This window comes from Periplaneta americana, chromosome 3 (assembly GCF_040183065.1).
Source record: "Periplaneta americana isolate PAMFEO1 chromosome 3, P.americana_PAMFEO1_priV1, whole genome shotgun sequence".
Taxonomy (NCBI): Eukaryota; Metazoa; Arthropoda; class Insecta; order Blattodea; family Blattidae; genus Periplaneta; species Periplaneta americana.
In genome coordinates this window covers 194,729,256-195,017,613 of record NC_091119.1, presented here as the reverse complement: position 1 = coordinate 195,017,613, position 288,358 = coordinate 194,729,256, and the positions used below count along the sequence as shown (strand labels likewise).

The 288,358-nt window shown below is 34.4% G+C and overlaps 2 protein-coding genes and 2 non-coding genes across 12 annotated transcripts; all 4 read left to right on the top strand.

Annotated features, from left to right (window-relative positions):
- Window positions 1-27,477: 27,477 nt before the first annotated feature.
- On the top strand, window positions 27,478-27,559 carry TRNAS-GCU (transfer RNA serine (anticodon GCU)). Its single transcript has one exon. It is a non-coding gene; the product is annotated as a tRNA-Ser (tRNA).
- A 10,052-nt stretch (window positions 27,560-37,611) lies between these two features.
- Window positions 37,612-37,685, top strand: TRNAS-GCU (transfer RNA serine (anticodon GCU)). The gene has a single exon. It is a non-coding gene; the product is annotated as a tRNA-Ser (tRNA).
- Window positions 37,686-55,084: 17,399 nt separating this feature from the next.
- Window positions 55,085-86,102, top strand: Hmgcl (hydroxymethylglutaryl-CoA lyase). Of its 4 annotated transcripts, none has more exons than XM_069822431.1 (5): window positions 55,085-55,452; window positions 74,067-74,354; window positions 77,008-77,220; window positions 77,304-77,492; window positions 81,640-86,102. In XM_069822431.1, the coding sequence occupies exons 1-5, from the start codon at window positions 55,366-55,368 to the stop codon at window positions 81,865-81,867; spliced, it is 1,005 nt and encodes a 334-aa protein (XP_069678532.1). In that variant the 5' UTR covers window positions 55,085-55,365; the 3' UTR covers window positions 81,868-86,102. The 4 variants fall into 4 exon arrangements, with proteins under 4 accessions (XP_069678532.1, XP_069678533.1, XP_069678534.1 ...); XM_069822432.1 differs by lacking the exon at window positions 55,085-55,452 and adding an exon at window positions 70,558-70,710; XM_069822433.1 differs by lacking the exon at window positions 55,085-55,452 and adding an exon at window positions 70,717-70,984.
- Window positions 86,103-91,162: 5,060 nt separating this feature from the next.
- LOC138696931 (uncharacterized) lies at window positions 91,163-283,119 on the top strand. Of its 6 annotated transcripts, none has more exons than XR_011331490.1 (47): window positions 91,164-91,581; window positions 124,909-125,029; window positions 133,154-133,258; window positions 140,656-140,799; window positions 144,821-144,969; window positions 154,468-154,660; window positions 158,941-159,064; window positions 162,522-162,767; window positions 162,980-163,117; window positions 164,709-164,983; window positions 165,631-165,862; window positions 169,379-169,513; window positions 171,129-171,257; window positions 177,744-179,055; window positions 194,663-194,784; window positions 195,791-195,970; window positions 199,280-199,407; window positions 201,062-201,311; window positions 204,147-204,311; window positions 207,022-207,187; window positions 207,308-207,538; window positions 210,089-210,283; window positions 210,395-210,555; window positions 212,234-212,359; window positions 215,442-215,612; window positions 218,103-218,249; window positions 218,839-218,952; window positions 223,588-223,756; window positions 227,135-227,261; window positions 229,134-229,248; window positions 231,760-231,930; window positions 233,009-233,121; window positions 235,788-236,022; window positions 238,509-238,676; window positions 241,152-241,307; window positions 245,678-245,785; window positions 247,369-247,548; window positions 250,716-250,817; window positions 253,899-253,965; window positions 254,196-254,337; window positions 256,515-256,662; window positions 258,891-259,021; window positions 260,325-260,472; window positions 262,883-262,986; window positions 267,096-267,195; window positions 274,490-274,706; window positions 277,751-283,119. XR_011331490.1 is itself a non-coding variant. In XM_069822428.1 (47 exons), exons 2-46 carry the CDS (start codon window positions 124,932-124,934, stop codon window positions 272,624-272,626), a joined length of 7,923 nt encoding a protein of 2,640 aa, XP_069678529.1. In that variant the 5' UTR covers window positions 91,164-91,581; window positions 124,909-124,931; the 3' UTR covers window positions 272,627-272,670; window positions 274,490-283,119. The 6 variants fall into 6 exon arrangements, 4 of the variants coding, with proteins under 4 accessions (XP_069678530.1, XP_069678529.1, XP_069678528.1 ...); XR_011331491.1 differs by adding an exon at window positions 272,624-272,676 and having other exon boundaries at window positions 274,490-283,119; XM_069822428.1 differs by adding an exon at window positions 272,624-272,670 and having other exon boundaries at window positions 274,490-283,119.
- The last annotated feature ends 5,239 nt before the right edge of the window (window positions 283,120-288,358 follow it).

Below are 288,358 nucleotides of genomic sequence, written 5' to 3'. Positions count from 1 at the left end.
GCTCTTAATTGAACATGCACTTCATATTCACGTATTTAAATGATTTAAATTTGTTTTAAAAGGCGGTTCAAGTGTCTCTTTAGAGCACACACTCCATATCATGACACATAAAGACAAAGTGGGGGAAAAAGAATCAGATGTAAATGCATCTCTTGTACAGACCATGAAAGTCTAATATGAGCGTGTTCTGTGTTTGTGTGCGGAGGGAACGGATGGAAGTCCTTCTGCATCCAGACCATGGTTCATGAACCTTAGGTGGAAGTTGTGAGATGAGTGGAATTCGTATTCAGTCCCGGAGATAAAAATGGCACCAGTTATTAGTCCATTCCTGAACGTCAGCGGTTTCGTTAGCTCTCCTACAGACATCGCGAATATACATTGTATACAGCAGGGCATCCTCCAACTGACATGTTACCATCTCTTATATCAGGGCCGGGCATGAGAGCGGCTCAGTCTAGTCGGCCAGAGCTGCTCTCGCTCCGAAAGTCATTTCAATTCCAAGCCAGAGCAGAACGCTCACGCAGTGGCGGACTCGCATTACAGCTACCTTCCCTGCATTAATGTAACAGGAGCCACGGTTGTTCTAGTCATTCAGTCTGTCAGTACATAATAGTTTATAAGGATATTACATCGATCCATTGTACAGTACAGAATTTATAACACTCTTATTAATTTAATGAAATAAACTTCGCTCTATACACACACACAAATCATTAGGTTTATTTACTTAACCCATACGCACATACTGCAATCTCCTCACCACGGTTCTACGAGACAGGCGTATGGCTTCCACTTCCCCTACTTGCTGTGGACAGAGTTCATCTGCCAATATAATTAAACATCGCTTGATGAAGTTACCTTCGTTGAATGTTTTCAATTCCTTTGCAATTTCGTGGCAAATTTTGTAGCTAATTTTCATGGCCGATTCACTAAGTGCATTATTGTCATCCTGTTAATATATAATGTAATATAATATAATATATGATATGATATGATATGATATGATATGATATGATATGATATGATATGATATGATATGATATGATATGATATGATATGATATGATATATGATATGATATGATATGATATGATATGATATGATATGATATGATATGATATGATATGATATGATATGATATGATATGATATGATATGATATGATATGATATGATATGATATATGATATGATATGATATGATATGATATGATATGATATGATATGATATGATATGATATGATATGATATGATATGATATGATGTGATATGATATGATATATGACCATAAATTAATACAACTTAAAGAAAATGTTTCTCAGGTACCTTATATTAGAGTATCTATTCGATATTTATATTGCATTATAAGTTATTATAGTACATTTAGTAATATATAATTTTAAATTATACAAATATTATGATATATCATAGTATAGTATATTACAGTTCATGATATATAATATTATATATTATATATCATAATACTTGTATAATTTAAAATTATATATTACTAAATGTATAATAACTTATAATGCAATGTAAATATCAAATAGATACTCTAATACAATGTACCTGAGAAACATTTTCTTTAAGTTGTATTAATTTATGGCGTTCATTACCAACACATTTGTCATATTCAGCAGCATGTTGTGAAGAATAATGTCGTTGGATATTGAACCTCTTAATCAGTTGGAGTGTTTTATGCCAAATTAAACACTTTGCTAATCCATTGCTCTCTACCAAAAAGAACTCCTCCTCCCATGATACATTAAAAGCATTGGGAGTAGCGGTCCGCTTTAGTCTATGAGCGGAAGCTCCGTCTTCAAAGTTCGCCTTCATACTGCAGAGTCACCACTGCACCGACACTGAATGACGTACAGTATGCATACGTCACACCGCTCGCGAGACAAGCTCTTTAAAGCACACAGCGCTCATTTCTCAGAATCACGTAATGTGCCCAGCCCTGTCTTATATACTGGACAGTCTCTCCAGCAACGCGTTCGTTAACTAGCACCGGGAAAGTCCACAGCCGTGGAGTAATGATTAGCATGTCTGACCGTAAAACGAGCGGGCATTCTGGTTGGGATAAGTTACTTGATTGAGGTTTTTTACCGAGATATTTCCTCAACCAACTAAAGCAGAATTGCTGGGTGACTTTCGGCGTTGCACCACCATGAAAGACTCAGTGTATGAGAGGGGGAACCAGAAACTCTTGAAGGGTTACATTTAGGAGACCTTCGAGTTTTTTGAGAGAAATACTGAGCTGTGTCAGGGTGTTCCACGCAGACTCTAACTTCATGTTAATGCAGAAGAAAAATAATATTTGAATAGGAAAAGAAATGAAAACATTTAAGTGACTATCACAGAAAATAGATGTAATGTATGTAATGAAAAGTGAATTTTTCGTCACTCTGTATACTAATTACAAACATAATGTGCGACAGGTCCAGGAGGAAAATATACTCTTTCACAAATTATTGAACCATTTAGAAAATACCTCCCAACATAAAGATGAGATGTGGTAAATAAGTAAATAAGCAAGACATCGTAATTGTTAATACTATATTATTATTAGGCCTATTATTATTATTATTATTATTATTATTATTAATGAATGTTTAAATACTTATACAGTCACAATCATGCCATGGTATGAAAGAATATGAAAGAAAAATTTCACAACCGCGAGCGGGATTCGAACCTGCGACTTCCTGCACTCCGGTCAAGCGCTCTACCAACCGAGCTATCGTGTTCGTCTCACGCCAAAGGCTCGAAATTCTCCTCTCATACTCGCAACTCTGTTATAGAGTACTGTCCATAGCGTCTGATCTAGTCAGCACTGCTTATGGGTGGAAAGAAACATTGTAAATGTAAACTTCATCTTACGATGTTGGATGACGTATATACGTCCGTTGATGTGACATATTAATGCATATTTAAATACTTATATAGTCACAATCATGCCATGGTATGAAAGACGCTATGGACAGTACGCTATAACAGAGTCGCCAGTATGAGAGGAGAATTTCGAGCCTCTAGTGTGAGACGAACTCGATAGCTCGGTTGGTAGAGAGCCTGATCGTAGTACAGAAAGTCGCAGGTTCGAATCTCGCTCGAGGTTGTGAAATTTTTCTTTCATACCATGGCATGTGACTACATAAGAATTTAAATATTCATTAATATGTCACATCAACGGACGTATATACGTCATCCAACATCGTAAGATGAAGTTTATATTATTATTATTATTGTTATTTCTATCATCAACATTATTAGTGATCCCTGTAAAATTTATGTATACTGCTGGACTGTACCCGAGCACGAGCATATGCTCATTTCGGGTATCTATTCATATGTATTCATTTCAAATGTAAATTGTGAACAACTTTGAATTTGAATTTGAATGTAGGCCCAGTTGAATGACACGTACGAAACAATTTTATTAATTCCATTATTAAAGAAAAGATTATTTTTCGAGATCCATTTTGATCGATCTCTTTCTTTTCTCTTTCAGAATTCTCACTCCACCCCAAACCGCAGCCCATCTAACAAGCATAACCTGTGAATACCGCCGACAGTCCGGACTTCTCAAACCTTCACTTCCTTGACGGTGTTTTAACTCCACCGATAACATATTTCCTATTTTACAGATACCCTTTCTCTTGTCACGGTTTCGCCTCTGCACTTTTTCGACATTTAAGTCGAATACCAGCCAGACATATACAAGTCCCGTTATGTGGGATCAGTAATGCTGCATTAGACAACACGACATCACAAAGAGAAAGGACAAACAGCAAATACTCCAGTCAAGATGCGAGCTTCACCTGAGGCAGATCACTGAACTTCAGATTCTGTCTCTTACTTATTCTACGAAATATCGACGGTGTAGTTCAAAAGGGAAAGAACTCAAAAATTGAAGTTTTGTGAAACGTGCATTTTAAAGCTTCATGTTGCAACTTTAAAATTTGACATGTTTCCCTTTTGAACTGGGCCGTCTATATAAGAACGAAATCCTCCTTGGTAGTCCAGAAAACGAACAGCAATGGAATGTTTTTAAATTAGATAAAATATGTTTGTTTGTTTTTCATATTTCTAGCATATACATTGTTTTAACAAATATATTGGCAATAAAATTTAAAAATATCCATTGGGAAAACAAAGGTAATGGCACTCCAAGCCAAACAACAAATTAGATACAAAACAGTAATAGAAAACAAAGTCATCGAACAAGTAAGTCATTTTAATCACCTAAAATGTGACATCCCAATGATTATTTATTAATTTGTTTGTTCGTTCGTTCATTTATTTATTTATTTATTGTTGCTAGTAAGTTTGAAATAAATACAAATTAATAGATATAATGAAAGATAAACTAGCCCACTCCTGAATGAGTAAGACTCGTGCTCAGGAGGGGATTCCAACACAAACAAAATAAATTTAAAATTGAGAGTGAATACAGATTAAATAGTGTTTGGAGCCATTTATACCCGAACCCACGCTTTCAGAAGTCGAAATTGCGATAGAAAATCTGAAAAAGTACCAGTCTCCAGGTATCGATCAAATTCCAGCAGAATTAATACAAGAGGGTGGGAGTGCATTATATAGCGAAATTTATAAACTTGTACTTGCTATTTGGGAAAAGGAAATTGTACCAGAACAATGGAAGGAGTCCATAATTGTACCTATTTTTAAAAAGGGGGACAAAACCAACTGTGGTAACTTTCGAGGAATATCACTTTTGTTGACGTCGTACAAAATTTTGTCCAATATTCTTTTGAGAAGATTAACTCCGTACGTAGATGAAATTATTGGGGATCATCAGTGCGGTTTTCGGCGTAATAGATCGACTATTGATCAGATTTTTTGTATTCGACAGATAATGGAGAAAAAATGGGAGTATAAGGGTACAGTACATCAGTTATTCATAGATTTCAAAAAGGCGTATGACTCGGTTAAGAGGGAAGTATTATATGATATTCTTATTGAATTTGGTATTCCCAAGAAACTAGTTCGATTAATTAAAATGTGTCTCAGTGAAACATACAGCAGAGTCCGTATAGGTCAGTTTCTATCTGATGCTTTTCCAATTCACTGCGGGCTAAAGCAGGGAGATGCACTATCACCTTTACTTTTTAACTTCGCTCTAGAATATGCCATTAGGAAAGTTCAGGATAACAGGCAGGGTTTGGAATTGAACGGGTTACATCAGCTTCTTGTCTATGCGGATGACGTGAATATGTTAGGAGAAAATACACAAACGATTAGGGAAAACACGGAAATTTTACTTGAAGCAAGTAGAGCGATCGGTTTGGAAGTAAATCCCGAAAAGACAAAGTATATGATTATGTCTCGTGACCAGAATATTGTACGAAATGGAAATATAAAAATTGGAGATTTATCCTTCGAAGAGGTGGAAAAATTCAAATATCTTGGAGCAACAGTAACAAATATAAATGATACTCGGGAGGAAATTAAACGCAGAATAAATATGGGAAATGCCTGTTATTATTCGGTTGAGAAGCTCTTATCATCCAGTCTGCTGTCCAAAAATCTGAAAGTTAGAATTTATAAAACAGTTATATTACCGGTTCTTCTGTATGGTTGTGAAACTTGGACTCTCACTCTGAGAGAGGAACATAGGTTAAGGGTGTTTGAGAATAAGGTGCTTAGGAAAATATTTGGGGCTAAGAAGGATGAAGTTACAGGAGAATGGAGAAAGTTACACAACACAGAACTGCACGCATTGTATTCTTCACCTGACATAATTAGGAACATTAAATCCAGACGTTTGAGATGGGCAGGGCATGTAGCACGTATGGGCGAATCCAGAAATGCATATAGAGTGTTAGTTGGGAGACCGGAGGTAAAAAGACCTTTAGGGAGGCCGAGACGTAGATGGGAGGATAATATTAAAATGGATTTGAGGGAGGTGGGGTATGATGATAGAGACTGGATTAATCTTGCACAGGATAGGGACCACTGGCGGGCTTATGTGAGGGCGGCAATGAACCTTCGGGTTCCTTAAAAGCCATTTGTAAGTAAGTAAGTAAGTAAGTATGCTTAAACCCAAACTATAAATCCAATACAAATTTTTTATATTTTTTTATTAATTTGGAGAGGATTCGTGGTTGAAATAATATTGGAATAAAATTTGTTTAATAATCTGGGACCTTGACTCATGCTATGACAAAAAGCTGCATTGGTTTTACATTTTGGTTCACACAAACGTAGAGAATTCATATTTTTAGTTCTATATTTATGTATATACCTTTCAAAGTTATTAAAATTTCTATGAAAATATTTTAATAAAATAAAATAATACATTTGTTTAATGTTGAAAACTTTGAACTGTTTAAACAACAATTTAGATGGGTAATCTTATTACAGTGGTATATTGAATAAGATGGCAAAATTTCAAGGAATTTGTGGAACAATAAAAATATTAGTAAATAACGATGCAACAAAAGAGACAGTTTTAAAATTCTATAAAATGTCAGCAGTATCAGTATCACTTTACGGCTCTGAATCTTAGATAGAAAAAACAAGATGTAATGGAATGGAATGGTTTTGGAAGGAGGGAATTATGACCCAGTACTGCGACCTTTCAAGATCTATTGCGCTAACCCTCAAGCTAGGCATATTCTCAAACCTACAATGCTGACTACATTAAGGTTCGCTGCGTACCCAGGTTTCGAATAGGCAACTCCACACGTCCCTAGGCCAGTCCCCTCCGTGCGTCGCCAGCCAGAATGATGACGAAATGGAGAAATGTTGACAGAATTAAGCCTATGTGTGGGTATATGCCTAATATGGAGAAACGAGAGAATCCCGAGAAGGTTCTCAACTGTGCGACCTTGTCCGCCACGAGTGTCACTATGAAGTTTTCAATGAAAAATCCCAGGCCTGACTGGGATTCGAACCCGGACTGCCTGTGTGACAGGCTGAAGCTCTGACCACTCAGCCACTGCAAGGGGAAAACGGTATGTAAGTAAGACAACAACAGTAGAAATGAAATTTTTACGTTCTGTTAAAGGCTGTACATGGGAAGACTGAATTGGAAACATAAAAATTATAGTAGACAAAACCTTGAAATATTTGTAATAACGGACAAAATAGAACAGACAAAACTGGAAAGATCACATATGAAGAAAGATATCCTAAACAAATAATATAAACCAAAAGGAAGGCGAGGTGTAGGAAGCGAAGGACTGAAGTCGGAACAGATCTAATAACCTAATCCGTGAATGATGATGATGATGATGATGATGATGATGATGATGATGATGATGATGATTGTGACGTGAGTCTTATTTTATCATTCATCAGTTGACAATAACAGTCTCTAAACTCGATAACGTCTGTGAACAATAAAGAAATTTAACTATACTAGCAAACAAATACAATGAAAAGAGATGCGTACCATAGGAATTGTGGATTTGACAATAAAATAATGTATTTTCAAACAATATTACATTTTGGTAAGTTTTAATCTGTTGTAGAAATTTAATTTATAAGTATCGTAATTTTATACACAAAGGTTTAACGAAATTGAATATATGGCGTAAGAAAATTACTAATATTAAGAACTAAATTGAATAGGTCTACATAATCTAAATTGAATACTAAATGAACACACTTCTGAAATCTCTTTTAAATATTATACAGGGTGTTTCCGCTAGTGTTACAAACTTTCAGGGATGATGGGGAAGGGCACATGTATCAATTTGAGATAAGGAACCCTGGTCCGGAAATGACCGAGTCGAAAGTTACAAGCAAAAATAGTTGTGTGGAAGTGAAATAATTTTATTCCTCTGTACACCTTATTTATGTGCAGGCGTCTCCAAAAGCGTACTCGCGAGTAAGCCCCTGAACGGAACCGAATCCAGTACGTAATGAGTGCGCTCCGCCTCACTCATCCCCACCTGTACTGTACTCAATGTTTATGCGTAAACGAAGAGCAGTGGCGGACTGCCATTATCATTGTGTTGGTTGGAGTGTTCCACCTTTTCACAATGTCTTCTAATCATGGACGTAGTACATTCAAGGACGAATAGGAAGAGACTCTTTTTTTTTTGCGTTAGTAGGAAGAATGTGAAATGCTTAATTTGTTCGAAAATTCTTAACGGTGTGTTAAAATTCAACATGCGACGATAATACTCGACTCTTCACAAAGAATATCATACAATTACAGGCATGTTGGTCATGTGAAAATAATTTATTTTGGGGCTATCTGTGTAACTGTTGGTTATACATAATAATCAGTATATTACAATACGTTTACATTCAGTTCCGCATGACAAACATATAGTTTTTCGTTTAATTTGAGGTGAAATGCGTAGACCTACAAATATTTTGATAAATATAAAACAAGAATATACAAACACAAATCACACACGTGTCCTCAGTCTTAAACAGAAAAAGCTTCTTGCTAGCTATGTTCTAGCTTGGAATATTGGAAAATCAATGAAGTCCTTTACAGAAGCATCATTTGTAAAATCGTGCATACAGAACGCTACTAAAATACTGTGTCCAGAACAACGTCAAAGTTTAAGAAAATTAAATTGTTTCCAATTACAGTTCAGAGAAGGAATTTCAAGATTGTAAATGCAATTGAATCTGAAGTCGAAACCACAATTAACCAGTTTGTAGCTCACTCACTTGCATTGGACGAAAGCACAGATAGAAATGACAAAGCTCACCTAGCCATTTTCATCCGAGGAGTTAATGAACATTTTACTGTGTCTGAATGTCTTCTAGATGTAATTACAAAATATAACTGGAGAAGATCTTTTCCACGCACTGTCAGGCACCATAGAACAGAAGAGGTTGAATTTGCAATGGTTTGTGTCTATAGCAACAGACGGGGCTCCAGCTGCATAGTATGTCAAAATAATATACAAACGTATGATATTTCTTATTCTTTTGATGTTATTATTTATAAACATAAGCAGACCGTTGCCGCGATCCCCCACTGATCGCTCCTATCTGTTGAGGTACGAGTCTCTTCCCTTTTTCTAGCCTTACAGCACACTGTGTTCGGCGGGCAGCATCGAGAGCACGAATGACGATACGCTTTTTGGAGACCTCTGTTTATGTGTATTTGTGTATTAATCTGTACATCTTACACATACTGTATTCATCTGACGTTGTTTACGTTGTCTACTTACAGTATTCGTTCAGTGCGCTGTCTGAGGAGTGGGAACAGGAAACTACACTAAAGCAGATAGTGTAATGTGTAACGGACATGGTCGGTCCTGGTATGCACGTCTGTAGACAGCAGTGTATGTGTACAAGTTGCAGTGGCCAGTCGATCAGTCCTAGTGAAATGGAGGAGTACACGAGAGCAGAATATGCAGACCTGATTTTCGAATACGGATGAGCCAATGGGAACAGTAGACAAGCTCATGGATTGTATTGGGTCAAGTACCCACGTAGGAGACATCTGGCCCATACCATCTTTCCACGAAGGTTAAGGGAAGGAGGGCATGTGGTGCGAAATTACAATTCTATTTCCACACAACTATTTTTGCTTATAACTTTCGACTCAGTCATTTCCGGACCAGGGTCCCTTATCTCAAATTGATACATGTGCCCTTCCCCATTATCCCTGAAAGTTTGTAACACCAGCCCGGAAACACTCTGTATAATGCTACAAGGCATGAGATGAGATGAACACATACATAAGTAACATGAAAGTTGAAAGCCAAAAGAGGCGTAACCTTTGATCCCTGACAGGAAGAAGAATAATAAGGCAGACAAGCAGGAGAAAGTGAAGAGGCTGAGAGAAGAAAGAAGATTATTTTCTTGCTACAAATGTTTCATATTGGAGCAGAAATACGAGTAACTTTTTGTATACACAGCCAGATTATAAGTTTGGATTGTGTTATATAATAAAACGACATACGAGAGAAGACAAACGTTCTTTCGTAGCAAATGAACAGATACACAGACGCCTGCTAGCCGTGATTTGGACGAACAGCATCTTAGGTGGTTTTCAGAGCACTGTGTTATTGTGAAACTTGGTTAATTACAACTCAGGAAGAAGTAAATGTTGACATGCGTGGAAAATTGTCAGAAGACCACAATCAACAAAGCAGGCATACTGTCTCTGGAAGTAACATCTGTCCGGACTCAGAATTTTCGTTTCATATTACAATGTTACATCATTTCGCGAAAGTGAGATTAGATACACTTATCAACTACATTGTAAGTTATCGCCTACATTTTTTAACAAACGACCACCCACATTTGTTCAAGATTGAGAAATGTAACTTCATTTTGTAGTTAAAAGGTCAAGGACGCACAGTATAGGCCAATGAAACATTAAGTAAAATTGTTCAAAAATCGAATCTTTAAATATTTCTATAATTTATACCACTTAACATAGGTATTTCACTTCTATATATTTAGTAAATGTAATTATAATTCAATTTAGGGAAAAACAAAGCTATTGTGTAAATTACAGAACACGTACGCTTTCTCAAATGGCGACTAATGTATTTTAATGTGTTTGTTTTAAGAAATTCAATGTAAAATTAGTAAATTAAAATTAAATTATGTAACTATATCAGTCGAATTAGACAGTTTGCATAATTCTTCATTCTTTCTTAGTCTCTGGGTACCATTTTCATTGATTTGTCTATATATTTTACTTACAAATTTCCCTTTCGAAAATTTTCCATTTGGATATATCCTGCATTATTAGTTGCTCTTCCCCGTTCAATTATTTAGATTAATAATATTAATATAGATCTTAATAATAATAATAATAATAATAATAATAATAATAATAATAATAATCCGTGGCGCTACAGCCCGTGAAGGGCATAGACCGACCAGCCGGCTGCTGGCCTCACGCCCACATGCCGAAGCAGAGGTGGACGATCATCCAACCAAAATGGAGGTATCGTGTGGTTAGCACGATGATCCCCCCAGCCGTTATAGCTGGCATTCGCAACCGGATTTCGCTACCTATCGTAGCTCCCCAAGTGCATCACGATGCTGGGTGGGCACCGGTCCCATACACTGGCCGAAATTTCATGAGAAAATTTAATATAGATCTTAAGCTTTGTTTAATTGTATAAAGAGTTAACATTTTTTTATGTTTTGTGTTCTTTTTTTTTGTTATGTACTACTGTAATAATTGTAAATGTTCTTGTTTAGTGTCTACGTTTTTGTATAATTGAATGTTACCCTAGATCATATATACCCAGATTGCTCTGCGTTATAGGCCTTGACGGTAACAACTTTTGTCAGGTTTACTATACTGTCATCTAGTTGTTACATAAGCAGTCACGTCATAACCCTCATTTAAATCGCATTAGCGACTGTACTGCCATCTCTTGTTCTTTTCGGTGGACGGGTGGCGATCCTAGCGGTTGTTCTCTACAAACTGCAACCGATTTTAACATAGGAATGAGCAATCTATATGTGATTGGGATGTTACTAATAACCTTCTTCGCTGCTGTCCAAAAACGTTTATGTGTAGCTACATATTCCTGGTGGTGTGGAAGAGAAGGCCATGGCTTTTGCTTCACCAGAGTAAATAAATAAATAAATAAATAAATACATAAATAAATAAATATATATATAAATAAATGTATTATTATTATTATTATTATTATTATTATTATTATTATTGTTACCAGTATTGGGAGGCCGAGACGTAGATGGGAGGATAATATTAAAATGGATTTGAGGGAGGTGGGATATGATGATGAAGACTGGATTAATCTTGCTCAGGATAGGGACCGATGGCGGGCTTATGTGAAGGCGGCAATGAATCTGCGGGTTCCTTAAAAGCCATTTGTAAGTAAAAGTATTACCTTTGTTAATATTCAGGTCTCGGTTCCATAAGTCACCAAAGTTCTATAAAGCCTGATTTTTTAATATTATATGCTCGACCATGCCGAAATGTAGTAATTATACACCTGGTAGCAGCCCTTTAATGGACCTCATTAAAGTACACCTATTCATTAAAGTTCAGGTTTTCCACCAATCAGAAAGCACCATTGTAGCAATATGAAAGCGCAAGTATCGATTATTCTCGGATATGCAATCGAAAGACAACTAGCGAAGCGTTACGGAGGCTGGAAATCCAATACTGTCGCAGAAGGTTATGTTCTGTTACTATAATAATTAGCGTTAATTGTAAATAATATTCAAATAAATTAAATTTGTCATCTCGTTTTTCAATGTCTAAATCAATTTCCAGGTTATATCAAGATTAATGTTAATTTTACTCTCTAGACTATATCAAGGTCAATGGCATTTGTTCCTCGGAAAAAAATCAATACTTTCGCTTCTGCGCACATCTCACAATTTACGAGATATTACACAAGGTCAGTTCCGCTCCCCAGTCAGATAAGAATAGTATGAATACTATGAATAATTTAAAGTTAGAAATATGGTCGAGCATAAAAAGTCGTATGAAACTTGCCTATAATGGTAATTAAGACGCTCGTATGAAAATTATGAAACTCGCTTGCGCTCGTTTCATAAACATACTCGCGTCTTAATTACTACCATTATAGGCTCGTTGCATAATGTACTATTATAAGTCCATAATAGACTCCGTCCGCATTTTGAATTCGCAGACTGATTTCTCCTTCCGTGTCGTTGGAATTTATGTACGATTCTTGGGTGGAAATTAAATCATCACGAAGCTCGCAACTGCCGAGGTTTTATCAGCGTCGCCGGTGTGCCGGAATTTTGTCCCGCAGGAGTTTTTTTACATGCCAGTAAATCTACTGACTTGAGCCTGTCGCATTTAAGCACACTTAAATGCCATCGATCTGGGCCGGGATCGAACCCTCAGAAGGCCAGCGCTATACCAACTACGCTACCCAGGCCGACCCGGCAATACAGATCTCACTTAATTTTTCTTCTCGATATCATTATACCGGTACTTTCTGCTTGTTGAATATTTTAATCGGTTCATAAGAAGCTATGGTAGATTTTAAATATCACTCACTCTTCCTCATTACCTTATACAGGTAACTTTTTGTGGAACGACAATGCGCAAGGCTTATAGTTAACCTCTAATTTAACAGTCCACCGGACTGCGTCATTCAACCTGTGGCGCAGCTGAATGGAATCTGATCGTCACACTTGGGATGTAAAGCGTTCTTTTACTGCCTCATCTCCAGATCACTGCCGATAATTACTTCAAGAGAGTCGTTAATTCTCCCCTGTCAGTCGGACCTCCCGCCTGTAGCACGCCAGGGTAGCGCAGTGTAATCTGAGCCCCATCCATCCCACAACCGACTTCAATCATTCAAGAGCAAGAGGTCGATGCTCTGTCTGTACGTAAAAAGAAACCAGCTAGAAATGTAACGTGCATAAGTATTCAGACACATCTGTCGCAGCTCCATGGGACTTTACGTACAATATATTAACCAATCGCTCAGAAAAATATAGGCTACAGCTAAACTTTGCATTAAGGTATATGTACACCTTTACATACAAAAAATTTTGTTTTGCATAATTTTGCTCTGTAAAATTTTTATACAATTGAGTATGGTACCAGAAAGAGAATGAAGTGAACAGATCCCTTGAAATTATGTCTAATTTCTTTTTAAAAATTATTTTGTTTATAATTTTTGCATGCAACTTGAAACATGATAGCTCATGCAGTTTTTAAGACAGAGCCACATTTTTTTTTCACTGTTTTATAGCTAAAACTATTCTTTAGTGCCTGACATAGAGCTATTTTTTATTTTCATTTACATTAATTAAATATTACCATATATGTAACTTATACTAATATTTTATGTTGCATAAATCATGTAAAAAATCCATAGATAATTATTAACTACATTAATGTTATTTTACTCATTGTCAGGCACTGGGGGACATTTCAAGCTTCAAAATGACACCAATATCTTCTTGGTATCACCATATTTGACTGAGATATCATGTTTAAAAGAATTAAATATTCTAAAATTACTATTTACAGGAAATGAACCACAAACGTTCAGAGCCTAGAAGACTGCATCATCATATGTCATCCCTTAAGCAGCTTCATGTCGGTCCTGTTTCAGCTTCTTTCTGCCTCTCAAATTCCTCCTCCTTGTTTTAACTTCAAGATTTGAATGTTTTTTTGGCATTTTTGTCCTTATTTTCCATTGATGCAACAAATCCTGCGATGGTGCTTGTCCCAGGGTTTATTCTCATCCTCCAGAATTTTAATTTCTCCTTTTGGACTCTTATTAAAATGACGTACAACATCACTGACACACATTCACAGTTTTATGACTAACAGTAAAAGATTATAAATTACTTCATTATGTGAAAATGTGTTTTCAATCTAATGATAATGCCTTGATATCTATGCATCTATTTTGGGACTAGAAAGAAGTTTATTTTACAAGCAATGCTGGACGAGGGGATTGACTACTACGAGGATCACTCCAAAAGTAATCCATAATATTTATTTAAAAATTACATTTTTAGCCTACAGCTTTGCTATTTTCATAGAATGTAGATACATCCTTCAGGAACAATACGTCGCTTTTCGATATAATCCCCGCACCTTTCAATTGCCTTACGCCACCTTGGAATGAGGGCCTGTAAACCTGCACAATAAAAGTCTGAACCAACACGTCTGAGCTACTCTCTGGTGCCACTCACGGGAACGACTTAAATTAAATTTGAATACAAGGGGGAAGGATGTATCTATGACCTCCATAAATTGCAAAGGTTTAGAATAAAAAATAAATTTTAAAAAATGTTGTGCATTACTTTTGGAGTGATCTTCGTAGAAGTGACCGTGGCTGATGACGCAGAATTTTGGAAAATGGGACTTATCTGAAAAACCATAAGGCATAAATCGAAAATTCTTATATCAAGTTAAACGGGAGAAAATTCTCTATTAAAATAGTTATATTTTGAACATTTTAATTTTTGATCATTGTTTGCGTTTTGTGGGTGTACATATACCTTAAGTGAAAACTTTCAAAAGTTCTATTACTGACAAATGATATGTGTTCTGTATTGCTAGGCTTGCCAACCGTCCCGTTTTTTCCGGGACAATCCCGATTTCGACCGTTGCGTTCCGCGTCCCGAAATAATATGCACATGTATCAAAATGTCCCGATTTCATGGCATATTATACATTTACAGCTGATTTTCGTTCCAATCAGATTGTTGGATTTAGTCTGGATCGGAAGATAATTCCGCATAGCCTCATACAAACATGCTTGCGAAATGGAGAATTGACTCTAATAAGCATGTTCAAGGCAGAAATTTAATTCTCGTTGATGTGTCAACAGAGTGACGAGGGCCATGATCATAATACACAAGTCAGGACAGATTTGATCACAGCCTACAGGATACTTACTGAATCATCTATTCGCTGTACTCATCTTAAGCATTTTGACAAAGAAAAATATAAATATAATACTATTTTCACCAAATGCTGTCTGTGACTTGCCAATGGATAGAGGAAGTCACTATGCATGCGCAAAGCGTAAATCTGGGCTTTGCGGAGAGATAAAAACAAACGGTAGGGGAGAGTTGGGTAATATCAGACATCGGGTAATATCGGACAGTGCGTTTCTTTCATTTACCGCCAGATGGTAGTACCTGAATAACATAGTTACGTTTATGTATGCGACATCACAGAAACGTAACCATGTCATTCAGGTACTATCATCTGGGTGTATATGGAAGAAACTCACTGTCCAATATTACCCGATGTCCGATACTACCCAACTCTCCCCTACCTACCATCTGAACACGCCTCGTATAAGGATAATGATATTGCAACAGTAATAGCTAAGGATAACAACTTTATAACATAAACATATTTTGTGCGAGATCGTGCGTATTTGCTTGGTTTCCGCACAAAACCAATCCGCGGAAAGTCTAAAGTTCCACATTCAGTATTCCCAACCTAACACACATAACAATTTCCCTCTTCTTACCGCTTAAGCGTCATATTGATTTTACTGCTTTAGGCTTTTAACATATTATTTTTAGAGACGTTCAATATAGTAATAATTATAAATTGGAAACTTACCACTGCAATTTCACCTAAATTGCACTGTTAATTATTGTTTTTAAATATTTGCAAAAATTAAGTAAACTCTACAACTCCACTGAAGTTACTGCATTCGTGATGCAAATAACATTAAGGAAGCTGTGAAAAAATCAACAAGATTCCAGACTCATCATAGACTGGGGGGGGGGGGGGAAGACAGACGTATATCACGGCCTGCTTGAGTATAGTAAACACAGAAAACATTTTAAAGCAACAATGTTGAAGATAGATATTTTTGTTTTGCAAATTTGCCGTCATTGAACAGAAACCAAGATGGAGATTTCATTGCAACTAATTAGAAATTCCTCTTTCAGGTATGTAATAAACGATCTTCGCACAAAATAATGTACGATACACGAGCGGTATGTTTTCTTTCAATTCTCGGAAATTAAAAAAGCTCAACTACGTTTCTCTTTTTCAAACTTTTCCTCGAACATGAAAAATTCAACATACCGCTCTTGTAACGCATATTACTATTATTTTAGAGTACAGATGTTGCTGATTTTTAGTATGATGTAATTTCAGTACAAATGCTTTCAGAATAGCCCTATAAAATTTCATAGAGATTTCCCTAATAGTTCGTGGATGTTCGAAGATTATTATTATTATTATTATTATTATTATTATTATTCATAGTGTTCTGCCCAAGGGCAGGTCTTTCACTGCAAACTCAGCATTCTCCAATCTTTCCTATTTTCTGCCTTTCTCTTAGTCTCCGCATATGATCCATTTATCTTAATACCGTTTATCATCTGATATCTTCTTCTGCCCCGAACTCTTCTCCCGTTCACCATTCCTTCCAGTGCATCCTTCAATAGGTAGTTTCTTCTCAGCCAGTGACCCAGCCAATTCCTTTTTCTCTTCCTGATTAGTTTCAGCATCATTCTTTCTTCATTCACGCTTTCCAATGTAATGTCATGGTAATGTTGCCAACTGTTGTTCGTATAATTCCGCTAGATGGCTTTCGAAAACCCGCGATTTTCTAACAAATATCTCTAGATTTTAATATATATTTATTATTCAATAATAATAATAATAATAATAATAATAATAATAATAATAATAATAATAATAATAATCAAGATAGAGCATCCACCCACCAATGTAACGAATATTGCACACATTTATCATTGCCAATGTGGCGCTATAAAGCAATTTTGAACACTTTTATCACAGACAACATATTTAAATTCTTATTGCACTATATATGTTACCGTTAAATCCAAAATCCGACAAAACTAGTTTCAACTAGTAAGAACTAGTTTTAAAATATTGATAGATAGAAAGCGAACTTTCGTAAGATATAGAATCAATGACAGGTTAGGTTTGGTTTGTTTAGGTTCTTTCTTAGGCTTTTACCAACCTAAACAAACCAAACCTAACCTGACATTGATTCTAGATCATACGAAAACTCACTTTCTATCTATTTTTATTTGCTTGAACTAGTTTTTACTAGTTGAAACTGGTTTTGACAGATTTCTGGTTTTAACGGCAACATACATAATATGGAATTATCAGTACATTTGCACATCCATTATATCACAAAACACATACTGAACGAATTAAATGTAATTATGAAAGCCGCTTATAATGCTAATATGAATTTCATTTCAGAAACTTTAAAGATTAAAAACCGCTAGTATACCCGCTAAGTGGGATAATATAATTTTACCCTCGAAACGGCTATCCAAAAAAGCTAGATTTAGCGGTAAAACCGCTCAATTGGCAACACTGCTGGTAATGGCGAAGAAGAAGAAGAAGAAGAGGAAGAATTCATGATCATGATGAGATGAGGAAGAGGAATAAAGTTTATAAAGCGGAAGGAGTTGACGATAACGAATTGTCTATATTTCGAAACGCAGACCCGTCGACGACAATCCGATAAAGAATTATTGTTAACTTCGTGCTCCAAGATTCCTTCCCTGAAAACATTACATTTCACTCACGTAACATATTAAACTGGAATACAATTACGATGGAATAAGAGATGAAAGCACGTCATAGTTTTTCTAAACCCGTCTGCCGGAATTATACTGAAGTGTAACACAGCATAACGAAATGTTACGCTTTACTACACATCTCATTTATATACATTCACTAATGTATCACAACTGTTAGATAAACACTAACAAAAGCCAATGCACTGCATTAAACACTCAGAAAATTACAGTGCATACAATAGCGCTGCTCCATGCAGGAAAATCATGATATTCCCAAGGCAGTGGTTCTCAAACTGGGGGTCGTGTAAAGAGCTGAAGGGGTCGCGAGATGATTTACAAAATAAAACAAAAAACCCCCTTATTATTTTATTAACATACACGTACTATGTGTTCAAAAACATAAGCAGCATCCAACATGTTAAAAAAAAGTTTCAGTAGCTATGTACTAAAGTAAAATAGTAGGCTAATATGCGTTACAAGAGCGGTATATTGAAGTTTTCATGTTCGAGGAAAAGCTCGAAAAAGCGAAACGTAGTTGAGCTTTTTTAATTTCCGAGAATTGAAAGAAAACATACCGCTCGTGTATCGTACATTATTTTGTGCGAAGATCGTTTATTACATACCTGAAAGAGGGATTTCTAATTAGTTGCAATGAAATCTCCATCTTGGTTTCTGTTCAATGACGGCAAATTTGCAAAACAAAAATATCTATCTTCAACATTGTTGCTTTAAAATGTTTTCTGTGTTTACTATACTCCAGCAGGCTGTGATATACGTCTGTCTTTTTTTCCCCCAGTATATAAATGCGAACTTAAAACAAACGGCTTCCTTAATGTTACATGCATCACGAAATGCAGCAACTTTAGTGGAGTTGTAGAGTTTACTTAATTTTTGCAAATATTTAAAAACAATAATTAACAGTGCAATTTAGGTGAAATTGCAGTGGTAAGTTCCCAATTTATAAGTATTACTATATTGAACGTCTCTAAAAATAATACGTTAAAAGCCTAAAGCAGTAAAATCAATATGTCACTTAAGCGGTAAGAAGAGGGAAAATTTTATGTGTGTTGTGTTGGGAATACTGAATGTGGAATTTTAGACTTACCGCGGGTTGGTTTTGTGCGGAAACCAAGCAAATACGCACGATCTCGCACAATAGTAATATGCGTTACAAGAGCGGTATGTTGAAGTTTTCATGTTCGAGGAAACGTTTGAAAAAGCGAAACGTAGTTGAGCTTTTTTAATTTCCGAGAATTGAAACAAAACATACCGCTCGTCTATCGTACATTATTTTGTGCGAAGATCGTGCGAGGAATTTCTAATTTGTTGCAATGAAATCTCCATCTTAGTTTCTGTTCAATGACGGCAAATTTGCAAAACAAAAATATCTATCTTCAACATTGTTGCTTTAAAATGTTTTCTGTGTTTACTATACTCCAGCAGGCCGTGATATACGTCTGTCTTTCCCCCCCCCCCCAGTCTATGATGAGTCTGGAATCTTGTTGATTTTTTCACGGCTTCCTTAATGTTACTTGCATCATTAATGCAGTAACTTTAGTGGAGTTGTAGAGTTTACTTAATTTTTGCAAATATTTAAAAACAATAATTAACAGTGCAATTTAGGTGAAATTGCAGTAGTAAGTTTCCAATTTATAATTATTACTATATTGAACGTCTCTAAAAATAATATGTTAAAAGCCTAAAGCAGTAAAATCAATATGTCACTTAAGCGGTAAGAAGAGGGAAATTGTTATGTGTGTTAGGTTGGGAACACTGAATGTGGAATTTTAGACTTTCCGCGGATTGGTTTTGTGCGGAAACCAAGCAAATACGCACGATCTCGCACAAAATAATTTTATTAATGTAAGAAATGTGCCTGTTTTTAGAAATTAGCTCTCAAATCTGGACTCTGTATTCGATACACACACAATGATATCACTTTCGATTTCAGTAAGATTTTTCGTGTTTGTTTAGATGACAATCACAGGCGAGAAGCTTATTTTGCAAAAAAAAAAAAAAAAAAAAAAAACATATGGTTGCAAATATTATAAAATTTTTAAAAACTACTTTTGCAAGCTCGAGATATTCATGCATTCTTTCTATCCACAACTGGCAACTGGTCTACATTCTGCGAAGAAGCCTACTTTGAATATTGTATCAATAGATGCGTGCATAATTAATTGTATTTTTTACATGATCGTGTTTTTGCTGTATTTACATTTATTGCTGTTATGCCTTGAAAAGTTAGAATTCCCACACAGAAACTTGTTGCTATGGAAACCTTCCCTCATAACATAAAACTATACCGAAATAGACCCATTACAGTTCACTTACTGTTACTTAGTTACCGTTACAGTGCAGTTTTGCGAAGATATCTATGAGCCACGCTCGTAAAGTCGGTTCGAATAGCATCAAGATAAGGACCTTGCCATTACAAAAAGAATTCATTTATATTTATGTAAAATCATCATAGATAGCTGTTATTGACATATTGAGTTCATACGAATTGCATTCAATACCTTAAGTATCAATATATTGTATTAAGATTATTATTATTATTATTATTATTATTATTATCATTATTATTATTATTATTATTATCATTATTATTACTCTTTTTAATAGCGTGTCAATACCCATATATTTTAAGAAAGAAGTACAAAACTATGTGAATGAACATTACACTTATCCGGAAGAAAAATTAAAACTGTTATCAGGTGAGTGAAATTAGTGACTGCAGAAAGAGAGCCGTATTATTATTATTATTATTATTATTATTATTATTATTATTATTATTATTATTATTATTATTATTATTATACCTACACTTCAAAAATGGTCAAGATTTAAGTTTATAGGCTAGCCTACTATTAATATAAATAATAATTGTTGATTTTCTGTTAAAGTATATCTTAAGAAATTGAATTATTTAATAAATTAAAATGTAACCAATTAGGATATTCATTCAAGAACCCAACTTACACATTTTGTATGTAATAAAATTTAAAAAATTGACAATTACTTGGTATCTACAAAAAGTAATTAACTTCAATGAGAATTGTTACAGTTACAAAAATCTAAATCATTAATTTTCATTGCAAAATAGTGGTTTTTCCAAAACGTGCCTGTAAGCCTAATATATTATTCGAGAAAATGATCATTCAGCTCGTATTAATCAATTGACTTTCGTTGCCATGTGAACACCTAATTATTTTGCGTGCCTGGTCAAAACATTTTTAAGCTTGGATATTTTCCCATTAGATGTTCTATCAGCAGCTGATAACACGGAGTGATCAACGCGACATCTCGTGTTATCGTGAAAAAAAAAGTCTTCGACTGACTCCTCCAGCCACTCTTCTGTGTGTGATATTCACGCACCTACCACCTACTCTAGTCATATCGTGATCACATATCGAAAAGCGTGTTGTTTGCTAGCAGCAGGAATTTATCGCTAGATAGCGGATTTTAATAAATATATCTTTCTTTGGTTCCGTGTCTGTCTAAGATATTGCATATAAATGGTTTTATGAATATGTAAGTCTAAATGTTTTATTATATTTATATGCCGACATTGCAGTATCACTACATTTTATCATTGTACGAATGCAATGTAATCAGGTTTAATGAAGGGAAGAAGTTGCACGGATTTTCGGAAATATGAATAATTATTTTTCTCGAAATTTCTCAATCACCTTGAATTCTTATTTTAGAAGTACCATGGAAGAAAAGCAGTTCGGCTTCTTAAAAGGAAAAGGTACGAGAGATGCAATTGTACTGCTTCGAACAATCAGCGAAAGATACCTAATGAAAAATAAAGAACTGTATATAGTATTTGTGGTCCTGGGAAAGGCATTTGATAGATTGGAATGCACAAAACTTATGGGAATTCTGAAAAAAATAAATTTGGATTGGAAATAGCGGAGGCTTTTCTATAACATTTATATGAAAGAACGAGTCAAAGTGAGGATAGGAGAAGAAATGTCACAAGGAAGTGAAATAAGAAGAGGAGTACGTTAAGAATGCCCTTTATCACCTACTCTGTTCAACATCTACTTGTAGGATTTAGTGAAGAACTGTTTTCAAAACATGAGAGGAGTGATAGTAGGAGGAAGAGGAATAAAGTGCGTAAGATTTGCTGATGATATGGCGTTGTTAGCAGAAGAGGAGATGATACTAAGGGATATGTTACTGGAGATAAAGAAGAGTTACTGGGATGAAGATAAATGCAAATAAGACGAAGACCATGGTAAGAAAAGTAAAGAAGGTAAAGTTGTGAATTCTACATGAAGCGGTAGAGCAAGTGGATAACTTCAAATACTTAGGATTACTATAAGCAGTAACATAAGCAGCTTCCAGGAAGTCAAAAGGAGAATACCAATGACCAAGGAAGCTTTTAATAGAAAAAAGAGCATCATCTGCCGACTTCTAGAAAATAACTGAGGAAGAGACTAGTGAAGTGTTTTGTGTGGAGTATGGCATTGTATGGGGCAGAAACATGGATATTACGACGAAGTGAAGAGAAGTGAATAGAAGCATTTGAAATGTGGATATGGAGAAGAATGGAACATGTGAAATGGACAGACAGAATAAGAAATGAAGCTCTGTTGGAAAGAGTGGGTGAAGAAAGAATGATGCTGAAACTGATCAGGAAGAGAAGAAGTAATTGGCTGGGTCACTGGCTGAGAAGAAACTGCCTAATGAAAGATGCACTGGAAGGAATGGTGAACTGGAGAAAAGTTCGGGGCAGAAGAAATCAGATGATAGATAATATTAAGACGTATGGATCATATGCGGAGACTTAGAGGAATCGGAAAGGGGAAAATATTGGAAAATGCTGGGTTTGTAGTGAAAGACCTACCCTTGAGCAGGAAACTATGAATGAAAATGGATCCTCCGTTTCACAATCAGCAAACGATATGTAAATCTATATAAAACTGTAATCCGTAATAATATAAGCTAACATACATTAACTAAGGTTTTGTATACTTTAAAAAATTGTTTTCTGAACCTGAATATGTTCCAAAATTGATTCAATATAATAGAGTGTTAGTTGGGAGGCCGGAGGGAAAAAACTTTTGGGGAGGTCGAGACGTTGATGAGAGGATAATATTAAAATGGATTTGAGGAAGATGGGATATGATGATAGAGACTGGATTAATCTTGCAGAGGATAGGGACCTATGACGGGCTTATGTGAGGGCGGCAATGAATCTCCGGCCTTAAAAGCCAGAAGTAAGTAATATCTACTATTTTTTCTTGTATTTAATTAGTTCTGCTTGTAAATCTTTTTCATTTTCATAGGTAAAGTCAACATTAAATATTTCGTGTAATAAAAAATCAGAAAATCAACAGCTTTGTTAAATCACTACATATAAAGACCATAAATTTCTTCATGAGGCGGTGATGTGAAATTATAATAGAAAATACACATAGTGACGATGGAAGAAAGACACGAAAATATGCTCTATCTGAACGATTATATTCATTATGAATTCTTATTCCTGGCCTAGTAATGCAATTCGAACCACCTGACCATTTTTTACTGCTGTTAACTGAATGAAGAAAACAGTGTTGTAAGATAATGTATTAACTAATTGGTGGCTGTAAAGAAGAGTAGACTTATTGTGTAAGAAGCAACAGATGTGGACTACATAACTGACCCTTGACCTCTAATTGCTTGGCGCGTGACCGGCACGAAGGCCATGCAACACGCAGCAAACCGTCTCCCGCACGCTTGGCAGTTGAGTTCAGTCTCTCTGTAGGATTGGTTGTGTTGGCGTTATATTGCGTCTGATTCTTCCGCTTCATTTACATTAAAGCAAAGGATATTCTTGGTAGGGACTTATCTGAAAGAGAGTGATTACAGAAAAGCAAACAGACGATTTGCAAGGGAATTTCCTAATGTTACGTTCCACATAGCAACACCATACGCAACAAAAAAAAATAGAGAAACGAGGTCAGTATTAAAAATAAGCAGCAAGAGACCACGGCGTGTACTTACAGAGGAAAAACTGAATGAAACGGGAGAAAGATTGGAACACACCCCACAGAAATCTCTCCGCTGTCTCGCGCAAGGAACTGGTGTCTCTAAAACCACAGTAATTATATGAAGTCACTCTAAAAGGTTTAAATTTATAATACATTTCGCCTTACTAGTCTTCCCTAACAATGTAGCCCATATTTACTTTGAACTTTTTTAATGTGTCTGCATCTACAACGAGGTGCAAGAGTCTAAAAATTTTTTAACTACATTGAATAGCTATTCTGAAAACCTTAAAGTAAATCTTAAAAATAGGTTTACTTCCCAAAATCCAACCTCTTCCCACTTAATCGAATGAAAATTACCTGATAACTTAAGCGATAAGATTACGCAATTGACGCCGAATTTCTTTAGGTCATGCTCTTCACCAGTGGTTGCCAAACACCACGAAATTGTGATGTAATAGAAATGCAATCCGCACACCACTATCGCAGGGAGAGGGTTAAATTTAATACGTGGGTATCTCCTCAGGCAATGCAGTGAATAACAGTGCAGAGATGGACTGAGACCAAAAAACAAAAACAATATAATATTCTTCTACACACACTTTTTCCGTGTTAACTTTTATCCTCCTATTGATTGTTTTTGTATTATTAATAAAATAAAATAAAATGAAATGTTTTCTTATTTACCATAAAAAGAACGTGCACTTTACATCAGCAGATATTTGAAATTAGAAAAACGTACCAGACTGGTCACGAAGTTGTAAATCACACTACTGGGTGTTCATTTCAAAGTGTGTCATGACGTCACTGTTGTTGAGTCACCGATTTGAAGCGAGTTTCAGCTTATATGTCAGAGAAGTTTCCTATTATTCAAGGCGTTCTTCAATCTGAACTTGAGAACGTGTACGGTATAACTTGAACGTCGTAGCAACAGATGGCAGTCTGTACGGTCTGTGTGCTACCATAACCTCTTTCGAACTGTGTTTTGTGCTGGCAAGTCGTACGCAGGGTATTTGTTATCATCGGTTGCGTACGGTAACATTCCACAACACAAATCAAATGCTCCGTGTCCATGTTGACCGTCGAAGTTAATGTCAACAAATACGTAAGTAATCGTCTTAACCCTCTCCCCATATCCCGACAGTACGTATTTCCAAACAGTTCACATTCCTGCCACTACCGGCGTCATCGTACGCATCGGTACGTACTCTTCAGAATGAACGCCGTACTTGTTAGGCAACTTCTCTGCCTCCTAGGTAATACACCTTTGCGGAAGTGTAGGAAGATTGAATTTTCTAGGCTCATCGGCTAGCCACATGACGGCATACAGCGAGCTATGACACACTTTGAACTGAACACCCAGTATATACTTCAAAAGAAACGTCGAAGTATTTTACCCCGATTAAGACATAGAAACCGATACTTTTTATTCTTTGTTTACTAATGAATTATTCAAATTACACTACATACATCGAAAAAAGTCGAAGTATTTTACCCCGATTGAGACACAAAAGCCGATACTTTTTATTGTTTGTTTATTAATGAAATATTCAATTTACAGGTAAGGGCGTGGTAGTCTTTATAACAAGAAGAATAATGACAACGTACATTGTTCTTTTATACTTCATTTACAATTTTTCAACAAATTAACTATCTCGTATTTTTGTCATCTGCACAAAAATACTTTTCTTCCCATGCTCCTTAAAATTAAGTTTTTACATATTATCTGTTTTGAAAAAGACATCGAAACATATTATCCTACACACTTGTAACATTACATGTGTACGTCTGCTGCTGATATCTGTCTTTACTTATATCGAAGTGGTGGCTGTAAACAGAGGGTGGGGTATGATGCCATGGTTACGCTTGAGTGGAGGCAGGGGCATGTGTCGCGACACAGCTTTTGGCGATCGCTGCTCTTCATGAATCGATTAAATGTCCTAATGAAATGAAATGATTAGCCTAAAAATGTCCCGTTAAGGGCATAGGCCTCCTCCTATAGAGAGAGTGCTGTATTTGTCTCACGCGGTGAGCTACTCCGCGTAAGAGATGTTTACATGATTGAAATTGTTCACTTGGTTCACATTCTGCAGTGTTTGGATATTGTTCGCTTGTTTCTGTCGCACTGGTTTTAGTCGCTGTTCACTTGTCTTCTTAGGTTTTTCCAGTCTTCCCTATTTCTTGTCCTAATACATTCACATAATATTAGTTGACAGTATAAAAATTTGCGTCGCAGAAAATATAGAAATAGTTTATTTCTTGATAATCATGTTGCCTCCAATGCAGTCGCTTCATTGTCCTTGACCCAAAAACGCTGACCACAATATGATAATGATATTATTACAACAGATATGAATAAAGACTGCTAAGATGAGAGAATAATGACGTATGTACTCAAATCATATCGTTATTTGATACTCTCTAATCTCTTGAAATGCAGACTTATCGTTGATGTTTACATGAAATTTACAGTGAAATATGTACTACAGCCAATTTTTGGTTGCTACAACTTTTGAACAAAAGCCGCTACCGCAATACCGATTTCCCTATTGTCAAACCGTACATCACTAGCTCATTTCGTTCAAACATAGTATTTTACTTACTTACTTACTGGCTTTTAAGGAACCCGTAGGTTCATTGCCGCCCTCACATAAGCCCGCCATTGGTCCCTATCCTGTGCAAGATTAATCCAGTCTCTACCATCATATCCTACCTCTCTCAAATCCATTTTAATATTATCTTCCCATCTACGTCTCGGCCTCCCCAAAGGTCTTTTTCCCTCCGGCCTCCCAACTAACACTTTACATAGCATTTTAGTATTTTTTTTAGTATTTATTTATTTAACCTGGTAGAGATAAGGCCGTCAGGCCTTCTCTGCCCCTCTACCAGGGGATTACAACTATGAAGAATAAAATTACAAAAATAGTAAATAATAACCCAAAATTTGCGTTTTGGGCTTCAATTTTGTGCAAAATAAATTTTACTAAATGCTGGTGAAATGTGTAAGAATATTTTCAGAGAAGTGAAATAAATGCTATTTTAAAACTGTGGTTATATCGTAACAACTACGTAACAATCAATACCATGTAACTATGACATTGCTAGGCCAATATTTGAAAAAAAAAAAAAAAAAAAAAAATGGCGACTTATTCAAAGTTGGCTCAATCGACTTTTAACGTGAAACGTACCTATAAGCAGAATCCTATGATTTTGGAAGTGAAAATCGTTGAATTTGTAAGGATTTTTTTTGTCGAGTTGCTGTTAATCGTGTATGCAAGGCATAACAAAAGCCTAAACTAACCAAACCTAACTTTTCACAGATTCGTATATAGTAGGGTGGATATGCAGAGTACGAAAATTAATTCAGTGCTACTTTAGCCGAACTCTATACTGATAAAATTGCATCATTTTGTTGTAATACAATGACATCACTCTAATTACCATGGAAACAGGAAGGTTGCCTACGCGGTCCGTCTCGCCGTTGAGAGTAGTGCGCGGCTAGCTCGGCTGTATATGACGAGGTGGCCGAGTGGTTAAGGCGTTGGACTGCTAATCCAATGTGCTCTGCACGCGTGGGTTCGAATCCCATCCTCGTCGAGTAAATTTTTGTGGTAGCTATTAGGTTACCAATACGTCCATTTACGGCTTTCCCTTTCAGAATTATCTGATGTTCCTTCAACGGAACAGCAAAAATCGAAGTGAGATAAGTGGCTAACATCTAGAAACTTCTTCTCATTCTCAATTTCCTTGCAAGGAAGCGTTCGTAGAAAAAGTACCCATAGTGCGACGGGTTTTTCAACTTTTTTCTTCACTTATTTACATTCTTTACGCTTTCTTTACGTTATGGTATTATAAAAATAATTATTTAGCTGCATAACTACTGTATGTAGTAGACGTTTTTATGACGTTTCAAGAAAATAAACCATGAAAAGAACATTACTGATAAAAATATATATATATATATATATATATATATATATATATATATATATATATATATATAATTTGAACTGGTAATGGAAATTACGGGAAAACGGCTGAACGGATTTTAATAAATGGCCCCTCATTTTGAAGCTTGGAACCCAAAGTTTTTCGGAAAAGTAGTAGTTTTCAGCGAAATGTCAATTTTCCTACATAATTTTTCTGTTTTCCAAAATCCATCTGTTGTCAGTCTTGAGAACTAATTTTATTCAATCACGGCCGACTTGATTGAATTTCAGAACAAAACACACACTACAATAAACAATAGGCTATTACACAGAGGCCATGACCTGCAGGATTGCCGACATATTTAGAGCTCAATTCAATTTGTTATTAAAAACTGATTCTGCAGTGTATAATAATTTTCTGAGTACAGCTCTGCATTGGATATTCAAATCTACGAAACTTGAGGTGGTTTGATGACATTATTATCATTAGAAATTAAATATTATTACAGTTAATGTCATGATGCATCTTCATTAATTGTACATAATATTGATGCTATATTGATGACATGAAAGTGAAACGTTTTGAGGTTATGTAAGTAAATGTAGAGAATATCTTAATTTAGATCTTCATTTCTATAATTTACTGAGTGGCTGCTATAGGTCTATATACGAGTAACTACAAAACTTAAGTAAGATAATAATATTGTTATTAAAAATCAAATATTTTTATACTTATTAGCCCAGTGGGGTTGGGTCTTTTTCATATACTTAATGGCGGGGTAGTGTAGATATTGATATGTGTCATTGTCTTCAGTATTGGCTCGAGAGAGTACAAAAATTACAGTTCCTAAGGAAAGATCAAAAGGTATTACTTACTGATAAAATAAGAGGCCTAGAAAATTTTGTAGTCTCCAGATCATTTCAGCAGGATCTCTTAGTAGGATAAAATGATTTTACGCTCTACATTTCAAGTTCTACATGCAGCAGCTATACGAAAATGCTATTGTTCGAAAGCTTAGCAAACCTGACATTTTTTTAACTTTCGCCTACATTCCACAATGACCTGAAATAGCTACTGCTATCGTCCTGACATTGATACTTGCGTTTTCGCATTGAAACTCAAAAACTGAAGTTCGATAGGTTCAAGAAAAAGTATTTGGCCTAAAAAAATCTATTCAGAGGGAGTATGTTTCATTATTATGGAAGCAAATAACTATCAAAAAGACAAGTATTCTTCATTGAAAATAAATCTGAAAAATTTTTATTCGAACGTCTTACGAACTTAGTTTGCAGCAGTATTTGCTGCTCAAGCCACTAGTATATATATATATAATTTGAACTGGTAATGGAAATTGCGGGAAAACGGTTGAACGGATTTTAATAAATGGCCCCTCATTTTGAAGCTTGGAACTCAAAGTTTTTCGGAAAGATAGTAGTTTTCAGTGAAATGTCAATTTTTAAACATAATTTTCCTATTTTCCAAAATCCATCTGTCGTCAGTTTTGAGAACTAGCTAATAGCATTCACGGCCGACTTGATATAACCTTCGCTTTTTTGTAAAGGAGAAGCGAAGCGAGCATCAACTCGGCAGTGTTGCATTTCAGAATAAAACAAAACACATACTACAGTAAACAATATTACACGAAGGCCATGATCTGCAAGAATGCTGACATATTTAGAGCTCAAATTAAATTGGTTATTAAAAACTTAACTTAATAAAAATAATTTACAGGTTCGATTCTGTGGTGTGCAATTTTCTGAGTACAGCTGTGTATTGGATATTAAAAACTACAAAACTTGAGTTGGTTTGATGACATTATTACCATTAGAAATGAAATATTATTGTAGTTAATGCCATGATGTGACTATTTTTCATTATACATATTAATGCTATATTGATGATATGAAAGTGAAACGTTTTGGGGTTATATAAGTAGATGTAGAGTAACTTAAATTAGATTTTGATTTCTATATTTTACTGAGTGGCGGCTATATAGTAGTATATATAGTATATGTTACTGAAAGCTATAAAACTTACGTAAGATAATATTATTAAAAATCAAATCTTTTTATAGTTATTAATCAAGTGGGGTTGGGTCTTTTTCATATATTTAATGGCGGTGTGGTGTAGATATTTATATGCGCGATTCTCTTCAGTATTGGCTCGAGACAGAGTATCTTTCATTATTATGGAAGCAAATAACTTTCCGAATGTCTGGTATTCTTCATTGAAAATAAATCTGAAAAATGTTTATTTGAACGTGTAATGAACTTAGTTTGCATAATTTGCTGCACAAGCCACTAGTCACATTATAAATAACTTAGTTTTGTGAAATGTGTGAGAAGTAACTGTCATAAGGTTGTATCATCATCATGACATCGATTTTTCTGCTGGAAGTTTTTCTTGGCCTACGATTTTATTACCATTATTATTCTTATTACATATGAGTTTAATTTGATTCTTTTTTACAGAATTGCTAGTTTCATTTAGATTCATCGTAGTTTCAAAAAATGCTGTCATTCATTCCGCTGTTTTTTATACTCTCTTACTAATTCTGCATCAGTCCTCATGACATAATATTCATTCTCCTTCCATTAAATAACATGTAAATACTGTTCAAATTCTAGAATGTGAGAGATAGGGTGACGGCAAAAACAAACAAGACTTGGTACTGTTCTCTTTCACGTCCTACTTTTATGATACTCTCAATAAATCAACAAATAAAACAAGTAGACCCAGAATGAAAGTGACTTAACTCCAATAAGTCTAACGTTTCAGTGGCCATATTGGTGTAATTTTTTCATCAACCCACATTAATAAAAATGTTTGACTGAATAAAACTCAAAACTGAAACATGCTTAATTCTTCCGCTTTCCGAAAATTTGAGAGACAATGTTTGATCATTCAGATAGTAGCGAAAACTTCGATTTACCAAGGAGAAAGTGTACTTGGTATCATTTTATTCTGTCACAGAATAAGCAGCCTACACTATTCTGTATTGGGAGTTAATACATAACAAGGCAGGATGCGTATTCCAGTTGGAAACTAGGACTGGTGTTACAGGATATTTGATATGACTGTACTGATACTGTTACTTTGGACCCAATTAAATGCACTTTTTGCAGGATCCTACCTTCAGGTCTTATAAAAGTTGTTCTGTTCAGTTCACACATAACTTGGAGTGCATGTTGTGGCTATGTCGAACACACTTCCACGGATTCTATCAAGACCATTCATCTTAGAAAGTTACTTGCAGAACAAGTGCCAATTGATGGGTGCCAAAATGCAAACACATGTGTGTGCCGCACAGCTTTCTTTGTTGCAATAAATTTCAGCGCGACGTTCCTAATTGCAGTCGCGAACTTACATTCCGGAGTTAATTGAAAATAGTATTAATTCGTACTACGATTGTGAAAACTGCTCAGTTGCAGTACGAGATGCAATCTATAATCTGTGTCAAACTGAAAACTTCGTTACGAAAGATGAAATTACCGATCTCTTACCTGATGCGACGTTCAATTATCTCTTTATTATTCTTATTCGTATTTGTTTCTCGACTCATTACTTCATTGCATGAATAATTATGAGAGAATGCTAGGTTCCAGTTGAAAAGGTCCACTGCACAGATTAGAGATATAAGCGATTGACGCAAACAAATGCACTAGTGAAGAAAGGAATTAGAAACTATACTTCTCGCATTTTTCCGCATAATGTTCAAATGGTAGAGTTAGTAAAGGACTTACTGAACGCAATAGATATTATAATTCACCAGTTCAAAACATTTCGGAAGGTCGTATAAGAGCAAGAACTGTAATAAGAATCCGTGGCGCTACAGCCCACGAGGGGCTAAGACCGACCAGCCGGCTGCTGGCCTCACGGCCACATGCCGAAGCAGAGGTGGACGAGCATCCAACCAGAATGGAGGTATCGTGTGGTTAGCACGATGAGCTCCCCAGCCGTCATAAGAACTGTAATAAGAAAACTTAATATAAATATTGCTATCTCTTCTTCCTGTCATGTATTAGGCCTAGTGGCCTACTGTCTCACTTCATAACTTCAGCAGAGGCCCAAATATCGTTTTCCTAAAGGACGGCTGTTTATAATTTGGCGTGGTATTCTTGTAGGTGTCATTATAAGCACATCAGATTTCCATTTCTGTCTATGATTTCGAATTTCCTCTAAAATAGGATTAATCTTTAATTCTTTCAAAACATCAATCTTTTTTGTCTAATTTCGTAGTAGAGTAGCTTGATGTTAAATTAAAATGTATATAACTACAGCCATAGCATACCATCATGATGTAAGAGGGTTAAATAAATTGCAGTTTAATAATAATAATAATAATAATAATAATAATAATAATAATAATAATAATAGCCAATTTCATTTGGAGACAGAAGAGACCAATTTAGTCCAATCCGAGAATTTCTTCTTCTTCTTCTGCTGCTACTATCACCGGTGATGATGATGATGATGATGATGATGATGATGATGATGATGATGTGGTGGTGGTGGTGGTCGTGGTGTGGTGGTCGTGGTGGGATGATTTTGATTGCGATGGTGTGAAGATGATGATTACGATGAGAATGGAAGTAAAATTTGTAGTGTCGATTTCAAGATACAACGATGCAGTTAATGAGCACATGTAGGGACATATCCTTAAATTCAGTAGGCTTAAATTGTTAGGCCTCTATATCAACAGCAGGTAGACAAATGTAAGACAATAGCTACTCATACTAATTGCAAGGTTACAAAATGATAGCTCCAATAAAATATTATTTATGTATTCATTTATTTCTCTATTTATTCATTCATTCATTTATTCATTCATTTATATATTCATTTATTTATTTATTTATTTATTTATTTTTTTATTATTTCATTTATTTATTTATTCATTCATTCACTTATTTATTTATACATTTATTCATTTATTTATTTATTCATTCATTTATTTATTTATTTATTCATTCATTCATTTATTTATTCATTCATTTATTCATTTATTTATTTATTTATTTATTTATTCATTTATTTATTTGTTTCATTTATTTATTCACTTATTTATTTATTTGTTTATTTATTTATTATTTCATTTATGTATTTATTCATTTATTTATTCATTCATTTACTCATTTATTTATTTATTTATTTATTTATTTATTTATTTATTTATTTATTTATTTATTTATTTATTTATTTATTTATTTATTTATTATTTCATTTATTTATTTATTCACTCATTCACTTATTTATTTATTTATTATTTCATTTATTTATTCATTTGTTTATTTATTTATTATTGTTTCATTTATTTATTTATTCACTCATTCACTTATTTATTTATTTATTTATTTATTTATTTATTTATTTATTTATTTATTTATTATTTCATTTATTTATTTTCATTTATTCTTTTATTTATTCATTCATTTACTCATTTTTTTATTTTTTTATTTATCTATTTATGTATTTAATTATTTATTTATTTGCCTATTACATTACAATTACAATCTAAGTACATATCTTATAATATGAGAGGATCAGAAGCAAAGAGGTATAAGTGCACTTAAGCTATTTGTGAGAAAATGAGGTTGAAAGTACTTAAGATTCTGTAAATTCCGTGAAATTTTTTATTCCAATGTGGTTAAAACATGTATCCCTTTGCTACTAAAATTTCAAATGTTTTAGCTTGCTCTAGATGCACTAAACTCATGTTCTTAGAAATGTCACTTGTGTTCCTTTGCTTCTGACCACCCCATATGTTATCTCTGCCTCTGTACAGTCACATTTGCTATGGAGAAGCAAGGAGATGGCAGAAAGGTTGTAATCGTTTTTTAATAACGTTGTAAGTTAAGCCACTTGAAATGTAACGGCCACTGACCGGCAGAGATAAAATGTAACATTTTTGTAGTTAAAGCTGCTGACCTGTTCAATAAGTTCGAGGGTTAAGGCTCATTCACAATGAAAATTAAACATAACGTAAGCGTTAACTTAACATTACAGTAAAATCAAGAAGCCATACCATCATTCACGATGGGAACATAAACATAACAGCAAATATACTTGGTAACAACGACGCCATTTCCTTATATTCTGTTGTATACTTCAGCGCTCCACGATTGTGTTCTGTTTGCAAATCACGTAAGCATAAGCATGAAAGTTTGGAGTTTGCAAACTTTCATGTTAACGTCTTATGGTCATGTTTATGTCAATGCTTATGTGAATCATTGTGAATGATCCCATTTGGTAGCCTGGGCGCAAATGTCTGTGTTTATGTTACGGTTATGTTTAATTTTTATTGTGAATGGGCCTTTAATCATAATTTCTTTATGTTTATTTACTTTCATGTTTCATTATAAGTTAATAAAAATACAAACTAGTAGTGTCGTTAAATATTTAAATGAGGAACATTCATTATTAATGTACTATATTTACTCATAGTTATGTATTTACTCTTATATACGACTATGTAGTAAAAGTTTGTTTACTATCGTCTGCTGAAGGAATTGTGGCAACCCTGTTCGTAACTATGAGTTGCAATATGCACCTATTGTACCTGCTGGTATTGTTTTGCAATCACAGTAGATGCGTAGACTTCAGTATGAAAACTTATTCAACTAACAACAACAACATATAAGCAAATAACAAAAATAAGTTATTATGTAATTTAGTTTATATAATGAAATGTTAGGCGCACCGGAAATGTTTCAATTTTATTTCTAGCATACAGAGATTGGAGGATATTAAAATGGATTTCAGGGAGGTGGGATATGATGATAGAGACTGGATTAATTTTGCACAGGATAGGGACCGATGGCGGACTTATGTAGGGGCAGCAATTAACCTTAAAAGCCTAAAATATATAGTCCTCTTTGATATAATTCAGTACATCGTAAATATTTATGTTTTAAGATTTTCTAAACGCACTGTAGTCTATACTACAGTAAATAATAGTTAACCAAATGTAAAATATATGCTGTCACAATTTTATGAAATAATACGAAGGACCTGTACATGTTCCGATTGCACTTCACGTTTCATTTCAGTATGTGTACCTTACACTATTAATATTACTTTCTCTATACCAAAATATGTGAGGAAGTGGAATAAATAACCGTGAAAGTTATGAGAACAAATCTAGTCCTTAACTTGGGCTAAAAAGACTTGACATGGTGCTTTGCTTTATTTCTTTGTGCCATATTCCTCAATGCGATGAGAGAAACAAGCCCTGTAGTTCGCAGAGCATTCAGGGAGAAAAATGAACCAAATCTGCTATAATGTGAGATACTACACGCCTATAACATAAGACATTGTTCTCCAAAGCCATTAAGACTAATGCTTTGTATCATATAGCCTAGTAACTCTGATTCATCTCAGCACAGCGGGCACTAACACAAAGTACAACGAGTCTATTATGAATACTGAAAGTCCGAGATTTACTGGCTGTGCGTTGAATATCTGACGTCTTTAAACCTTTGGGCTAGAAATACAGTGTTATACGGATAATACCGCATGCAGTGGCGTATGCAGAATTTTGTCAAGGGGAGGAGGTTATTATTAAAATTGTTTTATAATTTACATTATCGGTATTTTAAGTTTTGTATATTATTATTATTGAAGTTACAGGAGAATGGAGAAAGTTGCACAACACAGAACTGCACGCATTGTATTCTTCACCTAACATAATTAGGAACTTAAAATCCAGACGTTTGAGATGGGCAGGGCATGTAGCACGTATGGGCGAATCCAGAAATGCATATAGAGTGTTAGTTGGGAGACCGGAGGGAAAAAGACCTTTAGGGAGGCCGAGACGTAGATGGTAGGATAGTATTAAAATGGATTTGAGGGAGGTGGGGTGTGATGATAGAGACTGGATTAATCTTGCACAGGATAGGGACCGATGGCGGGCTTATGTGAGGGTGGCAATGAACCTTCGGGTTCCTTAAAAGCCATTTGTAAGTAAGTAAGTATATTATTATTATTATTATTATTATTATTATTATTATTATTATTATTATTATATTGTAACGGTATATTTATTAATATCATAATATGTACTACAGGAACATATTCATGAATATCTAATAAAATTTTTGAAACGCAATTTTTTTAACAAATTTATGCTCGACCATGCCGAAATGTAGTAATTATACACCTGGTAGCAGCCCTTTAATGGACCTCATTAAAGTACACCTATTCATTAAAGTTCAGGTGTTCCACCAATCAGAAAACACCATTGTAGCAATATGAAAGCGCAAGTATCGATTATTCTCGGATATGCAATCGAAAGACAACTAGCGAAACGTCACGAAGGCTGGAAATCCAATATTGTCGCAGAAGGTTATGTTCTGTTACTATAATAATTAGCATTAATTTTAAATAATATTCAAATAAATTCAATTTGTCATCTCGTTTTTCAATGTCTAAATCAATTTCAAGGTTATATTAAGATTAATGTGTATTTTACTCTCTAGATTATATCAAGGTCAATGACATTTGTTTCTCGGAAAAATCAATACTTTCGCGTCTGCGCACATCTCACAATTTACGAGATATTGCACAAGGTCAGTTCCGCTTCCCAGTCAGATAAGAATAACATGAATACTTCTGAATAATTTCAAGTTAGAAATATGGTCGAGCATAAAAAGTCGTATGAAACTTGCCTACAATGGTAATTAAGACGCTCGTATGAAAATTATGAAACTCGCTTGCGCTCGTTTCATAAACATACTCGCGTCTTAATTACTACCATTATAGGCTCGTTGCATAATGTACTATTTAACTTCTGTTTAATTTTGTATAATAAAAAATGCTTGTGTCGTTATTATACAATAATCATATTTAGTCAACAATATTTGTATATGATAGATAAGAACTTTATTTTACATAACAGCTGTAAACCTTTCAATTGCAATTTCTTATTTTATCATATGTTGTTTGTAACCTATAGGCTACTATTTTCTTTTATTACCAAATTTATTGTTATTTTTCTTCTTCTTTCTTTGTACCTATAACGCAATTTTGAACCCCTGAACAAGAGCATTGCTCGTACGGACGTAAATTAATTTAACTTAATTTTTGTTCTAATATTTAATATGTTCAATATTGTTTACTCTATTTAATAGTTTTTAATGTAGTTATTAGTTTCAGTATTCCATTTTTTTGTTTTATTATAATTTCATTATTGCCTGTAAAAAGCCAATAGTAGCACCAGTAGGCTATCTATAGTAGATATAGTTGTTGTTTAGTCAATTGTCCGAAGACAGATCGGAACCCCACAAGTGATACCAACAAGGCATCACTTATGAGGCAACTAGGCCAAGAGATAAGGGTAGGGTGGCCAGTTCCTTTCCTCCTCCATTGCATACATCGCTAACGAGCTACATATGCATACAAACAATTGTTCTTCCTCTGAGATGTACTGCCTGATAATAGATGTAAATATCGGCCAGAACCTCAATCAGAGGATTATTATAGTACTTTAATTTATTCTTATCAACTTGAATTCCTTGGAATTATTCAAACCTGCTTTACAGGGAGCTATTACCTGAAAGCCAGATTTGCATAATACATTCGTTACTGTGATACGTTAACAGAAAACCACAATTTAAGTCACACAGAATATTGTGTACACTCTTAGTTGAGTTCTGGCGTCTTGTCAGCTCACTTGAGTTGTGTGGATACAAAGGAAAAATTGTGACGGTGTCGTGTATGGTTCCTGGGGTAGCTCAGTCGGTAGAGCGTTCGCGCGCTAAGCGAAGGGTCCCGGGATCGATACCCGGCCCCGGAACAATTTTTCCTTGAAATTATTCAGATAGTATTTGGAAGATGGAACCGAGGATTCTCAATGACATTACCTGGTATTTACTTTGCAGTTGGGGAAAACCTCGGTAAAATCTCAACCAGATAACCAGTCCAAGCAAGATTCGAACACACCACCTAGCGCAGCTTCAGATAACGATGCTAGCTCGTTATCTATGAATTCAGCCAGTGACTCAGTGCTGCCAACACATAAATTATATCCCCGTCAATCTAACACCTGAGAGTCCGTCAGAAACCGTCAAAATTAAAAATACAAATAAACAAATAAGATCCACTCAATACGAGTATATCTGCATACAAATAAAAATCAAATTTTAACACAACTTAATTACCAATCCTGATTAAAATATTAACTCGTCAACCTCTGACTTGACTACTACGAGGATATCTGAAACAGGGATTCTTTAACGTGGTACGGCATAGTTCTATGAAAAGTAAAATCCCCCAAAAATTAAACAAATAAAATGACAGCAGCTAAAAAAGTCAAAATACGATATAAATCGTAATTTCCTCCAAAAATATCCGTTACCCGTCAAAGCCATTCTTTTCATGTCCGCTACGTTCAAATTCCGTCAGTTTTGATGGAATTTCCGTCCAGTTGGCAACACTGCAAGTGGCTGAGTATAGTAGTATTCCAAATAGCAAAAGTAATAGCAGCAGCAGTAGTAGCAATAGCAGTGACGATAGTAGATCAATATTTTATTCACCAGGACTGGATGAAGACATTACGATTGGAGGAGAATGTACTCGTACGTGCATGTACTTTCAGTGAACAGCGCGATATATTGCAGGCGCTCATTAACAGGTTATTAATAACGGGTGCATGACAACACGTTTGCTGGAACCTGCTTTCGCGGAGCAATGTAGGGCAAATGAAGTGATACATGTATCTGTCGCTTGTTTATGTTTCATTTGAATTCTTGTACAAAGCTCTCCGTCATATTGATTAGTACAATTCTCTAGACTCACTGGCAATCGAGTACGGTACTTGATGATTCACGTTCGCACCAATTTATTGCAGGAATTCCCCATAGTTTATTGTTTTTTACATGGTTATTTAACGACGCTGTACCAACTACTAGGTTATTTAGCGTCGATGGGATTGATGATAGTGAGATGAGGCCGAGGATTCGCTATAGATTGCCATTGGCTTTACGGTTGGGGAAAACCTCGGAAGAAATCCAACCAAGTAATCAGCCCAAGCGGGGATCGAACCCGCGCCCGAGTGCAACTCCCTATCGGCAGGCAAGCGTCTTAGCCGACTGAGCTACGCCAGCGGATTTTTTTTTACATGTTTACGCGCTGTATAAACTACTGAGTTATTTACCGTCGATAAAATTTCTGATAGTGAGATGGTATTTGGCGAGATGAGGCCAAGGATTCGCCATACATTACCTGACATTCGCCTTATGATTGAGGAAAACCTCGAGAAATCCAACCAGGTAATCATCCCAAGCGGGAATCGAACCCACGTTCGAGCATAATTCCTGATCAGTAAGCAAACACGCTACCGCCTGAGCTACGCCGGTGACTTTCCGTAATCTTGAAGCAGGGATAACGTTTTTGGAAAAAAAAAAAATTCTAAGCTGTAATAGGGATACACCGGCATGTAGAATATGTCACCCAGTTTCGGGAAGGAAACTACAATTGTGTTGGTTTTAATGTTTTATTTTTCTCTCCGTTTACAAATGGACTACGGGTCTATACTAGAGATGAACAACGATCGAGAAAACGAGACTAACAGCGCCCGCAAAGCCGAAAACCCGCACGACAATGTATTACGTCGCGTCCTTGACTAAAGACTGGTTGTGAGTCTTCCGAGACTCGATATTGATCATCTCCCGAAGTCCCGAAGTCAGCAGTTGTTTATTTATACCTGACTGAATTTCTATCTACTTTGGCAACTGTTATATATGTATAAACAATCAAGTAACCTATTTGAAACATCTCTACCTTTCAGTGTATAACAATCCCTTCCCCAGTCTTTATTTAATTACCAGGCCCTTATTAAAAGGCTAGGAAATTTTCTTTTAATATGTTTAAAATCAAGTGTGCAAGCTCAAGTAAAAAGATACTAACGTCATGTTTTATGTTTCTTAGAAATTCAAATTTATTTGAGAATTTTTTTTATTTATATAACCATAGGTAATATCATACAATAGAACCAGAACATTTTAATAACTAAGATACTGTTCTGTTTTGTCTCATTATAATGTTATTTATTTTAATGATGTATGTTATTCAAAGTTACGAAATCTTTCCACGCCGACCAAATGCTATTTCGAGAATGACGAGCGAGACACGAAGCGCACGAGAATGACGAGACGAGACTCGAAAAACAAATGCAACGAACACAGCGAGCGAGAGCGGCAGTTAGTTTTGTTCATCTCTAGTCTATAATATGGGTCTATGATAAAAGAAGTAATCAATGAAGGGCACGCAATAAATTTTCTATTCATAAAATGCTTAGGAAAATATTTGAGGCTAAGACGGGTGAAGTTGCAGGAGAATGGAGAAAGTTACACAACTCAGAACTGCACTCAATGTATTCTTCACCTGACATAATTAGGAACATTAAATCCAGATGTTTGAGATGGCCAGGGCATGTAGCACGTATGGGCGAATCCAGAAATGCATAGAGTGTTAGTTGGGAGGCCGAAGGGAAAAAAACCTTTGGGGAGACCGAGACGTAGATGGGAGGATAACATTAAAATGGATTTGAGGGAGGTGGGATATGATGGTAGAGACTGGATTAACCTTGCTCAGGACAGGGAGGGCGGGCTTATGTGTGGGCGGCAATGAACCTCCGGGTTCCTTAAGGGGTTAGGTACAGCTTACAGCAGTAACATTTTGGAAATATTTAACATTTTTTTACTCCATTACTGTAACTTATAAAAAAAAAAGGTAAAGGTATCCCCGTAACATGTCATGAAGGCATTTGGGGGGCATGGAGGTAGAGCCCCATGCTTTCCATGACCTCGGCACTAGAATGAGGTGGTGTGGTCGGTACCACGCTCTGACAGACTTTTACCCCCGGGAAAGACCCGGTACTCAATTTTATAGGAGGCTGAGTGAACCTCGGGGTCGTTCTGAAAGTTTGGCAACGAGAAAAAATTCTGGGATCGAACCCCAGACCTTCCAGTCCGTAGCCAGCTGCTCTACCAACTGAGCTACCCGGCCGCCTATTATTGTATCTTGTACAATAATAAAAAATTAGTATGTGTAAACACTGTCCTGCTATATGAAAAACATTTTTACGATTTAAAAAAATTATTTACATTTGTTTTGTTCAAAATTCAGTTCACTGTGCAGTGATGAAGCATTTCCCACACAACTAAAAAACTATCCAACATTCTGTGATGACATTTTTGTGTGTATTTATGCATTTCATATCTACAATATGATGCAAGATCACTTCTCTATCTTTGATAGATTGTCTGATAAAAAAATAAATTCATTTAAAAATGGCCAAATATAAGTATTTTCTTCTAACACAAAATTAAAAAAAAATTATTTATTAAGAAATGTAGTTGAAAGAGCATGATATTGTAAACATGAGTTTCAGCAATAAAATAAAAGAGAGATAACATGAAAAAGTTAATAAGTTTATGAGTTATGAGGGAAACGCTTCATCACTGCACAGTAAATCGCCACAATTTTGAATTTTGAAAAAAAATTATAAATAATATTTTTTAAATCATAAAAATATTTTTTTTTTCATATAGCAGAAGGACAGTGTTTTACATATACCAATTTTCATTATTGTACAAATACAGTAATGGAGGAAAAAATGTTGAATATTTCCAAAAATGTTATTGCTGCAAGCTGTACCTAACCCTTAAAGTCCACTGACTTTAGTCGTATTCGAATCCACGAACCTCGGATCCAATGGAAAGTACGATAACCTCCAGTTCACTTAAAGTATTGTGTATTTCCTATTGACATTTTGCCACCTCAGACCATTTAGTGTTGTAAAATAATCCTCTGGCGTCAAAGAAGACTATACCTTACCATTATCATGATTCCAGCAGGAGAGTATCGATAGGAATCTTTCTGGTTGGAGGAGGATATTCATGTTTCCACACTGAAAAATTCTGCCTCGTTTTATGATCAAAATGTCTCGCCCAACTCCTTTCACATGTGATAATGCTGTTAAGAAATTGTGGGTTCAATTTGTGATTGCTCTTCCTGATAAAGGCAGATTTCTTCTCGCTTTCTTTTCTGATCTCTGGTGAGATCATGCAGCATCGACCTCGCACAAACTCACCTATGATGAGTCCTCTCTTAACACTCCTAAGGGATCCGGAGTTGCGCTCGGGCGCGGGTTCGATTCCCGCTTGGGCTGATTACCTGGTTTGGTTTTTAGAGGTTTTCTCAAACCGTAAGGCGAATGTCAGGTAATCTATGACCAATTCTCGGCCTCATCTCGCTATCACCAATTCCATCGACGCTAAATAACCTCACAGTTGATACAGAGTCGTTAAATAACCAAGTAAAACAAACACTTCTAAGGACACAAATGTCTCCCGTAGCGACAACTTGTCTGTAATCAGTAACTCTTGTGCTATCTCCATTACTTTCCTTAATAACAACTCAGTCAGGCTTACTGGAACGAGACTCATTCTCCACAATTTGGTGTCTTCATTATTTGAAAATTTCAGATATTTTCAATGTACTCTTACCATACGCTTAAACAGCGGAATGAAGAATATCCGAACTTTTTCAAATCCAAACACACAAGTTAATAGTCGAACATTGGCATTCCACTGACTGGATATCTAACTACTCCGCTGTTTTAGAATGTTGTTGTTCAGTCAACTGTCCGAAGACAGGTCTGGACCTCACAAGGGAGACCAACATGAGGCAACTAGGCCAGGAGATAATGGAGTAGGATGGCCCCAATTCCTTTCCTCCTCCATTGCATACATCGTCGACTAGCTACATATTACACTAGTCAGATTCAGATGTATACAGTACAAACAATTTTTAGAATGGTGATGATAAAATCATAAGAGTCCAATTATGTCACCAGGAAAATATGAAGAACAATATGCATACGTAGGCTATATGCGCTACTATAGTATGTTTTAAGGAACAACAACATTTTTAATTCCGCCAATTCGAGAATTTCGAAATTATGTAATTTCTATTGCAGTGGTGAACAGAGTGAGTTTTTATTATGGAGAAATTGTTGAAGAGTAGGAGTCAAATCACCCTCCCCACTTGGATTTCTGAACACTCTAGCTGGAAAATCGATGCCATCTTCCTATACATATATATAACTATTTTTTACGCTTAGCAAAACGTTGACAAAAGCCAGGCTAATTACAATTCTAGTAATTAGCGTATTCGGCATAAGAAACTGGCATAAGAAGCAGAAGACGAAATGTAATAGGAAAACAGACCGGAACTGAAAGTAATTAAATAATTAATTAGTTTATTTGTTTGTTTGTTTCCCTATTTCCTTAAATGTGTACATATTTAATTACTTATATTCAGTTTGTTTGTTTGTTTGTTTGTTTGTTCGTTTGTTTGTTCGTTCGTTCGTTCGTGTTCGTTCGTTCGTGTTCGTTCGTTTATTTATTTATTTACTTACTTATTTATTTATTTATTTATTTATTTATTTATTTATTTATTTATTTATTTATTTATTTATTTATTTATTTATTTATTTATTTATTTATTTATTTATTTATTTATTTATTTATTTATTTATTTATTTAAAATTATCTTAAACGTTTTTTCAGTACTCCCCTTGAAGAAGGATGGGGATGAATTTTTCAACTTACTGTATATATTTCTCAAATGTTTGGCATACACTCATACAGTTAACATGCGCTATCATACAAAAGTTGAACTTCAGGGTCAAACAGGTTTTTATTTAATAATTATTTTATTGTTTTATATCGTCACATAATATAATAGTCCTTGCGTTGCAATTTTAATTTTCTTTTAACTGAAATTTCGTTTGTGGTTACTAAAAATTTAAGACAATTGGAAATTAAGGGGATTGAGGGAAAAACCAGGCCGCTCCAATTTTCTTTCATTTTTGAGTTATTTATGCACAGAGGACAAAAAAATACGCTCTATCGTTTGGTCGAAGAACCAAGTAGTTCCAAGAATTACATTCACAGTTATAATGCATTTTGGATCTGCCTCTTCTGTATATGCTTATTGTTTGGCGGTAAGTTTTTCTTCATTATGTCGAAAAGTACTGAATTGGAACTGCATGGTTTTTGCCCCAAACCCCTCAATTGCTCTGAGTTTTATTGTATGATTAATACATTTATAGCAATTTTGTTTCAACTTCTTAATTTTTTATTTCGCTATTTTTCTTTAATTTTGTAATTATAATCCACACTAAAACCTATACAAAATTCAATTATTCATGTGCATTTATGGGCATATTCTGAAAGTTTCAAGATCACGATAAAATTTGTGACGCATGAAGCATTTTATACATATGAAAAATATAAAATAAAATAAAAATGTAAAGTGATAAAACAGCATGTGAATATTACACCATGTACAGACCTTACAATAATCCTACACTACACGTTACCACGCATGAGCTTTAAAAATATCAGCAGCACAAAATTGATCAATTTTATGATAGGAGAAACATTAGAATAATTTTGTGCATGAAAGTGAAACTTTGATAATTTTGACGGAAATGTAGAAATTTCAGCCCTAACCCAACTAAATTTTCGATATGACATTAATCAATTATTATTATTATTATATTAATAATTTATTATTATATTTCTTGTTTAAATTAGTAATTTCCCTTTCTCATTTAGTTATTTAGATTAATCATATTAATTAGATCTTAAGCTCTGTTTAATTGTATACAAATTTAAAATTATTAATGTTTTTGCATTATCTTTTTTGTTTTGTGTTACTGTCATTGTAAACGTTCTAGTTTTGTTTGATTGAATGTTATTCATTTGTTTTTTCTCTGTATGTATACATATTTCTAGTGGCGTGGAAAAGAAGGTCTAATAGCCTTAACACCACCAGAATAAATAAATTTATTATTATTATTATTATTATTATTATTATTATTATTATTATTTCACCTCACATAATTAGGAACATAAAATCCAGACGTTTGAGATGGGCAGGACATGTAGCACGTATGGGCGAATCCAGAAATGCATATAGAGTGTTAGTTGGGAGGCCGGAGGGAAAAAGACATTTGGGGAGGCCGAGACGTAGGTGGGAAGATAATATTAAAATGGATCTGAGGGAGGTGGGATATGATGGTAGAGACTGGATTAATCAGGATAGGGACCAATGGCGGGCTTATGTGAAAGCGACAATGAACCTTAAAAGCCAGTAAGTAAGTAAGTAAGTAAGTAAGTAATTATTATTATTATTATTATTATTATTATTATTACTATTATTATTATTATTATTATTATTATTATTAAGTATTATAAAACCATGTCATTGTATATAATATGTTCACAAACAAATTAGATATTTCCCTACCTCATATATTATTATTATTATTATTATTATTATTATTATTATTATTATTATTATTAAGTACTATAAAACCATGTCATTGTATATAATATGTTCACAAACAAATTAGATATTTCCCTACCTCATATACTATTATTATTATTATTATTATTATTATTATTATTATTATTATTATTATTGTTATTATTATTATGAGTACTATAAAACTATATCATTGTATATAATATGTTCACAAACAAATTAGATATTTCCCTACCTCATATATTATTATTACTATTATTATTATTATTATTATTATTAAGTACTATAAAACTATGTCATTATATATAATATATTCACGAACAAATTAGATATTTCCCTACCCCATATATTATTATTACTATTATCATTACTATTATTACTATTATTATTATTATTATTATTAGTATTATTATTATTATTCAATTATTAAGAGTACTATAAAACTATGTCATTGTATATATGTTCACAAACAAATTAGATATTTCCCTACCTCATATATTATTATTACTATTATTATTATTATTATTATTATTATTATTATTATTATTAAGTACTATAAAACTATGTCATTCCTATGTAATATGTTCACAAACAAATTAGATATTTCCCTACCTCATATATTATTATTACTATTATCATTACTATTATTATTATTATTATTATTATTATTATTATTATTATTATTATTATTATTATTATTATTATTATTATTATTATTATTATTATTAAGTACTATAAAACTATGTCATTGTATATAATATATTCACAAACAAATTAGATATTTCCCTACCTCATATATTATTATTATTATTATTATTATTATTATTATTATTATTATTATTATTATTATTTTAAGTACTATAAAACTATGTCATTATATATAATATATTCACGAACAAATTAGATATTTCCCTACCTCATATATTATGATGATTTCAGAATGACAGCTGGTAATTTCACAGATATCCCAAGTCACCAAAACAGAACTATGCACTATTAAAATAGTTTCACAGCTCCAATGCCGTACCGCAGCATTCCTCACGTGTTCTTGACAGCACCACACAAGCCACACAAAACACAGGAGGCGCAACAGCACAATTCAATTGTTTTGACACACGACATTACAAAAGAAGATTCACTTCGTCCAACGCCCGATCGACATTTAATGCACGTGATATGCAGCGACGCATCACAAAAACCGCCTGCAGATGTAAAACTAGATAGGCATGGCAGCGTAGACCGGTCGCAAGGCGATTGTTGGCACCATTCGTAGAATGAAAGTGAAAACCGACTCTACACGATGAAGAAAAGAAAAGAAAATATCACCTCCTTCGCTTCAGATGAATGTAAGTACCGAAAATATTACGAGGCAGGAATAAATGCAGCTTCTACAGAACGCGTAATTGAGTTACACTCCGGTATCAGGCTCAAAACGAACCAGTGTTGTCACTAAATGCTACTGCACCGCGAGCAAATGAAAGCATAACCCATTTCACTCATTTGGAATGAATTCATTTAAACCCCCCACCCTCTAGCTCTCGCAGAAGATGCAGTAATCGGAAGGGCAAGAAGGAAAAAATGTATATCCTTACATACTGTAATTACACCGCGGTGAGCACAAGACGCTGTGTTTGGCAACACCTGTGTCATAACACTTTGCATCTCGCGCGAATCGAGGATTACTTCTGTTCGTGACTATTCATTTGAATGCAGAAAACAAATTATGAGTAAAACAAATGGTAAGATATGTACATGAAGTAATACTTAATTCTTTGTGGCTTTCTAAATTAAATTAACTCCAAACTATCGGTTTCGCTGGATGCATTGAACATGCAAATCAAGCTACTTTTCTGCTGTCTTGGCTCTGGCGGAGAGGAGGAAACCTGTGACGGCCGATAAAGAGAAACTAGGGATGTACCCCGCCTCGTGGCATTCCACAATATCCTGTTCGAATAAATCCAATTCCCCGGGATATCATGCTGCGTGAATTTCTTGTAAAGACCGACTTGATTACCGTCCGCTTAATTCAATTAAGACGCTTAAATTCGTGTTTTCAGTCTCTGAACTTGGCAAGGAACAAGCGCTGTAGTGGAGGCACAGGATAGTACGATGCAACGATTGTAGTATGACAGAGCTGAGGTGGCCGTAGTGATGGTGATAATAGAGTTACCACCTTTCAAGGAATAATCAGGACAATTCCCTCATTCACAAGAACAGAGGGACAAACCTATTTTTGTTAATTAGGCCTAAGTCTATATAATATATCTCACAAGTAAAAAAAAATCATTACAAAATTAAGTTCGATTCTAATAATATCACGGAAGACATTTATTTATTTATTTATTTATTTATTTATTTATTTATTTATTTATTCATTCATTTATTTATTTATTTATTTATTTATTTATTTATTTATTTACTTTTAATACACGGCTGCATTCATTTGTTGACAAAACAAAAGAACAACATCCAATGCCGGAATTGTAACCAATTGGTCATAAATAAAATTCATTCACGTAAAGATTAAAATAACGATACTGCTCTCCAACTTAAACTCCTGTGCGGAAGTAATTTTAAAGAATAAATTTCTATAGCTCTGTTGTAACATTCATTTCGTCTTTAAGAAACATTAAAAAAATTAAATAATAACGTAAATTACATTCATTTCTTGTTTTAATATCCGACTGCATTCATTTGTTGACAAAACAAAATAACAATGCCCAATATCAACAACAGACATGGCCTACAACGTTTATCTAAGCCTTGAGGATTAAACTCACTCAGTGATGACAGCCTAGTGAATGTACAGAAACAAGTGCCGGAAGCTACTATTAAAAATTGAACACGAGGTATACTTCTTAATACTTTGAAAAGCAGTGAACCATACATTTGGAATCCCAAAAAAAATAAAAATTAAATTGTGCAGGTGATCTTTAGATTGCAAAAATTTTGAGAAAATAGGTAAATATAAGAAAACATAAACCACGAATGAATCACAAAAGACTTCGGAGCAAAATTTTGTAGTATAACATTTAAAAAAAAATGATAATAAAATGAACAGGCCTTTGAAGGAACGAACCATGCATTATGGAATCTTGCACTTTATGCTTTATTACTAGATCTCGGATTTTAGGTTAAATGCCTTTTCTTTTTCTTCAGGGATAAACTAAAGTACCGTAGTTAAATATCTTCACATTTCATATAAGATATTAACGTTTGGAAACGGACTTATGGTGTCTAAAAATGCCTATTTTGCACATTGAGAACTATTTTTAAGGTTTTAGAGCCTAAAATTGCCTGTTTCTATTTCTTGAGACTTCAAAGGCTTAACAAAAATGAAGTTTCTAACCGAAATATTTTTTACTGTTTTGTTACTGTATGTCGTAATGTTTAATACTCTCTAATTAATTGCATTTTTATAGTTACTGTAGTTTGTGTGGATAGAAATTGCATTTTAGTTGCATAAAACAGTATTTCTAGCTGCTTGAAATTGTATTTTTAGATGCCTAAATCTATGTTTTAGTAACTTACTTACTTAATTAATTACTTACTTGTGGTTTTTAAGGAATTCGGAGGTTCATTGCCGCCCTCACATGAGCCCACCTTCGATCCCTATCATGAGCAAGATTAATCCAGTCTCTACAATCATATCCCACCTCCCTCAAATCCATTTTAATATTATCCTCCCATCTACGCCTCCGCCTCTCCAAAGGTATTTTCCCCCCATCCTCCAAACTAATACTCTATATGCATTTCTGGATTCGCTCATACGTGCTACATGCCCTGCCCATCTCAAACGTCTAGATTTAATGTTCCTAATCATGTCAGGTGAAGAACATAATGGGTGCTGTTTGCGTTGTGTAACTTTCTCCATTCTCCTGTAACTTCATCCCTCTTAGCCCCAAATATTTCCTAAGCAACTTATTCTCAATCACCCTTAACCTCTGTTCCTTTCTCAAAGTGAGAGTCCAAGTTTCACAACCATACAGAACAACCGGTAATATAACTGTTTTAAAAATTCTAACTTTCGGCTTTTTTGAGAACAGACTGGATGACAAAAGCTTCTCAACCGAATAATAACAGGCTATTTATTCTGCGTTTAATTTTCTCTCGAGTGTAATTTATATATGTTACTGCTGCTCCAAGATATTTTAATTTTTCCTCCTCTTCAAGGGATAAATTTCCAATTTTTATGTGTTTTTTAGTATAGTACCAATTTTGATAAATTCGGAATCTATTTTAGGTGCCTAAAAGTTAGTTTTTAAGTGACTAAAAATCCGAGGTCTATTTATTACGAATTCTAAAATTCCCATTAAAATGTTTTACTTATTTCCAGATCTATTTTAGACTTCTCGAATTTAAAACAAATATCTAAATAATTCTTTTAGAAGGATCTTATAAAATGTCACAAAATTAACATAATTTTATCGCAAACATTGCATTATTTAGTGAAACTGTGGAAAACCTCAAATAAGTATACTTCCAAAGTAAGATGTCAAAACAAAACCTTTCGGTTGACTCGACAAATGTACTCCTTGCGTGATAGCGCTTTCTCGCAGATGTGCTGCGTAATGCTTTCCTTAGCGCCTGGACTCTTCAAAAATTATTTACGTACTCGTACACTCCAATTTCCTAAGAGAGTCTGCTTCCGTCTGCTAGGTCTAAGTCCGTGACACAAGTCATATAAATAACCACCAATTTCGACTGTGACACCTAGCGCAATACAATCACATACCCGGTTTCGCCAACCATAACCAAGACATGTCGACAGTTGTATGCATTACTTACTTACTTACTTACTTACTTACTTATTGGCGTTTAAGGAACCCGGAGGTTCATTGCCGCCCTCACATAAGCCCGCCATTGATCCCTATCCTGAGCAAGATTAATCCAGTCTCTACCATCATATCCCACCTCCCTCAAATCCATTTTAATATTATCTTCCCATCTACGTCTCGGCCTCCCCAAAGGTCTTTTTCCCGCTGGCCTCCCAACTAACACTCTATATGCATTTCTGGATTCGTCCATACGTGCTACATGCCCTGCTCGTCTCAAACGTCTGGATTTAATGTTCCTAATTATGTCAGGTGAAGAATACAATGCGTGCAGTTCTGCGTTGTGTAACTTTCTCCATTCTCCTGTAACTTCATCCCTCTTAGCCCCAAATATTTTCCTAAGAACCTTATTCTCAAACACCCTTAATCTCTGTTCCTCTCTCAAAGTGAGAGTCCAAGTTTCACAACCATACAGAACAACCGGTAATATAACTGTTTTATAAATTCTAACTTTCAGATTTTTTGACAGCAGACTAGATGACAAAAGCTTCTCAATCGAATAATAACAGGCACTTCCCATATTTATTCTGCGTTTAATTTCCTCCTGAGTGTCATTTATATTTGTTACTGTTGCTCCAAGATATTTGAATTTTTCCACCTCTTCGAAGGATAAATCTCCAATTTTTATATTTCCATTTCGTACAATATTCTGGTCACGAGACATAATCATATACTTAGTCTTTTCGGGATTTACTTCCAACCCTATTGCTTTACTTGCTTCAAGTAGAATTTCCGTGTTTTCCCTAATCGTTTGTGGTTTTTCGGTTGTATGCATTACACTTTTTATTCTTTAAATAGATATTACGGTCTTTATTTAGTGAGGAAAGGTAAATGGTTTGTTCAAAATATTTCTTCATTGCGAAAAATAATTTTAATTGTTCCTTCTGTAAGGCATTTAGAAAAAAAGTAACATAGTACAAGTACAGTACACAGGGTGTATCGAAACATGTGGGAAATTTTTGAGGAATTAATAGATGACCTGGAAACAAGCAAAAATGTTCATATAAACATATGGTCAATTTCGCTTAGTTTTTTAGTTACAGTCATTGTTTATGGCTGCTGACATCCTTCTTCAAGTCGCTGGCGAAGAATTTCCACGTTATGAATAGGTCTGGAATATAAAATGGCGTTTAAATGACCCCATAAGTAGAAATTCAATGGACTGAGATCGGGAGAACGCGCAGGCCAGGATATCGGTCCTTCACGACCTATCCATTTATTAGAGAATCGTTGATTTAAAATTGCTGTAGCTGCAAGAGCAAAATGAGGCGGTGCCCCATAATGCATGAACCACATGCGCTGAATTAAAAGCTCTAGAATACCGGTATGCCTTTTTTTTTTTTTGTTACGACAACTGTCATCAGGTGGCTTTGAATATAAAACAAATCAACGACTTGAATACAGATGAAAATTACATGTGGCTTGTTTATCATCATAGATATTATGTACACTACAAACAATGACGTAACTAAAAAACTAAACAAAATTGACCATATGTTTATATGAACTTTTTTTGCTTGTTTTCAGGTCCTCTATCAATTCTCCAGAGCTTTCCTACATGTATCGATACACCTTGTATATTGTGCAATCATCTAGTTTGCCGTGGTTCAGATGGGTATGACAAAAATGAACAATCACCATGCAAGTAATAATCAGTGGCGGCTCGTGAATTTAGTAAACTAGCGTGCTACACAAAAATAATTATTATTGACTTACTCATCAAAGGCGGAAATTAAAATACATTCTCTGGTTTTTCTTGCTGCCAAACTTCTCTATCACTTTGTTATTTAAATCTCCCATATTCTTAATAAGCTTATTCTCTATTTCTGACAAAAGTCTTAAGGGAAATCTGTACTTCCATATCTTACAATGTTAAATTCCTCAATTTTGGGTTCATTTTTCTCACAAGTTATAAAAGATACAACCACAGTCTAGTATATACAGTCGCGAAGCTCAATACGTAGTAAATATGCAAACATTAGATAGTTGCTAACCACTAGGATCGCTAATATCGCCTCATTACAGGCAATGCAAAATAGAACCATCACAGTCTATTGTTTCTAGCACCCTCAAAACTCAAGCTTCGTGACTGTATATAGTAGACTGTGATACAACGGTAGAAAAAACAAAAACAGGAAATATCTAACATATGTCTAACTATACAATCGACTAAATAAATTTAAAATTCCTCTGAGCGGTTGGCAAAAAAAAATCATTGATAACATTTTTGCATTAAGAATCACTACAAATTATTATTATTTTTTGCTGAAGATGAAAATAATCTTACTTTTTTAACCTACTGTGCAAAATGCCATCACATTGATATTGTATATTAATTTCAGCATTCTGAATGCAATACTTTCTGAAAAAGTGCACAAATGTCACAAAAAATGAGAAAGTGAAGAAAAAGGTGTCAAAGTTTTCGTATCTTACAATGTTAAATTCCTCAATTTTGAGTGCACTTTTCTCAGAAGTTATAAAAGATACAAATGTATAAAAAATACCTTTATGTATATAACCGGTTAAGTAAATTTAAAATTCCACTCAGCGATCATTGATAACTTCTTTTGCATTAAGAATTACTACAAATTATATTTTTATTTTTCCTGAAGATGGGGCTAAAAGAAGAAATAAAATATATTATCATTTTACACATATTAAACTACCAAAAAACGATAAAAGCAAAATTTAATTCCTTTATCAAAATTCGTTGTACAGACTCCCCTTAATCCTGTTTATAGATGAAAAACATCTTTCAGGTTTGACTGTTGCCATGGGTATTGTCACTATTAGATTTTATTCTTTTTAGGCTGTGTGTTTCAAGTAATTATTACATTGAGCCTAAACTTTTAATTTTCTTACATTTTTGTTAGATTATGAAATTTCCTTTTAATTATTGTTAAAAATCTGGAAAATAATGCAATTACAGCGTGATGTATACAGAAAAAATGCATGATACTATATTTAAATCCTATCAATAATAAATCAATTTCCAAAGAGAGTAAAGAGTACAGATACTGTATAATATCTAATACAGTATTTTCGTCATCACTTACTTGCTTACTTACTTACAAATGGCTTTTAAGGAACCTGATGGTTCATTGCCGCCCTCACATAAGCCCGCCATCGGTCCCTATCCTGAGCAAGTTTAATCCAGTTCCTACCATCATATCCCACCGCCCTCAAATCCATTTTAATATTATCCTCCCATCTATGTCTCGGCCTCCCAAAGGTTTTTTTCCCCTCTGGTCTTCCAACTAACACTCTATATGCATTTCTGGATTCACCCATACATGCTACATGCCCTGCCCATCTCGTAATTATGTCAGATGAAGAATACAATGCGTGCAGTTCTACGTTGTGTAACTTTCTCCATCCTCCTGTAACTTCATCCCTCTTAACCCCAAATATTTTCCTAAGCGACTTATTCTCAAACACCCTTAATCTCTGTTCCTCTCTCAAAGTGAGAGTCCAAGTTTCACAACCATACAGAACAACCGGTAATACAGAGCGATCCAAATGTCGCGCACATCTTAATAATACGTTCACATATATTTATAAGGATGAATTTATTACGTTTACTTACATCAGCTTTCACATGAGTTACATCACTTTTCACAACATATGCTGAAAATGGCAGCCCCGTTCAGTAATGCATGTACGAACTCTTCTTACCATGTTTGCGGTCACTTTTTTCTGAGCACGCGTACGCTACTGTTGCTAATCTCCGTTGTTATGCTTCTCTTTAGTTCCTTCAGAATTTGCGGCCTGTGTTTGTATACCCTTCCTTTAAGATAACCCCACAGGAAGAAATCTGGGGACATCAAATCGGGGGAACGTGGGGGCCATAATACTTGAAAAATGATACGCTCAGCAAAAAACTCGCGCAAAAACTGCATGGTTTCATTAGATGTGTGATATGTAGTACTGTCCTCCTGGAACCAACTATCACGTTCCTCATTGTCAAGAAGCGCTGATCCAAATTCCCTAAACCGTGCGTTTAATCTTATGGTTGATTTGTTAGACACTGCCACATCCGGGTAATTCCTACGAAATTCCTCTACAACACGTGCATAAGAACGACTGGAAAAATAATGTTTAACAATGAAAATTCGTTGCTCTTGGGAAAACGGCATGTTTGCCGAGCAATAAACAAAGAACTACTGCAAGCGTCAGTGTATAGATACACATCGCAATGATGTCTATACCCATGATGCTATCTAGCGGTAGCCGATAGCTCTTTCCAACTACACTACTCAATATAGACACTATAATTTTATTTTAATGTGCGCGACTTTTAGATCGCTCTGTATAACTGTTTTATAAATTCTAACTTTCAGCTTCTTCGAGAGCAGACTGGATGATAAAAGCTTCGCAACCGGGCTTATCCCATAGTCATTCTGCTTTTAATTTCCTCTCGTGGAAGTACTTGTTTACGAGCCTAAATTATGAAAGCATCATAAGGGGACCGACAAAATGAAGTCTGAGCTTTAAGAAGTCTGTAATACTCAAAGGGTGGAATCCTCTTTGATAATCGATTGGTACCGTCTGTTACGTGTGCGTTATTGTGTCAGAAGAGGCAGTGCTTGGTGTAACGGATTCTAAAAGTCACGGCTAACCGCTAATCCTCATTCCTATGGATGTGTTCGCACGACTTCGCTAAAAGAATAAATCAATAAACTCGCAGGGTTTTCCGCGTGCTTCATGTCCCATCTCTCGTCTTTCTGTAGTGTCAACTGTATTCTTTGTTACATCAGATCTGCTCGCAACCTTGGTAATCCAAAGGTGCTCTTTTAGTGTTAAAGATCTGCCGCCATTCACTTTCCTAGTCGAAGTGTCTGCTAGCACATTCTGCCCTTCCGCAGTGATGTAAATACGATGACGCTCGTGGCCTCTTATCTATGATGGACTTCGTCCATAAGCGGGGGTTACTGCATGGATGAGTTGTAACATATTTTTATGATATAACCAGCGACTAGACGCATTTGCATATAACAGGAAAGTCATAGACGCTGCAGTCATTAGTCTGTCAAGTTCTCTCGTGTCTGCAGCTTCGTTCTTGTTTTGCTCTGGAATAGTCCACGACTAGCGCAATACCAAGGCGAGGGATTTCACAAGTGATAAACGACTATTATTAATAAACCAATTCATATCTGTGGTATCAGCTGTAATCAACTTTGGACTTGTATACAGTTGTGAAGAAGATCATATAAAAAGATTAAATCTGATAAACTTTATTATTGAACATAGGGGAACGTTTTGTAGACAGGAAGAGCAAAAGTTAGAACTGTACGAAATAGGATGGGCGTAGTTCCTTATGACAATGTAATCGTGTTCGGTGAAGACGGTAGAGACAGGACAAACGAGTCACCAGTGTGTATATCAGGGGTAAGTATTTTTTATTCTTTTTAATACAGACGCAACTAGCTTTTAATCTAACAAGAAAATCTTCCATAATCATTGGGTCGAAACCGTTCTTGATATTTCGTACATGAGAATGTACTACAAATTAAATTAAATAACATAATAATGTATATGGGCTATTCCAAATGAAATCGATCAGTAAAAAACCTCGCATTTTTATACTCTAATTTTTTCCCTATTTATACAAGGTGCTGAGGAGAGTGCATTTTCAAAAATATACTATCGAAAGTCAAACGGTTTTCGTATTGTTGAGCGACAAATTTAGCGTATTTTATAAAAACAAGCCTCTTTCAGCGCTCAGAACTCTGGAACCATTTACTGCAGAACATTGAACGGGAGCTCATTTTGTAGCTGACATTTAGTAGGTTATGTTAAGAAGTAATATTTATTTTTATTGTACACAGAGAGACTGATAATCTGATTTTACTTACTTTTAGGCTTTTTGCCAATTTGTAAAAATGTAAAAAAAATATTGAGAAAAAACCTTGCATTATTAACAGGGATTGGGCATTGTTTGCTTTGTGGCATGGCAATAAGTTTCGAAGGTATTAAATTATTTTCACACGCCTGGACTTGAACGGCGCAGTACCGCACGCACTGGCCGAGAGCGGAAGATAAGCGAGCGTTGGACGTCATTATACTCCTGTGTTTATGAAAACTTGTGATAAAGCTAGCCCAGCTATGCGCTACTAGATGAAACATCACGTGTTTGTCTCCTGGCCTTGCTTGTCTCGGCTAGCTCCTGTCTCACAGTCAGCTGGTTACTTCAAGCGCGTACTATTTATTTTCTTTATTTGATATTTTCAATATTTTCTTATCAACATACCATCAGTAAAAAATATGTTTATTTGTACTTTCAGTGCAGAATCTAACTATATATTTTTAAAATATTTTTTCGGTGGCAAAGCCGTCTTAATGAGGAAAAATCTAATTTTCTTCATTTCCATAAAAAGTAAGAAAATCTGTTTATATGTCAATATAAACTTTAATTTCTCAGCATCAAAATAAACCATGATTTTGATCATTGGGTGAAAGGGTTTCGGAGCTACAACAGTTTAAAGTTGCAAATTTTATGAAAATACGATAAATTTAAATATTTTTAATTTAAACACTATAAAGTTCTGGTGCCTCAAACTTTGCAGAAAGCATTGTATCATAGTTCTCTACGTACAAAAAAAGTTTCATTGTATTTAGAAATTGTAAGGTCAATTTTCTCTATATTTCGGTCGATTTGAGATGGAATAGCTCATATATATAAAGTGAAAAGAAACTAAATACAGTCCTTTTGAGAGAAGAATCAGGGAGTGGGAGTTAAACATAAAAGTATATAGTTGTGGTCTTTTTGTGAAGGGATTTTTAAAAAATTACTATTTTTAGTTGAATTTTGGAATGCGTATTCCAGAAAACTGGAGACGTTGGAGAGGTGATATTAGGGGATTTTACAGAGCAACAAATGTGTCCTTTATTGGTTTGTTGCGTAACATTGACAGTTTGGCCGCAACATCATAGAAGAAGTGTATGCTATGAAGACGTGTCAACCGTGCATTCAGTGATGGTACTGTCTTCAACCACGAGTCTTTGGGGACTGAGACGAAGCGGGGTAATGCTGTGAATGAATGTTGATGTCATAAGATATCATAAGGTCACACACGTTGGTACTCGTATCTGTATTGGCTAGCTCTCACAGCACAAACAATAACATTGATACACACACATATTGGTACTACCCTAGTTACAAAATCAGATCACTGTTAATCTCCTGGTCTTTTAATCTCTCCATACAGGAAATAACATATGCAGGAGAGCGCATGGTTTTTAAACTGACGTTATAACGGTAATATTATCTATCTACTTCGCTCCAATAGATGACGCAATAGTAAGCACATTCCTTTCACAGTTGATCTCCTGGTTGGAGAACGGTAGAAGGAAGTCGGAAGAAAGGCTAGAACGGGAAATACACAGCCACCAATGTCCGTCTGTGACACGTTAGATTACTGAAACTTTCATGCAGTTAATATAGTTCGAGCGTCCAATTAATACCCAGACGATGTCAAAGAGGGCGCTTTCTTTTGAAAGATAAGGTAATAGTTTGTTTATTGATTAGGCCTTCTCGGATATCACTGCAATCACAAGGAGCGGTAACACACTACGTCTATCAATGATGCGTTAGCAATTATTGTAATTGACGTTCTCATATCTACAGTATTCTATTGTACAGTAATTGCAAATCCAGTATACACCGTATTCTACGAGCACTAATCAACATCTTGTGCCATATGCTAGATTATCCAAAAGTAAGAACAGGTACAAAATTTCTGTCATTGTCCTGTGACATCCTGCGACCCACTCTATGAGTGTAAACACTTTCAAACAGTAATATATCAGTGGCTCATAAAAAATCCCTATTATAGTCTTGAAAAATTGTATAATACTTCTGTAAATATAACATTTTAATTATTGTATTTGACTAAAATATTTGTACATTTGACTATGTCCATAACATTACTTGGTGCATATGACAAATAAAAATGATTATGATTATTTCATGTGTAATAAAAACCAATGTTATCGTATCTGGAGTTGATTCATGACGTCAAAAAAGTTAATAGTCTTAATTTCAATTTTAATTAGATAATTCTGATTGTTGTCTTATACAGTGTAAATGTTCGATTATTAAGGAGTCCTCTGAAGTTAAGTATTTAGGCATAATTTTCGATAATCATTTAGAATGGAACCAACACATTAATTACCTTTGTAATAAATTACATAAAATAATATATTATTTTGTTTTATTGAGGAATTACTTGTCAATAAGTTTATTACGCACAATATATTTAACTTTATTTCAATCAGTAATTATGTATGGAATTATAGGATGGGGTAGCTCATTTAAATCCAATTTCAATCCACTTTATTTATTACAGAAGAAAATAATTAAAATATGTCTTCATAAACATATTGATTTTCCATCTCAAAATTTGTTTCTAGACTTTAATGTACTTAACGTAAGACAAATTTATTATATTGTATTAATAAAATTCATACATAAAAACCGAAATAATTTTGAATTGTATTCTCAAAGTTATGAAACAAAAGGTATGAATTCTTTAAGATTGTTTGAACCAAAATGCAACACTGTTACAGTATTTAATCGTAGTAGTAATTTAGGCCCAAGAATATATAACAAATTTATATTTAAATATCCTAATCTTGTCAATTCTAATAGTTCTACTATTAAATTTAAAAATTTATGTATGGATTTTACAAAAATTGAAAAATTGTAAATTTAAATTTATATATTCTAATTGCATAGTAGACATAAGACAAATTGTATTATATACTTATTAATTTCAATTCAGGAATCCGCCCCTGAGCACGAGTTCTACTCTTTCAGGGGCGAGCTAATGTTTTTTCTATATATATTACATTTTATGTTACAATTATTAGCAAAATAAATTAATTAATTAATTAAAAGTCATCTTATAGCTTAAAATGTATTCACTGGGATGGTGGTAGTAGAAATCGATGTATTGATATCTATACAAAAATAACTGTGACCGGGAATTTTCTTTGGAACTAAAATGTGGCAACACCGCTTGACATTACAAGAATTGATGCGTACAGCCTTCCGCCTGTGTATGAATCTAAGTAAATCCATGGCGCTACAGCCTTTTGCAGGGCCAAGAGCGACCAGCCGGCTGCTGGCCTCACGTCCACATGCCGAAGCAGAGGTGGACGATCATCCAATCAGAATGGAAGTATCGTGTGGTCAGCACGATGATCCCCCCAGCCGTTATAGCTGGTTTGCGAAACCGGATTTTCGCTACATATCATAGCTCCCCAAGTGCATCACGATACTGGGTGGGCACCGATTCCATACACTGGCCGAAATTTCTAGAAACCATGATTTTTGAGATAGTGCAATATAGTATTGGGGCGACGATATATTCCATACAGAACACACTACAAAAACATTTTAACACACAGGTAAGACATGCAAATAAATACAACTTAACAGGTATATACAAACTGTCATGCGACAGTTGCAATGACTTCTACATTGGACAGACTGGAAGATCATTTCAAACACGTTACAAGGAACATATCACAGCCATAGTCAGACTACATAACAATTCAACCTATGTAGAATACATCGCAAACTCCAATCACAACTACAGCAACATAGACACAGACAGGAAAATACCACACATCCAGCCAAAGAACCAGAAACTTGACACTCTAGGTTAGAACAATATGAAATTTACAAACATACAAAAACACATCCCCAGTATATCTTGAACACTCAACTCAATTTTAAGGGGAGGCAGAGGTGAAATTTTGAACAAAACTGAAGAAAATTTGGTTTTTTTCCATTTTTATTATCTTTATACACTATATTTTCATATTCCGATGTTAGTTTTTGATTTTGTGCCCTTTAAAGTATGAAATTAAAACCAAGATAACTGTATTACTATATTATTCCCATAATAAACTAATACTTATCATTATTTATATACCTTCTCTGAACATATAAATTTATTTATTTATTTATTTATTTATTTATTTATTTATTTATTTATTTATTTATTTATTTATTTATTTATTTATTTATTTATTTATTTATTTATTTATTTATTTATTTATTTATTTATTTATTTATTTATTTATTTATTTATTTATTTATTTATTTATTTATTTATTTATTTATTTATTTATTTATTTATTTATTTATTTATTTATTTATTTATTTATTTATTTATTTATTTATTTATTTATTTATTTATTTATTTATTTATTTATTTATTTATTTATTTATTTATTTATTTATTTATTTATTTATTTATTTATTTATTTATTTATTTATTTATTTATTTATTTATTTATTTATTTATTTATTTATTTATTTATTTATTTATTTATTTATTTATTTATTTATTTATTTATTTATTTATTTATTTATTTATTTATTTATTTATTTATTTATTTATTTATTTATTTATTTATTTATTTATTTATTTATTTATTTATTTATTTATTTATTTATTTATTTATTTATTTATTTATTTATTTATTTATTTATTTATTTATTTATTTATTTATTTATTTATTTATTTATTTATTTATTTATTTATTTATTTATTTATTTATTTATTTATTTATTTATTTATTTATTTATTTATTTATTTATTTATTTTGCTAATAATTGTAACATAAAATACCAAAATATAAAATAAAAAGAAATATTGAAAATTTCTTACAATATGGTGCATGGAGCATTTTATATCAAACGATATAAAGTTTTATAAAATTATTAATATTTACAAAACTATTGTACTTAGAAAGTTGAAACTTGGTATGTCCATTACTAATAACATACTTAGTATCCATGATCAATTTCAAATAAATCGGATAAATTTTGTGGATTCTGAAGTATTCACCTTTGCCTCCTCTTAAAGCACACATCCTTTTCGACACAATCATGAACACACCCCACTACAGCAAGAACCCTGAAGATAGCGCGGGGCCTTCACTAGGCTTTGGACAATGAAGGATAACACTTCAAAACTAGTCAGCCGGGTGATTTCCTAAAAAGTTAACACAGTAAAGAAGTTGTAAAGTTAATCAGTGATTATAAAAGAGTTAAAAGTGTATACAGAACAATGAAGAATTTATTTAACCTCGGATTCCACACTCTAGCGGGCCAAGTGTTCACAGCAACTGTTGGCAGTGTAGGGACCCAGCGATTCTAGCTAAAAATTTGGCGGACACATGTTTGATTTCCGACAGGGAGTTGGAGAAACATCACGCTCCAATAGGAACAAGGCGTGTGTCTCTCTTGTCTTGTGTTTTTTTTTCTATGCTGTCAGCCTATCACATAACCAGGGAGTCCCGTTTGTCTGGCCATGATTCATGTCCCTCACATAAACCCGAGTCACACGGGGATAGTTTACAGGAGTCAAGTGCTTGAAGCCTCTAAACTTTATGCTATATTTGTGATCACACGGAGACATTAAACTTGAAACCATGTTTAAAAAAAAGCGCGCGCTGAATTTTGTATTCGCAGTGGTGTTTGAATCTAGAATATGCCATTAGGAAAGTTCAGGATAACAGGCAGGGTTTGGAATTGAACGGGTTACATCAGCTTCTTGTCTATGCGGATGACGTGAATATGTTAGGAGAAAATACACAAACGATTAGGGAAAACACGGAAATTTTACTTGAAGCAAGTAGAGCGATCGGTTTGGAAGTAAATCCCGAAAAGACAAAGTATATGATTATGTCTCGTGACCAGAATATTGTACGAAATGGAAATATAAAAATTGGAGATTTATCCTTCGAAGAGGTGGAAAAATTCAAATATCTTGGAGCAACAGTAACAAATATAAATGACACTCGGGAGGAAATTAAACGCAGAATAAATATGGGAAATGCGTGTTATTATTCGGTTAAGAAGCTCTTATCATCCAGTCTGCTGTCCAAAAATCTGAAAGTTAGAATTTATAAAACAGTTATATTACCGGTTCTTCTGTATGGTTGTGAAACTTGGACTCTCACTCTGAGAGAGGAACATAGGTTCAGGGTGTTTGAGAATAAGGTGCTTAGGAAAATATTTGGGGCTAAGCGGGATGAAGTTACAGGAGAATGGAGAAAGTTACACAACACAGAACTGCACGCATTGTATTCTTCACCTGACATAATTAGGAACATTAAATCCAGACGTTTGAGATGGGCAGGGCATGTAGCACGTATGGGCGAATCCAGAAATGCATATAGAGTGTTAGTTGGGAGACCGGAGGGAAAAAGACCTTTAGGGAGGCCGAGAGGTAGATGGGAGGATAATATTAAAATGGATTTGAGGGAGATGGGGTATGAAGATAGAGACTGGATTAATCTTGCACAGGATAGGGACCGCTGGCGGGCTTATGTGAGGGCGGCAATGAACCTTCGGGTTCCTTAAAAGCCATTTGTAAGTAAGTAAGTGGTGTTTAAATTCTTGTATTCTGTTATAATTAATAAAAATCAATAGCGAACTGGCATTTTTAGTTTGGTGGAACTGAAGATGCCACCAGCACATATTCAAGCATGTGTGCAGCTAATTGGCGCCTTGTTATTGTATGAATTACAAAATATTCTTGAAAAAAAGGAAAAGAGAATATGGGTTAAGAAATGGATTCGTATATAGAAGAATTATGCACGGTGCATCTAATACCTTGTTGAAAGAATTAGCTGAAGAAGATCCTGCAGAATACTGGAAACATCTCAGAATGAGTCCTGTTTTAAGGGTTTTTAACTTTTTTCGAACCACTTCTACGTCTATGTTTTCGAAACCTTGTTCCATGAGTTCACTGACTGGTTTCTGGAATAATAATTCCCGCTTGTTTTTATTGAGGTATTCTTTGTCACGTATATTCCATACAAGTTCATACTTCTCATACACTTCCAAAAACTTTATGATATCGTTGGAATTCCACTTAGGGGCGCTCATTATTAATAATTATTAATTTACTTCGACAATAGGTCTGAAACTACAAACTTTCTACTTGCCAAGTTGCTACAGTTTCGCATTCACACGCGGGAAGTGGTGGAATCAAGTTGGTCACGTGACGGGAAAGTGGACACAAAAGTTAACGGGTCGTCAACTCAAATTCTGCTTGACCCCCAAGTCACAACTTGACTGTCTCGACCATATCACACGGGGAAAGTTGAAGGAAAGTCGACTTGCTCCAAGCACTTGACTCCTGTAAACCATCCCCGTCTGAATTAGCCTATACTGTAGTAAAGACGAACGGAGAAAAGGGCACAAGCCTTGAAGGCAGATGATAAATCCAAATCACTGAAATGGTACTTCAAAGAGGTTGTAAATGAAAAAGGCGTGGTCTACACAAGTACGATACGAACTATAAAGTTGTGGATTATATTTACATGTCAAAGTCCATGAAAAAATATAGCCATAATAGCCTCAGAGCCAATTAAGTTAATCGATGCACAAGCCACGTACTTTGATCTCTATTTTCATATCAACTTGTTTTCATGCTCATAAACACAATTCCGATTGTTTATGGACTTTGTAAATCATTAATGACGCATTATAAAATGAAGTAACGGATGTCATAATAGTTTACGTCTACAGCAACAACTCCGCAAAATATGCATAAAAAATTTCGTATAATCGTTTTCTCTTCACTACCGTCGTCCTGTCCACACCTGTGGAGTAACGGTCAGCGCGTCTGGCCGCGAAACCAGGTGGCCCGGGTTCGAATCCCGGTTGGGGAAAGTTACCTGCTTCAGATTTTTCCGGGGATTTCCCTCACCCCAATTATGAGCAAATGCTGGGCAACTATCGGTGCTAGACACTGGACTCATTTCACTGGCATTATCACCTTCATCTCATTCAGACGCTAAATAACCTACTAAAAAAAAACAATGTTACGAGCTTTAATTTGGCTAAGGTTTTCCTTCAATTATTTTAGGTAAAAATCCCCTTATCTTATGGAATGGCGAAAGCGTCTCGGTATATTTAGCTATTAAAAACGGAGGGTAGCTGCGAATATATTGAATAAGCAGTCGTGGGCAGCCGAAAAGAGGTGGTCCTCCAGCTTGGGGGTTGGGCGAAGGGCTAACAACCCATCACTGTAAAAAAAACAGCCTGTTACGAAACCTAACAATAAGCCTCGGAATAGGACTGATTCTCCGGCGCGAACGTAGATGGGAGGATAATATTAAAATGGATTTGAGGGAGGTGGGATATGATGGTAGGGACTGGATTAATCTTGCACAGGATAGGGACCGATGGCGGGCTTATGTAAGGGCGGCAATGAACCTCCGGGTTCCTTAAAACCATAAGTAAGTAAGAGGCTAAGAAAGTTCCAAATTTGAACTTGAAATAGTCTGCACTCTGCACCCAATCCTTCCAATCCATAACAAACCTCTTTGCCTTATTTATAAACTGACCTGCAATCCGTTATGTATATTACACAACATAAGTTTCCGTTATACTGAGCGGGACTTATGACAGAAACTAAATTGTAAGAGGATCTAACAATAAGACAATCAGTCTGTAAGACGAACGGTTGTGGTTTGGCCCTTACGAGAGGTGAAACGCAAGACACTTGAGATGAGTTGTACAAATCACTGCTTCACAACTAATTGAAGCAGAGTTCAGCTGGTGACTTGTAGCTTTATTAAAATTCTATGCTCATTATTTTGTCTTCAGAGTTTCCTATCTTTATCATAAACTCAGAAATATTAAGGAAAATAATCATTGTTCCAGGCTTTGATTAAATTGCCTCTTACCTTTACAGTTTAATGGAAAGGAAGTACCATTGCAATTCTGTATAGATTAAAGAAGAAGAAGAATATTTTGAATGTGAAGAAGAAATTTCCGAATGAGACTGCGGATTTGATCTTGGAATGGAATTTACAAGAAGGGGGCACTATGGCTCAGCACTGCGACCTATCACGATCTATTGCGCTAACCCTTAAGCTAGGCGCATTCCCAAACCCGCACCGGCTGACTACACTAAGGTTCGCTGCGTACCCAGGTTTCGAGCAGGCAACCCCCCCTCGTCCCTAGGCCCTCATTGCGTTGCAAAGATTTTCCTTATACTGGTATATATTTTAGTAATATTTTATCACTTTCATAATCCAAAGTATTGCTTTATTTTTTCCTCGATAAACTTGGCTCGCACATGTCATATTCTATGAAAATTCTAATTTTTCTTCGTGCTTCTGATGTCACATCATATGGAATGACGCATTCGTTAATGAAGTGTAATATTATCAAATCACAGTTTCTTATTTAACTGTGATCAAACATTACATAATACAGTAAACCCTCGTTAAGATGAATCTCAAGGGACCGAAAAATCGAACTTCGTCTTAACCGAATTCTGATGGATTTTTGTTGCAATGAGTCTACTATCATTCTTTCAGTTCAAAACACTTTCTCGTGGTTTGTAGTTAGTAATAATGAATTTAGAATTATGTACCTGTGAACCTTTCTGAATACTGTGTTAGAGGAATGCATCATCAATACTGGAGGTTTAGGGAAGTCTCCATATCTGATCTCTTTCCATCTTTTCCTTGGTTGGTCCAAGTTCCTCTTCCAGATATAGAGGTTATTCAGTTTATAAAAATTATCACTTCTATTACCACAATGAACTTAATTTAAATCACTCGTAACTCACTTACTTTGCTCTCATATTGTTAGAACATTAAAGAACCTCATATTCCACTTGTTCATATTTCACTGCAAGAATTCGCTTAATTTTTCCTGATGAGGAACCGGAAGCAGCAGCAGCAGCGTAAATTTTATCTTTGTTTTTTTTTTTTATGGTCGAAGGAGTATATTTTGAATTTGATAATGTTTTGCAATTTCAGCTTTTGTCATAGTACCGTGATACACTTCATTCAAAATTTTAACTTTGATTTTGATACAGTATCTATAGTTTTTTCCATATTTCACTCAAGTTGTTGCTCATATTGAAGTGTTAACCCGAACCCTGGCCGTGAGAAACTTTTTTTTTTATTATTGACAGGAACATGTATGGTACATAAGTGTCAGCCTAAAAAGGCTTTTACTTTAACAGAGATGGTTAACAAGCATGAACATTTATATTTAATTGAGGTGACCGATCTTGACGGTAGTTGTTGTTTTATACTCTTGTTGCCAGGGCTCTTATCAGAGGATTTGGGTGGTACAGCAAGTCCTTATGAAAGTTTTCTGTAAATTTCTGTACAATGTCGTAGAATGATTCTATTTCAAGCATGTCTTGTAGTTGTTTATTGGTGGTTCTATAGTCTGCACCAGTGATAGTTAGGGATACTTTTCTCTGTATAGCATGAAGACGTCTGATAATTTGGAATTTTGCATTGCTCCAGATTTCGCAGCCATAGGTCATTTGAGATCTTATAACAGAAGTGTAAAGGATTTTTTTCAAGGGAAGTCTGATGTAAAGTGACTTCAACAATGGATATAGATGAATGAATCTGGCTAATGCTTTGTTACGAGCTGCTTCAACGTGGTGATGAAATCGAAGTTGTTTATCAAGTGTGACGTTTACAGATTGTTTATAATAGATATCTTCGGAGAAGAAATTGAGGTGATCTGGTATTTTTGGCTTTCTTCTGGTAAAAATGATGGCTTGAGTTTTAATTATATTGACTTTTATTCTCCAGTTTCTTAGCCACATTTCCAATATTTTGAGTTGTTTTTGCATAGTACGTTGTGCGATGTTGATTGAAGTGTCACTGGTGAAGTAATGGTGTCGTGAGAAACTATAAATCACTATAGCACTCAGTGACATCTCTCGACACAGGATGCACAGAAGACAAGCTGCTACTCTGGTTCCCGTGAGAAATACAGCAGTGCACATTATGCGTGTTCTAATCGATATCTTGAAGGACATTTGAAGCCTTTACTATGAAAGCAAGCGAAGAGAATTTCCATGCAATAAACTGTAAAGTGTGTAATATAAAAGTTGTCTTTCGTTCGTATTAAAAGAGAGGAGAAAAATCTGAGGACCAAAAATTTGTTCGAAATTCGTATAAACAGAAATTCGTATCAACCGAATAAAAATCCATTAAAACATTGCATTTGAGCCGGGACCAGGAAAATTGTTCGTATTAAGGAGGTGTTCGTCGTAACCGAGCTCATATTAACGAAGGTTTACTGCATTATGATATTCTGCATTGTATCGATATGAACTGGAAAATAGTTGAAGATAAAAGTGGAAGAAGCTGTACAATATAAGGACTCATAATCTTATAACAAATGCCACTGTTTATTTATTTCCGTAAGATAAGTTATTAACGCAGCAAACAACACAGTTCATTCAGCATATTAATTCAATTTACAAGTATAAAGATCCATCAGTTGTGTAGAAGGTATGTGTATTGAGAAATGTCAATTTTGTTCTAATATTTGCCTTTGGCCCTACAAAGCTTTAAGATAATTAGGTAGTGCACTCATGATTGTAATACATGAATAGTGAATTTCTTTTTTCATATAAAACAGTTGAGACTATAACAGAGGTTATACTGAGATCTGATTTTTGTGTCTTGCATTAAAATTATGACTGCTCTGATCAGTATTGAAAGTGTCTTGATTTTAAATATAAAACATCATCTGGGAAAGAATGCAGTCACAAATTAAAATCAAAATTAATAAATTTTGGAACAACTTTCCTTGCTTAGACCGGTTACCCTCGAAGTTTTTTTTTTCTTTTTGTGGGGGAGGAGGTCGATGTTCAACCAGTCGAGGAATGCTCACATCTAAGGCGTTAACGACAGTACCAAATACTTCTGCTGTTGCGAACAACGCACGCCTTCTATTTTATCAGAATGGAACAAGAATAACATTCGTCGGTCGTATGTTTGTCGTCTTTAGGACTGATACAGTTAATAGCATTGTAAGCAGAGTTGTGCCATTACGCGTAAAAATACTTTCCACCTGACACGTAAATTACGCGTAAAAAGCGTTAAATACGTAGAAAAAGTAAAGCACGTAAAAAAACTAGGGAAATGAAAGAAACCGTGGTTTTTTAATTATTATTCTTAAGTTATATGCATAAACACCTTTACAGGCAATCGGTATTAATGGCAGCAGGGATATCAGTCATACGTGCCAGTCGCCTTTAAAAGTGCCCCTAGTACTGATTTCTGTTAGAGGCTGGGTAATCCCCAGAGTTAAATAATAGAAACAAAGGAAAGTAGATTACATTATTTGCTTTGCATTATTTAAGAACCAAAACAAAGGTAGTTGTTTTTAGAGCATGTAAATGGTGAACCAATGTCGAAATAATCTGATATAATACTTATGGAATGCAGAAAAACAATAATTTCTCAGAGTTATTGTGAATAGAAGAATGGTATAAAAATTAAGATAGCTGCGCATTACATTTCTGCATTTCCTACGCGCATTCCAATTTCAATTTGGTAATCGCATTAAGAATTCAATGACGTAAAAATGAAACTTATATTAATTGTGAAATTTGTCACAAATATATCTTACCATGCTTAGGATTATATTTTAGGTACGTACATTCTCAAAAGTAAAAATAATAAAATAACTCACCATCTACGCAGCCAGCCATTTTCCTAGGTGTGGGTATGTGAATGATAGACACACCATTGTTTTCTGATACGTTAAATTTTACCACCTAAAACTGTCCGTAGACACAGTCATATAAATACAAAAAAGAAGAATAGATATTGTCACACAATATAATTATACAGTACATGAAACACACGTTCTGTATAAAAATAAACCGGCTTCTGTAGACACTGTAACACATTATAAGACACACTTGTGCTGGTTATCTCAACAATTTAGCCGATTGATCGCTTACAGAGGCCTGGATCATAACCATAGCCTACATTGTTCTATAAAGTTAACAAACAAACTACGACTATACTAACGCAATAACTGTCATTTTTATTCCATTTAAAGACCTGAGTTGCAATCTAATTATCTTGAAATCCCAGCAAGTTTATGTTGAATTTTGTATAAATCAATCAAGACAAGTTTTCGGGGTCACTTCCTTTCATTTACCATTATTTTGCCTTTTCCAATTATTCTATCATCACACTTTGTACAGCATACTTACTGTATATTCATATCCATAGAATAATGTGAAAAAAACCATTTCCATATTTTTTTCTTTTGGTACCTCTAAAGAGTGACAGCTGAAAGTAATAATAATAATAATAATAATAATAATAATAATAATAATAATAATAATAATAATAATAATAATAATAATAATAATTTACTGTAGCCTATGTGTTATTTCGTTACGGAATAATTTGGTTCTGACAGATGGATTTTGTCATTTGGAAGTTGGCGACACCAGACGGACAAGAGTAGTGGATAATCTATAAGGAAACGCTCGCTATCTGTTTACAATAAATAGGCTTATATCACAGTCTAGTATATACAGTCACGAAGCTTGAATTGTGAGGGTACTAGTAACAATAGACTGTGCAGGTACTATTTCGCATTGTCTGTGATGAGGCGATAGTAGCGATCCTAGTGGTTAGCAACTATCTATGGATTTTGTCTTCTTTACAAACAATGAAATAATGCAGCAGGTCATTCTGGTGATAAGGCCCAGTTTTCCCCTCTATTGTCAACGGTATTTTCTAGCTGTGTAGGCTATAATCTACAACAATAATAATTATAACTATTAGTCAAAGCGCAAATTTAACGAAGTTTGACTTGAAGAAGTGGAAATATATTTATTATAGATAAATTATTGTCCGTCTACCCAGGCACTTCCTCTGACCAAAGGATATAGGAAAAGGAACAACAGAAAACATCTTTATATTCTTGCTATCAAGACGCAGACGAGAAGATTTAATTAAGCCAAGTTTGAAAGTAACATGTACAGTAAATAGCTTGTAGCAATTACATGCCTTAACAAAATGTGAGAACATAAAAAATAAATGCGTTAGGACAAAGATTGTAACTGTACATGTTCGATTTTAACACGCAAGTTCACGGTCAGAATGTCCGTGATAATAGGTAGTAATTAATATCAAACTATTCCCATTTCTTACTTTCCAAACGCAGTTTCCTATTCAATACACGCACCACACTAAGACACTCATCTTATAGGTTACTGCCCTTAAGAAGTGAAAATAGAGAACATCGACATGACCCAAGATTTTGAAAGCTTATAACTTTTTTGTACTTGCTCAGAAAATGGCTTTTGGAACGTGGTTAGCTTTGCGTAGAATGCCTTGCCCAAGGTTAAAAAATAAACCCCTACGAACCATAATTTAGAGGCGTTAAGAACGCTCTCGTTTTTGTACACGTTTTTATGTGTTCCCTGCGGTAATAAGAAGGAGCGGGGTGAATAAACCACCTTGAAAAGTCACCGAGCAAGGTCGTAACAAGTAAGCAATCTGTATTGTTAACCAGAATAATATGTTCAAAGTACAGTACATTCTTGACATCATGTCAGAAAAACATAACACGCCTCTCCCAAACCTACATAGCCTACATGTATAAAAAGAGCAAAGTCATCATTATCATTTTTGTTAACCTACTAGATAACCTCTGAACTACTCTGACGCAAAGACGCTAGCGCTGCTACAGAGTACGGACGTGGAAAAATCGTACATTGCTATACAATAATGGCTCCTATAGTGTTGTTAGCAGTACGTCGCTGTGTAAAAAGCACTGTAAAATGCGTTCACATTGTGCTTCGAAATTCATCAGTAAGTAAGGAAAAAACATGCAGAATATAACAACGTTAAATGATTGTGTACGGTACACATTTGACATGTCTGCAGCGTGTTGGGTCATTTTGACGTCAGTGAATTGTTCTGTCGTTTTTCTAGAACTACGTCAATGGCTAACCTTCCCGGGTATAGCATATGTTCTTTCTAAGTTATACATTGTGTAGAAAGCGAATGTAATATGTGGGATTTAATGAAGTCGTTCACACAACAGTGCCGGAAAAAATACAAATACAGCTGCCCCGAAACTGAGGTGAGGTTATGTGTGTTGTCAAAGATGTATGCTTCAATCAGTTACCGTGCAGGATATTGAGTTGAATGTGTTATAACTAGCCGAATGTTGGTGAGTACATAGCGAAGTGATCTGCAATATAATTCTATTGTTGCGGCATTTGCATTTTGCGGAATTGAGTAAAAAAGAAACATAACCTTATCACACCAATAACATGTTGAATGTATCAGGTAGGCTATATTTAATAAATTAATAGTCACAACAACATCATTTGAAGACTATAAGTTTAGTCACATAAATTTTATATTGACGTCAGTATTAGTTATCAATATTACGTGTGTCGGAAATACAAAGATAGCCTACTGACCCAAATAATCACGTCAAGCATAATTGTTCGCATCAACCGTATTGTGTTACGACATTTATTATTTAATAATGCGAAAGTTAACTTATGGATTTCACTGAACTAAAACCTTGAAGTCTTACTCGAGTGTAATATAGGCCTAACTTAGCCTATTCTTTATTGCAGTGATAACTAGTTTATTAATAAGTTCCTTGATAATGAATAATGTTGCGCTAAAACTCAGTATCTGTTGCCACTACCAGTTCCTAGTCGGCATCTTGTAAAATAACACAGAAGCAGCAGATATTAAGTTTTTCCCAAATTTGGTTTTCTCTACCCTTCTCTCTTCCTTTTCACCCTTTGTGACAAGATTCTGTACGGTTTGATGAGTTACATTACTGACAAGCAGAACCTCTGTCGGTGATCATAAGGTTAGGTTGGTTTTTAAGAGAATAAAACAGTGATAAGTAATCTCATTGTCAGTAATAAGGTTACGTATGGTTTTATGAGGAGACATTAACGACAAGTGTTCTTCGCAAAAGTAACATTTCAAACTTCGGTCTATAGAGTCTGTTTTACCTTTATAGTAATTTAGGAAGAAGCTATCTTATGTAGAAAACTAGGCTAGTTAGTGCTAATTTATGTAAAAGAAAATCGGAGAAACATTTTAAATAGTAAGCTTGATTCGAATAAATACAATTTAGCCTACACTCTCATAATATCACTGACCTATTTCATGACTGCAGTAAATAAAATTGAGTAACAAATTTTAAGGGTATAACTGACATCTCATAATATTTAGGCTATAAATGCTGTCCTTGAGGACATAGAAATTTTATACCGTAATTATAGTGTGATCATGAATGTTAAATACTATGCACACTGTATTTCAGATGTGAGACTCATACTTTGTTTCCCTATAAGTTAATCATAATAAATAAACTCCAATTTAGACAATATAGTTCATAGATACATAAGTTACATAATACACACTTTACAATGTGTGTGAAGACCTTTTTAATATATGAATTACATTAGCCTATATAGATAATTGTGTTAGTATACATGAAAAAACGGAGTTAAGGAAGAAATTTCATTAAATTGTTACCACATTTTGTTTTATCAATTAATTAAGATGTACTGAATCCACCTCTGTGGAGTAATGGTTAGCATATTCAACTGTGAAACGAGTGGACCTGGTTCAAATCCTGATTGGAACAAGTTACTTCATTGGGTTTTCTTTTTCTTTTTTTTTTCTTTGAAGGAGGAGGAGGAGGGCTCGTAGGCAAACCTTAGGCTTATTGTTCAACCTCCTTATGTTGGAATGATTATTGAAGTCCTTAGGATCTCTCTTCAAGCGCATGATTCACTACATGGTGCCATCGTATTGATTCAACCACAGCATCCAGTTCTGACTGGAGACCGTTTCTCCGCGTGTTTGTGATTTTATTCTGTCTTCTCCTCAGATTGATGGCATCTGTTCGCAATTCATGTGCTTGAATCTGCTGCTTCCTCAACCAGAAGAACATGCTGCTGTCGATTCCACAACTCACCAAGGCGCCATCTGTCCAAGGGAGCTACACTTCGCTGGCCACCCACAGTCCGCTTATTAAAGCCCCTGTGGCTTCGCTGGATATGTGCAGCTCCCATAGACAGATGTCGCCTGTAGTCAGATCTCAGAACCACGTCCGCCATGTCCTCCTGGTCGACCTGTAAACTATTAAGATTGTTAATGGAATGATACTAATGAAGGCGAAATGAGTCCGAGGTCCAACACCAAAAGTTAACCAGCAATCCTGCTTCGAGTGGTTGAGGGAAAACCTCAGAAAAAACCCCAACCAGGTAACTTGTCCCGACCAGAATTTGAACCCGGTCCCACTAATTTCACGGTCAAGAAGGCTAACCATTACTCCATAGCAGTGGACAATTGAGGACCGTTTTTGCAAAACTTGCTAACTGCAAAATTTGCAAAATTGAGATTTTGGTGGATTTGTTAACATAAAGCAGCCTCTACACGATGTTAAAGTTACCTTAGTAAAATTGAATTATTTCTCTTCATTGTGGTGTGTCAAAGTGTGATGGTTGCACCTATAACCTATTTGTCTTCATTCAGTTTTTTGTCTCTCCTGTAAAATTTATTTTTTTTCAGTTAGCAAGTTTTGCAAAAACGGTCCTCAATAGGAGTTTTTTTCCGAAGTTTTCTTCCTCAACCATTTGAAGCAGAATTGCTGGGTAACTTTTGGCGTTGGACCTTCGCCTTCATTAATTTCAGCTCCATCTATCATCTTCAATAGTTTTGGGTCGACCAGGAGATGCAGCAGATGTAATGCCGTGATTCACCTACAGGTGTCATCTGTCTGGAGGAGTTGCATAATTTGTAGCTCCCTCGAACAGATGGCACCATGGTGAATCACGGTATCGACAGTACTGTGATCTTTAGGTCAATATAGGATGCAGAAGGACATAATACGTGAATTGCGAACAGATGCTACTGATCTGAGGAGGCTGCAGAATATCAACAGGGAGACGGAGGAGCGTTTCTGTTCACGTGAACTCTGACAGAACTGGATGCCGTAGCTGAATCGATAAGTTGGCACCAAGCAGTGAATCACGTAATTGCAGGAATGTGATCCTAAGGACTTCAACAATCACCCCACAATAAGGAGGCGAGTGGTGCAAGCCTTCGGGCTTTTCTCCTCCTCAAAAAAAAATAAATAAATAAAGATGTGTTGAACAGTTGATTTATTCTCTTTGTTTCAGACAACGACTATATCAAGACCGTCTTTTCCTAGGAAAGTCCGCATAGTAGAGGTGGGCCCACGCGATGGCTTGCAGAATGAACCGGTCATAGTTCCTACAGAAGTCAAAGTAGAACTAATTAATAAACTTTCCAAGTCAGGGCTGAAATCCATTGAAGTTACAAGTTTTGTTTCGCCAAAATGGGTCCCTCAGATGTCAGACCACACAGAGGTTTTTCGAAGCATCACGCAGTATCCAGATGTGAATTACCCGGTTCTTGTTCCAAATATGAAAGGCCTTGCTGGAGCTGTAAGTATAAAGTAATGATCCTCTCTTAGGGTCGTGTTCATGAACAAGACTGTGGATAAAGACTTCCCAAAGTCGAGTTTCGTAGCAAAGTTATCTTTGTAGAAAGTCCTATTCATAGACAATAGTTCTGAGATTTTGACTTTGGCTTTGGTAAGTTGAGATTTGACATTCTGGTTTTAACGTTGGCAATCATAATCATGGCCTTCTAAACGAATTAAATTAATAGATAGTTGAAATAGAGTAGGCATTGCCAAAAATAGATCCATCTTTTGATTCAGAATCAACGAAACAATTGAGCATCGGTTCACATTACACAATTGTTAGCTATTCTTGCAGCTTTTTATATTAATAATAATTATTTCATTATAAAATAATTCTGAAGACATAGAAGATAAGAAGATGTCACCAGTGACAGACTGTGAAAGATACTTAGTATTATCACAGTCTAATATATATCATACAGTCACGAAGCTTTAGGTGATTTTTTTTGCATTTCTCACTATACAGCGCTCCAAGCGATTAGCCACTGTGAGCACTAGGAACAATAGACTGTGCCAGTACTATTTCGCATTGTCTGTGATGAGGCGATAGTAGCGATCCTAGTGGCTAGCAATTAAAGTTTAATGTCTGTTTGGATGCATATTCCCTATGTATTGAGCATCGTGACTGTATGTACTAGACTGTGGTATTATCCTGCTGACAGTTGGTAGAATTATCTCTGCAAATCTGCAGAAACTATGTACTTTAAAATTACCTGAAATCAATATACAGAAAACAGTATTATGACAATCTTAGTAATTCATAAGCTACCGTGATTGTAAATTAACTGCATATCCTGCTCTATACATGTCCTCTATAGAATGAAATACTAAAAATTAATATTAAGCCATTAATCCTTCCTTACCTGTAGCGTAAAATCGCAATTAAATAAGAAGTTGTGTTATTGGTGGAACAGATAATCCTCTTTGATTATTATTCATCAATGCATGTTGAAACATTACGAGGATATCTAATACGGTCTGTTTATCAAATATGATCTTGATTTTAAACCATTATTCTTATAAAATTCAGTAGAATTTTGTGCATACATAATAGTGTGCCAAGAAATATGAGCAGCTTCAATATGTTCCTGGATGCCCTCAATATTCTCGGCGAATTCAACAATTTCCCAAATATCAGCCATTTTCCTTTATGTCCAAGAACGAAAGTCAAAGTCAAAAGTCTAGATTTTCGGCGACTTCGAAGTAAAGTCATAATTGAAGTTTATTTTCGTCAAAGTGTCGACTGTGAATAGGAAAATCGTAATTTTGTACTTTCCACAGTCAACTTTGGTCCAAAGTCTTGTTTATGAATACGATCCTAAATAGTACTCTAATCAGACTTGAGGTAATGAAGTGTAATATTATTGAATTAGTGACTAGTTTTGGACTCAATCTTATGCTTTCATACGTAAAATACATAAAATGAGAAATTCCTGTGTTTGAGAATCACATTTGTAAACACGCCACTGATACCACCCAAAAGAATGCTTTAAGTGTGTTCCAAAGCAAAATAAAATTGCTAAATACTATTATAGTTTTAGTGATTTTACTTCAGTGATTGAGAATAGTTCTTACAACTGTTGGAAAAAAGTATTATTAACGAAAATATTACTTACCAAAAAAGACAGTAACTTTAATCCATAACACATTAATATTTAGAATCTTACTGTTTTGTGTTATCTATTGCATTTTTATACTGAGTGTACTTCTGATGTAAAGAGCCATCATTATGATGCTTAAAAATATATTGCTAACGCATTAAATTACATATTATACAACCAAATCATTTTTCCGTGCATATTAAGGCAATACAAAACAAGGGTCAAAATTACACCCCTCCCAGTCTTTCCAGGTATGTCACCATATCCAGTCTTCTTAGTGTTAAAATGTAATCCAGAAAATGAAAGTTAATCTTATTTGGGCATATTTAATAAGTGATTTGCTTCATCTATGTCTTTTAAATTATAGTTCAGAAAATAATTATAGCCACCTGCGTGGCTCAGTCGGTTAAGGTGCTTGCCTACTGGTCTGAAGTTGCACTGAGGCGCGGGTTCGATCCCCACTTGGCTGATTACCTGGTTGGGTTCCTTTTCCGTGGTTTTCCCCAATCGTAAGGTGAATGCCAGGTAATCTATAGCGAATCCTCGGAATCATGTCGCCAAATACCATCTTGCTATCACCAATCTCATCGACGCTAAAAAGTCGACCTGGTTGGCAAGTTGGTATAGCGCTGGCCTTCTTTGTCCAAGGATGCGGGTTCGATCCCGGGCCAGGTCGATGGCATTTAAGTGTGCTTAAATGCGACAGGCTCATGTCAGTAGATTTACTGGCATGTAAAAGAACTCCTGCGGGACAAAATTCCGGCACATCCGGCGACGCTGATATAACCTCTGCAGTTGCGAGCGTCGTTAAATAAAACATAACATTAACATCGACGCTAAATAGCCTAGTAGTTGATACAACGTCGTTAAATAACCAACTAAAAAATAATTATAAACAGTAATATCCCTCACAACATGATAAAGAGAGTGGATTGTTACACAAACATTAAACGTATAAAGAGAAAGTATGTGTCATCCTCGTGACACTGAATGTTTGTATTAATTTTACAGCTGGAGGTTGGTGCAAAAGAAATTGCCATCTTTGGAGCCGTGTCTGAAACATTCACCAAGAAGAATATAAATTGTACAGTGGCACAGAGTGATGAGATATTCCGGAAAGTGGCAACAGCAGCTCGTGACAAAGGAATGCGTGTTCGAGGCTACGTTTCGTGTGTCTGCGGCTGCCCTTATGAAGGAGCTGTTGACCCAAGAGCAGTAGCAAAGGTTTGTTGTTGTGTATTCTCTTAACAAGACAACACATTCATAATACTTCATGAAATCTTATTTCAATTCATCGTTGTTTGCAGGCTGCAAATTCACTGTACAGTATGGGTTGCTATGAAATTTCTCTTGGCGACACCATAGGTGTTGGTACTCCAGGATCCATGAGAGCCATGCTCGAAGAAGTAACCAAGTACATACCAGCTGAAAAATTGGCAGTTCACTGTCACGACACATATGGACAAGCATTAGCCAATATTCTTACTGCACTAGAGGTGAGAACTACACTTTTGTAAAAGTTTTTATTTTATTGTTATTATCGCCGCGCTCTCATGGTTAACATTCGGCAGGTCTTTGAGCAGCCTTGTGCATAACATTCGGCAGGTCTTTGAAATTTAATTGCATTATTGTTTTCAATTTCTTATGTCACCGCTCCAATCACTCGCCTCAATTTCAATATTGCAACCAATAAGCTGCTTCCATTATTAAATGACACCTTTTTGTCTAATTCACGTGGACTAAAACCGAGGTTGCAATGTCTTTTGCTGAGAGCGAACATTAACGTATGTGATTAAAAATTATTATTAAAGAGTTAAGAATGTCAAGGTACTCGTATATGAAAGAGTAGTAATAGCCATTTAACAATATAACAAACTAGTGCTTATTCTTATCGAGGAAGTAGACGTGACAACGTGACGCTTAGAGTGAAACCTACAGAGCAACAATCGGTCGGGAGAACTATGTTTTAAAAGCACACCGCACGTTATTGTATGATGCCGACATGTTAACCATGAGAGCGCGGCGATAATACTAGACAGTAAACTTCTTTAGTTGAGAAGCTTTTGTCATCCAAGTTACTCTCAGAAAAACTGAAAGTTAGAATTTGTAAAACAGTTATACAAGGTGAGCCAATGAAATGAGTGATTTTGAAACTTTAATAATTATTTTTGTATGTATGTATTTATTTACACTGCAAGTGGGCAAGCACCCGGTGGCAGTGGTATATACAATATTAACAATACACAATAAAATTTACAATACAATTTTACAACACATATACAATTTTATACACAATACAATAAGAATACACAATACAATTTAACACAATAATAATAAAACATAAAATAAAACACCTAATTTTACAATACAACCTGCATAATTATGTATAGGTCCTACATAAGTTTCAATAGTCTTTCACTTTACTCTCATCTCATTCCCTGTAGTGGCACTATGACGCATTTCACTGACATTTTAGCACGCATTTCACTGACACTCTGTAACACATTTCACTGACACTATAGAACACATTTCATTGACACTATAAATTATCACTGATCGGAACTGTTCACTGCACTGTAAAACCATAACTTCACTGACTCACCTCGCTTCACTGATACAACAGTTCAAATAAGTCAAATAATTGCATTCTTATGCATACTTATAAACAGAACTACATTTAAACTGAACATTTCTAGTCTAAGGCCCTCTTACACGCTATTTTTAAATAATTTACAATTCAAACCAAGGAAGTAAACTCGTCAGGCTAGATAAATACATGTCACCTTAAAAAATTAAATGTTGAATGTCACCTTAATTTTAATTTTCACTTTATACACAACTTTTTTAATTATTCTTGAATCTCCTTAAGGAAGGACAGCCCTCAAAGACCGCTGCAGGTAGGTCATTCCAATCATTTATAGTTCTATTTAAAAATGAGAATTTACCTACATCCGTTTTCTGTTTCCTATTGTGCTGATTACTTTGAAACGAAACTTTCACTTTACATTTAAAGTATACATAATAGCATTTACTTGTACCTCATGAAATTCTTATTTTCTGAACACTTCTGTACATCCCACAGGTGGAACCCATTTCGTTGCACACATTCTTCAAGTCTAAGTTGTATGTTTTCCATTACACGACGAAACATGTCCACAGGAATTTCAGCAACTTCATGGCGAATTTTTTCTTTGAGTTCTTCAATGTTCTGTGGAGGTGAATTTTTGAAGATCATATTTTTCAGGTATCCCCATAAGAAAAAAATCGCATGCTGTCAGGTCTGGAGATCTCGCAGGCCAAGAAAATATGTCTCCATATCTTGAGACAATGTGGTTTGGAAATAAATGTCTGATTGCATCCATGGAGCGTCTAGCTGTATGACTGGTTGCACCATGCTGTTCAAACCACGTGTCTCTATTGATGAGAGGATTATTAGCAATTTGTGGAGACAAAAATTCTTTAATCATTCGAACATATCACTGTGATGTTACAGTAACAGATGTTCCATTATCGTCCTCAAAGAAATAAGGACCGATGATTCCAAATGACGCTATTGCACACCAAACTGTGACTTTGACCCTGTGTACTGGTTCCTCATGCATTTCATAAGGGTTAGTTGGTGACCAGTATCGAAAGTTTTGTTTATTGACATATCCAGAGAGATGAAAATGAGCTTCATCACTCATCAGTGTATTGCGGACCATGTCTTCGTTAACATTTAGATCCAAGAATTGTTGGCAAAAAGTCATGCGGTTCACTTTATCAGCACCTTCTAATAACTGCTGTTGTGCAGCAATGAAACTCTCATTATTATTTTTGTAATATGCCTTAATAGCAAAAGCACGTTATTCACCTGTTCAAATGCTGTTGAATGAAGAATAGATTGTTGCATGTAACAATTAAAATATCCGACAACAGCCGAAAAGATACGAATCTGAAAATCGTCCGTTTCATTGGCTCACCTAGTATTACCAGTTGTTCTGTATGGTTGTGAAACTTGGACTCTCACTTTGAGAGAGGAACAGAGGTTAAGGGTGTTTGAGAATAGGGTGCTTAGAAAAAATATTTGGGACTAAGAGGGATGAAGTTAACAGGAGAATGAAGAAAGTTACACAACGCAGAACTGCACACATAATTAGGAACATTAAATTCAGACGTTTGAGATGGGCAAGGCATGTAGCACGTATGGGTGAATCCAGAAATGCATATAGAATGTTAGTTGGAAGACCTGAGGGAAAAAGATCTTTGGGGAGGCCGAGACGTAGATGGGAGGATAATATTAAAATGGATTTAAGGGAGATGGGATATGATTAGGGACCAGATTTTTTGTAATTACATATTATATTCCTTTCAACCTAACTGTATATAAATAACAAATCTTTGCGAATCTTGTAATTACCATTAATATATTAAAATTTGATACTACATATTTTTACATATTTACCCCACATTACATATTATGGTTTGGTATTACATAAATCTACATATTTAGGGGTTTTTATTCATTTTTACTTCTTTTAAAGGAAAAAGAAAACTTCTGCTGGGGAAGTTTACAATTTGAAATACACAGATTTAAAAAGCCTTTTTACCTACCCGAGGAAGGATATATTTCGGGACGAAACATAACATCTTAGTTCCAGGAAGTAAAAGAGGCACTCACCCCTTACCGCCCACTGTAAATATGAGTGAACAAAAGGCAACCTTTCTCATACAACTACCTTGTATTGTAAAAATCAAGAAGAGAATAATCTCATACACATAAGCGGACGACATAGTAGTAGGGGTCTCAAGACCTTACAAAGTTACAAGAAACAATAAACATCGTGATAAAATGGTGCAATAAAAACAAATTTGATATAAATGTGGACAAGACAGAAATGATGATACTCAGAAACGGCGGAAGAGCACCAGAAACAGTAGAAATCGTCATGAAGGACAGAAAATTAAAAATTTGTGCCACACTACAAATATCTAGGCTTAACAATTCACACCAGCGCAGATATTGATATTAAATATTTTCATGATTTTACATATTTTGGTACATATTCAGCTTATTTTTCTTAAATAAATATGTACATACTTCACACCTTGATATTACATAAAAATCCGGTCCCTAGATATGATTGTAGAGACTGGATTAATCTTCTTAGGATAGGGATTGATTGTGGGCTTATATGAGGACAGCAGTGAATTTCCGAGTTCTCTAAAAGCTATTTGTAAGTAAGTAATGTCTTTTTATGGTAGTGTTAAATCCCTATCTCCTATCCCAGAAAACACACAGTATGTGTGAATACCTACCTGTACTAATGTGTTGCTAGCAACATAATATTGTGATGGTGAAGAATGGAAACCTCCTATGTCAAATTTTCCTATTTGTGGGTTGTGATACCAAACAATTCATAAAATATTCACGGATCGGATGCAGTGATTTCCTGTGTCATATCACACTTCCAAAATTATTAATTTTTTAAAAGAATTTAATTATAATTAATTTTATTGATATATGTGCATGTTTAGAAAATGTTTTTTTGCTCTCCTGAAAACTAACGATTTTTGACATAGGAGGTTTCCATTCTTCACCATCAAGTTATAATGTTAATAAATGTGAATGCTCTGTCATGGCTGCTTCTTTTTTTTCTCCAGTTTGGCATTTCTGTTGTGGATTCCTCTGTCGCTGGCCTGGGCGGCTGTCCTTACGCGAAGGGAGCATCCGGTAACGTAGCGACTGAAGACGTAGTGTACATGTTGAATGGCATGGGCATTGAGACAGGTATTGACTTAGAACAAATTATAGAAGCCGGTGAATACATCTGCAACATTTTAAATAGACCGTCGGCATCGAAAGTAAGCCGTGCACTCAGCAAGCTGTGATCTACATTAGACTGATGATACTCTGCAATACATATCAGAAACAGGGACGTTTTAACAAATGAACGCGGAAATTCCTGCCAGGTGTAATTGTGTGCATGTACTGTATGGATCGTCCAGTTCAAAAGTGCGACAACTCAAAAATTATACAAATCTGGCTTTCAGGTAGTAGCTCCCTGTAAAGCAGGTTTGAATAATTTCAAGGAAAAAACTGTTCCGGGCCGGGTATCGATCCTGGGACCCTTCGCTTAGCGCGCGAACGCTCTACCGACTGAGCTACTGGGGTAGCTAAGGTCGCGTGCTAAGCGAAGGGTTCCGGGATTGATACCCGGCCCCGGAACAATTTTTCCTTGAAATTATTCAACTCAGAAATTGCCATTTTTTAGTTATTTATACTACTGAAAGCACCTTTCGGAGCTCTTTCCGATTCAATATTGAGATAAGTCATATTTACAATCAAAAAGAAAAAAAAAAAAAACGAAATGAACTGCTTTAGAAGTAATTATAACTATGGACTTTACTAATTCATTATTAGTACATTTCGAAATGTATTAATAATGAACTGGAAGATTGTGATATGCTCGTCCTGAATACTGACTCATTTCTAATTGTCGTGGTTATGAACCAGAACTCTGTTCCTTTCTAGGTGATTTATTTGAAACTTTCAACTGAAGATATCTCAAAACTTGTTTTTTTGAGTTGTCGCAGACAATCGGTATATGTTTGTATGTGTGTACGAGATGTGTCGGTAAAGAACCCAATAACTTATTATATTTGTTGAAGATATTGTATACATAAAAAGTTTGCAAATGTCCCCAAATGAGATTTATACTGCATGTTTTGTTTTTGAAAAGACTATACTCAAATACTATACTATGCCTGTAGTGTACAACTATATATTTTATTAAAAAAAAAATGAAAGCTATTCAAAATTAATGTTAGACTAAAAAAATTAAAGCTGGTAGGCCTCTATCATATATTTACAGCACAAAAAAAAATCGTTTCACTGGTAAAAAGGATCTATGGGAAATAACGCATTTTTTCGACTAAGTTTCTTGCAGAAATTTCAAAATACCGTAACTCCGTAATTATGAATGTGATTCCAAAATACTGTAACTCCGTAATTATGAATGTGATTCCATACAATTCTTGTTCCAATTAACCTCAAGAATCACTTCCATAAACTGGGGAAGAACTTGAATGACCTGTATAACATCTGAATCCGTGTTTCGGTTGCATGTGTTTTCATTAAAACTTTTCATTATGGCCATACCTGTTAATCCACCAACGTATGACCACTCGCCACCCACTAATAAATTTTGTTAAGTAGAGGGTGGAGTGGAACCAGTCTGCATAGGAATTCTACAGGATGTCTGGGATGAGCACTACCAATAAGAAAGTTTTATAACTCAATGTCCAACAAATTTGTCCAATGATGTTTGCTGCCAAGTACAGAGGAACTCACTAAGATTTTACGATGATCAATAAATCTCCACATGTGCTATTTAGACTACACAAATGAATGTATCAACGCGGAAATGTCAGCAAAATGAATGGAATAGCAGTGTCGCTAACATAAAACTTACCCCTGCGGTGGCTGAGTGATCAGACCTCTGGCCTGTCACGCAAGTGGCTTGGGTTCGAGTCCCAGTCAGAATGAAAATTTTATAGTGACACTTGTGGCGGACAAGGTCGCAATTGGGGTTTTTCTCGAGGTTCTCCTCACATTAGGCATTTACATCATTCCATCACCATTTGTCCATTTCGTCATCATTCCATAGCATTCTCTGATTTCCAGCTGGAGATGCACGGAGGGGGCTGGCTTAGGGACTAGGGGGGGTTGTCCACTAACCCAAGAGTTGGAACTTAAAACTGAGACGATTCTTCCGACGCCGGGGTGGAATCCGGTGTGGCTTAGTGGATAAAGCGTCAGCACGTAGAGCTGAAAACCCGGGTTCAAATCCCGGCGCCGGAGAGAATTTTTCTCCGTTCCATTACTCTTTCATCGTATGATGATGCAGAACATTTGCATGGAAATATCATATGTACTTCGGTACATTATAATAATATACTACTAGGTTCAAAAAGTTCCCGGAATTTTACTACCATTTTTCGTATTAATATATAACAAGGGATATTATACATTTGTTTTGTTGGTAACATTCATGATGTCATTTCCTTAAAGTTTGCTGATAATGGCAATTATTGGTTTTGAGTTGTAGGCAATTGTTTATCATAGTGTTTTGTTTGTTCGTCGCATTTTGTAATTATGTCCACAGAGCAAAGTACAAACATCAAGTTCTGTGTTTTGCTGGGGACATGATCAGTATGGCTGATGAAGATGGTGATTTCTTAAACAAAATGAAACTGGTGCTACTTGTACGACCCAGTCCCTAAACGACAGTCATCTGAGTGGAAATCGAAAACATCTCCTCGGAAGCAAAAATTTCCTAGGGACACTTCCAAAGGCAAAGTTATTTTAAATGTTATGTTTTATTTAACGACGCTCGCAACTGCAGAGGTTATATCAGCATCGCCGGATGTGCCGGAATTTTGTCCCGCAGGAGTTCTTTCACATGCCAGTAAATCTACTGACATGAGCCTGTCGCATTTAAGCACACTTAAAGCAAAGTTATGTTGGAAGTTTTCTTCGACTCTCAGGGTCTCATGCACCATGAGTTCATTCCAGAAGGTCGTACTGGAACGAAAGAATTGTACGTAGAAACCCTCCGTCGCCTCTGGGACGCAGTGAGAAGGAAACGTCCAGAAAAGTGGGTAGAAAACAACTGGTTCCTTATGCATGACAATGCACCTGCTCATCGCGCAATTATTGTAAAGAATTTTCTTGCCAGGCACAACATAATTGCTTTGGATCACCCACCATACTCTCCTAATCTCTCACCACCTGATTACTTTCTGTTTCCCCGTCTGAAAAGTCATCTGAAAGGACGGAGATTCAATGCTGAAGAGGTTATCGCAAACCCGACGAGAGCACTAAGACGGGTTTCACAAAATGGCTTCCAGGCCTGCTTCCAGGAACTCTACACGCGTTGGCAAAAGTGTGTTGTTGCGGAAGGCAACTATTTTGAAGGGAATGCTGTAGAATAGTGTTTAAGGTACGTTGTTTCTATGATGCTAGCAAATTCCGGGAACTTTTTGAACCTAGTATGTATATTCATCTGTAGTGTTCATCCCAGACATGGTGTTTACATAATTCCTTTTTTTCTTTCCCAGTTTTTCTGCAGATTTGTAAATGTAAATTTGTGAATTGTAATAATCTTTACTGATTCAAAGTGGACTGACATTGAATCTTAAATATAAATGGCTGTGTTATCTGATTGTCTTCAAAGTAATCGTCCAATGAGCTTCTGCAAACTTATAAAAATTCATAAATAACTGTAGAAGCTAGGGTCCATTTTAATTCTGCACGTTTAACAATCCCAGTATGTTAAATTTTCAAAATACTGTACACTGTACACTGCTATGGAACAGTCCCACTTAAGGTAGGCGCTCACTACCGGAATGGATTCGTTCTGCACGTTCGGATTTTTATTCTTTGCATTATTTTAAATGGAGCAACGTCCACTTGGCCGTATCGCCTCTATCCGTGTGACCGGATTCCATCCAGAATTCTTGTCAGAGAATTCTAAATGGATTTCCTTATGGGTCAAGATCGAAATAAAGAATGTCATGAAAATACGAGGCCTGTCTAAAAAGTATCCGACCTTTAGCCAGAAAAAATATTTCAAATACCTGACGGGGTTGGGACCCTAATCCCCTTCAAAGTAGGCCCCTTGTGCTTGCACACACTTAGCCCACCGATCCCTCCACTGCCGGAGACACCTATGGAAGTCTTCTTTTGGAATGATGTTCAGCTCCGTCGTCGCGTTCCGCATTATCTCTTCTCTACTCTCAAAACGGGATCCTTTCAGTGGTGTCTTCAATTTTGGAAACAACCAGAAGTTGCAAGGAGCCAAGTCTGGAGCGTAGGAAGGTTGGCGAACGGTTGTAATTCCATGTTTGGCCAAGGAAGTGTGGATCAATTGGGATGAATGTGCGAGGTCGTTGTCGTGATGCAAGTGCCAGTTGTTCGCTGTCCACATGTCTGGTCTTTTGCGCCGAACTGCATCACGAAGTCGCCAGAGAACATCGTGATAGTACTCCTTTGTCACCGTTTGTCCTTCCGGTGCGTATTCGTGATGCACAATTCCACGGACATCAAAGAAAACAGTCAGCATCACCTTGATGCTTCGCACCTGCCATGCTTTCTTCGGCCTTGGAGACTCGGGATGCTTCCATTGCGACGACTGTCTTTTTGTTTCTGGGTCGTACCCGTACACCCATGACTCATCTCCAGTTATCACGGTGTTCAGAAACCCAGGATCAGTGTAGGCGGTGTCCAGAAGGTCCTGTGCAACGTCACGATGGAGGTCTTTTTGTTCCGGGGACAACAACTTGGGCACGAATTTCGCAGCCACTCAGTTCATGTTCAAATCATCACGCAAAATTGCATGTGCAGAATCTTTACTCACTCCAACCTCTTCGGCAATCTCCCGCACGGTCAAACGACGATCTGCCATCACCAAATTTCGCACCCTCTCAACAACAGCTGCACTCCGAGCAGTTTGGGGCCTGCCAGAACGCTGCTCACTCTCCGCTGATGTGCGGCCATCTTTGAATCGGTTGAACCACTCCTTAATTTGTGTTACACCCATCGCATCTTCCCCAAACACCTGCTGAATCTTACGAATTGTTTGACTTTGAGAATCACCGAGCTTTTGACAAAATTTGATGCAGTATCTTTGCTCAATTCATTCAGTCATCTTGCGAGAAAACTAAATCCGACAAACACTTAGAACAGCACCTTACTTGGCGACCACCAGCCAGTGACTGGCACAAGCGAATGCGGTGAAAAAATTCAAGCATGCACATTACGGTTCCTCCTTCCTCCATGCACAGTGGCGCCGCCTTAGAATCACTACTTCGCTCGGGAAAATTAAAGGTCGGATACTTTTTAGACAGACCTCGTATATCGATTGCAAGGCCTCCAATCGCGATAATATAGACATTATAAATGAAATGGATGACGCGAAACTTATTTTGTTAGTCCAACAGTATGAAGAGCTTAACAGTTTGTCAAATTATAATTACTGTAGCAATGTAATATGCAAAAAGAACATGTGGGATGAGATTGAGGAAATATTAAATCAATCAGGTATGTTCTCCATAGTTTAAGTTACCAGAGCTATTCATTTTATTTCCAGGTTCAGTTCAGAACACTACAATGAAATGATGCGCTCTAGCGGTAAATTATAACATTATTTGATGATTAATTCGGAAAAGTGGACAAGTGCGCGATACTATAATAAAAATCCGAATGTGCCGAAAGATTTTTTTTTTTTAAGTATATGAACGCTTAACTTAACTCTACAGTTAAAGAATATAGCTTGATGAAGGAAATTTTCAGTAATAAAAAAGAATTGTGATCATTAGATTAGATTAGAATAAATTGGAAAGGCTAGGTCTGAGTTAGCCTTCAGAGTACTACGTCCATTTCCGAACTGTTACATTGTCCCCGAACTATTTCCAGTCCCATTCCAGTCTTCTCAATGAAGGCAACTAGTTGTCTGATTGGGATTTCATGGAAGTTACTTGATTTGGCAAATATCAGCTGCAAGATAAAGAATAAATAGACTGATGTGAGGAACAGATGCTCACCAGAACTGATAAATTCAGAGCTTCAAATTGTTATAAATTTTCACATGCCCTGCAAAGAATTTTTTTAATGTATTAAAAAACGACAGTAAATTGCTAAAGTTAAATCAGTTTCAAAATATGAAAGTGTCGTTAAAAATTAGATACTAAAGACACACAAATGTGAGTGTGTGTACTATGGTTGTATGTATAATCCTTTAATATGCCATTTTTTTTAAATTAAGAAAGCATGATTCACTAAAAAAAGTCGATAAAATTTTCCTTTTTTATTTTGAAACGTTGGCAACACATATCACATACTCTGTTGGTTATGTTTCATATAGCTTTTGTGGACTGTTAAAAATAATGGACACAGTAACATAAGAGATCTTTTCAAGTACTACCACAGTCTACTGGGTGTTCATTTCAAAGTGTGTCATGACGTCACTGTTGTTGGGTCACCGATTTGAAGCGAGTTTCAGTTTATATGTTAGAGAAGTTGCCTATTATTTAAGGCATTCTTCAATCTGAACTTGAGAACGTGTACGGTATAACTTGAACGTCGTAGCAACAGATGGCGGTCTGTACGGTCTGTGTGCTACCATAACCTCTTTCGAACTGTGTTTTGCGCCGGCAAGTCGTACGCAGGGTATTTGTTATCATCGGTTGCGTACGGTAACATTCCACAACACAAATCAAATGCTCCGTATCCATGTTGACCGTCGAAGTTAATGTCAACAAATACATAAGCAATCGTCTTAACCCTCTCCCCATATCCCGACAGTACGTATTTCCAAACAGTTCACATTCCTGCCACTACCGGCGTTACCGTACGTATCGGCACGTACTCTTCAGAATGAACGCCGTACTTGCTAGCCAACTTCTCTGCCTCTTAGATTATACACCTGAGCTGCGGAAGTGTAGGAAGATTGAATTCTCTAGGCTCATCAGCTAGCCACATGACGGCATACAGCGAGCCAAGACACATTTTGAACTGAACACCTAGTAGTATATACAGTCACGAAGCTCAATACATAGTAAATATGCATCCATAGATAGTTGCTAACTACTAGGATTGCTACTATCGCCTCATCACAGACAATGCGAAACAATACCTGCACAGTCTATTGTTCCTAGTACCCTCATAAACTCAAGCTTCGTGACTGTATATACTAGACTGTGGTAAATTGTTCTGAAATGCTGGAAAAAATCTAATTTCAGTACACAAAACAAATGTAAAATGATATTTGGCAGAAAGGAAATTGAAGCATAAATAATAAAAAGTATAGGAAATCTCATCTCAAAAAAAAAAATCGGAAACTTCAAAATTTTTAGAAGATAGAAAAGTGTTATGCTGTATTAGAAGGGAAGAAACTTAAAGTGATTTCAATGAGGTTGGTTGTCAGAATCAACTCCAATCCAAACTAATATTGTGACGACGATAATTTCTGTGGGCTGTCATATGGACAAAGACCTTAATGATAGAAGAATTCTAAGTGAACCTATGTGATATAGCACCAGCATGGATATAGTGAAAAATGGGTAGAGAAAAATTCTCTCTGGTACCGGGATTCGAACCCGGGTTTTCAGCTCTACATGCTGACACTTTACCACTAAGCCACACTGGGTTCGAGCCCCGGTGTCAGAGAGAATTTTTCTCTGCTCTATCCATTCTTCACCACATGATAATGCAGAATTCCTGCATGGAAATATATGTACTTCGGTACATCATAGTAATACCAGCATGAATGTTAACTAAGCACTGAATATATTTAATTACATATATTTGAGTAGTAATTACCATGTAATTATGATGTGAAGTCTTGACTTCGTTGTTATCTCTTGGTGTTTACTGACATGGCTTAACAGTACTTAGTTTTTGTCTTGTAGTTTTTTTTTTTTATCTGTTACCCTAGTACTGGTACAGTGAGTAAAAAGAGATGTGTGTTACACTTCATATGCCATAATTATTTTTAATTTTTTACATTTTGAAAGTAGATTTAATTTACTATATAATTTAATATAATGTTATAATACTTTAATTCATAATGATGTTTGTGCTTGAAACATACATTACATGTATGAAACAAACATGGCTGTAATAACTCATGTTACGATAGAGTACATAGTTGTTAGCGATTGTGATAACTTGATTACAATTGTGCAGTATTTACTTATATATTAATATCCTATGGTCGTGAATAAGCACGTTTTTTCCCCCTCATCAGAATTATTTTTATTCAGAATATTATTGATAGTGATAAGCAGTGAAACTGATATTGTGTCTGTTATTCTTAGATATCTTCAATCGCAGGAAAGATAATATGGTACTCAATTATTTTTCAAGCAAAAGTATAATAAAAACTTCATTTTCAAAATGTTAAGCCATATAATAAACAAGATGAACCGTAAGTAATGTCATTAATTTCAGGTGGTTATTTTTTATTTTTTTTTTTTTTAGATATTTCAAACAAAAAAGTTTAATACAATTTTGCTCGTTTTATATGAAATATTTCATAGCATGTTTTGGGCAAGCCATTGATTAAATTTCCAATATGCTCAGTCAGTTTAAGAGAGCAGTGTATTATGATGATAAATAATTATTGAAAGAATTTTAGTTTTATTCTTTAAATGTGCAGAAATTTGATCCAAACAAATTTAACTTTTTGTTCTGCAAAGAAATTTTACAATGTGGCATTTGTTTGGATCGAACTTCTGCAACTTTAAAGGACAAAACTAAAAAAAAAATTATCTCGAAAAGGAAGCAAAACAAGCTAAATTGTATTAAACGTTTTTGTTTTATTTCAAAGAATAACTCCCTGAAATTACTGGGATAACTTACGGTTCATCATGTATAATAAATATGATATAAGAATAATATTATATTGGTATACAGATTTTTGTCAAGAAAATAAAATATGGGGTGATGCTGTTTATATACTTTTTTTTTTTTTTTTGCAAACCTTAGGGAGAAAATTTATAATTAATGTGGTATGTAATCTTTTGTTCTGAAGTATTTTGTTTCCTTTGTACTTCAAATATTACAATGCAAACTTGCATGAAAACCAATTTGTATTATAATTACGGTATATTCCATCGATTATTTTAATTTATGTAATTATTTTATTTTATTTTGAGTTTTTGTATATATTTTAATAAAAATATTATTGAATATTTTGTATAAATGTGTAGTCATTTATTTTATTACCATTAAAACCTTTCCTTATCAAGCTCCTTTTCAATTCCACATAAAAAAAACTTCCCTCACAATTTTCATTGTTATTTTGTGTTCATAGCAACTGTTATTCATTTTTTCGTAGGGATACACGCATACACAGATTCATATACTGCTATTTTTACAAGCGAGGATTAATACTTTGTTCTCTTAATATAGTTTTATTTTACCATTTTAAACTGAAGGTTTATATTCAACGAAAAAAAAAAAAAAAAAAGTTTACGGGTTTTGATTTCTGGTGACATCTGTTGGGACTTACAAGAACTAATCCTTAGATCACTGCACACACTGCCCTCATTGGGAACTTGTCGAACTATTTGAAATAAAATTGGCGCCATGCCCAACACTTGAGCCAGGGATGTAGTCTTGTTAGGCCTACAAGAGCCCATTTAGCTCGCGCACGGGTACAGGAACGTAGGAAAAGCCTATTTAGAAATTAATTCAGCGCGCACAAGAATTTTAACCTACACATTTTTGTATTTAAATTCCTGCAACACCCTACAAGAAGTAAAATAGGCTATTTGGTGACTATATTTTTCATCTTCGGAATGTTATAGAAATACCCTCGAAGTAGATACTTTATTTGTTCCATAAATAATCTCGTCTCAGAATATTCCATTTATTTCGACTAGTTTGAAAAGCTCATTCTTACGAATTAATGTTTAGTGTTTGTGTTAGTTGAGTGTGTATACGAATATTTTGTGAAGTAGTTTTGTGACTACTGCCTTGTTGGTTCAACGGGAATATTTTTCGAAGAATTGGCAGCGTCCTTGATCTCAATAATTCCTGTAAGTATTTAGTTTGAGTATCTTATTATTGCATCGTGGTTTCCACGATGTTACACGGTGTGTCCATTTTAATAATTGTGATGTTCATTGTTTGAGAATGTAGTATTTAGATACGCTTTAGACTCTTAGAAGAATATTCGCAAATTTTTCACTGAAGGTACGCAGTGAAAGGATACAACACTTGGACAACGGAAATGGGACTAGTCGATTTCATAAAGAGGCATTGTAGTAGACGTAATTGGGTATTTACCACCTTGAGCAGTCGCTTGGAGGAAGAAACTGGTGGTTCACATATTCCTTATAGATTTTATCGAAGAGAGAGATTTCTCTGTTGGCAGCTGGTACCCCGTTAGCTCACTTCGTGGTGGTTAAATTCCTTCATCTTGATGGCCGTTTCCTTTGCACACAATGTTTCGAATAAAATGCTGGTACAAAATCTGAAAATGTTTACTGCAGTGAGCGATGACTTAAAATTCTTTTCCGATTTAAAATGCGAGACACAAGTTTAAGATTCGGCTGTTAGAAAATTACGCACCACACAAGGAAGAAAAAACGTACTTACATAATTGAAAAGAACCTCAATATTGTATTACACCACTCTAGAAACAAGATGTAATTACCGCGAAAGCTGTAAATCCGCCCCAAATACATTGTTTTTTTTTTTATGAATACAACCTATGAATTTCTTCGACATTTTCACACGCAATAATCACGTTATTTTTTTTTTAATTTTTTTAGTGGGTTATTTTACGACGCTGTATCAACATCTAAGGTTATTTAGCGTCTGAATGAAATGAAGGTGATAATGCCGGTGAAATGAGCCCGGGGTCCAGCACCGAAAGTTACCCAACATTTGCTCATATTGGGTTAAGGGAAAACCCCGGAAAAACCTCAACCAGGTAACTTGCCCCGACCGGGATTCGAACCCGGGCCACCTGGTTTCGCGGCCAGACGCGCTGACCGTTACTCCACAGATGTGGACATAATCACGTTAATCGGTCCAGGGTAAATCTAGTATACATATCTACCAAAAAGCATGCCTACAGAATATTCAAGACATACCAAAAGCCTGACCAAATCAAACCTAACCAGCCTGTCACTGATTTTCGACATTATGAAAACTCGCTTATTTATTTTTCCAGATATTGTAGATATGTAACATCCGTCTCTCGGTTTCACTTCATCATAAAATAACGTAATACTCGTACAAATCAGATGTCATTCCCGTGTGTGGTGTGTAGCGAGGTCAAAGTTTAAATAGAATTTATAACGTTACTGTTACCTCTGATTGAGGTTCTGGCTGATACGCCCCTGATCACAACAAATCACTATAATTTATTTTTTCAAATATTTGACAATACGGCATAAGTACAGCGTAAACAAGGATATGACATATTTAAGGAGAATAATACTCGTATAAGTACAGAGAGGAACAGAGATTAAGGGTGTTTGAGAATAAGGTTCTTAGAAAAATAATTGAGGCTAAGAGGGATGAAGTTACAGGAGAATGGAGAAAGTTACACAACGCAGAGCTGAACGCATTGTATTCTTCACCTGACATAATTAGGAACATTAAATCCAGAGTCCACACCTGTGGAGTAACGGTTAGCGAGTCTAGACGTGAAACCAGGTGGCCCGGGTTCGATTCCCGGTCGGGGCAACTTACCTGGTTGAGGTTTTTTCCGGGGTTTTCCCTCAACCCAATATGAGCAAATGCTGGGTACCTTTCGGTGTTGGACCCCGGATTCATTTCACCGGCATTATCACCTTCATCTCATTCAGACGCTAAATAACCTAAGCTGTTGATAAAGCGACGTAAAATAACCTACTAAAAAAAATTAAATCCAGAAGTTTGAGATGGGCAGGGCATGTAGCACGTATGGGCGAATCCAGAAATGCATATTAGAGAGTGTTAGTTGGAAAGCCGGAGGAAAAAGACCTTTTGGGAGGCCGAGACGTAGATGGGAGTATAATATTAAAATGGATATGAGGGAGGTGGGATATGATGATAGAGACTGAATTCATCTTGCACAGGATAGGGACCGATGGCGGGCTTATGTCAGGGCGGAATGAACCTCCGGTTTTTTTTAGTAGGTTATTTTACGACGCTTTATCAACATCTCCGGGTTTCTTAAAAGCCATTTGTAATTAAGTATAAGTACAAGTGTACATTGAAATTACGCATAAAATTAACTTACAAAATTACAAACTAAAAAAGTAAGTAATATTGCTTTCAAAATAAATTACATTCTGTAATTCTTAGCAATATTATAACAAAAGAAATTTCATGTAAATATTAAAATTTTATTTTATTTCCACTAAGTAAGTATAATAATAATAATAATAATAATAATAATAATAATAATAATAATAATAATAATAATAATAATAATAATTTTTAATCTTGCCAAAGACAAAGAATGTTAAACAGTAACATTTAAGATGTGACATTAAAATGTCTTACAAGAAGTTTGTTTACAATAAACTGAAATTTACAGTAGATAATGTTTCACAATAATTAAAATTTGCAGTAAAATAAAATACATTGAAATTGCGCATAAAATTAACTTACAAAATGACAAATTAAAAAGTAAACAATATTGCATTCAAAATAAATGACATTCTGTAAGCGTTAACAATATTATAACAAAAGAAAGTTCATGTAAATGTTATAGTTGTGTCTTATTTCTTATTTTATTTACAATTGCTTCAGTAGGGTACATACCCTCTGAATACGCATAAGTAGACTTCGTGGAATTGCCACGAGAATCGTAAGGTTTACTGCGCACGCGGTATAGACTGTATGAGAATGGGGCGTGCAAAGGATGGAGTATGCCTCTAATGTAAACACTGAGCAGTATACTGCGGTTACAATACAACCTGGATCCTGTATTCAAGAAATATAATGAATGATCATTGAAGTAGCAAATGTCTAAACATGTAAATACACAAATATTTTATAGTGAGATATATTAACTCTTAAAATTTAATGTAAGATACTCACATCATCCTTGAATATGTGCAGTGCAATGAAGAGTTACGTACATTTTGAGCGACAGCAAAGTAACCTCCTCCGATGGTCACTTAAACAGTTTTTATTTTGAAAAAATGTACGTTCAACATCACAGGATGTAATACGTACACATTTGAAGAACGGAAAGTCACTACTTTTTAGTACACCAACTTCAGATGTCTTGTCGTGACCTGATGGTACATCATTTATAATACGAAGTTGTGAATAGGCAGAATTTTTAGCAATAATGTTTCTCAACTTACATTTCACTTTTTCTGAAATTAGTGAATTGTTATTTTGGATAACGGTTTGTGATACTTTATCCACTATATAAAGGGCTTCTGAGAGGTGTAGTTTAGACGATTCTAACAGGATGATGCTTTTGGACACAATTTAAAAATTAAAATCAATGAACAGAATATCTTCCAATAGCTGTTCAGAAGGCAATGATTTTACAGCTGCAACAGCGGAACTGTCTGAGCTATCCAATGCATCAATTACCTTCATTATTTTGCCGTTTTCCAACGGGTCAAGACTGGCTGCGGGGGTAAGGGTATTCCAGGGGCAATTATTTGGAACAGCAACACGCTCAATGTAGCATGTTTGATTGAATTCTTGTCTGCATTGAACAGATGTTAAGCTTTGACTATTCCAACCACAGTAATGCAAAAACAAGTGCTTACATAGGTATACATTAGCTGTAGCTGTTCTATCTATTTGGACCGGTCACAACCCTTAACATGAACTGCTTATACTACGAGACCGGGCGGTCGCTCACCTCCTCTATACTACCGTACATCGGCAACCTGATTGCATGCTGCGTGTGGCAATTCAACGAAGTCTACTCATAAGATGCCCGACAATAACACTGACATGACACGAAATAATGTTCAAACGCGTTTATGACACATTGTTCACCTCGCTCTATTCTATATTCATTTCTCATTGACATTGTTATTGTCATATTACTTCAATTTGAGTACGGTGTAGACATTTCGCGTAACATTGGGATTTCTTTAAATCTCCTGTCGCTTTTTTATAAAACATCCTGTAGTTAAATGGCGCCACTTATACACTCTTCTTTATGTTCAATGGGGGAAATAATACAATTTTAACAAATCTCGCATAAATTAACCTATTAGAACTGCATCTCTCAATGTGTGTTCCGCGGAACCTCTACTCAGGGAATAATATAAAATGTGGTCTATTATAAAAAATTAATGCAAATGAGAATCCGTAATAGCATGAAATATCACGAATAATAATATAAATTATTATTATTTTTATCATAATCATAATCATTACTCATCTAAAACGGAAAACATTATTTATCACTTTTATCGGTAAAAGCGACAATAATGTAGCAATAATAATTAATTTGCTTCGATTCATGGTATTCCTAACACATAATTAGGGATGAAATTTTAGACACCGAATAAAAAAAAAATCTGTTCCTCCATTCACTGTTTGAGTCGCTTAAGAAACTTCTTGTCCCAACAACTAAAACTTACCCTACTACAAACCCTAGTAATGCCGCACTTCGTTTATTGTGACGTTTCTGTTAAGTGACGTAAGTTCTGAACTGTCAGGGAGTTCAGAATAAGTGCGTCAGATAGGTGTGCAACATCCGACGATAAGATCACATATCACCGTCCTTCGCAAGTCTTTCGTGGCTCCGACTTAAAGAACGCAGAACTTTACACTCTTTGTCTTTACTCTTTCGAATTCTGCACACCTCAACACCAAATTACCTTTCGTCTCGTTTCTCATCTGACCCGCTTATAGTTCTGTAAACACCGATTTTTTTGTGACAAAACCCTGAATGATTGTGAAAATTCCCTAGCGATATCTAAATATCATAGATTTCGTGAGAGTCAGTCGAATTTATGGCTTTATAAACGTCTGTAAAGATCGTGTTATGTCAACAATAACTGGATACAATGAACTGCCTTGTTATTATTATTATTATTATTATTATTATTATTATTATTATTATTATTATTATTATTATTATATCAAACTAATCAAAGTCAGAATAGGAGAAGAAATGTCAATGGGAAGTGAAATAGGGAGAGGAGTACAAGGATGCCCTTCATAGCCTACCCTATTCAACATCTACTTGGAGAATTTAGTGAAGAACTGTTTTCAGAACATGGGGGTGATAGTAGGAGGAAGAAGAATAAAGTGCATAAGATTTACTGATGATATGGCATTTTTTTTTTCCTCACTGTTATTTATACTCGCTATCTTTGGTGATATCGCGAGTTAATCTTTGGTTGAAATCCGAAGGCCTGTGTACTATTGTTGACACTGGTTATATTGTTGTGAACTAGATGGTATATGTATTACTGATTTGTTATGAATATGATTTCGGTGATGAATGAGGCCGGTGATATTCAGGGATGTTGTGGCCCGAATTTCCTGGCATTTGCCTTACGGTTGAGGAAAAACCCTGAAAATCTCAACCAGGAAATTCAACCCGACCGGGAATCGAACCCGGGCCCTCTGCGTAAGAGACCAGCATGCTGACCCCTACTCCACAGAGATGGTATATATGGTACGGTTAACAGAAGAGGAGATGATATTAAAAGGTATGTTACTGGAGGTAAATGACATTTGTGAGCAATATGGGATAAAGATAAATGCAAACAAGACGAAGACCATGGTTATCGGAAGAAAAATAAAGAAGGTAAACGTGCGAATTCGAAATCAGGCAGTAGAGCAAGTGGACAGCTTCAAATACATGGAGTGTACTATAAGCAGTAACATGAGCTGCTGCCAAGAACTCAAAAGGAGGATAGCAATGACCATGGAAGCTTTTAATATAAAAAGAGCATCTTCTGCGGACCTCTGGAAAAAGAACTAAGGAAGAGACTAATGAAATGCTTTGTACGGAGTGTGGCATTGTATGGCGCAGAAACATGGACGTTACGACGAAGTGCAGAGAAGCGACTAGAAACGTTTGAAATGTGGATCTGAAGAAGAATGGAGCGTGTGAAATGGACAGACAGAATAATAAAGGAAGCTGTGCTAGGAAGAGTGGATGAAAAAAGAATAGTGCCGAAGTTGATCAGGGAAAGGAAAAGGAATTTGCTGGGTCACTGGCTGAGAAGAAACTGCCTACTGAAGGACACACTGGAAGGAATAATGATCGGGAGAAAAGTTCGGGGCAGAAGAAGATACCAGATAATAGACGATATTAAGATATATGGATCATACGAGGAGACAAAAAGGAAGACAGAAAATAAGAAAGATTGGAGAATGCTGGTTTGCAGTAAAAGACCTGCCCTTGGGCAGAAAACTAGGAATTTATTATTATTATTATTATTATTATTATTATTATTATTATTATTATTATTATTATTATTTTAACGTATGACATCGTCTGCAGCTAAAAATGTCGTTAAAATACCAAAATAATTTTAGTACAAGGAAATATGTTCTTTTGTCTGTCCTTGTTGGTGCTCTATTAAGAAAGTAATCACACTCGTTTTGCAAAAGCTTGCAAACAGAAATACAGTGAAACCTCTCCTTACGGACACTCCCAAGATACGGACACTCCTCAAATACGGACATATTTTTATCTCCCAACTGAAATAATATAGAAATAATGATAAATTTAACTCTCGTTTACGGACACTCTCAGACACGGACACGGACAGCTGTTTCACAGTCCTAAAGCTTGCTTTACCTCCTGACTGCGGACAGAACTTGGTTTTCAAGACCTAATGTGTTACAAAAATAAAAAATTTAGTTTTGAGAACTGTACAGAAATTCCTTAAAACATGAAAGAAGACAATAAGGGTATCGTAGGCTACCACTAGCCCAGCCGGCTACCCCTGGATAGCTGGAAGTGGTGGATAAACAGAGTCATAAAATTTAACCTGTCTGATGGGTCCAAGGTTTCCGAAATCGTGAAATTGTATTCGACACATGATGGGGTTAGTAGATTTATTCTCTTCACTTCAATCAGTTGTTCTGTTTCGAGAGACATGGCACCTGAACGTAAAGGTTAAGTTGAAAACTGTAAATTACAGTACTGCATAACTGTAGACCTAGAATAAAATTGCATGGCACGGTACTGTATTTTCCTTTTTTGGTCTTATCTACTGTAGTTCAAAGTTACAAATAATTTACTGTAGTACAGTACACTGTATTTAGAATTAAACTACAATAATACATTTCATTTAAAGCATGAAGGGATATATATTGCATATTATAAATTTTCTGTTAGATTGGGGAGCCTCCCTCCTAACAAAGGACACCTCCCAGGTGCGGACAGATTGTTACGGCCCTTCGATGTCCGTAAATGAGAGGTTTCACTGTAATTGTTTACATGTGAAGAGTTCGCGCGAAAAACGATGAATGTCACAGTTATGTTAAGGTTGATGTCATTATCTAATTCAAGGGATCACTACGAAATTTAATGTTGTTCTTATGAAAAATGGTAAAAAGGAGAATTATCACCACGAATACTATAATCCTTTCCTTTATTTTCTATAGAAACAGCACTACATCTTGCAGTTATAGACTCAATTAGATCATTATCGAATCCTTAATGACATTCATCGTTTTTCCCGCGAACTCTTCATGTTAAATATATGCACCATCGTGTGTACAAAATAAACTACCGGTACCTAATTAGAGAACTCAGGAAGAGGAGTGTACATTCCTTAGAAGAAGAGAATTTAGATATTCGTGACAAATTTATTATCATACACGTACACGTACTGACGAAGCCGGTCTGTTGTTCACGCATGTCGTTCTTTGTAACATTTCGGTCGCACAGTTTGATTTCCGCGTGATGATCTGTGGGACCAGCCACTAATGTGGAAAAGGGAGACAGAGACAGTGAGTGGAGCTTGCAGTCCTAGGTTAATTTTAGTCTCGATGTCTGTCCAAAAAGCTCACGCACTGGGATCGTAGCTTACGTGACCGCAGTCTGAATGCACGAAAACTGTGAAAATAAACTTACAAATTGTCGGAATAGCATAATGTAACTCTTTGCCACGTAATGTCTGTGAAACAAATGCAACCGGCGGAAGTATACAGGACGATTCGTTGTTGTTTCTTATTATACGAAATAAAAAGAGTAGGCGTAAGTATTGCGACTCTACAGAAACTGATTTCTCGAGAATTTTTGTAGAAATCCATTTTATCAGCATGTGTCATACCGGAAAAATTTGTTCCTTGTCTGTCCTAAATTATTGGACGGATTTTGTTCATATTTAGTAACTATAAATTTGTTCATTCGATTATGAAAAGCGATTATTTTTAAAATAGAAGTAATGGGACATTATTTTGAAAATACACCAAATAGACATTTACTTAAAACAGACTCCTAACGACTTTTATAATTAATTTTATTTTTTGCGTAGGTTCATGTGAAGTTTGGACGCCATGTCTTCAAAAATATTTTAACGTTAAACGTGTATGCCCTTGACATTCGAGAAATCTGGCCACACTTCCTGTTAAAACATGACGTCATTAAAGGCTCATTCACAATGAAAATTAAACATAACGTAAACGTTAACTTAACGTTACAGTAAAATCAAGAAGTCATACCATAATTCACGATGGGAACATAAACATAACAGCAAACATACTTGGTAACCATGGAAACATAACAACGACGCCATTTCCTCATATTCTGTCGTATACTTCAGCGCTCCACGATTGTGTTCTGTTTGCAAATCACGTAAGCATAAGCATGAAAGTTTGGAGTTTGCAAACTTTCATGTTAACGTCTTACGGTAATGTTTATGTCAATGCTTATGTGAATCATTGTGAATGATCCCATTTAGTAGCCTGGGCGCAAACTTCTGTGTTTATGTTACGGTTATGTTTAATTTTCATTGTGAATGGGCCTTTTAGTACACCTTGGATGACTAGGATTATGATGTGTTTAAAGTAAAGGAATTTCGAATCTAGCCAGCCGTGGTGAAACATAAGAGGGGGAACAAATGTAACAGAAATAATTAATTGCATTGTTGTCTCTATACTAGGCCTCGTGAAATGAGAAAGCAGTTATTATATGAAGTAATTAACGAAAAGGTTTTGCCTCGTTAAATTTTATATGCAGGGAGTACAAAGACAGAAATGAAAATAAATAAATATCAAACTTAAATTTCAGATCTCAAACATCCTTACAATCTCAACCTTGCTCACAATAACAGTCACGAACAACATGAATGTTTCACGCAATTATAGGGATGCAAGGAATCGCATGTCACTTATTTGTGTGGATCATAAACTCGGGTTTTTAAAACTTCGCAGAAACATCAGACAGCAGACTTTGACATTTGGGACCATAAAACAAATGAATCAATACGCGAAAAATATTAAACATTTCAAATACATGGGTCATTGGGTCATTCAATAACACTGAACAACAAATTTTTACTTTTTGTCTTGCTCCGAAATAAAAATAGGTGAATATTACTAATATGTGTGCCCTAAATCTGAATTTAAAATTCAAATTGCTCCATCACGTACCATTTTGCGGGGAAAATTAATTGAATTTTTTTAATGACAAAACTTATTTGTTTCTAATTTTTCACTGCTACTGATAAAATTACAACTTACTAGGGATTCAAAATTCCTCATAATACTTGAAAAACGTGTACTGGATACAAAAATGATGTTACATAGTTTAAAACACAACAACAATAAAAATATTTCATGCATATAATGAGAAAAATCTCGGAATTTGAACTTACATTTAAAAGAATTTTCTGGATGACTTCTGTTTATAATTAGACCTGGAATTGTCTTTTACAAGGAACCAACAATAGTCAGCAAGCATGCTGGATGATGATCTTCCTTTATATCGCCTTTCCATTTCAGATTTTCTTGATGAAATCTTTGCCCATGCTCGTCGCTTACCGCTCCAAAGTTAGGAAGAAAGAAATCCAAATGAGAATGTAAAAAGTGTGTTTTGAAAGACATCTTACACTCCATTTTGTCATATGCACTTGACATGGTTTCCACAACAAGTTCTATTTAATTCTCTTCTAGAGTATTCCTAATTTTGCGCCGTTTTTTGGAACATCATCAATAACAGTCTTGGATTAGGCCTCCTGGCCTGTTCCACTTCCAGAAGAAAGTTGATCTTTCCATCTCTTCCTTGGTCTTCGGATGTCTCGTTTTCCATGAGATGTATAGTCCAATAGTCTCTCGGGTAACCTATTGTTGGGCATTCTTAATACATGTTCATACCAGTTGTTGCGGTAAGATTCTATAGTATCCGTAATGGCGGTGATATTAAATTCTGTTGGGATCTCAGCGTTCCTTTTATGGTCGTAAAGAGTATATCCTGCAAGAGGTCTTAGCAATCGCATTTCAGCAGCTTCTATTCTTCGAAGTTGTCCTTTCGTTAATGACCATGTCTCTAATCCATATAATAATGCCGGGACTGCCATAACTTTATAGAATTTCAAAAATTGTTTCTGGTCGAACTTTCTTTAATAGAGTTGATTTGATTGTCCTTAACAGTTGCTGAAATTTATGTAAATAATTTTATGATCGACCATGCCGAAATGTACTAATTATACACCTAGTAGCAGTCCTTTAATGCATGTCATTAAAGTACACCTACTCATTAAAGTACAGGTCTTCAGCCAATGATAACTCAGCTTACATGTGTTCAGCCAATGATAACTCAACTTACATGTGTTCAGCCAATGAGAAGTCAGCTTTGTACCGTTATAAAACCGCAAGTATCGATTATTCTCGGATATGCAATCGAAAGAGAATTAGCGAAAAGTCACGGAGGTTGAAATCCAATACTGTCTCAGAAGGTTATGTTCTGTTACTATAATAATTAGCGTTAATTGTAAATAATATTCAAATAAATTCAATTTGTCATCTCGTTTTTCAGTGTCGAATTCAGTAATCAAGGTTATAATATTATAATATTATCAAGTTTAACGGGATTATACATCAAGGTCAATGACATTATTGTTCCTCGGAAAAAATCAATACTTTCGCGTCTGCGCACATCTCACAATTCACGACCTAGAACAAGGTCACTTCCGATCTTGTCAGATACAAATAAAATGTATACATCTGAATACCGGTAATTTCAAGTTAGAAATATGGTCGAGCATAAAAAGTCGTATGAAACTCGCCTATAATGGTAATTAAGAAGCTCGTATGAAAATTATGAAACTCGCTTGCGCTCGTTTCATAAACATCCATACTCGCTTTCTTAATTACTATCATTATAGGCTCGTTGCATAATGTACTATTACGTAATTTGTTACAAAGATAGTTGATAAGTTTGCTTCATTTCAGATGCTTATCAATTATTATGATGATCCCTAAATATTTAACTCGGAAGATTAATTTATAATTGGACAATTACAGCTTATTGTTTCCTGTGGCAACGTTAAATCCCTATTCATATACCCAGAAAAACACACAATAGGTGTAGTCTTTCCACCTCTATCTTCGATGTCCAAGGTTTCTTCTACAAGGTTTTATGTTCTCTCCATTTTCAGACATCTTTTTAACGTCCACAAGTCTATGAGAATTTGTCCCAATCATCGAAACCTTCGTGCATAATGTTATTCTTGGACGAGTTCATTGTCCTCTGTTTATTGACACGTTCACCAATACCCCGACAGACATGGAAGTAGTCCAAAGAAAACGAAACTTCTTCAAGCTAATGTGTAGGCAGGGTATAATATAATTATCATCTACTGCATGTGTCAGCTCAGACGAAGTGCACGTTCGATTTCTGACGAGGAGATTGCAAATTTATCCTTGCTGAAGGGCGTGTTTATTAATACGTATAATACGACAAGGCAGTACTTTATGCAGAATTACTATTCAGAGTTGATGAGATCGGTTAGGAATAAATCAAGCGCTAATGGTTAGTGAATAAAGGAACTGACGTTATTGTAAAAGCTAAGAGATGATGTGGGGTTAATGAAGTGTTGATGGATTAAGAATGAAGGATATCGAAATACTTGAGGAAACTGTAAGATGATTTAGGGTTAATAAAGCGACGATGGATTTAGAATAGATAGAACTGAAGTTATTGAAGAAAGTATGAGATGATATGAGATTAATGAAGTGTTGATGGATTAAGAATAAAGGATATCGAAGTAGTTGAAGAAACTGTAAGATGATTTAGGGTTAATAAAGCGACGATGGATTTAGAATAGAGGGAACTGAAGTTATTGAAGAAGCTATGAAACGACAAGTGATTAATGAAATGTTGATGGATTAAGAATGAAGGATATCGAAGTACTTGAAGAAACTGTAAGATGATTTAGGGTTAATAAAGCGACGATGGATTTAGAATAAAGGAAACTGAAGTTCTTGAAGAAAGTATGAGATGATATGAGATTAATGAAGTGTTGATGGATTAAGAATAAAGGATATCGAAGTAGTTGAAGAAACTGTAAGATGATTTAGGGTTAATAAAGCGACGATGGATTTAGAATAGAGGGAACTGAAGTTATTGAAGAAGCTATGAAACGACAAGTGATTAATGAAATGTTGATGGATTAAGAATGAAGGATATCGAAGTACTTGAAGAAACTGTAAGATGATTTAGGGTTAATAAAGCGACGATGGATTTAGAATAAAGGAAACTGAAGTTCTTGAAGAAAGTATGAGATGATATGAGATTAATGAAGTGTTGATGGATTAAGAATAAAGGATATCGAAGTAGTTGAAGAAACTGTAAGATGATTTAGGGTTAATAAAGCGACGATGGATTTAGAATAGAGGGAACTGAAGTTATTGAAGAAGCTATGAAACGACAAGTGATTAATGAAATGTTGATGGATTAAGAATGAAGGATATCGAAGTACTTGAAGAAACTGTAAGATGATTTAGGGTTAATAAAGCGACGATGGATTTAGAATAAAGGAAACTGAAGTTCTTGGAAAAATTATGAGGATGATATGAGATTAATTAAGTGTTGATGGATTAAGAACGAAGGATATCGAAGTACTTGAAGAAACTGTAAGATGATTTAGGGTTAATAAAGCTGCGATGGATTTAGAATAAAGGAAACTGAAGTTCATGAAAAAATTATGAGGATGATATGAGATTAATGAAGTGTTGATGTATTAAGAATAAAGGATATCGAAATACTTGAAGAAACTGTAAATTATTTGGGGTTAATAAAGCGGCGATGGATTTAGAATAGATAGAACTGAAGTTATTGAAGAAGCTATGAAATGATAAGTGATTAATGACTTGTTGATGGATTAAGACTAGAGGACTGCTTGAAGAAACTGTAAGATGATTTGGGGTTAATAAAGTGACAATGGATTTAGAATAGAGGGAACTGAAATTCTTGAAAAAATTACGAGATGATATCAGATTAATGAAATGTTGATGGATTAAGAATAAAGGATATCGAAATAGTTGAAGAAACTGTAAGATGATTTGGAGTTAATAAAGCGACGATGGATTTATAATAAAGGAAACTGAAGTTCTTGAAAAAAATTATGAGGATGATATGAGATTAATGAAGTGTTGATGGATTAAGAATAAAGGATATCGAAGTAGTTGAAGAAACTGTAAGATGATTTAGGGTTAATAAAGCGACGATGGATTTAGAATAAAGGAAACTGAAGTTCTTGAAGAAATTATGAGGATGATATGAGATTAATGAAGTGTTGATGATTAAGAATAAAGGATATCGAAATACTTGAAGAAACTGTAAATTATTTGTGGTTAATAAAGCGACAATGGATTTAGAATAAAGGATATCGAAGTAGTTGAAGAAACTGTAAGGTGATTTGGATATGAAGAGTCCACTGCAAGAATGATGGATGTCATTTGGAATACATTTTGCAGGAGAAGCGATTGAAAGTTTGAATGCTTAGCGCTCAAAGCTTAACTGTGATTTTCCGATCATTACTGGACAATGACTATCAGTGTTAATGCCATATAACACTCTATGTACACTATATGTCTTAAGCCATGCATTGACAGTCTTGGTTCATTTTCGACAAAAAAGTGACATCCATCATTCTTGCAGTGAACTCTACAGTATATTAAAGCGACGATGGATTTAGAATAAAAGAAACTAAAGTTTTGAAGACATAATCAGATGATAAGGGATTAATGGATCGATAATGAATTGAAAATAAAGAAAACCGAAGTTTTGAAGAAAATATGACATGATTTGGAGTTATAAAGTGACGATGGATTGAGAATAAAGGAACCTGAATCGATGAAAATGGAGAATAAAAGAAACTGCAGTTTTTTTAAGTAATTATCAGATGATAAGGTATTAATGAATCTATGATAAATTGAGAATAAAGAAAACCAAAGTTTTTGAAGAAAAATTATGACATAATTTGAGTTAATAAAGTGATGATGAAACAAACTGAAGATTTTGAAGAAATTAAAGGTTAACGAAGTGATGATGAATTGAGTCGGTCATTTGTAAAACCATATGACTCCATATTTTTACGAAAATGAGTTACCGGTACTGTAGCAAGCACTATCATTTCCAGTCGAAATAACATTAGTTCAATCATTACTAAATATTTTATACAATCTTAAAATATTGAGTTCCTTTCAAAACCTCATAAGTCCTGGATTCATGTGATTTTAACGCTTAAAGCCATGATGCACCAATGTCCTATCATGTACTTCTTTGTCAAGATGTTGGACAGTGAGTGTAGTTTCAAGAGTTCTGTAGAAGTAAAAATACGCAAAAATATGTCTTTAACAGAGATTAATATAAAAGAGAGAGGATAAAGCATTGCAAGGATAAGGGTCTCTCAAGTACTAATCACAGAAGCAAGGAGAATCATGCATGTAAGTACAGTACAATTGTTTATTTTATGTTATCTGCTTGAAGTTTGGTGGGAATGTGTTATATTGCCACAGTGATCTCGTTGCTAGTCCAGTCAACGAGAAGCATTTATGTGAAATTAAGTAGGGTTATGATCAGAAACATGGCATAGCCATTAATATTGTCCTTTTTGTTGATTTCGGGTGCAAGCAACAGTGTTGTATGAAAATACCTGTTTTCAGTATTTCTAATTAGGATACTTTCAGACACGGAAATGTACTTTTAAGCACGCTAATTTATGGATGCGGAAATCAATGACTTTTCGATACTAAAATGAGAATCGTATATTTTTTTGCGAAACTTATTTTCTGTGACTCATGTGGTTTTACAAATGGCCGATTCAATTGATAATAAAGGAAATCAAAGTTCTGGTAGAAACTGTGATATGATATGGGATTAATAAAGCGATGATGAATTGAAAATAAGGGGGAACTGAAGTTTTTGAAGAAAGTCGAGTCTGGGACTCTCAAAATACTGACGAGGACGCTGAGTTGCGGACCTCGAAGAGGGATGGACGATTGATGTGGATTTTTTAGGGATGTTTACTGTATTCAGCTTCGGTTCTGTGGAATTCCAAAGATAATGTAGCAGTCTAAGCTGCCTGTACTGGCTCCGCTATATTCGGAGCTGAAATGCCGCCCTTAGGATCATTCACTGATACCGTTCTTTCCTTCGGAAGATTCTGCAGTCATTTAATGCATCCAATTGATCTGTCTGTACCTGGACGGACATTCGCCCGCCTCACAGACTTGGTATAATGAAAATAAGGGATACTGAAATCATTGAAGTGATAAATAGGTATTCCAGAGTCTCTTTGTCTACTAGGTTCCAATAAAGACACTCTGTATGCGACTTTTTTTTATTATCCTGTTTTGATGTCTTGCGCAATTCCAGCCATGTGGCCAGGGAATCCCGCCAAGCATGAATGCCTGTTGTTCGTATTTTTTTTTAAGACGAACCAGGCCACAGTTCAATCTAACCGAAAAATGTGTAGTACGTGAGCATTTAATTCTGTCGCTTCAGTGATGGATATGTCGTCGTGTATATGCGAGACTGTGTCCCGTCTTGGTAGTTAATTGTTAGGTACTATATTTGAGATACTTCTGCAGAACAGAGGGACCGATATAAATATACATCTCGTAAACAAAAAGAGGCACAGAGTTGGCTCGAGACGGAAGACCGAAGGCTGAAACAAGGTCTCGTAGTTCAGTGTGCTGCCCCGGAACTATTTGTTTACGACTCGCTTCCTCAATTCTCCCGTTTTCGCGTTACCGGAGAAATGTAGCGTCGTCTTTCTGTTGATATTATAGCTGTAATCCGTTCAGTTCTCCGGTTTTTAGCACTTTGCGTCAATCTGTACGTAATACAATATCAGGGGCCTATTCCACAAAGGTATGGTGTTGTATATTACAAGTAAATTCTCTAGTAAGCAGTAAAAATACTAGAGTTTCTATTCCACAAAAGACTTTTCTACAGTAGTACTTTACCCCTCCATACTTAGAAATTACCAATGAAGTTCCATGATTGTGTTCCACAAAAGTACTAGTATTTGTAACTTACTAGTGAATTGTAGAATATTCTCTATCAGTGAAAGCACAAGAAATGACAAAGAGGGTGTCACAAACCACCCAATGGGTATCCTTAGCTTCCCAAAACATAAATTAATACTTGCCTAACATAAACAGGTCCATAGAAGCGCACAGTAATATTATAATTTGTAATATGGTTTTAATATTTCACATTTATTCAATTGTTGTGTTTTTTTTTTTTTTTTTTTTTTTTTTTTTTTTTTGCCCGGCAGTGTATTAAGATATATTTTGATAAATACGTGCTATAGAACACCTTTTCTTGTTTCTATTTCCTTCAAAAGAAATAATTTCATCTACTTTGACATCATTTAAATAATTTTTCAGCGTTTCTAAGGGTACGTACACGTTGGAGTGACGATAAACGATAAAAGAAGCAGCGATGCTATATCAGAGAGAATTGAAGCATGTATTGTCATTGAGGTGTGCATATTGGAGTAACGATAAAAGCGAAGATACACGATAAAAGCGACGAAAAAGAAAAATTCCATTTTTTTCGCTCTTGTCGTTCATAGGATCTCTGATTAAGATAATATTAATCTGTATAATGACCGGTGGTTATCAATATATCTGAATATTAATCGATTTATTATTATTCCGATATATTAAATTAATTATCATGGATATTGACAAATTGATCAGTTGTGTATTTATTCGTGATCACAAGAACCAATCACATCACAATGAATCTATAATAAGCTTTGGGATGAGAAACGGGTTCAATTTTGTACGTATTTAAGTTATATTAACCTTGAACCTAGCAGCTGATATTTCCTATATATCTTCTTTCATTAAGTGGATGCATAGAATATCTTCTACTGATAAATCAAATCAAAATGTTCGCTTCCCGCGTCCTCGTTGCTCCGATATGAACATTTGATTCTTTGATAATACCAAAGCGTCGTTTCTTTTATCGTTTATCATTGCTCCAATGTGTACGTACCCTAATTTCGTAACAATTAAGTTTGGGAGTGAAGAACATTATTAGTGGCATCTGTTGGTTAATATGGAAAGCTACTAAGGAGCATTATGCGGGGATCACGGAAGAACATGATGATTTTATTTATTTATTTATTTATTTATTTATTTATTTATTTATTTATTTATTTATTTATTTATTTATTAGCCGTACCCGTGCGCTCCGCTGCACCCGTTAGAAATAAATATAAAGTAATTACATAATTAAAATAGGACATTTGATCCAGGGAACATTCGTGTTTGATAGAAGGATGAATCGTTTAATATGTTACTTAATTTAAATTGCATCCAAATAATTAAAATGCGATCATTTTGGTCCAGAGACACTCATTTGGTGCAATGACAATTCCTTTAACATGTTTCTTAATTTTTATTACATGCAACCATAGTTTAATGAAGATTGACATCATTTAGATTTAATGTGTATATTTTATTTTACTTGTTATAGGTTTCCATTGAATTATGGTAATAACTTAATTTTAACCCTTGTTTTCTACGTATTCAGTAAATGGCGCTTGGCCCACTATGGTTGTGAACCCTTCAAATAGCTTAAATTATATTATATAATAATATATTATATTATATTATATTATATTATATTATATTATATTATATTATATTATATTATAGACATATTATATTATAGTGTATTATATTATATTATATTATATTATATTATATTATATTATATTATATTATATTATATCAGAAGTTACTGTAATAACATTATAGCATTATGTCCATCTAGAGAAACTACACTTTCCAATGGTGAAATAATAATTAATTATACAAATCGTTTAATTTAGCTTCCGATATTACTTCATACAAACATAGAAACATTCTCTGTAGGCTGTCTTTCATATCTTTCGATTGTTGCTGTCCAAGGCCCCTTATAGACGAAGTCATTTGTTTTTTAATTCATTACACGGCCTTAGATGGCAGTTATTTTAATTTTAAAACTCATTTATCTCCTTAAATATTAGTCCTATCAAAATTTTTCAAGGAATAAAACTTATCGAAAATTATTTTTGAAGAAACTTTTGTTATGCAACATTTTTCACAAAAATCAATAATAGGCGAGATATTTCGATTTATTTAATTCAGGCTCCCTTATAACCTCCCTTTTAAATAATGTATTTTGAATGCCATATAGCCTAAAATCTAAGTTACAACGAACTTAATTTATATTCCAATTTTCATCGAAATCCGTTCAGCCATTATTGCGTGAAAAGGTAACAAACATACAGACAGACAGACAGACATACAAACAGAAATTTCAAAAAAGCGATTTTCGGTTTCAGGGTGGTTAATTATATATGTTAGGACCAATTATTTTTGGAAAATCGAAAATTACCAGAAAAATTTCGGCTACAGATTTATTATTAGTATAGATTTATTACTTGTGTCCTGTACAACAGCCAAAGGCCAAATGGTAATAATAATAATAATAATAATAATAATAATAATAATAATAATGATAATAATAATAATAATAATGAATTTTTTTCATTATTGAAGAGGTAAACTAAAATAAATAACATTGCAGGGTTACGAAATTCATAAAATCTACGAATCTTTCCTGTCAAACCTAGCGGTACCTTAAAATAGCCTACATTACGTTTAAAGAGACGAACATTACCCAATTCGATGAATGAAATACGAAGATAACCAGCTGCTTCATCGTGGCTAACTAGAAAGCCACGTGCTTCATGTTATGACGTAGTATGTTTATTGATACGACGTCACTAGTAGCGATTTCTAGGCCTACATAGGTTACAATGAACTTGAAGCACATGTTTTAAAATATTATGAAATCTTTAGCAATATGAAACAGTCTTTGGCAAATCATTTTTAATATTGACCTATCTGTGACAGATTTCCTTGAATGTTGAATTGTAAGAAAAATTTGATCATGTATAAGCAGCTTTACACAGGCCTACACACAAAATGAAGTTAAAAAGCTTGCTACTTATTTTCTTATTGCACTAAGTAAAAAATAAAGTAGGTCTATTTTGATGCTACAAAACTTATAGCATTGAAGATTCAAGACAAAAGGTTAAGAAATAATTAACAAAATTTCTGCATGCCGGTACTTAGACCTTCTACTAATTTGATGTATTATTGTATTGTATTTATTAACATTCCATGGTATTCATACATTGCTTTACAGCTAGAATATGGAACAAGTCAAAAAAATTAATACTATTATAAACTCTTAATTTATAGTCACAGTCTAGATGAAATATATACAGAAGAGATGTACAATATAGTCTACTAGTACAACACAAAGTTTTAGTATCAATTTCATGAAGTGTTATTGAATGTCATGAATTCACCTACAGAATAGAAGGCGTGAGAAATTAGGTACTTCTTTAATTTGGCCCTAAATAATCTTATGTTTTGAGTTTCATTTTTTATATCGATAGGGAGGCTATTAAAAATTTTTACTGCCATATAACGCACTCCTTTTTGATAGCACGATAGACTTGCCGATGGAGTATTGAAGTCATTTTTGACGTGTATTTATGCTATGAACTGTTGAATTAGTTACAAAGTTTTCACGATTACATACGAGGAAGATTATTAATGAAAAGATATACTGACAAGCCATGGGCATTATTTGTAGTTTTTTGAAAATAGTCCTACAAGACTCCATAGATAAATGAATAAGTTTAAGCTCATAAATTGAATAATCTGCTTACTGCGTATTCTGTATCTTTGCATACCATTTCACTTGTTCCACAACTCGAAGTTATGTTGGTATTAAAGTCTATGAAATACAATAAACGAAATTAAGTAAAAAAGTGACAGGTAGTTTGGGAAAATTCCTGTGATTGCATGTAACGTCTATAATAATTATAGGATATTAGGATAACTTTTTAGTAGCCTATTTTACGACGCTGTATAAAAATCTCAGGTTATTTAGCGTCTGAATGGGATGAAGGTGATAATGCCTGTGAAATGAGTCCGGGGTCCGGTACCGATAGTTACCAAGTATTTGCTCATATTGGGTTGAGGGAAAACCCCAGAAAAACCTCAACCAGGTAACTTGCCCCGACCGGGATTCGAACCCAGGCCACCTGGTTTGGCGGCCAGACGCGCTAACCGTTACTCCAAAGGTGTGGACCATTAGGATAATAGAATTAGGATAAATACAGATACTGTCTCATAATTAGAGTCATGCATTTGGTTACTTTGAGTACAAGTTAGATGCACATGGATCATACTAGCTTTGCTTGCAGAAGAGAGCTTGACTCGTTTGTCCGCCCCGTTTTGTGCTTATTCGTATAGGGCAGTATAGGCACTGAACAAAGAGAATGCTACTCACTTACAAAATATACTGTCATGTGTATTTAAAACAAACAACATATTTATTTAAAGCCATCTTATGGACAACAGAAGATTATTCTCACAAAAAGTAAAACGCATCTAGATTCTAGATAGGAATACTTTTTTTTTCTACAATATAATTTTTCAGCTAAAAAGTAAAAGCCAATGCTCAATATTTTTCGTCTATTTACAGAGTTTTGAATTTTGAAATAGCACTTTTTAAAATAAAACATAAGATTACAATATATTTCTGTTTTTTTTTGGCGGAAATATAAACATGATAAAAAGAACAGGATTATTTTGAAACACGGAAAAAGTATAATGAAAAATATTATTATCTATAGTAATCTCAGACCTAGAGTGATATTTATTAGGACTATTTCGTGAATAAAATAAAAATGTAAATAATATATCCCTAAAATCCGCTCACAAAATGTTAATAATTGTATATTTATGAATACTTAACCTATTCAGACATTGTAAAGTCGAATAACGATTACTGTAATAAAGAACTTGAATGTTATTCAGTAATGCCAATTGAGAACAGCGAAATACAGGTTTAAAAATATTAATTACATGTACTGCGCTTTTCTCTTGTTATTATAACAGAAATACGTTTTCATTAACTGCTGAAATCATAATTTAATTTAAACATATTATAGTATAATTACAAATAACCTGATTAATACATTAATTAAATGAACAATTGTTATGAAGGAGTGTCATTTTCTTTAGATACAATGGACATGGAATTAGAAGATGAAGATGTAGATGTGGAAGTAGGATTACGTACTTTATTTAGTACAATGGATTTATGCTCATCGATTTACGTGGAAACATTTGGCGACATTGACTAAATAAAAGAACGTCCATGCGATAAATTGATAGTGATAAATTGAGCTGCAGACATTATCGCGATGTATGACTGTGATTGGTTGAAATTCAAAATTTCATTACACTTCATTGGCCGAAAATGGAACGACGTCATATATTAAACGAAATAATCTTTTAACACCGATGTTTAGTTAATCAATTCGTAAAACTCATTAAACTTATATACCATGTTTGGTCGTATATAAAGCTAACTTTCAACGAATAGGGGCGATCTCCTTCACAAACGTCATCTATAATTTCCTCCAAAATCAGGAGTGCAGTCTGTTCAGCCATGAATAACTAAGCAGATGATGTTTATGCATCATACGTGACCTCGATTTTGATTTTACTGTCGTATCTGTTTTTAGGCTTTCCATAACGTCAGAGTAATAAATTTTGTACACTAAGCAGAGAACTTTCTCATGTATTTCACAATATTGTAAGGATAGCAACAATTCACTGTAGAAGAATTATTAATTCTCTATTATTTCTTCGTATTGCCGATAGTACGGTAATATATTATCTTTCATCATTGCAGTGAAACTTCGATACTTTGCTGTACTACAGACAGTGAGAGAAAAAATTACTTAAATGATAAAAACTAACCTCTAACTTATAAATTTGACATACTTATTCCGATAAGTTATGGTAACTCAAGAGAGTTCTATGAAGAACAGTTGGAAGAAGAGAAGTTTGTTTTCAGGAAGGGAAGCAATTGGACTGCGATACCTAGAGAGTACATATTTGTGGACTTAGAAAAGGCGTTTGACAGAGTGGATTGGAATAAACTGATGGTGATCCTAAAGGAAATTGGCTTGGATTGGAAAAAGAGGAGGATGTTCAGTAACCTTTATATAAAACGAGTTAAAGTCACGATAAGAAAAGAAATGTCAGAAGGAAGTGAAATAGGAAGAGGAATTCGTCAAGGCTGCCCTTTATCACCTACCCTGTTAAACATCTATTTGGAGGATTTAGTGAAGAACTGTTTTCAGAACATGGGAAGAGTAGGAGGGAGTATAAAGTGTATAAAATTTGCTGATGATATAGTGTTGTTAGCAGAAGAGGAAATGATACTAAGGGATATGACAGCTGTGAGGAGTATGATATGAAGATAAATGCAAACAAGACGAAGACCATGGTTATCGGAAGAAAAGTAAAGCAGATAAAGGTACAAGTATCCCCGTAACATGCCATGAAGGCACTTGGGGGGGCATGGAGGTAGAGCCCCATGCTTTCCATGACCTCGGCACTAGAATGAGGTGGTGTGGTCGGCACCACGCTCTGGCCGCCTTTTACCCCCGGGAAAGACCCGGTACTCAATTTTATAGGAGGCTGAGTGAACCTCGGGGCCGTTCTGAAAGTTTGGCAACGAGAAAAAATCCTGTCACCAGCTGGGATCGAACCCCGGACCTTCCAGTCCGTAGCCAGCTGCTCTACCAACTGAGCTACCCAGCCGCCAAGTAAAGCAGGTAAACTTGCGAATTCTAAATGAGGCAATAGAGCAAGTGGTTATCTTCAAATACTTGGGGTGTACTATAAGCAATAACATGAGCTGCTGCCAGGAAGTCAAAAGGAGGATAGCAATGGAAAAGGAAGCTTTTAATAGAAAAAGAAGCATCTTCTGCGGACCTCTGGAAAAAGAACTAAGGAAGAGACTAGTGACGTGCTTTGTGTCGAGTATGGCATTGTATGGGTCAGAAACATGGACATTACGACAAAGTGAAGAGGAGCGACTAGAAGCATTTGAAATGTGGATACGGAGAAGAATGGAGCGTGTGAAGTGGACAGACAGAATAAGAAACGAAGCTGTGTTGGAAAGAGTGGGCGAAGAAAGAATGATGCTGAAACTGATCAGGAAGAGGAAAAGGTAGTGGCTGGGTCACTGGTTGAGAAGAAACTGCCTTCTGAAGGATGCACTGGAAGGAATGGTGAACGGGAGAATAGTTCGGGGCACATCGGATTCCACAATTACCAGATACAAAATCAGCGCGTAACAAGAGTCAGCTTTGCTAAATTTGTCTGAATGATATTGTAAGATCTGAAGTTCTGTTATTGTCACAACTTTCAGAGTTCAGTGGTTGGCAAAGAGTATCACGAATGACCTTCGGGGTTTCATTTTAAACAGAAGTGAGCAAGCGAGAGAGAATAATAGAGTTCAATAACTAGATTTACATTGTGTATTTTACTGACACGTTGTAAGCACTGGGGTAATTTTAGAGCAGAGGGTTATGATCACAATGACATAAGTTACGGGCGTCAGCTGTGTTTACAAAAATCTAACAAACTTCATTCATTTGTTACTGTGTATAAATAGTTTCCTTTTATCTCAGTTGGTCTTTTCCAAAAAGATTATTACATGTTGTAATCAATTCCATTACCTTTCTGAAGGATGTCGAATAGTTAATCCAAGTTACATATTAGCCTATAGTGTTTCGTTATACGGTAGATTTTGGAGGCTTACATTCAATACGAGAGAAAATAGTGATTGAGAGATAAATTTGAAAACAGATTAATAAATTCAAATATCTTTGTTTTACGTTATTTTACCTATAGAATGAAGAATTTTACAAAAATTAGTCAATGTAATTGTAAATATCTATATCGAACAATCAAGAAAAGACTGAAGAAAACTCCTAAAGAAATTTAACAAAGTAAAGGCAGTTTCGGTATACCGTTAAGGCTGGTTCACAATAAACTGGGAATGAAAACGACAACGAGAACGAGAACGGAAATAATGTTAAAATAAGTGTATTTAAATGTGAGCGTTCACAATAGTTAATTGTGAATGCTCACATTTAACTACATTTATTTTAACAATATTTCCGTTCCCGTTCTCGTTGTCGTTTTCATTCCCGGTTTATTGTGAACCAGCCTTTATGGTTCTTAATTTTGGACTGTGACAAAAGAAAATTAACAGAGAATAGAGACAATTGAAATAAGATTCCTGAGGAAGGTAATGAGCTATAGACTTTCGGCGAAGAAATTGCTGGTTGAACCACGATTTCGAGAGTGTCTTTTCGTGAATGCGTTTATATATGTTTTAAAGAAGTCCCCTGCAATGGCTGAATGGTCAAACCTCCAGCCTGTCCGGGTTCGAGTCCCAGTTCAGGCCTGGGACTTTTCATTGCAAAATTCATAGTGACATTTGTGTCGGAAAAGATCAGAGTTGGAGTTTTTCTCGGGGTTATCCCGTTTCCCCATATTAGGCATTCACATCATTCCGTCAAAAATTCTTCATTCTGTCATCATTCCATAGTATTCGCCGAACGCCGACTTGCTACGCACGGATAGGGCTGACCTAGGGACGAGTGGGGTTGTCTGCTCGAAACCTGGGTATGCAGCAAACCTCAGTGTAGTCAGCCGGTGTGGGTTTGTGAATGCGCCTAGCTTAAGGGTTAGCGCAATAGATCTTGAAAGGTCACAGTGCTGAGTCGCAATGCCCGTGTCGAAAGTCATGTTTGAAAGAATAAATGTAGGAAACTTATAGAGAGTGAACCGTAAATAATGTCATTAGTTTCTGGGGGTTATTCCTTGAGGTATTAAAAATAAAGTTAATACAATTTTGCTCGTTTTTGCTTCCTTTTCCAGATAAAAGTTCTTTCATATGAAACATTTCATAGCTTGTTTTGGGAGAGCCATTGACTTAATTCCCAATATGCTCAGTCAGTATAAAAGTGCAGTGTATTATGATAATAAATGATTGAAAGAACTTTTTTAGTTTTGTCCTTCAAATCTGCAGAAATTTGATTCGAACTAATGTAAAATTGAAAAATTCCTTTGCAGAACGACTAATGTGAACTTAATTTCATTGTTGTTGCTTTTATTAAATGATACATGTTTGTAGTATGCTATAGTTTGGTTAAGATGGCATACTTGATATAATAATCGAAAGTATACAATATACAATCGATACTGTGGAATACTCGAGGTGGGTCCCATATAAATAACTACGTCTTTGGTCCTATAATGCATATGATCCCCTAAATGTAATTATTGTACTGAAGAGAACACTGGAGAAAACGTCCTACGAAATTGAATGAATTGCAGTCCCGGTATACCATTATGGCTCTGAATTTTGGACCATAACAAAAGTACATTAACAGAGAATAGAAAAAAAAACACTGAAATGAGATTCCTGAGAAACGTCACGCGTTGTAGACTTTGAATGAAAAAATTGCTAGCGGAATCACTGTTCCGAGAGTACTTTTCCGTGAATAGGTACGTCTACTACTCTCGTATTCTGTTTAAGAACTCATTAGAGCGTTTATTTGTTACCTTTTATAATACAACGAGTGCTAATAGTTTCTCGATAATTGAATTGAGCTTAATTGAGCATGAGTTTAGAAGCTCAAAATATTACAGAGAAAACATCAAGCACGAATTGTTTTCAGTGAGCTAATCCCGATGCGAGAGAGATGCCATAATATAATCATGGTATTCATGTTCATGGCAGTGACTTCTTTCATCTTCGTAAAACACAAATGTTATTACCTTTATTGCAAGGAGAACAAAGCGGATATCTGAAATTTAATTTATTTAAAAACAACTCAACATTTCAGGTTAAGCAACATAATGAACCGCCATTAATCAATAGCAGAATGCATGTTTTCTCCACCGTAATTGAATGAACCAGAGATGGTAGGAATAAATAAATGAATTACGATGAAAGTTATATACATAATGCTTAAGTATAGGTTTTTAACATTATACTTATGGTTATAGGTCTAATAATTTTATTGACTCCTTTTTTTTTTTTTTTAAACTCTTATTTGTTAGTACCTGAGAGGATAAAAAGAAAGGAGGGAGCACTCCAAGCAAATATGCAATTATATCGGTGCGACGGATATGACGTCAAACTACACCTTCTATGCCCCATAATCATCCGCGAAATATCACCAGTCGCCAAATATTCTATTGCTACAATCGGTTTCGGTCATGCGTAAACGGCTTAGAATGGATGTGGAGGTAACAGGAGTATTAGCAGATTATTATATCAATGTACATTTCACTGTATATTTATTAAAAGTGTTATGGTTGTGACATGGACTGAACATTTCATTTCCACATTCTTTCTTTCATCAAGAAGGATGTTGGAACTCCTTCATATGTAAAAGCATAGGAGGACATATCAACGGACATATCCTATAGTTGAGCCGAACAGAATATTAGCTTATTAAAAAAAAAAAAAAGTAACACTTGCTGAACTTGACTACACTTTTTAAATATTCACAACAACATGAAACAATTTGTAATCATAATAATATGAACAAAACAGCTGATAAACACACCGGAAAAAGAAATGAACTATGGGTAATTTGACGACCATACTAGTACACCTTTCTGGTTCCACCGTTTCAAGCTTATGGCCCAGAGTTAGTTAGTACTTTCATACGAACCGCCAATAATGAACAGAAATATGCATGAGTACAGGCTTACTATAGAAGCAGAGATGATGATGAAAAAATGAACGTAGGATAAACAAATGAACGTAAGATAAAAAAATGATCGGTTATTAATTTTAGAGCACCATGCTATGTACTATCAGTATAATCAGATTCTCATAGATCAATCGAGTAGCAATGAGCTGGTTGAATGGCTGTATGGCGCTCGCTTGGAATTACCTATACATTATTTAAATTCTTATTTACTAAACACATCTTGCCGTCAGCATAGTCCACACGGTAATTAAATCAAATCTCTCTCCGAATGTGCGCTCAACCATGAGTTTAATTCCCGCTTGGGCTGATTGGTTGGATTTTCTCAAGGTTATTCCTAACTGTTTGGCGAATACCAGGTAATCCCTGAGCGGATCCTAGGGCTCAACTCGTCAAATATCACCTCACTATCACCAATTTCACCGCCGCTAAATATGTATCCGGTGCTAAATGTTGATACAGAGTCATTAAAACATGCCCTATCTTTCCGTCCTCATCTGCTTACAGCAAAGTTGGATTTTGTTAGGGCTGCATCATGCTTATGGATTTCTGTCCCGCAGTCTTCTCATGCAGAATTGCGCCACACGCACGTCCGCTGAAGACATTGAAATGTGACTAATGGCCGTACAACTCGACTTAACCCACACCGACATACACTTCCCTCGAGCCCACTGGATCCAAGGAAGAAACTATTCTTGTCGCGAAACAAAGCCAAGCTCCGACCGCCACCACGTTGCTTGCCTGAACTAATGCCAGCAGCATTCACAGATGTAACCTGGATTTGCAACCTTATACTCTCAAGGAGGTTCAGTGATTCGATTGAGTGTGGGAGCCGAGTGATGCACATGTTCCACTTTCTTATATGCCAGGCATAAGGAGGAAACCAGCGAATAGGGATTATAAAGAATGGACACTTCGCGTCGGTACCTTTGATGTAACCGGACTGATTTCAATGATCTTCAAGCCAGCTAGAGCGTGAGATTCTGCTTTCTCCCTAGAGTTGACGCTGACATCACACCAGCTAGCAGTAGACACAGCGGAAATATATCACATATAATTAATACATCTAGGTACATTATGTACTCAAATAAAATAAATTGGATCCATAAAATAATAAATCAGTCATTAACTGTAATGTCTAGACTCTAGAGTTCCTTTACAATGAGAGTTGAGACGTTGACCCCAACAACAATTAAAATACGTAATGATTTGATAGCACTGAAAATGGAAAAACAAAACTCTTATGAGAAGTAAAACCATATACTTATATTATATTATATACAAATATTAAACGAATTTGATACTTAATTTTATAATGTATTATACAGGGTGTTTCAAAAATACGGGGCATAATTTCAGGTATGTATTTCCCACATGTAGACAATCAAAATAGTTCATTACAACATGTGTCCGGAAATGCTTTATTTCCGAGTTATGGCCTTCACAACATTGAAATTCACCGGAACCATACCTCATGTTTAAGAAGACACTCCACTGATCAATCGTCAACACATTCACTTCTTGCATGATGGCTCTCCTGCACACTTCAGTCGTACGGCTCGCCGGTACTTGGATCGAAGGTTTCCTGATCGATGGATAGGTAGAAGTGGCCCAATTGCTTGGCCTCCACGCTTACCTGATCTGAACCCTCTCGATTTCTACTTGTGGGGCCATTTAAAATCCTTGGTTTATTCGTCTCCGGTGCCTGATTTGGAGTCCCTTCGGAATCGAATTGTGGCATGTTCTGAGGACATCCGCAATACTCCTGGAGTTTGGGATCGTGTTCACAGGTCAATGAGACATCGATGTGAGGTCTGTATTCAAGCAGGAGATGGACATTTTGAACATCTTCTGTAATGACAACGACCTGCGGAAAGAAAAACGTTCCGGTGAATTTCAGTGTTGTGAAGGTCATAACTCGGAAATGAAGCATTTTCGGACACATGTTGTAATGAACTATTTTGATTGTCTACATGTGGGAAATACATACCTGAAATTATGCCCCGTATTTTTAAACGCCCTGTATTATTTTATAATATAATTTATTATATCTGAAATATAAAAAAAATATTATTACAACTAGTTCGTCACTGATAAATAAGGAAAAACTGTTAACTTGAATTTATTTGAAGCAAAGCGTTACTGGATTATGCAATAAGGTAGGCGATGTTTGAATCCTGTGTCTCAACTCTATTCTCAATTATTATCTTAGCCTATGCTCGATTACACTAACCTCTAGCGCTTGAAAGTAGAACTAAACGCTGGCGCACAGAGAAACAAAACACAGGAAAATTCGCTCAGTGTCCATTCTTTATAATCCCTATTCGCTGAGGAAACTTTGTATGAATGTGAGTGTGCCGGGTTAATATTAATTAACCAATCATCAAAAATATAAAATACATCAGGACTGTCGCTGGGCAGTAACCTGAACACACGTTTCAGCGTCACATTGTTGACAAGTAACTCCATCTGTTAGCACAACCATAAAGCATCTCTAATAGATGCTATAGAGTTACCAACAACGAGAAAAAAAAATAGGAGGAAATATTGCGATACAACCATCGGCATATCTGAGAGGGTAGCAGGTTGTACTCTATAGGGGAAGTTGGCCTAAAATGACATACCACAATTATCACGAGAAATATCATTATAGTGCCATTCAAATTTCCCACCATTACGTTTGTGATGTTGGTATAACCTACTGTTCGTATTTTTACTGCTGAGAGGCGCGAAGTCATTGTTGTTATAATTATGACTGCATTTTGTGAGCTTCTGTTAAGACAATATTACTAAGTATTTCTAGCCTGTTTTAGTTTTGTGCTTATCATAAACTAAGAAAGCCATTTGTATTCAAATACCTTACTGTAATAATACCGGAAGCTAGCAGTTCTGCGTGCGAACGGCGCAGGTGCTGCTATCTAGGCGGCAGGGAATGCTGAAACCTGCGAAGCAAGTTTGTAATCTACTACAATGTAGATTGTTGCTGGGCTAGTAAATAGTTTTATTAATTAGTACTGTGTTAAAATGTCAGGGTATGTATATATGTTGCATCGCGCCGTGTCTGAACATTTTGTCAGTAGTGGCAAAAAAAAAAAAAAAAAAAAACCGGACGAAAACAGTAACCAGCTGTGTGGCTGTTGTTCAACTGCACAGGTGGTTTCGGGTCCAAGGAATGTGCACCGACTCTCTGGAGTGAACAAGGCTCTGAAATCAGCTAAAAGGGTCGGTCCGGTTTTTTTGCCACAACTGTACATAGAAGCGTGAGGATGTGTGCTTTATGCACATGTATAGCCTGACATTTCTACGTTACAATCTCAATGTGTGTCAATGTGTCCACGTGTTGAACCTCCCTAGATAAACTCTTGTCCTATGATTCTCGCTGTTGTGTAGTGACTTTGCAAGGGTAATATATTCGACTTAATATTTATTGTTATTTGTGTGTTTTTATATTATTATTGTAGTGGTGGTATATTCGGTTTAATATGTATTGTTATTTGTGTGTTTATATATTACTGCAGTGGTGATATATTTTGTATAATATTTATTGTTATTTTGTGTTTTATATTATTGTAGTGGTGATATATTCGGTTTAATATTTTTTGTGTGTGTTTATATATTATTGTAGTGGTGATATATTCGGTTTAATATTTAATGTTATTTGTGTGTTTATATATTACTGTAGTGGTGGTATATTCGGTTTAATTATTGTTATTTTGTGTTTTATATTATTGTAGTTGTGATATATTCGGTTTAATATTTTTTTGTGTGTTTATGTATTATTGTAGTGGTGATATATTCGGTTTAATATTTAATGTTATTTGTGTGTTTATATATTATTGTAGTGGTGGTATATTCGGTTTAATATTTGTATTGTTATTTTGTGTTTTATATTATTGTAGTGGTGATATATTCGGTTTAATATTTATTGTTATTTCTGTGTTTATATATTATTGTAGTGGTGATATATTCGGTTTAATATTTAATGTTATTTGTGTGTTTATATATTACTGTAGTGGTGATATATTCGGTTTAATATTTAATGTTATTTGTGTGTTTATATATTATTGTAGTGGTGGTATATTCGGTTTAATATTTATTGTTATTTTGTGTTTTATATTATTGTAGTGGTGATATATTCGGTTTAATATTTATTGTTATTTGTGTGTTTATATATTATTGTAGTGGTGATATATTCGGTTTAATATTTAATGTTATTTGTGTGTTTATATATTACTGTAGTGGTGATATATTCGGTTTAATATTTAATGTTATTTGTGTGTTTATATATTATTGTAGTGGTGGTATATTCGGTTTAATATTTATTGTTATTTTGTGTTTTATATTATTGTAGTGGTGATATATTCGGTTTAATATTTATTGTTATTTTGTGTTTTATATTATTGTAGTGGTGATATATTCGGTTTAATATTTATTGTTATTTGTGTGTTTTATATTATTGTAGTGGTGATATATTCGGTTTAATATTTATTGTTATTTTGTGTTTTATATTATTGTAGTGGTGAAATATTCGGTTTAATATTTTTTGTGTGTTTATATATTATTGTAGTGGTGATATATTCGGTTCAATATTTATTGTTATTTGTGTGTTTTATATTATTGTAGTGGTGATATATTCGGTTTAATATTTATTGTTATTTGTGTGTTTTATATTATTGTAGTAGTGATATATTCGGTTTAATATTTATTGTTATTTGCGTGTTTTATATTATTGTAGTGGTGATATATTCGGTTTAATATTCATTGTTATTTGCGTGTTTTATATTGTAGTGGTGATATATTCGGTTTAATATTTATTGTTATTTGTTTCTTTTATATTATTGTAGTGGTGATATATTCAGTGTAATATTTATTGTTATTTGTTTGTTTTATATTGTTGTAGTGGTGATATATTCGGTTTAATATTTATTGTTATTTGTGTGTTTTATATTTTGTAGTAGTGATATATTCGGTTTAATATTCATTGTTATTTGTGTGTTTTATATTGTTGTAGTGGTGATATATTCGGTTTAATATTTATTGTTATTTGTGTGTTTTATATTGTTGTGGTGGTGATATATTCGGTTTAATATTTATTGTTATTTGTGTGTTTTATATTTTGTAGTAGTGATATATTCGGTTTAATATTCATTGTTATTTGTTTGTTTTATATTGTTGTAGTAGTGATATATTCGGTTTAATATTTATTGTTATTTGTGTGTTTTATATTGTTGTAGTAGTGATATATTCGGTTTAATATTTATTGTTATTTGTGTGTTTTATATTGTTGTAGTGGTGATATATTCGGTTTAATATTTATTGTTATTTGTTTCTTTTATATTATTGTAGTGGTGATATATTCAGTGTAATATTTATTGTTATTTGTTTGTTTTATATTGTTGTAGTGGTGATATATTCGGTTTAATATTTATTGTTATTTGTGTGTTTTATATTATTGCAGTGGTGATATATTCGGTTTAATATTTATTGTTATTTGTTTCTTTTATATTATTGTAGTGGTGATATATTCAGTGTAATATTTATTGTTATTTGTTTGTTTTATATTGTTGTAGTGGTGATATATTCGGTTTAATATTTATTGTTATTTGTGTGTTTTATATTGTTGTGGTGGTGATATATTCGGTTTAATATTTATTGTTATTTGTGTGTTTTATATTTTGTAGTAGTGATATATTCGGTTTAATATTCATTGTTATTTGTGTGTTTTATATTGTTGTAGTAGTGATATATTCGGTTTAATATTTATTGTTATTTGTGTGTTTTATATTGTTGTAGTAGTGATATATTCGGTTTAATATTTATTGTTATTTGTGTGTTTTATATTATTGTAGTGGTGACGCAGTTTAGTATATACAGTCACGAAGCTTGAGTTGTTGAGGTTGCTAGGAACATTAGACTGTGCAGGTACTATTTCGCATTGTCTGTAATGAGGCGACAGTAGCGATCCTAGTGGTTAGCAACTATCTATGGATGCATATTTATTACATATTGAGCTTCGTGACTGTATATACTACACTGTAGTGGTGATATATTCTGTTTAATATTTTTATTGTTATTTGTGTGTTTTTCTATTATTGTATAGATATATTCGGTTTAATATTTTTATTGTTATTTGTGTGTTTTTCTATCATTGTAGATATTAGGTTTAATATTTATTTGTGTGTGTTTGTATATTATTCTATATATTAGAAATGCGATCATGATGATGTCTGTGCATAATACAGTAACGTGAAGTATGATACAAAAATTTTCTTGTCTTTTCAGGCGACGTGTGACGTCACATCACAATGCATCATATAATTCCCTCAGCAAAAGGAGATCCACTGTGTCCTCTTGGTTTTCACCCTCAAGTTCGATGGCCCACAAGATGTAAACGTTGTTTCAGGTAAGAATAAAATTTCAAGTGAAAGTTCGATAACAAGAATTTTTATAAGGCGTTTTTTTTTTTTTTTTTTTTTAACTGAGTGAAGAAAAGACTCAGAAACACCTCCAGAAGACGGTAAAATTCAGTCATAGCTAACATTGTATTGGCGTCATTGTTTGGATAGTTTTTTCATAAATGCTAACTTATGAATAAAACACCAATTAAATAGATGGGACACAATACCCACAAAACTGAACGAGACAAAACTAATCTAAAATATGACTCCTTACATTATATTACTTTATCTACATACTACACCTAACTAGTTATTCTACACCAGTCATGTCAGCATCAGCTCGCCATGAGTACGTCGCCCGCCGTGTAAACAGTCCAGCTCGAGGGTGCCTATAATCTTTCCCTCTTTCGTCGCAACAGGAGTGGCAGAGGTGAATGAGTACACCGGTAATACGAAACATATGATTGCTTCCTTTACAGTATCTATTGCAACAACACGAAACCACGTGCTAGTGAGGTCCTCTAGAATTCTATATATTTTTGTATTATGTTTGTTTGATTATTTTATTTCAAACTGTGTTTGATTATTTTATTTCAAACTGTATAATTTATTTTGTTAGGTGATGGAAAGGAAACTCCTTTATACGATGAAAGAGTAATGGAACGGAGAAAAATTCTCTTTGGCGCCGGGATTTGAACCCGGGTTTTCAGCTCTATGTGCTGATGCTTTATCCACTAAGCCACACCGGATACCACCCCGGCGTCGGACAGAATCGTCTCAGATTAAGCTCCAACTCTTGGGTTCCCTCTAGTGGCCGCCCTCTGCACTACGTCATACATGTCTATGAACGTAGGACTGAAGTCCACACATGTGCTGAGGTGCACTCGTTATGAGTGACTAGTTGGCCGGGATCCGACGGAATAAGCGCCGTCTTAAATCACGAAGTGATTTACGCATATCATATATATTATTTTAATGTACCGAAGTACATATGATATTTCCATGCAGATATTCTGCGTCATCATACGAATAGTGGATAAAGCATCAGCACGTAGAGCTGAAAACCCGGGTTCAAATCCCGGCGCCGGAGAGAATTTTTCTCCGTTCCATTACTCTTTCATCGTATGATGATGCAGAATATCTGCATGGAAATATCATATGTACTTCGGTACATTAAAATAATATAACTTTTTTATGTTTGTACGTTCATTTATGGGAAGTTGGTACATTTTTGTTCATTATACGATTAAATTCAGGAAGGGAAAAGGTACGAGAGATGTAGGTGGACTGCTACGGACACTCGACGAAAGATACCTAGAGAAGAATAAAGAAGTGTATGTAGTATTTGTGGACCTAGAAAATGCTTTTTACAGAGTGGATTGGAACAAACTGATGGGGATCGTAAAGAAAATTCGTGTGGATTGGAAAAAGAGAAGATTGTTCACTAATTTTTATATGAAACAACGAGTCAGAGTCAGGATAGAGAAGAAATATCAAAAGGAAGTGAAGTTGGGAGAGGAGTACGTGAAGGATGTCCTTTATCACCTAGCTTGTTCAACATCTACTTGGAGGTTTTAATAAAGAACTGTATTCAGAACATGGGAGGAGTGATAGTAGGAGGAAGAAGAATAAAGTGCATAAGATTTGCTGATGATATGGCGTTGTGAGCAGAAGAGGAAATGATACTAAAGGATATGCTACTGGAGCTAAATGACAGCTGTGAGCAGTATGGGATGAAGATAAATGCAAACAAGACGAAGACCGTGGTCATACAATGAAAAATAGAGAAGATAAACTTGCGAATTTTAATGAGACAGTAGAGCTAGTAGACAGCTTCAAGTACTTGGGGTGTAGGCTAATACAGTAGCGTGCAAATTAATCCGAACACGACATATTTTTACATTTTCTGTCATTGTTGGCCTCACAGCTGCTCATACCGCTTTAATTGACATCTGTAGTACGTGTAATTCCATTGTTGAAGGTCTGTCATTATTTCTTTTATAATATGTGACATTTTGCCTGTCGTTTTGTACTTATAAGCATTTCAGTTGTGTTGAAGACTTAATACTGCAATCCTGTGTACATTCTGTCGTCTTCACAAATGGATACAACTCCACGAAAATGGTCTAAAATTATAACATTAGCAGAGCATTCTTCTATGACACAGAGGAAAATTGCTGCAGAATGTCACATCGGTTTGCTTGGCTACTGTTAATTCGATCATAAAACGATACAGGGAGACTGGAGCCATCACACCCCAGAGAAAAGGAAACTGTGGCCGGAAAAGGAAGACTTCACCTGCAGATGATCGTTTAGTTGTCAGGAAAAGTAAATTAAATCCTAGACTAACTGCTGTCGACTTAACCCGCGAGTTAATGGCTACCACTGGGGCGAATATTCACGCCACAACAGTGCGGCGTAGGCTTTTGGAAGCTGGACGAAGGGCTCGTAAGCCTATTAAGAAGCAACTGCTAACCCCTGTTATGTGCAAAAAACGCTTAATGTGGGCAAAATTACATCAACACTGGACAGTGAATGACTGGAAGAATGTACTTTTTTCTGATGAGTCTCATTTCGAGGCCCACGGCCACCGTGTTTCTTACGTACGGAAAGGATCCGAAAAAGTAACAGCAGCTCATCTCCAACAAGCACCCAAATACCCCCCTAAAGTAATTTTTTGGGGTTGTTTTACACATGAAGGACCTGGAGCATTAATACCTATCAAGGGAATGATGAATTCTGACAAATTTATTCACTTATTGGAAACCAGAATCGTACCCCAGCTGCAAAAATCATTTCCGGATGGCAGAGGTGTGTTCCAACAAGACCTGGCACCATGCCATACGTCTCGAAAAACTACAGAATTCTTCAACAAGAAGAATATTCAGGTACTCCCCTGGCCAGGCAACTCATCCGACATCAACCCCATTGAGAACTTGTGGTCAATTTGCAAAAGAAGAATACAAAAAAATGGATTGTTCTACAATGGAGAAGATGATTTCTGCCCTCATTGGTGTATGGTTTCGCGATGAAGAAATGAAGAATAGTTGTGGGAAATTAGTGGAATCCATGCCAAATCATCTCAGAGCTGTTATTAGGAACAAGGGAGGCCACATAGATTACCAAGGTATGTCTTAGATCCTTTTTTTATCCCGTTTGAGTATTTTTGCATAAGTAATTACGCTGTTCGGATTAATTTGCACGCTACTGTATAAGCAGTAACATGAGCTGCTGCCAGGAAGTCAAAAGGAGGATAACAATGGCCAAGGAAGCTTTTAACAGAAAAAGAAGCATTTTCTGCGGACCTGCTTCAAAACATCCACACAGCAATTTTTCATAGAGCTATAGATTTAATCGAAACGACTAACTCATTCAATTGTTTAAAATTTATTCATTTATTTACGAATTTATTTTTATTTATTATTTACTTCTTTATGACTGCGTGCTTAGGGAACTAACCTAAAGACGTGCGGAGTTGCCTGCTTCAAATCTTGGACACAGCGATTCTTCGTAGAGCTATCGATTTAATCGCAACGACTAAGTCATTAATTAATTTATAAATTTATTCATTTATATACTTGCTTAATTTTATTTATTATTTACTTCTTTATGACTATGTGCTGAGGGAACTAACCTAAAGAAGAACGAAGTTGCCTGCTTCAAACCTTGGACACAGCGATTCTTCTTAGAACTATCGATTTAATCGAAACGACTAAGTCATTAATTTATTTATAAATTTATTCCTTTATTTACTTATTTATTATTTACTTCCTTATGACTGTGTGACGAGCGAACTATCCTAAAGACGAGCTGAGTTGCCTGCTTCAAATCATGGACACAGCGATTATACGTAGAGCTATCGATTTAATCGAAACGACAATCTCATTAATTTATTTATAAATTTATTCATTCATTACTTATTTATTTATTCTTTACTTTCAATGTCGTAAATTTTTATTCACCACACTAGCGCCACGAGAGGCGAATACAGCCGCTGTGTGTATTTTGAAGAGCATTAATGGCTTAAATTTTACTTCCCGCACTAACGCCACGAACGACGAAAACAGGCGCTAGGTGTATTGTGAGATGCGTTAACGGCCTAGATTTTATTTCGCCGCACTAGCGCCACGAGAGAATTACAGCCGCTAGGTGTATTTTGAGCGTTAATGGATAAATTCTAATGCTCCGCACTAGCGCCACGAGATGCGAATAAAGCCACTAGGTGTGTTTTGAGGAATGTTAATGGCCTAAGTTTTAATTCGCCACACTAGCGCCATGAGATACGAATACAGTCGCTATATGTGTTTTGAGGAGCATTAGTGTCCTAAATTTTAATTCGCCGCACTAGCGCCACGAGAGAAGAATACAGCCGCGAGGTGTGTTTTGAGGAATATTGTCCTAAATTTTAATTCCCCGCACTAGCGCCACGAGGGACGAATACAGCCGCTAGGTGTGTTTTGAGGAATATTGTCCTAAATTTTAATTCCCCGCACTAGCGCCACGAGGGACGAATACAGCCGCTAGGTGTGTTTTGAGGAATATTGTCCTAAATTTTAATTCCCCGCACTAGCGCCACGAGGGACGAATACAGCCGCTAGGTGTGTTTTGAGGAATATTGTCCTAAATTTTAATTCCCCGCACTAGCGCCACGAGGGATGAATACAGCCGCTAGGTGTGTTTTGAGGAATATTGTCCTAAATTTTAATTCCCCGCACTAGCGCCACGAGGGATGAATACAGCCGCTAGGTGTGTTTTGAGGAATATTGTCCTAAATTTTAATTCCCCGCACTAGCGCCACGAGGGACGAATACAGCCGCTAGGTGTGTTTTGAGGAATATTGTCCTAAATTTTAATTCCCCGCACTAGCGCCACGAGGGATGAATACAGCCGCTAGGTGTGTTTTGAGGAATATTGTCCTAAATTTTAATTCCCCGCACTAGCGCCACGAGGGACGAATACAGCCGCTAGGTGTGTTTTGAGGAATATTGTCCTAAATTTTAATTCCCCGCACTAGCGCCACGAGGGACGAATACAGTCGCTAGGTGTGTTTTGAGTAGCGTTAATGTCCTAAATTTTAATTCGGCGCACTAGCGCCACGAGAGACGAATACAGTCGCTAGGTGTGTTTTGAGGAGCATTAATGTCCTAAATTTTAATTCCCCGCACTAGCGCCACGAGGGACGAATACAGTCGCTAGGTGTGTTTTGAGTAGCGTTAATGTCCTAAATTTTAATTCGCCGCACTAGCGCCACGAGAGACGAATACAGTCGCTAGGTGTGTTTTGAGGAGCATTAATGTCCTAAATTTTAATTCGCCGCACTAGCACCACGAGGGACGAATACAGTCGCTAGGTGTGTTTTGAGGAGCATTAATGTCCTAAATTTTAATTCGCACTAGCACCACGAGGGACGAATACAGTCGCTAGGTGTGTTTTGAGGAACGTTAATGTCCTAAATTTTAATTCGCCGCACTAGCGCCACGAGGGACGAATACAGCCGCTAGGTGTGTTTTGAGGAGCATTAATGTCCTAAATTTTAATTCGCACTAGCACCACGAGGGACGAATACAGTTGCTAGGTGTGTTTTGAGGAACGTTAATGTCCTAAATTTTAATTCGCCGCACTAGCGCCACGAGGGACGAATACAGTCGCTAGGTGTGTTTTGAGGAGCATTAATGTCCTAAATTTTAATTCGCACTAGCACCACGAGGGACGAATACAGTCGCTAGGTGTGTTTTGAGGAGCATTAATGTCCTAAATTTTAATTCGCCGCACTAGCACCACGAGGGACGAATACAGTCGCTAGATGTGTTTTGAGGAGCATTAATGTCCTAAATTTTAATTCGCACTAGCACCACGAGGGACGAATACAGTCGCTAGGTGTGTTTTGAGGAGCATTAATGTCCTAAATTTTAATTCGCACTAGCACCACGAGGGACGAATACAGTCGCTAGGTGTGTTTTGAGGAACGTTAATGTCCTAAATTTTAATTCGCCGCACTAGCGCCACGAGGGACGAATACAGCCGCTAGGTGTGTTTTGAGGAACGTTAATGTCCTAAATTTTAATTCGCCGCACTAGCGCCACGAGGGACGAATACAGCCGCTAGGTGTGTTTTGAGGAACGTTAATGTCCTAAATTTTAATTCGCCGCACTAGCGCCACGAAGGACGAATACAGCCGTTAGGTGTGTTTTTTTTTAAATTTATTTTTGGTCGACCGGCAAACTTGCTATACAGACCACTGTTAAATTATGGAATATCCCATAAAGAATATCATGCTGAGGTTGGCTGTAAAGGCTCCTCTAATAGGTGTGTTTTGAGGACGTTAATGGCCTAAAGTTTAATTCGTCGCACTAGCGCCACGACAGGAAAATACAGTTACTAGTTGTGTTAAAGTCTGAATCTCTAATTAAAGAAAATAGTGTACACGATTCTCTAACCTTTGCTCCAACTATTATTCTAATTTCCGTTTTTGTTTAATAATATGTCTTTACTATCTGCAGAATTTCCCCAAAATATTATTTCGTAGAACATAATGGAATGAATATAGGAAAATATATTGTCTTTAAGATACTTCTATTTACAAATTGTTGTAACGACCTAATTTTGAAACATGCTGAGCTAAGTTAGGAGTTATTAAATTTCATTAATATTATTTTTCAAGTTTAATGTATTATTAATATGGAAACCAAGAAATATTTGTTTGTTGATGTTTCTAGTAGAGTATATTGTTGATAGTTGTGTCATGTTTTAGAGATTAAATTTGAAGAGGTTTTGAATTGAATTATGTTAGTTTTATTAATGTTTAAAGCTAGTTTATTGCTTGTAAACCAGTCATAAATTTTAAGGAGAAGTGTTTCTGTTTTATATTTGCATGTGGCAAAGTTGCTGTCTGTAATTGATACTTGTGTCACCTGCAAATAGTATAGGATAACCTATTCCTTTTATTATGGGTTCAAGATCATTTATAAAAATTAGAAAAAGTAGAGGCCCTAATAGAGATTTTGCTGGACCCCTGTGTGAACATTTCCCCATGTTGAAGTAGATTTAAAGGTTTCACTGATTGCGTTGATTTCAACTTTTGTTTTCTGTTTCGGAGGTACGATTCAAACCAATGGTATGCTATGCCTTTAATAACATAGTATTCTAATTTCTAAAGTAGAATTTTATGATTAATACAATCGAAAGCTTTGGAGAGATCACAAAATATCTCTCCTACTTGTAATTGTTGGAGATGAACCATACAATATGATACCAGTATTCGAAAAAAGTTAGATATTCAGGCATAAAGAGTGTGACAGTAAACTTTTTTTTTTAAATGACACTATATTAAAATTTACATATTCCGATTCTCCATTTAATTGTTTGTATGAATGCATAAAAATTTTATCCGCCGAGTTAGCTCTGTGGTAGCAAGTCTACCTCCAGACTAGCTGGCCCGGGTTCGATTCCCGATGGAGTCAGAAATTTTCGTGTAAAATTTCTACTTCGGAACTAGGAGTGATGGCGGTGCACAACTTCCTTTCTCGTTAGCCACGCTAGTGACTTTGGATACATTGATATACCTTATTTTATTTCAAGGAGTGCAGTTCGGTGGCTCCTTTGAACACCCACTTACAGATTTATGACTTCCTACACAAACACCTCTGACAATTCATCCTGTCCCCTCGTTCGAACATTGCAACGTTGCGACAATCCTGGTGACCTTCGAAAGAGACTGACGGGATTCTTGTAATTCGGAAAAGATTCGACAACTCCGCCTCCACGTGGATTTGACGGGAGCCTGTCAATTCTTCTGAACGAGGGTTGTGATTGGTTACTGACAGGAGAAGACAAGATTTCCGCAACAGTAAGGAAGACATTTATTTATGACAACCAATTAGTAGTGGGCAGTAGAAGGTCTGTCGGCAAAGTCCTTTCTATGAAACTGCACTCCATGAAATAAAATAAGGTATACTTCGTCTGTTGATCGCCGTTTATTTCATTGGACTATGTCGTGTAGCATAGAAATTATAGGCGCGATAAAAGTGGCCTGAAAATATCTGTCAACTTTTTGGATGGTATTACTGGACCGAAGTTACAGATGTAGTCACGTCAATAATAAAATAATGAATACTGTGTTTGTATTTCAGAGACTACAAAGAGCACGGACCTCGAAAGGACCAAGATGCACTGAGGAGGGATGAAACCACAGTTTCCAGTCCCAGTCTGTCCAGCTGGAGCTCACCCTCATCACGGTAAATATTGATTTTTACTTTTCTATTACTAGCCGTACCCGTGCGCTCCGCTGCACCTGTTAGAAATAAATATAAAGTAATTACATAATTAAAATAGGACTTTTGATCCAGGGAACATTCGTGTTCGATAGAAGGATAAATCGTTTAATATGTTACTTAATTTAAATTGTATTTAAATAATTAAATTGCGGTCATTTTGGTCCAGAGAGCTCCCAGAAGTTACTGTAATAGCATTATAGCATTATGTCCATCTAGAGAAACTACACTTTCCGATGGTGAAATAATAATTAATTATACAAATCGGTTAATTTAGCTTTCGATATTACTTCATAAAACACAGAAACATTCTCTGTAGGCTGTTTCATAGCTTTCGATTGTTGTTGTCCCAGGCCCCTTATAGACGTAGTCATTTGTTTTCATTTCATTATACCGCCTTAGATGGCATTGTATTTTAATTTTAAAACTCATTTATCTCATTAAATATCAGTCCTCTCAAAATTTTGCATAGAATAAAACTTATCGGAAATCATTTTTAAAGAAACTTTTGTTATGTAACATATTTCACAAAAATCAATAATAAGCGAGATATTTTGATTTATTTAATTCAGGCCCCCTTATAACCCCCCTTTTAAATAACGTATTTTGAATATCATATAGCCTAAAATCTAAGTTACAACGAACTTAATTTATATTCCAATTTTAATATAAATCGGTTCGGCCATTATCGCGTGAAAAGGTAACAAACATCCAGACAGACAGACAGACACAAACAAAAATTTCAAAAAAGCGATTTTCGGTTTCAGGGTGGTTAATTATATATGTTAGGACCAATTATTTTTGGAAAATCGAAAATTACCAGAAAAATTTCGGCTACAGATTTATTTTGTATAAACATTGCTATAGCATTTCCAATCATATGAAACATGATCGTGATCATAGTCGACAATCTCGGACGAATAAAATGCGGAGGATGATTACGAAATATATAGTCAAATAATGATTTCATCAATCATCTAATGACAACTTTTAGTTTTTCGTTAAAATCAATACAAAATGCAGAATTCGCTGCAGGGCATAAGTAGCAGTAGTACCACAGTCTAGTATACACAATCACGAAGCTTGAGTTGTTGAGAGTACTAGGAACAATAGACTGTGCCGGTACTATTTCGCATTGACTGGGATGAGGCGATAGTAGCGATCCTATTGGTTAGCAACTATCTATGGATGCATATTCCCTACGTATTGAGCTTCGTGACTGTATATACTAGACTGTGGTAGTACTTACTCCCTGGCCGTACGTACTCCTTCACTTCCAGATACATCAGGTCAGAAATTCCCTGGCTACAGCGCTGCCAGCTTTCCACAGTCACGTTACTACAGTAGACGAGTGAAATTTGCAATTCTTTTTAGACTATTAATCGAAAGCTCTACTTTTTTAAACTAAATACTACTAAATCATGGCCGTAAGTAGCTTATTATACATTACCCCCAAAAAAGCTTGTTTAAACAATTTCATAGAATCCGCGGCAAATAAACAAAACGTTATTATAGGTTTTTGATCGTCGTACTTCTAGGTATCATAATCTGAGTACAAATTTAATACTTTCCCTTCCACCTTATGTAGGACGAAGTATATATGTATATATTGTGTTTTGTATTGTATTGTATGGATATATGTACGAAATAGGGTATGTATGTATGTATGTATGTATGTATGTATGTATGTATGTATGTATGTATGTATGTATGTATGTATGTATGTATGTATGTATGTATGTATGTATGTATGACTCTGGAATTCGCTACCTGCTAGCATCAGGGACTGTCGAAATAAAATTGAATTCAAACGAAAACTTACTAGGCACTTGGTCAGTAATTGATTACTTGTAAATAGTTTCTTTAATCTATCACAAAATATTTCAATATTCAGTAATTTCATCACTATACAATTTTGTTATTCTAGATTTAATTTGTAATTCAGTAAATATAAAATATTCTTTGTTTCTCTATGATAAATTATCTAGCTTTAATTATTCAGGTAATCTTTTCGTACTTTGATTTTATTGTAATTGTAAATTTAATGCTAATTGTAATATTGTTTGTAATTGTAATTGTAAATTTAATACTAATTGTAATTTTATTGTTGATATTGTAGTTGGAATCTCCTGGTAGAGGGGCAGAGAAGGCCTGACGGCCTTATCTCTACCAGGTTAAATAAATAAATACTACTACTACTACTACTACTATGTATGTATGTATGTATGTATGTATGTATGTATGTATGCATGTATGTATGTGTATGTATGTATGTACGTATATGTACTGTATATACTATGCATGTATGCGTATGTATGTATGTATGAATGCATGTACGTATGTACGTATGTGATAGTGATATATTTATTGATATTAGTTCACAAAAGTACAAGACTTAATAATTAAAAAAAAAAAAGATCTATATACAAAAGCAGTTATACATAATAAATATACAATTTCCTAAACTAATTAATTCATCGCAAATCTCAATAATTTATTGGTTCAAACTTGCACTTACGTCTGGTTTTAGTGCATGTTTAAACCAATCGTGATAACTATTAAGACTTTAAACCTTATTTATCTGCTCCTTTTCACAATTTACTGCTACAAAGATTTTTAAATCAATTATTATTTTCTTATATTTTAAATATCTAAATTTATTCTATAACTTTCGTATTTCTGTTTAGTTATAGGTACACCTATGTATGTTAACTAATTATTCCGTGTAATCACACTGCATCCAGGTTAGCAGTATGTAGGTATGTATGTGTACAAAATTAACCATTCTGTGCGCGGCATCGAGAGCAGCTGCAGATCTGTGCGACCACTTGTTTGATTTGTAATCGGAAGTCCTGCAATATTAAAGTGGTAAAAAACATAACATGTTATACAATACACTTTGAACCCTAGTGAAAAATGTGTTGTGAGTGTGAGCTGGGACAAATTTCGGATTGTCGCTTCATATGAAGAGAAAATATATTGCATCCCATTGCCGTTCATTATTACTTCTCTAATCATACACCCATAGTCTTCATTTGTGAATCGAAACAAAAATAGAACAATCAAACCAACGCAACTGTAGTTTTATTTCCGATACCGGATGACGTATTGTGGAGGCGTATACAGCACAGAATTGTTTTATTTCGTTCTGGGGTTTACTTAATTTTATCTCATTTGAAACTGCTCGATCATTAGAAACATAATTATTTTTCTCATTGTATAGAAAGAGTGTCCATGAGAGACAAACTGGGCTCCGGGTTTTGGGGTCAGGCTTCAGTAGATGATGGGACCTTACAGTACCTGCTGGGCCCAGGAGGTATGTCCCACCTGTCGCGTCGGATTCACGAATGCCTCTCTGGCCATCCGTCGTGCTTAGACAATCACTGCATATAGGGTGCACAATGGGCCAAACGGCCTAAGTGCAATCAATCAAGGGAATAGATTGGCGCAATATAGTGTATTTATACCAGCCGTAGCGAGAACGTGACTCGCGAGACATTGTGGCTCGCAGTGATAGCTGTGCATTTCGCTTGCTTCTAACCTCCGCCAACCCCCACCCTCTCACTCATTGGAGTCAAACTCCGTTCCATTTGTATTTGTCTCTGACCTGCGAGTGGCATATGTCTCTCTCGAAACCATGTACGAAAGTTCCAAGTAGGATGGGAGGACGCATTTTTTGCTGTCAATATGATGAGAATATTAAATGTATGATATGTTCACAAGTATTACGAGGAAACGGTTGTATAACATAAAACGGCATTATACTACATGTCACTCATGAAACATTAAAAGGTTAAGTGTTATTATTGTTGTTGTTATCATCATCATAATCATCATCATCTCTGTACGTCGACCCTTTTTCAGCAGATGTACGAATAATGCGGTTAGCTCTTCAATTTGAACTTACTGATTTACTATGTGATGTCAAATGAAAGCTAGATGTAAGGACTTGACAAATGTTGAACTTTTGAAATCTTTGCCAAAAAATAAATATCCGAAGCTTCGTTCTTTCGCTTGCTCTGTTGAAGCCATATTCGCTACAACTTAAGTTTGTGAAAAATTATTTTCAGCAATGAAAATAGTAAAAACCAAATTTATATCACGACTGACAGACAAATACCTTCTTGATCAACTACGACTGACAGTAAGTGACATAATACCTGATTTTGAAACTTTGTCGCAGAGACATTCTGAAGATAGTTAATTTTAGGTTGTGATATTGTTCATTTATTGTTCATTTCTTTCTTCGTTACACGTACTAAACATTAGTTTGTAGCCTTGTACTGTATAAAATTATATTTAAGTACTTGACGTAAGGAAAATGAAAATCCGTTAATAAGTCAGACAGTTGCTTCACTTCCCCTTCGGGTGTCCGCCTCCCTCCATAGGTGCTATGCACGTTGCAGGTTACACAGTGGCTCGGCGCACGATTATATTTTCGCCACCGCTGTTTTATACGAAGGAAGCATGATATCTATTTTATGAATCTACTGAGCTATTTTGTAAATATCTTCCATGGATAAGTCGTAGTGTACAATTATTTTTCTGCAGTCATGTCATGATGACTGTTTCACAGCACACGTGATGTAACCTTGTCAGTTTGTATACTGTGATATGGGGCGTTATCCATAATCACTGCATCTTGGGAAGGGAGGTTCGGTATTAGTATTTCCTTACTCTACTTCTCAAAATTGACAGGGTTCATTTGACCATGGTAGTCACCAGTAGATGTAGGCCTACCTGTACTATAGATCAACCCAGCATTTTGTATGAAACCGTTGCTACTGTCCGTATGAACGATTTATTAATCTGTTTTTAACATTCACTTCCATATGAATCACTATTTTCTAGTCGTCATTTTCTGAAGATCAAATTATTGCCAATTCATCTTTCGTCCAAGTAAATCAGCTCACGACAAAACTTCTTTTACTGCCGAATTTGTACTAAATATTTGTGTCGCCAATTAAAAATATCAAATCTCTTTAGTAACACTTTCCGTTGACTTGGACAAGTATTCCATTTAAATCTCACCCTCTTCATCAAAACTTTGGAGAGATGACCTACCCAATGGAAACTGTATATTCTGTCGAATAATGGGCAACAGTTTCGGCACGTTTGATATCTTCTTCTCTTGTAAGTAGATGTGGTGTACAGTCCTGCGAATGAAGCACTGATCACATTCATCTACTTGCATTGCCGTATGACGTGCTCTGGTTTTGCATTTTTTCCAGGAATCTAGAGGGGTTTATTAGGAAAATTTGCTTTTCGTAATTTAAGGCCCATTCACAATGAAAATTAAACATAAACATAACGTAAGCATAAAACCTTATGTCCATGTTATTTAATGAAAGCATTCACAATGAATTACATAAGCATAAACTTAATCTTAACCATAACACGTTAACATGAAAGTGTGCAAACTCCAAACTTTCATGCTTTGTTTATGCGATTTGGAAACAGTACACAAGCGGAAAGCGTGTTTTCACTTTTTGTTTAACATCTCATGGGCTTTGCCTACAGGCAATATTTTGATCTATTGGCCGTGATGATAGCTAGGCTCGCAACATTGAATCATATGATGAAAAGTTGATTATTTTACATCTCCGTTTCTTTGATTTCAAGTATTGAAAGCCATGTACTGATGCCATTGTAGTTATTAAAAACATAAATTGAATAGCTACATCGTCAGTCATTGTGCAATTCTCCATTTTTATGTAATAGATTTTGTAGTTTTGTTGATTCGGTATGTTTGTTTCCACACACGTGTTATGTTTACGTTATGTTTAATTTTCATTGTGAATGGGCCTTGGCTACTTAAGTTTGTGGCATATGTTTATGTGCTTATGTTAATGTTTACGTTATGTTTAATTTTCATTGTGAATGAGCCTTTATTCTCTTTATGTAGGCCTACATTTATTTTTATTGTAGATTGCGATTTTTTGCAGTACAATGCTGCCATTATTGTTGTATAATTTACAGGAAATTAAAAAGCATTAGTTCTAGCGTAGCTAATCTTCATCCCGGAACTGATAGTTTTGCGGATCTCCGATTGGATCATTTTCCTAAGGCCCAGTCACAATGAAAATTAAACATAACCGTAACATAAACACAGAAGTTTGCGCCCAGGCTACCAAATGGGATCATTCACAATGATTCACATAAGCATTGACATAAACATTACCGTAAGACCACAGTCTAGTATATACAGTCGCGAAGCTCAATACGTAGTAAATATGCAAACATTACATAGTTGCTCACCACTAGGATTGCTAATATCGCCTCATTACAGGCAATGCAAAATAGTACCGTCACAGTCTATTGTTTCTAGCACCCTCAAAACTCAAGCTTCGTGACTGTATATAGTAGACTGTGGTAAGACGTTAACATGAAAGTTTGCAAACTCCAAACTTTCATGCTTATGCTTACGTGATTTGCAAACAGAACACAATCGTGGAGCGCTGAAGTATACGAAGAATATGGGGAAATGGCGTCGTTGTTATGTTTCCATGGTTACCAAGTATGTTTGCTATACAATCCGTTTTGAGATGCATGAGCAACAGCCACAAGAGGTGTGTCGTGAAAAACAAGTCATATATGAGCCTTGTTGTCAGCATCTTGGAGCACAATACCACATTACACATTGGACAGTTTTTGGGCTCATGTTCGGTGCCCGTGGCACGATCCCACGTGAAACTTTAAATCAACTTAAACAATATAAAATTTCTGATGCAATGATTGATGCCATAGGATCTCACGTGTTAAAATCATCCTTAGCTATAATTATTAGTAATCATTTGTACCCAACAAAATTTTTATTGTAAATGATTTCCTCCGTTTTCTTATCTTAATGTTTTTTCTTTTTCTTTCCAAGTGTCACAAAATTGTTTTGTTTACTTATTATTCTTTATGAATTGTTTAGTAGGCCGATCTATCGAACCCTTATTTAGGGCGGCTTTTGTTTCTACAAATTATCTATCTTCCCATCGTGAATGATGGTATGACTTTTTGATTTTATCGTAACGTTTATATTCTTAAGTTAACACTTACGTTATGTTTAATTTTCATTGTCAATGAGCCTTTATTTCTTTTGGCGGCATATTCACATAACTTTCTTTCCAAATAGCATGTTATTTTCATTTAATCAGTTAGTCACAATAAACACAAGAAGAAAGCAAAGAAAAATGTAAATACTCGTACATTCACCATAATAATATACCACACTGGCCTGGTTGAGGCAAGTGTTTTCTGCACGAACCCCTACTCCAGCTAACTGTATTGAGAACCTACCCCTCCCTTCCCCAGCTCTCAGAGTTGCCGAGCTGCTGGCCCGACAGTATTAAGATGTGCTGTTATTGCTTCAGCTCTCGTGATGACAATAGGAGTGGCAGTTCGAGCAGCACAGACAGCGGTGTTAGTTCGCGTAGTTGGAGCAGTGGTGCCTCTTCAGGTTCACGAGGGGAAGAAAGCTCCAAATCTGGCAGCAGTGACACAGTTGTTACTTCCAGGTAAAGCATCAATATATGGGCTACTCTACATTATACAAAGTATTTGTAAAGTGACCTTAGTGCAGTATAACTTATTCCGGTAATTATAGACGAGATGTCGCTGAGTCAATTATTCAATTGAATTAGTTCTTGATTCAATTCTTTTGAATTGAATTAAAATAATTTTAAGGCTTTTTTCTGCACGTCTCCCCTTCTTCTGTTTTCTCTTCAACTTCTCTCTCCTAGATGTCCCTACCTCTTATTGTACCACTTGTCTCCTATACATGTTTCTACTTTTATTTTACTACTACAGACGTGGACAAATTATTAACAAAATTGACGATTTCTTATGATATTCTATTTACAAAATTTGACTTTTAAATTTAGAGTACAGTTGAAAATTTTGCATATTTCCTTCATTACAGAAGACAAAAATATGCAAAAATGTCAACTGTAGTTTAAATTGAAGAGTCAGATTTTGTAAAAATATATAATAAAAATCTTCAATTTTGCTAATAATTTGTAAATTAGCAAAAATGTCAACTGCATTGAAGAGTCAAATTTTGTAAAAATATAAAACAAAAATCTTCAGTTTTGCTAATAATTTGGAAATATCCAAAATGCCAACTGTGGTCCAAATTGAAGAATCGAATTTTCTAAAAATATACAATAAAAACCTTCAGTTTTGCTAATCATTTGTAAATATGCAAAAATACCAAATGTAGTCCAAATTGAGGAGTTAAATTTGGAAAAATATACAATACAAATCTTCAATTTTGCTAATAATTTGTAAATTAGCAAAAATGTCAACTGCATTGAAGAGTCAAATTTTGTAAAAATATAAAACAAAAATCTTCAGTTTTGCTAATAATTTGGAAATATCCAAAATGCCAACTGTGGTCCAAATTGAAGAATCGAATTTTCTAAAAATATACAATAAAAACCTTCAGTTTTGCTAATCATTTGTAAATATGCAAAAATACCAAATGTAGTCCAAATTGAGGAGTTAAATTTGGAAAAATATACAATACAAATCTTCAATTTTGCTAATAATTTGGAAATACACAAAAATGTCAACTGTAGTCTAAATTGAAGAATCATGTTTTGTAAAAATATTTAATAAAAATCTTCAATTTTGCTAATAATTTGTCCACGTCTGTACATCTATTCTGTCACGTAATTCTACATATCTCAAACTATACTGCTATATCATATAAATCCAATTTTACTTACCTTGGCGGTTTGGATGCGATTCGTTCCTGGGACCACTGGCACCATAATAACCATAATACCTCGCCTTAACACGCTCGGCTAAACAGTTACGTTGTGAAATAAAGTTTAAAATAGATCTCTTATGTTTAGGGTAGGATTAAAGAAAATAAATAAAACAGATAAAGCAAATTTACGTAATCTAAATTATTCTTCACGTTTAAAAAACAATAATTTACTTGTTTATAGCAAAGAAAAGCTGGAAAAATATGCATAAAGAGGACAATATTGACGAACATTATCTATGACGTCACATTTCCAAAGCAACCTGATAAACAAGCATTGTTAGTTGAAGCGCCATTTTCAAGATACTACGACGTAACGACAGTACTAATAATTTATTGCATGAGCCATGGAAAGTAAAAATAATTGTAATTTGAGAAAACTTTTCAGTAATTTGAGCAGTGAAGAAGAAGAAATTGATTTCGCCATGTCGTATAAACTAATACCTGACGAAAGTGCAAAGAAATGTGTGAGTTGCAAATCAAGTGATAGTGTGAATTGGCAGAGAAGGGCAAAATACTCAAACTATTCATTCTGTTTGAAGTGTAGAAAGTGTAAACAGGAAACGTCTATAACCCACAACACGTGGTTCGAAAACACAAAAATAACTATACGTCAAAGCTTGGTTCTTATTTATATGTGGTTGCTTCAAACAACTCTTCAGATAGCTGCTTCAGAGGCAGAAGTTCACTTCAGTACTGCACTAGATTATTTCTGTTTCTGCAGAGAAATATGTTATGTTATAATTACACAAAATACCAAACCCATAGGAGGAGAAGGACACATCGTGGAATTAGATGAAACACATGTCTACACCAGAAAATATAAAAGGGGCAGACTTCTCAAAAACGAGAAAAATAGCGTATGGGTTTTTGGAGGTATCGATAGAGAGACGAAAGAATCGTTTGTATTGAAAGTGGAAAAAAGAGATAAAAATACCTTGATACCCATAATTAAGTCATTAATCAAACCACATACTAAAATTATGACGGATGGTTGGAAGTCTTACAGTGATTTGAAAGATGAAGGATATATCCATGAAGTTGTGAATCACTCGATAGAATTTGTACGTGAAGATGATCGTTCTGTGCACACCCAAAAAGTGGAACGAATGTGGAAAACGCTAAAATCGGTTTTAAAAAGAGAAGGCAGGGAAAGTGAAAATTATCATTTATACGTGTTTGAGTTCCTACATCGTAAACAACAGAAACTGAAAGGAATGACTACACCCAGTGAAATGTTTCCGCAGTTTCTACAGCATATCCACGACACATATCCAGGGTACGGAATAGAAGGATTAAAACCTAAAGACTACATTCCTCAGCAATGAGTGATAGTGTCATACGAACAATGCTTTTTTTTAGGAAGTGTTCAATTATTGAAAGAAAAACTTGGCGAACTATACAGTGTTACGTATTATAATACGAACAATAATTGTAGGAAGTCTTCAGTTAACAGTGAATAGTATACCTAGTGAACTATACAGCGGTCACCAAGGAATCACTCATTTATATGAACTATTGGTGGTTTAATTCTAAGCGTGTTACCTAGCTTCGTATTATAATGAGAACAATGATTGTGAGAAGTGTTCAGTTAAAGAAGTGTTCAATTAGGTGAATGTTACTTATGTCCCGCCCACTATAGGAGACATATGCCAGTTTTACACTAATCCTAAACATATTTAGTATAACTTGTTACTTGCGAGCCATCCAAAACCCCGACCTCCACCCGATACCCCGCTTTTTTCATCATGTGCTACACGTCGGATCATCATCGGGGCTTGCAGCCCCGATACTCCGCTTTTTTCATCATGTGCTACACGTCGGATCATCATCGGGGCTTGCAGCCCCGATACCCCACTATTTACATCATGTGCGTGTAATAAACAATAAGCAAATCATCTTTGATTACAGCAGTCACCAAAGAATCGTTCACTAAAGTGAACTATTTAATTCTGAGCGTCACCTAGCAACAGGAATCGTTGCTTTACGTGAACTATTTAATTCTGAGCGAGTCACCTAGCAACAGGAGTCGTTCATTCAATTGAATCACTAACTCAGCGACATCTCGTCTATAATTACCCTTATTCCTTTTTATATTTTATTTTAATTGAATGAAATAAAGTATGATCATACAATATATATCTAAATATTTAATATTATATCATACTTAGAAATAAGATATTGATTTGGACAAAATTGTTTTTATGATAAAACACAAACCATATTACGCGTATTGATTGCATTTCTACTTTTCGTTAAAGAAGTATTTCTTTTTCTGTAGTAAAAATTTATTTTCAAGGGAAGAGAGAATAAATCGCATAAGGAATTAATTAAAGCACCTGCCCTTTTTCTAATAATTTATTAATAAATTAGTAGTTTGTGTTAACTGTGACACATTTGAGTATGTCTTTTTCATTTCTCATAAAGAAAAGTAGGCCTACCAGTATGGTACCAGTAACGAAAAATTGAAAGTGTTTTATTTTTGATAATAATTTATATAAACTATTTCTTCATGAGTTAATTGAACTTGTAATAAACGCAACATTTAAATAATGTTTAGTAAAAAATAAACGACACTAGGTAGGAGTTTGTCTCGGTTATTTATTTCTATAATTTTGTCCTTCTTCCATTGATGAATGGACAAAGTAATTTTATTTCATAACGAATTTAACCTCAAATACATTTTACTTCGTCTTTTTTTTATCAACATTTAGGTCATTTCTGATCCTAATATTCCTATTACTGATACCTTCGTGTACATATTCCAGATTCAGCAGTGGAAGGCCAGCTGCATCCTGGACATCGACACCTGATCTGGGAAATTTGAATGATGATACAAGAGCAGAAATCACCACAGTTAGTCTCACATTGCCAAGAAGGCGACGTATACTACCAGTGGACACTGGGCAAAATAAATGTATGTAAATTTACAGTAATTGTAAAACATCTTAAACTAACTAATTTTTAACCAAGTATACAGTGGGTCCCAGAGAATATTCTTAAGTGTTTCTGTCGGTCGACCAGTGCTTGCATCTGTGAAATAATGGTGCTTCTCCAGATTCAAACTTACGTATTGTTATATTAATAACATTCGGTGCTCACCCTCCACACAGTAGCTGCTAGAAATGTTGCCCATTTTGTTTCATACATAAGTCACATCACATCATTCACAGAATCTGTTTAATTAAACCTATTCACTATGTTATTATTGTTTTTCTACACGAACTTAGTGGCCAAGCAATTTACGCCAAAAGTTTTTCTTTGTTCTACCACACAGTTTCTTTTTTCCTAAGTAGGTACATTTTCAAAATATATGCACTTTCACGCACTGAATATGTAACTATTGCAAAAGAAAACACAACGTAATAAACTGCACTTATTTTTATCTGAGTTACTTTCTGCCTTTATTGAAGGCTGTCAAGGACAGACTACAAACTGACCAGCTAATTTCGGGGGACAGGAATTCACCAACCGTGGGCCATACAGTTTTCACGTGGTGATCTCTATCTCTTTTTTTCACTTTCCCTCTCCCTTGTCACATACACAAAAAGATTTGATGTCTAAAAGATAACATAAACACCAGTCAGGAGTAAGGAAATAAGCTAAGCATTAGGGAATTCATCAGCCATGCAGATAAGGGGAGACGAACTCGAACTCGTCTCGTGAGAGTAGTCGAATTGGCATCTTTATTACTTACTTACTGGCTTTTAAGGAACCCGGAGGTTCATTGCCGCCCTCACATAAGCCCGCCATTGGTCCCTATCCTGAGCAAGACTAATCCATTCTCTACCACCATATCCCACCTCCCTCAAATCCATTTTAATATTATCTTCCCATCTACGTCTCGGCCTCCCCAAAGGTCTTTTTCCCTTCGGCCTCCCAACTAACACTCTATATGCATTTCTGTATTCGCCCATACGTGCTACATGCCCTACCCATCTCAAACGTCTGGATTTAATGTTCCTAATTATGTCAGGTGGAGAATACAATGCGTGCAGCTCTGTGTTGTGTAACCTTCTCCATTCTCCTGTAACTTCATCCCTCTTAGCCCCAAATATTTTCCTAAGAACGTTATTCTCAAACACCCTTAATCTCTGTTCCTCTCTCAAAGTGAGAGTCCAAGTTTCACAACCATACAGAACAACCGGTAATATAACTGTTTTATAAATTCTAACTTTCAAGTTTTTTGACAGCAGACTGGATGATAAAAGCTTCTCAACCTAATAATAACAGGCATTTCCCATATTTATTCTGTGTTTATTTTCCTCCCGAGTATCATTTATATTTGTTACTGTTGCTCCAAGATATTTGAATTTTTCCACCTCTTCAAAAGATAAATTTCCAATTTTTATATTTCCATTTCGTACAATATTCTCGTCACGAGACATAATCATATACTTTGGCATCTTCAGTGGTTAGTCATAAACCAGGATGACCAAATTTGAAAACATGCACACAGAAAAATAAATCGTGTGACTGAACAAGGGAAAATTTTTAGACGTAAATTTTCTGGCCTCCTAGTTTTGTACAGAAGAACAATACTAAATTTAGTGAATGTGTTTAATGAAACAGCTTCTGTGAATGGTGTGATGTGAATTATGTACCTGCACCTCAGAAGAAGGGCAACACTTCCAACAGCTGCTGTGAGGAGGATGACTACCGAATGTTATTAATATATTATAATACGTAAGTTTTAATTTAATGAAGTGCCGAGATTTCCTGAGTGTAAGCAACGGTGGTAGCTGGGGAGACCTGACGCTGGTAGGCTGAGAGAAACGTCGGGAATATTTGCTGGGACTCACTGTAGAAGTATGTCTTCAAAAACTTCAAAAGAACTGCTAATATTCACGAATATGTAAACAAACAAGGAAATAACTTAAACTATGAAATTGTGAGAAAGAAGGAAACATCGAACATAGCTGAAGTATTTTTTTTGTGCTCTGTTATACAGGGTTAGTTAAAAATTCCGCACCACCTAAATAACTTTTGAATCATGTGGTTCAGTGACATGAAACTTGGTATGTGAGGATAACCATATACTAAGAACTCAATAATGATATTACCGAGTTTTTTCTACTTCCAGTTTAACCGGAAGTAATTCCAACTCTCTTATTTTAAATGGAACACCCAATATATTATTTTATTTTTGAATAGTACTCATTAAGAGCTTTTCAGAAATTACCCACACTTGATACTTCTGTTCAGATTCTGTGTTACAAAGTCAAGGAAACAGAAAAGTGTATCGAATATTAAAATAATAAACGCACCACCTAAATAACTTTTGAAGCATATGGTTCAGTGATATGAACTTGGTATGTGAGGATAACCATATGCTAAGAATCAATTATGGTATTACCGAGTTTTTTCTACTTCCGGTTTGACCAGAAGTAAATCCAACTGTCATATTTTAAATGGAATACCCAATACATTTTTTTTTTATTTTTGAATAAAGCTCATTAAGAGCTTTTCAAAAAGTACCCACACTCGATACTTCTGTACAAATTCAGTGTTGCTAAGTCAAGAAAACAGAAAGTGTATCGAATATTAAAATAATAAAATACTCCTTCCTTAACAAAAACAAAACAAAGCTAGCTCACCTTCTAAATTATGTGTTCAAATTGGTAGCCCTCAGCTGCTTTACAATGTGTCACTCGATCATAGAAACCATTTAAGGAATGATTTAGCCAGGCTTTAGGACTATCTTGCACCACTTCCATTTTTATTTAGCAACACTGAATTTGTACAGAAGTATCAAGTGTGGGTACTGTTTGAAAAGCTCTTAATGAGCTTTATTCAAAAATAAAAAAATATATTTGGTGTTCCATTTAAAATAAAAGAGAGTTGGAGTTACTTCCGGTTAAACCGGAAGTAGAAAAAACTCGGTAATACCATTATTGAGTTCTTAGTAAATGGTTATCCCCACATACCAAGTTTCATGTCATTGAACCGTATGCTTCAAAAGTTATTTAGGTGGTGCGGGACTTTTAACTAACCCTGTATGAATCAGGTTTTGTTTCATGACTAATTGTTTTTATTTCATTGTATTTTGCCTTTTAAAATGTCGTGAATATTTGTTACTACTTCATTAAATTCCTTTTATGTACCTACTCAATTAACAGACAAGACTTAATGAACTTTCATATGCTCGGTCTCCTTTAACTGCATTTCATGATGTCATTCACACTTACTATGTAATCTATTACGGTTTTCATCTTTGTTGATGTGGGCTCTTTTATGCAGTTGGGAATTGTCTGCTAGTAAATTTACACATAAACAGATGCCAGATTGTAGTATATATCACTTCTGCATTGTATTTGGAAAGTTGCCAGTTCAATCCCGTTAAGGATCAGCTGTGCTATGTGGCTGAATCATGCTATTATAGCACCTTCATATAATGTTTGTTGATTTAATCTTGATTATATTAAGTAATTGAACTCTGCTTTACAAATTAGAACAAAGAATTCATATCTTACATATGACTATCAGTTACAACTTCGAGTTGTTTTATGAAAAATGCTTCCAGTACTTATCTATCTTGTATGCTGTAAAATGTCTAAAATATTTCAATTTCAGGGATAGTTTAACAGAAAAAGAAATTAAGTTACCGATACTACAAACTAAACATTTTGAAATATAGGCCTACAGATCATGCAATATTAGACAAAATTATTTTTTTAAGTACGGTACAAAATGAAATATGTTTATAAAAATGTTAATGCCCACTTTGAGCAATTCGTACATAACTAGAGATCGGCACAATATGAAGACAGTTTTGTCAAAATATGAATTATACTCATAAACGATTTGGAGGAGATTTGTACTGGTACGTAATTATTTACAAAACAATTATTTAGAAATTAACAGTTTTGTCTATATTTAATATACTATCAAATAAAATACAATAAATCTCCATAATTAAACAGTTTGTTACCATCATCAAATCCTTACCTGAATTCAAGAACTAGGTAACTCAATAATAATTTTTAGACACTCCTCTTGCTATAGATTTAGTGATACCCAGTAATGATTTTTTTCACAGATACCAGTAGTCCTTAATTTTGTGTCGCACTTTTTATTTCGGTCATTTTAAGTCAAGTATGATATCATTGTGTTTTTCTCATCTCTGTCTGTATTCGTTTAGGACAGCAATGACTGATTTTACTTGAAGTCCTTTTACAATACTTTTTTCTTATTGATTGCTGTATAAGGCGTGACTCTAAATTTTGCTGGCTTTTATTTTCCGCTCAACTTTTTATCTAACAGTCAAGTCTCCCCAGGCCACCATTGGAAGGAATTAAAAATACTAGCTATGTGTCAGATAAACAGATTTTGATTCTTACTGTCATCTAAATTGTGGAGATATATGATACATATGCAACCCGAGAACAAAATGTTGTCTGTTGTCTGCTTATGTAACACTAATGCCAGATACATTACAGTAGGCCTCCATATTATGGATCTTATTTATGTGATATCTGATTAAGCATAATAATGTTTTGAGTACAGACAACCAAACTATTGAAATACCTTCACTTAATGTTTAATTTACTTGTCAACCAGTGTGCTGAGATTTCGCGAGTATTTGTTTATATCCCTATATACATGTGTGAAATCTAGCGAGCTGCTCTTATAAACATGTCGTGCTGTTTGGAATGTGCTAATAAACACAAATGACCTTTCAATAGGGATAAAAATGTGAAATAAAACTCAAGGATTATTAGAAGTCCTTCGCCATAAGTCAAGGGATAACGCTCGTTGGACCTGAGTTCGAATCCTGGAAGTTAAGTGTAAATTGTCTCTTTCTCACAGAATGGATTTATGTCCCTTGTCCTGCAGTGGCGGCTGGTGGTTTGAAAATACGGTGGTGCACAATGGATATCGAAGAGGAGTTAAACATACTTTACTTTAAAGTTTAAAACCATGTATACCTGAGGGCGTATACATATAAAGCTAATTTATATGCAATTAATAAGTAAAATGACTAAATACAAGCATATCTATTTATACAGAAGTCCAAAAGTGGAAGGGACCGTAGGAGGAGCTCTCTATATTGCGATTTGCCCTCATGAAAAACATTTGAGCACAGAATCGTTATCAGAATGCTACCAAGTACAAAGTGCAACGTTTTCGTTCATAAAATTCAAATGCAGCTTTCGTAGCCTGTCGGGAGATAGCAGCACTTATTGTCAGAATGACAACTCTTACAACTTTAAAGCAAAATACAAGCTCCTTTATGTATTGTGCCGTTTGTGTGCATGCAGATTCAGAAAGTAATGTGCGAAATATGCGACTGTTCGTTGCACAAGTCGAATGAATACATTTTTCATGCTTATTACTTCGGACAAATGTCTAGTTGAAACAGATACTTTCCTAGTGAATTTAGTTTCTTCTGCACTGACGTTGGTGTCCATATCAGGGAGTGCGACAAACCGTTCTCAATGAGGAAAGCAGTAGACCACGCCTCTAACCCCCTGTCCCCACATTAGCCAAACATCTCTATGAGCGTATTCCGAATCTCACCGGTGAGCAATCTGATGGCATCACGGTGTTCCGAATTCCACCGATGACGTCATTGATGCTCCACCGGTGTCGCACCCGTGCCATCAACTTGCAGAGGTGGTGGCAGGCTCCATCAGCCGCCATCAGTGAATCTGATTGGTTCTTGTATAGGGCGGGAATTAGCAGACGAATGACATCGTGCACTGTTGTGTCATGGCGGTGTGTTCTGCTGTATTGTTTGTAATGAGCACAACGTAAAAACAATATGTTAATGGCTTATGAGCGAACATGTCAACGGACCAGTTATTACTACCGGTTCAAGAAATAAGTTGTTTATGATCTCTTTTATTTGAACGAGATGGCAGTACGGAAATTTCGCAAAATTTTGCTAGCGTAGCACAGATAACCACTTACACAGTCGCCATGACAGCATCGATTCTTCCAGCAGTTTTGTTCCTTATTTTCGTTGCAACGTGACGTCATTGATGCCACCGGACCGGTGAGATTCGGAATACGCTCTATATAAACTACCTTCCCTAGGTTTTCAACATCTTTGCAAACCAAGAGGCTCGGAGGCTCCTGCAGGTGTACAGAACAAGACGCCAGCTGCAGATAGTCATGAATGAAAATTGTAAAATAAAATTATATTTTTAATAGTAACAAAGCCGGGAGATTAGGAACATTACTGGGGGTGCACAAACCTGCAACCCCCTTGATAAGCCGCCACTGCTTGTCCTATGTTCTCTTAAACGGTGACCTGGAGCCAAATTGACTGGATGATCAAAGAATCTTGCTATCTGTGAATATCTGTAAAGAGGGTCCAGTTCGATTATTATTTTATCTTAATATGTGAGCACTTTCCTCGTATTCAAGGAAAATGGTAAGTTGGTCATAATAAATAGACCTACTGTCATTCTTTTAAAAATCTATTTTACTTTACCTATGACCCTCTTTATATACTGAGAAAGTATGGTGACCGTGAAAGAATTCATTTTCACAATACAGTGGAAATAACACTTTTAAAATTTTCACACTATGTTTAAGCTATTTTTTTATTATGTGTCTTGTGTTAAATTAACACTCTTTCAGCCTGTTAATATTTTGATAATAGAGGACCAACAAGCTACTCCAGCTCCTGAAGGATTAATTCTGGGACTCACTTTCTCAAGAAATATAAATATGGAGGTCTCTTGTTTGGAGTTGTTATTATTATTATTATTATTATTATTATTATTATTATTATTATTATTATTATTATTATTATTATCTGTGAATAGATTTATAGGCCTATGCAAGTTTCTAGCGTTGTCAAAATCTTAAAGTTGTATAAAAACCTTGATTTATAAATTAATAGATTGATATTACACAAAATAATTAAGAATAATGTTTCGGAAAATGTATTCGTGTTAAATTCTCACATTACCTCGTTAACATATTTCTGCCTGTTATCGGCCATCTTCAGAACTGGTTGTTGCTGGCCTTGACGCCTTTTGTTTGTGTTCTAAAGATGGCCGATAACAGGCAGAAACATGTTAACTCTTAAATTGACAATGTATCCTATAGGATACAACAGGTTAATAGGCTATATGCTATAATTTTAATAGAACAATAGAAAAAGAAATTGGTATGAAAATTAAAATTTCACAATACTATAATATTGTACAATATATAAAAATATGGACATTGTGATGGTTGTTTTCTTTACGGTCCGACAAGGTTTAATAAACTAGTGTGAGAAATGAAGCTTTGCCAAGTTAAGGGTTAACGAGGTAATGTAAAAATTTAACACGAGAAAGACACATAATACGTTTTCCGAAGTGATACAGTGTTAAAAGTTGCGTAATCAAGATATATATAAGAATAATGATTAAAATGAACTACATTCTGGTACTGTATATAAATTTAAATTACGCCAAAAAAGTATAATTGACTTTTTGATTTTTATTCACTTCCTTCACTCCCAAGTGCATTGGATGTACTACATAGCTTTCAACACAGTCTCTCTTTTCTTCTCAAAAATTCTTTCAACTCAAGACTATGGTACGGACTGCCTCCGTGGTCTGTTGGTCAGCATGCTGGCTTCCAGATCAGGAGGTCCCGGGTTCGATTCCCGGGCTCGGCTCTCGGCGAGTTTTTCTTGAAGAAGAGGAATTCCCTGGGTGTCTAGAGTCTGGAAATTTGTATGAATGTGAGTGTGCCGGGTTAATATTAATTAACCTGAACACACGTTTCAGCGTCACATTGTTGACAAGTAACTCCATCTGTTAGCACGCTATAGAGTTACCAACAACGAAAAAAAAAAAGTCTACGGTATGCATACTAGGCTACTGTAGACACAGACATTATTTGTAGTTCACTCTTGACAGTTCTAGAAACATGCGGATTCTCAGCACATGCGTTGCTTACTGGAATTGATAAAATAAATTGAAGCGCTGTACTTTTATAAAGTTCGTCAGCACCCTCTTGTTTGTTGAAAAATTCTGTGCAGGTTTTACCACCAGAAATGTTCTTGTTGAGTGAAGGATACACAATTCGCTTATCACTATAGCCTGTGCCAGATGCTTGCATAAGAACGGTTGGAACTTCTTCGAATGATGTTCTCCAATCATTTTTCTTTTCTTTTCTTTCATTTTATTTTCCCTTCCCTTCCCTTCCCTTCCCTTCCCTTCCCTTCCCTTCCCTTCCCTTCCCTTCCCTTCCCTTCCCTTCCCTTCCCTTCCCTTTCCTTTCCCTATTTTTTGGTTCTGGAACGAATTTTCCCTTTTGAAGTTACCGTATTTTGGAAATGGACAAAAAAATTTCCTGAAACGTCGTTATCCTTCGACAGAAACTCCAGGACAAATATTTGATTACAGAACAATCCCAGTGAATTTGAGACCCGTGGCAACTTTGATCCATAACTATAGCAATACCTGAATTCATAAAATGTTTTTTCTATAAAAAGTAATAATAATAATAATAATAATAATAATAATAATAATACAGAACATAATATAATACAGAATAATACATCAGACTACAGAATATAATTACAACACAAGAAATAGAAATAAAATAATACAATCAATATAAAAAGAGGATACAATAATATTAACAAAATTTGAGGACCTGATTAGCAGCGCTTGTGTTCGGTCACAATTCATAATATATTATTTATAGACTATTTAAGAGGAATATTGTGTATACAGTAAATAAAATAAATAGGAACTAAAATAAAATTACAGCTACAATGAAATTACATAATATAATATTAACATAGAGAAGAATAATAGGACAATTTATGAAAAAAATAATATATTCCGAAATTATAGAATACAAATATAATATTAATATAGACTGATTAATTCATACGCATAGGCTATAAAAAATGTAATAAATAACTTAATCTAATAGGCCTAGGTATATGAAATTTTAAACATTATCGGTATGTTTTGCACTTTATATATTTTTGTAAATAATTATTAATTTTCATTTTAAAAACTACTATTATACAGTACTTCAACTGTCGCGATAAACTAAGATACTGGTCATATGTGTGAATTTCATTACTGTATATATAGTAGGTATTTATTATCTTTTAAATATTAAAGAAAATATTAACTGTTCTATATTCTAGATCATATTTTATGATGCTTGATGAATTAGAGTGCGTCCAGTAGTTGTAACATATTATGCTAAGATGGTGGATATATTTCACGTCACAATCAACTGTATTATTCAGAGGTAGCCTATTGAAAATATGTGGCTTACCAAGCAATACCAATATTAGTCTCGTATTAGTAATAACTTGGTACTGCATAATATTGGGAGACATTAGCTATGGAACGAACCATGCCAAGTTTTCATTTCGTTTAGTCTCATAATCAAGGAAAGTACGATAAATGTTAACTGGAAAATACTGTAATATTATTTTCAGCAACAGACACTCCAGAACCAGCAGTATCAGACTCCTTCACATTGCGCCGTACCCGAACGCCAGAAAAGACAATCACCCCATCCTCGACAGAAAGCGAAAAGAGCAGTTCAAGCAGTTCTTCCACAACTACCAGTACTCCCACTACACAGCAAACGAAACAACCTAGGCCAGCGAGAAAAACTACAAGTCATAGGTGAGCGAAGATGTAATTACGTTTTATTTTTATTTTTTATTTTTTTTAATTTCAGTAGGTTATTTTACGACGCTTTATCAACAGCGTAGGTTATTTAGCGTCTGAATGAGATGAAGGTGATAATGACGGTGAAATGAGTCCGGAGTCCAGCACCGTAAGTTACCCAGCATTTGCTCATATTGGGTTGAGGGAAAACCCCGGAAAAAACCTCAACCAGGTAACTTGTCCCGACTGGGAATCGAACCCGGGCCACCTGGTTTCGCGGCCAGATGCGCTAACATTACATTCTGTTGGATTGAAGGTACCAGTACTAAGAAAAGACATGAGAAAAATTAGTCGTGATAGAAATAAGATGTAGTAACAATGAAGGAAGGATTGAAAGAGGAAGACAGTATTGTAGCAAGACAGAGAGAAATAGAGAGCATTAGGGATAGTTCTTAAGGGGAGTTAGTTGTTAAGCCATGTGAAAATTGTGGAAATTTAACTACCGGTACATTTTATTTTGTTAAGCATAGTTTCTAATATGAATTCATAATTCTTTTTACTTATTATATCCTCTTCCTACTCTTTAATTATGTACTAGAAGTTCTTATATATTGCATTACTTCTTAAAAAATAGTAACATATGTTTTAATTTCATTATCTTCTATAACAAAATTTCGTATAACACCCTGCTTACTGAACTTAATTTAATGTCTCTTGCCAGTCGTAGATTACTTGCTGAGCAACTTTTATTGTATAAAATATTCAATGGTCTACTGGATAATAGTGAAATATTATCACAAATCCAGATTAACGCTAGAACATCACATTTAAGAAATCGTCAATTGTTATATTACAAAAAACCGAACACTTCAGCACACAAAAACTCATCAGTGTTAAAAATGTGTTCAAAGTTTTTTAAACATGCAAAACATGGGATCTGGATTTCAGCATTTCTTACTTGGAATATAAACATTTTCTTATTAATACACTGAAGATAGTTGATTTTAAATAGTACCAGTATTGATATCTATGCTTTGTAATTGCCATTTATAACTACATTTAACATCTTTTGGTTAAGATATTTGTATTTATCCATTTTTCATTTTTTTATTTTATATTTTTCATTTGCGTCTGTATCTGTGGCTTTATTTACATATGTAGTTGCCTGTTTTTTTTTTCTTTTTATTTTTTCATTTTTATTTATACCTGTACCTTGCATTTGTAGCTGTTTTTCACTCTTTTTTCATGTTACCTCCATTGTTTTATGTTCTAAGCAAATATTTGTACTGTCTATTGTAATTGAGGCTTTGTCCTGCCATAGATATAAATAAATAAAATAAATAAATAGATAGATAAATAAATAAATTATTTTAATTAATTAATTACAATACACGCACAAGCATTCGTACAATTTTCTCTTTTCATACATTTCAGATTTCAAAGAAATTTTAATCATAAAAACTAAGAAGTAATAGAAGGCACTCTTGCCAGAAAGACTAGAGTTCCTTTAAATATTAGGCTATAGTCTTGGAGCATACTGGTATTTGAATTTTTTTAGTAATTACAAATTTATTTTTCTCTCATTTAATGAAAAGTATAAAAGAAAATGCTTAATATAGTTGGGAAAATCTGATACGGTAGCATTATTATACATCTGTTAAGATATCCTGAATATTTCATAATTCTGGTTCAAATAGTTATTCTACAAAATGTACTAATAACTTGGAAAATGTGTTACAGAAAACAGCTGAAATTAAAAGTATATTGTTGAATGTTATGGCGCCAAGATCCGAATAAGCACATTAACTAAATACAAATGTTCTCGGAGTATTAAACTTATATACTTATATGTATAATTGTTCAAAAAGGAACTCTTTTTGTATAAGTAAATAAAGAAATAAATTTTGACCCTGTTAATAATAATAATAATAATAATAATAATAATAATTTGTCAGAAACCAATGTATAAGGCCTGGATATGACCGTCAGGTTTAATAATATGTTGTTGTTGTTGTTTTCTAATGCCAGGCGTTTGACAATAAAGTCATTTGACCTCTTGCACTCCAATATTTTTCAAAGATATTATCATGACCAGCCAATGAAGCACAGATTTTGAGGTGTTCCGAATCCATTTCTTGGTTTGAGTTGCACAATGGACAGTTAGGGGACTGATATATTCCAATTCTATGCAGGTGTTTAGCCAAACAATTATGGCCTGTTGCCAATCTAAATGCAGCTACAGACGATTTTTGTGGTAAATCGGGAATTAACTGTGGATTTTGATGCAGAGAGTTCCATTTTTTCCCTTGGGATTGTGTTATCAAATTTTGTTTGTTGAAGTCTAAGTATGTAGATTTAATAAATCTCTTCACAGAGTAATACGTAGATTTAGTAACAGGTCTGTAAGTAGCAGTGCTGCCCTTCTTTGCTAAAGCATCCGCATTCTCGTTTCCCAGGATTCCACAATGGGATGGTATCCATTGGAATACAATTCTTTTATTGAGTGATATTAATTGAGAGAGCATTTTAGTTATTTCTGCTGTTTGAGATGAAGGTGTGTGTTTAGAGACGATTGATAGAATAGCTGCTTTGGAGTCTGACAATATTACTGCATTCCTAAATTTATTGATGTGGCATAGAAGATTCCTGAGACATTCACTTATTGCAATGATTTCACCATCAAAACTTGTTATTCCATATCCAAGAGATCTATAAAGTGAGAAGAGACAGCACGTAACACCTGCACCGGCACCTTGTTCTCTGGAGATCAAGGATCCGTCGGTGTATAAATGAAGACAGTTTTGTGGAGGGTACCTACAGTAATATTAATTGTCTCTAAAGACAATTGTTTCAGTATTTCAGTGTTTACTTCTGATTTCAGTATTTCTTCTGTTAAATTTAGATTATATTCTATATTTAATAGAGTTAAAGGGTTTGGTTTAATTTGTAAGTTTTCTTTTAAATTCGGGATATTGATTTTCTGTTTTAATTCTTGAACAATGGATATGAAACTTTTTTGAGTTTTCAATCTACAGAGAGGACTGTATGAATGCCAATTGTTTCCTGGTAATCTGATAAGTTTTTCATATTGAATCAGTGCTTTTTCTTCTATTGTCATTTTGATACTGTTAATATTAGTGAGGAATCTCATAGAATCTATTGGAGTTGTTTTGATTCCACCAGTAATGAGTCTGAAAGCTTGGTTTTGAACATATTCTATGTCGTTTATGAAAGGTGAAGTAATTAAAATTTCTCCGCAGTATGTCAGCACTGGCTGTATAAACATTTTGTATGTAGTGTTCAAAGTATTCCTAGAGCATCCCCATTTCTTTCCTGCTAGTCTTTTTAGAAGGGAGAATCTTTTACGAGCTTTTTCAGAAATGTATTTCAAATGATTGCTCCATGTTAACTTACTATCGAAAATAACTCCAAGATATTTGGATTCATAAGTCCTAGGAAGGTGTTGGCCATTGTATTGGATATTGAATTATCTTTCTTTTTTACCGAATGAAAATATTTGGTAGTTACTTTTGCTTAAATTGAGTGTCATCAAATTTGATGTATTGATAATGTACACACTCACATATACACTCACACATGCACAAACGACCAACTTCCCTTAAACAGTGATTAGGCATAAGATTATATGATAACTGAGGACAAAACTGGAGTCAGAATGTTAGGGAAGAGCTAATTTGATTAATTTAACAACAGTAATACAGGAAATAGAAATGAAATGATAGAAAAATGTAATAGAGAGTAATGGTGTAATTTAAATACCAGTACATTTATTATTATTATTATTATTATTATTATTATTATTATTATTATTATTATTATTATTATCTCATACTAGCAAATCAAAATGATGTAGGTTACTACTCAAACATTAATGGCAGTTGGCAGTAATTAGAAATGACATACCGGTATTCACTTCGTTATAGAAATTTGTTTATATATATATATATATATATATATATATATATATATATATATTCCTTCTTCTTCTTGCCTCATTCCAAATATTGACACTAATTGCAGCGATTTTCAACAACTATTTGACCCATGAGACATATTTTACAGTTGTAGGTAGGGACATTGATTCTCAATTGATTACAAGGTTTAGCATCAAATAATAGCAAAATGATGACGGGAGAAAAGAGGAGTACTACAATAAACTCTGACCTTAACATGGAATTTGTTCATTAGAATTTCATCATGATTTTTCTACTCGAAGATAAAAGTTATATTAAAATTTTATTTCTTACTCGTGAAGTAAAATTTTCTGATTTCAGCACTAACAGTAGCACTGGTGATAACAAGGACCTTGGTAAATTACGCAGAGTGAGGATACAGTCCCTGAAAGAAGTATCCTCTGTTGAGGAACCAACAAACCCGGAAGTTGAATTTATTATTCAGGTAAGAAATGGTTTAAGTATTCCTTGCTCAAAACAATCTCATTTATGAAATTTTGTAAGGAAGTATGGCGAAATTTATTAAAATATTTATTTCAATCACGTGACTTCGCTCATAGTAATTAAATCATAGTGTGAGCGATGGAGATTTAATTTATTTCTTTAACTGAAAAATAAAATTATATAAGTTACAATCCAGGGAAATGTTATGAAATGTGTACAGGAAACAGTTGTGACTGTTATCTAAAGAAGTACGAGTATTTTCTCCTTAAAAGTATAAATGAAACTAAAGTTAATTTATCCGGAAAACAAATCATGGACCTGATGAACAAGGTATTTCCGATGATTTATGATTATTTGTAATTTGCTCTTAATTAAGAAATATTAGGTACCGTAAAGATTGTGAACCTATTATGTTTTGCAATGATCCGATGTTGAATTATCTGATAACGAAATATAATAGCGACAATCACTGTAGTGTAATGGAGCAATATCATCCATATTGTTTTAAGCGTAATATTAACAAAAGAAAAACAATTCCACCATGTCTTTAAACATTTCTATTTGCTGAGCAATAGACACACAATTGAAGACCTCCCTGGAAAAAGGAATGTCACATACCGTATTGAGTGTAAGTGGAAAAAGTAATTTTAAAGCATTTATTTATAACTAGCCATACCCGTACGCTCCGCTGGATTGTTAGAAATAAATATAAAGTAATTACATAATTAAAATAGGACATTTGATCCAGGGAACATTCGTGTTTGATAGATGGCTAAATCGTTTAATATGTTACTTAATTTAAATTGTATTTAAAATATTAAAATGCGATCATTTTGGTCCAGAGATCACTCATTTGGTGCAATGACAATTCCTTTAACATGTTTCTTAATTGTTATTAAGCCTACATGCAACCATAGTTTAATGAAGATTGACAACATTTAGATTTATTGTGTATACTTTATATTACTTGCTATTTGTTTCCATTTTTTATCTTAAATAGTGATACAGCATATATAGTGATATGTAATTATATTTCTTTATTTCGAAAATGTAAGAATTCACGATCTCCTATGTACCATTGCCATGGAATGAATAAATGTGTTTTTTCTTCCTACTAAAAAATTTTATATTTTGCACATAGGAGTTATTGCAGGAACAACAACGCTATAATCTGAGGTGGCGGTGAAAATGTATTGCATTGTTATTTTAAAAGTCTTGTATATCCTTTAACCGACATTACTTCATACAAACACAGGAACATTCTCTGTAGGCTATGTTTAATAGCTTTCGTTTGTTGTTGTCCAAGGCCCCTTATAGACGAAGTCATTTTGTTTTTTATTTCATTACAGCGCCTTGGATGGCGTTGTTATATAAATTTTAAAACTCATTTATCTCATTAAATATCAGTCCTATCAAAATGTTGTATAGAATAAAACTTGTCAGAAATAATTTGTAAAAAACCTTTTGTTACGTAACATTTTTCACGAAAATTAATAATAAGGGAGATATTTCGATTTATTTAATTCAAGTCCCTTTATAAACCCCTTTTTAAATAAAGCATTTTGAATGCCATATAGCCTAAAATCTAAGTTACAACGAACTTAATTTATATTCCAATTTTCATATAAATCAGTTCAGCCATTATTGCGTGGAAAGGTAACAAACATACATACAGACACAGATATACAAACAAACATTTCAGAAAAGCGATTTTCGGTTTCAGGATGGTTAATTATACATGTTAACACCAATTATTTTTGTAAAATCGAAAATTACCAGAAAAATTTTGACTACAGATTTATTATTAGTATAGACAATAAATTATTGCGTTCAGTAGCTGAATAAACTTGTATCCTTGTTTAGTCGAGTGGTTGTGATAGTAAATATAGACCTAATGAAATAAGCCCCTGAAATAATTTTGCTTTCTCCTGACGTGAATTACAGGTTTGTTGGTTACATCCTTATTCCGGGGAGGTCTTCAAAGACAAAATTTAACTTAGGAAATCATTATATTTGTACAAAATCTACTAATGTTCCCTCGTATTTTTATACAAAATATTATAATTCATAAGCTAGGACAGAATTAAATTTAGAAAAATGATTTTATCTATAAATCAGAAAAAATAGAAAATGACTTGTACCGGTACAGACAATCCTCAACTTCGGCACGTGGATTATTTCATAGAAACTATCTACATACTATATTATGTAGGATCATTCTGTACATTAGTAGCACTAAATGTCAGGGATTTTACTACCTAAGTCAGAGTCTACCAGAGTGCTGCATTGGACTTAAATCACTCGCTTGAAATCAGTCGAATTTCGCACCCTCGAGTGAGATACGATCGGTCGTGATACGCTCGTAATAAATAGAAGCACAGTACAAGGTCATCTCACCGACATGTCTTATCTTGTATGGAAGGCGACAGATAAGATACACATATGTTTTGCTCACACGGTAAAAATAAGGCTTTATTTTCTGCGTATATGACAAATGTCTAATGGAACGTACCAAAACAGTAACATGAAGTTATAAATAAAATAAGTATGAAAAACTTCGATATACAGTTATTATTCCTAATTAATAATTATTCAATATTTGATTTGCCACATATATAATATGATAGGTCCATACATAGTGTTCCACCTATGTACTGCGACAATGTAGAAACGTTTTACAAAATATTATTATATAGCAGTAAATTAATAACAATAAAATATTATTATATAGCAATAAATTAATAACAATATTAGTACAGAGATAACGTCACAGAAAATATAATAAAACGAATAATCATGCTGCACAACTGTTACAGACGCAAAGACTGATACACTAATTATTAGAGATTATTATTATTATTATTATTATTATTATTATTATTATTATTATTATTATTATTATTATTATTATTATTATTATTACTAGAAAACTTGATACATTTCTTGCATTATCGTGAGTGTGTTCTCCGTTTATAATAATTACATTTACATCCAATAACATCTATCAGATATGGCAAAAACAAAATCACTCCTGTGGGGGGGGGGAGGGGAACATCTGCCTACAACATTTATATTACATTTTAAAGCTAGTTTTGTAGTTGTACTATGGAGAGGCTAGTTAAACACTGCAAAGTTTTGAAATGATAAACATCTATGATGTTACTACACAGTTCATCACTGTAACAAGAACGAGTGTCTAACGCTCGGCTTATACCATTCGAGAATTTATCGCTCGCGACAATTTTACCCATCATGCATGTACGATACCTATCGGATTATGCTATGAACTACTTGGTGCTCGAGCGAAAATGTCTGATGCAGACCTCTGGAGTCTACTTATGTGGAATCCATACAAGTCGGGATCTGTCTGTATTTGAGATTTAATTTATTAACATTAAGATGAAAAATATTACAAAATTTGGTTGCAAAATACTTCAGAAATGTGCTTTACGTTTTAGGTAAAATCCTCGAAATCGAAACAACCTTCCAGTAAAACAAGTGCTAGTGCCGGTACAACAAATAGCATTAGCAGCTCAACTGCCAAGAAAGCATTAGGGACATCATCCTTACCGGGCTCCAGCTCATCTGGGAGTGGCAGCAGTGGGACCAGTGAAGAAGAAGACAGCGACGACGATCTGTCAAGCTTGGCAGGGACTGAGACCACAGAAACGACGCTTGTCGACCGAAATGAGAATGAGCTTCAGGTCTGGCAATGCTTCTTGAATGGTAGTCAAAATGTTGTATAGTGCTACTCAAATCAGAGACGTTTTAATCACCACTTAAATTTGTTGTTATGAAATGCATTGCAGTTTTGTTTCTTTCAAAATATTAAATACCCTGAGAGTAAAAAGTTGAAACACTGTTTATAAGACTGAAGATAAAAAATATAAAACTGAATTGTGTCTCTTATATACAGGAGCAGATTGAAAGTTTGAAGCAAGAACTGGAGATGATGCGAGCTCGCTGTGAACGAGTGGAAAGGGAGAAGAGCGACATACTTCTGCGGAGGATAGCAGCAATGGATACTGCTCCGAGCAAGACTGCTGCGTCTGAGGTAAAATGAGTACATTATTCAGCACGAAGTTCATTAAAATAGGAAAGTGAAATTTTTATTTGAGATTCCTATTATCTTCATAATATTAGGTAATTTTTTACCTTGCTTTGCTCTTAATATCTTTATTATGTACCGTACCAGACTGGGTAGTTTAGAAGTCCCGAAATATTGCTTGTATTTATAAAATGGTTTTCTTGCGTCATCATCCAAAATATTTCTGTGGCACTTCTAACCAGCTGAACACAAAATTTAATAAAACTTCGTTTACTCTTACCACACACAAGTTCTTGTAGTTTCTTAATTTCGTTTGCCAGAAAGATTCAATTAATTTTCCTTGAGTCACATGCTTTAGGTACTGCGTAATATTTTTTGTAATAAAATATGTTTCTAAGGCCCGGTTTCTTCAACCTTTGTTAAATTATAACAGTGTTATTCCATTTTAACTGTAAACTTAACAGTTGAAGCATTTTTTCAACTACTGTTAGTACTAACAGGCTGTTAAAACCTATGTTAATTTAACCGCCCAATTTCATGCAGTTAAATCATTTAATTCTCTGTTAGCATAGAAGTATCCAATATGATTGGTGCGTTAGATGCTGGACTTGTATATCTGGATTGTTTAGAAAATGATGTCCATGAATAGATAAACAGAGCGGATGATTTCTGCGATTTGACAGAACAGAAGTTCATACAAAGATATAGGCTATTTTCTGCCAAGCCTTACTTTTCGCTTTCAACTTAGATCCGTTTGTTTGTTTATTCTCATTAATTGGTTTATACTGCGAAATAATTTCCAGCAGAAGGCTTCTTTCGAACGAAGAGAAATTAGTCCCACGATTTCTTTTTGTTCCAGTATTTTCCATTTCATAACAGCAACACCAATACGCCACTCCATGCTGTTGTGATACAGACGAGGAAAGAAGCAGAAATCAAACCTGAGGGAATAGAAAGACTTCTATCCTCTCTGAATCAAACAACGGAAACAAGCTAGAATCGCAATTGTCAGAGTTCAGAAAACAGAAGTGAGCCTATACTTGGTTATAGGTTATGGTTAAACTCTAGAATCTCTGGTCATAACAGAGAGTTAACAAACAGAATGTTAAAATGTGAATTGTAAAGTTGAAGAAACGCAATATTTTTAACAGCAATTCATACCTTTAACTTACAGTTAATTAACGCTATGTTAGATGCATTTTAACAAAGGTTGAAGAAACCGGGCCTAAGAATAAATTCTTTGTAAATGTACAGACAGGTTTATTTCTACTGCGATACTTTAAATAAATCAGATGGGACACAATTAATTTATTTATTTAAATTCTTTCAATAATAAAGTTATTCCAGAACCCTGACAAGTATGGCGCACCCCCACAATTGTTCAACCCTTGCTCAGCACACTCATCCCTCCATCGTCCTTGGTATGAGATATGTAAACAATCCTTATGGGTAGCACGCTTCGTGAGGTCGCTCGTGTGCATGAGAGTCTTTGCCACTCCTGATTTATATTATGAGATGGGTGCAATAAAGGAAATGAAATGGCAGCAAAAGTACCATTTTCCAATTGGCGCAATGTTGTATATATTATGCCTTACAGGTACTGAAACTGCAACAAAAAGTGAACGAGTTACAAAGTCTAGCAGAAGATTTACGCGATGACAAGAAAAGCCTGAATCTGAAAGTGAAGGAACTGGAAGAGGAAATTGAAGGCCGGCCCGACAAGGCAGCCACCCAGAAGACTGTGGATGAACTGCGCTCCAAGTTGCTGGCTGCCGAGACACTTTGTGAGGAGTTGATGGACGAGAATGAAGACATGAAGAAGGAACTCAGGGACCTGGAGGAAGAGATTGAGGAGATGCAAGACAATTTCAGGTACTGGTACTATTGTCCAAATATTTAAATAACATTTTCAAGAGTAGCACATATTTATCGAGATGTAAACTATAACCTCTAGAATACAATAACACAAAACAGAATGGAATAAAATTCTATAGTAGTTTTATTCGGCAAGTAGAAATATAATTCTAGAATATGCTATTAAGTCCACACCTGTGGAGTAACGGTTAGCACGTCTAGCCGCGAAACCAGGTGGTCCGGGTTCGATTCCCGGTCGGGGCAAGTTACCTGGTTGAGGTTTTTTCCGGGGTTTTCCCTCAACCCAATACGAGCAAATGCTGGGTAACTTTCGGTGTTGGACCCCGGACTCATTTCACCGGCATTATCACCTTCATCTCATTCAGACGCTAAATAACCTAGATGTTGATAAAGCGTCGTAAAATAACCTACCAAAAAAAAAAAAATATATATATGCTATTAAGAAAATGCAGGAAAACAGAGAGGGTTCATTTTTTATTGCCGAGCTCATGAGAAGATGAAGCTTTACCTTCATGCCCCCATGTTCCATGGCGTGTGAAGGCAATACCATTACCTAAATAATAATTACGATTTTGTTTTGAATTAAATGTTAAGAAAGAAATTCAGCCAGCATTATTAAGTATACATATTATTTTTGTTTACAGGGAGGACCAAGCTGATGAATACAGCTCATTAAAGAAAGAGCTGGAGCAGACGAACAAGAACTGTCGCATTTTGTCATTCAAGCTTCGGAAAGCCGAGCGGAAGGCGGAGCAACTAGAAGCGGAAAAATTAGAAGCAGAGAAGAAGATGAAGGACGTGGCTGGTGGCCAGACAGGGCTGGAAAAAGTGGATAAAATAAAAAAATTAGAGCAGGAATTAGCGGTTGCAAATGAGGTGAGTATTGAAACTATGCATCGAATTTTCTGTTAAGTTCCATTTCCGTACTGTAGGTGAAGTAAAATCAATGGAATAAAAGATCAGCACAACGAAGCAGTCTACAAGACAGCTGACAGAAAACTTTGCTATGGTCACTATATAAAAATTTACGATACAATTGAAAAAATTTCTAAGGTCACTATATAAAAATTTACGATAAAATTGAAAAACTTTTCTATGGACACTTATAAAAATTTACTATACAATTGAAAAACTTTTCTATGGTCACTATATAAAAATTTACTATACAATTGAAAAACTTTTCTATGGTCACTATAAAATTTATGATACAATTGGAAAACTTTTCTATGGTCACTATATAAAAATTTACTATACAATTGAAAAACTTTTCTATGGTCACTTATAAAAATTTACGATAGAATTGAAAAACTTTTCTATGGTCACTTATAAAAATTTACGATACAATTGAAAAACTTTTCTATGGTCACTATAAAAATTTACTATACTATTGAAAAACTTTTCTATGGTCACTATAAAAATTTACTATACAAATGAAAAACTTTTCTATGGTCACTTATAAAAATTTACTATACAATTGAAAAACTTTTCTATGGTCACTATAAAAATTTACTATACAATTGAAAAACTTTTCTATGGTCACTATAAAAATTTACTATACAAATGAAAAACTTTTCTATGGTCACTTATAAAAATTTACGATACAATTGAAAAACTTTTCTATGGTCACTTATAAAAATTTACGATACAATTGAAAAACTTTTCTATAGTCACTATATAAAAATTTACTATACAATTGAAAAAATTTCTAAGGTCACTATATAAAAATTTACTATACAATTGAAGAACTTTTCTATGGTCACTATAAAAATTTACGATACAATTGAAAAACTTTTCTATGGTCACTTATAAAAATTTATGATACAATTGAAAAACTTTTCTATGGTCACTATAAAAATTTACTATACAATTGAAAAAATTTCTAAGGTCACTATATAAAAATTTACTATACAATTGAAAAACTTTTCTATGGTCACTATAAAAAAAACTATACAATTGAAAAAATTTCTAAGGTCACTAAATAAAAATTTACGATACAATTGAAAAACTTTTCTATGGTCACTATATAAAGATTTACTATACAATTGAAAAGTTTTCTATGGTCACTTATAAATATTTACGATACAATTGAAAAACTTTTCTATGGTCACTATATAAAATTTACTATACAATTGAAAAACTTTTCTATGGTCACTTATAAAAATTTACGATACAATTGAAAAACTTTTCTATGGTCACTATATAAAAATTTACTATAAAATTGAAAAACTTTTCTATGGTCACTATATAAAAATTTACAATACAATTGAAAAACTTTTCTATGGTCACTATATAAAATTTACTATACAATTGAAAAACTTTTCTGTGGTCACTATAAAAATTTACTATACAATTGAAAAAATTTCTAAGGTCACTAAATAAAAATTTACGATACAATTGAAAAACTTTTCTATGGTCACTATATAAAGATTTACTATACAATTGAAAAGTTTTCTATGGTCACTTATAAAAATTTACGATACAATTGAAAAACTTTTCTATGGTCACTATATAAAATTTACTATACAATTGAAAAACTTTTCTATGGTCACTTATAAAAATTTACGATACAATTGAAAAACTTTTCTATGGTCACTATATAAAAATTTACTATAAAATTGAAAAACTTTTCTATGGTCACTATATAAAAATTTACAATACAATTGAAAAACTTTTCTATGGTCACTATATAAAATTTGCTATACAATTGAAAAACTTTTCTGTGGTCACTTATAAAAATTTACGATACAATTGAAAAACTTTGCTATGGTCACTATATAAAAATTTGCTATACAATTGAAAAACTTTCCTATGATCACTATAAAAATTTACTATGCAATTGAAAAAATTTCTAAGGTCACTATATAAAAATTTACGATACAATTGAAAAACTTTTCTATGGTCACTATATAAAAATTTACTATACAATTGAAAAACTTTTCTATGGTCACTTATAATAATTTACGATACAATTGAAAAACTTTTCTATGGTCACTATATAAACATTTACTATACAATTGAAAAACTTTTCTATTGTCACTTATAAAAATTTAGGATACAATTGAAAAACTTTTCTATGGTCACGTATAAAAATTTACGATACAATTGATAAACTTTTCTATGGTCACTATATAAAAATTTACTATATAAATGAAAAACTTTTCTATGGTCACTTATAAAAATTTACAATACAATTGAAAAAATTTTCTATGGTCACTATATAAAAATTTACTATACAATTGAAAAACTTTTCTATTGTCACTTATAAAAATTTACAATACAATTGAAAAAATTTTCTATGGTCACTATATAAAAATTTACTATACAATTGAAAAACTTTTCTATGGTCACTTATGAAAATTTACGATACAATTGGAAAACTTTTCTATGGTCACTATATACAAATTTACTATACAATTGAAAAACTTTTCTATGGTCACTATATAAAAATTTACTATACAATTGAAAAACTTTTCTATGGTCACTATATAAAAATTTACTATACAAATGAAAAACGTTTCTATGGTCACTATATAAAAATTTACTATACAATTGAAAACTTTTCTATGGTCACTTATAAAAATTTACTATACAATTGAAAAACTTTTCTATGGTCACTTATAAAAATTTACTATACAATTGAAAAACTTTTCTATGGTCACTTATAAAAATTTACTATACAATTGAAAAACTTCTCTATGGTCACTATATAAAAATTTACTATACAATTGAAAAACTTTTCTATGGTCATTATATAAAAATTTACTATACAATTGAAAAACCTTTCTATGGTCACTTTATAAAAATTTACGATACAATTGAAAAACTTTTCTATGGTCACTATAAAAATTTACTATACAATTGAAAAAATTTCTAAGGTCACTATATAAAAATTTACTATACAATTGAAAACTTTTCTATGGTCACTTATAAAAATTTACTATAGAATTGAAAAACTTTTCTATGGTCATTATATAAAAATTTACTATACAATTGAAAACTTTTCTATGGTCACTTATAAAGATTTACGATACAATTGAAAAACTTTTCTATGGCCACTTATAAAAATTTACGATACAATTGAAAAACTTTTCTATGGTCACTTTTAAAGATTTATGATACTGTCAACGCGGGCTATTTGGACCCTTAAGGTGTTACTTGAACCCAGAAGAAAAAAATGTGGTGGATCATCACAGGACTAGTTTCAATGTGTTTAGTGCTGTACAGTTCTGCCATTTATCGGACACAGTACACTAACTCGACATTAAAATTTTTTACATCGACGAAAACATTTTTTTCTTCTGGGTTCAAGTAACACCTTAAGGGTCCAAGTAGCCCGCATTGACGGTACTATTGGAAAACTTTATGGTGGTCACTATATAAATTTTCTTGCAGGTAGCAATCAGGTTACAAAAAGACCTGGATGAAACGAATGCGAAGCTGAAAGCAAAAGAAGAAGCAAGCACCAAAGAAGCGAATAAAAAGAAGGCACCAATGCTTGGAGCAATCGGGAAAGTGTCTTCAGGGGAGGTTAGTCCAGTGATGCACAATATATTGTTTGAAAAGAGATGTGGATTTTTATAAAGTATCTAGTATAATACTTTTTATAATTAGAACATGGTGATGTCATGGTTAGAATGCCTGCTTTGTATTTGGAAGTTCCAGGATTCGATTTCAAGGATTGGCTATATTTACTCTGAATTTTTGTGTTTTCCCAAATCTCTTCAGGCAAATTCCTGGTTAGTACCACTACCAATTACAAAAGACCCAGGCCATAGCCAATCTAGGTTAGTTATATAGCGGTTTATATACACATGTACATTAATGGCAAAAAAAACCGGACCGACCCTTGTAGCTGATTTCAGAGCCTTGTTCACAGTGACAGCATAATAGACTGGTAACTAAGACTTTCGTGGTTCGAATCTTGCCTAGGAAGGAAACTTTTTTTTTGTTTCTTATTCAAATTTATTCTCAATACTTTTCGATTGCAGCGATATTTTACTACTTAATTAAATTATTATTCCCAGAACATGAATTTCACCAGCTTATTTTCTAATGGCTTTCGAAATGGGCTACGTCAGCAGTCGAAACTACAACAATTTCAATAGATTACTCGCTATCTTGTGAATGCGGGCATGGCATGGGCAGTGGCTCATTTCGGGGACTTCAATTATTCCGTCGGTCCGGTTTTTTTTTTTTGCCTCTACTGTACACATCATCCATGACTGCACTGGCCACACTTCTTAATTCATTCGAGATCATTTTCATGCGGTTTTTTCGAGTGTATTGCAGAGAGCCTGTTTTTACTATCATATGTTTGTATTATGTTTAACCATTTCGAAAATAGACATAAAAGAGTGATGTCATGTAAATTTAAATACTACTTCAGCGCTTAGCACTGGGACTTTTGAATACCAGGTTGAGAGGTTAATATGTTGTTGTTGTTGTTATCTAATGCTGGGCTTTGGCAACGAAGCCATTAGCGTTCTTGCTCTCCAATATTTTTCTGTGGTGGATCCATCAGGTAGAACTTCACAGGTTTGTAGATGATCTTCAGTCATTTCTTCTTCTTTGTTGCATAGAGGGCAATTTGGATTTGTGTAAATTCCTATTTTATTCAAGTGTTTGGCCAAATAATCGTGTTCTGTAAGCAGTCTAAATTTTGCTACTGCAGATTTACGTGGGATTTCTGGAATAATTTCTGTTTTTTTTTTTTTTTTATTAAAATGCTCCATTTTTTATCTTTGGCTTTGGTACATAGTGCTTGGTTTTGCTTGATTTTATATTTATTTCTAATTAGTCTTTTGTTGGATGTAAGAGGTAGGCTTGTATTTGTATTTTGAATTAAATTGGATCCTTTTTTGGCAAGAAAGTCAGCAGTTTCATTTCCAGCAATTCCGCAATGTGCAGGTAATGAGAGGTTATATTAAAATATAGATATTACTTTATGTGTGATTAATAAACCTTCTTTTTTCAAAATTAACAGCATTTACTTACGAAATAGCATACATAATTTTTTAATGATTCAGTATTAGAATTTAAGATTTAACTCAAAGATTACTGGTGGCACTGCGAGATTTTCTTCATGGAATCATTTTTATTTCCTGCTTTCTGTCAATAAAATAAAATATTTTTGTTGCAACAGAAAGTATCTCGTGAGTCACTGACAAGAGGAGGATCACAAGAGGACCCACAGCAATTACTCCGTGATCTTCAGGACTCGTTAGAAAGGGAGGCAGATTTACGCGAGCAGTTGCGGTTTGCAGAAGAAGAGGTAAGATTGATATTTATTGTACGGCTACAAATATAAGGAATAGTGGGATGTTTGTAATGACTAATGACCATTCACTACGTCTATGATATTGACGGAAATTTTCTCAGCTGTACTATATCAGACTTCAAGCGATTTATTATCATCATTTAATCAGTATGCCCCAGTTTTTATGTTTCGTTTTAGTCAAAGATTTCCAAAATATGTAAAAGTGATTGCTTATCCTGACACAAATAGGTTTTGTTGATGTTACTAGGGAACGAATTTCTCGTTCCGTATCTATTTTGTTTGTTACCGGTACATGCTAGAAATAATGTTGTTCAGATATCTCTATGTTTCTTATACACAGGATCTGCCTATTAAAATTCCATAGGACTTAAAATGCCTAAATAAACTATAAAATCCTATAAATGCCTTAAAACTATGTTTGTGTCTAAAAAGCTTTTGTTTAGTATTTTGGGTATATTTAAATGCTCAAAATAACTACAAAAATACTATTTAAAATTATCTTACAGACAAATACTAGTCTCGTAAATTCCTTCCATATTAGTCTTGGAAAGGGAGGGAAGAAGATTTTATCTAATTTCTTGAAAACGAAGTTTGTTTGGAAAAATTCATTCTAGCATAAAATGGATGGTAAGGTATGTTGTTCAGGTTAGGTGAAAGCTTACAAATTAGTTTTCACGTCAGTGCACCCCATTATGCGGAATGAAACTGACCAATAAGCAGTCACTCTCTTTCACTGATAGAAATTCCTAAAAGTCATAAATTGGATTTTATAAAGTCCTAAATCTCCACTTTTTTAGCATCTAGAATTCCGTTCCCTAGTTATTACAGTCCCTTGCACAGATTTGTCTATCTTTTGTGATTAAATTATTTCTTTTAGTTTAAATTGTTAAAATTTCTTTTTTGTTTGGAAAAAATATTACAAAAACAAAATAGTCTGTAACATGGTATATAGGTCTAAACATAGGTATCTATCGTTTGTAACATACATGTAGTTTTTTTCATGAAATTTGTTATAACGCAAGCAGTGTAAAAATATGTCAGTAAATTTTCATCACAGCTTTCCATTTAGTTAGGTATACTCTTGAAGTCATGGAAGTGTTGTGACACTAGACCTCCACCTCACAGAACTTAAAAAACTTTGTTGAAAAATCTTAAAATGAGCACAGGCCTAATTTAATTTAACTTTGTTGATTTCAGCAACTTCTTTCACATTATTATAATTATTATTTCACTCAAGAAATTATAAAGTTTAGTTTTCTGATATACCGGTACTTAATTTTTTGTTTCAAATGGCGCTGCATTCTCTAATTTTGTGTAATTTTGTGATCTGAAAATATCTTGCATGAGAAAATTTTGTTTCTGTGGAAACTGGATCTGCATGCAGATCAAGTGAATTGTGTAACTTTTATTTCAGTTTACTTAGTTTTATGTACTTAGTTATTTACTTTATATTATATATTTTATATTTACTTTCTCATCATACAAAATGTCGTAATGCCCCAGACAAGTTGTATATAGGGATTTTATGAAAAAATTCTCTATTCTCGATAATGAAAAATTGGTTTCTCTCTCTATTCGAACATGTATAATTTATCCACCCCCCCCCCCATCCAGTACCCAACCATTCACACATGCGTACCCTCACCAGTTCATCCATTCATTCATTAACCCACCATTTATATATTTCCAACATCCATTCATATAGTCCACACCTGTGGAGTAACGGTCAGCGCATCTGGCCGCGAAACCAGGTGGCCTGGGTTCGAATCCCGGTCGGAGCAAGTTACCTGGTTGAGGTTTTTTCCGGGGTTTTCCCTCAACCCAATACGAGCAAATGCTGGGTAACTTTCGGTGCTGGACCCCGGACTCATTTCACCGGCATTATCACCATTTCATTCAGACACTAAATAACCTAGATGTTGATACAGCGTCGTAAAAAACCCAATAAAATAAATAAATCCATTCATATCCACTCATTTATCCATTTAGTGACGCATTAATTTATTCACCCACCCATTAATTTATCCATCACTCCATTTCTTTAATTCATAAAACCATTCTTCCTTCCATATATCCATATATCTACCCAAAGACTCTTCTCCCGATCAATTCGTCCACCTACCAGTATTCATCCATTAATTCGTCAACCCACTCACCAATTTATTCATGTCTATCATCCATCCATCGATCAACCCATCAATCTATCCATTCATCCATTGATCTATTCATCAACCCATCAATCTATCCATTCATCCATTGATCTATTCATCAACCCATCAATCTGTCCATCCATCCATCGACCCATCTATCCATCCGTTCGTCCATTCATCCATTGATCTATCCATCCATCCATCGATCTATTCATCCATCCATTTGTCTATCCATCTATCTATCCATCCATAACAACCTCATAAAATATTCTAGCAATTGAATAATCGATCTTGCTACGTACTACATTAATTATATTTTAATGTAATAGCAATTTCATTCCTCACCTTCCAGATATAAATATTGCAGGCTCTCTCTGCACTTTTTCTTTGTAAGTTGGTGAATAAAACGCAAAAATTTTTACCTCGAAATGTGATGTAATGTAATATAAGCATTACTTAGCAACGCCAAAGTATTGTTACACTGAAATAAATTCTCATAGGGAAATAATGGTTAACGGAATTTTTTTTTTCGGAAGAATGTACATTAGGAATAACTCTTTTCGGAAAGTACAATTTGGAAAAACAGACATACCAGTAAGGAATAATAGTTTAGGGAAAACGGATTCAGAAAAATTGTTGGGAACATAAATTTGTGGCAATTCAAATTGGCGTCCACCCCTGTGGAGTAATGGTCAGTGCGTCTGGCTGCGAAACCAGGTGGCCCGGGTTCGAATCCCGGTCGAGGAAAGTTACCTGGTTGAGGTTTTTTCCGGGGTTTTCCCTCAACCCAATACGAGCAAATGCTGGGTAACTTTCGGTACTGGACCCCGGACTCATTTCACCGGCATTATCACCATTTCATTCAGACGCTAAATAACCTGAAATGTTGATACAGCGTCGTAAAATAACCCAATAAAATAAAAAAAAATAAATCAAATTGGCTGTAGCAAGTTTCTTAATTATTCCTTTTTTTCCCCCTTTTTTTTTTTATAAGCTATGGTTAGAAATAAATAGGCTAAATTATTGTGTTCCAAAGATGGTCGATGTTAATAGGAGTGCGTAAATTTGCTGATAGAAATAAATCTGAAACAAGAGTCACTGACAATTTCATACAATCAGCATTACTTCATATAATGTATAATGAGAAGGTATGAGCTATTTCACATTGTTCTTATTACTTACTGGTACTTAAATACATCATAAACATATTTTAACGTGAAGTAAGGTACCAGTACATATTACTCTAAGACTTGAGACAGTTCTTAATGTGTTCTAACTGATTTACTGAACTAACTTTTTCCATACAGAATAAAATGTTGCTGTATACCAGAAATAATATAACTCATTATCATATTTTCATTTCTTTCAATATATGAACAATGTGAAGCGAGCAGTCTTTTGTAGTTATATTACAAATAATATATTTGAGAGATATGTGGTCTTATATTTATAGTACTTGCAACGTAAAATTATTTACGTAATTCAACAGCATGAAACTGTGATTAATAACGATACTGGGGTGTGCTAAGATACCAAGTTTGAAACTTTTCATTATGCAATGTTTGGAGTACAATTTCGCTATGAAAGTCTACTATAAAGTTTAAAGTACTGGTAATGGTTATTTTAACTTGGATGTAATTTATAATGTTTAGTTTAAATATTATAGTGTTTGGGTCATTTGAGGATGATAATGTCCTTAGATATGCTGTCAATATATCGAAGTAAAACCGAGAATGGTTCTAATTTTCTTCAGTATTATTCTTTGAACATTGGTTTCCCCTGTCATCTTAAAGGTCTGGATCACAGATAACTGAATATGGTCCATCACGCGTTTCAGTATATTTTGCAGTGTCAATAAATATTATACCTATAACATTTATAACATTTGTTTTCAGTAACTGCTTAATAATGTAATTAACTTCTATAGCAGTCTTATGCATCTTGCTGTTAAAATTAATTATTCAAGTCTGCATTCAGCTTTTCTTTTGCAGCTACGAAAACATGTCTGTGTAGAATATGAGAATTTGATTTAATTCTATAGTACTGACACTGTCATTGGTCGTTACGTAGTACATATACAGGGGAATTCATAATATATGCACTTTAGGAATCAGTTCTATGGTTATTTTGAGCAAAAAATGTTACCTTTATGAGCATAGGGGTTAATATTTTAGGAGCTACAGGTGTTGAAATCATAAGAAAGTAGAAGTGATTGTGAGTAGAAATAAAGGGAATCAATTAAAAATACACAGAAAGATTATTAAAAAATGCACTTTGATCACAGACTGTTAATACTTTTATCACTTAAGATTTGGTAAATTTATTACCGGTATATAAATAACTTTCCTGTGTTAATTGAAACTATGATGGTATTCTACCTTAGTTAATGACTAGTTTTGGAAGTGTGATTTCTGCCTGTGAGGTTCTTGCTTACACCAAGGCACCAAAAGGAGAAACCGGAAACAAGCAAGGGCCTCACTAAAGAAGAAACCGGAAAAAGAACCTCACTAGAAATATGAAGATGGGCGACATTAAGTCAAAACTAGTCATTAACTAAGGTGAAAAAGATCATAATTTCTATTAACACAGGAAAGTTGTTTATATAACAGATTTACCAAATCTTAAGTACCGGTATTATAAAATACTGTAGTAAACAGAAAATAAGCATAGCTCAGTTTGAAAGCAGATTTACAAATATTCCTTTTTCCACTTCAACACACTGGCTGCATGGAATTTGAAATGCTAGCGATTTACACTTTTGCACTCGCAATAACAGCGACAATGATACAGCACACGAAAGCAACTATATATATATATATATATTGCACATGGCCTGGCATCATAAGTTCGGCAACATTGTCCCTCAAATAAGAGAATATCACACAGTGCTCGGTTTGCATTTTATTGCCAGTTCGTCACTAGCAGATGAATTTTTGCATTTTAAACTGCAGTGAAAAGATACGTTCTTGCCCAATGTGATGACATTGTACAAGCTACTCTTTCAGCCCGTGCTTAATCCCTCACCTATAGAACTACTTACTGTTTCGTCATTTTAAAACATGGAAACTAGTATATCCCTCTCGCTGTACTTCACGTCACAGCAGAACTCCACTCCTCTTAATGCAGGCCGCCCCATTGTGTATACAGAGCGTTCACCTATGGGTGAGGCCAGGAAAGCGGCATGTACTGATACGCCGCTTTGTGCGCGCAGTTGTTGAGACACGCTCGACAATCAAGGTCGACAAGTTATCAGTTGTGAGCCAGATGTTGCAGTATTTAACACGTACGGTGCAGTTTCTTGACACAGTTGCTTAAATATTCAGCGTGTGTGTAAAATTTGTTAACAATGCAAAATGCAAAATTCACGTTTGAGCAGAGAGTTTTTATGTATGATGCATATGTGAAAACAGAGTCATGTAGAGAGGTGCGTATGCAATTTGAAGTGAAATATCCGGGTGCTCCAATTCAGGATAGAGAAACTGTTAGACGTCTTGTTAACAAATGAAGGACAACAGGGTCGATAAATGCTACAATTCCTAAGCGAAAATGAGTATTGACAGAAGAAAAAATTGATGAAATCAGTGCATCATTTACACGCTCTCCTAATAAATCTCTAAGACGTGTTTCACAGAAAGTTAGTTTCAAAAACTTTTAAAATTAAAACCCTACAGAGTATAGTATAGAAAGCGGAAGGTTACGGATAGACGATTCCCGCAAGCGACACCGCAGGCAGGCCGCTTTCCTGGCCCCACCCATAGGCGAACGCTCTGTATTAAAAGACAAGTTATAAGCATGATTCACAGTGCGACTTATCGACTTTTACAAATAAATAAAAAACTGATGATAATTACACTCATATTCATACGACATTTTTTGTTCAAAATGACATATAGAATTCCTATAGTGCGGGTCATATGGTCATACTTTATGAATGATCCTGTATATGATATTTATAAGGAATAACCATGATCATTTATGTTTCATACTTTATGAATCACCCTGTATATGATATTTCTAAGAATTAACCATGGTCATTTATGTTTGTAATAAAAGACAATATCATTATTGTAACATTTAAACTATTTCTCCAGTTTCTTCCTCATCTTTGCTAATGGTAGTAACATACCTGTAGTTCAATTAAACCACATCCTCTATACAAGTAGGCTTATAATGACCATTCTATAAAATTAATTACAATTTTAGAGAAAAGTAGATCTAGCACACCCCAAATGTGTTATTGCATTATTTACTAGTGTTAAAAGTTTTAATGTAAAGAGTAATTTTAAGTACTATGAAAAAGTTGTTGTTCTCATGTATGAAACTCACCTAGCTTCGGAGAACCAGCAAACAAAGGATCATCATCAAAGGAAGCAGTAGTGATTGGAGAGATATACCAGCAAAATCATCATTACAGCCAGACGTTGTACCATCTCCAATATATCACCAAATTGGCATTTCTAGACGACAATTCCAGTATGCTACAATGCAACCACGTGATGGCAAACCTCAGCCGGAAACAATCAGTAGCATATCTTCTGGAACTCAGACGAGCTTCTTGGATGTACCCGTAACATCACAGACAAGACCAGTAGTCATTCACACGCCACCTCCAGAAGAGAATTTAAAGCAATCAATTGATACTCAGACAACGAAGTTAGCAGACATGATATCAGTAGGAACACAATCTAAAACAACTTCTAGTTCCGAAGCACAGACATTAGTTTTGTCAACTGAAGACAAAGGGACGGATTTTGACAAGGATGTATCAGCAGTAACCAGTGCAGCACAATTCACAGAGTCAACCCAGACAGATAACCTAACTCAAGTTTCTATGGAAACCCAAACAACGCAGACTTCAACAGTCACGAATACGTCACAAACAGATCTTTATAATGACTTGCAGTTATCTGCATTCACCCAAACCGAGCAAATGCCAACAGTAGAAAAAATGTCACAAACAGATCTAAATAGTCAGCTGCAAACCTCTTCCTTTGCTCAAACAGAGAAAATGTCAACAGTGACAGAAACTTCACAAACAGATCTCTGTGATGAATTGCAATCATCGTCATTCACTCAAACAGATGAATTACTAAAGGTGACAGAAATATCACAAACTGATATTTGTAATGAGTTGCAAATATCTGCATTTACCCAGACTCTTGAACTTGAAGTTACTAGGGAGTTGAGTATGCCAGTAGCAGTTCAAACTGATTTCACAAACATTGATTTATCTTCTGTTGCTGTACAAACTGAGGAATTATTACCTTTGACAGTTGATGAAGTGTCTTCAGTGAGAGAATTACCGTCATTGCCTATTAAATACAGTGACTCAGAGGTTAAAGAAAACATAATCAGCAAAGTAAATCACTCCCCGCAGCAGGAACAGAACCTGTCTTTGTTAATGTCATCTGTAATATCAATAGATGAAGATGAAACTCATGCTATTGGAGAACCTGATGTATCAGTGGAAGAGTTGACAGAACCGCAAATGTCTGTTGGAACACAGACAGATTACTTTGCATCATTTCCACAAGCGAGGGTGAGCTCTATGAGGCAGTTCCAGTTTTCCATTCCAACAGTTTTTCCACCTGGATCTCTCCTCTCTAGGAGTTCACCAATGGGAGCTCTATTAACACCGCTAGGTAGGCTTTTTTCGTAGCAGTTGGTGAGAGTAGTGTCCATTAATACAACTCAGCAAAAACACATTTTTTGACATTCGTGGTTTGAAATTAAAGTCTGGGATCTCATTCATAATGTTATGATGTTTCAGAGGACAAATATATCTGAATTTATATTTTTATTTCGTTTTCTCTTCCAAAGGCTTGAGCACTGTGTTATTTATTCAGTGGACTTGTTTCACATCTTAGAGCTGTGCAGATGGAAGATGAAAGTAAATAAAAATGAAAAGTGCATGTTCAACAAGCATTTTTTTTTCTTTTCCCACAAAATTACTTTTTTTTTTCAGTAACATATTTTCGTAGTGGTATTTTAATGTTCACTTCACAAAATTTACATAATCCGCATTGTATGTGTTATTTTATAATATTTATGATATACAGGAAATTTCATGAACTACCTATAGCCTACAAAAAAAAAGTTAAAAATAAGTCAAATTATAATATAATTACGTGAACTTTTAATTTCGTTTTTTACGTGAATTTCTTATAAATTTGTTGATCATTGAAAGATAATTACCAATATTTTATATTTAAATACAGTGTGTTCTTATAAATTTGTTGATCATTGAAAGATAATTACCAATATTTTATATTTAAATACGGTGTGTTTATGGTTTTTAACTTGACAATTGAAGGGTGCACGGGAAAAATGAACAATGTCACATTTTCATTAAGGGTATATGTACGTGAACGACCACAAATATTATCAGAAAATGCAGGCTCTAAATTTCTAAAATTGTTTAAGGAAATGAACTCACAATTGGACAAAAATTACAAGGTACCTCAGCAAAACTTATTGGAACTCAAATATCTGATAAAAGTGTAAAAAAAAAAGGTTGCTAATAATATTTTTCAAACCTGTTTTATCAGAGTATGAAAAAAAAAAAACAAAAAAAAAAAAAACAAAAAAAAAGTCTGCAGTTACATCATTTGGTAACCATAACATTGTTATGGTCTCTCTGACATCTTTAATATTTTTCCTGCATGTAATAAACACTTATTTCTGAAAAGTAGACTACTCTCAGACATGTAGAGTTGTTTATTTTAATACAATTAATTTTTTATTTGTCCTATATAAAATATATTAAAATTTACATAATATTTTGTCACCTAATTTTTCTATTTTCAAAGAAATGAGCATTATTGTAGTCTGCCTTTTGCATAAATGCATGTTAAATCAGTGTACAAAATTTCAGAATTCTATCTCTAATGGTTGTGGAGTTATGAAACAATATGTGTGAAAATTTTCAAACTTTGGAAAATTTAATTTAAAGTAAAAAGTGAATTCTAAAAAATATTATTCATAAACTTTTTATACTTTTATCAGATATTTAAGTTCCAATAAGTCTTGCTGAGGTACCTTGTAATTTTTGTCCAATTATGAGTTCATTTCTTTATAAAATTTTAGAAATTTAGAGCCTGCATTTTCTGATAATATTTGTGGTCGTTCACGTACATATACCCGTAAGGGTGAGATAATGATCTAGTTCAGTATATTACTGCTAAATTTATTGGTGTTTCTACTTGTAATGAAGGAAATGATGAGTGTATCCGTGGTTTTAATTCTCCTTTAGGCCTACCACTTTTGATAAAACTAACACTAAAGTTTGTAGTAATACAGTGAATTAGATAATGACATCACTCTTAACAGCATTGTGACCTTGTTCGTTTTTCCCATGTACCCTTCAATTGTTGATGCCTGAAATGGATGATAGAAATTTCTGTATACATAACATAAACAGACTTCATTATAAAAAAATTTACTACTATGTGGAATGCTAGCAAAATTTATTTACAAGTACCGGTAATAAAAAGTTATATCTAAGAAAATTATTCAAATTATAATTAATACTCGTGTAATAAAATGAGAACTCAAACTATTCTGAAAGATAGAATTATAGAGAATAACAAAGGTTTGTTATTAAGCCACAGTTGGGTGACAGTATTTCTACAGTATCGTAATTGAATTAAAATAAAAATTGCATATATTTGGAAATGTGTTTTTGTAAATTTCTGTTGGTTTCTATTTGACAGATGAGGAACCACACAGTCTCCTGAATTAGTCATTTTCTTGGCTTGATATTGTTGTGTGCTTACATGTATTTGTGTCTATAATTACATATCTTAATATTAATCAATAATGCCTTGAAATAGAGACATTTCCTTAGCCTCTCCTTGAAATATGCTTTAAGATAAATTTCACGCTATTTCTTTAATTTTTATTGATCTTATATATTGCTTAATTTTTGTGTTCAGCATATGATCAGAAATTCCTCTTCCCGCAATTAATATTAGAAACAATAATCATAACCACTGCAGTTGTTAAGGATTTCCAACTCCTGAACGTCGTTAATTATAATGGTTGGAGTTATTTATTTATTTTTTTAACTTTTCACTCTGTGGACATTAAAAGTCTTGTGGAAGCGGTAAACAAACCCTAGCTAATACTGGGTGTTCATTTCAAAGTGTGTCATGACGTCACTGTTGTTGGGTCTCCGATTTGAAGCGAGTTTCAGTTTATAAGTTAGAGAAGTTGCCTATTATTTAAGGCGTTCTTCAATCTGAACTTGAGAACGTGTACGGTATAACTTGAACGTCGTAGCAACAGATGGCGGTCTGTACGGTCTGTGTGCTACCATAACCTCTTTCGAACTGTGTTTTGCGCCGGCAAGTCGTACGCAGGGTATTTGTTATCATCGGTTGCGTACGGTAACATTCCACAACACAAATCAAATGCTCCGTGTCCATGTTGACCGTCGAAGTTAATGTCAACAAATACGTAAGTAATCGTCTTAACCCTCTCCCCATATCCTGACAGTACGTATTTCCAAACAGTTCATATTCCTGCCACTACCGGCGTTACCGTACGTATCGGCACGTACTCTTCAGAATGAACGCCGTACTTGCTAGCCAACTTCTCTGCCTCTTAGATTATACACCTGAGCTGCGGAAGTGTAGGAAGATTGAATTCTCTAGGCTCATCAGCTAGCCACATGACGGCATACAGCGAGCCAAGACACATTTTGAACTGAACACCCAGTAGACGACATTGAATCGAATTTTAGGTTGTCAAACTGCTTCCTCATAAATATGATTAATAATTATTGTCAATAAAGTACGTAGGTACTCTTACAGAGTGAAAAATAAGGTACCAGTACCATATATTGTTATAATTCTTCATTCTTGAATACACTCTTTTAACACTTGTATAATCACTGATAAACTGTTAAGTTATTAGAACAAATAATAACTACTTCACTGTGTTAACATTATGAATTTTGGTATAAAGTTACCTGATTGACTAGTTTCGATGTTGTTTGTATCATTCTCTGAATCCTAGAGAGTTCCAGCACTATATTCTGGTTTCTTGTTGTGATGGGATGTGTTCAGGATTGCATCGGAAAAGGTGTGTTTTCTGAAACACATGCACGCACACACACACACACACACACACACACACACACACTGACATGAAAATACTACACATTCAGCCAAAACACTAGAAACTTGATACCATACCCTAGAATAATATTAAATTTACAAACACGTAAAAACACCCCACAACACATCCTGAATAGGTACTCAATTGAATTTCAAAACACACATCCTTTTCTATACAATCGTGAATACACCCCACCATAATAATAAGAAACCAGAAGATAGCTCTGGAACTCACTAGCATTCAGAGGATGATGCAAACAACATCGAAACTAGTCAATCAATTAACATAACACCAAAATTCATAATGTTAAGACAGTGAAGTACCGTAGTTATTATTTATTCAAATAACTTAACAGTTCAGCAATGATTTTTTAAATGTATATAACAACAATGCGTGACAATTCAAAAATAACTTGATCTAAAATCAATAAAATACTCGTTAATGTGTTGTACCAAAAAAAAAAAAACAGTTTTTGTAATAATAACAGACTTTTTCAAACACACTACACTCAACTTTTAAAACTGTGAAAATAAATTACTATATATTGATGTTGTAAATATGGTCTTGAGCAATTTTTTACTTTCTTGAGAATATCAAATAAATAATAAAAATGAATTTTTTCTTGCTTCATTTTTTACAACTGGTTATTAAACTTAGCAAAAAATGTACAAAAATGTACTTTTCAATTCTCTTTTGAATACAACTTACAATTTTAAAAATAAAACTAAAAAAAAGATAGACTTTTTTTCTTGTAAGACGAATTCTCAAATTTGAATTTAATTCTTTCACTGTACATTATATCTGAGTTGATACATTTTAAAGTATATGTATATTTTATTGTTTTTGTTTAGTCAACTGTCCGAAGACAGGTTTGAACCTCATAAGTGACACTCATGAGGCAACTAAGCCAGTAGATAATGGGGTAGAATGGCCAGTTCCTTTTCCCCTTCAATGCATACATTCCTGACTAGTTAACATATTATACTAATAAGGCTTAAGATGTAGGCTATACAAACAATTTTTCTTCCTCTGACACATGTCAAATGAAATGTACTTCTTGATAATGGAGATATTTTATTAAGAACAGAAATAATTCATTCTCTTGAAAATTTCTCTGAGAGATATTTTTATACATCTTTCTCCTCTGACCTGCTTGAGAGAACATGGAACAAACTGCTCAAGTGACTGTTCAATAGACCAATCAATCATGTTATAAATCAGCAGACTGACTAATCTGACATAACCTGACCTAACATATCATATTCTGATCTTCTAATGAACAGGCGGACAGGGCAACTAATCAACTGACCATTTTCGCCATTTGATGACTGACTGACCGCGAAACTGGTCAGAGCAATTGTCCAGAATCTGACTTAGAAATTTTCTGTGAATTCTAAAGGTAAGCATTCACTACATCGTATCGCACTCCCCATACGAATCGCACGCAATGGATATTTTAAGTGCAGTGCATTCACTGTAACGGCTCCACCTCATCACCTCATCGAATTCCCCTATCAGCTCTTTAAAACATGATGTCGTACGATATTGACCTGAAAGAGGAGTTGAGGTTAGGTCTATTAATTACGTCTGTTAGCGAATAAGAATTTGTAATTGCTTCATGCGTCTTAATTGAAGAGGAAGAAACGAAAGAAATATTGGTTACATAATATATTTGCAAGAACTGGCTTGATTACTGTAATGGGAACGCCTCAAATTATATAATTCTTCGCAATTTTCTACACGCGAAATAAGTTTTCCGTCTTCCATTTTGGCGCGACACTGAACGTGGCACAACATCATAGTAACAGTTGACCAATTAAAATTGATTTATTAAAGAAGGCCATGATCGCACACATCGGAAAAGTTGCCCATCCGAGAAACGTGGACGGATTTGCCGAGAGGCGATGCGTCTGATACGATATAGTGAAAGTGGTTACATAACAATTACAGCAAAGAGAGTCTTTTTCCGATCCATGCGATTTGTCCGATGAGTGCGATACGATGTAGTGAACGCTTACCTTAATTGTTGGACACAGTAATTAGAGAATCTGACAAGTAAACTGTAGTGAATAATATAACAATATCCTACTCTTGCTCTCATCCTTAGTCTTAGTCCTTAGTGCGTGGATATTAGACCTAAATCGCCATTAATTAATTCTGCTTATTTATTAGCACAGTTTTACGAAACAGCCTAGAGGAATTGCTGGAAGAATTGGTGTGTATTCACGACAACTATTACACTGCTGTTCCTGCTCATCTCATGCATGAGATTCATTAAATAAAACTAAACTTACTGCATTACTTGCTTTATTGAGTAACAAATTGCTGTAGATCTAAGGTACCAGAACATACACAACAATTATTACCGGTAACTTAAGAGATATGTACCACTAATTTAACATAAATATCATAAAGTCCATCCATCTTGATGCTGAAAAATGATAAGATATGAAATTTAAACATTAGATATTACTGATAAGTCGGCTACTCAAGTCTGAAAAATATTTATAATGACAATTGAGGGACTAATAAAAATTGATGCTGATGTTGACCATGGATAAAGCTTCGAAGGGATCTCTGTTCTGCTTCAGTGAGTCTGTATAAACGAAAGTTCACCAGAATAAATTTCTCACTTTACAAAGAAGATTTCTCTCTCATTTTTGCATATGATTTTAAGTTAAATGTCCACTGGATCCAAAATATTTGTAACCTGATGGAATACCTGAAAATATGATTCGTAAACATACCGGGAATGTCTATAAAATATGTACCATCAATAACAAGGAGACAACCATGAATAACGATCACCAGTTCCACCAATATGGAAAACTTCATTCATTCAGAAATATTGAAGACAAAATCTGACAGGCATAAATTGGGAAACAATAATACCATTATAATATCTTAGACTAACAATTGGTCATTAGAAGACTACAGCAACAGCTCATTGGCTCCCAACGAGATGAGTGACTATAATACAGTAAAATATAAGTGAAAAAAATTTTTTAATTGTCATAACAGTAATAACAGATTAACGAAAATACAATTAGAAAAATATACCATATATATTTTTTTATTAATGGCTGATACTTCACTATTCGTCATTCCCCATATGAAGCCAGTTGTATAGATCAATTTACCAACAGAGACGTTGCCCAGGGTGCGCCACAGGAGGCTGGTCTATGCTACACCCGAGATTAGATGATGATGAAGATTTGTTGCGTTGCCACAGGGGAACTGGAGCTCCTGGAGAAAAGCCCTGCGTTACCTAGACCACGAGCTTGTCCAACACAAGTTATAATTTGGGTGAACACCGGGAATCAAAACCAGGACCACAGGATTATGAGTTCAGTGTTCTAGCCACACGAGCGCAATAAAGATCACGCTCACAAGTACCATACGTAATTTTATCCATGACCATAACGAAAAATTATGTTTTATAAAAGAAAATATGTTGAAAATAAGTCCTCATGTAATCACATACCATGACATGGATTTTAGAATCAATACGTTACTAGGTAGGTCATGATGTAGGAGGCCATGATTAGTGAAGAATGGTATCTAAGGCGTTGGATAAATAACAAATTATAATTAATTATATAATTTTAATACATGTATATATTTTTCTATTTTAAACTTGTATTTTCGTCTTTTTGAAGTTTCAGGGATTATTTAGAAGTGTTCACGGGACTAATGTGATTAAAATAATTTCTCATTTTACTTCTGTAAAGTTAAGAGGAATATTAAAACATAATTTATCATCATGTCTGTGTAGCTCAATTGGCTAGCGCGTCTTGTTTTAAAATTTTAAAATCCTATAAACCCAACTTCGCAGGTTCGAGTCTCCTCGCATCCCAAAAGGTAAATTATTACAAAATTTAAAAAAAATACATATTAGATATGGATGCAGTGTACAAATTACGACGTAGTAGATAGAGAAAAGAGAAAGAGATTGAATGTATGTATATTTAAGCAAATGGTAATAAAGAAGTAGAGGTAGTGACATCTAGTAACTAATATATTAACTTCTTGAGTAATAGTTGAATGGAAAGGTATATGTGTGTACCCGGGTACTAGGAAAATACTAATGAACTGTGAGATAAAGTTCAAACTGTGAGGTAAAGTCTTTATCTCACTAGTGGAATAAAGTAATGTTGAATAAATACCTACTTTACAAACGCAAAACTATTTAGTAAAGGCCTGTTTTTCGTTATGGTCATGGATAAAAATCTTTTTGCTAACTTTCTACTAAAATTGTGCCACGATTGCTTGCAGTAACAGTTAAGGAAAACTGAAATTAAAGAATAATGAAAACTTCCGATTTATGACCAGTGAATAAACCTACTCTGTCGCCTCTTTTCAATCCTTACAGACATGGTTTTAACTTGTAACAAGATTATATTAGTATAAGGATTACGAATGTCAATGTGACATAGGCCTATTAAAATATGTAATATTAAAGTAATCTCTGGGGATGGGTTCATTTGACAAGTTGGTATTATGAAGCAAGAAAAGTCTGGGCGTCAAATAATTGGAATTTCGAAAATAAGAATTGTCACAGAATTTATTACTTACAACAGCTTGTACTGCATAATAGAACATTTCTCCTAAAAGACCAAGACTGTTTAAAATTCTCCAGAGTCAGTTCATACTAAAACATCATGTAATACTTACATTAAATTGGTAATTGAATGGTAACGTGATAATTAACTATATTTTACAGGTAACAGATATAAATTAAATATAAGAATTGAGATTGATTAATATTAAAAACGCACATTTTGAATCTTACTGCTACGTGATCTTTGCAATATATTCTATTCTTGTATAGTTTATAACCGAAGATAAAATTCCATTACTGTCTTTTAATATATGTAATGCAAAGCCATTTGTACCGGTAATGTGTACTGTGATTATGGAGTGTAGAACCAAACTATTGTACGTTTAATGAATATTCACATGTTTCTGTTGTTATAGCATGGACTGTTTAAATGTCAAGCCAAGTTAGACAATACGTGTGGTTCTGTAAAGAACAAAGTTGTCCTATATGTACACTCTGACATATACATTTATGTACTGTATGTATAGGGTACAATCTCTGTCTTCCACGCCCATATTGACATCAGATACTTCTTTTTTATGCTAGGACTCGCATAATATGGGATACCGGTACTGCATCTCCTACCTCATTTAAAAACGATCTTGAGTAGGCTTACCGGTACACATTTTTGTCATTATATAAAGCTGTGATATGTACATTTGCTCAACGAGAGCACTTCGTACATAATATTGATCCAAATACATAAATTTTGCTAATTGGATATATTGTAGGCTATTGTACGTAGTCTGAAAAAATAAAGTGTTTATACTTACTCTACTTCACTCTAATTTAAATAAATGGAAATCAGTAAATAATGAAATAGTTGTTCATCTTCACATTTGTAGTACAGCAATGAATATAAAACACGAGCACAGTATTTTTGGACTACCTACCAGTCCTGTACATAGGCCTATCAAATTAGTGAGATTTCTGTATTTGGATCATTTATGTATAGACTAAGACTTATTGCCCTTTGGTTGTTAGTGCACATAATAAAAATATTTTATACAGAATGATTCTTGAAGATCATGCAGTAACCTAAAAATTCATTCCTAATAAAATTGTGATAAAAAATGTTCATATAAACTTAAGTCATAATTTTAAAATTGACTAAGTTGCAGCCTCCTGAGAGTTGAACGTGGATGTGAAAGTTATGAATGTATAAGCATTTAAACATCTAGAAAAATGGTACTGCTTGTATTGTAAATGTTGTTTTGTTTTCTAATGCCAGGCATTTGATCTCTTGCACTCCAATATTTTTCAAAGATATTATCATGGCCAGCCACTGAAGCACAGATTTTGAAGTGTTCCGAATCCATTTCTTGGTTTGAGTTGCACAATGGGCTGTTAAGGGACTGATATATTCCAATTCTATGCAGGTGTTTGGCCAAACAATCATGGCCTGTTGCCAATCTAAATGCAGCTACAGACGATTTTCGTGGTAAATCGGGAATTAACTGTGGATTGTGATGCAGAGAGTTTTATTTTTTCCATTGAGATTGTGTTATCAAATTTTGTTTGTTGAAGTCTAAGTATGTAGATTTAATAAATCTTTTCACAGAGTAATACGTAGATTTAGTAACAGGTCTGTAAGTAGCAGTGCTGCCCTTCTTTGCTAATGCATCCGCATTCTCGTTTCCCAGGATTCCACAATGGGATGGTATCCATTGGAATACAATTCTTTTATTAAGTGATATTAATTGAGAGAGCATTTTAGTTATTTCTGCTGTTTGAGATGAAGGTGTGTGTCTAGAGACTATTGGTAGAATAGCTGCTTTGGAGTCTGGCAATATAACTGCATTCCTAAATTTATTGATATGGCATAGAAGATTCCTGAGACTTTCACTTATTGCAATGATTTCTCCATCAAAACTTGTTGTTCCATACCCAAGAGATCTATAAAGTGAGAAGAGACAGCACATAACACCCGCTCCGGCTCCTTGTTCTCTGGAGATCAAGGATCCGTCGGTGTATAAATGAAGCCAGTTTTGTGGAGGTTACCTAATATTAATTGTCTCTAAAGACAATTGTTTCATTATTTCAGTGTTTACTTCTGATTTCAGTATTTCTTCTGTTATTACTGTAAATGTATTGAAGTACATTCACATTATTAACACAACAGAAAAATTTGTATCAAGGCTGGTTTTCTAAAACCACTTCTTCTATAGCAATTTACTTAGCCACCTGAGAGTGAACTGTGTACTGTACTGGTAATAAATCAAAATAGTCAACGAAGAATAATTTCAAGGGAAAAATTGTTCCGGGGCCGGGTATCGATCCCGGGACCTCTGGTTGAACGTACCAGCACTCTGCCAACTTAGCCACCCGGTGGCACCGTCCCAACTTTTTCCCTTTATATCCACACAACTCGCGTGGGCTGAAAAAGTTGGGACAGTGTCGGGTGGAGTTCCCGGGTGGCTCAGTTGGCAGAGCGCTGGTACGTTCAACCAGAGGTCCCGGGATCGATACCCGGCCCCGGAACAATTTTTCCCTTGAAATTATTCAAATCTGCTTTACAGGAAGCTTTACCTGAAAGACTAGATTTGCATAATATATACGTTACTGTGTACGTTAACAGAAAACCACAATTCCAAGTCATACAGAGATTGTGTGCACTTGATGTGGGTCTCTGGCGGTTCGTCAGCCCACGCGAGTTGTGTGGATATAAAGGGAAAAAGTTGGGACGGTGTCGGGTGGAGTTCCTGGGTGGCTCAGTTGGCAGAGTGCTGGTACGTTCAACCAGAGGTCCCAGGATCGATACCCAGCCCCGGAAGAATTTTTCTCTTGAAATTATTCAAATCTGCTTTACAGGAAACTTTACCTGAAAGACTAGATTTGCATAATATATACGTCACTGTGTACGTTAACAGAAAACCACAATTCCAAGTCACAAAGAGTTTGTGTGCACTCAATGTGGGTCTCTGGTGGGTCGTCAGCCCATGCAAGTTGTGTGGATATAAAGGGAAAAAGTTGGGACGGTGTCGGGTGGAGTTCCCGGGCGGCTTAGTTAGCAGAGCACTGGTACGTTCAACCAGAGGTCCCGGGATCGATACCCGGCCCCGGAACAATTTTTCCCTTGAAATTATTCAAATCTGCTTTACAGGAAGCTTTACCTGAAAGACTAGATTTGCATAGTCAACGAAGGATCCAATTCGCAGTTCGTTGTGTCAAATCAGTGGAAGTTATTTACAGTATCATAGAGTATAATTCTGAACCTTGTGCGAAGTTCACAATAATCTGTGTTACAGAAGCAAGGACCGTGATTATTTACAAAACTATTTAAAATCGGACACATGTTTACATGAACTTCTTTCTTCACAATGGCATTAGGAATCAGTGCCTAGGATATTGCATGATCTTCATTAATCACCCTGTATATTAAAAAGACCTTTCTTTTAAGTGGAGGAAAGTTGTAATACTCAATATGTTGGCCCTGGAATAAAAGATACCGGTATGTGTTTAAGATCAGCGTGAATGTAGAAAAGAGAGAGGGGTTTAAAAACGTGTGGTAGTCAGAGTTCACATATAGGATACGACTGCGATTGTTGGTGTGTCTCTGTGTGCTTGCAGGCGCAAACTCTTCGAAAGAAGGCGTCAAGAGTGGAGGATGATAACGAATCCCTGGTGTTGCAGCTCAAGAAAATGGCTACCAAGGCCAGAAGTATGTTAGATGTGGAAAGGAACATTTTCTTTGCCATTTTTGAAATGATTTCATAAATACATTTCAGAATACCTTCTAAATTTGGATGATTTCCCTTTTGCTTGTTTTGTAACACTTTGCATAAGAGGTGCAGTGCATTGTTGGTTGATATAAATATACATAAGAGAAGGTTAAGAAATTTGTTATGGAACGGAACATAAAAATAGAATATTAGTGATGAAAATACAATTGCCATTATAGTACCGTACCTTGAATACCTTAGGCTACTTTTCAATTATGTACAACAGGCTTGTTAAGTAAGAAATCCGTTGCATATCCAATATGAAGATGTTACAACTAAATAAATCTGTTTTACCTACTTTGAATTTATGACATATGCTATGAGATAAAGCTGTACTGAATGACCTAATTAATTTTTATTCCCTTTTCATAAGAATTCTTATCTTGGTTCTTATTCCTTTTGCAATTTTACTGTTGTTGAACGTAAATTTTGCCATTTTCTTTCTCCTGCTACCAAGTATTCTGGTCAGTAAAGAAAAAAAAAAGCATTGAATAAAAAATTCCAGGTGGCCTGGGTTCGATTCACGGTTGAGGCAAGTTACCTGGTTGAGGTTTTTTCCGGGGTTTTCCCTCAACCCATATGAGCAAATGCTGGGTAACAGTCGGTGCTGGACCCTGGACTCACTTCACCAGCATTATCACTTTCATCTCATTCAGACGCTAAATAACCTAAGATGTTGATAAAGCATCGTAAAATAACCTACTATACTTCTATACCCCAATTATAACATATCAACACCTGTTCCAGCGTAACATAATTAAAATGGTAATATCGAAGTTCTGTTAACTGTAGACATTAAAACATTCTGTCTTATCGAAGCTAAATAAATAGGCTATTTCCCTTCTTCACTTTACAGTACACAAATTCACTTAATCTGGCTAATTTTCTTGGTTATTGAACAGTCGTATAAGTAAGGGCTTTCTCTTTCTACTGCAAATGTGTATATCATTATATCTCAAGACAGCACTGCACTTAGAAAGCATATATACCAAATATATTTTCTCATTTAATTTGTTTTCTCAAAGTGTTTCCTGGAATGACCCGAAACTAATTTTAATCCACTTGTTTAATTAATGAGTAAATGAACTAACATGATTTTGCCTTTGATTTTTCTGAGCCATGACCATTTTCTGAAGCTGCATCTAACTAGAGAGATTCTCTATGGATGTATTAAAATCTTGAAGGGTTGGTGGTCATGCAGATGAGAAATGTATCATTTTTCAGGTGGAAAAAATATAGAATTATTCAAAAATATTGTTAAGACTAATAGGTATATTTATGTAAATTTTTTTTATGGTTTATGGACTAATTTTGAAGCTATTACGAGGTAGTAAAGAAGCTAATTATTACTACATTTAACGAATAGAAATTATATTACAATGGTAAAGTTTATTCTACCCCTTCATCAGCTTAATACATTCCATGCTACATGGCATGTATAACAATGAGGGTGAATTTACTAACAATTGTTTTAAAGCATGAAGAATTGACTATATTTATATATCTTATAAAAGGTAAGATGATAATAAATATAACAGATATTTCTTCCACAATAAATAAATAAACAAGTTAATATGACAGAAAGTGCTAAGATTTTTCATTGCTTATAGGAACAATGTTTGGTTTCCGAATTTTATTAAACATGTAAACTAGTTTTAGATGTGTTTATATGGTAGAATATAGCTATTTTGCTTAAGAATGCTGAGTGGTATTTAACCAATTTTTATCATCAGGACTTGAAATGTATGTTAGTAATTTAGGTTTTGTCTGTGGACTTAAACATATGTATATATACCGGATATATATATATATATATATATATATATATATATACAATGCAATGTATATCGCACAATATTTCTTCTTATAAATTTGTGCATTGTTTATCCATGCTGCAGACTCGAATCTAAATGATTAGTGCTTCATTAAGTTGTGATACTTCTTACTGTTTTTCAGATGTTTGATAATTATATACTGTGCCCGATTGGTTCATTATTATAACCTTATTTTCTCTTGGAAGTTAAATGAAGGCAAGAATAGGGAAAAATCTGAATTCATTTTTATCACCATATTTATCATCATTAAAGGAATCATTTATTGTTGCTTGTTCAAAATTTTTTTTGTCTTGCAGTATTAGTTATCTTTTCGTACGGTATTGTTCAATCTCTTTAGCTTCCTAAACTGCAAATCAAAAATTTCTTTGCACATTTTATTCACACACTCGTTACTTTTTTATGCAATAAACCAACTTTCATAATATCAGTAAAGATTCGATATGTATTTTGGTTCTTACTTCTCTATTTGTTGAAATCACATTTACGCCTACTCTGCTTATTTTTACTTGTAGGTAGGCATCTCTTTTTGTTGGCGAACAGGATTTCTTTTCATACAATATAACAGTGCAATCATATTTTGCAGTCTGATTTGCCAAGATTTGTAATTTTGAACCATTTGCCTTCTGACATCTCAATGTAAGATGCCAGATGTTTCCCATCTTTGGTTGAAGTTGAACTTGTTGGAAGCTGGTCCTTAATAGTGATGTCAATTTCTTGCATGAGGTCCATGTAGGCAAGCAGTGTCAATTCATGTAGGTATACACAGCAAGTACTTCAAGTGCTGTGCGTGTTAAACTAATTAATTTCTTCTTCAAACACAAACGCGAAAAATATAGTTGTGCATAGAGCTGCAGGTTGTACATAAACATATTGGTACCGAGAAGTAGTAAGTTGAAAAAGCAGTACCGGTAATTTCAAGAGAGATAAAAGAATGTACCGATACTGCAAATACAGTCCTTAATAAAGTGTACCTACAGTAGGTACCGGTATCGTATGTTCCTTTATCAAATGAGTACCTATAAAGGTGGTGCTTATTGTATCTTATAAAAAATGTGCTGCAGGGAAAAATATGAGTAGACATAATTATCATGTTTTTGGTAGGCCAATGAATTACCTGCAGGTGTAGTTTTATAAGTTTGCTTGTCTCCCAAAACGGAATTGATCAAATAAAATATTAAACGAATTGCTGAATTCTTTTTCTCCAGTTCTACATTTCAACAAACGTTTAAATGTACTATATTATATTTTAAATATTTTTGAAGAATTTGCTATTAAAAATATTACCGGTACATTCAAATATATAAAGATCGAACACAGGTTCTTAATTCACCAATACATTTCTATTCTTTTCTTCATTTATGTGGGTTTCCTTTTCATAATTCCTGTAGAGGAGACAATAATTCTTTTATTATTTTTAATATTTTTTTAATAGTTGTTTGCTACAACTTGTAGGCTATCTGATGATATTCAAAGATGCTGACATCAATGAGACATAGGTATAAGCCTACTTCACACATGCCTATCATTTGTTGTAAAATGTAGTTTTTTTATATTGACAGAGAGGCAGATTTATTCATTCCATAATATTATTACAGTTGCTTCATAGCTTAGAATAAAGAACACGTCCAATTCTTACGCTTAACATATAAACATTGTTGAAAGGAAGCTGAATAATTCTTATGATAAATGATTGTTTAATAGCATATATAGGTACATAATTCTTATAAACAAATACCCGGTACCATTATTAATTTTAATATATTTTACTTAGATTTATTTGTGCCAATATCTAAGAATGCTTTAATTTAAAATCTAGTGCAATGAGGATACATACTACTTAATATTTTGTAATTTAGGCAAGAAAATGAGGTTCCAATATTTATTTCAATCATATGAATAAGAGAAGATAGCTAAAATTGTCATAGGAATGCTATATGCGGTTAATTTAATCACACTGATGTTCTATTTCAAGGTCGACGACATAGTCCGAGCCCCGCAAGGTTAACCCCAGAGCCCTCAGTTGAAAAAGACGAAGGTATATCAGATGAAGAAGATCCTGCGGAATTACGTATTTTGTTAGAACTCAACGAACAGGTGAGTATGGACCACGTTCAGGAAAAACATTTAAGTTACTTTTTCTTCATTCAGAGGCTTAATTTGTACAGATAAATAGTTTGTTCAATTTTCTTTCCTTAAATTTTGAGCAAATTAAATTGCTGTAACATTACTTATATGTGACGAGCTGTTACCTAAAAAGGATCATAATTCCTAATTTATTTGCAATGAAAATGTATTTTTATTCATTAAGGCTATGGAATAACGAAAAAACCATTAAAGAAGGAACATTTTGTCTTTAACTCTAAAAAATAAAATAATGTTTCAGTTTTATAAATTTATGTTTATTTCGGCTCTAAGACAATTTAAAGTCCCTCAGGACGAATTTAAAAGGACCAGTCCATGGGTGGAGCTGCATCTCTTTAAACTGACACTCAGACTAGTTCTTCATTCTAACTAATTTTACTTTTCATTTCATATTTCGCGCTGTTATGTAGGAGAAAAATGTGTGTGGTAGATTTCTATAGGAAGGAAGGATATCGATAGTATATAATATCCTGTACTTTGATACTCGTTTTCTCGATTTTCAACATTTTGTAACATTCAGAATGCTCTAAGGAATGCAGTTTTTCTCTAGTCTCAATGAAATTTTGCACACAACTTCACAAAAGCTTGTGAAGTAAACTGACACATATGTTTTCTTCTGCTATTAAAAATAATCAAATCACAATGTGTTGAGGATGTGATAAGTTTTAAAAAATTAAAAAATCAACGACTAAAAGGGTAAATACCTATTTTTTTTTTTCAAAAAGCAATTGGAAAAATAAAAAAGCATGTGTCATATTTTGCATACATCTATCAAGAATAAATTAAATATACATTTAAAGAAAAATTATGTAAACTTTGAAAATTGGGACAATTATAATACAGTATAAAAAAAAAAAAACAAAAATTAATTATGAGTAAACTAATTGAAATATCAAAGCGAAAATTAATAGCTTAATTCTTAAAGCATTATCCTAAAATATGAAATAAATATTTACAGGAGGCAGCAGTGTTACGGCGAAAGGTGGAGGAGTTGGAAGGAGAAGGGGAAAATATGAAACGAAAAGTGAAGGAACTTCAAGATAAATTAACAGAAAAGACTGCAAGGAAAAGCACAGTAGCAGCTCTAGCAAGTTCAGAACCAGCGACAGGCAATGCTTTGCTAGAACAAAAACTAAAGGTGATCAATCATTTTCTGTTTTCGTGTAATGAAAATACTAAAATTCTTCTAACATATAATATTATGTCATTTTAATTTTTTTCTTTAAGTAAGGTATGCCTACTATGAAGAAGAGTTGTCTAAATAATGTACTATATTTTTGTTCCTTAAATGAATGATTTCCTAATTAGGAACTATATTAATTAGAATATTAATTATTCTCCGTATTACTACAGGATTCCCAGACTTATTGTCCAGTAGTATTTCGTCCACAGTATGTATTTACGTCTACCATAAATATTCTTCCAGTTGAGATTTTAGTCCAGAGTAATTTTATGTCCATAACAATTTTGTCCACCTGTTTATGTCAACTTATAAAAATCGTCCACTGTATTATTTCCTCCATCATATTGGAAAGTCAAACATTTTTGTCCATTTTATATATTTTTACTTAGTCCAGAATATTTATCGCCCATTGTAGGATTAATATATTATATACAGAATTATATTAGGCTATTTTATTTCAGTCATATACAATGCATAATCGAAATTTGCAGCTTGATGCTTTACTTTTCGCTGATAATTTAGTTCTCATGGCATCAACTGAAGATGATTTACAATATTCAGTACCCAATTTAAACATGGTCAGTGAAAAATATAACATGGAAATTAATATTGAAAAAACGAAAATCATGTAATTTTATGGGAAATTCCCTGTACCAAGTAAAATCTGTTTGAATAATAAAATAATAGAAAGAATAAATACCTTCACTTACCTTGGCTATACACTATCACCTTATGATGAAGTAGATATTGCTGAAAAAATTTGTAAATCTATGGTGTTTGGGTAAAGGGAGATAAGTCATAAAAATAGTTCGGAGATAAATGAAAATTAAACTTGGAACCCTTATTACAAATAATTTTCTACACAAATAAAACACATCAACTGCTTGTATTCTTTGATTTTTGCACACTCACTTGTATAATTTAACTTGTTTGTTCATCTGGGGAACAAAATTCCACCTGGATAAAAAAATTACTTATACCCCTTTACCCGAACACCACATAAATATAATAAAACAATGGGGATCATTAATAAAATCATGAAACCTTCACTAGTACAAAGACACACAAAAATAGGCTTGTATAAAACCTTAGCACAGCCAGTATTAAGCTATGGTAGTGAATCGTGGACTGTGAAGAATAAAGATGTCAGTAGAATAACAGCAAGTGAGATGAGGTTCATGAGAGCAGCAGCTGAATATACTCGCTGGGATCATAAAAAAAAATGAGGACATAATGCAAGAACTTCAAATAGAACCCATTATGCAGTTCATCAGCAAATATCAACTTCAGTGGAAGGGTCATCTCAAACGAATGAATCGATGCAGAATTCCAAAAGCACTATTTCATTACCATTCGTATGGCAAAAGATCTCTAGGCCGTCCAAAGAAGAGATGGACTGAAAATTCTAGTTTGAGACCGTAACAGGCCACTTGGCCTAATACTTGTTAGGAAGACGACGATGATATACAATGCATTTAACTATTAATTTAATTTTGGAAGCTAATAAAGAAAAATTTTAATAACACATTGATTATTTTCTACTTCCTCTTTATCCCTCTCTTCGGTATTGTATAGTTTTAATCTGTAGTTTATGGCACGCAAATCGAACATATTTTGTGCTCTGTTTACAGTACCGGTACGTAATAATGAATTTCTTTCTGGTAAATTGAGTAGTATTTCCTGATTTTCAATGACCTGAATTTCTTCCCTTTTATGGCTGTGGGAGGTCCATTTGAGTGTTGTTCGGTCCTTCTTTTGATTCCTGCCATAATGTTTTTCGCATCAACTTCAACCCTATTCTAACATGTGTATTTGTGTAGGCTTACCTTCCTTAAATACATAGATACGAACACGTATATTCCTATTTGTGATACAGACACTGTATATACCGGGTATCACGGTTTTTGCACTGCTAATATGATCAGTCTCCATTTTTGCTGAATGAGTGGAACTGATATAATGTATGTAATTGTTATAAACTATTTTATCCTTACCTTTAGACGAAGAAAGTAAATATCCCATTATGATGTCTTTGAAATTGTACTGTATACATTTGATTCCCCATTAAGAGTTCTGGCACATAGGTTAAATTAAATTTCATTACCATGGAAACCATAAGAAAGCACATTAATAATGATGAAATTGTTTTCTATTAACCGCAGTTTAACTTGTCTTTATTTAGTTGCATGGACGAAATTTTAAATGGACTTTAGAAAAAATTGACAAAAAAATGTGAACCAAAGAAAATGGACAAAATATTTGTGGACCTGTGATATTAATTGGCAATATTGGAAATGGACTAATTCTTTATGGACAAAAATAGTGTATAACTTTTTTTAAAAAATGTTAACACTTTTAACGTTCGACTGAACAATTTTAGGTTTTTAAACAAAGTGTCAATGAATGACAAAAATAATGGACAAAATGTCCGTGTGCCAAATGAAGACGGACTATATAACTGTGGACAATATAAAGTGGACAAATTAAATTGACCTACGGTAATGATAATGTTAAAAGTGAGTAAGCAAGGATGAATACTGATATTTGAAGAGTCCACTGCAAGAATGATGGATGTCATTTGGAATACATTTTGCAGGAGAAGCAATTGAAAGTTTGAAATGCTTAGCGCTCAAAGCTTAACTGTGATTTTCCGATCATTACTGGACAATGACTATCAGTGCTAATGCCATATAACTCTCTATGTACATTCTATATGTCTTAAGCTATGCATAGACAGTCTTAGTTCATTTTCGACAAGAAAGTGACATTCTTGCAGTGGACTCTTCATTTGGATTGGTCAAGATGTCATATATTTTTTTTTCGAATAAAGAATAGAAGAAAAATAAAAATAGAAAAAAATATAAAGACGAATGTTGCAGAGAAATTAATGCATTGAAAGTGATGAACGAACTAAAGAAAACAATGCCCTTACATTGAAACTGAGTTTTCAAATAAAAATTATATTGTAATATTGTACTGCACTTTAATAGATCAACCAAGTCACATAGAGCGCGCGAGTTAAATGGATGAATGATTCAAGACATTTTATTTATTCGCCTCAACTTACAGAATTACTTAGCTCCCTCTTAAATGTGATCTGGGGCTTATTTCCTTAGACAAAAAGGAAGCTGTAGGCTAATGTTAATCACTCCCTTTTAGTGTTAAGATTATAAGGAATATGGAAACTCAACGTTCCTATCCCTGTATATCTTACAAGCTGCATAAAAATATTAATCTCATTTTTTCAACTGTTAATAACCACAGGTTTTGGAAGGCGAAGTGTCTGAACTTCGTAAGAAGCTGATAGAAAAGGACAGAGATTGCGAAAGACTTCATGCTGAACTCACTGTGACACAAAAGAGGTTCTCCAAGGGTTCAATTCAGAAAAGCAAGTAAGTGATATTGTTCACCTCTGTCAATTAAAACTGAACAAGTCCTACAGATTTTTTACAGTAGCTCAAGGGCATTTTATGTAAAGCAAAATCTGATTTACAATATTAATTTGTAGGTGACCCTCAATGTCCTTACAAAATATTACAATCATAGTATTCATGTGAGGATCGATTTCAGTTTTTTTCACTTCCTGAAAAATTAGCATTGATGGACTCGTCTGGTTCCACAAGTGTTGTTTGGAGTTCTCATCAATATTGTATCATATTCTGGAACTGAATTTTGCCATGGCAGCAAGAATGTGTTTCATCAGGACAAACAGCAATGACTTTCGAGTACTACCGGTATTTAATTCTTTAAACACAGCAATAATCTTCCTAGAGTATTAACTTTTTCACAATTTATTCTGGGCCACTAGTATGATGTAAAGGTTAGTGAGTGGAAGTAGTGCTCTGAGACTACTTTTGGGCGCGGGTTTGAATCCCGTTTTATCTCGTTAGAGCTGACACGAGATGTTATGGCACCAACCTGCGCGAAGTTTTAAATTGCCGGCCAGCAGGGTAGAGGAGTGGGGGTTGTTTGGGTTACGGTTCTCAAGCTCAGAGCGGCAGGCATATGCGTTTCATCTCCTTCTAAAAACATTCGTCTTACCTTAGTATCACCACTTTCCTACTCAAGAGTCCGAAGGTACCTAATGGAATTATGCCCGCTATTCCATCTTTATATTTTTATTCTCCGCCCGAATCAGACGACTGATCTGTGCTGGAATCAGATGTCCTAAGTTTATGGAAATGTTCTCCAAAATACTGTCCATCACGCGCTCACTTTCAATGTAATTGTTCTCTACTTTCTTCACATAATCATACACTGATATCCATTTTTGGACAAAGCAATTGCAGAGTCGGCCTCTGCTTATGCGTAGCATAGAATTTATAGACGAGTCTTCTTAGGACTTCCTCATCAAAACTGTCTACAGCTGCAACAATCTTCTTCTTCGGCTGTGATTTTTCCGGACTGGAGAAAGAATCTGCTGTTCCTGCCACAATATTTTCCCATTCTTTCCTAATTCTTGCCAAAGTTCGCTTTGAAATACCAGTGGCAGCCAGTACTCTTGCACATACGCTTTTCAATGGAATTGGTATTTCATTTACAACCTCCTCTGACATGAATTTCCATACATTATATGCTATTTAATGTCCTTGACTATGAACTACTCTATGATTTCACACCTTAGACAATGCCATAATGAGGGCGCTCAGAAGGACAATGTTTTCAGTATTAGCAATAGCGGTAGTAGCAGAACGATCTGAACACTCGGAATGCTAGTAACCAATTAACCCAACATCCCTCCAGTTGAGTGTGAGGGCGAGTCCAAGCAAACAAACTAAAATGCGTCCCTCGAGCTGGTGCCATAACTTCTCGTTCTGGCTCTACCTAGTTCGATTTTTCTGGTGCTTTCCCCAACTGTAAGGTGAATATCAAATAATCCTATAACGAATTGCCAGACTTACCTCATTAAAATGTAATTTCTCTATCACCAATTTCACCTACTTTAGATAAATTAAGAGTTGATTCAACATTGTTAAACAAGCGATTAAAAAACTTTAATTGTAATGACATTCTTGAAACAGAATTACATTAATTAAACATTTGCAGGTCATTGGATAGTGGGAGTGAGCAGCAGGCTCTGGACTTAAAACGTCAGTTACAAGTAATCGAACAGGAGGCAAATATATTACGGACCAGAAATCAGACTCTGGAAACAGACAACGAGAAACTGATTGCTGATAATAAGAGGCTGCTTCTCCAGAAGATTAAGAAAGCTCCTTCAGAAGCTGACATAGACACAGATTTGAAAGAGAAGGTTACAACGCTTGAAACGCAACTTGCAGAAGCTAATAACAAGGTAACATATTAGTATTTCTCATTTCATTTATTGTTACTAAAGCCTGGATGTTAGGCAAAATGCCTTTTTTAAACTGAGTGTATGTATGAAAGACCTATTAGAGACAAACACGTTTCCACACATTTGAGGATGATAGGCCCAATTTTTATTTTGCCTTTTTTTGCGTATTTTAAGGTTAAATGCATTTTTAGCCTTTTTACATCGTTATTGTACATTTTATATATCTTTAATGCATTGTTGGAAATGAAACTGCTGACTTTCTTGCCAAAAAAGGATCCAATTTAATTCAGAATACAAATACAAGCCTACCTTTTACATCCATCAAAAGACTAATTAAAAATAAATATAAAATCAAGCAAAACCAAGCACTATGTACCAAAGCCAAAGATAAAAAATGGAGCATTTTAATAATAAAAAAAACAAATTATTCCAGAAATCCCACGTAAATCTGCAGTAGCAAAATTCAGACTGCTTACAGAACACGATTATTTGGCCAAACACTTGAATAAAATAGGAATTTACACAAATCCAAATTGCCCTCTATGCAACAAAGAAGAAGAAATGACTGAAGATCATCTACAAACCTGTGAAGTTCTACCTGATGGATCCACCACAGAGAAATATTGGAGAGCAAGAACGCTAATGGCTTCGTTGCCAAAGCCCGGCATTAGATAACAACAACAGCAACAACATTATATGGTAATTAATTACCTGTGAAGTTCTACCTGATGGATCCACCACAGAAAAATATTGGAGAGCAAGAACACTAATGACTTCGTTGCCAAAGCCCGGCATTAGATAACAACAACAGCAACAACATTATATGGTAATTAATTACCTGTGAAGTTCTACCTGATGGATCCACCACAGAAAAATATTGGAGAGCAAAAACACTAATGGCTTCGTTGCCAAAGCCCGGCATTAGATAACAACAACAACAACAACATATATCTTTAATGTGTTTAAAATAAACTGCACATAAATTATATCAAAAACAAAAAAGAACAGTTGTACAAATTAAAAATATATGAGTAGCTTAATATCAAAGGCAGACATCTGACCTTCAGATGAAATTTAGATAATGTGGATTCTTATACATATTTTCATGCTTTTTTTCAGTTATAGTGAAACTATATACAAACTCTAACATAACATTTATAAAAATAAATTGTGTTAAAATACTACAAAGGGCACTGTGAAACAAAAAAGTGCCTCTAGAGCAAAACTATGGAGACGACGGATGTCCATCTTTGATATTAAACTACTCATATATTGACCTCAGAAAAATATTTGTTGAGAATCTTATTCTCCAGCAGTACATATAGCAAGAAGTCGTAAACTTTTCTCCCCTACCGATTCCATCTTTTCTGTCACTTAACAAAGATATTTGAACAGTATGACCCTCAATGCTCAGGTCACTTCGGGGTTTACCAGTGAAAGAAAGGGGATGAGGGAAGTATTAAAAGCAAGTCTCCAGGTCCCGTTACTGTTGTCGCTTGCACGCACAAGTCACGCGTACTTTGAAGTCTCTAATCCCTTCTCACGCCCATCTTTTTGAGACAATACACAGTCGGTTTTTCCCGATCTCTGAAAGAAAGTAGAGACAGTCCTTCTGAAATAAGTTGTTTTAAGTTTGCTCCAATCATTTCAGTATACGTAGAAAGATCTTTTTCCACCACGAAAAACGTTCTCTCTAACAGGCTAACAACTATGACAGTTGACAACTTAAAAAAAAAGCATCTTATTGTGACATGTAACCAAGGAAAGTGAGTACTGTATGGGTTAGTTTATCAAGTATTTGTCTATTTTTTGTCTGTTTCCATGAATAATAAATGTCTATTTCACTGCCTATTTTTACTATTTTTAGTGCCTATAAGCCTGCCTATTTTAACCAAAATAAATGCCTAAACATCCGGGCTCTAATTATTACGTATTTTACACATTTTTTGTTGCAGTATGCTTAATTACATATTTATTATATTCTTATCAGACTGGTATGTAATTTTTATTTTATTGTTATTCTCTATCCCAATATCACTTAGGCCTATTTACGTTTGTTTCCTGTATTTCTTAAAATAATATTTATGTGCCATGTTAATTTTCATTTGCCCTTATTCACGTAAACAATGATACATAATGGGGCTAACACAAAAACTTTATCTTCGTATATAATCCAAGCTATATTCACATTGGTTTGGAGTGATTTATTAAAGAATATATTCAAGACTAATTGGTACTGGCGTAGCGCATTCGGCTAAGGCAATTGCCTGCAGATCCGGAGTTGCGCTCGGACATGGGTTTGATCCTTACTGGGCTGATTATCTGGTTGTGTTTTTTCCGAGGTTTTTTCCAACCGTAAGGCGCATGTCAGATAATCTATGGCGAATTCTCGATCTCATCTCGCCAAATACCATCTCGCTATCACCAATCCCATCAACGCTAAATAACCTAGTAGTTAATACAGTGGCGGTAAATAACCAACTAAAAAGAAAAGACTCATTTAGAAACATGTTAAACGAATTATCCTTGGACCACAAACGGTTACTCTCTGGACCAAATGATCCTATTTTAATTATTTGGATACAATAGCAAATAAGAAATATGTTAAAGGAATTATTCTTGTAACATATTGTATGCTCTCTGGACCAAAATGACCTTATTTCACTTATTTAAATATAATAAAATATTAATGTTTTTTCTCAATGTTGTCTATGATTTCTACCTATATTCTTAGTAACTAAATGTCATTCATTAGATCAACTGATTAATTACAGCATTTCTTGTGAATTCTCAAGCGAAATTTCTGGTGCTATAGATTCAAATTTGACATTACAGGTGAAAGAACTGGAAGATAAACTGAAAGAAGAAGAGGCAGCTAAAACAACAGAGGATCCAAAGAAGAAACTTGGAGTAAAGGACTCAGCTGAAGTGGCCAAGCTCAAGAAAGAAGTGAAAACAAAGACTGACGAATTGGATAAATTGAAGACTCAATCAAAGAAAGTTAGTAGTCATTCTATATTTTCATTACTCGGAAATATTTCCTTAATTATTAATAAAATATTCTTAGAATAAGGAATTAAAATCTCAAATTCATGCGTGTGTGTGAAGTAACAAATGTTGATACTATGAAGGATCAGTATGGTACTGGTAACAAGATAATCATTTACTGTTCTCATTCAGAAGTAATTGCAATAATATAACACTATTAAGGGAAGGAATTTTATTAAATTTAATTTGCCATTTAGTAGTAAATAGTATCTGCATCGTACATTAAACTATATGAACAGCCTGAAACTAAACTAAATTCTAAGCCTCTGAGGATACTACTCAGAATCTGAAAAGAAACTTTGTTAGAATAAATTTAATTTAACAAGTACGAGGCGTGTTCTTAAAGTAAGTTCCAAAAGGGTGTAGAAAGTAAACGGGAAAATATTTACAAACCATTTTTGTAGCATTGTATTCCCCACACTTCAATTACTTCTCACCATAATCTCCACCATTATTGAGGCATTTATCGAGTCGTGGCACAAGTCTTTCTATCCCCTCATTGTAGAATTCACCCGCCTGCGAACCACTCCGCAACATTTGTGGAAAATTTAAGGAAAGCGAAGAAATTGTGAACCTCCTGTCCTCATGAATTTTTTCATCGACAGCACGCACCAAATCGTCATTGATCAAAGATGGCCGACCGGTATGCTGCTCGTCATGCACAGAGACGCGGCCCTCGTTGAACTTTCTAACCCATCTCCTGACCATTCCATCACTAATGGCATCATCACCATACACCTCACAAAGTTGACGATGAATGTCAGCTGGTTTGATGTTTCTCGCATTCAAGAAACGGATAACAGACCGCATCTCACAGTCGGCGGGGTGCTCGATCACTTTAAACATTTCAACTGATCACAACTAACCACACACACGGACTGAAGCTCTGAAACTGCATGCACAGCTTGCCTGAGGACTGAAGAAGAAAACACGCTGCGCAAAATAACGATTGCAGCGATGTGACAGCTATAATTGAAAATGGAACTTACTTTAAGAACACGCCTCGTATTTTTGTGCATGTGTGAGTTATGTGTGCGAGCGTATAATATCTAATTTGTGTCACATCCAGGCTTTGTATACTGGTTTCTGACAAATATTATTATTATTATTATTATTATTATTATTATTATTATTATTATTATTATTATTATTATTATTATATTTATATCATTATTATTAACATAAGCAATGTCAGCCTTCATATTCTTACCAAAGGATTTAGAGTTCAAAAAATATTTTATACCAGAAATTCTAAATCTCTTTCTCTGGTCGTGAGATGCATAAAAAATGCCAATTTGCATGGTATGAATTTAGATCCATTTAATGTATAGTTTTGACTAATCTGATTTTTATTGTATAATTTGAAATATTTCTAATGTTAATTTTCTTTTAATAGTTATATTACCAGTATATGTGATTCTGTTCCTCTTTCTTTTTAATTTATGTTTTGTTGGTATTGTTGTTAACTGCAATTATCGTCATTTATATCCATTGACTTATGTTTATTTATCTATTATTTGTCTTTTATTGTATTATGTGCTGAACTATAATTGGCCTCTGGCTGTTGTCCAGCACACAAATATTAATAAGTAAAAAAGTATATATATGCTAGCCTTTTTATACTACTTAGTTCAAAAAGTTCCCGGAATTTTACTACCATTTTTCGTATTAATATATAACAAGGGATGTTATACATTTGTTTTGTTGGTAACATTCATGATGTCATTTCCTTAAAGTTTGTTGATAATGGCGATTGTTGGTTTTGAGTTGTAGGCAATTGTTTATCATAGTGTTTTGTTTGTTCGTCGCATTTTGTAATTAACGTCCACAGAGCAACATACAAACACAAAACTCCTGCAGAGACATTAAGATTACACAATGTTCTTCACAAGCATCTCAACATGCATTACGTGTCTCAGAAGTTGGTTCCGAAAATGTTGTCGGCAGAACAGAAAGAAACAAGAATGACTCTTGCTCAAGAGGAGTAGAATAGTATTTCTACTCCTCTTGCTCTTGCTGGGGATATGATCAGTATGGCTGATGAAGATGGTGATTTCTTAAACAAAATTATTGCTGGAGATGAAACTTGGTGCTACTTGTACGACCCAGTCCCTAAACGACAGTCATCTGAGTGGAAATCGAAAACATCTCCTCGGAAGCAAAAATTTCCTAGGGACACTTCCAAAGGGAGTTTTCTTCGACTTTCAGGGTCTCATCCACCATGAGTTCATTCCAGAAGGTAGTACTGTAACGAAAGAATTGTACGTAGAAATCCTCCGTCGCCTCCGGGACGCAGTGATCTCTCACCACCTGATTACTTTCTGTTTCCCCGTCTGAAAAGTCATCTGAAAGGACGGAGATTCAATGCTGAAGAGGTTATCGCAAACGCGACGAGAGCACTAAGACAGGTTTCACAAAATGGCTTCCAGGCCTGCTTCCAGGAACTCTACACGCGTTGGCAAAAGTGTGTTGTTGCAGAAGGCAACTATTTTGAAGGGAATGCTGTAGAATAGTGTTTAAGGTACGTTGTTTCTATGATACTAGCAAATTCCGGGAACTTTTTGAACCTAGTATGTATTACCTTTAATACTTTATTAACTTCTATAACGTTTCTGGATGCATTCCCTTAATTTCTAATATATCTAACTCTGATTATTCGTAGTTCGAGGATGAAAATGAAAAATTGAACCAAGCTCTGAAACGGTTGAAAGATGAAGCAGTTTCCAATGCTGCCAAATTCTATAAACAGAGGACACCTAAAAAGCCCACTGACCTGACTACCAAGTTGCAACTGAAGAAGATGGTAGAAGACCTTGAAACAGAAATTGGTATGACTGCTCCTCGAATTGATTTGTTTCATGTTGTATGTTATTGCTATAAAATATGAAGTACTGTATTTGTGTGCTATTTCTGAACTTCTTCATTGCTACTTTTTAACTTCTTCATAGGGGAGATATTGGTTGTGCTGAAGAAATCAGAAGCAGATAAAACAAATTCACAAGGAGTTAAGAGTTCTGTTGAAGATAAAACATCTAAGGCGGAGAAAGACAAATTGCAAAAGGAGTTAGACGAGTCGAAGAAAAAGGTAGACGAACTGGAGAAAAGTCTGAAAGAAGAAAAAGAGAAAGCAGATAAAGAAAAGAAGAAGGTTATTAAAGATAAAAAACTGCTTGAGGATGGTAAGGCAAATTTTGATTTATTACTCCTTCACTTTCACAAAATAATATACATGTTCCTTCAATTGTTTATTACATTATTCTTGTACTATATGAATAGCAAGAGTATAATTGCAATCACAATGAGTCTAAGACAATGAACTAGTGTGGAAGTATAGTTACTTATGTATTAAAGGAGGTAAGTAGTATTTACTAGTCGAGGACGAGTTGTGTCCGAGTGATAGCAAGACTAGCAAATTCTACTTAACTCATAAATTGCATATAATGTTTTTTCTACTTCCACATTTTACATGATTTAATATCAGAGCTGTTGGGAGGGTCGTCGAGTTTTTAATATTCCTTTATTTCTTGCTATGCGACTGTTGCTCTAGAGAAGTAATATGATTTACGTCTCGTGACGAGAATCTCATCATGATAATAATAATAATCCGTGGCGCTACAACCCATGAAGGGCCTAGACCGACTAGCCGGCTGCTGGCCTCACGCCCACATGCCGAAGCAGAGGTGGACGATCATCCAACTAGAGTGGAGGTATCATATGGTTAGCATGATGATCCCCCCCAGCCGTTATAGCTCGTATTCACAACCGGATTTCGCTACCTATCGTAGCTCCCCAAGTGCATCACGATGCTGGGTGGGCACTGGTCCCATACACTGGCCGAAATTCCATGAGAAAATTTCTTCCCTCATGAGGACTCGAACCAGCGCGCATTCCGTAACGCAAGTCCTAGGCGGGATGCCTTAGACTGCGACGCCATGGGGCGGGACCTCATCATGATAGAAACCAATATTATCAACAGTAATCTCACTAGACGTTTTGATTTATCTAGAGAAAATCAAAACTCGAGTGGGATTTAATTGACTATTACACGATTAGAACAAAGTATATAAAGATTAGAAGTAACGAAGTACTCCAATACAATAACATATTAATTGACTTACGAAAATACAACTGTCTTCAAATGTATTATCGTACCATCTCAACATTACAAATATTACGCTAGATGCATGCTAGATGGCAGTAGTGTCTTTATACAGACACTGTAATGATTACTATTCAATAAATCTTAATATTAAACAATCTCTGATACGTGACTATCCATAATATCATATAACAGAAGTTCTTTTTATCCTCTCAGAGCAGAAGCTATAACATAACCTAACTAATATACACAAGTGTTAGAAAAGTTTTAATTAACGACGATGACATAAAAAATAAACATGAATAATTTTAAAAGGAATAATTATTGAATGTACAATTTTCAAATTTGAATGTGGTTGGTGGTTCAATTGATGTTATATTGGACGTGTGCGTAATAGAAGCGGAACTCGTTGATTTAGGCCTACATGGTGTATCAACTTATTCAGAATTTCCGAATGAATAATTTTAAAAGGAATAATTATTGAATGTACAATTTTCAAATTTGAATGTGGTTGGTGGTTCAATTGATGTTATATTGGACGTGTGCATAATAGAAGTGGAACTCGTTGATTTAGGCCTACATGGTGTATTCAACTTATTCAGGATTTCCGAATGGTGCTCTTCATTTATTTGTAAATAGGATTTCAGAAGATGCATAGGTATGATCAGTGATTTTTATTAATTCTTGTTCTTGAATGCCAATGCGAGTCGTATTTGAAACTGCTGTGCATCGACTGGAGTGGTTTGTAATCTTATATATATTTTTGACGTCCAGACCAGCGCAGTTTCAAATGTTGGCAAACAAAGAAACAAATGCTAGGGACGTGATAAAATTAAACAAATGCTAGGGACGCGATAAAATTAAACAAATGCTAGGGACGCGATAAAATTGTGCGATAAGCAGCTATGATTGGTTGAAATACGTCCTTTTGTACCGTTTTATTGGTCAAAAGTAGTATGACGTAGTAAGAGTGTAATAGTCATGGTAAAATCCATTTACTTCCCTAAAAACAAGCTAATAACAGCATACTTACTCCAGTGGGAGTGGAAAAGTAATATAAATTTTAGAAATAATGTACCTTCTCATTAAAATAAGCTGATTTTCATTAGGATGTTGCAGATGTATGACATATAGAGAAAGATTTGCAGTTTAAAACTACCAAGCGAGATTCTCTGTACTTATGCGTTAGTGATTTCAAATATCAGAATCAGTTTTATCACGTTAGTGATGTGAAATATTAGAAAATTATGGCTTATTGCAGAGATTTCTTTTTCCAGTTATAGTTGTAATATGATGCATGGTATTCATTGGTACCAGTATTATGAATTTGTCATGATTTTATATGAACGAAAAAAAAAATCGCCTTAGAATTAGAAAATAAAAATTAGAAATATACGGTGTACCTACACGTAATACATGGAAATATACACGAAGTTTACATGTAGATTTTTTTTTTTTTAATATGAAATGACTTAACAGTATATCAAAGTACCGGTATGAATTGATATAAGTTATCAGTTTCTAAAAACAGATCAGTCCTTGAGTACCGGTATATAGTTGATACAATTCATTTCCAGTTAATGGATGACATACTTACGAAATAAAATGATAATCTAATTTACATTTTCAGGTAAGAAGAAAGCTGAAGAAGAACGCAGTAAGTTAGAGAGTGAAAAGAAAGCTTGGAATGAAGAGAAGAAGAAATTGGAGGATGCTAAGAAAAAATCAGAAGATGAGAGAAATAAATCACGTGAAGAGGCACAAAAACTTCTCGAAGATCGAAAACGGTTAGAAGAAGAAGTCGTCAAAATTAATGCTGAGAAAGGTATGTAAATTATGCTTTGTTATATACAGTGCATATAGGAATGCATATAGGGACTTCTTTCATAATTTTCTTTTGCAGTTTATTTACAACGTATGTATTGTGTTGTTACAGTTGCTGCAACTGTGAAGCAGGATGAAGTAGCAGTTTTTGTCCAGAGAATAGAATCACTCAAGACTGAACTAGAAATCGAACAGCAGCAAGGAGTGACGTTACGACAGAAACTGGACGCAGCATCAAAAGTAGAATTGGAGAAGAGCAAGTTGCAGAGAGAGGTATAGTTCATAATCATAACTCAGATAATACAAGTCTGCACTTGTATACCTGTATGTACCTGGGAAATTTCATTGGCGTATGCAGGCTGAAATTAACTTCAAACTCATCAAATATATCTGGAAACAACCTCTCTTCTAGTAAATTTGCAACATTTCTGAAAAAATTTTAGAATTATATTAACTAGTACTGTTATAATAAGTTGAAATTAATTAATAAATTTTAATATGTGTAGATAGCGACAGTAGAAAACATAGAAATGCGATATTTTGTCTATTTTATTTGTGTGTGTGTTTGTTTTAAGAGGTTAGCTTACAGCAGTAAAATTTTGAAAATATTCAAAAATTTCTTCCTGCATTACTGGATCTTGTACAATAATGGAAATTAGTATGTGTAAAACACTGCTATTTAAAAATAATTATTTATTTATTTACTTATTTATTTATTTATTTACTTATTTAATTACTTACTTATTTAACTACTTACTTATTTACTTACTTACTTATTTACTTACTTATTTACAGTACTTACGTATTTACTTACTTACGTATTTACTTATTTACTTACTTACCTATTTACTTACTTATTTACTTACTCACTCAGTCAGTCAGTCAGTCAGTCAGTCAGTCAGTCATTCACTCACTCACTCAGTCACTCACTCATTCACTCACTCATTCATTCATTCACTCATTAATTCACTCATTCATTCACTCACTCACTCATGCACTCACTCATTCATTCACTCACTCATTCACTCACTCACTCATTCATTCACTCACTCATTCACTCACTCATTCATTAATTCACTCACTCATTCATTCACTCACTCATTCAGTCACTCATTCAGTCACTCATTCACTCACTCATTCACTCACTCATTCATTCATTCATTCATTCATTCATTCATTCATTCATTCATTCATTCGTTCATAAAATTCAGTTCACTGTGAAGTGATGAAATATTTCCCACATAAGTAAAAAAATCCAACATTCTGTGCTGAAATTTTTTGTGTGGATTTATGGATGTCATACTACAATATGATGCAAGATCACTTCTCTACCTTTGATAGATTGTGTGACAAAAAATAAATTCATTTAAAAAAATGGTTGAATATCAGTATTTTCTTCTAACACAAAATAAAAAAAAACTGTATTTATTAAGGAATGATGAGCATGATATTGTAAATATGAGTTTCAGCAATAAAATAAAAGAGAGAACATGAAAAAGTTAACAAGTTTATGAGTTATGAGGGAAACACTTCACCAATGCATAGTAAACTGTCATCATTTTGAATTTGGAAAAAAAATAAGAAGTATAAATAATTGTTTTTAAATCGTCAAAATAATTTTTTCATATAACAGAAGGACATTGTTTTACACATACCAATTTTCATTATTAATCAGTCAACACATGTGTGTAATATACTGCTATACATGTATGAAATAAAAGATGGAAATAATATGAAGGCTAGGATAACAAGGATTAAGATCTTTGTGGGAATAAAAGAAGTTCATAGATTTCCACAAATTTTACCGTAATCAATATTAAAATTATAATTACGATTATGACAGAAATGAAATTATGTACATACATTGACAGAAACAAGTTGTTCACATGAATGCATATTTTGTGTCAATTCTTTATGTCCGAAATGTATTTTTTTATTCATTATATTTAAGCTGATGGAAAAGACGAAGAAGATAACAGAAACGGAGAAGAAAGTTAAGGAAGTAGAGGATAAATTAAAAAAGACTGAAAAACTGCTTAGCAACAATAAAACGAAAGTTACCAAACTTGAAAAAGAGGTATGTGACATAATTTTGTGTTCTTTTGTTTGATGGATAAAATACAGTAAATTGGTCACTTAAGCACATACAAAACTTCTTGTAGGAGATTAAGCATGCGAATAAACCTTCTTTATGTTAAACAATTTCAAATAAGTTTAAATTTTAATACAATTTTGAATTAATAAAAACCAACAATAATCCAATTTTCTACATGTATTCTCTGTTTTCTCAGTGTTTTAAATTATGTAAATGACACTGGTCAACAAAATACATCGTTTTAATAATTTACAAGTGGAAATTAATTAAAGTTATTTGGATGTTTAACAGTTCCGTAAACTGGGGTTACTTTGACCACAGAGGAAACTTTGACCATTTTTTCAGATAATCATATTTAGGTTTCTACATGCTGCACTTGTTATAGATGGAGGTAAATTTGGTATGAGAATGATTTTATGATAATTTACCTCCATCTATAACAAATGCAGCATGTAGAAACCTAAATATCATTTTCTGAAAAAATGGTCAGTTTCCTCTGTGGTCAAAGTAACCCCAGTTTACGGTTTTATATAATATACATAAAGACATCGACTTAGGGCGAAGGCTCCATGGAACTGTACTCGTATTTCAGTTATTTAAATACTTTACTCTATTTTGCGTAATGTGTATTTGCAGTAAGTTTGCATATTAATAAATTCAAACGTATTTGGACATTTGTGTGTTTCAGTATACGGTAATAGATATAGTAACGTTACCTATGTGTATCTGACTTCTAATTATGCTATAGTCGTGTCGCTGTTATTTCCGGCGTGACTCCTCCTCTTTGCTTACGTCTTAGGAAGTGAAGGCTCTATAAAGTCTAGGTAGTAGTATCGTTTGCCATTTTTGTTCTTTCTTTCCCGAGCTACCAGATGAGGAATCTATTTGCTACACCGTTAAACACTATCATGTCGTAGCTCCTATGATAATAAATCAAACGGACTGTAATTGAGCAAATAATTGAGCGGCAAATAATGTCCTCGTATGATTTCTGCCAAAGAGCCAAAATGGCGGGCGATTATATTAAGTATTTATCGAGTCTTAGGAAATTCATTACATCATCAATAGCGAATGACAAGAAGCACACGTTTAAATGTAGCCGACCTGCAACATGATTGGCTGCCGGAAATAAGAGCGGTGGGACTATAGATGCTAGTATTGTATTGCTATGACTTTTCGAATTACGATTAGTGTACTTACAAAGCACTCATCAGAACGTGACGCCTTTGTAAGTCGAGAACTATCTGTATATAGCTTTCAGAGTACATTTAACACGCATTAAATGCTGAAAGTATTGTTTGAAGTGTGATAAAACTTATACAATTTGAGGAATTTGTCCACATAAACTACGTAGAGAACATTCTGTTCGATACAGATATCCAAGTTGAAAACAATTTCTTATTTTAATTGAAAAAATAAAAATTAATTGCAAATATTTCTCTTTGATGTACGGTCCCAGAAACAAAAAAATGGCCCGACTCTTGAAGCTCCTTACACAGCATGATTCACACCACAACGGTTTCAACGCAGTATTATTTGATTACTGTTACAGGAAAATATTTCACAACTAATGTAAAAAAGCACGAAACTAACCAGAAAATAAGATATAATTAATGCCTAAGAGTTGTTATTAAACAAACACAACATAAATAATTTCAAGGGAAAAATTGTTCTGGGGCCGGGTATTGATCCTGGGACCTCTGGTTGAACGTACCAGCGCTCTGCCAACTGAGCTACCCGGGAACTCCACCTGACACCGTCTCAACTTTTCCCTTTATATCCACACAACTCGCATGGGCTGACAAAATGCCAGAGACCCACATCGAGTGCACACAATCTCTGTGTGACTTAGAATTGTGGTTTTCTGTTAACGTACACAGTGACGTACAGTATATATTATGCAAATCTAGTCTTTTCAGGTAAAGTGGAGTTCCTGGGTAGCTCTGTTGGCAGAGCGCTGGTACGTTCAACCAGAGGTCCCGGGATTGATACCCTGCCCCGGAACAATTTTTCCCTTGAAATTATTCAAATCTGCTTTACAGGGAGCCTTACCTGAAAAGACTAGATTTGCAAAACACAATATAGTACGACAACCTCGATTATGACAATTCATCGAAAGCATTTCGATGGCTCTGTGCAAGCATGCTTGTTTGCAGATTACAAAATTCAGGTTCGGATACTGTTGAGGGAACAGTTTTTTTAATTAATTAAGCAGGTTAATTTCGTTTACAGTAGGCCTACCATCATTTTATTTTATCACACGATTTATAAATATTCATCTACTATTAAGAATAGATCAATTTTCATCGCATCTTTTCAAATGCCTTTCGGGTTACGACAACAATAGACGTAAAATGAATTTCAATAAATGCCAAAGCTGTGTAGCACTGCTGTGGAACACTGAGTATGTGCAATGCGTTGAATCTGGAACTTAGAAAATTCAGGCAGGCCATTTTTTTTTTCTGGAGCTGTACATGGTGTACAACATCACAGATCGCGTAGATTTTAACCAACACTTCCATAGCCTTTGCAAGTAACTGAGAATGCTCAAATCTTTTAGTTTGTTCTCCATTTTTGTCATTGCGTCACGGCAATTGAAAATAGTCTTAAAGTAATATAAAGAAAGATTAATTTCCACTCCAGTCTTCATGCAGCATTGAGAATTATATTGCTTTCTCTTAAAAAGTCAATGAAAAAATTGTGCATAGATACGGAAATAGTGAATCAAATTCGCGTATTTTGTTCCTTGTTGGAAATTGCCTGTTGAGCAGTGTTGTTTATGAATTTGCTGTTCTGCTTCATACTTTTCAACTATTGAATGGCTTTCATTGTTATGCTGTAGGAGCAAAAATGTGATTAACATGTGTTTCTTTCTCTCTCTACTTCACACTCGCCTTCCTCTCACTTTTAATTAACATAACACAAATCTTAACTTCTGCCTCATTATATTCTGATTAATTCTTGCTTATGCTGCACCCATTCGAACTTACATATCAATCTTTCACGTACCACACTGTCCGTGAACTTCCTGCGAAACACATTACCTGACAAACCCTAAAATTAGCTCGAAGAAGAGAGAGAGAAGGTTCGTTCATCAGAATCACAGCAGCAAGACATTACTTCTAATTGGTTGTCTGAAAGGGACCTTTTGAAGGAACAGTTAACAGATTTACAGACGAGAAATGACGAACTGCAAACATCACTGGTTGAAAGGGATACAACCATTGAAAATCTGGTAAGAGAGACTGTGTACTTTAAAATATATATTATTATTAGCCTATTATTATTATTATTATTATTATTATTAGCCTATTATTATTATTATTATTATTATTATTATTATTATTATTATTATTATCATAGTCTGTATTATAACTATCATAATTATCATTATGATTATTATCATTGTTATTGCTGTCACTATCAACATTACTATAATCATTATCAGTACCGGTATACTGCTTTGCCTCTAACACTGGATCCCATTGTACTATAGCATTCTCTGGCCTCACGGCTCAGTTTGTATGGCATAGAGTTGGGCAACACTATTATTTTTCAGAAGTCGATTCAATCATACATCAAGTCTTACGATTCGTTCATGATTCGTCCCAGTGTACGATTCCAACTATTCTTTTGATTATATATCTTGATTACACAACTTTTAACACTGTATCACTTCGGAAAATGTATGGTAAGACTTTCCTGTGTTAAATTTCAACGTACCTTGTTAACATGTTTCGACCTATTTTGGGTCATCTTCAGAACTCTTCAGAACATCTTTTGAATTGGCAACCATTGACTCACAGGACTTTTCCTTTACAAACCACGGGTAGAACAAAAACTTTCTACATCTCTCGTACATATGTCATGAGAGGTGAGATATTGGATGGTCTCTTTCTGATTGGCTGGAACCATTCGTCATGACCTCCATTAGTCTACAAAATTATCCAAGGTAGTGTTTTCTAATTTGCTATTGTAGGTTGGGATGCTTCTACAACAGCTTGTGAAAATTATCACACGTTTAATAAAACAAATTGCTATTTTATTTAGTTTTGGAGTACGGTACATCATTATGTAGGATTAATTTCTTGTAAATAAAACTCAAATTATAACCATTTTTTTTCTCTCCTAAAATTAGGGTGCGTGGAATATTCGATGACATGGAGTATTCACATATATATATGGTATTATCATTACAATATTATTATTATTATTATTATTATTATTATTATTATTATTATTATTATTATTTAGTCAACTGTCTGAGTCTGAACCTCACAAGTGATAACAACAAGGCACCAGTTATGAGGCAACTAGGCCAGGAAATAATGGGGTAAGGTGGCTAGTTCCTTTCTGCCTTATTGCATACATCACTTATTATTATTATTATTATTATTATTATTATTATTATTATTATTATTATTATTATTATTATTATTATGTACATGTTGTCATTAATGTCATTGAAAGTCTGTCAGCATAGATTACTAAATCACAAAACAGCTAGGAGAACTATGTACCATAATTGAGTATGGTAGCCTAATGTACAGTTCAATTACTGCAGTGGTACGGTACTGTACATTTTTAACGTTAATACAAAATAATTTTTATAAATGTTAACGCAATTCGTTAAATTTGTTTTTGTTTGTGAATATAATACATTAAGATGAATAAGTAAAGAGACAGGTTTGGAAATAAATCCCGAAAAGACAAAGTACGGTATATGATTATGTCTCGTGACGAGAATATTGTACGAATTGGAAATTTATCCTTTGAAGAGGTGGAAAAATTCAAATACCTGAGAGCAACAGTAACAAATATAAATCATACTAGGGAGGAAATTAAACACAGAATAGATATGGGAAGTGCGTGTTATTATTCAGTTGAGAAGCTTTTATCATTCAGTCTGCTGTCAAAAAATTTGAAAGTTAGAATTTATAAAACAGTTATATTACCGGTTGTTCTTTATGGTTGTGAAACTTGGACTCTCACTTTGAGAGAGGAACATAGGTTAAGGATGTTTGAGAATAAGGTTCTCAGGAAAATATTTGGGGCTAAGAGGGATGAAGTTACAGGAGAATGGAGAAAGTTACACAACACAGAACTGCACGCATTGTATTCTTCACCTGACATAATTAGGTACATTAAATCCAGACGTTTGAGATGGGCAGGGCATGTAGCACGTGTGGGCGAATCCAGAAATGCATATAGAATGTTAGTTGGGAGGCCAGCGGGAAAAAGATCTTTGGGGAGGCCGAAACGTAGATGGGAAGATAATATTAAAATGGATTTGAGGGAAGTGGGATATGATGATAGAGACTGGATTGATCTTGCTCAGGATAGGGACCAATGGCGGGCTTATGTGAGGGCGGCAATGAACCTCCGGGTTCCTTAAAAGCCAGTAAGTAAGTAAATAAGATGAATATTATATACTAATCAAAATAATAATGAAAGTTGTACTATGATATTATTTGTCTTGATTTATTCAGTCGTATCTCATTGGGTTTAGTTTTATACTTGGTTTGGAAACGGATCCAAAAGAGGAAGTTCTCAGTCACAAATTAATTATATTATTGTCACGTTGCCAACCATTATTTATGTACATCATGGCTTTTTTAATTACAAATTTGAATAACAGATTAAAATTTCTCAGTAAATAGTTATGTATTCTATAATGTTAGCATGTATGGTCCTCTGTAAGAGAATTTGATTACTATCACTCTAGGAGGCGCAGGTGAAGGAAGAAAAAGAGAAGGCATCCACGGCGAGCACAAAGGCTGGAAATGCAGAGAATAAGGAAATAAAATCATTGCGTGATCAGATAGCAGCAAGCAAGACTCAGACGCAAGACTTGACTACCAAACTTGAAAAGGTGTGTAAGATATCATTACAGCAACTAACTGAATATAGAGATTACCTATTTTTATATAAACTATAATATGTTGTTGTTGTTGTTTTCTAATGCCAGGCGTTTGACAATAAAGTCATTTGACCTCTTGCACTCCAATATTTTTCAAAGATATTGTCATGACTAGCCACTGAAGCACAGATTTTGAGGTGTTCCGAATCCATTTCTTGGTTTGAGTTGCACAATGGGCAGTTACGGGACTGATATATTCCAATTCTATGCAGGTGTTTGGCCAAACAATCATGGCCTGTTGCCAATCTAAATGCAGCTACAGACGATTTTCGTGGTAAATCGGGAATTAACTGTGAATTATGATGCAGAGAGTTCCATTTTTTCCCTTGGGATTGTGTTATCAAATTTTGTTTGTTGAAGTCTGAGTATGTAGATTTAATAAATCTCTTCACAGAGTAATACGTAGATTTAGTAACAAGAAAGAGTTTACTTCATGAGTGCAATATTTGCTGCATAACAGGAAGAATATTTACATATTTAACCAAATTGCAACATAAATAAATATAACATAAAACTGAATTAAAAAATCTCATATTTATAGGCTGAGAAACTACAGAAGACAGCTGAAGAAAAACTTAAGAAAAGTGAAGCTGAATCGAAGAAAACAAAGACTGACCAGGAAACAAAGATATCTGAGCTGGAAGTAAATCTCCAGGTATGTACAGTAATATGAAATGCTGATGGTTTCTAGAATGTTGATGATGGTATTCCATTTTTTGTCTTTAGTCTTGACCTGCAGCTCCTATTTATCAGATCTTTATTATTTCTGTGTTGTTGGTAGTTTTATGCTTATGAAGAGTAACGTAGTTGTTTGTTTCTGTTTTCAATTTTGTTACAATCTTTTATTCATTTATTTATTTACTTACGGTATTCATTCATTCATTCATTCATTCATTCATTCATTCATACATTCATCCATTCTTCTTTTATTCATTCATTTATTGCAAACATGTTCTCAATCTTATTATCAGCAATTTCACAGTGTACAGGTATCCTCTGTATGCTTTTTGTAGTTTGTTTATATGCAGGATAATTTGCTAACATTCTTTAATTTCGATTGATTTTATGTTGTAAGAGGTTAGTGCTTGAATTGCTGCTGAGTCAGATAAGACCACAGCTTTCTTAAAACTTCTTTTTCGGTAAGAAGAGTTGTTGGAGTGGTGTCTGGATAGCTGTTATTTCTACATCTTAGCTTGATCCATATTCTCCAATTGATTTTGTAAATCGAAAAGGTGGGACAAGCTATTTCAGCTCCTAACTTATTGTTACTTGCTGAGCCGTCAGTATACACAAAGAGCAGTACATCTAGTGAGTACCTGAAATTTATGATTTCTAGAGCTAAAGTTTTCAGCATTGGGATACATTTTTTAATTCACACATGTAAGGTCAATTAAAACAGTGTTCATGAGTTGGATAATAAACATACAATATATATATATATAAAACACAGTTGTATGAACACTTTACAAATAATGATAATTAAGATTGGTAAAATTCAGACATGTTTCGGAGGGTGCCCCTCCATCTTCAGTGGCATTACCACGACGCTGGTACAGGTACAGGTGTTCGACAATCTCCTTTAAGCTACGATACATCGCGGTCGAACACCTATACCAGCGTCGTGGTAATGCCACTGAAGATGGAGGGGCACCCTCCGAAACATGTCTGAATTTTACCAATCTTAATTATCATTATTTGTAAAGTGTTCATACAACTGTGTTATATCTGTGGTGTTTGGGTAAAGGGAGATAAGTCACAAAAATGAGTTCGGAGATAAATGAAAATTAAACTTGGAATCCTTATTACAAATAATTTTCTACACAAATAAAACACATCAACTGCTTGTATTCTTTGATTTTTGCACACCCACTTGTATAATTTAACTTGTGTGGTCATCTGGGGAACAAAATTCCACCTGGATAAAAAAATGACTTGTACCCCTTTACCCGAACACCACAGATATATATATATATATATATATATATATATATATATATATATATATATATATTGTATGTTTATTATTGGGATACATGTTTGGTATTTGGTTATAGATTCTCGTAGCTTAAGTTGAAAGATAGGTATGGGTTCAGAGTATACTCTCTATCCATACAGTACAACTGGGGTCTGCTCTGGTCATAGTTCATTAACACGAATGAAAACACTTGATTTCACTTCAAAATACACTTAAAGATACTCTTAATGTCCAGAAAGTGCGCACGAAGTCCATATACATATCACAAAGTACCGGTATACACTTTCATTAAATTAAATTACATTACCTGCATTAAATTCAAGCTGACGTACTATGTTTGTGCTGGTGAGGTTGTCACTATTGCTGTCTGTTGTTGATGCTCTGAGAATCGCAATGCGTGGCAGCAGATTGTTAGTTGAAGTTAGTTAGTTGAAGGAATGGCTGACACAAGTGAATACACGATTGAGGAACGTTCGGTGGCCACTATGTGGGTTCATAAGCGTCAAGTTAATGGCAAATCAGTGAATAATGTCATGGACGATTTCGTTGTGCAGTTTGAGAAGGCAGCACCGACTTTGTTGCTGTGGGAAAAGAAAGTTTTCACAATGGGCAGTATCCGCGACACGCCGAGAAGTGGAAGGCCATCCACAAGGCTTGAACGTTGTGCAGATGTGCTACAATCTGTCGAACAATCTCCGGCCAAATCCACACAGAAACGTGCTGCTGAATTGGGAATACCAGAATCAACCCTGCGGAAACACATGAAATTGGAGCTGAAATTGAAGTGTTGGCGTCCATTGAATGTTAATGAATTATCAGATGGTGATTTGGAGAGACGTGTGGACGCTTGTGATCGCATGCTGCAACAATGTACAACAATGGCTCAGTAGGCAAAGATAATGATTTTTGACGAATGCGCGATTTATCATTGCTCTCACTGATGAACTGGAAAATGGGGTGCACGCAGTTTTCCATACAGTGACGCCAAGAATGTTGGTTAACATGAACAAGAAAACATGGCAGTGCATTCGACTATGCAGAGACCACGGAGGGACACATACAGATGTTTGGGATTCCTAAGAGGTACGTTACTCCTTTTGTAATGTTTATCAATCTTCTTAATGTATCCAGCTGTTTGCTGACAACATAAAGTCCACTATAGTCCACTGTAGTCTATTCAGTTGTTTTTCACGAGAAATGAGGGGTATTTTGATCGGTGTTCATTATAGATGCCTGTTGCTAGTAGCCAGAGTTGGGGTGTAGTCAATATATACTGCAGGGCTGTGTCTTCTGCAACTGGTACTGATGATTTTAATTTACTTCTTTTATGGTTTATGGATAGACAGTGTAGAAGAATGTGTTCCAGATCTTCATCATGATTATTACACCACAGACAAGTAGGATTATCAGAAATGTGAAATCGGTGTAGGTACAATTGAGTGACAATGTGACCTGTTCTGGCTCTTGTTAAAAATGTTGTTGTTGTTGTTGTTGTTGTTTTTTAATGCCAGGCGTTTGACAATAAAGTCATTTGACCTCTTGCACTCCAATATTTTTCAAAGATATTATCATGGCCAGCCACTGAAGCACAGATTTTGAGCTGTTCCGAATCCATTTCATGGTTTGAGTTGCACAATGGGCATTTAGGGGACTGATATATTCCAATTCTATGCAGGTGTTTGGCCAAACAATCATGGCCTGTTGCCAATCTAAATGCAGCTACAGACGATTTTCGTGGTAAATCGGGAATTAACTGTGGATTTTGATGCAGAGAGTTCCATTTTTTCCATTGAGATTGCGTTATCAAATTTTGTTTGTTGAAGTCTAAGTATGTAGATTTAATAAATCTTTTCACAGAGTAATACGTAGATTTAGTAACAGGTCTGTAAGTAGCAGTGCTACCCTTCTTTGCTAAAGCATCCGCATTCTCGTTTCCCAGATTCTACAATGGGATGGTATCCATTGGAATACAATTCTTTCATTGAGTGATATTAATTGAGAGAGCATTTTAGTTATTTCTGCTGTTTGAGATGAAGGTGTGTGTTTAGAGACGATTGATAGAATAGCTGCTTTGGAGTCTGACAATATAACTGCATTCCTAAATTTATTAATGTGGCATAGAAGATTCCTGAGACTTTCACTTATTGCAATAATTTCTCCATCAAAACTTGTTGTTCCATATCCAAGAGATCTATAAAGTGAGAAGAGACAGCACGTAACACCTGCACCGGCACCTTGTTCTCTGGAGATCAAGGATCCGTCAGTGTATAAATGAAGCCAGTTTTGTGGAGGGTATCTAATATTAATTGTCTCTAAAGACAATTGTTTTAGTATTTCAGTGTTTACTTCTGATTTTAGTATTTCTTCTGTTAAATTTAGATTATATTCTATATTTAATAGAGTTAGAGGCTTTGGTTTAATTTGTAGGTTTTCTTTTAAATTCGGGATATTGATTTTCTGTTTTAATTTTTGAACAATGGATATGAAACTTTTTTGAGTTTTTTGTTAAAAATGTTTGAATATGTCTGGGCAAGTTTTTGTACATTTCCAGGTCATTTGGTTTCTTTTGTACAGACTGTAAAATTTTTCCTTTGTCAGAAGAGAGCCAATTGTTGATCCATAGGTTTGTAAAATGAGACTTTACTGAAGCAAAAGCATTGGATAGAGATGTCACTTGAAGAGGTCTTGGTTGCAAATATGTTGCCTGTTTTACAATATTATCGACTTTCTCGTCTCCAGGTATACCACAATGATTAGATATCCATTATACAGACTTTGTAATATAATATGTACCGGTATATAGACTTTGTGCTTATACTGTAGAGTAGGTTTTCTTTAAGTAGGATACTGGGATCTGCCATGTTATGTGTTTGTTTGATATCAGGTATCACAGATTCTGTGATTTAGTTTTTTATATCAGCTCGATTTGATTCGGTTCTCTTTTACTCCAATTGGCTATTGACAATCTCTGCTACAAATCATACATAATTATCTAATCAATAAATTAGGGTATAAACTGTAAGATTTGATCAAATTTTGCGTTGTGTTGCAGCACACTGGATAGTGCAATCAAAAATATAAATTCCAGTAAATCATTATCAGTTGTGGATTGCTGTAGATCATTGGAAGCCATCATACGTAACGCTGTATTTATTTATTATTGTAACTCCAAAGCAAAATAATTTACACTAGTTAATAATTTAAAGCAATGAATAAATTAATATTTCTGTATGTCTAAAACTTAAATGCTGCTTTCTTATTTTTGTTAATATTCTAATTTATTAGTTGGAGTGGTACATAATCTGTTTTTCACAGGCGGAGAAAAAGAAATGTGAAAGGATGAAGGTTTCGCAAGACAAGGAGTTGAAAAATCGAGAGCAAGAGTTGTCTAGTCTTCGTACAAAACTGCGTTCACTAGAAAGCAGTGGCGCCAATGGCAAGAAGATTGCAGAGATAAAAGAAGAATATCAGTCTCGTATAAATAGTAAGTACTTCTTACGAGGAAATGTTGCACACAACAATACTCTAATAAAACTTTAGTGAGAGGGTGAGAGATGAGGAGGGAAAACCTTTCTAGTTGAAAAGAAATACTATATAGCCTACTAGGCAGGAGAAAACCCGAGGAAGAATGTGATCTGAATGTGATATCATGAAATCAAAATACTATTGGCCTTTCTGAAGAGACATTTCCTCTTATACTTGCAATTAAATGTGCATATCTATATTAATTCGTCCTACTCCTCATTTTGCGTTTTAGGTTCCTCACGGTTTTGTCTTAACAATGACAAGTTCATGAAAATCAGTAGCGTCAAGTACAAATCATAATTGTCAAATGAATAAATTAGGATATCAACTGTAAAATTTCGTTAAATTTTATATTGATTGTATTACAGTGAAACTTCCCACCAGCGGACAAAATTGAATGCCCGTTATTGAGAAGTGTCCGCTATTTAGAAAATCGTTAGTATGTATACAGTATATTGAAATTTCTCATACATATTCAACACTATATTTTACAGTACAGTACTGTAGACAGTGAGATTGTGTACAGTATTCATCCAGAGAGAAATCGTAAATGTTTCGTAAATGAAATAAACATCACTAACCTGAGTTTTTCCCACATTAAACTTTGTGGCCAGCTCACGAACACTTAATTTCTCCTTCTCACTATGCTTTACAATATCCACATTCTTTTTTAGTGACGAACGTTTGCGTTTTTGTGACATTTTTAATGTGACTGTACTTCCGAACACTCAACTTGACAAACTAAGAAAGTACGGACTGCTCACGTAGGCTACAGTATCACAACTAACAACTGTGCTGCTTACCTTCAATAAAGTACAAGAACGTTCAAATGCACGATAATGATTGTTGCAAAGAATTCCGTTTAATTTAAAACCGTCTCTTTCTTTTTTTTTTCTTTCACGCTGTCCGTTATTTGAAAGTTTTAATTGTTGTTGGGAGATACATTTAAGTGTCCGCATCCGTTATTGAGAATGTCCGCTATTTGGAAGAATTTTATCATAAGGGCCAATGTTATTTTGCAAGGGGAATTTTAAAATGTCCGCTATTGGGAAGTGTCCATTAAGGGAAGTTTCACTGTACACTGAATAGTTCATATATACACAGGGTGTAAACGATATAGACTGCCAGATTATGTGAACAGTACATATTGGTCTACTGAACAAAATGTCTAGTCAAATTTAATTATTTCTTATAATTTTATTTTTAATTTTTAAAATACCATGTTTTTAAGATCGATATTAGTGTAATAGTTTTTTTTTTTTTTTTTTTTTTTTACATTTTTACTGAACGTGAATGCCATTCCCAATGACCTTGTGTCCAACACATATCAATACACAACAGAATAACAAATGATTGCTTCAGTGTACGTATTGGGCAAAGTGAATAATGACTGTCTATTCTCCCTTTAAAAGAAGTTACACTCATAAAACATATTTTTTCTGGGAAAACCTTGACAGTACCAGAAAAATATATTTGACTCTTTTCTTCAGTTATTTATGCTTTACCACCAGTAATTTTTTTCAGTTATATCATTTACACTCTATTATATATATATATATATATATATATATATGAAGAGTTCGCGGGAAAAACGATGAATGTCACATTTCTGTTAAGGATTAGAAAATGATCTAATTGAGTCTATAACTGCAAGATGTAGTGCTGTTTCTATAGAAAATAAAGGAAAGGATTACTGTATTCGTGGTGATAATTCTCCTTTTTACCATTTTTCATAAGAACAACATTAAATTTGGCAGTGATCCATTGAATTAGATAATGACATCAACCTTAAGAAAACTGTGACATTCATCGTTTTCCCCGCCAGCTCTTTATATATATATACAGAGTGGAAGTGAAGTAACTCTGCAGATTTTAGAGTAAACAACTCATGTTGTATGTAACAAAAAAAGTATAATACCATATTGATGAAAAGTTCATACTTTTTTCAGAAAAAAGTGTCCCCCTCCCAAATGTTTAACACCCTCTTATTCGGTAACTATTACGAATAGGATCGTGATTTTTACTCATATCGATAAAATTGTAATAAATTATCATTTATCCTTCTGGCGTATTTCAATAGCCTGGACGGTTTTCTTGTAAATTTAATTTAAAAACCGCTAATTTCAAGCTACTGAACGATGCAACCAGATTGCGACATTGTAGCCAGAGAGGGAGACGGGAGGCAGTTCACATAGGCTGAGTTCGTTGACTTTTTACATCTGTATTACGAGAAGAAAGGAGACTGTGTTAGCAGTGAGATTGCCAGACTTCTGGAATTTCCAACTTAATTTTCTAATTAACCGTGCATTTAATCACAAAACGTAATATAGGTTTTCTATTCATTTAAATATACCCTATCATTCTTTTTAATCTGCAGGACTATTTCACTTCCATCTTGTGTATTTGTTCTCATACCTGTTCCAATCTATCCATTCTGTTACTGTTTTTATTTATTATTATCAAACACTTTCCCTAAACAGGGATTGCCTAGAAGACAAAGTATACCATTTACAAAACAAAATTTTGAATGGTACATATTACATGGATAATTTGTTATGAATAAAAAAAAATGCAAAAAAGAGAAAGAAGTAAATTACAGTGGAGTGTCTTATCTGAGGTGATTTCTTAACAATGCAATCGAACCTTTCAACGCAAGTAAAGAAACATTGGTAATTATAGCTGATGGCAAATGAAAAGCCTTGCAAAAATCAACAAACTGCTTCGGGATGGATTCACTTGCTTTGACCATCAAGCCTATTACATCTGTCTGTTGTAATTGATGTTTGTCTTGATAATACGGGATTGTTGGTTCATAGATCAATTGTTTTTCCTTACGGACTTCTTGCGGTTGGCTCTTGCAAGTCTCGAAACGAACTGTAGGGTCAATTATGAAACCTCTACGATGGTGCTGGAAAGCGATCATATCTATCCTACCAGTACTGCCGGTGGTTGATAGACCGTGAACTGGAACCTCTTCGAAAACAATAAACCCCGTATTATGTAGTGCTTGAGCAATGGCGCTTCTTACTTTGTGGTGTCTGGTATTGCGCAAAGCCTCCTCATCTTCCTCCTCTTTCAATTTCCATATCAAAGCCATATTCATTTTTCCACATTCCTGTTTTTTTTATCTCTTTACAATAATTTTATTATTGTCTCTCTTATTACATCTAATCTCCCTTTTTTTTTTTTTTTTTGTGGTATGAATGTGTATATATCACTTTAGATTCTTGGTGGCAATATTTCTCTATTTCATAAAATGTGTATTTTCACAAGTTTTCGTCTGTCCCTGGACCTATATTTACATCCAATATTGATACTTCTAATGCCACTTCCACAGAGCTGGAAGAAGCACTGGCAGGGGAGAGGCAGGAATACGAAGACCTGACAACCAAGTACGAGATCTTGGAGGAGGAACACGTGGTCACGAAGGCACAGCTTGTCATGGACAGGGAGAAAATAGAGGCGTACGTGTAAAATATGTACACAGATTAAAATACAGCTTCATAGTTTTAATCTGAAAAGAGGAGACAACAATGGTGTGTTGTTAAGGCAACACACTACTTTGTTTTTAATTTCTACAATTTTCATTGCATCTTCTTGAAAATTTTACATAAGTTATAATGCTAAAATACATGTGCACCATTTTTCTCTAATTGTCATGTTAAAAAATATGCCCAGAAGAATTTTAAATTTAAGAACAATTTCTATTATTAGTAAATATCTATCTGGGCCTCATATGAAGATAATAACTTTCACAGAAGTTTAAAATGAAACTAAGACTCCCTATAATGAAATGATGTATGGGTTTCTTTGTCAATATATTTCATTGGTTTAAAAAAAAAAGAATTGAACATTTTTTCCTTCACTTTTCAACTTCAGTGCTCGACATAAAAATCACAGCTTTCTTAATAATAATCATATGTGTAAATGAATGCAGTATTTCATGCACATACCTGCTGTGAATATGTGTGCAAAGTTTCATTACTTTAGATATACCTAATCAGAATAAGTAATTGATTAACTAACGGACTTACTCGTGTTAATTGTGTAAGCATGTGCGGCTTACAGCTGTTTCGGTGCTTAATCACACCATCCTCAGAGCCTACTAGATCTCGGCGTCATCTCGAACTTCTCTTCCTGTTGTGTGGGTGCGTTTGATTGTTGAAAAGTGTTGAAAAGTGGAGTCAAATAGTGTGTGTGTACTGAAATTGATCTGTGTGTTGAGAATTTGATCGGGGTGTGTTTTAGTGTGTTTGTATATTTCGTATTGTTCTAGTGTGTTGAGTTTTTGGTTCTTGGGTTGTATGTGTAGGATTTCCATGTCCGCATTTATGTTATTGTATGTATGCTTAGCATTGGTTATGTGATCGGCGTATGTAGATGTATTGTGTCCTCTGGTTATTGCTTTAATGTAGCTACAAAGAACACATTAAAGCAATAACCAGAGGACACAATACATCTACATACGCCGATCACATAACCAATGCTAACAATATATACAATAACATAAATGTGGACATGGAAATCCTACACATACAACCCAAGAATCAAAACCTTAACACACTAGAACAATACGAAATATACAAACACACTAAAACACACCCCAATCAAATTCTCAACACAGAGATCAATTTCAGTACATACACACTATTTGACTCCACTTTTCAACACTTTTCAACAATCAAACGCACCCACACAACAGGTAGAGAAGTTCGAGATGACGCCGAGATCTAGTAGGCTCTGAGGATGGTGTGATGAAGCACCGAAACAGCTGTAAGCCGCACAGACTTACATAATTAACACGAGTAAGTCCGCTAGTTAATCAATTACTTATATTCAAGTGTTAAATGTAGTGTACGCAAGTTTCAAAATGGATAATCAGAATATATCTTATTTCTAGTAAGTTACAATGTAAAAACTTTGAATTATGGTCTTACCTCTATGCCTTATCCAAATTATTTTTTCTGTATTGCTGTTCAAAGCTGAGCAAAAACATGAAATTTTCTTCCCTGTAACTTGCAGAAAACATAACAGTGTGATCTAGTCATTGTCATATTAAATAGCGTTCGAGGTTAAAGTGCTGCTGAAATTAGGAGCTGTTTACTCGCATTCTTTAGCAAAAAAAAAAAAAAAATTCACTACTACATAGGTAGTCTCAATGGCATAGAAGGGAATCACTTATACATTACAAACGTGATTTTTTTCTAACACATCAGTAAATAATAGTGTCTCATCTGTTTTAAAACAGGACTACTTATAGTTATTTTTAAGATCTCTTGAATTCTATCCATTATTAATTATTTAGAATTAATTCTGATATTTACCATGTTTTACAGGCAACTACTTAGTACAAAGAGGGAATTGGTCGCAGCAGGGAATGAACTGAGGGCTCTACGAGATACATTTAGTGGTAAGCAAGACAGCTGGATTAAGGAGAAACTAGATCTACAGGTTAGTACATTTTTCTGAGCTATGAACCTTTATTAGATTATCTTGAGATTATTATTACAGCAGAGAGAATTTTGATATAAAATAAGACATACACCCATATTATATTGTACATGTTTTATTGTACTTGTATAACGACAGTGAAATGTCCAAATAAAATTTCTCATTTCTAAATTGGGGTAAAGAATTGGATTATATTGACACTGACATGCTATACAACATAATTTATAATAAGTTGAACGATATAGTGAGAGCCACCAGCGTAACTCAGCCAGATTACCTGGTTGGATTTTTAAAAACGTTACAACCGATAATATAGGACGAATATCAGGTGATTGCATGTCCAATTTTCGATCTCATCTCGCAAAATACCAGCTCATTATCACCAATTACATTGCTGCTAAATAACCTAGTAGATTATAACAGCATCGTCAAATAACCAACCAAAATACAGTGGGAATTGTTTAAAATTATTCTTTAACTTAATGTTGTTGCTGCTGCTGTTGTTGTTGTTGCTGCTACTGCTGCTGCCATTGTTGTCTTGTTTTGTTCTTGTTGTTACTGTTAAATAACGCTGAATTCTTGGCAATAAAGCCATTAACTCTTTTGTCCTGTAGGAGAGTGATGTAGTATTTAGACTAGACTTAGGCGTAAGTTTATTAAATTCATAATATTATTCTACAATCTTATACAGGGTGTTAAAAATAACGTTTACAACATTTCAGGGATGATAGAGGTGGTAAAAACAAACATCTGTTTTAAGTGACAAAACTTTAGCAGATGCGCCGTTTTGCCGCTAGATGGCCTGAAGGATAGATGACTTGACTTCTGTCACAACACACACTGGTTAGTTCTGTTTGTGCACGAGCATCTTGTAGGGCCTTGTCTGTTGCCTAACAGTCTCCATGGTGATAATTATTTTGTTTTTCTACGCGACATCCTACCAGAACTTTTAGAAAATATCTCATTGAAAATCAGAGAACGAATATGGTTTCAGCATGGCGGTGCCCCTCCACACTTTGATCGTCGTGTCAGGAAACACCTAACTGCTACATTCTCCGATTGTTGGATTGGCAGGGGTGGGCCGGTACTGTGGCCACCTCGATCACCGAACCTAACCGCACTGGATTTCTTTTTGTAAGAAGACGTGAAACGTCTTGTGTATGAGACACCGATCGATATGGCAGAAGACTTAGTTGCTCGTGTTGTTGAAGCTGCACGTGTTATTAGAGACAATGTTGGCCTTTTTGAGCGTTGCAGACACTCCATAGTACGAAGGTACCAGTTGTGCAATGCCTTCAATGGACGGCAGTTTGAACACCACCTCTAAAACGACAATTGGTCTTGTTCTTTATGGATTATACTAACACTTACGTACACAATAAACGGCTCATCTGCCAAAGTTTTGTTACTTACAAAAGATATTTGTTTTTACCTCCTCTATTATCCCTGAAACGTTGTAAACGTTATTTTTTTAACACTCTGTATAATTCAGTATGTATAATGTAACCATTTTTAATGGTTACCACCACAAAACAGAACATATTTATATGTGCTGCCCTAGGTGGAAGAATAGCTCATTAAGGGCCATTAAAAAAATCCAGCAAAAAGTATAATCGTTTTAATGTAGATACCGGTACATATTTCTTTGTTCATAACTTAATGTAGAAATAAAATTTCAAATATCTCTTTTTTCTAATAATAAAATTAAAAGAATTACAAATAAAAATATGTTTTTAAAACAATAATATCATAAAATTAGATAATGTGGTCACTTTTTCATACAGTGTTCATAATTTAATTTTAATAATATTTTATATGAGTCGTCTAGTATCAAAGGCAGCTACATCCACATTTTTTTTTTTTTTTTTTTCAAATTGAGTCAATGCTATATTTGGGATCTCTAAGTTTTTTTATATATATGTGAAGAGTTACGTTGCAAAATAAGTATCATTCCGTTTAAATTGAAGGTTGAAGTTCCTGGTTAGGTACATCCATGTATACAGATTTTGAGTGAGTTTTAAAGAAGTAAATTTATAATTTTTTTTTAAATTTTATTACTTCTATTATTATCCATATGTTTTTTCACTTGAAATAATAATTAATCAGTTAATAAAGGATAATAGTTTGACATTTTGTGCATAATTACATTCTATCACTGCAAAAACAGCTAAATCCACAATGGCGAGTTCAAAGTCAGCTACATCCAAATAAAAAAATGTGTTTCCCGCCAAAAATCAAAAAGCTAGCAAATTCAAATTTCCAGTATATGTTTGTCTATGTTGTAACTTCGTGGTGCCGTTGTTAATATTAGTTTTTGTTTCTCCTGTAAAATTTTATAAAATGGATGTAGCTGATTTTGATACTAGACGACTCATATGTCTTAAAATTTCTGCCGATAATTATGTTTTCTTGTAACATTACAAAAAGCATATAAAATGATGTGCTCACATGAGGTAACCTGTAACATTTATGTTTTATGATCTGTGTATGTTACACTTTACATAATTTTAGGAGAAACTGAAGGAACTGGAAGAAAAGGTATCTCGCAGCAATGGCGGTGACAGCTGGACTCTTGAGAAGACTCGACTTAAATCGATATTGGAAGACAAGACCATCGAAATGGATCAGATGAAGAAGGAGGCTCACATGTTGTCAGACCAAATGGAACACATCAGGAAGGAGGTATAACCCTGTGATTCACTGTAGTTACTATTTTTGTATAATTTTCCATTCACAGTTGCTACTTTAGCCTCTACGAAGATCGGGACATTCAAACTACCTAGTACGACCTGCATTGGTCATTTTGACCCACACGTTTTATCGTCAATTTTTCTCTTATTGGGAACTTTCATTTTAAATATAATCTTATTACGGACTTAGTGACTTTAATTAAAGAGTTCAGAGTTAATTTCAGAGCACAATTTGAGACCGGTATAAACTCTTCAAAGAAAAAATTGTTAGATGAAAAAAAAAATGTTTTATTAACTGTGTATAACTACTAGCATATTTACGTTTTTAAATAATAGTTTATTTAACGACGCTCGCAACTGGAGAGGTTATATCAGTGTCGCCAGTGTGCCGGAATTTTGTACTGACATGAGTCTGTTGTAGGACAATGTCCACATATGTGCTTATTCCGTCGGATCCCGGCCAATCAGTCACTCATAACGAATGCACCTGCGCACATATGTGGAGTTACGTTCATAGATATCTATGACGTAGTGCAGAGGGCAGGCCACTAGAGGGAACCCAAGAGGTGGAATTTAAACTGAGACGATTCGATCCGACACTGGGATAGGAATCCAGTGTGCCTTAGTGGATAAAGCATCAGCACGTAGAGCTGAAAACCAAGGTTCAAATCCCGGTGCCGGAGAGAATTTTTCTCCGTTCCACTACTCTTTCATTGTACAGTGACGCAGAATATCTGCATGGAAACTTCATATGGTGTTATGTTTTATTTAACGACGCTTGCAACTGCAGAGGTTATATCAGCGTCGCCGGATGTGCCGGAATTTTGTCCCGCAGGAGTTCTTTTACATGCCAGTAAATCTACTGACATGAGCCTGTCGCATTTAAGCACACTTAAATGCCATCAACCTGGCCCGGGATCGAACCCGCAACCTTGGGCATAGAAGGCCAGCGCTATACCAACTTGCCAACCAGGTCGACGACTTCATATGTATTCGGTAGATTAAATAATAATATAAATATAGTATATTAAAGATAAATAAAGCAAATAATCTATTTTGTTTTGATGCAGAATGATGAATTGAAGAAGAAACTGGATGACTTCGACAAGGTAGTGAAGGTTCATCGAAGCATGTCAGCTGACACGACAGCTGTTGAGAAAGAGCTCCGGAATATAAAGAACAAGTAAGAGTTGATGCTAAATAATTTATTTCCATCTTGACTACACACTTTAACACTCACATCAGTAATGTTGTGTTAAATAAACAAACTTTATAATTTTTCTCTCCTGATGAAACTATAATGGTATTTTACTTAGACAACTCCTCAGTCACACACAATTTTTTTTAACAAGGTGGTGATTTTGAGCAATTCCAAATCAACCCTACAAGCAATTACATCAATTGAACCAACAAATATATAAAATTAATTAAATTCAGAATGCTATTAAAGTTCTATGAAATATACAAAAAGAAATAATATTTCAATGGATACCTTCCCATTATGAAATCCAAGGAAATGAGATAGCAGACTTCTTGGCAAAGAAAGGAAAAAAAATTAAACGGAGCCCTTAACAAATATTTCCTTGTATAATGTAAAATTATGGAACAACTGTATATTTCAGAAATAATTCAGAAAAGAGCTTCACAATAACAGTAAAGATAAACCATGGAACATTTATTAAAAGACTCTAGCATCATCCCAGAAATAAATCAGTTGCATTCATTCAACTAACAACTGACCATGATCGTCTGGCTGTTCACATACATATTATATTCATCACCCCAGTGTACCCTTTGTAAGGTCCAAACTCATGAATAAAAACCGTGTAATGAAGTGCACTTTTGAGGTGCTATTTAATTAATTGTATTTTTTTAGGTTGAAAGCATATATTCAGAATCTTTTGAGACCTGATTGAAGGCAAAAAAGCTTTCCTTGGTTTTTACATATAGGAACACAACAAAAATATGGCATTTGAGTTATTTTTAAGAATATTTAATATACTAATATGCTATGTAAATCCTTATTGTTTATATACTGGAAAACAAATGCACATGTAAAGTGCATCCTTCAAAGTACACACACACTGTCTGTTGTTGCTAGTTCAGGATATCCCAATTAAAGTAAAATTTCTAACACACAAATTCCATAATTGGGACATCTGGCCGACATCTACGACTGACCACTAGGACCCAGAATACAAAGCAGAGGTTAAATTAAAAATACAATAAGATTGCGGAGAGAATACGGAACAATAATAAATTTAAAAAATAAAGTACAATTTGATTTCGGAGAAACATGAGATGAAAATAGCCTACGTTGAAGAGTACCGTAATGAAATGAAGTAAAAAATTTTTTTTTAATTTAAAAAAAATTAAGTATTATTATACAAGTGATTGTGTAAAATGGATAATGAATGTCTCAATACCATTAGACAAATTTTTTTAATGTCCTCATTAGAAAATTTAAGAGAAAGGAGAATGTTTCTGGTTAACTTAAATGAAGTTCCCCTAGCACCAAAAAGAAGTCCTTTCACTTCCCATGTATTAATATTAATTTTGTATCTCTCACTGAAGTGAGGAATACATGGGTTGTAAATAGACTTCTTTTCATCGTTAACGTTATTGACTTGTTGATCATCCTTCTCAAAACTGACAGTGGGGTTAAAAAAAAGTTGCTTAGTTAACAAATTTAACAAATCATTACTAATTTATTTGTAAAGATATTGTAATCTGAAAAATGTTTTAGTTTCGAAATAGTAACATTGTTTATAATACCAGTAAATTGATTATTTTAATTTTCCAATTTCATTATTTTAATAGCACATCTCTGTCATTTATAGTTACTTTCACGTAGCAATCGTAAACACATATACATTGTGAGGAAAGTTTTCTGGGCTATGAGGCCGTGGTCCGTTGGTTGTGTGCCCAAATGTTTCGTTCACTGCTGCGGTGAACAAAACGTTGTTGTTGTTGTTTTCTAATGCCAGGCGTTTGACAATAAAGTCATTTGACCTCTTGCACTCCAATATTTTTCAAAGATATTATCATGGCCAGCACTGAAGCACAGATTTTGAGGTGTTCCGAATCCATTTCTTGGTTTGACTTGCACAATGGGCAGTTAGGGGACTGATATATTCCAATTCTATGCAGGTGTTTGGCCAAACAATCATGGCCTGTTGCCAATCTAAATGCAGCTACAGACGATTTTCGTGGTAAATCGGGAATTAACTGTGGATTTTGATGCAGGGAGTTCCATTTTTTCCCTTGGGATTGAGTTATCAAATTTTGTTTGTTGAAGTCTAAGTATGTAGATTTAATAAATCTTTTCACACAGTAATACGTAGATTTAGTAACAGGTCTGTAAGTAGCAGTGCTGCCCTTCTTTGCTAAAGCATCCGCATTCTCGTTTCCCAGGATTCCACAATGGGATGGTATCCATTGGAATACAATTCTTTTATTGAATGATATTAATTGAGAGAGCATTTTAGTTATTTCTGCTGTTTGAGATGAAGGTGTGTGTTTAGAGACGATTGATAGAATAGCTGCTGCTGCTTTGGAGTCTGACAATATAACTGCATTCCTAAATTTATTGATGTGGCATAGAAGATTCCTGAGACATTCACTTATTGCAATGATTTCACCATCAAAACTTGTTGTTCCATATCCAAGAGACCTATAAAGGGAGAAGAGACAGCACGTAACACCTGCACCGGCACCTGTTGTTTGGTCACACAACCAACGGACCACGGCCTCATAGCCCAGAAAACTTTTCTCCTATTGACGCAGGCCGTGACAGCCTACACTCTAACATATACATTGTACTTACTAGAAAAATTCAATTTATTTTAGACTTTATGAAGAGGAGAAGACACACAAAACAGAAATGGCGCAGCTAAAGCTGCGATATGACAGCCGGGTTGCAGTCATCAGTGAGGAAATTCAAGGCCTGCAAGGCCAAGTGAGTCGGTTCAAGCGAGAGCGAGACACTTTCAGACACATGCTGGAAGGGGCTCAGAGGACAATTGCAGACCTGAAGGCTTCTTCAGGCAGGGAATCCAGGAGTTCAGGAAGCACTATGGATGAGGTAAAGAATAACTTATTTGCATGTATTTCTGAAACCAGGTTTGTGGACAGGGTAAGGCCATAAACATACCTTGTATATGTCATCGCACTAGAGGCGAGAAATTATTTATGAAACCTATTTTATTGTGCATTAGTTACAGTGCAAAAAGGAAATAAGAGCTCATTTCAAATGAACAAAAATCTTTGTTGTTTGCCGTGTGTATGTACTGCTATTATGAATGGTAACATTTTCTGTACAGTTCAAGTAACTACAGATAACTTCACTTGATACACGGCTAAGAACAACACTAATGTAATTTTACGCTTATAGACAGAGATTTCCGTTTTGCCATTTTGCACTATCAAACTTGCTACATCTCCACAGAATTCTCAAAGGATGACTAAATTTTACACAAAGTACGGGAATGTATTGATAGGGAAACTTTAGAATGTTAAAATTCTTTCATACAAAGAAAAGTACGAGTACAAGTTCCTTTCATACAAAGAAAAGTACAACTTTCGACAGTGTTGACTGGAGGGTTTTTTCAGGTAGGGGGTGAAATTTCTTTCTTTCACTCGTGGTGCAATGACCCTCAGTACAGCCATAGCAACATATTTTTTCACCATGCTTTTAAAACATCACAAGTCTCGAAATTTATACAGAATTTTTTTACTTACTTTCGATCTGAAAAAAATGCTACAAGCGGGATTTGGAAGCATTACAAGAGGGTAAAATTATGCAGAATTATACAGGGTTAGTTAAAAGTCTCGCACCACCTAAACAACTTTTGAAGTATGTGGTTCAGTGACATGAAACTTGGTATGTGGGGATAACCATATACTAAGAACTTAATAATGGTATCACCGAGTTTTTTCTACTTCCGGTTTAACCGGAAGTAACTCCAACTCTCTTATTTTAAATAGAACACCCAATATATTTCTTTATTTTTGAATAAAGCTCATTAAGAGCTTTTCAATAATTACCCACACTTGATAATTCTGTACAAATTCAGTGTTGCTAAGTCAAGAAAACAGAAAAGTGCATCAAATATTAAAATAATAAATGCACTAACTAAATAACTTTTGAAGCATACAGTTCAGTGATATGAAACTTGGTATGTGAGGATAACCACATGCTAAGAACTCAATAATGGTATTACCGAGTTTTTCCTACTTCTGGTTTAACCAAAAGTAACTCCAACTCTCTTATTATAAAATGGAACACCCAATATATATTTTTTATTTTTGAATAAAGCTCATTAAGAGCTTTTCAAAAAGTACCCACACTTGATACTTCTGTACAAATTCAGTGTTGCTAAATAAAAATGGAAGTGGTGCAAGATATTCCTAAAGCCTGGTTAAATCATTCCTTAAATGGTTCCTATGATCGAATGACACATTGTAAAGCAGCTGAGGGCTACAAATTTGAACACATAATTTAGAAGGTGAGCTAGCTTTGTTTTGTTTTTGTTAAGGAAGGAGTATTTTATTATTTTAATATTCGATACACTTTTCTGTTTTCTTGACTTAGCAACACTGAATTTGTACAGAAGTATCGAGTGTGGGTACTTTTTGAAAAGCTCTTAATGAGCACTATTCAAAAATAAAAATATATATTGGGTGTTCCATTTAAAATAAGAGAGTTGGAGTTACTTCCGGTTAAACCGGAAGTAGAAAAAACTCGGTAATACCATTATTGAGTTCTTAGTATATGGTTATCCTCACATACCAAGTTTCATGTCACTGAACCGTATGCTTCAAAAGTTATTTAGGTGGTGCAGGACTTTTAACTAACTCTGTATATGAAATGTCCAGGGGCCGTATAAAAAAAAGCGTAATGAACAGAATAGTGATATAAGCGGGAATGTATTAACGAGGTTTTACCATAGTCTAATATATACAGTCACGAAGCTTGAGTTGTGAGGGTGCTAGGAACAATAGTCTGTGCTGGTACTATTTCGCATTGTCTGTAATAAGGCGATATTAGCGATCCTAGTGGTTAGCAACTATCTATGGATGCATATTTACTACGTATTGAGCTACTGTGGGTTTACTGTACTTACAACCATTACTGTTCGATCATAATAGTTGATAGATTTGAACTGAACTGAAAAATGTGGACCATAGACAAAGAAGTGGAGTCACTATTGCTTGATATGTGGGGATTCACCGATCTCTAATGACGGAGGAAAGTAAGGGAGGGGGTATTTGTGAGTTGCGTCACTAACATGTTTATTGTGGTAGCTGACTCTATCTATGGATTTGAAATATCCATTTTTGGCTTACGTCCTAGTTCATCTTTAAAAAAAAAAATAATTTTTTTAACATGACGAAACTCTCTTTAAATTATTTGAAGGGGCGAGGTTCTCTATTAATGCTACTGAGGTCCTATATAAGTTGAGAGGCAGAAAGTGCAAAGTCGACGCCTATGATAACATACTGTACTATTTCCAAACATTTGGAAAAAAAAATAATTAAATTTCCTACCTGTCTAATTCTTGCTTTCAGACGGAAGAAACACAGACCAAGATACAAACACTGGAGCAACAGGTCAGCTGTATGGAAGATGAGCTATCAGAGGCGAGACTTGAGTCCTCAAAACTGAAGACAGAATTGATTTCAGAAAGATCCGCATGGGAAGTGAAACTTTCTGAGATGCAGTCACATGTAAATGAGGTATGTACGAGTAAGCTCTTTAAAAAGCGTACCGTAGTTTTACAAGCAGTCTTTCTCATTGTTTCGAAAATACAGTTTATTTCGTTTAAGGAATGTATTTTAATAGATGTAACGATCTTTTAATTAAAAAGTATCATAATTTCAGTTTTGTAGCAAATAGCTAAATATATACTAGGTAGGCTACTGTATTTTATGTTATGAACTTAATTTGCAGGTTACCAGTACTTATACACTTCGTGTTATTATTATGTATTGATTTCTGACCAGGTTTGCATATTTGCACTATCACCAGTTTCTTGAAAACACAATTATGTTATTCTTTCGGTACAACTCAGTTTCATTACCGGTACTGTTTTGTTTTATGACATCTTCACAAAATACACTTATTTAATTTAACAACACAGAACATGCATTTGTTTTTGACATTTTTACGAAATATTATTTTATATATTAAGAGTTTTCTCAATGCTGAAGTTTAAAAATAGAAAATACAAATACAATATTTACAAATATAATTTGGAAAGAACAATTTCCACTAACAATGTTTTATTTTCTTTCTGCAGAGTTCTCTGTTAAGCATCTTTTTTCCGGATTTCAAATTTTTGCGTACTATATTGCACCTCACCCATGCACAGCTTTGATGATTTGTCTTTTCTTCTTCTATGCTCTGCCTTGCATTTAATAATTACCCTTGACAGTCTGCTGTAGGGCATTCTTCTGACATATCCATACTTTAGTAATAGTTTTTGTTCAGTTTCTTCAAGAATAATTATTATTACTTTTACTCTCGCGAAATATATTTACCGGTATTTAATTCCACAACAATGGAAAATACCTCCTACATTATATTCACCTAGATGTAGGTACCAGTATGTCATTTTCAGTAAGATTAATATTGCTGATACCACAACCCCAAGAGGAGTAGTTTCTACTCCTCTTGCACAACCCTATATAAGCTTTTGAGCCACATATATCACGGAGCAATTTATGATGAAATTAATTGAAATAAATCTGTGATATAGTTTTTTGAGCTTAATGAGTTTAAAATATTTAAAGAAAAATTTTTGAACTGCCGTTCCTAAAAGTAAGTCACTCTTTTAACAGTGTTTAAAATAGACATTACACTGTAGCATGCGAAAATACTTTTAACACTAATTCGAAAAGTATTTTAACACTGCTTTTCAGCTGTTTGCGCTGATTGTCAATTTTCCCACCAGATGTTACACAACAGCAAACGCAACTGATCAATATAGTGGTTCAAAGAATACCAAGTCTACTTTTAAAAGTGGCTGATTTTGGTTAAAAAATGTACACAAATAAAATAAATTGCTTCAACAACTATTTCACTAATAACTATATAAACAATTAAACATTTCTAAACACACATCTTCATCTCAAACAGCAGAAATAACTAAAATGCTCTCTCAATTAATATCACTCAATAAAAGAATTCTATTCCAATGGATACCATCCCATTGTGGAATCCTGGGAAACGAGAATGCGGATGCTTTAGCAAAGAAGGGCAGCACTGCTACTTACAGACCTGTTACTAAATCTACGTATTACTCTGTGAAAAGATTTATTAAATCTACATACTTAGACTTCAACAAACAAAATTTGATAACACAATCTCAAGGGAAAAAAATGGAACTCTCTGCATCATAATCCACAGTTAATTCCCGATTTACCACGAAAATCATCTGTAGCTGCATTTAGATTGGCAACAGGCCATGATTGTTTGGCCAAACTCCTGCATAGAATTGGAATATATCAGTCCCCTAACTGCCCACTGTGCAACTCAAACCAAGAAATGAATTCGGAACACCTCGAAATCTGTGCTTCAGTGGCTAACCATATTGGAGTGCAAGAGGTCAAATGACTTTATTGTCAAATGCCTGGCATTAGAAAACAACAACAACAATTAAAAATTAAATGTAAAAGTAAAAAAATTTACGGGACACTCAGGTTTGAATCAGGGACTTCTCGATCTGTAATCCAATGCTCTATCACTGAGCTGTACCACCATCTTCTTTCAGCCTGATAAAGTTTCACTTTTACAAGGACACATTGATTTTATTTTGTTTGCAGTTTGCTCCATTCGGCCTGCAGCCTACTTCCACAAATGCCGTATCTTTACTAAAAAAATAAAATACCATTTTTATCTCTTGTATCGTAAATAAGTATGAACGACTTGCAGTTATGCACTGGGTTATGTTAGAAGTATCTCGATAATTTTATATTTTTTGTATCTTTCAGAAGTAGACTTTTGGGTATTCTGTGTGCTGGATTTGGTCCAACGTTTCGAAACTACAGATTCCAAAATGTTAAAGATGTTAAGTTCCGGTAAACAGTGAAATATCTAAAAATGTGATCTCAACACAGTCTATGTGAAAGTCTAAAATATCATATTTTATATTTTTGTTCTTATTTCCTCAAAAGTGGAAAATTATAATGAAACATTTGGAATTGTTACAGTTGGAGGAAGACCGCATCATTAGCAGTGGACGCACAAAGATTCCCGGAATGAGAACTAGAATGGAACTTGCGTGGCAGAAGGAGCGTGAAGAACAACATCGCCTGCTCCAGGAGACCTCTACATTGGCCAGGGATCTTAGGCAGACTCTGTTTGAGGTAGTGTTGTTTATAAATGACATAAGGTTAGGGTATCTGTTTATTATACTCATTATGAAACAAAATTAACTGTTGGGAATTGTAATGTTGACATGGAGTTTTGTAATATTTTACTTCCCTCCCTAGCAGGATGGTCAGCAGCTTCATTATCAGATAATCCACAGTGTGCCGGCACCTATTGCTAAACCATCCTTTTGTTAAATTTCAACAGATGCTGTACAATTTTCCAACAACCAATTATTTTTTTTTTTTTTTACTTTTAGGTGCCATATTAGTTGTTATAGCAGTAATACCTGCTTCAGAACCAATGCATATAACAGAGGTCTGCATCAGATGTTTTCGCTTGAGCGCCAAGTAGTTCATAGCATAATCCGATAGGTAGCGCACATGCATGATGGGTAAAATTGTCGCGAGCGATAAATCCTCGAACGGTATAAGCCGAGCGTTAGGCATTCGTTCTTGTTACAGTGATGAACTGTGTAGTAACATCATAGATGTTTATCATTTCAAAATTTTGCAGTGTTTAACTAACCTCTCCATAGTACAACTACAAAACTTGCTTTAAAATGTACCGGTAATATAAATGTTGTAGGTAAATGTTTTTTTTTTTTTTCCACACAGGAGTGATTTTGTTTTTGCCACATCCGATAGATGTTATTGGATGTAAATGTAATTATTATAAACGGAGAACACAATCACGATAATGCAAGAACCGTATCAAGTTTTCTAGTAATAATAATAATCTCTAATAATTAGTGTATCAATCTTTGCGTCTGTAACAGTTATGCAGCATGATTATTCGTTTTATTATATTTTCTGTGACGTTATCTCTGTACTAATATTGATATTAATCTACTGCTATATCAATAATATTTTGTAAAACGTTTCTACATTGTCGCACCATATAGGCGGAACACTATGTATAAACCTATTATATTATATATGTGGTAAATCAAATATTGAATAATTATTAATTAGCAATAATAACTGTATATCGAAGTTTTTCATACTATTTTATTTATTAGGCCTACTTATGTTACAGTTTTGGTACATTCCATTAGACTGTTCCATTAACATTTGTCATAAACGCAGAAAATAAAGCCTTATTTTTACCGTGTGGGCAAAACATGTGTACCGGTATCTTATCTGTCGCCTTCCATACATGTCGGTGAGATGACCTTGTACTATGCTTCTATTTATTACGAGCGTATCACGACCGATCTTATCTCGCTCGAGAGTGCGACATTCAATCAAGTCCAAGCGAGCGATTTAACTCCAATGCAGCACTCTGGTATATAACGCCTTGTTAAAAACAAGAGTTCTGGTACAAATAGATTTTGAAGCGTCGAATAGGTGGCTTCATCTTCTCCATTAAAATTTGTAGCTCCATAACCTAAGGATTTATAAAACGAGAAAAGTGGACATTTAGCATCAGCACCTGCTTCATTTTGGTTGGATAGTAGGGATTCATCAGTGAAAATTTGAAGCCATTCTTTCACAGGGAATCTATTATGAATAATTTCCAATGCTAGCAAGTTTAGGACATCTTTTGGAGTGTCACTTTTCTTGTTATCTTCAACCAGGTCCGGATAATACTGTACTCTATTTCTGTTGTTATGTAGAGTTAGTTTTATGAATTATTCAGTATTCAGTATTCTTATATTTGTTACCAATAGACTTGTATACAAGTTTCTGACATTGTCAAAATCTTAAAGCTATATAAAATCTTAAAATCATAAATTAGTAATAGTATAGAACGGCCCCGAGGTTCACTCAGCCTCCTATAAAATTGAGTACCGGGTCTTTCCCGGGGGTAAAAGGCGGTCAGAGCGTGGTGCCGACCACACCACCTCATTCTAGTGCCGAGGTCATGGAAAGTATGGGCTCTACCTCCATGCCCCCCAAGTGCCTTCATGGCATGTTACGGGGATACCTTTACCTTTTTTTTACCTTTATTAAAACTATACATAATAACTAAAATTAAGACAAGTACACAAACTACACCAATACATAAACAAATTACATCCAAAACTTCAATACACACAAGAACTTGAAAACAACAACTCCATAAATTTCCTAGACATCACCATAACAAAAATCGACAACAAACACACCTTCAAAATATACAGAAAACCAACCACCACCACCACACACATACACAACACATCTAACCACCCCACACAACACAAACAAGCTGCATTCAGGACAATGGTACACAGATTACTCAACATACCCATGAGCCAACAACACTACAATGAAGAAGTGAACACAATCAAATACATAGCACAAGAAAACAGATACAATCCAAACATAATAGACAACATCATAAGAAAGACAAAACAAAAACTTAACAAACACAAAAACACGCAAAACACAACACAAACACAAGAAATACATCACACTAACATATGAAAACAAAAGCACACATAAGATCGCATCTTCATTCAGAAAGCAGAAATACAACATAGCATACAGAACAGAAAACACACTACAAAGACATCTCAAGGCACAAAAAACACAAACAAATAAATACGACCACACAGGTGTATACAAACTCACATGTAATAGTTGCGACAAGTTCTACATAGGACAGACAGGTAGATCATTCCAAACACACTACAAAGAACACATGAAAGCAATAACCAGAGGACACAATACATCTATATACGCCGATCACATAACCAATGCTAACCATACATACAATAACATAAATGCGGACATGGAAATCCTACACATACAACCCAAGAACCAAAAACTCAACACATTAGAACAATATGAAATATACAAACACACTAAAACAAACCCCGATCAAATTCTCAACACACAGATCAATTTCAGTACACACACACTATTTGACTCCACTCTTCAACACCTTTCAACAATCAAACACATCCACATAACAGGCAGAGAAGTTCGAGATGATGCCGTGATCTAGTAGGCTCTGAGGATGGTGCATGAAGCACTGAAACAGCTGTAAGCCGCACAAATCTTACATAATTAACACGAGTAAGTCCACTAGTTAATCAATTAATTAAAATTAAAGATTACAATGAATTACAAAATGATTGAGAATAACAGCTATTTACAATGAACTAAACGTATATTGACATTTTGTAAGATAGGTAACTGAAAATCATAATTCATAGTCTGTTTATTGCGTCCTGTAGTCATTGATGGAATTCTTCATACCCCAGATGATGATGTACAATATGCAGCTACACTACTCCTAAATTTAGTCTTCATTCAAGTACTCGTGTAATGGGTAATAACATTTTTCCTGTATATTTTTAATAACTACTATTTAAATTTTCGTATTCTATGTATTTCTTTAATGTGCTGGGGTAACCTGTTGTATAATTTGAAGCCAGTACATGTAAAACATTTTTTTATACAGTGAAGTTTTATGTGAGAGAGAGGACAGATCGTTTTTGTTTCTTGTGTTGTGTGAATGTATGCTAGAGTTTTTCTGGAAGCTGGCCAGGTTAATTAGATTTTCTTTACTTGTTGGGAGATTTATCTTTTTTTCAATATCATGTGTTATAGAGAGAAAGCTTTCCTGAGATTTAAAGTTAACATTTTTGTCTTTGATGTTCACTTTAACACTTATAAAAATATAAACTTTATTAAAAATTAAAACTTTAAAAAGTGTTAAAATTATATAAAAACGCTAAAGAAAGGAAACAAAAGATAGATTCAAAACCTACACCAACACAAACAAAATACACCCAAAACTACACTACATATTAGAAATCGAAAATAATAAATCCATAAACTTCCTAGACATCACAATAACGAAAGTATCTAGATAACAAATATACTTTCAAAATCTACAGAAAACCCACAACAACAACATACGAAAAGAATAAAAAATGTAGCATGATATGACCTAAAATTGAATACAAATAAAGCAAAAACCAGGTATACTTCATGAAGGTAACCCTACCACTATTCTTACCTTATTCACTATTGATACTGGTTTCAGTATCACTATCATCTTCTACTGCAGCATCACTTCCATTATCCTCTACTGCACAATCACTTCGATCATCGTCATCATCTTCCCACAGGTAGTCGTTGAAAATGTAATGCCTAAATTATGGGGGAATTTTTTTTCCTACATATTACTATAAAAAATTTGGATGCGTGCATTATGCGATGGCGTCTATTACATGAGTAAATACGGTAATTATTTTCTGCACTTCTCTTTTTTTTAACTATGTTTTATTTAACAACGCTCGCCAACTGCTGAGGTTATATCAGTGTCAGAATTTTCTCCCGAAGGAGTACTTTTACATGCCAGTAAATCTACTGAAATGAGCCTGTCGCATTTTATGATTTAGTTAGCTATTCAACACAACTTTGATTTTCAGGTTGAGAGAGAAAGAGACAAAGAGCGATTGGAAGCAAAGCGACGTCATGATCAACTCAAGAAGTCAACAGAAGAGGAGCAAGAAGAAAACAGGAAGAAAGTTTCGGAGGTTAGTCCAGTTAGAAATTTGTAATTTTGCACGTAATAGTTCAATAAAACTTAATTTTTAATTTGTGGTTTGAGACTTCATGGCAGTTCGTAAATCTTTACCATGTAAGATTCAACATAAATCACAGTGGCGGTTCCTCGGGGGAGGGAAGGGAGGAACGTCCTCCTCACATTTTTCTTCTTTTGAAAGTAAATACCAAATAAAATATGTGCCTTGAAATTCAAGGAAGATTCGATAATTTTAAGTTCACAGCTATAAGAAAACCTCGGTTGATCGAGTTTTAAACGATGCACGCTAATTTGCTGCAAGAAAACTGTGAGAAAGATGCGAGATTGTCTGTGTGGAGGAAAGTCAATCCATTCCTCCTTTACTGCAGTTAACACACATAGACAACAGCGCACTAGCGGCCAGAAAAAGAAGCAGAGTTTTAAAGCAAGTAAATGAACGGAGAGGGAGGAGATCCTCCTCTGAATCAGCGCATGGGCGGGAAATACAGAAAGCGACTGGTCGTGCAGCAAGCAAGAGTCCGTGGATAATGGACTCTGCAGCGAGCTCGCTACTGCTGCCATCTAACGATCTTGCATTCAACCAGATTATAACACATCTAGGAGGAGGCACAATAAAAAGTTTTAACGCAACGCTATGAAAGACACCATATAAACTTTTTTTTTTAAATTATGAATCAAAAATATTATTCATTGCACTTTATATAAGCTACTATTCATGGTTTGAAACTTTCAAGGATATTTAAAAGTTAAAGTCGGGTTTATATAAAACAAAGAGGAAGTAGTTCTACGTTAGTATCGCAGATCTTTTTGGCCCCTGAAATTCACTTCCATTCATTGTGTACTAGACAGGGCAACAGCCAAGTTGTCAGTTTTGTACAAATATATTTGAAATTGAAAGTAGTACTCCAAACTACATTATTTTTAACATAAAAAATTAATTGGCCACCGGCAACTTTGAACAATAATAGTAGTATGACTTTACAAGAACTGATATTCTTCAAAAGCATGTGATACTGAACTTTTAAAATGTACATGTGGCAACATGTGGGTTTTCTTCAGATTATTTCCCATTCCCATTTCCGCGGTTCCGGTTACGAGTTAGTAGCTAGTCTCTTCCAACGTGTGTGCTGCTTTAGTGTGCTCGAAAAATGCTGCGAGGTGAATTTCCTTGTAATTGTTAATTTGTGCAATTATTCAACAATGAATGGAAGTGAAAACATAATATATTTTGGAAAATTTAGGAAACTCAGTTTACAAGAACAGATTATTGCTATACAGAAGGGAAGACCAACCCCAACACTACCTGGTCTTACATGTATGCATGTTGGCTAATTTGTAGCTTGTTTCATTCAAGAAGGTGTCATTTCGTCCTGTTACCTTCTTTCCTCCTCTTAAGAAATACGCAGGAGCCGCCACTGGTAAATCAGTAGAATATTCAGCCAAGTATGCTGTATAAAATGAACAAAATTGTTGCAAAATGTTCAAAACGTAAAATGGGAAAGTATGTATGATCTTCATGATCATGATTGTCAATGTGGCGTCCAAGCAGTTCAATGAACTCGGTCTGCATTACAGTTACAATGTGATCTCCTTGAACTCCGTGACGCCCATGCCAAGCTGAGGACCACCAATGAGAAGCTGCGTCGAGAGAAGGAGCGCAACGAGAAAGAACGTGAGGAACTTAGACAGCTGGCCTCAGGCAAAAGACGTGCAGAGCAAGACGAGGAAAGGAGAATCAATATTCTGCTGGAACAGGTGAGACGTGAACATAAAAAATCCATTACTCAGAATACAAAGATTTATATTAGTATTTGTATGTTGAGGTTTTGTCTTCACAAGAAGAAATAGAGTCCACACCTGTGGAGTAATGGTCAGCATGTCTGGCCGCGAAACCAGGTGGCCCGGGTTCGATTCCCAGTCGGGGCAAGTTACCTGGTTGAGGTTTTTTCCAGTGCTGGATCCCGGACTCATTTCACCGGCATTATCACCTTCATCTCATTCAGACGCTAAATAACCTAAGATGTTGATACAGCGTTGTAAAATAACCTACTAAAATAAAAAAAAAATAAAATAAGAAATAGAGGATATAATATCATTTCAAGAAAAAGAAAAACAGTTTTCCAATAATCAAGTAATTATAAAATCACCACAAATTCTCCAAGTTTCATTTACCAAAAGTATTGTTTGGCCTTATAGACCGAAACATTGGCGACTTTTTTATATTAAGCCCTGCATTTTGTTATCGCATGTTTACAATAACATGTTTTATTTAAGTTACTCCGAAGATAAAAACCAAAATGATGAATATTTTTACTAGTATTCTTCGACGGAAATAAACCAACCGAAATCCCACTCCAATTTAATTGGATTGAATCTTAACAGTTACGTGAGACATGAGAAATAATGAAACTCAAACTGCTCTTACATTTAACGAACTATTCGCCAGTTTTATTCACTCCACCCCTTTTACGAAAAAATTCTATAAATAAAGTAAATAAATCGTAATTAATAAAACAACATTAAACTAATAATATTCTCTGTCACATGGCAGAACTAACTGACCAAATCACCTCCGCTTGAAACAGATTAAGAGAGGAATAATAGAACATAATATAAATAATGTTTCTGTCTCACAAAAGTGGTCAATATAGCTTACAAATAGATTATTGTATTACTGAGATTGTGTTTTCTGTTCTCTTTTTCAACTTTATTTCATGACCGAAACATTGGCGACTTTTTTATACTAAGTCCTGCTTTTTATTATCGCATGTTTAAAATAAAATGTTTTATTTCAGTTACTCTTAAGATAAAAACCAAAATGATGGATTTTTTTCATGACTTCATGTTTATATTCCGTCGATAGGCTATGATATAGAATAATTTAGAATTTTTTTATGCTTAATAAGGTAATGCTTTACTGAGATTTTGTAATTTCTACAGTTCTTATTGTATCATGAAAATTTTATATATCAGTTAGATATTACTAAAATATATGTGGCATAACTTTTTTCAAATATTTATATAGAAAAATATATCTACCACAAAAATGTTTTTATATCTTTTATTAAAAAAATAATTTATATTTTAGTACCGGTAATAATAATACTTACTTACTTACTTACAAATGGCTTTTAAGGAACCCGAAGGTTCATTGCCACCCTCACATAAGCCCGCCAGCGGTCCCTATCCTGTGCAAGATTAATCCAGTCTCTATCATCATACCCCACCTCCCTCAAATCCATTTTTATATTAAGTAATAATAATACCAGTGGTAATAATAATAATAATAATAATAATAATAAAAACAACAATAATAATTTATTTTATTTTATTGGTATTTATGTGCTAGCCAACAGCAGTTGGCCAATAAAAATTCAACACTGTTATACAGACAAAAACAGTAATACATTGTACAATATGTTTACAAATTAATTACATAACAGTGATAGTATTATAAATAACAATAGAAGAACAAAGTTTACAAAAATAATAATAATCATCGTCATCATCCTCTTATCATGTCCTTTCGGAAGATCTATACCATTCACCTCTGTCTTCTCAAGCTTTTTTTCCTATTTAATTCATCTCACTTGTATCCCCGTTCTTAATAATTTATTTTATTATATTTTATTTTATTGATATTTATATGCTGATCAACAGCAGTTGGCCAATAAAAGTCCAACACAGTGATGCAGATATAAACAGTACAGTAATATGTTGTTGTTGTTGTTGTTGTTGTTGTTTTCAAATGTCAGGCATTTGACAATGAAGTCATTTGACCAGTACAGTAATATAAATTGTACAATAGTGTTTACAAATTACTAGCATAACAGTGATAGTATTACAAATAACAACAGAAGACCAGAGTTTACAATAATAATAATCCATCTTGAATCTTGCGTACACTACTTTTAACACTTAATTACAAATGATTGATGAATGTTTGATGACCCAAAAACCAAAAACTCAACACAATAGAACAATATGAAATATACAGACACACTAAAACACACCCTAATCAAATTCTCAACACACAGATCAATTTCAGAACACATTCACTATTTGACTCCATATTTCAACAAACACACACACCCTTACAACAGGCAGTGATATCTAGATAACGCCATAATCTAGTAGGCTCTGATAATAGTGTGCAGTATACACTGAAATAGCTGTAAGCCACACGTGCTTACATAATTAACACAAGTAAAGTTAAAATGTAAAAACTCTGATTTGCTGTAAATTCACTTTAAAGTTTATAATATGCATTCGGAATATAGTAATCACTTATATGGGATAAATTGAATTTCAAACTTAGAATAAAGATTCTAGATTAAATTTAATCTTCGCTGCAGTATTCCTCAAGAAACCGTAGATTTTTTGGCACCATATTTAAAAAAATGAAGAAAATGTTCAAAATTATTGACCAAAAACTGAGTAGCCGTCCCCTTAAATAGTGTTGTGGCTAATTATTTGTTACTTCATCAAAAATTTAAAAAATAAATAAATACCGTGAATAAAAACTTCGATTCTAACCTCATGGGAAGTGTAAACCTAGGGGTATTTTTCTAACTTTTTCATTAACTTCTTAAAGAATGACCGCAATCTGGTGAATGTGATTAACATTTCATGACCGTGGCAATATCTTTGAAAAATATTGGAGTGCAAGAGGCCAAATGACTTTATTGTCAAATGTCTGGCATTAGAAAACAACAACAACATTTCAATTAAGTTTTTCCGTCTTCCCCTGTCGGGATTAGCAAGATTCTACTGTAATTTGTTAAATATCTCATATCCACAACTTTGCTGCCCCTGCACTAAAATACCGGTATCTAAAAATGATACATGTACCATGTGCTTTTGTAATCCTCTCATGATTTAGTTGTAATATTGTGCTATTTAAGTACTATTTAATATTTCAGGTGGATGAACTGATGCGTCTGGCTCCCGACTTGTTCCTGCAGAAGTCAAAACCAGATTCATCGCTATCACAGGGAGTACCTGTGGCACCTAAAAGACTGAAGGTATTTCATTGAGTTTGGTGTGTTGCAGTGGCATACACAGAAGTTTGTCAAGGGGATCAAGGGGAGGGGGTATTATTAAATTGAGTACATTACTATTATTACTATTACTATTATTATTATTATTATTATTATTATTATTATTATTATTATTATTATTATTATTATTATTACATTCTGAATCTTGCATGACTTCATGTTTTTATTCCTTCGATAGGCTATGACATAGAATAATATTTAGAATTTTTTATTGCTTATTAAGGCAATGCTTTATTATTATTATTATTATTATTATTATTATTATTATTATTATTATTATTATTATTATTATTATTATTTACGGTAGGCCTATATTTATTAATATCAACAAAATCCAAATGTTTGTGAATTGAGTGCCTAAACAGCGGTATACTCTAAACTGATCATTATAACGTAGAAGTTTAGATGTACAATGTTATAAATAAAGTCGAGAATTAAGCTCTTGTATCTGATGGACAGATAGACATTGCTTCTCAGCAGTTCTTGAATGTTTGAACTACTGAGTCTTCACCATTCCGTGTTTTAAAATTAGGACCACCTTGAATAATGGTATTTGTGTAGATTAGGTTGCTGCTACACATAAACTAAAGTAAAATGAAGTAGGCTACAGTTTTTCCTAACTGTTGTAAATTTCTCGTAAACCATTACTTTTTTCCTGTGTATGCAGGGGCATCTGAAAACCCCTTAAACTTAAAGTCATTACATTTTTGTTTTTATGCTTCTGGAAAGTAGCATTAATTCTTATTGCTTTTCTATACCAAAAGGAGAATAATATAAAAAAACTTCAAGATTTAAACTGTTGTCATTCTCGATTTCAAAATATAAAGCTACAGAAACTCAAAACCCAACTAGTAAATCATCGTTTATTTCTTAATCTACTTACTCTATTTGCTTGGATGGAGCTGCTTAAACAGTTTCATTCCAGTTTTCATTCATAGCTTCCTGTCCAACAACTGGTCCTTCACCGCAAACCCAACATTCTTCAATCTTCTCTATTTTCCACTTTCCTCTTAGTGTCCGCATATGATCCATATATCTTAATGTCGTTTGTCATCAGATATCATCTTCTGCCGCGAACTTTTCTTCCGTTCACCATTCCTTCCAGTGCATCCTTCAGTAGGCAGTTTCTTCTTAGAAGTGACCTAGCCAATTCCTTTTTCTTTTCCTGAACAGTTTCAGCTTCATTTCTTATTGTCTGTTTATTTTACATGCTCTTTTCTTCTCCATATCCACGTCTGAACAGCATTATTTAAAAGCCCAAAAATAATTTAGATATTTAATTTTTGTTTTATATTACAATTTTATATTATACAGGGTGTAGCAGGACCTCACCAACAAACTTCGAGAAATAATAGGTCACACAGAGAGGATCACTTTTTGTTAAGGAACATAAGCTTGATGACACTTCCTTCATGATTTATGGATCCTTTTTAGAAGCTCATTGGATATGTTGCGTAAGTGTGCGCCTAAGTCCTTATCATCTCTGTTACACTGCTGTAGTTTGTTATTGGTCTGTGTCAGTGGCGGTTCCTGCATATTTCTTAAGAGGAGGAAAGAAGTTAACAGCACGAAATGACACCTTCTTGAATGAAACATGCTACAAATTAGCCTCCATGCATACATGTAAGACCAGATAGTGTTGGGGTTGGCCTTCCCTTCTGTATAGCAGTAATATGTTCTTGTAAACTGAGTTTCCTAAATTGTCCAAAATATATTATGTTTTCACTTCCATTCATTGTTGAATAATTGCGCAAATTAACAATTACAAGGAAATTCACAACATAGCATTTTTCGAGCACACTACAGCATCACACGTGTTGGAAGAGACTAGCTACTAACTCGTAACCAGAACCGTTTTACGGAAATGGAAATGGGAATGGGAAATAATCTGAGGAAAGCCTATATAAAGTGCAATGAATAATATTTTTGATTTATAATTAAAAAAACGTTTACATGGTGTCTTTCATAGCGTTGCGTTAAAACTGTTTTTGTTATGTCTCCTCCTAGATGTGTTATAGTCCGGTTGAATGCAACTCGTTAGATGGCAGCGGTAGCGAGCTTGCTGCACGACCAGTCGGTTTCTATTTCCCGCCCATGACTGATTCAGAGGAGGATCTCCTCCCTCTCTGTTCATTTACTTGCTTTAAAACTCTGCTGCTTTCTCTGGCCGCTAGTGCGCTGTTGTCTATGTGTGTTAACTGCAGTAGAGGAGGAATGGATTGCCTTTCCTCCACACAGACAATCTCGCATCTTTCTCACAGTTTTCTACAGCACATGAGTGCGCGTCGTTTAAAACTCAATCAACCGAGTTTTTCTTATAGCTGTGAATTTAAAAATTATCGAATTTTCCTCGAATTTCAAGGCACATATTTTATTTGTTATTTACTTTCAAAAGAAGAAAATGTGAGGAGGACGTTCCTCCCTTCCCTTCCCCGAGGAACCGCCACTGGTCTGTGTGATGCATCTTCAGTCCGTCTTACCATCATCCAACAAATCCACCACAGACCTGCCATGCTTGTTCTGAGTTGGATGATAAATGCTGAGAAGGTGTCAAAAATGTAATGAGGTACTGTACAGGGCGTGTAATTTTAACAGCTGTTGTAAATTGTCAGAACATGCATGGAAAATTAAATTTCATTTCTGTAAAAAATTACCGGAGTTCTGACTTTTCGGATGCATAGCTCCTCAAGGACGTGTCATCGAGCATATGTTCCTTAACAAAACATGATCCTCTCTGTTTGATCTATCATTCCTCGAAGTTTGTCGGTTAGGTCCTGTTAAACCCTGTATTTTCGTTTTTACATTTCTGTAGAGGTACCAGTACTCCATCAATTTTGACATTAGCTATCATTTCACATGATATTTAGATGATTTTTATCCGATTTGTTATTGCATTTAATTTATTTCTCCAAAATTATTCTTTGAACCGCAGCTTTATAAAGTTGGATAGAAAGAAATGATACTAATTCTGTAATAGTACAGTAACTGTCTATAAAATTACGTTAGTAATGATTGTCTATATACTAAAAAGGTTTTTCCTCATAGGGTCCCAAGTCTCGAGAATCGTCAAGAGAGTCTTCACCACAGTTACAAAGGAAAGAATTCCAGAAAGGTATAATATTATAAACTTCTTATTACTGTAACTCTGAATAATACATCTGTGATCTCTTCCTACTCACAACCAGATGTTGCTTGATCTCACTTGAAGAAGAGAGAACAACTAAGTATCCGACATTTTTATTTTTGTATGTTCAAATTAACTACTAAAGTAATTCTGATATTACCTGTTTTAAATTTTCGTATCTACGACATATATCAAGACATGTTCATCTTCACTTGTAGAAACATCGGTAGACCGCAAGGTGCAGCTACAGTCCACAGTACAAAGACTATCTGAGGTTACAGAAGAGTTGAGAAGATTTCAGAAACTTAGTGAAGAAGATAGAGAAAGGGAAAGAGCAAAGAGGTCTTTAGGATTGAGAAGGTCTGTACAGTCTTCGGTATTTTGTAGTAAAAGATTATTACATAGTATTTTTATTCTTTCTGCAAAATTTGCATTTATTGTTGTTATATCTGCATGGCATGGCAGATACAGAATTTTTCGTTTGCCAAAGAGAGACTTTGTCTATTCAGCGCTTCAAAATATTGTTTGACATTAAATTTTTTTGTACATGCCACAGTGTAATACTGTTAACAGATATAAATACCGTAATGATTTTTGTATATACAGGGTTATTCAAAAAGAAGTATCAGATTTCAAACATTTATTTCTTCCAAACTACGAAAGATAAAAACACAATTCCAACGTTCCTGGACAGACGAAAGTTTAAATTTTGAACAGTCCAGGTAGAAGTTCCAATCACGGCCGCATTGGCGCTGTTGCTTGTCATGCGCGACCACATTGGCGCTGTTGATTGTCTGTACTAAAATGGCGACACAACAGGAAAAAGCATTTTGTGTGCTGCAATTAGCAAAACTAGAGTCCATTATTGAAGTTCAACGTGCTTTTCGCCGTCAGTTTAATAATGACTTCATCTTCATGCAAGATGGTGCCCCGCCTCATTTCTCTAACCACATCCGACGTTACTTGAATTACACCATTCCAGGACGTTGGATTGGAAGAGGAGAAGAAGATCAACTTCATCGCCGGTGGCCTCCCAAGTCTCCAGACCTCACTCCTTGTGATTTTTATCTGTGAGGTTACATAAAAGACCGTGTTTTTATCCCCCCTATGCCTGACACTCTTGAAAGTCTGCGACATCGAATTGTTGAAGCTGTGAATTCGATAACTAGAGACCAGCTGATTCGTGTGTGTCAAGAAATGAGCCACCATTTTGATATTTGTCGTGTAACACATGGTGCTCATATTGAATGCATACAACATTGAATCTTTCTCTGTCCAGGAACATTGGAACGTTGGAATTGTGTTTCTATCTTTTGTAGTTTGGAAGAAATAAATGTTTGAAATTTGCTCCTTCTTTTTGAATAGCCCTGTATTTGGAATATTATTTACGAAGTGCCAGTAATATTAGTCTTTCCTCAGTGCTATGATTTTAGTTTCGGTGCCTGTTATAATAATATTACTTAAATGTTCATGTGTAAACAATAAAATTGTAGTGTGAAAGATCGAGTTAAATATTGGAAGTCACCAGAAGTGTCATTTCATGTCAGTATAACAATATTTAGGTAGATTATAATTATTGTGATACAATAGAACAATTTATCACGGAACAATGAATAAACTACCGTACTTAAAATTTTATTTTATTTATTTGGGCTTCGAATGAACCCATTTTTAATATTACACAAAATCGCTAGTAAACCCTATAAAATGTATATTTAGAACTGTATTACTTTACTTGTTAAATTTGTACTCTTAAGTGCTAATAACTGTAAAGACATAGGCTTATATTCGCATTCCTATCATAGTTATGTTACTTTATTGTAGTGTATCCTTCATTACCGTATAACCTTGAACTACATTTTATTAATTATAAATATTTATGTCTTGTTTTATAATATTCTGTATTCTGTATACATCTAAGCCAGCGTTTCTCAAACTATGGTCCGCGGACCACCTGTGGTCCTCGAGGTCTGTTCTTATGGTCCTTCAAAAAAGACAGAAGAAAAAATAAAATTCAAACGAATTGCCTATTACACTACAGCTTAAAATCTCAGAGTTTGGAAATGACACATGACAATCGAATATCACTTTTTCTCCCAGTACTGACATTTTATGAAATTTATTACCCTACCCGTCTATCGACTTCCCATTCTACTCTCAGCAGCAAAAGAGGGATTTAAACACTATATACGTGGTGTTTCTCGACATCTTTTCCCTGCACATCTGGCGCCGCGCCTGTAACCCAGCCAGGGACCATCCGAATTCGTAACAGAGGACCAAAGTACCGAACCTTAATTCAATTTTAAAATATAAGTACCGGTATACTGGCATTAAAATATGCTACGAAAATGATACATTTGCTTCCGAAGGGAACAAAAGTAAGGTGGTCCACAGAACTGTTCTGACTTTAAAAAGCGGTCCCCACTTCAAAAAAGTTTGAGAAATGCTGATCTAAGCCAACGTGTTAAATTCATATCTCATCTCTAATAGGAGTTAGTAGTATTAATTAATTAATGATTTCTTTATGGATTTTATAGAGCTGCATCGACAGAATCCGACAACCCACCAGATTCATCACTGCGATCGAAGCCACTGGGTGCAACTCGAAGTGCTGCAAGTGTACAGAAGAAGGGCAGTCTTTACCGAAAATCCCTTTCCTTGGAGCAGACAAGTGGACAGGACCAGGTATATTTCGAACCGCCGAATTTCATCATTTCATTTGTCTTTGTTAAAGGGGGGGGGGGGTTATACATCTAGCCAACTATTTTTACACAGATCAGAAAAAGTTTGCACACTAATAGCATAGTCTATAGACTTTTTTTTTGTATGTAAATTGTTATTATTATCAGATGTGTTTTTTTTTTTTTTTTTTTTCCAAGAAACACAATTTCTGAAGAACCAGTGGTTCAATTTTTATAAAATATTGCACACACATTCTTCTCTGTATTTCGTAGAGGTTGATTCACGATAGAATACTAAGATAAATAACCTTTTCTTCACGGGAAATATCATGTGATAAAAAATTACTCGTTTAGTACTAAAATTTGAAAAAAAAAAAAGATAAATATACCAGTAACTTTTTTTTTTATTTTATTGGGTTATTTTACGACGCTGTATCAACATATCAGGTTGTTTAGCGTCTGAATGAAATGAAGGTGATAATGCCGGTGAAATAAGTCCAAGGTCCAGCACCGAAAGTTACCCAACATTTGCTCATACTGGGTTGAGGGAAAATCCCAGAAAAAACCTCAACCAGGTAACTTGCCCCGACCGGGATTCGAACCCGGGCCACCTGGTTTCGCGGCCAGATGCGCTGACTACCAGTAACTATTGGCTCTGTGCGCTCCAAAGTGATTGTTATAATGTTAACTACAAAACTAATACTGATAAACTAGCAAAAAAAGGCACAAAATTGTATCAAAATCAAACCTTAAGCACCCAAACATTAGCTAACAAAATCAAAACTAAATCTGAGATAGAAATACTCCATAAAGCCAATCAGAACTCACAAACTTATAGTCTTCTTATAGTCCCGATATTTCTTAATGTGTAAGTTATCTCTGGTCTCTCAGAGTAATTTGTTTCGTTTCGTTCAGAATAACTAACGGACATATTAAAGGAAAGGACCTTTAAAGAACGGACAGTGTAGAGTTTTAATACAATTTACTAATTCATTTAAAGATATTTTAAGTATAGAAAAGAAAAACGTTGGATTGAGTCTATGACAGACCATTTGGTTTACGAAATACCAGATCGACTACAATCCTCATGTAATTGAACCATATTGACGTATTCTGCTTCCTGGAACATGTTACATTCAATTCTTCTATCGCTAGCTTTCACTTTTGCCGTCACAAGTTTCAGAGGTTTTAAACGTGAATGACAGACGCTAAATAACCTAAGATGTTGATAAAGCGTCGTAAAATAACCAACTAAAAAAAAAGAAAAACAGAAACGTGAATGATTACTGAAGGCAGGATTCGTGCTTTTAAAGGTGCTTCTGTGGAACATTCTGGTTCATTTGGTGTTTCGATCGATTACATATTTCCGTTTTAAAGTAGTTTTAACTATTTAGAACATTCTAGAATCACCTGGAATCATCGGAGTTTGTAATTAAAGAGAACGAAAAGAAGAACTGGGGATCGAACATTCACAGGCAGTCGAAATATTCATAGAACCCATTACCGGTAATCTAGCTGAGAGCCATTAACTCCCTTGAGAGATCCACGTATTAGAAATGAATGTTTATTTCCTCAAACATTTGGTATGAATCAATACATTAACCAGTTTACCATCTATGTTTATTTATTACTAGCTAAAAGCATCCAGCATTGCCTGGGTTTTCCTTTTTGCTTCAGACTTAAGGAGATCTCAGCAACTCAAGTATAGAAAAATAAAAAGAATTACTGTCTTTACTAAGCTTTCCTCGTCCCTAAAGATAAATCTTTATATAGCGTCACTTACAAGAATTAATGACATTCTTAGCCAAAATACCTACCAAGATTAACAGAATTTAAAACAGCTGAAGACCAAGCACCGAAAAGAAAAGATGATGTCATGTATCTTGCTGTTTTTTTTTTAAATTATCTTTATCTTGTAGTTTAGCTAAACAAAAACATCCCCTCGGTCCCTTTACATCCATGTAGCATAGACTCAAATGTTCTACATAGATCTAAAGCTGTACTGACACAAATTTAATGTATATAATTCCTGTGAAAAGTGTCCACCTCTAGTCGTGTTATGCGTGATGCCTGAAACAATTTATGAATGTCTTAAGTCAGACACTCTGTACACGCTCTTTATGCACTCCTTATAATGTCCCTCCAATGTTCAAAGAAATATGACAGCTCTAGCTACAATACCTTTTTATTCTTGCACATTTAACATGATAATGAGTATTTTTATTTCCGCAGTATAATATATGGAAGGGAGATTCAGACAATGAAGGCAGTCTTTCCAGTCTTCAGTCTCTGGAGGCAGGATCAGAAGCTCTGCCAGACAGCAGATTCTTTACTCTTCAGAAGCGAGAATCCAGCATGGACAGGTCAGGTTTTATTTCTAGTAGAGATGAATAATTTATTGGGAAGTTCTTAAGATTCCTCATGTTCACTCATTTTATTGTACAAAATTAAAAATAATTTTCTCTTTTAAAATAATTCTTAAATAATATATTAAAATAGAACAGCTCCAGCTGTGAAGCTTGAAGTTACATAATATACTGGTAATAGAAGAATTACGACTATTTAATATTTAATGGATTAATGACTAGCATTGTCTGAAGTATTCGGTGAATTACACATTTTATAATGTCGCATGATCTTTGTTATAATTATATATACTTATAGAGAAAATCAACTTCTTTAATATCGACATTTTTCCACTAGATTAATTAACAGTTTTGACGCAATAACTACTGATGTAAAAGTTAGTAAATGCTTGTTGATTTTATAATAATAGTACTAGTAACAATAATAATAATACTTACTTACTTATTGGCTTTTAAGGAACCCGGAGGTTCATTGCCGCCCTCACATAAGCCCGCCATTGGTCCCTATTCTGAGCAAGATTAATCCAGTCTCTATCATCATATCCCACCTCCCTCAAATCCATTTTAATATTATCTTCCCATCTATGTCTCGGCCTCCCCAAAGGTCTTTTTTCCTCTGGCCTCCCAGCTAACACTCTATATGCATTTCTGGATTCGCCAATATGTGCTACATGCCCTGCCCATCTCAAACGTCTGAATTTAATGTTCCTAATTATGTCAGGTGAAGAATACAATGCGTGCAGCTCTGTGTTGTGTAACTTTCTCCATTCTCCTGTAACTTCATCCCTCTTAGCCCCAAATATTTTCCTAAGAACGTTATTCTCAAACACCCTTAATCTCTGTTCCTCTCTCAAAGTGAGAGGCCAAGTTTCACAACCATAAAGAACAACCGGTAATATAACTGTTTTAAAAATTCTAACTTTCAGATTTTTGACAGAAGACTAGATGACAAAAGGTTCTCAACCGAATAACAGGCATTTCCCATATTTGTTCTGCGTTTAATTTCCTCCCGAGAATAATAATAATAATAATGATAATAATAATAATAATAATAATAATAATAATAATAATAATAATACTTGTACTTATAATTATAATGGATAAATAGAAGTTAAATCGCCCCATTAATAACACAAAACCTTACTGCAGTGAAACAATATGTCATAAATCCCATTCATTGCTCAACAGAAAATGTTTTTAAAAATTTATCTAGCCAATCCCAAACTTTGTGTAATTTAGAGACACTCTCTCTGTATATTAAAATGCAATTCTAATTGCATGATTAATGTTGCTTCCACAGCCGACTTTCTGGAGGTTCCACCCAGAGTGAAGTGGTACATTCGACAGAGAAGAAGAAAAAGACGGGTATTTTGGGCAAACTGAAAAAGCTCACAAAATCTCGCAGCATTGATGACGGAGGAGCAGAGTTTGCGTCGGGAATGTCTCAGGTGAGAGACTGTTAGTTTTCGACAGTAGGCCTTCTATATATTATTACATGCTGCTAAAGACTGGTTGAACACTTACTGAAGTTCGTACAAGACTTTTAATACTACATGACAGTAATAAATGTTTTCCATTCTTGAGTCACCACTTTAAACTAAGCAATAAAACTCTCTAATTATGAAAATTCCAAATTGTGGAACATTTGATCTTGAGTCAGTTCTCTCACTTGTCTGTACATGCTTCAGTAAATTCATGACCTGCAGTAGAAGAGTGTAATCCGAAACTCGCTCAGTCCATTTGGCCATTTTATGATATATATATATATATATATATATATTTTTATATATATACTGGGTCTTCATTTGAAAGTGTGTCATGACGTCACTGTTGATGAGTCAGCGATTTGAAGCGAGTTTCAGCTTTTGTGTCAGAGAAGTTGCCTATTAATCAAGGCGTTCAATCTGAACTTGAGAAGTGTACGGTATAACTTGAACGTCGTAGCAACAGATGGCGGTCTGTACGGTCTGTGTGCTACCATAACCTCTTTCGAACAGTGTTTTGCGCGGCCAAGTCGTACGCAGGGTATTTGTTATCATCGGTTGCGTACGTCAACATTCCATGATACAAATCAAATGCTCCGTGTCCATGTTGACCGTCGAAGTTAATGTCAACAAATACGTAAGTAATCGTCTTAACCCTCTCCCCATATCCCGACAGTAAGAAAAAACTCACCTCAGTACATGTTTCGAAACAGTTCACATTCCTGCCACTACCGGCGTTACCGTACATATCGGTAAGTACTCTTCAGAATGAATGCCATACTTGCTAGGCAACTCCTCTAGCAGATAAGTAATACACCTCTGCGGAAGTGTAGGAAGATTGAATTCTCTAGGCTCATCGACTAGCCACATGACGGCATACAGCGAGCCATGACACACTTTGAACTGAACACCCAATATAATTTTTTGAGACGTGTATAATTGTATTTTAAGTTCATGTTGAATCTTTCGTACACTACTTTTAACACTTGAATATAAACACAAACTACACCAATACATAAACAAAATACACCCAAAACTCTAATACACACTGGAACTTGAAAACAATAACTCCATAAATTTTCTAGACATCACCATAACAAAAGTTGACAACAAACACACCTTCAAAATATACAGAAAACCAACCACCATCACCACACACATACACAACACATCTAATCACCCCATACAACACAAACATGCTGCATTCAGGACAATGGTACACAGATTACTCAACATACCCATGAGCCAACAACACTACGATGAAGAAGTGATCACAATCAAATACATAACACAAGAAAATGGTTACAACCCAAACATAATAGACAACATCATAAGGAAGACAAAACAAAAACTTAACAAACACAAAAACACACAAAACACAACACAAGCACAAGAACACAAGAAATACATCACACTAACATACGAAAACAAAAACACACACTAGATCGCATCCTCATTCAGAAAACAGAAATACAACATATCATACAGAACAGAAAACACACTACAAAGACATCTCAACACACAAACAACACAAACAAATAAATACAACCACACAGGCGTATACAAACTCACATGCAATAGTTGCGACAGTTTCTACATTGGACAGACAGGCAGATCATTCCAAACTCGATACAAAGAACACATTAAAGCAATAATCAGAAGACACAATACATCTACATATGCCGAACACATAACTAATGCTAACCACACATACAATAACATAAATACAGACATGGAAATCCTACACATACAACCCAAAAACCAAAAACTCACCACACTAGAACAATATGAAATATACAGACACACTAAAACACACCCTTATCAAATTCTCAACACACAGATCAATTTCAGAACACACACACTATTTGACACAACTCTTCATCACATGAATGCACCCACACAACAGGCAGCGAAGTTGAGATAGCGCCGATATTAGTAGGCTCTGAGGATAGTGTCAAGTAGCACCGAAGCAGCTGTAAGCCGCACATGCTTACATAATTAACACGAGTAAGATCGCCATTTAATCAATTATTTGTATTTTAAGCTTCTTTTCTTCAAAAACAATGCCATTCTTTGTCTAAACGTTTGTGTTATTTTGCATGTCGCTTGAAAAATCGCTCAGTCCATAGATAAAAAAAAAACTAGACCAGTCCTTTCATGAAAATGGCCTGAACGCGTTTTGGAATCATACTTTTCAATTGCTAAGAGGTTTTCTTTCATTTGTTGAAGGTTTCACATTTCTATCTTGTTTCATTGCTTTCAAAACTGCACCATGACTTCATGGACATGGTGTATAATAAGCTTCAGTTTTGAATTTAAATTTACTAAATATCTGTGAGTAGGGTTAGATAATGTGTTTGATATTGTTTTTCAGGGAGGTTCTGGATCTGACATGAGTTTAGGAGATAGCAAGAAAGACATGAAAGGCAAAATTACTGGCATTTTCAAGAAGAGTGGTTCCACATCGAGGGGTGGCAGGTATGTGACTCATCTAATATTGTAATTTGTTCATTCAATACAAGTCTATGAATGATTGCATGCGGAGAACAAAACATTTTCTGTGTAGTAAAAGAGAGACTTGAAAAAAAAAGTCTTCGTACTTAACAATAAGTAGAAAACAAAATGTCATATGAACGTCTAAAGAACATTGTTTAATATTTGTATTTAATTATTTTTTTTACCCAGAAATAAATAATTGTATGGATACGAAGCCCTTGCTGAAGTACAATAATACTGCGAAGCATTTAAGATTTACTAGTGGCTTGTGCAGCAAATGCTGCAAACTAAGTTCATTAGACGTTCAAATAAACATTTTTCAGATTTATTTTCAATGAAGAATACCAGACATTCTGAAAGTTATTTGCTTCCATAATAATGAAAGATAATCTCTCTCGAGCCAATACTGAAGAGAACCACGCATATAAATATCTACACCACACCGCCATTAAATATATGAAAAAGACCCAACCCCACTTGATTAATAATTATAAAAATATTTGATTTTTAATAGTATTATTAGCTTACGTAAGTTTTATAGCTTTCAGTAACACATACTATATATACTATATAGCCGCCACTCAGTAAAATATAGAAATCAAAATCTAATTTAAGTTATTCTCTACATCTACTTAAGTTATATAACCCCAAAACGTTTCACTTTCATATCATCAACATAGCATTAATATGTATAATTAATGAAAAATAGTCACATCATGGCATTAACTACAATAATATTTCATTTCTAATGGTAATAATGTCATCAAACCACCTCAAGTTTTGTAGTTTTTAATATCCAATACACAGCTGTACCCAGAAAATGACACACCACAGAATCGAACCTGTAAATTATTTTTAGTAAGTTAAGTTTTTAATAACCAATTTAATTTGAGCTCTAAATATGTCAGCATTCTTGCAGATCATGGCCTTTGTGTAATATTGTTTACTATAGTGTGTGTTTTGCTTTATTCTTAAATGCAATTAGCTAGTTCTCAAAACTGACGACAGATGGATTTTGGAAAATAGGAAAATTATGTTGAAAAATTGACATTTCACTGAAAACTACTATTTTTCTGAAAAACTTTGAGGTCCAAGCTTCAAAATGAGGGATCATTTACTAAAATCCGTCCAGCCGTTTTCCCATAATTTCCATTTCCAGTTCAAATTATATATATAGATGTGCTTAGGCATGATACAATGAAATCTTACCATACCGGTATTTATTTATAAAATATAGCTATGTAACTTTTCTTGTAATGTTTTCAATGTTAATTATGAAATAATAATTTCTTCTGTCTTTAATTACATTGATCTTCGTCTTAAAACATAGTGTAATAGATATTCTAAAAAATCATTTCTATTAATTTCTTATTATGAGAAATATAAAGACTAAGATGCTGAAAAAAATATATACTGGTATATATTTCGAGATTTTCGGGAAAATACACTTCCTGCATCTCTGACTGTAAAAATGTACACTGTCTTCCTGTACACAACTGTTTCTTCTACATGATTGTATGGATTTTGTCATTTTATCCGTGAATAATACACACGATACATAAATTATTTTAATACAAAAAAAATTAATAGGTCTTTATTTGAAATCAAATATACATAATGGTGATGCACTTCAAGAATATCGGATGATTTTGTTTCTTGATTCTTTGTATTAGGCCTACATATAATAAAATGATAAATGAGATAGTAAAGCTAATATTGACTAAAAACATTTTCCTAAGAAAAATAATAATTTTTAGACACCCATTACCAAAAGTAGATCTTTTAATGCTAGATGAGCATGTTAAAAATGGACTACTATGCAGTAACGTGTGAGAAATACGGTACTTTTAACATTAGTGCGAAAAGTATTGTTAACATTGACTTTCAATTGTTTGTGCTGATTATCAGTTGTTTCCCACCACATGTCACATGGTAGCAGTTGCAACAGATCAGTAAAGTTCAGAATGGAAAGGGTGCAACATATAGGAGTTTCATAATAATAAATCACTATTATACGTGGTACAGTCATTAAGTTCTAATACTGAGAGCATAGTGGCGTTGTGGTGCACTATAGCGCATAGGTGGCGCCATGGTATGATACCTTGTCAGTTAGTCTCTCGACCCAACAAGAGACAGTTGAGTGCATGCACTGTAAGCAGAACTACGGTCTTTGTTGTGACGGTGATTTGAATGCGCGCGTCGGAACTCGAGTATGTTGCAGTTTGAGCAACGGGCAAACGTCACGTTCTGTCAGAAATTAGGCGAAACTGCTATAACTGATCATAACTGGAGACGAAACATGGTGTTTCCTTTACGATCCGCAACTGAAGCGACAATCCGCCACCTGGAAAACGCCATTATTTCCACGACAGAAAAATCCGCAACAAGACAGGTCAAAAGGCAAGGTGATGCTTTAACAGTTTTTTTTTATTCAAATGGAATTGTTCACATAGAATTCATCCCACAAGGTGCAACTGTAGACAAGATCCTCTACAAAGAGATTCTGGCCGTTTAAGCAATTCAATTCGTCGTAAGCGTCCTGAGCTTTGGCATAGGAAGAATTGGCTGTTGCTACACGACAACGCCCCTGCACATCGCTCCATCCTTGTCCAAGAGGAACTTGCAAGGCAACAGGTCGCTGTTTTGCCACACCCTCCGTACTCACCTGATCTCGCACCATGCGATTTTTTTTCTCTTTCCCCTCATGAAATCAATCCTACGAGGGCGTAATTTTTATGCGGCCGAAAAGGTCATGACTGCCACAAGAGAAGCCGTACGGCATCTTCCTGCCAACATCTTTCAGCGGTGCTTCCAGCAGCTACACCAACATTGGCAGACGTGCATAGCGGTCAACGGCGACTATATTGAGGGAGGATGTCGATCTGTTTAAGTGTACGCCGTATCACGCGGCATCTTCTGAGACATCCAGATTCTTGTGGGTGCCTACCCTTCAGGCGTCAGTGTCAGAACTTAATGACTGTACCACGTATTTTAATATACAGTACAGTATATGTTACTTTTAAATGCCTATTTCGTCAATAAAAGAAAATATGAAAAATGATTACAGTATACATACTTAAGCTATTTTGTGTATATTTATGTAACATTAGAGTCGACGGCAATTGGGAAGGCGGTTGTCTGCTAGCGTTTGTGTCGAGAGAGCCAGATAGTGAGAGCAAGGCAGCGTACAACATTGCCACATCGTACTTCGCGCGCACGTGCGATACAAATAGCGCAGGAGAGAATTTAAATTATCAAAAGAGAATAATGACCTTAGCCGTTGATTACTGTAAGCATGACATCAAACATAAATTCTTTCCTTCACTAACAATAGTCTTTGCACGGTTTTCAATCCCACACCACATGCTTCTGCAGTCGTTTCTTGTGCATTGGCAACGTTGCAGCCAGCATCAAGATGGCTGGCAGTGTTCTGCTCGTCAACGTTTTTAAAATAATTATACACCTTAAAAACTATTTTCCGCACCTGCAATACTTGTCTTTTTACAGTCTCTTCTTCCATTTATTTATCTTACACACACACAGTAAATGTTAGTTTTACTTATTCAATGTATTGAAACCCTCACACGTGAACAGACGAACTCTGGAAGTACTTGTTACAGACTGATTCTGATTGGTTCTGCTGTAAAAGCTTGTGACGTCACATGCCAGAAATGCTACGGCGCATGTAGGAGCCGACCGCCTTCCGAACTGCCGTCGAGTCTAGTTACATACAGTACATTGAAAATCTTATGTTTTAAACTAGGATTAGATACCCTATTATTTTAGATATAAATTATTTTTAACTTGTATAATGTAGGCCTATAACTGAAGTCAAATTTCTAACTTTTGGAATTATAAAGAATGTCTTTTATGTTTAGTACAGAAAACGGAAGTCATCATCTTATTTGAGAGCATATTAAATAATAATTTGTTACATTTATGTATGTCTTTTGGGTAGTTAATTAATAAAAGAAAATTAAAGAAAATGAACTGTAAATAGTGTCATTTGTATGATACAGAAACTGAGCATTTGTTAAACATATAATGAGAAAGCTTATATCATCTTCACGACACTGTTTTTATCATTACAGTTTGGAACGTACCCCTGCAGTGCCAGAGCGAACAGATTCAACACAGAGACCTCTAGCGAGACAGGGCAGTAGCGGTACATTGCCTCGGCCATCTCCAGCCGTAAGCTGATATACATACTACTAGATAATGCTTAAGAATTCAATTGAATTAGGAATGAAAATTTCTTGATATTAATGGTAATGAACATCAAATTCTCTATTTTTATTTGTGTGAAGACAATCAATTCTACGTAAGACATTACTCTTAACGATTATGAATTTAAGAATAAAAAGCTACCATACTTGGACTTCCACGATAGTATAAGTGCAAGAAAATTTAAAATTGAATTATATTTTTATAAAATATGAAAATAGTTTGATGCATTCAAATGTAAGTAACTGGAAACGAAGCTTGAAGTTGTACAAAATTGTTTAATAATCTTATTGAATTAAAGATAACAGCGTAACTCTTCAGAATCACTTTAATGATGCCTTATTCATAGAAATCTCTTCCGGAATTTTTATTTTTGCAGCACTGTTTCACAGGTAAATTTATTATCTATAGTGGACACAGACTGAACTTGGTGATTTTGATTTTATCAGTATTACCATTTTTTGGTTCCTTCAGTTGATTCTGCTCTTTCCAGCTTGTTTTACCCTCATAGACTTGCAGTAATATTGCATGAACCTCTATACTTCTTGTGCATAAGATATGAGTTTGTAATGCTGGCTTGTACGGCCATTTTCCAATATTTCTAAATTACATCTAATAGCATTTTAAGCAAAATTATAACCTATTTCTTAAACACTTACTTTATGTAGGGGGAAAACCATAAAATAATCTTGTTAACACGTGTATTGCCAGAGACACCAACTTTCGTTTCAGTTCCCTCATATAATTTAAAATTAAAAAGACTATTGAAATTTTTGTCATATTTTAATTTTATAAGTTGTATTAAATTAGGAATTTCACAAGAACTTATTGAACTTTTACTTATTTATTTAACTAGCTAGCTAGTGAGTACAAATTAAATTTATAAAACAAAAATGTTTCTAGCCACTACCGTAAGAGCCAGGCTCGTGTACGGTGTGGTCTTAGTCAATAATATAACATAAAATTTACAAGGACAGTTTACTAAATACAGTAAGTAACTTAATTCAAACCAATAAATACAACACAAGAGCAACAATAAAGAAGAAAGAGAAAAAGAGAGAAAAAACACATTTAATATAAATTGACAATCGACAGAAGCCTGTGATATTCAATAAAAACATGAAGATAGTCAACAGAAATAAAAAGTAAAAAAATACATTTGTTAATATTATATATCATGGATAATTTTATAAATTTCTTTTTTAAAAGCTTCAATTTTAAAATATTTCAAATTTGGAAAATGGTTTGTAATTTTATTATAAAGTCTTGGGCCGAAACTAGCACCATGTTTAAGAGCTGCACTTGTATGACATTTAGGCTCAATTAATGGGAAAGTAGACTTTTGTCTTCGAGTACGATATTCATGTCGATTAGATTTATGTTTTATTTGATTTCTGTGGTAGTAATTTAGTAAACTATATTTATAAATTTCTTCAATAGGCAATACATTAAAATCTGTATAAATTAAATTTGTTGGGTAATCCATATTTTTGGTCAGACAAATTTTTATTAATCTTCTGTGTAATAAAATTAATGGATTAAGTACAGATGATGCTACTCCGCCCAATAGCAACTTAAGTTTCGTGTCACATTATAAATGACAAATCTTATTTAATTTGTTTTTTTGTTATATTATGAAAATATGTATGAGTTTGTATTCAAAAACAGGTATCGCAGTACTTTTATCAGAAAAATAAATTCAAGGCCTAAACTATTGCATGGTTTTCAGCAAAGTAATGGAAGAGTGCATGTTCTTTCTCTCTCTGGATGTTCTGCTATCTTCACATAACATGACTTTTGAGCATAGCTTTATTTTCCATCTTCTTTTCCATAATTCATGAGTTCATATTCTGATGTAATAGGCCCTAGTAAATAAATATGCAAGACTCTCTCTTCTTGACATACTGGTATGCATTTACAATAAGTTTCGTACTACACAATATTATATGTTATCTTTCATTGTTTGGTACGCTCTTTTAACACTTGTATAATCACTGATTAACAATAACTTCTTTAATATGTTAATATTAAAATAAAAAATAGGTTGCAACCGCCAAATTACTCTTCAAAGAACGACCACTCATATAAATTGAGGGAAAGAAGACAGAGGACGGACACTGGAAAGTTTTCTTTTCTCAATCGTACTATCAGGGACTGGAATGCTTTACCTGCAGACTTACTAAAGGCTTTACCAACAACCAAAAATGTATTTAAAAATAGGCTTAAGGGCTTTACTAATAGACGGTAATTATACACAGTATTTAAAGGGTGTAAATGATTGTTGTTATTGAAGTGTTGTATCAGTGAAGAATTATGTTGTGTCAGTGAAGTGTGTTGTATCAGTGAAGAAGTATGTCGTGTCAGTGAAGTGTGCTGTGTAAGTGAAACGTGTTCCTGTCAGTGAAGCTTTATAGTTTATAGTGGCAGTGCATAGTATTTGAACAGTGAAGTTTTTGAAGTGTTAGTGAAATCAGGATAGAATCAGTGAAATGTGTCGTAGTTCCATTGCAGTGAGTGAGTTGACAGTGAAAAGAGTGTAATTTGAAAGGTACTTGTGCAGATATGAACATATGATACTCGTGGGTTTTAGTTCGATCTTAGTTTTAAGATACAAATTAGATTTATTTCAAATGTTATTTTAAGTGATCGTTCCATTTAATTTAGTATATTCCCTGTTGTTATTATTATTATTATTATTATTATTAATTATTGTTAGTATTACGGTAATTATTAGTATTATTATTAATTGTATTTTTAATTAATAAGTTTATTATTGTCATTATTGAGTGTAATTACTTACCACTGCCACCGGGTATATACCCACTGCAGTGTGAATAAATACATACATACATACATACATACATACATACATACATACATACATACATACATATATACATACATTGTAAAAATACCTGGCTGACTAGTTTCGAGGTGGTGTCCCTCATTGTTTAAAGCCTAGTGAGGTCTGGTACTATCTTTTGGCTTCCTGTTGTGGTGGGGTGTGTGTTTTGAAATTCAGTTGAATGTTCAGGATGTGCTGTGGGTGTATTTTTGTATGTTTGTAAATTTCACCAAACCACACAATTCAACCTACGCAGAACATATCACAAACTCCAATCACATCTACGGCAACATAGACACTGACATGAAAATACTACACATCCAGCCAAAAAACCAGAAACTTGACACACTAGAACAATATGAAATTTACAAACATACAAAAACACACCCTTTTCGATACAATCATGAACACACCCACCAAAACAGGAAATCAGAAGATAGCATCAAATACCTTACTATAATAATACCGGACAGCTGTATACTAGCAGCATTGACGTGAGTGCGAAATATCACCGACCTGACATCTAGCGGAGCGGGATGGAATTACGTCCACATATACAAATATTAACATTGCGGAATACGGACTGTTGTTTAAAACGTGAGTTACTAATGTGGAATAATATATGAAACACTTAAGAAATGTTGAATAATATTTATAATATATAAATTTAGCTTCCCTTATGAAAAGGTTGCCAGATTTGACAAAGCATATTACATATAATTTGGAAACACACCTATAAGGTAAAATGATATACATTTGAAACGGTTAGGGAATCGAATATACAAAATGTCAGAAAAATTTACACCCACATTATTATCTTATATCAAAGCTGCATATTATGAGAAATATTGCATACTTCATATTACTTTCCGTAATTAATTGTTACATATTTTTTCTTTGGTTTAGTGAGACAAAATCAATTCTGACATTAAGAATGAATTTACAATGCTTTAAATACCCATTGCTGACAACTGCAAAGATAAAATTGATAGTAATCTGATGCTTGTAAATAATTAGTAAAGCTATGTGGACAAAAATAAAATTTAATATGATAAAACCTTAAACTTTTCAATACATGTTAACTTCTATTAATTTATTAGGTCTAAACAAAGAAGCTAATTTCTATTTTTCTATCAACACAAAGACGAAGGAATTAAGCCTTCTAAAGAATGTTGTTGATTCACGTTTTATGATCCCTCGGAAATCGAAAGTACAATTTGGAGCAGTTTGTAATGCTGTAATTGTAACAATTATAAACAGCACATATACACCCTGCCATTTTAACACTAGTACTAATTCATAAAATTATTAACTAGTCCAGCAACAATATACACTGCAGTTGATTACAGCTTGTTTCGCGGGTATCACCACACCGGCCGCCTAGGTAGCAGCACCAGCGTCGTTCGTACGTAAAACTGCTAGCTGTCTGGTATTATTATAGTAAGGTATTTGATAGCACTAGACCTCACTAGGCTTCGGACAATGAGGGACATCACCTCGAAACTAGTCTGCTAGGTATTTTTATAATAACATAGTAAAGAACTTATTTTTAACCAGTGATTATATGTTACGTCACATAAATACGTTACTTTTGCTAAGTGCGTCTTTCACTGCATGCTTTTATGTTATGTGAATATCCCAAACAATTAAATAGTTATTACATTTCACAATAGCCTATTGGTTTAAAAATTAAATTCCCATTTAAGACAGGGATGGTACTGTGTTCCGTATTTGATGATAAGCTGTGTCTTTGCTAATAGTCTAATAGAATATAGAATTGAGAGACTTCTACATACATTGAAACCTGTCACGTTATTCACAACATACAACGAAACTAGAAACAAATTAACACTATTATGATTAAGTTTTATTGAGATATCTGAAAATTATAAAACATGCATACATGAAACTTTTTCGCGTGATGAAAAGATTCTGAAATTACACGAGTGCAAAAAGTCCATGTAACAGACAAATACCATACCTAATTTCATTTACTACCATAACAAATAGACATATTTTCTAGAAGAAAAAATCTTCTACCCTTATAATAAAAACAGAATCTCTGGTAGATTACTATAGGTCATGGATTGAATTTTAGCATTACTAATAACATTCAGTTTCCATGGTGACAAGTGATGTAAAATAATACAATACCAGTAGATCATAAAATGTTCGCTTAAAATTACTTTACCCACACGTGTGATAAAGTAACTTTATTTCACTATGTTCAGAAAATACTTATTTTTCATATGCAAAATTGTTTAGAAAACTCCTGTTGTTTGTTATGGTACGGTACTAGATAAAATACTTTTCATATCCGAGAAGAAAATTATTGTAATTGCTGAGCTACATACAGTAAGTTTCAAAAATCCATGGACAAAGTTTTGTGTGTGAAAATGTTTCACTGCTGGATGGTGTTTGTGAACCTGCACCAAATTCAGCATTTGAGTGAGATGCTTTCCTTACTAACTGTTTTGTGACGTGTTTGCTCCCCATGCCTCAAACGACGTGTCTGTCCTGCACGTGCTGAATTCTCCTGGTGGCATTAAGTGACCTCTACATCATGTCCGAGGAAAGGACTGAAGGCGTCGTCAGACGTGAGGGTAACTCTTCTCAGTACATACCATATATACGCGAATACTCCATGCCATAGAATAATTCACACACCTTGATTTTAAGAGAGAAAATTAAACAAAAATGAAATAAAATTGCCTGTAATTTGTGTTACAAATAATGCGCGCATCCCAGTTTTTCTTCGCTAAATTTCAGAAAAAATATGTGCGGAGTATTCACGTACATACTGTGTTTTATACAGGAAATTACTCAGAATATTCTATTGTGACATTTCTATATGAATAGTGATTTTTTTGTGTATATAAACTTGTTTTCTCTTGCCATCTCTACATTTGCATCTGATACATTGAATTTACTAGGTACAAATATTTCTTGCTTTATTTATAAATTGCATACATATTAGTGATTAGTGCTAGAATTTTCATGACTCTGCATTTCTTTAGGTCCTCCTTTTTAATTTTTAAGTATGAGGAATAACATGCTGAAAAGTTTATTATGCAAATACATGTTTTCCTCATCCCTCATGCCAAAAAAAATGGTTTTTGAACATGCCGTCTGTCTGCTTGTGTAAAAGGATGGACAAAATACTGACTTCCAATACTAAGTACAAATACAAAATACTTCAAAGAGCAGTATTTTAATATAAAATACAAATTAAATGTAAAAGTAAGGTAGCCCCCCCACATGCCACGAAGACACTTGGGAGGAACATGGAGATGGGACCCCATGCTTTCTTGACCTCGGCTCTAGAATGAGATGCTATGATAGACACCACGCTCTGACTGCCTTTTACCTTGGGAAAGACCTGGGACTCAGTTTGATAGGAGGCTGAGTGAACCTTGGGATCATTCTGAAAGTTTGGCAACGAGAAAGTCTCGTCACCACTCGGGAACCCCTGACCTTCCAGTCTGTAGCCAGCTGCTCTGCCAACTGAACTACCCAGTCACCACAAATACGGAGTACTTTTAAAAAATTCACCAAAATACATTTGTATTTCAAATACTCAAAATACATTTGTGCTTGTATTTCAAATACTCGATAAGATATATCAATATATAAATGTTTCAGACCTCTAATATTTCGATTACCGGTATATAATTTATTAATTTATATTGGAGGACTTTACATTTTCCATTCCATGATCCCTATACACCCACATAGGCGTTGAAATCTGGGAGAAAACAGACAAATCAATCTCATAATCGTATTATGCACCTCAAAAAATCCAGGATATCAAATTTTACTTCGATTTCTAATCGACTTCGTGTTTTCCTTGTCCCTTTAGAGGTCACCTATGATGAGCTAAAATTTTCCTTCGTTTCGTATAAAAAATATGTTGTTGTTGTTGTTTTCTAATGCCAGGCGTTTGACAATAAAGTCATTTGACCTCTTGCACTCCAATACTTTTCAAAGATATTATCATGGCCAGCCACTGAAGCACAGATTTTGAGGTGTTCCGAATCCATTTCTTGGTTTGAATTGCACAATGGGCAGTTAGGGGACTGATATATTCCAATTCTATGCAAGTGTTTGGCCAAACAATCATGGCCTGTTGCCAATCTAAATGCAGCTACAGACGATTTTCGTGGTAAATCGGGAATCTGTCGTATCCCAGAACCAAATATCAGACTTACTGCTTTTAAGTGAAAGAGAGATGAAACCGGGGAGGGGTTGGTTTGTTCATATTTTAATATGAGTTTAAATTAGTTTCTAAGCTTAGCTTTAAGTTGTAATCAGATTTAAGCTATCTTCTGTCTCTATTGACATTGTTATGTAAGTGTTTGGTTTTAAAAGTTTAAGTACAGTAATATAAATTCACGAATATTCATTGTTGCTTTACAGAGAAGTGATGTGAGTGCATCAAGCGTTTCACGGCCGCTAGCATCAAGTACTTCACGTCCACTGGGGCCGTATTCCTATAGATAGGCTGCTTCAGTACGTCACCAAGGGGTGGAAGATAGAGTATCAGAATTTCAGTTTGGTGAATGCTCGGAGTGGCTGGGTGTGCAGAGTGTCTGAACAGTATTACCTAATTTTCAAAGTTACCGGAACCATCCAGGTATGGAAGAACACACATGTTTCCTATCACGTAAACCATTTTGATTTGCTCAATAGCATTACACAAGGCAGATTTCAGTTTTAGTTCGTTTGAGAGATGGTCATAGCCGCATTTTTACTATTGTAGAACAATATTTGTTTTTAATTTTTATAGATTTCTCTTTATTCTTAAAATTTAGTTGTACTGTTCGGAACCTCTGTGAGAATGAAGTGAACTTAGAGTGGTCAATCACAACACCAATTTGAAAGTTTATCATCCATGTAGTATATGGCATTGTGTAATGTATTGTGATTGTGCTATTTTCAGCATAGATCTCACAGTAAATTTGGAATTCTCACTGTATAGCGGCATGAATGTTTCTCTTCCTGTGAACCTTTAATTTTTTTTTTCCTGGAAAGTGACGAAAGTTTTTAGGCACAAGATTAGAAATGCATTTGTAAAAGGCTACTATGTGTATCACACAGGAATTGTTTCTCATATGACAGTTGTGAGATATCAAAACCTATTTTAGTCAGTGGCATATCGAAAAATTCTAGCCCTCCACCCCCCGGCAGTTATCTTTTGAGACTTCTCGATTCATTAAAAAGTCACACATTCTTACAACCTCTTTCTTATGTCATGCAGGTTCGTATCAACTTCAGAAAGTTTTACAATAGAAGAAAAATGAGAAATTAAGAAAACAGACTTATAATCTTTTCGCTGTAAGAAAAATCCTAATGTAAACAATAGCACGTGACTGAAGTGAGGCTTCATTGGCCGCTGTTTGGCGCCATAGATTCTCAGTACGTGTTCCCGCCTACTGTTGTACATTCTGTTTCATGTTAAACATTTCTCGTTACTCGTCAAGTAGACCTAACCTCACTACTATGCATTCGTTTGCTTAGGAAACATTTACTTTATAAATTATTGTAATTAAAACTCACTTAACTTATTATATACATTTAAGACTATTTGTTTTTCTCCGCTTTTGAGAGGGTTTCCACTCTTATGTTTAATAACCACACACACCGAGGATGCAGAAGCCATACTTCAGTACCACATGCTTACGTGAACAACTACGAGCTCAAGTAATGCCAGCTTGTTATAAGAACAGACTACCTCAGTATTACTGTTGGTTTTCATCCGCGTTCATAGTACATAACAAAATATAAAAGTAGCTTTTCTTTTACATGGCGTTTTACATATGAATGAAGTTATATGTTTCATTGTATTTAACAACTAGAATTCAATTTTTTATTTTCAAATAATACAAGATTATATTTCCAAATACGAACTATATTCTCCTGCGTCATGTGAGTGTTTCGTCTGGGAGCCAATCACGGGTATGACAGCAACGTGCTTGTGTTTACATTAGGATTTTTCGTACAGTGAAAACAGTATAGATTGAATGATGTTGGAAACGTAGGAATCTTTCTAATAAGGGGAGGAAGGGCTATCACAGTTCTTTACATTCATTAAACCATGATAATATTCTCGCTCTACTGCAGTGCTAATTCTTCATTAAATTTCATATCGACAGGGAAAATAATAATAATAAATAATAAAGAATTAAACTTCTGTAGTAGAAGATATGCACGATATAATACTAATGTGAATACGTTTTTGTTCGAGGTATACGAAGTTCAAGAAAGCTTCACTAGATGATGCAGATGTCAAAACTATGCATGCTGCCATCTGTTGAGTGTTATGTAATCTACTTGCAAGCGACGAGCAACACCATATTCCTAATAATAGAAAATAATAATAAAATACAAAACAGTGAAGCAAAGAATCACGTAACCATCATGTCTGTCCCCCGTTACTTTTAACATCCATTTTTATTCGAAATCTCTGTTGGTACTCTGAATTATGTAAAGTATAAAATGTAATACTGTACGTCACTTAAAATGCCACTTCAAATTTTTATTATTTTTTTGGGAGGGGGGGGGTTGAAGGGAGGGAATGAGAGTAATTACGGAAGTCATTGAAAAGTATTGGTGTTCTGAAAATATGAAATATAAAATGAATTATTCACGATAATTTTCAGTTTAAGTAAAATTGAAAATTAAATAAATCGCTTACATACCAATAAATTAGGCTACTAGACATTTCTCCCCCATATTACCGTGTATAAAATATTCTGATATAAGAAAAATTATTCTTACTGTTACTTAATGTTTTATTTACAAAGAAATCATCCAGTGCCTTGAAATTTTGAAAATAATTAGTACCGATAAATGCAATCTTTGAAAGTTGTTTACATTTATTGCAGTCATGTAATATAAATAGATGGTAGTTGAAGTTTGGGTTTATTAATGTACGACCTTAAAATAATTTAGAACAATGTTATTAGTTTGTGTAAGAATGCGAATGAATCTATATTCAAAATGTTAATTGATATTGATTATTCAGTGTACGTGGAAATAGACGACCACCAGAATGCATGAAAAAAGAAAAGGCACAATTCTAGTATTTGCCTATAAATACCGGTACTGAAAAACATTGCAAAAATTTTAGGTGAAATAATTGTTATTTCGTTAGAAACACTAAAGAGTCTTTTTCTTAATTTAATAAGGATACAGTGATGAATCCAGTTACTGATGCCCTTTTTAGGGCCCACAACGTAAATTTGAAATAGGCAATATGTGTTTGGTAAATTTGTAAGTGCCTAGAAGCTGCAGATGATATAATGACAGTGACATCTATTTATGTTTCCTCATAGAAAGGAAATAATTAAAAGATGCAGAACAGAGATTTTAAAAAATTATAAAATCATGAAACAGATCAGTATTTGATGCAGAATTAAAATCAGAGTGTTTGTTTCAGTAAGAAGTTGTTGAAAACCAAAGGCAGTGTCATGTAAAGAATTTCTACCTTTTATGTTGCCGTATGTTTTATGAAGTGCAAATTCCTTTATGTGTGATAATGGTATTTATTACATTGTTGCTATTTGCAATGGAAGAATATTACAAAGCATCATTATTCTTGTGTTGGAAATAGAACCATTTTCTTGTAATTTTTTTTAAAGAAATGTGCCTCTATAATTGGTCCTCATGCTTCCACAGTGTCTTCCGGAGATTTGACATACTTTAAATATTTACGGACGTCATCTTCAGAGGCTTAATGTCTTCAGCTTGAAGAAAGAAATATAAATATCACAAAAACACAATAAAAGTAATTATCATTAATATTTAGTGATTTAAAAATAATGTAGAAAAAAAAAAAAAAGGAATAAACTTTTAAAACATGACGAAAGACATTTATAAAAAAGGTTTCTTTCACAAACCCTAAAGTTCCACAGTCATCGCCCTTTCTTTATGCCATAAAGACTTATATCAGTGTTAAAACACAAGGAAAAAGTAAAAGAAGAAATAGAAAATCATTAAGAAATGCAATAAAAAGCAACCCTGTATAAGGTTCTGTCATGATGGCATAGATCAGGCCTGCACAAGGTTTGCGCTCTTCGAGCCGGCTCACAGCTCATGAGCGGAATGCAGATATTAGCTGCGCTCTGTATAAGGGTGGACTGGAAGAAGGGGTGATCTCGTACAAAATATACACGAAAGGAAGTACTATTACGAGTGCTTATGAAATAAATTCCAGTTCAGAGTTTGCAAAACTATCTTGGACTATTATTAATTAATAAAGAAATATTTATTTTACAGAAGTAATAAAAATTCTACAGCTATTTAAATGTACAATATCATTTTGTTATATTTTTATTTATCAGTACATCAAAACCAGGTTTTATGCTGTTGGCAGCTGAAAGGAACAGCAGCCTACTGATTGTAATGAAACATCAGTTACAGATGTTCGATGTCTGCCTTTATTAAAGTTGATTATAGAAAACACAAATATAAATGTTGAGCCAAACATAGCAATCATTTTCACAGCCAACCTGTGTAGTCGTGGATATTATTGCTAATGTTTAGTCTTGTAAAACTCAACCAGGCTAGTAGCATTATTCAAACGATCTTTAGCTCTTAGGTCACATTGAAGATCAATAAGTTCGAGCTGTAAATCGTTAAATGTTAAATGTTATGTTCCGTCTTTTAGATTCCTCCATACTGTACTGTAGCAGTAGGTAAGCAACGTGAAACAGTTACTGAGAATAGGCCTACACACTGCACTTTACTAGATAACTGAGTGGTCGTTTCCCTCTCCTCTACCCATACCAAGTCTATGTCATTCTGACGTATCTTCCTCTCCGTTTCGGCGAGTGGTAAACACCGCTCTCCTGCTCCGAAGGAGCGCGCGTACTCGTTGAGCGCTGTTTGTGCAGGCCTGGCATAGATTATACTCATTCTATTCTTTATGTCTTTTTAAAAGTGATTATTTAAAATAATCTCTGAATATACAGAAAATTCCTTACAATGACAGATTATTACAGATTTTTAAAACATAAAAAAATGATAAAAATTAATATTTTTGTTATGAGAAAGAAAGTAGCAAAGGTTTTCTTAAGAAACGGCCAAACACTTGCCATTTCTTGTACTCGTAGTTTCAAATTGTACATTCTCCATTCCCATAGTTATTTTATGATTGTATGGTTGTGAGTGTGAGTTGGAAGGATTTAGATATGGAAGTTGAGCCCATTAGTGCAGGTTTTTGTATGCACTTCACTATCCTTGTAAGTTTTTTTTATATACATAAAATGACACTCTCACTGTTGCAATTTTCGTACCCTCTGATGAAAATAAATAAATAATTACGTAATAATGCCATCTTTTGACTTGAACTACTAGCTCTAAAATGCTTCATAATGATTCTAGGGTGCGTCATTAAATTTGTTATATCATGGTTATTTTCATCCTTTCTGTTACCTTAGAGGAAATTCTTGGATTATTAATTTCATATATTTCCATTTTAGTTTTGTTTCCTTTCGGATATGTTCAAACATGCGACTTATCTCCACTCACATGGAAATGTATGGTGTTAATTCAACATTACTAGCCACCCTACCCCATTGTCTCTTGGGGTAGTTGCCTCATAAGTAGTACCATGTTGGTATCACTTGTGAGGTTCAGATCTGTCTTCGGACAGTTGACTAAACAAAGAAAAATCCAACATTGCTGTTTGAGGCTTCAGAAAGTTGCGATGTGGCTGGAAAACATGGTATTACATTAAAAATATTTTAGCTTGTCTACAACGTAAAATAAAATATCAAAATTAAATCAGAAATAATTATTGTAAAGCACCGCTCTATCAAATAATAGTAATATGCTTTACAAGAGCGGTATGTTTAAGTTTTCATGTTCGAGGAAAAGTTTGAAAAAGCGAAACGTAGTTGAGCTTTTTTAATTTCCGAGAATTGAAAGAAAACATACCGCTCTTGTATCGTACATTATTTTGTGCGAAGATCGTTTATTACATACCTGAGAGAGGAATTTCTAATTAGTTGCAATGAAATCTCCATCTTGGTTTCTGTTCAATGACGGCAAATTTGCAAAACAAAAATATCTATCTTCAACATTGTTGCTTTAAAATGTTTTCTGTGTTTACTATACTCCAGCAGGCAGTGATATACATCTGTCTTTTTTTTTTCCCCCCAGTCTATAAATCTTGTTGATTTTTTCACGGCTTCATTAATGTTACTTGCATCACGAATGCAGTAACTTTAGTGGAGTTGTAGAGTTTACTTAATTTTTGCAAATATTTAAAAACAATAATTAACAGTGCAATTTAGGTGAAATTGCAGCGGTAAGTTTCCAATTTATAATTATTACTATATTGAACGTCTCTAAAAATATGTTAAAAGCCTAAAGCAGTAAAATCAATATGTCACTTAAGCGATAAGAAGAGGGAAATTGTTATGTGTGTTAGGTTGGGAATACTGAATGTGGAATTTTAGACTTTCCGCGCATTGGTTTTGTGCGGAAACCAAGCAAATACGCACGATCTCGCACAAAATATAATTCATAATTACAGTTTTGTTAGTTTTGCTTACAAATGAATTGCAAGTTTTTCATATCGAAGGCCACACTTTGGGTTTTTACACTTTATTAGTGCAATTTTATAAATTATCGTGCTTGCTTAATTTTAGAGACTCGCAAAGACCATTATAGATTATATTGCAGACATTTATTAGCTGAAGTGTTTATACAACCATAATGAAGTTTTGAATGTTGACAATACATAATAAAATAATCGTGGTTCTTTTAGTGGCACTTTTGTAAAATTTATTCAGACTTGAAAAGCAAATTCTATTAGGGATTTAATTCAGAATAGAGTCTTAAAAATTTGATCTTTTGGTTTCCAAAAATTAAATCAGAATAATTTTGTTGTACTTCTTATTAATAAAACCACATAACAAATCGAACCAACAGTAATATAAATTCATTTGATTTAAATACATTTTCAAATCTGATATATTTTGTGTTTTTGAGACTGTGAAATATTTATTACCGGTATTGTTTTGCATGTAATAAGTTATCATGAAATGTGCAACAGCGAGAGATGAGTAGAGTGTCCTCTATCTGTATTGTGTGAGAGCCCTATTGTGACATTTTAAATCTTGTCTAAATTATATTCGTCGAACATTTGTCATAGCTTACATTATCACAACTACCAACATTACGTTACAGTTATGTTATAAAATAATAAGTGAATTAAAGTAAAATCCTTCTTCAATTAATTCTAGCATTACGGCTTCATGCTGACACTTTTCAGATTAATTGAATATTTGAGTTTGAGATGTTCATGTTAATTGCATCATTAGCTATACAGTAGAATCTCTTTTAACCAGCACAAAAGGAACAGGCTAGTTCTGGATACGATATTCTGCCGGATAATTGAGTAAATACAGTTATATACAAAAAAAACAAGTTTGTATTTCGTGGTGCCAAATGTTGAAACTGCATCCATGTGAAGCTTATTTCTCTTTCACTTGCTCATAACTGAATAAACATAAAAACTGTGTGGATTTTCCTTATTAAAACACAACATACAACACAAATAATACACTAATTTTAGGTTCGAATATTCGCTGAAAATGAAAACACTGACGACTCGAACATAATTAAATAAACATAAGAACTGTGTGAATTTTCTTTATTAAAACACATCACACAACACAAATAATACATTTTGAATCTTGCGTTCACTACTTTTAACACTTGAATATAAGTAATTGATTGACTAGCGGACTTACTCGTGTTAATTATGTAAGTCTGTGCGGCTTACAACTGTTTCGTTGCTTCATCACACCATCCTCAGAGCCTACTAGATCTCGGCGTCATCTCGAACACACATAAGATCACATCTTCATTCAAAAAGCAGAAATACAACATAGCATACAGAACAGAAAACACACTACAAAGACATCTCAACACACAAAAAACACAAACAAATAAATACGACCACACAGGTGTATACAAACTCACATGTAATAGTTGCGATAAGTTCTACATTGGACAGACATGCAGATCATTCCAAACACGCTACAAAGAACACATCAAAGCAGAGGACACAATACATCTACATATGCCGATCACATAACCAATGCTAACCATACATACAATAACATAAATGTGGACATGGAAATCCTACACATACAACCCAAGAACCAAAAACTCAACACACTAGAACAATACGAAATATACAGACACACTAAAACACACCCCGATCAAATTCTCAACACACAGATCAATAAATTTCAGTACACACACTATTTGACTCCACTTTTCAACACTCAAACGCACCCAAACAACAGGTAGAGAAGTTCGAGATGAAGCCGAGATCTAGTAGGCTCTGAAGATGGTGTGATGAAGCACCGAAACAGCTGTAAGCTGCACAGACTTACATAATTAACACGAGTAAGTCCGCTAATTAATCAATTACAAATAATACACTAATTTTAGGTTCGAATATTCGCTGAAAATGAAAACACTGACGACTCGAACATAATTAAATAAACATAAGAACTGTGTGGATTTTCTTTATTATAACACATCACACAACACAAATAATACACCAGTTTTAGGTTCGAATATTCACTGAAAATTAAAGTTCGTGCAAACGTCCTAATGTGGCAAAACTGATGGCTCACACTAAGGCAATATGGAAGATTTAAACATTTTTTGTTTGACCCAGCCAAAAGTGCCATTGTTTTGGTACTGTTGGTTATTTGGGTATCGGTTACGAGGGATTTTACTGTAATAGGAAAGAAATTTGTCTTAGTTGAAGAAGGGGTAATATTCACAAATGGATTGTGCAAACATTTTTATTTTCATAAGCCAATAGAAATAAAAACAAAGAATTGGAAAAATAAATTTTGTAATAATTTTTAATAAAATTTTAAGTTTGTTTGATGTGAAAATTGTGAATCAGAATTTTTCTGTAAGTGAAAGCCCTATGTGTAAATGAAAACAGAAATTGCTACACCATGAAAATAGTTCAAACAAGTGCAGAATAAAATGGTTCAAGTGTGTTAAAAGTCCTTTTCAGTTTTTTCTTCGTGATTGAATTCACAGTTTAAACTTTTAAATCCCATTCATATTGAACACAGTTTGGACCTCATGGATGATGTTAAAAAGCGTGAGCCATATAAACGAGATTTGAAGAAACAATTGCGACAAGATATCCACCAGTGGCATAGCATTAATGTAAGCTAAAAAGCTCAGCTTCCCAGTTAATAATAATTTCATAATAAACCAGCTGTTTATGGATAAAATTATTTATTAATTTTAATAGAGTTTATATTTAATGCGTTAAATATTGTGATGCGGCAGCTCAGGATGATTCGTGATGCAGCAGTAAACAAGAAGCCTGCACACACCAGCTGCCAAGTAGACTGGTTTCTTCTGTGTAACCCACCCCGCAGATTTTCCATCCTTTTCTAACTAAACTACCCTCGTCTCAAGGCTCGCAAGAAGCTAGCTTTTACATTGAAAATAATTTAGTTTCCGAGTTATTCCTTTCGTGAGTTGTGTTCAGTTGAAGTGTTAGTGTGCACTGTGGCTGATATAATAAATAATGAATGAAATAACAGTTCCTGACACCAATTTACTTGAATTTTTTAGGACAGTTCTATTATCAAGACTGACTTACGAACAAAAGTGTGATTTAGAAAACAAATGACCGAATCCCTTGCTGTCAATGAAGGACACAACCAAAACACAGACGCATACTTACGTAATGATAGTGATACTGTATCTATTGACCCTTAATATTGTGATTTCTCTAAGTATGACAGGGAGTGAGTTAATGTTATACTATACGTGTCTATTTGTTAGAAATATGAGTAAACCATGAAATCATATTTTACTACGTACCATTTAAGGTCATGCCTTATTGGTGTTACTTACGAGGTTCCAACCAATCTTCGGACTGCTGACTTGACATTGACTACTATTTATTTTAACCCGTAAGTGGTGAGGTATTTTTCTAGTCACGTAACTGGTGAGATGGGGATTGCACTTACCCCAACTTAGAAACTTGTATCGTAGCACTTAGATAATCAAACTGAATTTTTAATTTATATAATCAAGTACTTTTATTAGTTTCAACTAGGTTTTCTTCAAAATTAGGGAACCAGGCAGCATAATAAGCAATGAAATATATATCTCCGCACCTCCACCTGGAGCAGGCTTCTTTTCTTACAATGGCTGGGGTACTCACAGTCACCACCTCACCAATTACGGGCTAAGACTATATTGTTGTAATACGTTTTCTCATATGTACATGAAAGACAACTTGAGTTAGCTTCCCCTGCTCAAAATTTCATGCTACGCCACTGATATCCACATAACAACTGGTTACAATTTAGCTGGATTCTTATATCATAGCTGGAGGAACATGTCCTTTCTTTTCATTTTACTGTTCTGTAGGAGAATATACAACAAATTTTGATGGAGAAGTTACTACTATTTATTTATCTTTGCAAAAACCTTCAATTACAACCAGTCTTACAGTTTATGAACAAGTACCAGCTTCAGTGGAAAAACTATGTCCAACAAATGAATCGGAATAGACTTCCAAAAGCCATGCTTCAATATCATCCCCAAGGGAAGAGATTTTTAGGGAAAAAAAAAAAAAAAAAAAAAAAAAAAAAAAAAAAAAAAAAAAAAAAAAAAAAAAAAAAAAGCCGAGAATGACTCACTGAGACCGTAATGGGCCTTAGGCTTTATACTTGTTTGGATGCAAAAAAAACCTCTTATTTATATTTCAGGAATATTCCCCAAAAAATTCCTAGTCACCAGAATGTAAATGATAGTTAAAATTAAATGGTATTCTTGAAATCACATTGAAAATTGTGTTAACTACAGACTTTGATCGTATGTAAAACACAAGAAACCATTAAATATGGACACAGATATTTTACCTTTCTTTAATAATTATTAAGCCTAACTATTTAACAACTTTACAAAAATCTCTTTTTTTCAATTGATCAACAATTTTATTACTATTTCAGATTGTAGTTAAAATACACAGAATCAATCTTCTTAATGTATCCAGCTGTTTGCTGACAACATAAAGTCCACTATAGTCCACTGTAGTCTATTCAGTTGTTGTTTTTCACGAGAAATGAGGGGTATTTTGATCGATGTTCATTATAGATGCCTGTTGCTAGTAGCCAGAGTTGGGGTGTAGTCAATATATACTGCAGGGCTCTGTCTTCTGCAACTGGTACCGATGATTTTAATTTACTTCTTTTGTGGTTTATGGATGGACAGTGTAGAAGAATGTGTTCCAGATCTTCATCATGATTATTACACCACAGACAAGTAGGATTATCAGAAATGTGAAATCGGTGTAGGTACAATTGAGTGACAATGTGACCTGTTCTGGCTCTTGTTAAAAATGTCTGAACATGTCTGTGCAAGTTTTTGTACAATTCTCATGTCATTTGGTTTCTTTTGTACAGACTGTAAAATTTTTCATTTGTCAGAAGAGAGCCAATTGTTGATCCATAGGTTTGTAAAATGAGACTTTACTGAAGCAAAAGCATTGGATAGAGATATCACTTGAAGAGGTCTAGGTTTCAAATATGTTGCCTGTTTTGCAATATTAAAATACTCAGAGTAATACATAAAAAATTTACAGGTCAGTTCAAAAGATCCCTCAACATCAGAGGTCAGCAAAATGGTTATCATCATGACGAGAGTTGTGACATCATTGAATGCAACCCGCTAAGCACAGGGAGCATCAAAGAGAAAGAAGGAGCATCTACTTTTATCCTTTTTTTTTTTTTTTTAGATTTTACAATTTTAAGTTTTGAAAAATATTGTTTACAAATACAAATATAGTTGCTATGTTGACAGTCAGTAAGCAAAAAGATGGATGTTTTCCTTTTGGAAGTACTGCTTACCGTACTTCAAATAAATCTAAACCTGATAAATGATTGCATTGTGTTATCAAATGTGTAGTCTGTAGATCCGCTTCTTCCAGATAACTGACTCATTCCTTGCTTAACAAACCCTCAGGGTCAGCAGTTCAACAGTTTTCTAGTGGAGTACTGAAATATTGTCGGACCATCAGATCTGTGCCCCCGTAAGATATGCAATCTGAACCCTAATTCCTTCTCAGCCTCGGCAATTTATTTCTCTCCCTGCATTGCTATTTCTCTCTTTTCTATCTCTCTCTCCCTTTCTCTCTCCCACTACTCACAATTTTGAACCTTGTTGCGGGACAGTTTATTTGCACTTGCAGTCCAGTGTTGTCAACTCAACATGAACACTGTAGCACGGAGTGGTGAAAGAAATATTATTAAGCAAGTAATAGCATTTTGCGATGAAGAGAAACAAACAGGTCAATATATGTTTCCTATAAATCAGGCAACGAAAAGAGCAGCTGCGATCATAGATGAGACTTATTTTATTTCAATTGATTACGTATTAAAATTACTTACCTAACTAATACTAATAATACAACATTTTATGTAATTTATATAGTCAGGTCAGAGCGCCTAATAAAGAAAATTAGGAGAGAGGGAGTCTGTGCAGATGGAAAGCTAGAATCACCAGGGAAGAACAGACTAAGGGAACCTTTAATTCTTGTAGATGATATAAACCGATGTATTTTAAGAAGAAAGATACAAGAATTTCATACCGTGCAGAAAGAATTTCCAACATTGAAGAAATTATTGAACGTTGAAAGAGAAACGATAATTTCCAAGAATGGAGGGAAACTCTACGGAAAGTGATTCGAGACATGGGATTTAGGTTTAAAAATGTAGAAATACGAGATGTACTTTGACTGAAAGAAATGATAATGTAGCATGGAGAACTAGTTGTTTATGACACCGTTTGTCGGAAGTTTGACAGCATCCCTATTCGGTAAGATTCTTGGCTTGCTGTTTAACGTGGTGGGAGGAAAGCGGGTGGAATGGAGTGAGTACAGGCGTTAACTTTTCTGAGAACGACGACAGCGCTGAAGGGGCACAGATTCGGTGGTCCGACAATAATAGTGTAATCACAGTCAATATAGGCTACATTCTGTTCCCCTTGGATTCTAACTTGTAACATTATTTGCCAAAGTAAAGAAAATTAAGAATACAGGTAGTAAAAAAAATTCCCACTCTGGAAATGTTCTCAAAAATCGTTAGCGAACATTCTCAAATAAATAAATTTCTTCTTACGGAATTATTCCCATGTCCCAAACTAGCTGTGACATCATGTGAGACACTTCATGAAGATTTAATTCTCATTTTCTAAACTGCTTTTGTGGCTCTGCGGTTTAAATGTTGAGCTGTTTTGGAGTACGGGTATTGTGGTTGTTTTTTTTTTACTTGGTTATTTAATGACGCCATATCAACGACTGAGTTATTTAGCGTCGATGGAATTGGTGATAGCGAGATGAGGCTGAGGATTCGCCATAGATTACCTGACATTTGCCTTACATTTGTGGAAAACCACGGAAATAAACCAAACTTGGAATCGAACCCACGCCTGAGCACAACTTTGAATCAGCAAGCAAAGGAGCTACTGCCTGAGCTACGCCGGTGGCTTTGTGGCTGGTTCAAGTCCTACTAGCTCTGGTGGTAAGTACATTTATAATTCAATAAATTTGTAATGTGACAGAAACAAAACATCTTTTTGTTGAGGGGAGTAGGATTTTTTCCTTCCGATAACCAGAATTTTATTGCCTCCATAATTTGAGTCCCATACCCTCTTCTAATGCTAAAATATACTGCACATCATCTTAATAAAACTTAGCTGCCTCTGTTATATCTTTAGTTGGATCATCTGCAAAATAAATTTTGGAATTACTTTCTGTAGTTTACCAGTACTTGAGACTTCAATCTGGTTTCCTGAAGTCTCAACTTTGCGATTATTTTGAAGTTGTGTGTGGTTGTGTTGTGGGCGGTCAGGAATTATTTATTTATTTATTTATTCTGGTGTAGTTAAGGCCATCAGGCCTTCTCTTCCACAACACCAGGAATACAAACACAATAATAGAAATAAACAGAAAAAAAATACACTATCTACAAAGTAAAGCTACAGAAGAAATAAAGAGAGAGAGAGAAAAACACTATAAACAAAGTAAAGCCACACAAAAATATACACAGATTGCAGTCATACAAACTTTAAATGATTAATTAATTGTATCCTAACTAATTAACTAACATAAACAAGAAACTTGCAATTTTAATCTAGATTAAAAAAGAAACAAAAAGAACACAAATCTATACTTCTAGCAATACCTAAAAACATTAACTAAGACAAAATTTTCCA

Bases quoted from the DNA above. Each gene is read 5' to 3' on its own strand.
- Hmgcl (XM_069822431.1), top strand. From the start codon at position 55,366: ATGGGCGTAGTTCCTTATGACAATGTAATCGTGTTCGGTGAAGACGGT. The intron at 77,221-77,303 runs GTTTGTTGTTGT...CGTTGTTTGCAG, and splicing joins ACCCAAGAGCAGTAGCAAAG to GCTGCAAATTCACTGTACAG. The intron at 77,493-81,639 runs GTGAGAACTACA...TTTTTTCTCCAG, and splicing joins ATATTCTTACTGCACTAGAG to TTTGGCATTTCTGTTGTGGA.
- LOC138696931 (XM_069822427.1), top strand. From the start codon at position 124,932: ATGCATCATATAATTCCCTCAGCAAAAGGAGATCCACTGTGTCCTCTT. The intron at 171,258-177,743 runs GTAAGATTGATA...AAACTCACCTAG, and splicing joins TGCGGTTTGCAGAAGAAGAG to CTTCGGAGAACCAGCAAACA. The intron at 207,188-207,307 runs GTATGACTGCTC...ACTTCTTCATAG, and splicing joins AGACCTTGAAACAGAAATTG to GGGAGATATTGGTTGTGCTG.